At 46.5% G+C, this 209,978-nt stretch overlaps 17 protein-coding genes, 1 long non-coding RNA gene and 5 other non-coding genes across 54 annotated transcripts; 6 read left to right on the forward strand and 17 right to left on the reverse strand.

Moving 5' to 3' along the window:
• The first annotated feature begins 16,020 nt into the window (after positions 1–16,020).
• LOC127592006 (serine/threonine-protein kinase Nek2-like) lies at positions 16,021–19,203 on the forward strand. Its single transcript, XM_052052368.1, has 6 exons — positions 16,021–16,182; positions 16,585–16,802; positions 18,292–18,472; positions 18,553–18,605; positions 18,688–18,814; positions 18,902–19,203. Exons 1-6 carry the CDS (start codon positions 16,036–16,038, stop codon positions 19,178–19,180), a joined length of 1,005 nt encoding a protein of 334 aa, XP_051908328.1. The 5' UTR covers positions 16,021–16,035; the 3' UTR covers positions 19,181–19,203.
• Positions 19,204–30,225: 11,022 nt separating this feature from the next.
• Positions 30,226–30,298, reverse strand: trnaa-agc (transfer RNA alanine (anticodon AGC)). The gene has a single exon. It is a non-coding gene; the product is annotated as a tRNA-Ala (tRNA).
• A 99-nt stretch (positions 30,299–30,397) lies between these two features.
• trnaa-agc (transfer RNA alanine (anticodon AGC)) lies at positions 30,398–30,470 on the reverse strand. The gene has a single exon. It is a non-coding gene; the product is annotated as a tRNA-Ala (tRNA).
• Positions 30,471–33,190: 2,720 nt separating this feature from the next.
• ism2b (isthmin 2b) lies at positions 33,191–42,680 on the reverse strand. 2 transcript variants are annotated; one of them, XM_052052337.1, is made up of 6 exons: positions 41,591–42,680; positions 37,527–37,775; positions 36,339–36,660; positions 34,104–34,244; positions 33,954–34,022; positions 33,191–33,874 (listed from the first exon to the last, which is right to left on the reverse strand). In XM_052052337.1, exons 1-6 carry the CDS (start codon positions 41,699–41,701, stop codon positions 33,357–33,359), a joined length of 1,410 nt encoding a protein of 469 aa, XP_051908297.1. In that variant the 5' UTR covers positions 41,702–42,680; the 3' UTR covers positions 33,191–33,356. The 2 variants fall into 2 exon arrangements, with proteins under 2 accessions (XP_051908297.1, XP_051908299.1); XM_052052339.1 differs by having other exon boundaries at positions 34,104–34,241; positions 41,591–42,679.
• Positions 42,681–43,101: 421 nt separating this feature from the next.
• On the reverse strand, positions 43,102–55,195 carry sptlc2b (serine palmitoyltransferase, long chain base subunit 2b). The gene is made up of 12 exons (XM_052052333.1): positions 54,912–55,195; positions 52,300–52,494; positions 52,006–52,160; positions 50,987–51,135; positions 50,728–50,852; positions 49,694–49,787; positions 49,466–49,571; positions 48,657–48,876; positions 48,414–48,540; positions 46,707–46,842; positions 46,496–46,625; positions 43,102–45,215 (listed from the first exon to the last, which is right to left on the reverse strand). The coding sequence occupies exons 1-12, from the start codon at positions 55,053–55,055 to the stop codon at positions 45,096–45,098; spliced, it is 1,701 nt and encodes a 566-aa protein (XP_051908293.1). The 5' UTR covers positions 55,056–55,195; the 3' UTR covers positions 43,102–45,095.
• Positions 55,196–58,329: 3,134 nt separating this feature from the next.
• Positions 58,330–62,943, reverse strand: snw1 (SNW domain containing 1). The gene is made up of 14 exons (XM_052052334.1): positions 62,787–62,943; positions 62,322–62,475; positions 61,966–62,127; positions 61,750–61,845; positions 61,490–61,596; positions 61,119–61,223; positions 60,944–61,013; positions 60,747–60,812; positions 60,547–60,663; positions 60,203–60,344; positions 59,972–60,074; positions 59,747–59,864; positions 59,379–59,542; positions 58,330–58,650 (listed from the first exon to the last, which is right to left on the reverse strand). Exons 1-14 carry the CDS (start codon positions 62,798–62,800, stop codon positions 58,458–58,460), a joined length of 1,611 nt encoding a protein of 536 aa, XP_051908294.1. The 5' UTR covers positions 62,801–62,943; the 3' UTR covers positions 58,330–58,457.
• A 166-nt stretch (positions 62,944–63,109) lies between these two features.
• On the reverse strand, positions 63,110–63,182 carry trnaa-agc (transfer RNA alanine (anticodon AGC)). Its single transcript has one exon. It is a non-coding gene; the product is annotated as a tRNA-Ala (tRNA).
• Positions 63,183–63,317: 135 nt separating this feature from the next.
• On the reverse strand, positions 63,318–63,390 carry trnaa-agc (transfer RNA alanine (anticodon AGC)). The gene has a single exon. It is a non-coding gene; the product is annotated as a tRNA-Ala (tRNA).
• Positions 63,391–63,588: 198 nt separating this feature from the next.
• trnaa-agc (transfer RNA alanine (anticodon AGC)) lies at positions 63,589–63,661 on the forward strand. The gene has a single exon. It is a non-coding gene; the product is annotated as a tRNA-Ala (tRNA).
• A 430-nt stretch (positions 63,662–64,091) lies between these two features.
• Positions 64,092–70,075, reverse strand: tmem214 (transmembrane protein 214). Its single transcript, XM_052052314.1, has 17 exons — positions 69,817–70,075; positions 68,690–68,880; positions 68,219–68,369; positions 68,002–68,136; positions 67,823–67,905; positions 67,622–67,727; positions 67,233–67,314; positions 67,054–67,155; positions 66,637–66,778; positions 66,454–66,545; positions 66,331–66,379; positions 66,055–66,162; positions 65,848–65,965; positions 65,657–65,753; positions 65,385–65,553; positions 65,108–65,259; positions 64,092–65,004 (listed from the first exon to the last, which is right to left on the reverse strand). The coding sequence occupies exons 1-17, from the start codon at positions 69,962–69,964 to the stop codon at positions 64,878–64,880; spliced, it is 2,052 nt and encodes a 683-aa protein (XP_051908274.1). The 5' UTR covers positions 69,965–70,075; the 3' UTR covers positions 64,092–64,877.
• Positions 70,076–70,526: 451 nt separating this feature from the next.
• LOC127592009 (microtubule-associated protein RP/EB family member 3-like) lies at positions 70,527–76,450 on the reverse strand. Of its 4 annotated transcripts, none has more exons than XM_052052372.1 (9): positions 76,309–76,450; positions 74,754–74,821; positions 73,724–73,848; positions 73,501–73,646; positions 73,246–73,408; positions 73,047–73,088; positions 72,377–72,513; positions 72,091–72,243; positions 70,527–71,907 (listed from the first exon to the last, which is right to left on the reverse strand). In XM_052052372.1, exons 3-9 carry the CDS (start codon positions 73,842–73,844, stop codon positions 71,839–71,841), a joined length of 831 nt encoding a protein of 276 aa, XP_051908332.1. In that variant the 5' UTR covers positions 73,845–73,848; positions 74,754–74,821; positions 76,309–76,450; the 3' UTR covers positions 70,527–71,838. The 4 variants fall into 4 exon arrangements, with proteins under 4 accessions (XP_051908332.1, XP_051908331.1, XP_051908335.1 ...); XM_052052371.1 differs by having other exon boundaries at positions 72,079–72,243; XM_052052375.1 differs by lacking the exon at positions 73,047–73,088.
• Positions 76,451–78,198: 1,748 nt separating this feature from the next.
• LOC127591983 (dihydropyrimidinase-related protein 5-like) lies at positions 78,199–87,452 on the reverse strand. Of its 2 annotated transcripts, none has more exons than XM_052052316.1 (14): positions 87,190–87,452; positions 83,846–83,960; positions 83,482–83,631; positions 81,966–82,124; positions 81,155–81,334; positions 80,986–81,054; positions 80,824–80,868; positions 80,673–80,748; positions 80,450–80,606; positions 79,397–79,538; positions 79,145–79,287; positions 78,870–79,077; positions 78,610–78,787; positions 78,199–78,463 (listed from the first exon to the last, which is right to left on the reverse strand). In XM_052052316.1, the coding sequence occupies exons 1-14, from the start codon at positions 87,435–87,437 to the stop codon at positions 78,378–78,380; spliced, it is 1,956 nt and encodes a 651-aa protein (XP_051908276.1). In that variant the 5' UTR covers positions 87,438–87,452; the 3' UTR covers positions 78,199–78,377. The 2 variants fall into 2 exon arrangements, with proteins under 2 accessions (XP_051908276.1, XP_051908277.1); XM_052052317.1 differs by lacking the exon at positions 87,190–87,452 and adding an exon at positions 86,794–86,815.
• Positions 87,453–87,671: 219 nt separating this feature from the next.
• Positions 87,672–114,248, reverse strand: LOC127591977 (DNA (cytosine-5)-methyltransferase 3A-like). Of its 13 annotated transcripts, none has more exons than XM_052052300.1 (24): positions 114,072–114,248; positions 111,888–111,969; positions 110,087–110,279; positions 108,378–108,485; positions 104,132–104,252; positions 103,257–103,294; positions 102,993–103,109; positions 98,722–98,928; positions 98,371–98,529; positions 98,167–98,274; positions 97,471–97,618; positions 97,247–97,390; positions 96,430–96,474; positions 96,186–96,265; positions 95,870–95,982; positions 95,400–95,583; positions 94,348–94,432; positions 94,115–94,260; positions 93,938–94,028; positions 93,701–93,849; positions 93,459–93,544; positions 93,290–93,359; positions 92,637–92,755; positions 87,672–92,568 (listed from the first exon to the last, which is right to left on the reverse strand). In XM_052052300.1, the coding sequence occupies exons 3-24, from the start codon at positions 110,153–110,155 to the stop codon at positions 92,427–92,429; spliced, it is 2,529 nt and encodes an 842-aa protein (XP_051908260.1). In that variant the 5' UTR covers positions 110,156–110,279; positions 111,888–111,969; positions 114,072–114,248; the 3' UTR covers positions 87,672–92,426. The 13 variants fall into 13 exon arrangements, with proteins under 13 accessions (XP_051908260.1, XP_051908259.1, XP_051908257.1 ...); XM_052052299.1 differs by having other exon boundaries at positions 92,637–92,707; positions 104,072–104,252; XM_052052297.1 differs by having other exon boundaries at positions 104,072–104,252.
• LOC127592023 (uncharacterized) lies at positions 113,463–116,380 on the forward strand. The gene is made up of 2 exons (XR_007960049.1): positions 113,463–113,625; positions 115,034–116,380. It is a non-coding gene; the product is annotated as an uncharacterized LOC127592023 (long non-coding RNA).
• dtnba (dystrobrevin, beta a) lies at positions 116,292–131,518 on the reverse strand. Of its 9 annotated transcripts, none has more exons than XM_052052324.1 (22): positions 131,195–131,518; positions 127,044–127,102; positions 125,139–125,243; positions 124,991–125,071; positions 124,682–124,895; positions 124,483–124,568; positions 123,490–123,644; positions 123,255–123,354; positions 122,964–123,130; positions 122,716–122,840; positions 121,399–121,470; positions 120,946–121,026; positions 119,631–119,718; positions 119,447–119,526; positions 119,167–119,280; positions 118,268–118,364; positions 118,025–118,045; positions 117,740–117,887; positions 117,551–117,640; positions 117,409–117,456; positions 117,053–117,085; positions 116,292–116,684 (listed from the first exon to the last, which is right to left on the reverse strand). In XM_052052324.1, exons 3-21 carry the CDS (start codon positions 125,227–125,229, stop codon positions 117,078–117,080), a joined length of 1,866 nt encoding a protein of 621 aa, XP_051908284.1. In that variant the 5' UTR covers positions 125,230–125,243; positions 127,044–127,102; positions 131,195–131,518; the 3' UTR covers positions 116,292–116,684; positions 117,053–117,077. The 9 variants fall into 9 exon arrangements, with proteins under 9 accessions (XP_051908284.1, XP_051908286.1, XP_051908288.1 ...); XM_052052326.1 differs by lacking the exon at positions 131,195–131,518 and adding an exon at positions 127,946–128,064 and having other exon boundaries at positions 120,946–121,023; XM_052052328.1 differs by lacking the exon at positions 131,195–131,518 and adding an exon at positions 127,946–128,064 and having other exon boundaries at positions 116,292–116,680; positions 117,053–117,082.
• LOC127591981 (toll-like receptor 5) lies at positions 128,096–135,737 on the forward strand. Of its 2 annotated transcripts, none has more exons than XM_052052313.1 (2): positions 128,096–128,114; positions 133,799–135,737. In XM_052052313.1, exon 2 carries the CDS (start codon positions 133,853–133,855, stop codon positions 135,701–135,703), a length of 1,851 nt encoding a protein of 616 aa, XP_051908273.1. In that variant the 5' UTR covers positions 128,096–128,114; positions 133,799–133,852; the 3' UTR covers positions 135,704–135,737. The 2 variants fall into 2 exon arrangements, with proteins under 2 accessions (XP_051908273.1, XP_051908272.1); XM_052052312.1 differs by lacking the exon at positions 128,096–128,114 and adding an exon at positions 133,450–133,661.
• A 945-nt stretch (positions 135,738–136,682) lies between these two features.
• On the reverse strand, positions 136,683–156,474 carry LOC127591980 (kinesin-like protein KIF3C). The gene is made up of 10 exons (XM_052052311.1): positions 156,083–156,474; positions 145,778–146,961; positions 144,105–145,523; positions 140,211–140,312; positions 140,016–140,138; positions 139,725–139,843; positions 139,481–139,597; positions 139,275–139,383; positions 138,240–138,385; positions 136,683–137,861 (listed from the first exon to the last, which is right to left on the reverse strand). The coding sequence occupies exons 3-10, from the start codon at positions 145,512–145,514 to the stop codon at positions 137,774–137,776; spliced, it is 2,214 nt and encodes a 737-aa protein (XP_051908271.1). The 5' UTR covers positions 145,515–145,523; positions 145,778–146,961; positions 156,083–156,474; the 3' UTR covers positions 136,683–137,773.
• On the forward strand, positions 147,445–155,231 carry rab10 (RAB10, member RAS oncogene family). Its single transcript, XM_052052377.1, has 7 exons — positions 147,445–147,579; positions 148,031–148,182; positions 150,822–150,882; positions 152,422–152,560; positions 153,041–153,130; positions 153,757–153,858; positions 154,031–155,231. Exons 2-7 carry the CDS (start codon positions 148,056–148,058, stop codon positions 154,115–154,117), a joined length of 606 nt encoding a protein of 201 aa, XP_051908337.1. The 5' UTR covers positions 147,445–147,579; positions 148,031–148,055; the 3' UTR covers positions 154,118–155,231.
• Positions 156,475–156,991: 517 nt separating the features above from the next.
• lats1 (large tumor suppressor kinase 1) lies at positions 156,992–163,343 on the reverse strand. Of its 3 annotated transcripts, none has more exons than XM_052052292.1 (8): positions 163,175–163,343; positions 162,250–162,737; positions 161,753–161,870; positions 160,308–161,620; positions 159,154–159,736; positions 158,789–158,971; positions 158,571–158,677; positions 156,992–158,480 (listed from the first exon to the last, which is right to left on the reverse strand). In XM_052052292.1, the coding sequence occupies exons 2-8, from the start codon at positions 162,574–162,576 to the stop codon at positions 157,971–157,973; spliced, it is 3,141 nt and encodes a 1,046-aa protein (XP_051908252.1). In that variant the 5' UTR covers positions 162,577–162,737; positions 163,175–163,343; the 3' UTR covers positions 156,992–157,970. The 3 variants fall into 3 exon arrangements, with proteins under 3 accessions (XP_051908252.1, XP_051908253.1, XP_051908251.1); XM_052052293.1 differs by having other exon boundaries at positions 160,308–161,611; positions 163,163–163,342; XM_052052291.1 differs by having other exon boundaries at positions 163,163–163,340.
• Positions 163,344–163,837: 494 nt separating this feature from the next.
• nup43 (nucleoporin 43) lies at positions 163,838–169,606 on the reverse strand. Of its 2 annotated transcripts, none has more exons than XM_052052365.1 (8): positions 169,474–169,606; positions 165,958–166,080; positions 165,465–165,542; positions 165,094–165,256; positions 164,860–164,995; positions 164,631–164,782; positions 164,427–164,543; positions 163,838–164,253 (listed from the first exon to the last, which is right to left on the reverse strand). In XM_052052365.1, exons 1-8 carry the CDS (start codon positions 169,558–169,560, stop codon positions 164,024–164,026), a joined length of 1,086 nt encoding a protein of 361 aa, XP_051908325.1. In that variant the 5' UTR covers positions 169,561–169,606; the 3' UTR covers positions 163,838–164,023. The 2 variants fall into 2 exon arrangements, with proteins under 2 accessions (XP_051908325.1, XP_051908324.1); XM_052052364.1 differs by lacking the exon at positions 169,474–169,606 and adding an exon at positions 166,264–166,493.
• pcmt (protein-L-isoaspartate (D-aspartate) O-methyltransferase) lies at positions 166,628–171,209 on the forward strand. Of its 2 annotated transcripts, none has more exons than XM_052052376.1 (8): positions 166,628–166,891; positions 168,248–168,352; positions 168,440–168,471; positions 168,747–168,851; positions 168,943–169,063; positions 169,169–169,254; positions 169,526–169,695; positions 170,197–171,209. In XM_052052376.1, exons 1-8 carry the CDS (start codon positions 166,714–166,716, stop codon positions 170,207–170,209), a joined length of 810 nt encoding a protein of 269 aa, XP_051908336.1. In that variant the 5' UTR covers positions 166,628–166,713; the 3' UTR covers positions 170,210–171,209. The 2 variants fall into 2 exon arrangements, 1 of the variants encoding a protein (XP_051908336.1); XR_007960043.1 differs by having other exon boundaries at positions 166,642–166,891; positions 169,526–169,760.
• Positions 171,178–177,328, reverse strand: lrp11 (low density lipoprotein receptor-related protein 11). Its single transcript, XM_052052332.1, has 9 exons — positions 176,563–177,328; positions 175,484–175,641; positions 174,781–174,922; positions 174,560–174,685; positions 174,276–174,473; positions 172,797–172,964; positions 172,633–172,689; positions 172,422–172,511; positions 171,178–172,347 (listed from the first exon to the last, which is right to left on the reverse strand). Exons 1-9 carry the CDS (start codon positions 177,263–177,265, stop codon positions 172,193–172,195), a joined length of 1,797 nt encoding a protein of 598 aa, XP_051908292.1. The 5' UTR covers positions 177,266–177,328; the 3' UTR covers positions 171,178–172,192.
• A 260-nt stretch (positions 177,329–177,588) lies between these two features.
• On the reverse strand, positions 177,589–201,449 carry map3k5 (mitogen-activated protein kinase kinase kinase 5). Of its 2 annotated transcripts, none has more exons than XM_052052286.1 (30): positions 200,613–201,449; positions 198,469–198,608; positions 197,450–197,473; positions 195,850–196,046; positions 194,803–194,971; positions 194,252–194,358; positions 193,335–193,505; positions 191,626–191,738; positions 191,291–191,450; positions 190,805–190,958; positions 190,573–190,680; positions 189,862–189,908; positions 189,109–189,204; positions 187,931–188,012; positions 187,535–187,668; positions 187,016–187,143; positions 186,281–186,417; positions 185,830–185,935; positions 183,824–183,981; positions 182,632–182,809; positions 182,047–182,064; positions 181,675–181,852; positions 181,264–181,432; positions 181,001–181,186; positions 180,195–180,300; positions 179,730–179,970; positions 179,531–179,643; positions 179,217–179,341; positions 179,049–179,125; positions 177,589–178,589 (listed from the first exon to the last, which is right to left on the reverse strand). In XM_052052286.1, the coding sequence occupies exons 1-30, from the start codon at positions 201,025–201,027 to the stop codon at positions 178,529–178,531; spliced, it is 4,098 nt and encodes a 1,365-aa protein (XP_051908246.1). In that variant the 5' UTR covers positions 201,028–201,449; the 3' UTR covers positions 177,589–178,528. The 2 variants fall into 2 exon arrangements, with proteins under 2 accessions (XP_051908246.1, XP_051908247.1); XM_052052287.1 differs by having other exon boundaries at positions 195,850–196,043; positions 200,613–201,447.
• Between the last annotated feature and the right edge of the window lie 8,529 nt (positions 201,450–209,978).

Raw genomic sequence — 209,978 nt, forward strand, 5'->3', positions numbered from 1 at the left:
CCGGTACTCAACTTTACACTTTGCTCTCTCCTCTCTAGCCGAAAAGCCTTTGCTAGTGCAGCTGCAAAAGGCAAAACAAGAGCCATTTTTTTTCTGAGAAGCATAATAATAAGAACATGCATACTCCAATTTGGGGCCGCTGAATTTGCATTTCCATCCGCACCAACATATGCATAATTTCCCACTCACATTTCAAGCTGATGATTGCTTTCATCCGCCTTTTTGCGCAAGTCATCACTCGATTGTGAAAAGGCTCCCAGAGGCGGGAAGGTTTTAAAAGACACTTGCTTGCGACTCGTTTCAGAAAACATGTCGCGAACATCTGGGCAATTTAACTCTCAGCCTCACAGGGAGATGTGTGTGTGGGGGGGGGGGGGTGTTAATTAGCAGTATGGATCAGGCCTAATAAATCCATCAAGTGAATTTCAACACAGCTGAATGGCGTTTGAAGCCCATTCTCCAAATAGCATATACACGTTTCTTTTTTCCCCAGCCTCATTTGCGGGATCTCATTTGTATGGTCCACATTGTCTCATGCAGGCGGCGAGCATATCCAACGCCGCACTCGGCAGCATCATGCTTCAGCGAAAATGCTCGCTGATTTCTTTTATTTATTTCTTTATTTTATTACACATGATGGGAAGTAATTAGCAGTAATGCGATCAGGAGGTTGGGTAAGAGCCATTTTGATCTCGCTGCGCCGCTTCCCTTCTCTGTGGGGGGAGCCCGCCTATCACCACCAACTCGTGAAGCTGAAAGATTTTGCTCCAGCTTAAGTAAGACGCCACACCGCTCTGATGTGTCGTCTTCATCTCCTTTCCCTTGTTCTAACGCTGACTGGAGTTTTCTCTTCTGGCTCATTTTGGTGCAATCACACCCTCTCGTCATGTTCACCTGCAAATACGCAGATGAAGCCCATTGAGAGGCACAGCAAAAGGCACAGATGTGACTAAATGAATCTGGGAAGAAGAAAAAAAGGAGTGCCATGGCCCCTCTCATTGCTCATGGTGACAATTTAGCATTCAAGCAGATGTTTGCCACCTCCGTGTTAAAGGGAACAAATGGTGACAGTTATTAGAGGGTGGAGGGGGCGGGGGGGTGATCATTGGATAGCCAGCCACCCACTTTTATTTCAGTGAAGAGGCTTGACGTCATTCCCTTTGGTCAAATTATTCCTTGCGACATCTGTGCCATTAGTCTGATGATTGTATTTCTTGGTACATTTGTACGGCTAATGATATTTTTTTTTTCTTATTGCCAGCTGGGCATGTAGTCAGTCGTAGTGTTCTGCAGTAAAACAAATGATAGACATGATGTGAATTTTGCAAGGTTTTTAAACAAAAACACAAAAAAATAGAATTAAATAAAAGTGCAAAGACACATCAAAACAAACGTCAAATTTCATTGCAATGAAATCTTCAATTGTTATTACATCAAACTGTCTATTTTGAGGGGGGGCTTTAATTTTACAAAAGTGTAAAAAGATTTCAGTTTTATAGATGAGCGATTGAGCGTCGAGACAAGTATGTGAGGAAGCAAAGCCGTCAATAAAATAATTATAATTATATAATAACTATATAATCGAATAATAATAATTCAAATTATTTGAACAAGTGGCGAAAATGTGAGCCGAGTTTGCGCAGCCTGCCATCGTAATAACGGCTAATAACTAGCCACCGGATGAAGGCCACGATCAATCGTGTCCTCTTTTAATATTTGCAATTAAAAAAAGTTTAAAAAACTAAAATAAAATTCTGAATGTAGATGGGGTCGGATGCAGCTTCCCGCAACGTTGAACAGGATAAGCGGTTCGGAAAACGGGTTCCTGACTGGATGAGGTGAAATAGTTTTGAAGGAATCCAAGTTTGAGCGCGTTAGCAACAACCAGATCAATACAGACTGTAAAGTCATACAGGGGGCCTAAAAAATTCAACTTGGCGAATACTTTTCTTGGAAAGATAAACCATGCATGACAATATGCAATTTGCAAGACCTGCCTGCAGACTTTATCAGTATGCTGAATGCACCGATTTTTGTGTGTGTGTGTGGGGGGGGGGGGGGGTGGGGGGGCACAATTTCGACTCTCCGGCAAAAGGATCGACCGCCATGAATGTGAAATGGGACTTGAATGGGGATTCTCTCTAAATGTAAAACAGTAGATGTTGTTGACAGAACCAATGTGTTACCTTTCTCGATCCACTTCCCGTTTGTATCTTTTGGCAAATGGGACTCAGATGCTTGATGCCATCATTTGGGCGCTCATTTTTTGCTAAATTCAACTCGTGTTTGTTTGGTTTCCCATATTTATATTTCCTAATTATATCTTACTGGATTGGTGTGTTACCGGGTTTTGTTTTTTTATTTTTTCAAAACGACTCCGTTCTTGCCTGCGTTGCTTTGTAAACCAAAGTTTATATGTTACTTTGTTAACATGCCGGGAAGGGCAACTCAAGAGCAGTTGCTGAGAGAACTTGCCAATTATTTCACAGCGCAAACTGGCAACCATTTAATCAAAGGCCACTTCCCTCACAGCGAAATCCAACAACAAGTACAAAAATCTCAACAATTCCCATTCACGGCAGGGGTGCCGTGCAAGAGAATACAGCAGCGGTTTGAACCCGCTGTGACCACCCAGTGGCTTTACCGAAGCGGCTCGGGGGTTAATTGCCATTTCCAAGGACATCTTGCCAGACTGAGTCACACTGCGCCGTAACTGTGACTGAATTACCTGCAAGAACTTCAGCAGGGGTTCTACAAATGGAAAGGACATCTTTAAAACTCAAGGCAAAGTACATTGCTTTCCGAAACCAACAAAAGTTTTGATGTTACACTTTTAATCCCAAATGAGCTTATCAAAGAATAGACACGATAACGGGTAAAAGAAATTATGAGAATATAAATCACCAAAGTGGCTGATGGTGACCAGATTCTCCTTTGTGGGATAACCAGACTCAATAAAAAGCTCCTAGCCACAGAAGATAATCTTTTTTTTTTTAATTATTATTATTTCTTATCTCCATCCGCGCATACATTCACACTGGACTTGCATCCACCAATGGGACGGATCTCCAAGGATGAGTAATGTACCGTTCAGCACCACATTGATATGGAACTGCGGGCACGGCCGCGAACGACAAAGACTCTCATTGTAATACTCCATCACTCCCTATCCGTGTCTCATTTAAGTGCGCGGGATCCTCATTACGTGCAAGCATTTCCTTCGTTTACGCAGAAAGATGGACGACAGATTGTCATCCTGCAAGAAGGCGCAAGCCAAGTATGTGGAGAGTATGTGGCAAGTGGCATTCAAGTGACTTTAACCAATAAAGCATCCCCAGAAGGATTTTATAGTACATACTTTCAGCGGGGGTGTTCTGTCACTGAAAGAAGATCAACATGGCTCTGTTGTCAGCATTTAAGATGATCGCTGACGACGGGGTGGGGATTATTTATTTATTTTTATACATTTTTACAAAATCCCCCCCTCGGTGATATTATTATTATTATTGGTTCCATTGCACAGGTGCTTTCCATTGTGCGGATGTTTTGTTGGTCTTATTCTAGAGCCTCTTGGAAACCTCACTCTCTGTTTGCCGGCTTATGTTGTTTGAAATTGCAAAAGTTAAACATGATACATCGACAGAACGGCGGTTGGGGAAATAAGGGCGTTTACCGGTAGACGCCATCCATCTCCTTACTCTTAAATTAACATGAGGACTTTGCGAGTGCGGCGGCATTGAAAGCGCTATCAATGACTGTCAATGACTGTCAAAAGCCGAGTCGCCGTCTCGGGGGGGGGGGGGGGGTGTAAAAGCACAAACAGAAGGGGAGCAGAAAAAAAAAAACAGGTGAAAGAAGAAGAGAAGTGAAGACGGGTGGTAAAGTGAGACGGAGTAAAAGCGCTTTGAGGTATACAAAGGGGACTGGGGGGTTAGCATTAATTTCGTTATGCAAAAATTACCTTTGTCTTGATTTAAATGTGCTTTGAGGAGAAGAATTTTTGGCCAACTGAGCGCGTTAAGTTTTCACTCTTCTTATAGAATAAAACAACGAGTTTGTGAGGTCGCCTATTTACGGGAGGTCACCAGATCAAAAAATAAAAAATAAAGACGCGTTACAATTAAACACTCTGTTGTTCTACATTCACGGCCATCACATCTCACACCTCTGATGTCTGCAAAAAAACCTAAAAACAGATCATAAAGCATTTTGTAGGCAAATAGAAAACGCTCCTACAGTGAATCTGTGCGGCGGCATCACAAAAGCCAGCCTGGCTTCAACATTTATTTCTCAGCAGAGAGCAAACACTGTCAGACTTACAGGGGTGAAAGGTCGTAAATTACATATTTTTTTGGGGGTAGCATTTTATGTTTGGTGGTGTGCTGAGAGGATTTTTTTTACCCCCCTTTTTCCCATGTCGGCTCAATAAAAGGTTGGGAAACACTGCGCTAGTCTCGCCACAACAATAAGACACTTTTGCAAAATATGCAGCTTGACATTATGATGCAGTACAGTTTGAGAGCAATGCTCGTTACAATCGCAATCATCAGCATATTGGTCGAAGGAATACCTCCGATTCAATAAAAAAAAATTCTGGAAAGGCAGAATATTTCATTGCAAGGTGGTTCAAATTTCAGCATTCAGCTCAAATGCGCCATTTAGCGGGTGATTGACATCGTGACGGACAGCAATTTATGTAGGCCTCCATTTCTCAATCCCGACGTGCAAACAATTGCCAGACACTTTGCGTTATTGGGGTGTCCCGATAGCCGCATCCTGACATTTTCTGCTTGCGGATTTCCCTCTCAGGATATCAGCCAGTGATGCGAGACGCGTGAAAGCAAACGAGTGGCGACGAGAGCTCTCCTAAACACGCCGACCCGCGCGTCTTCATGTTAAATCGACTTTCTTTAAAGGGCACCATTCGTCTGCTAAATGTCACCGGCGGATTGTTCCTGCTTGCGTTTCCTTGAATACCGTGTTATTATTAAATACCTGGAACCGATAAAGACATTCCCAGGCGGTGAGTACAGGTGGCTGCTTATTGATTACGGCGTTAAATCAAAAAGGCATTCATATTGGAAGTGCTGAACACGATGGAAGGTTTTTTTGGCGTCTAAAGTTTCTCGGCTGCATCTTGGAACCTCCCTACGCAGGTTTCTTGTCCTCCTCGGCTCGATTAAGGTGACCGGTCTGGAATCGGCCTTTTATCTCTTATTCAAAAGCATCTAAGATGGGTGGGGGCGGGGGGGGGGGGGGTCTTGACAGGATCTATGGGGTTTGCCATGATATTTCGTGTGGCATTATTCAACTTCGCAGTCCGTAATTCCGACAGCCTCATCATTCATACACATTTCTGAAGGGGACTTCCACATCTAGGAATTATTATCAGAGCCACACATTAAGGACCCCAACCCCTCCCGTAACGTAGTTCATTTTAAAAATCCATAATGACTTAGCCAAGGTTAGAGAGTAAAATGCAGACGTGGATACAAAAAGGCGTGGGGACAATGATTGAAAATGAAGTCTGAAAATGGACTAAAGGCACATCAATAGGCTTCAGAAATTGGATTTTTAACATCGACGGGCTTAATCCAATGTACACAACCCAACTAGTTTCACTCACAATTGTCTCAAAGAACATCCGGACTTCAAATCTTGACATTCGCATTCCGCGGGAGCCCGGGCGACAGAATGGCGCCCGGGCAACAGAATGGCGCCCGGGCAACAGAATGGCGCCCGGGCGACAGAATGGCGCCCGGGCTCCCGCGGAATGCGATAATAACAATCGAGTCCCTTCACATCCTGGGTTTACGCCCGACAGCATGTGCCCGATAACGTAATGATATCACAGTTGACTTTTCAGCAGCCGTCGGGCATATGGATACCCGTGTACACCCCCGGATTTCATATTCAGTCATACCTTGCCAAACCTTAGGGAATTATTCAGTCCACATTACAAGTGATACTTCACTGCAAGCAGTGAAAAATGTGGATGTGGGTGGGGGTGGGGGGGTACATGGGGGGCTTTCACAGGGAGCCAGCTGGCGGAGGAGCTGAGGCATTTGACAAACCAAACAAGACATGACTGAAATGCTGCAAGTAGCGAGTACCGTGTTCCTACCTGTCAACGATCGAAGAAGCCGCTTCAGACGTGATAGCGACGGGTGGTCTATCGCGCAGAGCAAACAATCCCACTTTCAATAATTAATCATGGAAAGCATCTCTGCCCCCAGTGCCTGTAAACACTCTCGCGCGCTTGTGCAACACATGCAATCGACAACGGTTTTGTGTGTTGTGAAGGATTTGAAGGTGCCGCGCATCACCAAGTGGATCGGCAAAAACAAATATGCGCGCGTGTGAGGAGTTTTTCCGTAGCATACACATCCGCTAGTATAAATGATTAATACATTGGGACAGAGTAATGTATTTTCAAGGAGGGGAAAAAAAGGGGGGGGGGGTTGTCTTTTGCTCCAGGTCTCCCCCTGTTGTTGAGGGGTGCAAGTGACTCGATGAGCCATCGTAACGACAGACAAAAACAAGCACTTAAAATGCATGTCGTAATTGTACGACATAAGAAATGCTTTTAAGCCACTCTGATGAATAAAGATTGCATACTTTAAGTCCGCGTTGATCATTTGAAACGCTGACTGGAATCATAAAAAAAGAATTGGGAATTATTATTTAAAAATGAAAGAAGCGCACATCTTTTTCTTTTTTTTTTTGCTTTTGTCTGCATAACATCTTTGACTCTTCGTTTACAATGACGATCAAGGCCAACCACAATCACTGAGAAACATTTCCAGTAAGAATGCTCACTGCCCCCCTCCCCACCCCCATACTTGCATCTCGTTCGCAGTCTTTCCCATTATAATTGCAGACATGTCTCCCGCCGAAGCAGATCGTCCCATTCTCTGTCTCTCCGCCTTCCTGGTTTAGATGCGACCATTATTGTCTTTTGTTGCGCGGCGCAATGAGAGCATCTGTGCATCTGGTCATTTGGATTTTCTCGGCCGGGCTGCAGCAATTGTTTTTAGTCTCTGTCAACACGTAAACAAGCGTATGGGAAGCAAATTCCAGCGGTGAGCTATGAGCGAGTCTGCAGAAAGGCCTAATGAAGACATACTGGAGAGCAAAGTTTCAAAAGCCGGAGTGCACATAGAAGTAAGCAGGTGCTGACAGTAGGAGTGCTGCAGCGGAGAGCGGACCACGGCGGCGGCGGCGGCGGCTACAGCGTGACAGTGCCCACTTAAAGGCGAGCTGACAGGACCAATCATCCACACTGTCAATCCAGGAGAATCAGCTCATGGCGCATGAGCCGAGGAAGGCATCGGGAAAAGGTGTTGGCGTGTGTCTGTTGGGGGGGGTTGAGATTGCAGAGTGTTGCAGAGTGAGCGCGATGATGTGTTTTTTTTTCCGCTTCCTGTGATGCATTTAATGTATCTGCTGTCTACATTTTAACAGGAAGTGACAAACAGCATTAGGATTGCAGAGTGTCTGCTAACCACAACTTGATGCAACTTCCATTTCGCCCTTTTTGCTAATGCATATCCTCACAGCCCACTAAAAATCCAACTTTTGGCCTTGGACAATCTCTCGAACCGTTTGGTCAGAACTGGGTGCTGCTTTCAAATCAAGAAGTGTTATGTCCTGCCCAAAGCACGAACACTAATTCCATCAAATCCAGGATACGTTGCACTGGTGGGGTGAGGGGTGGGGGGGGGGGGGTTGGGGGCACAGTCATAATAATCATCGATTCTGTACTTTTCACAGGTCCTACCGCTCCATGCATGTGTTGCCTGCCAGCATCCGACACCCTGCGGTGATATGCTTCAGCATCTCTAGGGATTGTTTTTTTTCCACTTCCTGTTCCTGAGGAACCGTCTGATGTGGTGAACAGCAGCCTCGATTGATCTTGCGTTTAGAGCCCCATTCCTGTGCTGCCGTGATAAGTGCCTCGATGCTTTCTTTCAAAGCAAGCCACTTGTTCAATTTGGTGGTGGTTCATGCCACGCAGGATCAGGTCTTTGGGACGGTCCATCTGGCTCCTACTTCCGAGGCTTCGGTTTCCCGAGGCATTCGCTCAGCAGGACGTCTCTGGGGTCCATCTTCTTGATGTATTCTTGAAAGCTTGTTGGTCCCTCCTGGATAGTGACTGTGACACCGAGTGTATATATATATATATCTATATATATATTATTTTTATTTTGTCTTCCGCCCCCCCCCCAACCACACATACACATTTACTCTCTCATCTGCTCTATGTGGCGATGATTTATCCCACTTCTGACCCCAACCTCCTCCCCTTTTTCCCTTTCCATGCGGTCATGTTTTCATTTACCCCCGTCCTCCCGCTTCCCCCCCCCCCCCCCCCTCCGTATAGCCGGCTGGGTCTGTAATCAAAGCACTGTGCGAGCAGTGTTTACAGGGGTCATCCCAGGGGGCCCAGCAGTGTGCCACTTTCACTTTACAAGTGCTCGCCCGGGTGTCGCCTAGCCCTACGCTCGCGTCTCCCCGGCTGCGGTCACATTACAGAGGAAACGACAGAAAACATCCCTCCTCCCAACCGTGCCTTCCGTATTCTCATCGCTATCCATCTCGTCACCCACGCACACAATAACTCGCCATGTACTCTTGTACTTTTGTTCGGCGGGTGAGGAGCGTGATATCTATATGCTGCTTCACTTGTCTGGTTAAGGGAACTTGCAATAGATGTGAGGGGGGGTTTATTCTTCATTGGGTATTAATACCTATTGGTAGAAGGATTTTCGGCCATGATTTATAGACCGGCGGCAAAATCTTTAAATAATTATTTTTTCTGAGCTTTTTTTTTTTTTAATTATGATCTGCAAAAACACAATTACAGTAATCTAGCCTACTAAAAATAAAAGCACAAACACATTTTTCTTACCAAGCGAGGCCACAAAAGGCAGATTTAAGACTACCCCATAATATCATTTGTGGTCTATGACCCAAAGACACAAACCCAAATTTCAGAACGATCCATTCAAGGGTGATACAAACCAATACCGCGTTTATCATTTGTTCCTCCTTGCCCAAAAAAACGTGTTTTGCTTTTGCGGTTTGTTTTTTTTTTGTTCCACAGGTGAAGTAACCGATTGCATATCAAAAGATGGTCATTTCCCCGCCATATTATGATTATAGCTGTCGTAAAGGTCCCATCTCCGAGCGCGTGAGAATTTTTGGCGACGGGAGGCTGTGACGTGCGTTCTCACAAGGCAGGCTGACTGACGGCTTTCAAGTACGCACTCCACAGGAAGGAACAACAGCCTTTCAAACGCGAAGCCCGGGTGCCGCGCGTCGTCACAAAAGCGCCGAGGAATAATAGCGGGTGAAAAATGACAGCGGGTCTCTTTGTCATGGCAGGTTGTCCGCTTGCAGCTGTCCGAACGTTTTAAACGGTTCTCTGCGGCGGTAATTGAAAGCCGACTGACTGGGAGCGAATATATTTTATGCAAAGCTAAAATGGAAATTAAATTGTAATGAGGATTTGATGATTTGCGGCCCACTCCGTGTAAGCCTCATTCGGGCAGGTCTGCATTTCTATCCAACAGGGGGACAAATTAATCTCTGTGTTATATAAAATTACCCCTTCAGTTTTTGCCTTGAGGCGACCCAAATGGCTTCGCGGCAGCCCTTTTTTTATTGAGAGCACTTAGAAGTCAGTGCTCCATCGGGGACTGGTAACGTGAAAACACGAGTCAAGAGCCTTTGCTTATGGGCAACACTATTTACCAAGATGTTGTTTTATATGATGTCACGCTCATAAATTCAATTTATAGCAAGTACAGTTTTCATTGCTGGTACGCGAGGGGTGTCAAAAAGTTTTGCCTGTGACTTGAGGTCGCCGGCATAGACGGATGAACAATCAGAGCTTATTGCTAGTACGGAAACTGTCGTCTTAGGGATGATTTCAGAGGGTGAAAGAAAGTACAGTACTTCGAAGTAGAAAAGGAAGCCACGCGTACGGGACTGCACATACATGTCAACGCGTTTGTAGACACTTTATACAAAGAACACTTAATCAAATCTGACGCCAGGTAATGTATTGTATTGTATTGTATTGGTGTGTCAGTCCTCTGTGTCAACGTGTTTCGCAACAGGCCATGCCAGGTCGATGCGTTTCAATAAACGCTTTGATGTCGGCAGACAACGATCAATATAGCCCTCCCTCCCCGTACAGGAAAGCCCTTTGTATTCAGGGCTGCATACGAGAAGCATTACCAACAAGTTGCATATGCGTTTGCGTCACATTGTAATGTAAAGCCATTGCTCAGTGGTTGTCGTGAGGCCGTGCGCTTGTTTATTCACTCCCACCGGTGATGAAAGGAATGCAATAGTTAGGTGGTCACTAGGCTGAATTGGGTGCGAGCGTATTCACCAGTGTGCCATCGTAGTCCGCTTTTATTTAGCTGGCTTTTGCTGTTGCGAACGGATAGAGTTCTGCAAACAAATTAAAAGATTGCCGATTGAATGGGATCGAGTTCTATCGCATGTCTGCGAAAACGAATGAAGCCGTTCAGTTTGCGCTTTCACTAAACATCAACTCGACTGTGAAAAGTGATGCTACCCATGTAAGGAATGTCCGTCACCATAAGTATGCAAAAACTTCTGTTGCAACTGCATCGGGAGATTTTTTTTTAACCTAAGTGAGTAATTTTGACACGTGTGTCACGACACTCATACCGATACCTGAAGAAAACCCACGCAAGCACAGGGAGGACATGCAAATTCCACACAGGCAAACAACTGAATGAAAACAGAGATGTTCACAAATAAAAACCGGCGCGGCATACGTGTGGTCTCATTAAGCAGTCGGGTGGGGGGAGGGGGAGGCGGTCCCACGAATTTTCCATGCAAGACATCTCGGAAACTTTCTGACATCTTCCATCATGCACCAGTGGGAAATTTTCCAGGTAGAGGATGCAAACGATTACATCATTCCTGCGCTACGACGAGCAATCCTCCTGGCTGGTTGTGCTCTTTCCCAAATTTGATACCCCCCCCCCCAAAAAAAAAACGCTCTCAACTAGCAAAGCTAATTCAAGACATGTCTAAAAAGCGAAAGTGTTCTTTATTACCAATCCCTTAGTGCGAGGTGATGTGCACGACAGGCAATAGTTGGCTCAGATGCGTCGATTTTATCTTGCTTTAGCTTCACACGAGATAAGTTTTAGCTTTGTGTGATGTTCCCGACATTCTATCGCAATAGAAAGTGACTGGAGTTGAGCTGGAGGCTAGAAGTTCGTGTCAGCAGAGACACCTGTGCGGAAGATTTGTGCAGAAAACATACGCGGGCTTGCGCACTATTTGCACACCGAGCTGCAGGGTCAAGTACACGGCGTATTGGCATGCGCGCACACGTCCGCACATTAACCAGATCTGAGCAGGGGCCATGGTTTGTGCATGTAAATCAGGCACCGACGGGGCGCCGGGGCAAGACGGCTCAAATCTATGAATAGCAAAACAGATCCAACTGGGACTGTCAGCCATCAATAGGAAAAAAGAGATAACAGCTTCTCTTATGTCGTAAAAACAGCATCTTTCCGCCAAGGCGTAAACTGTGGCCACCGGCAAAAACAATGCGCTGTGACCGCGTTACTTCCGCGTGGGGCATCCTAGTTTGGCGTTAAAGTAATCCCCGTTCACACAGACCTACAAAAATAAGACATATTCGCTTGATGTCCATATTGCGCCGAGCCGGCAGGCCCCTTTCGTGCTGCAATCAGTTCCATTTCTGCTTCTTTGGTTTCCATCACACTCAACAACTCCCTGTGCAGCATCACAAAAAGAAAAACAAAACAAAAAAAAAAGCAAAACCCGCTCGAGGAGTTAATCCTTTCGATGCTGGGTAAGCTTCCTGACGAGATTTGCTGCAGTCTTGATTGATTTCACGATAAAAGATTTGGGGTGATCTTCAAAATCTGCCACGTCTGGGGTGATCTGATTGTAAAGCTTTCACCGTGTACCTAAACATAGACTGAATAGAAATGTTTTTCACCCTTGGATGCCAAATCGACAATATTTTCAACAACAAGCTATAATTACACTACTCACCGTCATTTTTTTTCTAGCACATCAGGTTTTTGATATATTTGACCTATAAAAGCTGGTGCATGACGCATTTTACAAAATGCGTTCCGTTTTAAAGCTACGGTGTGACGTAATTGTGATGGGGGAAAAAAAAATCCGCCTGTTGCTGAATGTAACAATGTTCCAATTTCACATGATGACAACATGATATGCTAGAGGAAAAAAAATGAGGGCAAATTCAGAATCAGCGCAAAAAAGTAACTATAAACTTTTTGGAAATAATAATGTCTTTCATCTTTGCTGCGAAAATGAACTGAATTTCGAATCATGCAGAAATGATTTTTCTTTGCGAGGATGTCAAAGGGGGCAAACGGGCGTCAGGCGTTCATACGACAGACAAGAAACTGCTTTTTGTAAGGTGTCCTTGAGTTTCTAGAAAGGCGCCCACAAATAAAATGTATTATTATTATTATTATTATTATAAGAATGGAAGTCAATCCCTCAACCATGTAAGTCGTCTCAAATTTATCTCCTTGACCTACTTGATATACTCGATTTTCCATCCCATATTTGTGCTCTTCATCTTTTATTTTTTTTCAGCCGACGGGCGCTCCGAAGGGGGCGGGGAGGAGGGGGGGGGGGTGTAAATTGAGACACCGGTGGCACATAAACATGAGTCATCAGACCAGACCTCCACAGTTGAGGGAGCAACTTGTGCCTCTGCTTTGTCAGTCAGCGCCTGTGATATATGCTAGCGGAGGGGCTGCTAGGAGGAGGAGAGGTAGGATTTGATGTGGACATGCTGTTCAAACAACAAATGGCCCATGGGCGTACACATGCGCGTGTCAAAAAAAGCCCAAGCATGCAGCCTTTGAGCGGCTGACTTTTTTTTTTTGGTTATTTGTGGTCTAATGTCACATCGCCATGGCGGTTCTTTGTATGCGCCCGAGGTTAGCCGGTGTGTGTGTCCTACGATGCAAATGCTCGCTTTTTCCACTTTTTCGTCCAATGACATGTAAGAAACACGTTTCTGTCCAATTTAGTCAAATATACGCGAGGTACATAAATGGCTCGTCATGACGGCGCGCTGACATTTCCGCGCGTCTCGAGGTACCGTTTTAAATGTTAACAGATGGAGCGGCTAACACAAAGCGCAGTACAGTACGTCATCTTGACACAACGTCACATTGGCTTTTATCGGAAAAATATTATCAAGGTCAACTGTACAGCATTTTTTTTTTAAGCCACCTCCTCAATGTTTGACACACGATAGCGAACTGTTGCTTCTCGAATATGTTCTCTTGGTGGAGGTCCATCCATGCATCCATCATCTACCGCTTATCCGGGGCCGGGTCGCGGGGGCAACAGCTTTAGCAGGGAAGCCCAGACTTCCCTCTCCCTAGCTACTTCTTCCAGCTCTCCCCGGGGGATTCCGAGTCGTTCCCAGGCAAGCTGGGTGACATAGTCTCTCCAGAGTGTCCTGGGTCTTCCTCGGGGTCTCCTCACGGTGGGACATGACCGCAACACCTCACCGGGGAGGCGCTCAGGAGGCATCCGAATCAGATGCCCAAGCCACCTCATCTGGCTCCTCTCGATGTGGAGGAGAAGCGGCTCGACTCTTCAACCATCCTAACGCCCGCCTTGTCCAGATGGCAGGCAGGGAGTCTCTTTGTGGTCTTCAAGCACAGCATCATTTTAATGGGATCCGGGGGGGGGGGAGGCTGACATATCGAGATTTCGGGTCAAACGGGGAAAGGCCCCGTTTCTCTAGAAATAATGAGGTCGCCGATGTGACGGGGAGCAGACGGCAGGACGCGACGAGATTTCAGGACCATCTCGCTATCAGTGAGGTCATTTTGCAGTCCCATTTCCGACCGCTTTCGTCCTCTCGGGGGGGGGGCCCCCGTCTTCAAGATGCCGCCGCCGCTCCGTCGTGTCATCACCACCGGCGGGGGGCGTGACAACCCGCTGCTTTTTAAATCACTCTCAATCAGGAGGGACCGAATCTCGTTCGCTTTCGCTCCCTCGGGAGGCGAGAGACAAAAACGGGGGAAAACAATGAAACATGCGCGTAACCTTTTCAAGGGCAGAGCGGAGGCTGGTCCGGCACTGAAAGCACTTTAGGAAGAGAAAACCACTGATGCGGTTAATACAGAAGAAGAAGAAAAAGAAGAAGAAGAAGGGGGAAATAGATGAGTGGGGGGTGGGGGTGGGGGGGTACTGAAAGCCAACTATGATGACTTCTATATATAGCCACCGCAGTGCGTGGTGAAGGCCTGCGCTACTAAGACGTCATGCTTTCCAGCTAAAGGGATTTCACCGAGAAAATACAGCGTGCGTGTGTCCGCGTGTGTGTGTGTGTGTACTCATGTATGTGCATGTGTTCATTAAGGCCACAGATTAGAGCCAAGCAGTGCTGCCAACGGTGGAGAGCAAGAGAGAGAGCGAGCGAGCGAGAGTTGCTGCAGGAGATATGGTGTCCTTAATTACAGAGCAAACAACCACAGGGCCTTCTTCCCTTTCGGGATAAATGCTTATGTATTTCTCTGAAGGGCTGCTATTACTAAACTTTTTTTCGACTCGGCAAATTCCAGTAATTAAATGTTACAAAAGAGCCATTTGTCTTGCCGGGGTTGTATGGGTTATTTTGGGGGGGGCAGATTTGGTGCACTTTTACTTCGCAAAGGATAGAGTCGGTAATCTCGGGGGGCTAAATGGGGATGAAAAAGAATAAATAGGAAGTATTTTGACTGAAAAGCACTTTTTTTTTTTTACTGGTAGTCCAGTGGTTAGCACGTTGGGTTCACAGTGCAGAGGTACCGGGTTCGATTCCAGCTCCAGCCTCTCTGTGTGGAGTTTGCATGTTCTCCCCGGGCCTGCGTGGGTTTTCTCCGGGTGCTCCGGTTTCCTCCCACATTCCAAAAATGTGCGTGGCAGGCTGATTGAACACTCAAAATTGTCCCTAAGTGTGAGTGTGAGTGCAAATGGTTGTTCGTTTCTGTGTGCTCTGCGATTGGCTGGCAACCGATTCAGGGTGTCCCCCGCCTACTGCCCGAAGACAGCTGGGATAGGCTCCAGCACCCCCCCGCGACCCTAGTGAGGATCAAGCGGCTCGGAAGATGAATGAATGAATGAATGAATACTCGGAGGCCGTACTGATGGCGGAGTGGTTGGTATGTGCTGTGGTGTGGATTGGATTCTCAGTCTTAGCGTCCCGATACGAAGCCCGATCGAAAAAACAGCGGGTTGCATCAAAGAAGCATCAACACACACATCGAAGAGTGTGGGCAAATCCGACATGATGACAAAGCACAGTTCTACGTGACAACAAGCTCTAATGTTTGAAAAATAGTGTCCGTTACTTTGAGTCCAATTGAAAACGACTCATGTGAGAGATGCTTGCCAAATAGTGGCAAATCTTAATTGAATTACTTGCTAACAAAGGGCACAAGTTTCACAGGTCTGATGGGCGTGCATGTGAATCGGCCATTTATTCAAATCCAATCATATGATTGTCGTGTTGATGACCACCAAAACCTACTGAGTACTCAATGAAGTGAAACTCATTTAAAACAGCGCGCCGCGCCTTTCGGAAACAACGCCATATGCGGAATCTGCCGAAGCCAACGCACAAACGTTAACAAATTCATATCGTCATGATTGGTAAACATCACATGATCATCTCGATCCATTTGATCATTGTCTCTTTCTTTTTGCATGATGACCCGAACTCTAAATCCCGTCAATGGAGTCCTATCATTCAAGAGGAGTGTGGAGGAAAAATCCGACCAATCACAATGGAGAGTTAGCCGCAGCATTTAAAGCCTCGCTGACCATCGGCTGTCATCAATTCAAATAACACCGGCAGGGAAAAAACAGACATTACCGGCACAGAAAATCGATCACAAATTTAAATTTTTTATGAATTGAAACCGCCAACGACGTTTCCATGCAAAAAGGTCAAGAAAGAGGCTATGCTGTATGGAAAATGTCGACTCGCTGAGGTTGCTGACCTTAGCAAATAACATCAACATGGCATCAACGCTCGCCGGATACGATGTGCTTTACACAATTGCTTTGGGTTTCCATGGAAGATGCCAGAAGATACGACGGAAATCTGATGGAAAAGTGAGTAAATATGCTACTGAGAGTTTTTCGTTTTGCAGACAATTCTGCTTTTGAACAAAACGGTAAACAGTTGACACGAGTACAAATATTTTCATATGTCCTTAATAATATGGAGGTAATGCCAGAGGCGATGAAAAAAAACTATGGATTTTTTTTTTAAAGGCCTGCTATTCAACTCCTTTAATTAATAAGCTAACAAAAACAAAAACGGAAAGGAAGAAAGAATAATACACACTCTGAAGTACAAAAGTCAAAATGTTTTGATCATGAATACAAAGAGAAATAAAAGCAAACCGTTGGATACTACTTCTATGCAACCAAAGTAACCGAATGGAATCATTCTTCCACTTATTGTCAATATAAATGCTGCTCTCCACTGACATGCCAACTTACTCCGCAAAGGTTCTGGTATGGAAAGAGATGCATTACAACACTTTGACCGAGAGTGAGACGCAGGCGCTGATCTTGAAGCTGAACTTCTTCAAGAAGCTGAAGCACCCGAACGTTGCGAGATGTTACGACTGCATCATCGACAGCGCCGACACTAAGCTCTACATTGTGATGGAGGACTGCACCGGTGACACCCTGGCGAGCCTCATTGCCTCTGCCTCAAGGGAAAGGTGATTTTTTTTATTTTTTTTTGCTGGAAGCTTCTTCAGGTAATGATCATTCCGAGTAAGACTACTCAACTGTATTGATAGAGCAGTTTCAAACAGCCACCGCTGCATACAAAGTGCTGTACATACAACAACTAACATATACAACAGCAAAGCAACACATCGGTAACAAAGACAGTAGGAAGCACCGAACAGCAAAACCAAACAAAACTCCATGACAAGCACAGCTGTACAAATCAGTACAGTGGTCACTTCATGGGGTACACAGTTTCATGACATCAGAAGGGAAACAGTCAACAATGTTTAGTAGATATGAGCTGGAAGCAAAGGACATGAATGGCTGACACCAAGCTATTCTGTGTAAAGTAAGTACATCCATCTCCAGCCTCTCGCGTGCATATGCAAATGCAGCAGCGTGCATTTTCAGTGTAAGAATTGGATCACCTACCAGTTGAACTTGTCATGTTGCGTGATGGTAGAGGACTCACAAAGCAGGTAGGCAGGCAGGGTGGGTTGAAGAAAATGTAATCCCAAAACATTGGAAAAATTAAGTCCGAGGTCCACAAAATGCTGAAAACCAAAGTCACAACAAAAACAAACAAACAAAAAGCAAAGGCAGGAGCACCGACGGACGTGGCAGGACGACGACAATCCAGCAGAGACTGATGACATCACGAGGAACACCTGGGCGAGAAGCAAAGGGGTTGCCACAGCTGGTTGGTTGACGCAGGGGACCCGCATGACCAGAACTGGTGGACACAAAAACAAACAAGGAAGACCAACAAAGGCACATACTCATCATGTTATGTATTGCATACATTCATGGCTTGAATCTAAATGTAAATCTAAATCCATTAATTCATGCGGGGGTTTTTTTTGCATTTTTTTGTCGTTTGTAATTGAAAATCTCCTCTCCAGTTAAACAACTACAAAATATTGTAAAACAATCAAATGCTCTGTGTGTAATCCATATCATCGTTGTAATTGTTAAGGGACCCCAGAAGGTTTTTTTTCACTGCATATTTTTAAAATATGTCCGTCAGATATTGCATTCTATAGATATTGTGCAGGCGGCCCGGTAGTCCAGTGGTTAGCACGTCGGCTTCACAGTGCAGAGGTACCGGGTTCGATTCCAGCTCCGGCCTCCCTGTGTGGAGTTTGCATGTTCTCCCCGGGCCTGCGTGGGTTTTCTCCGGGTACTCCGGTTTCCTCCCACATTCCAAAAACATGTGTGGCAGGCTGATTGGACGCTCTAAATTGTCCCTAGGTGTGTGTGTGAGTGCGAATGGTTGTTCGTTTCTGTGTGCCCTGCGATTGGCTGGCAACCGATTTAGGGTGACCCCCGCCTAGTGCCCGAAGACAGCTGGGATAGGCTCCAGCACCCCCCGCGACCCTAGTGAGGATCAAGCGGCTCGGAAGATGAATGAATGAATGAAAGATATTGTGCAATATAGTATCTCATTGTCATGTTTTTTTTTTTTTTAAATGCTAGGCGTCATTTGGATGAACGATTTATCCTGCGAGTCATTGCCCAGCTCACATCAGCCTTGAAAAAGTTTCACAGGAAGCGTAACGGCAGGCCCGGTTTCCTTCATCACAATTTGAAAGCAAGCAACATCTTCCTGGACAGCGAGCAGAACGTCAAACTTGGAAAGCCCTCTTGCACGTCCGCGGTGAGTAGAATGACCATTTTTGGTAAGTGGCTGTGCGGATGCTTCGACTCCTAAAGTGCTTTTCATGTTTGGTTTTTCAGGAATGTGACATCTTCTCACTGGGCTGTTTACTGTACGAGTTGTGTACTCTATGGTAACTTTTTCAAACCCTGCCTACCGACTGGATATTTGTTGAGTAAAAGGTCTCTCATGTGGTCTTGATTTCTCCTTGACAGCCGTTATTTTCCCACCCCGGACCAAAAAGTGCTTGCCGATAATATGCCAGCGGGGACTATGAGAAGAGTCCCGGGACAGTACTCTGAGGAACTACGAATGCTGCTCAACAACATGCTCAACTTGACGGTGAGTCATGTATTTGTTGATTACTGTACAGACGTTACAAAAAAAAAAACAACAACAAAAAAAGTGTGAACTTTGACCTTTGACCAGGACTACCCGAGACCATCGGCGGACTCCATCCTCCAAAACAACCTGCTGGCTGAAGCAGTCGGGGAGGAAGAGAAGAAGGGTCAGCTTTGGCTTCAGAGGCGTTTAGCAAAAGCAGAGAGGAATAAGAGCGTTTGCTCTTCTCGTAAAAATAAGGAAAACCTCGCACCCGGTCATCCACAGCTCGTCATGCTTCACAACAGACCTCGGAGGCTCCAGACGGACGATCGGCATGCAAGTCGAGTGGACAAAGGCGGGTTTGTCTGTGGCCTCCGGTTCTGACAGAGGGAGAATGTACAGTAAATGTTTGTCATTTTTTAAGATTAAGATTAAGATATCCTTTATTTGTCCCGCAATGGGAAATTACAATCAGAATTCAGAAAATGTAAATGTAAGTTTAATTTTTTATATTTTCAAATAATAACCTTGCTTGTTGTTTCGTCGAGGTTGCATGAATGGAAGTAAGACTGAAGTGTTTTAATGGATTTCAGAAAAAAAAAAAAGAACGGTTTTATAGAACCGTGTGGCCTTCGACTGCAGCAGAAGTGATTTACCCACGAAGGATACCAAAACATGTTCTTCATCGGTGTACTTTGTACACACTTATTGTAAGAAGGAAGAACAATGTGAGCGCTTTGAACAATACAAGGGAAGTACGGAATACTTCATAATCTTACCATTGGGCCACTTCTGACGCTTGCATGTCGAGCACATTGTGTGTAGCTATGCAATGTTTTTTTTGTTTTTTTTTGTTTTGAGTGGCCCCCAGTTGTCAAGATCCAAATTGTACCTGTGGTGACTTTTTCAATGAGCAGTCTATTTGGCAATCATTAAAAGAATGTCGACGCAACAAGATTATGGTCCAGACCAGTCTACATCTTTACCATGTATCACCATGCCTGTCAACTGTTTTTGTTTTCAATGTTAAAGGGTTGGTGGGGAAGGGGGTGGTGGGGAAGGAGGTGTGGGGGGGTGTCTCCACTTTGCTCCTTCCAACCAACAGAAGTTAAAACCGCTTCGCCTTAGTTTTGACTAAAGGACTGTCTCCCGTAAATATTCCTTGTGATAAACATCAAACTAGAGAAGGGGCCCTTGAGAGGAAATGAAAAAGGGGAAGGTGGTAAAAGAAAAGCCAAACAAAGTGTGACATCAAGCCCCGTCATGCAGCAAAGTAGAGGCAAGATAAATGACAAGGAAGGAAATGAAAAGAATAGGAGAGCAGAGATGGCGCGGGGATGTGACTGAGGAAAATATTGAAACTCGAAAAGGAAGATGGAGGGGGGCAGATAGTACTCGAGTTAAGGTCAGCCAAAGCTTTTTAATTTAGTTGGCTGGAATTTGTTGACATTTACGGCAGGGGTCACCATTGACGACCAGCAACAATGTCAAGTTGTTTGTGACATTGCCTCCATTTGCCGTCTGATGGGAAATGTCCGAAAAGCCATTCTCCAATGCTAATTAGCCTCCGATGTGAAATGGCATTGGCTTTTTTCCGGGTTCTCTTTCATTCACCTTAATTCCCTCGAACTGATTTGGGAATAATGAAGGAGAAGGTAGCAGCCGCACGAATTGCGTTCAACGGAGATGCGGCATCGTGATCAACACAATTTTTTTTTCCTCCCGCGACTTATAAAACACGTTGCTCTGACTTCCTGGTTTGACACAAACAAGGGTATCCTCTATTGCTCACAGAGGTGCAATAAACTACACAATCGCAGACACTCATAAAACCTAAAGGGGGGGGGGGGGAATCTCTTTTTTGACCAAAAGGCCACAAACATACAAGCTTTCACACACATATGCAAACGCACAAAAAAAAAATCATGATAATTATAAAAGTGCAGGTGAAAAAAGACCATTTGTGCATGGGGGGGGGGGGGGGTAGACGATTTATTTGGTCAGAAGAGGAGCAGATGTTTTTCTTCAGACCGCCATCTTCTTGTCGGCCGCATCAAATTAAAACGGAAGAAAAATTGGACAGGGAGCACAAATTATTGTCAGAGGTACAACACAACGCCGCCGAAAGAAACGCACGGGTTGGAGGAATTAAACACCGCTCTTCTCTAATAACTTTACGATCCTCCGGAAGCTCAACGGGAAGGAAAAATGGCAGATGACATACGCGGCAGAAAGGTCGTCACGTGACGCAAGGCACACAAAGGCCGGCTCTCAACGGAGACCTTGGCAAATAATCCGAGAGAGGAAGAATATAAAGACTAACAATCGCAACTGTACTAGCGAAACCAAACCCCGAAAACAATCTTCTGTAGGAACCAAGAACAGCGTACGACTGTATTTAATTGTACACAACGTGTACATACCTCCTCGGTATATGACACCCGGTATGTTGTAAAACTTGCATCCAGAGCAAAAAAAAAAAAAAATGCACCTGCCCCGTCACCACGGTAACAGCGTGGAGCGATTGTAATCACACAATTAGCGGAGGCTCATGGGAAATAAAGTGAGACGAATGAGTCCTCGGGAGGAAGTGTGAATGGTGGGAGAGGGTGAAGATGGAAAGAGAGCGACGGAGAGCAAAGTGCTGAACGCAGACAATGCAGAGAGAATGAGAAGCAAAACCGCAATCACATGAATAAAGAATTCAACATTGCGAAATTTTCATGCCCGCATTTCGGGCCGCGTCCACCACCAATAAAAACGCCATAATGCCGAAAAGCACAACGTTGCTTCATTCATAATGCGCGGGCGTGCGTGCGTGCGTGATGTAAAGCCCGATAGGCCGGCAACTCGCCAGTAAACGCCACTGCTGACGCGCAGCCTCATCACGTAAGGTCATCAGCAGTCGGTTTCCACCCGCTCGGCGCTTGATGACAGCTCCTACTACTGGAGGAGGTGGGCGATGCAAGCCTTTGCGCTATGGGTTGGACGTGAGGACAACATCAGAGGATGGCAATGAAATAAAAAAAATCTCTTGAGTTATGTCATGGGATGTTTTTTATGAACTATAAGACAGCTTTGAAATTCAGTCTCGAGGGATATAAACTCCCTTCGGACCCAATCTTTTTTTTTTTTTACAGTCCTCTGATGTAACACACCTACTGATGCCCCAAGCTCAATTGCTCTTTCTTCTTCTTCGTTTTTAATATAGATCTCCCTCCAAGCCCACCTATTTTTGTCGGCATCTTTTACTCTGCGGGAATTAACGGAATTTGTGAACCTTAGCATTTGATTGCAGACTATTCCTTTGAGATTTTTTGGGGGGGGCTGGGGGGGGTGACACGCTGTATAACGTTCTAACTCCACAAGGGCTTAGATGGGCTCCAGGTCAGTTTGGACCGAGGTATAGACATGTGATTTAAAAAAAAAAAAAAAAAAAGGAACAAAATGATGGATGAAGCAAATTGTCGAACAGACCTTTAATATTAATATATGTAGGGTCACCACGCAAAAAAAAAAAAAAAAAGTGTAGCTATAGTATGGTCGGCGTTTCCTGGTCCGCGGGGCAATTTGTGCTTGCCTTTCATGGGAGGGGAGAATGTGGCCCTCCATACAGCAAACGATGTAAACATGTAAGGTTTCATTTTTTTTTTTTTTTTCATGAGAGTTTGTGTCTCTTTCATGAGCCAGGCAACATTCATTGTTTGCCCGGAGGATGCTTACATCTACATTAGAACCAGAATATTATTATTGTCATCATCACAAACACAAAAATGAAAGCAAATAATAGCCGGTGGTTTGATTTTTTGTGTGTGTGTGGGGGGGGGGGGGGGGGGTGCACGCTGAAGGGCAATTTTGAGGAGTTAAATATAGTTTGCATGAGTGGCAGCAAAAGGATGTGGATGAGAAATGTGCTGCCCGGCGATAAAGATGGTTGGCTCAATTTTTTTTGCTCTCCTCATTGTCTGCTTAATGAGTGCCGGTTGCTGATTGTTGCATGACTGTCTGTTATCTCTTATTGGGCAGACTACATTACACTAAAAAGATGCGCGTTATCTTGCTCAAGAGATAATTATAGATTGTGTATGCAGATTTGCTGTAATGGCTATGGCTCATTTGTTATCGTTTGTTGAAACAGTGAAGCATAATAGTGGGTTCGTTTATAGCAGTGCGAGTGAGTAGCGGAGTGTTGCAAGAACACTTCCCTGCAAACGTTTCCATCAACTGGACTGGAAAAGATCACCAAGATCTGTGGGCAAGCCGTTCTGCAGTCCCACCTCATTGTTATGCCTAAAATTAGCATGAAAAATTAGCATTAGCTTCTATGAAGAGCACCTCCATACAGAGGTATAGGGAGCGGCGCTGTTTCCGTTTGGCAACGTAAACAGTTAAACTGCTGCATCGGCAAGATCAAATGATATTGTCTTCAAGCTAAGCGCTCCATCCAAATCGGTCACGATGAATAGTCAGGTCGTCGTAATTTCCGCTGCATGTCAATGAGACGTTTGAAGAGGAGGAGAATGACTTTGAACTGGATGCCTTGATGAATTGGCAGTCGTTGGGGGGGTTTTGAGGATACGAGTGATCTGTTCATTTCTATTAGCACAGCAGAGAATTCTATCCCAAGTATGTTGTTCCTTTGTCAAGCCACCAAAAGAGAAAACTAAATGAAGTCAAGCCAAATATGTTCCAATTCACCAGTAATGAACTGCTCTCTCGACATTTACAGCACAGTCCCTCTGTATCATACAGGGGGGGGGGGGGTCGTACTTGGTCAGCCTTCTATCGACTTTCCATTCATAGTGCAGCAAGCACCGGCACCTTTAATCAATAGACCTTAATGCCTCTATTATAATCCTCACTAGAATTTAGATTCCATTGATCAGCGCTGCTTTAGTTTCAAGAGTGTTGAGCCCGCGTGAGAGACGACAAGGAAATTTTCATGTAACGCGTACAGAAAGACAGGTAGTCCTAGACCCGTGTGGGAACTCTTCAGCGGTGGGGGAATCATGCTCATTTTTCAGATTCAAGATTTGATACGTGCTCTTTTCATATGAATCGGAAGAGGCAAGAAAAAGCATCATGTCGATCAAAACCGTTTTGTACTTGAAATGCAACCGAGCTTTGGGGGCTACGTGCGCCTGGTGGTTTTTATTTTATTTTAACCATTCAAAAATAACAAATGAGATTAGTTCAATCACACAAAAACAGGAACAAATACAATTATTTCACAAATACTCACAGGCTGAAATATTCCACGACGAGGAGAGCAACCCGGAACAAAAACAAGAGAAATGGCACACAAGAGCAATAGTCCGAGACAAGAAGTCAGAGTCCTTAAGTGGGCCTCCACTTGAGTACCTTGATCAGGCACAGGTGAACCAAGGGTGACGCCCCACACTCCAGCTGGTGCTGAGAAAAAAAACAAAAGAACAAAACAAAGCGGAACATGACACGCCAAGTGCAAAAACAAAGTGCCAGGAGCCGATTTGTTGTTTGTTCATTAGCAGCACTTTGTTACACAAATATTGCGCAACTATTTTTACAGACATATAGCTTCTGAAGCAACCCCGTGCTAGACCACATTATGTTGCATTTTGGGAATCAGGCTTCCCACGGCTGCCGGAAACATCGCGTAAACGTAGCTGAACGCCAGGCGTACTGGAGGCTGGCGGTCTCCTGTAAACACAGATTGCGATTACAATCCCGTTAATTACTGCTGCCTTTTGTCCTTGGCAGGTAAACCGCAAATAGATGACGGAAGCAGCCCAACCTACCGGAAAGACCAACTCTTGTTTAACTTCCATCCATCCATCCATCCATTTTCTGAACCGCTTAATCCTCACTAGGGTCGCGGGGGGTGCTGGAGCCTATCCCAGCCGTCTTCGGGCAGTAGGCGGGGGACACCCTGAACAGGTTGCCGGGCAACCGCAGGGTACACATCAACAAACCACCATTCACGCTCACAATCACACCTAGGGACAATTTAGAGCGTCCAATCAGCCTACCATGCATGTTTTTGGAATGTGGGAGGAAACCGGAGCACCCGGAGAAAACCCACGCAGGCCCGGGGAGAACATGCAAACTCCACACAGGGAGGCCGGAGCTGGAATCAAACCCGGTACCTCTGCACTGTGAAGCCGACGTGCTAACCACTGGACTACCGGGCCGCCTATTTAACTTCCATTATCTCCCGAACAAGCGACATGGTCCAACCTTGTTATCAGCCGCCGTAGCTGCTTATTTCCTCTCCTTTCTTCTACTCCTTTTCCCTCTATCTTTTTCCAACACCTTTCTGGCGGGACATTAATTCCAGGGATGCGCGTGCAATGCCACTTATTGCTTTAGCATCAAATGTGGAGCTTGATGAAGTGTTTTATTACTTATTTAGGCCAGAATGCCAAGGTTGATTACCTCTAGCGCACACTGTTTACTGTTGCTGTCTGCGGCGCATCTATAGAGGAGTGTGTGTGTGTGTGTGTGTGTGTGTGTTGATCCGCAAGCAATCAAAGTGTATTGCTGAAGGCAATGAAGTTGAGATTGTCTTTGTGACTTGAACTTACTTATGACTCGGGGGCGGTTATTTTCTTGTGAGCATCGCATGTTGCCTGAATATAAGAAGTCGGAGTTACATACATTCATCAAGTGCAGACGTGTATTACGCTTAGCATTACGCTAAGAAAAAAAATAATAATAATTGGAAAGCTTAGATGTACTGTCGGTTGCTCGTCGAAAAACCCAAAAAGGGATTCGGACTTGCCGCATGAATGAAAGATGGATATCGACATCTGTAAGAGAAGCTTGGGCTGTGTGCCGCATCGATCTCGATTCTTTATTCTGATACGGCAGAAGGGCCTATAATCCTTAAAAAAAAAAAAAAATCACCCGTCATCTACAAAGTCACCGTCCTTCCCAAAGGGAAACTCCCAGCCCAGGTTGCATCAAAGTCAGAATTCAAATGGCATAATCAAAAGTCCTACAAAAAAAAAAAAGACTCCTAAAACCAGTCCGTAAAGGATCAACAGATCTCATCTGAATGCCGTTATTTGTAATATACGAATCGAACAAATTCTCATTCACTTAAAATGCATCACATGCGATTCAGAATCTTCGTATAATCATAACGTCGCCTCAGATTGGCTTTGACTTTCCACAGCTCAGCGGCGCTGACCCTTAATACGGAATCTAATCTGCTACCTCATTTGCAAGGGAAATGCTGCACAATTTACAAGAAGGGAGCCTGTGTCATCTACGGAGACAAAATCATAGTATGTATTTTTGTTTTTCCGTCACGCATGACTACTCCACGGTGGAGGATGAAATGCATGCGCTGTGATCTCCGCGCGTCCCCCGTTACCTGGATCCAGATTGGCCGTGCTTGGGCTAGCATACGCAGGCATGTCCCCATTACCATACACTTTCATATACTGCCGCTAATCCACACAGAGAGAGAGATAAAAAAAAAAACCAAGGGTGACACGGTTGTGACGGTTCCATTTCGCTTTTGACAAGGAAAGAAATGTAAATGACTTGGCAACAAACAAAAAAGGGAAAAGCAGTCCGCCACGTTTCGCGCGTTAAAGCATCCACTCACGTTCTGATGGTAGAAGCTTTTGCTTATCTGAATTCTCTCTCCATCTGGCTGGATGCAATTTGGCAAAACAATACGCAACACGGTCACAGTCGTTTTTTTGCTCATGTTCAAATGTCACGTGTTGCTTTGACTCAATCAACCCTCCTTCCAAAAAAAAAATGGGGGGGTGGCTAGAGCATATGGTTTGGGTTTGTTTTTTTTTTTAAAACGGTGCAAATGCTCATTGGAGGCTTATCCAAGCCCGCCACCAAGACTTCGGTGTTGGCGGCGAGCTTGTCGGTCGTTTTTGAAAGTGCGTCTGTGTGAACGCGGATGTTGTCGTCCTTAAAACTTTTCAAAAGAAAAGTGTTTGCTCTAAATAGAGATTTGGAGAATTTGGCCATGGACTGCCTCTGGTATGAATGGGGATGAAAGCACAGGTTGGGACCCCCCTCCCCACCATCCCGAAAGGGGGGAGGGGGAACATAAGTCGCGTTGCGGCTTGGGGCTGCAGTTGGAGTGGCATCTCCCCCATTTTGCATATCCAACTCTCGGTGCGTTTGCCTGTGATTGGATTCCGTTGCCTTTGGTCCACACCGGATACAAGCGGCCGAAATGAGTTTTCTCCGCAGGGTGTCCGGGCTCCCCCTTAGAGATAAGGTGAGAAGCTCGGTCATCCGGGAGGGGCTCCGAGTCGAGTCGCTTCTCCTCCACATCGAGAGGAGCCAGATGAGGTGGCTTGGGCATCTGATTCGGATGCCTCCTGAACGCCTCCCCGGTGAGGTGTTCCGGGCATGTCCCACCGGGAGGAGACCCCGAGGAAGACCCAGGACACGCTGGAGAGACTATGTCACCCAGCTTTCCTGGGAACACCTCGGGATCCCCCGGGGAGAGCTGGAAGAAGTAGCTAGGGAGAGGGAAGTCTGGGCTTCCCTGCTGAAGCTGTTGCCCCCGCGACACGGCCCCGGATAAGCGGTAGAAGATGGATGGATGGATGGATGGTCCACACCCCATCACCGAGGTTCTATTTTAACACGTTTCCTTCTCGAGGAGAAGTGTGAGATGAGCGACACCGTCTTCCAATCAGATCTATGAACAGATCAAACAAAAACGCAGACAAGTTCAACCATGTCAGCCCCCCCCCATGTGCCGTATCGACTGCTCAGACTCAGTTGCGTTACATTTATTGAACGTGAGAAACGGAGCGGGAAATGAGCTCGCGCGACAAATGCTCCAAGTGGTGTTCAAATCCTTCGCCTGACTTCGAGGACTCCCAATTTGGAGCGATTCGTATCTGCACTGCCGGAGACAACGGCGACGCTTCGCTTATCAGCCTCCCTCATCGAGAAAACAGCCTCCGGAGATTAGGAGGCTGTGCGAAAGACGTCGCTTCTGCTGCCGGCGACGCCTTTCATGTCCTTTTAGCGACTCTCAAGGTCACATCCGAATTCCGAGCTGCAAGTTTGTAGCGTTGGAAGTGGCGAACGCAGCATGAAGCGGGTCTTTATCTTCAGTAAGCACATGGCGGCGGGCCCGAGTAATTACCTCAAAGTGAAGTTCACGTATGAGCATTTGGAATATAAGCTTTGCCGCATATTTACCCTCAAAGGACAACAAAGCCATTCTCAGTTAATGAATTAATCACTTCTGGGCCCGGCGATTTGAACTCTCATCTCGATGGCGTTGAACCACCTTGAATGCACTATTCGGTTTGGATAGAGTCCAAACCCCAGAGGTGAAAATAATATGTCAGAGCGCTTGTTTGCTGATGCAAAGCGGCCATGACCGGCCAGCGCTGGCTGGATCAAGTGCAGACTGCTAATGCTTCCTCCTGCTCTCACACACACACACACGGGCTAGCTGCTCAAGCAAACCCGCGCGTGAGAAGCATACACGCGCATACGAAGCTACAGAATCATGCGAGATGATGCAGTGTCTTTTTCATGCAAATCAGATTCCGAATTGTAGATGCAAATACAAGCAGGTATCTTGTGAAAGCCTTCCAGAGTGGATTGGGATTGCCTGGCCTAAAGAGGGGCCAAGTTTGTACGTTTCTGCCATCTAGCGGCCAAAACGGGAGCTGTGGCTCACCACCAACCTCATAATGTAAAATTTACTTTTTTTTTTTTTTTTTAATTCTGTGCATACAAAAAGTTGGGTCTCTGGAGTGCGAGTAAATCATTTGTTATCCACCGATTTTCCCGAAAATGAGTCTTTCTGCACTTCGACTCTGTGGGACCGCTTCACGTCATGTCCGCCCTGACGCGTTATTGTTATAGAACTCAAAAAAAACCTGCTCAATGCGTACAGTACAGCCCGTGTGACCCTTCCTTCTAAATTGAACTCTCTATTTGCAGAGCCTGCAGTTTATTTTAGTCATGTCCCCGACTTCTTGTGACCTCTTTTGGACTCTGTTCTGGTGCTGGCAAAAGGGAGTCATGCTAGCCAGGAGGGTCTGAGGTCTGGGAAACGATCTTGGCGTTCTGCAGTGCTCCATATCTATTTCTTTCCATTGCGCTTGGTCATCGCTTAGGAACAAGTGAAACGGGTGCATAGCGCAAAGGTTCTGTCATGTTTGCCGCATAATCGTGTGTGACAGGGAAGGAAAATGTAGCACGCGTGTGGTAAGGAAGCATTATGAGATCATCACATCAGGTGAAAGACCGCAGTGCGACACATAATGAGGAACGTGTCACTGCGGGATTGCATCACTTGGTTTAACACACTGTGCGTCTTGTGATTAGCGTCCGCCCCACTGGCTCCGTTTGTACGTGTGAGGTGTATATGGATATCATGCACGCATGCTAACGCGGACGTGATTTCACCGGCCTGGAAACTGGCTGCTGGACCACGTGGACTTTTCATTTCCTATTATGAGTGGCTACAAGGCGCTTGCTCCCTCTTCTCGCCCATTTTCCCCATGCTTACCTGCGAATAAGCCTGACATGAATCATTTTTGATAGAGTTTAGTTTTCTAAACGATGCTGCAGCTCCTCGTTTTTCAACTTGCTTTGAAGTGTAGATTAACTGGAGACTGGAAACTTTTGCCGCAAAGGTTGGTCGACTGTGATCAACGGCAACAGGCCAAGCCGCGACTAGTCCAGCGACTCATCCAAGGTGGTCAAACCTGCCCAACGCCACAAACGAGGGACCCGTCAAGCTCTTATTTCTTACCTTTCGACAGCAACGTTGCAAATGGAGGCAGCGGTGAGGACCTGCTACAAGCTTGTCGCATTTGTCTCTTTGACCAGCAAGTGGAGGGTCTCTGGCAGCACTCTGACTGGAAGCTGCACTGCATGCAGAGTCAAACAAAAAGCAGGTGAGTGTGCTTGAAAATTGAATATGCTGTGCTTTTGGGGTGGAGCTTCCGTCACCCGTCAGCGTGTGGAACATCAAGTGAATCGTGACGCCACATTTCCTGAGGGCCTGCATACAATCAACCAATCAAGGACGGATTGGAATTTTGCAACAGGTCGACTCGACTTTACAACATGGATCAGGTTCTTCAGCACCACCTGGTGGACAAAAGCAGGACAAACACGCACATGTTGAGGGGAAATGTTCATGGAGCTTGCTGAGCAGTTGCCACTCTGCTGCCTGTTGACTCTCTCTCTCACTCTCTCTCTCTCTCCCTGGTGCAACACACCTGATTAAATGATCAGATAATCAGCGACGGGAGACATTGACGTGCATCAAAACACTTGGAAGACGCGGGTATCGAACCTGCTCCTCCTCACACACTACGCTTCAACTATACCATTTGAGTTGATCTCACACGTCTACCGAGTAGTGTTGTGTTGGTCAGCACACATTCATTTTGCTGGAAAATGCGGACATCGAAGTGCTCCAAAAGTTTTGGAGGATGCGGGCATCGATCCCGCTACCTCTCGCATGCTAAGCGAGCGCTCTACCATTTGAGCTAATCCCCCACGTACACCCGGCGTGCCACAAGATCTTGTGTTGGTCAGTGGACGTTCTTTGTGCTGGAAAAAGCGGACATCGAAGTTATCCAAAGGAAAAAAAAGCTTTGGAGGATGCGGGCATCGATCCCGCTACCTCTCGCATGCTAAGCGAGCGCTCTACCATTTGAGCTAATCCCCCACTAGCCTTTAAAGGTTCACAATAAAATTAGATTTAGATGACACCACATTCAAGTACGCAAATGTTACACAACAGCGCACACGCCTCACAACAGTAGTTTGTGGACTAAAAAATATGTTTCCAAATAAATTGTGTTGACTGACATTCAGCCAACATGCAAACCAGGATGTTTCCGTTGCTGCAAAGCAAAGAAAACATCCACGTCGATTCTCTCGAGTTAAGGTTTCAACCTGCAGATCCACACAAAGCGTCTCAGTGTTTCAAACCGCCTAAGGAATGGGATAAATCCAAGACTGCATAATCCACAAGATTTAAGGTCCGCTGGTATTTTATGTGTGTGGGCAAATCCGGCAGGTAGACCGGCTCAAATACACACGAGCATTGATGCACTGTGTGTTTGGTTTGTTTGCAGGCAGTCTGCATGCAGGCGTGGAGGTTATGGGTCGTGGGGGTGCTGGCTGGCTGGCTGGGTGTGTGTGTGTGTGTGGGGGGGGGGGGTAGTTTTTTTAAACAAGGCTATGCTGTTTGCATCTCGGCGCGGCCTGCGGTACACCTACAGGAAATCTCGTGTTGCTGCCAGCCATTCAAAGTAAACACATCTGTAGGCACCAAGCGGCCACCTTTGCTCCGCTCAATCATTTATTCATGTGCACTTTCACAAATCCTTGTGAAAGGAGTCACGCTACACCGATTCTGGTCACTTTGGCCGCCACCGCAGGTTGTTCTCTAGTTTCAAACTTCTCCCTTCTTGGCTGACAAACAAATAAATCGATAATTGATGAGAATCATTTGCTTATGTTTTCTGAATAACGTCCTTTTGTGGCATCCCAAAAAGTTGTAACCTTACAGGAATCAAGTGGTGCTTGCAAAAAAAAATGTCTCGCAACGTAATGTCGTGAGAAAAAGGTGAGCTTGACACGAAAGAAAAAGTTGCGGTGAATTGTCTGTTTTCGCTGAGGCTGCAATGTGTTGAACACGTGTTTGGCTCGCCTCCCGCAACATCGGAGAGGAAGCGATGGGCAACATTAGTGCGCGCCATTCCGCTAATTGCGTCCCACTTGCGCAACGCCATGTTGTCCTCCTCGCCGGGTGGGCATCGCGAAGCCGGAGAATTAGAGCATCTCTTTGCCTAAGCTTCTGGATTTGCATGAGCGTGACCTTGGAACATTAAATCTCAAAGGCGTTTAATCCTCAGTGAAAGCACAACACGACCGCCGAACCACTTCACGGTTGAACTCTTGGGCCAAAGAACCTTGACACCGATGGTTTTCTCAACACCGTGTACATGTTTATTGCATATGACGAATATTTGTGTGATTCTTGTGTGTGTGTGCATTGTAAGAGTCCCCCCCCCCGTGGTTTTTATGGTCGTTAGCAGGTAGGACGCCGACCGAAGTTTTCCCCACCACTAATCTAACTGCTTGAGACTTGATGTAGCCAAGTATGCGTTTATACGTCGACTACTCGGTGAAAAAAAAAGACCGCGTCGAGTTATTTTTTCCAACGTACGTCAGGCAAAGAGCCCCATTAGTTCTCATCAAGGGGAGAGAGCGACGTACAAACCGCAGGGTCACAGATCATTAAGCGCGAACAACCCAACCCCTCCCCACAGAAGAGCCTGTTTCTTGAACTTTAGCATTTTCAAGTGCGGAAAGAAGCAATGGCGGCTAAAGCATGATCAATGCACTTTTTTATATTTATATATATATATATATATATTTCTTCAGTATCATTTCAACAACAAAAAAAAAAGCTTTGCAGTACAACACAAACACAGATGGATGAAGCAATGCAAAAGTTCTTCACTTTTTTCTTTTTTTTTTTTTTCGAATGCGGTGCCTTCATGTCAGTCCAACACGTGCACCGTGTTTGATAGCTTAAAAATAAAAAGAAAGAGAGCGATCAGACAAATAAATACTGTACAAGACCATCGATGTCAAACGAGACTCAGAAACCACAAAAGTGATCATGCTTTTTGTCCATATTAACACTTGATCGGGCCGTCTTTGCAATATCCGTTCATCAATAAATCTTTTGCATTTTTATATACAGTACAGACCTTAAATAAAGTGCCTTCCGTTTCAGATCAGTTCCTGAAGAAAAAAAAAAAGGGGGGGTGGGGGGATTTGGAGCCAGCATCTACAGAAGTAGATCAGATAGAAAGGAACATTGAGCAACCGAGGGTGTGTGTGTGTGTGTGTGTGTTTGAGCAGGAACAGGAACGTCCTTTCTGTCTGATCACTGCAATCGAGCGCACGTCCGAACGAAAAGCGTCTTCTGATCTGGATGAGCCACGCCTGATACCGCCGTCTTCTTACCGGGTCCAACTCTCGAGGTAAACGGACGACATTTTTTTTTTTTTTTCATGGCACTTACTTTTGGAGTCCCCCTGAGAACGTGGTCGAGCAAGGGTCCCCAACTCCGGTCCTCGCCGAGACCCATCCTGCACACGTTTTGGATGCCATCAGGTGTGCTGGAGGACGGGAAATATCTCAAACCTGCAGGCTATGGGCCGTTCGAGGACTGGAATTGGTGACCCCCTTGCGGTAGAGTCGATTTGTGCGCGTATGTACCTTATATCGATATACGTACCTACGTACACGCCCACGCCGTATGTATGGAATTAAGAGTGTAGCAGCATTTGTTGCGAGTCAAACCAGTCTGTACGTCTTCGTCCCCTTGTGCCGAGACTAACGCGGAGCACGATCGGGATCTTGTCGTCCGTGTATAAGGTGCTCCAATTTTCTTCCTTCAAAGGGAGCCTGTCGTGAGGAGATCGGGGAAGGTATTCTCTTGGTGATACGTGACAACGGTTACGCGGCATGCAGCGGGACACACACTACATGATGTTGTTTCAAGGTAGGCCGTCGTTTTGGCTGCGGTCCGTCAGTACTCCCGGGCCTCCTCCAACTCGTTCATGAAGACGTCTTCGCGGGGGTTCTCCGGACACTCGAGGCCGTTATTGGGCGGCCGCACGACATGGAAGCGGCTCCAGTCGCCCTTGCACAGGATCCAAGGCAGCACGTCCACTTTGAAGTGCAGCTCCGGCGAGAACTCGGTGCTGATCAAGTCGGGCATGCCGGCGCCTTTGCCCCTGGTGATGAGGCGCCCGCGGTCGTCGTAGCAACAGTGCTGCGCCGCCAAGGTGGACGAGTCGCCGGAGAGCGCCGAGCGGATGCAGCCGCGGGCCGAGGGCTTGTAGATGTCCAGGCGCTCCTTGGGGCCGCTGGCGTCGCGCCATCGGAACGTCCGTCCGCGAGAGTCGTCGCGGACGCTGACCACCGTGTACGCCGCCTCGGAGGGGAAGGAGCAGGGGCAGCTGGGCAGCTCCAGGAACGCCTGGCGCAGGTACCTCTGGAGAAAGTCGCTCTTGCAGTTCAGCCACTTTTCGCAGCTGTCCGCATCTGCGAGCCGAGAGGATGCCGGTCACAATTGAAGAGACCGGCCATTGGGAACAAACGAGTATCGCCCGCGCTAACTGACCCGTTCCGAAGGGCTCGGTGCCGTTCTCCATGTCGAAAGGGAACGGCTCCACCACCGTGTTGACTTCACCTGCGGAGCAAAGAGAGCGCTTGCAGTCAAACGCTCAAAAATGTCACCGCGTGCCTTTTTTTTTTTGTGACGCAATCTCACCGGGACATGGTTGCAGGTCGCACTTGGAGGCTTCCGTCAGAGTGCAAGAGTAGCCGCACGACTTGGTCCTCTTCCTCTCGCCGGGTCCGCACGTGACCGAACAAGGAGACCACGGAGTCCACTCGTCAGTCTCCTTCTCTGCTGGAGTCGCAAACAGAAACTCAGACCAACGCTTGGCCGTGCGAGCTGTGCCATACCGAGCGTTTGAGGTTTCGGCGACATTATAATTGACACGTTGACAGGAGCGAAGATGAGAGCGGCTTGGCGGTGGAAAACAATCTATAAAAAGGATTCGTGGAGACCGCCAAGCCAAACCTTTTCAAATTTTGTCTCGCGGTGTACTCGACGTGCACTTGAGCGGCGGAAGGCGGAACGCGTTCAAAGTTAACCGGGCCATTCCATCGACGTGACCGTTTTCTCTTGATCTAACCTTTCCCATAACCGAGCCAAATTCTTTTCGAGAGCCCCGAAGCGAAATTAGAGAGAGAGAAAAGCCGCGCGGTGGCTCTCCGGGTCGGCGCCGCGTTTTTTTTGTGGTGTTAATAACGGCGAAAACAAGCCGCTCTTGATTAAAGGCGAAGCGGGCGCAGAAATACCAGCTTGGGTGTAGCGTGCGTCCAATTTGACTTTGTGGGCGTCGCCACCTCGCCATGTGGGCCGTACGGGAACGAGGTCTCGGGAGCGTCTTAATTACAGAAGCTGCTGTGGCAGGCATCCTTGATTTATATGCGCTCTGTCTTTAGAAGTGACCACTTAATGGGCATTGTTGCCTCTGGCTGGCGCATTGTGCGTGTGTGTGTGTGTGTGTGTGTGTGTGTGTGTGTGTGTGTTGTCACAGCGAGCGAGATGTTTACAGGCCAAACATGTTTTTTGGCTACCTGCTTCAGCGAGATGCCACAACAAAAAAATTCAAATCTTTCCCTGCTATTTGTGCGTTGGGACACTGCCCCCCCCCCCCCCTCCGCGACCCCCCGAGGCAGGCAAATGGCTTGGCGCTTTTCGACGACATACGCTTTTTGCCTCTCGTGACACTCGAGTACAGTTTCCTTGCTATTTGTGCGTTGGGACACTGACCCCCCCCCCCCGACCCCCCCGAGGCAGGCAAATGGTTGGGCGCTTTTCGACGACATACGCTTTTTGCCTCTCGTGACACTCGAGTACAGTTTCCTTGCTATTTGTGCGTTGGGACACTGACCCCCCCCCCCTCGACCCCCCCGAAGCAGGCAAATGGCATGGCGCTTTTCGACGACATACGCTTTTTGCCTCTCGTGACACTCGAGTACAGTTTCCCTGCTATTTGTGCGTTGGGACACTGCCCCCCCCCCCGACCCCCCCAAGGCAGGCGAATGGCTGGGCGCTTTTCGACGACATACGCTTTTTGCCTCTCGTGACACTCAAGTACAGTTTCCTTGCTATTTGTGCGTTGGGACACTGACCCCCCCCCCCCCCCCCGACCCCCCCGAAGCAGGCAAATGGCATGGCGCTTTTCGACGACATACGCTTTTTGCCTCTCGTGACACTCGAGTACAGTTTCCTTGCTATTTGTGCGTTGGGACACTGACCCCCCCCCCCCCCTCGACCCCCCCGAAGCAGGCAAATGGCTGGGCGCTTTTCGACGACATACGCTTTTTGCCTCTCGTGACACTCGAGTACAGTATGTGTACGAGCTGACACGACATTTTCAGGCAAAACAGACGGGGGGGGGGGGGGGGGGGGGGGGGGTAGCTGGAGAAGTTATGTGGAACCCAGCACCCCCCCCCCTTTTTGGAAATTCTTGAACTGGCTCAAAAGGCTGAGCGGCGGAGGGCAGCGAGGGCCGTTGGGATCGCTGGGGGAGCCCGTGGGGACCCGGGCAAGGATGAAAGGCCCATCGGAATGGCCCCTGTCAGTCTGCGTTCCCAATGCGCCCTCTAATTGTCCACAAAGCAGAGGGCTGTTTTGTCTCTGGGAACAGTGGCCGCCTCACGCTGCCATTAGCGAGCGCATCGGAGGCTTCTTCAAAAGGCGACCATCGCGACCAGTGTCGACTTCAAAGCGGCCCAGAAGCCGCGATGTTTGGATGGTCCAGCGCTCGTCCCGCCTCGCACGCCGACATTGTTTGCCGCTCTGGGACCGTTTGTCGCGCAAGCCTTCCCAAAACCACTTGTCCGTTCCCATCATCCAGCTTCCTCTTTGTCCAAATGTCCAAAATATCGCCTTAATACGTTTCGTTTTGTCAAGAATGCAGACACTCACCATAATAGGTCTGTAGCGGATCCCATCCTTCGTTCCAGTAATTGCCCCAATCGCCGCCGACGCCGCTGAGAGAAGGCTCCTCGCTGCTGTAGAGAGCATAATCGTCCTCCTCTTCTTCGCCGGTTTCCTCTATGGTCGCTCGGCTGTTGCCGTCCTCGCCGGAGTCGGTGTAGCTCCAGAAAAGAGGCCAGAAAAGCTTCTTCCCTCCCAGCCAGTCGACCGAGGAAGAGGGCGAGGACGAAGAGGACGCTATCCAGTCGTTGTCCTTGGCCAGGTCCATCTCGACCTCCATCTGAGGGTCATCCACCACCTCGATGGTGACCTGCATCGAGACGACATATACGACAAATCTAACGCACCTTCATCCGATTGGCTCAGTCATCGTGAAAACGTTAAGCCGAGTCATGAGACGGAAAAGGCTTCCGAAGCGGCTCGGGGAGCCGATCCCCGTTGAAGTCACATCACACCACGCAGCCACTTCCTTGTTTTTTTTGCGCCACTTTTCACAGTCTAGAATTTGAAAATCGCTTCGCCTCGACGCGTCATCGGGGAAGTTCAAGCGCATGAGTGAGTGTCGAGCTTCACCTGTCACGATGCCGTCACGAGAAATGAAGCGTCCGATGACGACATCGTCAGGCATCCCCCAACCGGCGTCGGATGCGCGCAAACCAGCCAGACGTGAGCATTTAGGCACTTGAAATCATCCCCTCAAGGCGAGAATGTGAGCATTTGTTCCGAGCGACTACTTTCTCATTACCGCAGTGAGTCACCTTCGATGCGACGGTGCGGATGGAAAGAGTCAGGATGGGCAAGCGACTTTTTGGTTCGCGTTATTTGACAGTCGAGGATAAAACGGGACGAATGGCATTTGTGCCGCTTCACCACGTCCGCCTGCGCTACTTACGTTTCCAATTACGCTGTTGTCGTGCTGCACGTCGACGCATTTTGGAAGTGTTCATCAAAACACTTCCAAAAAAAATCAAGAAAAAAGGGTTTGTTCTTGATTTTACTGTTTGGTGCTTTCTACCGCCTTTTATTAACGATTTGTCTTACTGTTTATTGTGCATGTTAAATTGCTCCGCGTACAGCACTTTGTATGCAGCGATGGCTGTTTGAAAGTGCTCGAGAAATACTCTTGACTTGACTTGAAAAAGGAATCATCATCGTCCGGGAATCAACTGAACTCACCTGTATGTTGGGGTTTTGGGAGTTCAAATCGGCGTTCGCCAGGTCTGGGAAGTTCTTCAAATCCAGGATGAAGGGCTTGGTCTCCTCCTCGGGTTCTGGCTGAGGCAGGACGCCGACGGAGCGGTGCTGAGGGTGGCTCCATTTTCTCTGATGGCCGTGGGGCTCCGGCACACTTTGCACCTGGTTCTGCTTCTCCAAGGCATCGGGATCATACTGGATCCCGCCGCTGGGAAGCGGGTGGCCGTGACCCTGACGGAGCACAGAGAGAGGAAAAGCGCCCGATGTGTGAACGATTGTCAGCATTCAGGATTCATTTCAGTGGCTATATCAAATATTAGCGAATATACCCCCCAAGGACACGCTCACGACGTTGACATGAAATGGCATTTTCATCACAATGATCTGAATCCCGATGATTTCTTTTTCAGGAGCAATGTGAAAAATGCCGGTGCCGATTGCTCCTCAGAGACCCCGAGGCATCCGTCTCACCAGCCAAGTGACTAAACGGCCTTCGTGTATTTCATTCTTTTTTTTTTTTCCCATAACAGTCATGGCATGCAGGCCTCGGACAAAGAGGGGTCTGTGCCAGAACGATCCTCTTTTAGCTTTAATGAGAGGGCCTGGGAGGCGTGAGACCCCCGCGCTTGTGTATGTGCCCGCAGCTACGTCCGCCACTTATTTTAACCTTAGCGGAAGAATGAGAGGACGAGAATAGAATCAATGACAATCACAATTCCGCAACGATTCATTTGTGCTACATTGAAAAATAAAATGCCGGAGAACCGACGTACTGTACATTTGCCAGTAGATCACCCCCCCCCCCACCCACAAACCCCCCCACCCCCTTCCCCTGTTAATTTAGATCTTTGTCATTGTGAGCACACAAAACTGACTCAAACATATGAGGGGAATGGAATTTGAAGATTGTACCAGTTTGTGGCCTACATAGGCCTACATAGTTGAGGGGGGGGGGGCTACGAAAGGCTGCGTTAATGACCAAATGGACGCTGATTTATCGTCATGGCATCTAGAACAGGTCGTACTTTCTACTCAGTGCCTGTGATTGTCCCATAAAGCGGTTCACGTGGAGGGTCAAATGCAAGCATTTGAAGACAAAAAGCCTGTTTAGTGAACAATCTTGTCAAGCATGATGAATGGCACACGAACAGAAGCCCCCCCCCCCCCCCCCCCTCCGCAAATTTGGCATCACGGTTTATGGTCGTCATGCACGGTAGAACTACAAATTCAGATCAAATGTTGATCTCTCTCTCTCCCTCCGCACCTTCCTTCATTTCAGTAATCTGATTTGCCAACTGAGCTCCCATTCTAATTCGAAGCAAACACATCAAAATTCTATTTGATTCCAAGCAATTCTTATTGTCGTAAAGTTCTAAAAAAAAAACAAAAAAAAACGTGAGGTGCTTCCTGCTCCTTTCTCATGCAATGGACTCATCCAGCTTGAGTCAAGAGGTGAGTCGCAAAACAAACACGTTGCCGCATCGCGAGGAAATCAAAGCCAAATGGAGCAGAGAAGGTGAGAGAAAAACAAACGCGTTTCTCCAGAGCCACCAAAGTCTTCCACGATTTCACCGCGACACTAAAACGTTACCGTTCCGCAGCAAGAGCCACACACAAGCTCCTGCCAGTCGCAATATAGCACCGCTCAAGTGTCAACTGTGGAGATAAACGGTGCAGATGAAGTGACACAAGTGACGCTTTTCATCATCAAGATGCATTCCGGCGATCAAAATGGTAAACAAAATGGATTCGTGTTCTTCGCAATTAGAGGATGACATATTTTTTACATCGCCAGGAAGGATTAAGGAGAAATTCCGTAAATGCACACTTCAGGCGATGATCAGTAATATTCAAAGAGGGGGGTCTGCGTCGCAGTGGGAATGGCCAATCAAAGCGACTCTTCTCCTTCCCATTCAATGTGATGCAGCCTTGACGTGGCGGCTCAAATTGCACATTAACCCGGCGGTTTAAAAAAATGTAGCGCCAAGTATTTGGACAAATCAAGGCCTCCTTTCGAAATCCCTCTGGCCACAATTACTTAGCGGTTATGAACATTGCGTCACTGTCAAAGCTGTCTACTCGCACCCCTCTTATCTTCACACCTTTCACATCTACGGAGCCACATGCGAGCCTGCATGCTTTCACGTCTTGCTCATCCCATCCCGCTCCACATCTGGATCCTGTGTTCTTTTACATTGTATATCATCCTCTTCCTCCCCCCCTCGTCTTCTGTGATCCTTCTTTCCTCCTCCATTCTGATCAAAGGCACAAAGGCTGACGCCATGCGGTGTGTTTAACAGGAACGCCGTATGGATGCAGTCGGGGGGCCTCTGCCTGGCCTCAAGACAGCGTCTCGCCTCACCCAAACCTTGTTTGAGGGATTCAGGCGAAAGGTGGCAAAACTACTCTCACTTTCCGAATATGAGTCAAAGCGCAGAAAGTTGTGTCAAAAATTGTTATATTGCTATATAAATAAGCATGTATTGTATTGTATTGTATTGTTTCTTAAAGCGTGATACCAATGCCGCATAGATGCTATTTGTAAGCCCGTCTATCTTATGTGTTAGCATTAAGCTAGCTGACTTAAAGCTAGCTTAATGCTTTTTTTTGGGGGGGGGGGTGGATTCTGACTTTGTGTTAAGTTCCTAGAAATGTATTTGAAGACACACCCAGGTCAGAGAAAGGAATTGAAGATGGGATGAGTCCAGCAAACGTTGAGGTGAGAGATAAAATCGGAACCTTGAAGCGTGTGTAAGAAGCTGAGCAGCGAGGCAGCTTTGATTTCTGTGCATGCACATATCAAAGGGCTCTGTACTTGGCTCTTTCCAAACCATTACCGAAGAACAATAAACCGTTGCCCCGCCCCCTTTGATCCCAATAGGGCAAAAAGTGAAAACAAACGGATGGCAGAATCAGGGCAAGGTCGTAGAGGTCAGGATGGGAAAACAGACAAGGGCAACAGATCTCAATAATCGACTCAACACGCTTCCTCTTGTGTTATTAGGGAGGAGCGGAAAGAGGAGGGGGGGGGGGGGGGACCCCAAAACAGGAAATTCCACATTAACACACACACACACACACAAAAAAAAGGCTAACGTAAACAATCGGATGAATGACACTTGACCCGAATTGCAGTGCGACAGATTCAGAGGAGTGGCCTTATTCTGGTTACATAAGCATATCGTTCCTGGGCTCCCACTTTACTCGGCTTGCCCTCCTCCTCTTCCTCCTCCTCTTTCCTCTATTAATCTCTCCATCCAGCACTTAGGGACACACACCCAGTTGGGTCAGACTGAAGGTACAAATGCAGCCTTTTTTGGGGGGGCAGTGGGGGCAACAGAGCATCCATGGGAGGCCACACAAGAAGGAGCGTCAACTGAACCCTGACACAAACACACTTTGATCCAAAGAGCTCCACGTGCAACAAAAGCGCTCGGCAATGGCGCGCCGAGCAGCTAAAATGGATGTGTTTGTACGCGTGCAAGAAAAAAAAACCGATGTACACATTTAGAGTTGAGCGAAGGCAAACTTTGCCGTACATGCTAAGAGAGCTGAAACATTGGCGGGAGTCAGTGGACCGTGATGGAATCTCTCAGCGGAGCGAATTTGAATACATTTGATCTTTTTGCCTGTTCGAAAGGAAAAGCGGAACAAATATCGGCATACTCCGTTTTATTCTAAAGTGAAGAAGAAAGAAAGACAGTGGAAAGATGAATATTATTTGCGACAAATAATTATTATTTATTTACAGTAGTTTTGCCACGAACAGGAAGAAAAATTTAAATTCTCATCCATACAATGAGACGCGATTGGCTCTGATGAACTTATTTATGAATTCATGATTGGATTAAAAAAAAAGTTTTCATTTCTACTCAAAAGCATGACATTATCAATTGACAGTGCAGAAAAAAAAGTGCCGGTCCATAACATCCCAGGAAATAGGCCAAAATGTGATGGATGGAGAGAGAGATATCGATAGATATCTAAATAAAGTGCTGCCGGGACGTTTTCGACTTGAGAAAACTTGCAGAAAGTGTCAATCGTACCTTGTGAGCAGCATTCCTGTGTCTGCTTGGGAATCCCGTGGCCAAGCTCAGCAGCAGCATGGACAACATGACGAGCGACATCTGAACTCTCCTCACGACCTCCTGACGCATCTTCTTGGTGGACAAGGTTCTTGTGAAAACGTCCCCCCCGCCCCCTTGCCCCCGCCCAAAGTATTCAGAGGTCCTTTTTTTTCTCTCTCTTTCTGTGGCTAAACTCGACGCGCGTTCGCCGTCTGCCAATCGCCGCGTCGGCGCGCTGACAACTTGGAAGTTAAGCGGAGTTTCGGGCGAGCCAAAAGTGCGGCGTTTAATGAAGATGCGCACGCGTGTTGTCCATATGTGTCACCGGCTGCGTGTGCGTGTGGCGGCTGCAGTTCAACGCCTCTCAGCCCCATAAAACCACGCGGCCCCGGCGCGGCTTTTAAGTAGGAGCAACAAAGGAGCCAGATCACCTCACGCAGAAATCTCCCCGTCCGCACCGGCGACCGCTTATTCGACTACTTTAAACCGTGAGTCACTCCGACGTGGGTGGGTGGCTTGTTTTCTTCCGACGCACGGACATCTGGAGCTCGGGGTTTGCGGCGCGTCTACGCAAACTGTCTGACGCGTGAATCCACGACGCCGTCGACGTTCATCCGCTGGAGCGCTTCGAGTGGGTACGAGCGCGCGTGCGTGCGTGCGTGAATGCGCGCGCGCGCCGCTCAGCCATCCGATGTCGCTCAACGTACATTCTGACGCACGCGGTTTACTGGGCCGAAACTCTGGAAGTGGGGGGGGGGGGGGGGTGCTCATTACCAACAGTTGTGCGTGTGTGTGGTGGGAAGTAACGAATGACGATAACTTTGTCGCTCAAGTAGATTGCGTTCTTTAAGACTATTTCTCTCTTTTTTTTAAACAGATTTCTGTACTTTTTGTTTTCGGATGACTTTTTAAAATGTATTTTTACATGTACTATTTTCCCCCCACTACTTTGTCAAAATAGACCAGCGCTGCCTAAGTGACCTCGAAAAGAGTAACTTTCTAACTAATTTTGACGCCATTTCCATCTTGAAAACGCAAAACGTCTCGACTTCCTTCATTGGTATGTACACCAGTGGCGGAACTAGAGTTTTATCCTTTTTTGGGAGGGGGGGGGGGGGCTGTCAAAGCTGTCTCAGGGGCTCTGCAAAACAAAACAAAAAATTGGAAACGCATGATTACGAATCAACATCCAATCCTGTAACATTTGAGATGCTTCCCTGGATGGCAAAGGGGATTCTCAGTCCTATGATAGTCTTCAATCGACGGGGAGATGGTGAGCATGGCCTTTATCTGCATTTTCTTGGGAGACAAAACATAAGGATGTGGACTGTGCACACTCCCAACTGCAGAAAAGAAAGACAGATCAGACACATCTCAAGGATGATCATCAAGCGGGTTACATCGGGTAAGGTTGGCAAGATATGCGTTTCGGTATAGTTGGTATATTTAGTACAGCACATTTTCTGCGACCACACAGCTTATTCCAAAAGTTGATATATCAAGAAGTGATTTAATCGGTTTAGAACGGCATGATTGACAAACATCATGGCTTTACACTCTGCACAGAATGGTTTAAAATTCAAATCACATACAATTTCAGGGGAGTATGTAACAGATAAGGAACGTCTCATTCATCTCAATAGGTTAGCTCACATGAGTGGTTGCTGCCCCCCGCCCAAAAAAAAAAAAAAAAAAATCGATTGAAGAGGTGGAACCGGTTGCATTTCTCTATTTGACTGAGGGGGAAACCTGGTTGTGAGGAACAGACGCGTTGCTGTTTTCAAAAGCCTTTTCCTCCATAAACATTGAACATGCTGCAAGCGCTCGGGCACGCCAACAGGGACATTTTTCACTTGTAACGCGCCGTCTGTTTCACAACTGCAGCCGCCACACCAACGGCACGTGTCGACTGGTGAAAATGCACCAGATCCATGATATGACATATCATACAAGACAAAAGTTCTCCAGGTGTAGTAAACAAAATTGACAACAACAAAAAAAAAATGATACAAAAACCGGCCTAGACTGGTGTGAGATCAGCATGATGAATGTGACCAGAATCAGACTCGGAATCCCATCGATAATTCAATAAAACGGCCCGTGTAAAAGCCCCTAAGCAGAACGTCTGGGGACGGGCCCCCCCCCCCCCCCCATGCATACAGTGCAACGTAACAAAGACAGTGCGGCGAAGGCGGATCGAATTGGAATGCCATTCTTTAAAACAATCACAGTTAAGGGCCATGAGGAGGGGAGGGGGGGTGGGGAGGGTGGGGGGGGGGGCTCCCAAAATGAACACATCGAGCACATGAAGCAGAATTCCTGCATATTTCAGTGACTACATCATCTGTGCATTCACAATGCCTGTCAGTAGTGCGAGCACTGAAGAAGAAATGTTAAAGAGTTATTTCAAAGATGCACACCCGTGGGGGAGGCATGTGAAGCTGCCGCGACAATTTTCTCACGTAAAAACGGACAGCGGGACGAGAAGACAAATGTTTTCAATAAATAAAAGCTGTATATCAGACAAGTGTGAGGGCAGTATCTTCATACATACAGTTCAAATGTACAATGTGACAAATGGAACGCACAATAAAGAGGGGGGTGACCGAGGGGAAGGGGGCTGGGTGGGGGGGGGGGCGGTGGATAAGGAAACAATGGACTCACGTTTTTGGGAGCAGGTGTAAACAGTAAATAAGGCTGCAAAATAGCTCTAGAAAAGAAGCAGTAAAAAATATTTTGTCGTTTTTCTTCCTGGGATCTTTTTTTTCCCCTTGATAATTGTTTTCTTTTGGAATAATGATTTTACATTTGAAGAGAAAGTTAGAAAATATATATTTATCTATATATAGGTGTGTGTGTGTTTGCTTTGGTCAGGGAAAGAAGCTAATATTTTACACTCTGTTGAGGTCCAAGTTTTTTTTTTTTTTGCGGGTGCTTTCCCGTGATAAAATGTTGAACCCATATGGAGAACACACTTCTGTGAGAAGTTTGGAATGCTACCTGAGCAGCAAGACCGACTTTGTGAAGAATTATTTACATACACCACATCTCTGCTACCATCTAGGTTTTTTTTTTTTTTTTTTTTAAGTGCACAAATAATGTCTCATGGCATACTTTTCAAATGCATCGGGGTGACTATTGCGCAAGCACCAAACACATTCAATGTGCTCAAGGGATAAAAGCTCCCGTCTCGATGCAGGCACAAGGTCGCAAATTTAAAGTTTCCGTACGGACACAGAATATGATGTTGGTCTTCTCCTTTTGGCGAGCAGGCTAACGGATTTGAAAATATTGACATACATTTTCGATTCCGCTGTCTTAGCTCTGGTGAGTCCATTGAGGTTTGGAGTGTACTGAGAGAAGTGGTGCATTAAAAGCCGCAAGAGAGCTTTATGAGATTGGCGTATGAGCGTGCGTACGTGCGCACACGCGCATACGAACATATCTATAGGGATGGATTGGCGTGCAGAAACATTTGCGTGGCTCAGTCCTGAAGCTGGCTTTCCTCCGAAGTCCACCTGATGGGAGGAGGAGGAGGAGCCCGTTCACGTCTGGAGTACTTCAGCTGCAACAGGTCGCCCACTTCGTTCATGGCCTCCAATACCTGGCACGGCATCACAAGCAATGTTGTCATTCAGTCTGCAGAGACGTAAACGGTCAGTGAAACTGTTCCGACGCTCGGCGGACAGGTAAAATGACGCCAATGAAACGGGTGTGAACTTTTGGGATATATGTCGGAGTGGGAAGCCTCACGGGCGCCTGAGCGCGAACATCTCAGTGTTGCAAAAGGGCGAGCGGCAGCAAGCCGCAGCCCGACACCAACTCCTGCATTTCTTCCCGCGACAAATGAACCGGCGCCGCCGCACTCCAAAGCACCTGGAAACAATTTACCTTCCCCCTGACCTTTTTTTTCCGACTCTGCGTCTTGAGCAACAGTAAGACCGGTATTCCACTGACAGAAAAAGCGGCTCCTCCGAGCGCTCTACAAAAGGCTTTCGCCCGCCCGCCCTCCCGTCGGTGCTCTACACACGGTGTTGACATGCGCAACGGTAAGATGAATGAAGTGCCTTTGGAGAGACACAGCAGCTCGTAGAAAAGCTTCACCGTAACACCCACGGACAGCTTCCAAGTGCTATTAAAATAAAAGGGCAAACTGGGAGTCCTTATTATCCGACGGGCTCGCTCAACACACGCAAATGTCAATCGACTGTGATCCGAGCGCATTTAGCGGATGATAAACAACAACATCTATGGTCACGAGCTATGGGTCGTGACCGAAAGAACGAGATCCCGGATACAAGCGGCCAAAATGAGTTTTCTCCGCAGGGTGTCCGGGTTCTCCCTTAGAGATAAGGTGAGAAGCTCGGTCTTCCGGAAGGGGCTCAGAGTCGAGCCGCTTCTCCTCCACATCGAGAGGAGCCAGATGAGGTGGCTTGGGCATCTGATTCGGATGTCTCCTGAACGCCTCCCTGGTGAGGTGTTCTGGGCATGTCCCACCGGGAGGAGACCCCGAGGAAGACCCAGGACACGCTGGAGAGACTATGTCACCCAGCTGGCCTGGGAACACCTCGGGATCCCCCGGGGAGAGCTGGAAGAAGTAGCTAGGGAGAGGGAAGTCTGGGCTTCCCTGCTAAAGCTGTTGCCCCCGCAACCCGGCCTCGGATAAGCGGTAGAAGATGGATGGATGGATGGATAAACAACAACACTTAACTACGTTATTGTAACATTGACAGCATGAGGCAGCTCAAATGCTGATGAGAGTGGAGGGGGGAGCAGGGGTGGGGGGGGCAACGAAAGAAATGCCGCTGTTGTTTTAACATCATCATGGCCGAGTGACTCCGTCATTGACCATTTTCATGGTTTTAAAATGTCACGCAGACTTACCGTGTCGAGCATTTCCCTGGTGTGCGCGGCCGAAATGCAGAAGCGCGCTCGGGATTCGATGATGGGCGTCGCCGGGAAGCCGACGACCACCGTGCCGATGTTCCGCTTTAACATCTCTCGGCCAAAGGCCCTGAAATGCAAAAAGGAGATGATTCGACGCGCTCACGTTTCTACCGTGATCCAAACGACGCAGACGCGTACGACAACGGACCCGATTTTGGCGGGCATGTAAAGCATCACGGGTATGACGGGAGAGTCGTTGTTGCCATAGATGATGACGCCCATCTCGCTAAGTTTCCTGCGGAAGTAGGTCGTGTTCTCTGACAGCTGGCGGAGTCGGTCGGCACCTGCAGACGTAACGGCGTTATTGTGAAAGATTTCCAAAGGTGGGCCCGAAGCTCGTTTTTCCAAATGGTCAAGAGCAATATGCTTTGAAAACAGTGAGGCGAGTACAGTCCATCAACCCAAAGAAGACGAGCAACACCCGCGCGGAAATCATCTTCATGACAGTTCAGATCTCAAATAATGATCTACTTATTGCTATCCATACTCGGATTAATTTCATACATACAAGCAACTAGCTAAACCCATCGAACCCATGTTATGGCGCAGCGTGCCAGCAGCAACATACTCGCACATCTGTCTGACTGAGCAGGAAAAATATGCAAAGCGCCAACTTCAAAGCACTCATGACAAACCACCTAGCCTGAAATTATCTTTTTTTTGTTGTTGTTGTTTTTGAGGCAAGTATGGAAAGAATTCAACGCACTGCTGGTAACGAAACCGAAATTCAGACAGTTGTACTAAGCATTGTTTCATATTCACATCTCACGGCTCCGTGTCGCATCCGTACATATGATGGTTGCGTTTTCATGCGGGGAAACCATAACGAGCGGTTTGGGTAAAGGAAACGCTCTGGCTAGCTAACAGCTCCAACTCGGCCTCTCGCGTCTGGATCTTCAAAGACTTGAAGCAGGTGACGGGGCTGCAACATATCATTCTGTCATTGTAATTCTTTCACAAGGAAAACTCGAGCCAGCTCAGCCGGTCTGGTTATCTTCACGCCAGATGATGTTGCGAAAGGCCAGGCCTCCTGCCAGTGAAAAGAGCTCAGGTGTTTATTACCTCTGCCAAGCACGAGGACTGCATCGTGTAAAAATGACAGCCACGTTGCGTGACGCATTCCATTTTAGGATTCGAATAGCACTTTCGGCGCGGATCCAAATAAAATGAATACGTGATCCGTTTTCCACGGTTGTGGCCCGCTTGCGTGCGGGTCCGCAAATGCGATTTAGTGCTTTATTTGTGTATGTCGCCAACTGAGTTTGATCTGTACAGATCACCGAGCCCTCTGCACCATGCTGCTTTGTGCCCAGAAGGAAGGAGCAAACATTTGAAAACAATCAAGGAAGCCCTAATCTATCATACCGCCACTTCACAAAGCTACATCAGATTCTTGAATTTGACTTTTATATATATAGATAGACATAGCTGTCAGTATAATTACGATACAAGCCACCATAGTAATGACGGCGATAGAAGCGGGACACGTGATGGGTTATACTGACATCTTGTGGTCAAATACTGCATCACAGTCACGTGTAAAGTACGATAGAGAGTCCAGTACTTGGGGATTTTTTTTGCTGATGAGTTAGTTAGTTAGTTAGTTAGTTAGTTTGTTAGTTAGTTAGTTAATTAGTTAGTTAGTTATTTTTGCTGCAGCTCAACAACTAGACCCGCCACTTGCAACACTTCGACAACGGTCGAATGTGACGAGGCGGACGTCAAGTGCACGCGAGTCTGAGTCGCCGTCGTCTTTCACATTCAAATCAGGTTGATATGGAAACGCCTTTTATTTCTTTACTCTCCAACCGGTCACCCAACGGCATGGAGTAGCATCGAGCGGTGTAGCACCTACCCAGTGTGGTGCCATCTTCTCCCATGATGATTTTCATTGAGGTGATGATTTGCTGGGCCAAGGGTGGCGGCATGGAGGTGGCGTACAGGGCGCTGTGAGAATGTTGCCGCAGGTAATCGATCAGCTCCTACCAGGGGAAGAAGGAACATTTTAAGAACACAACACAACTTGCGTGGAGTCAACAAAGCTCTGAAGCACACAATTTGCATCAGCTATTTGTATTATTTGCTGGTGTCTGCTCGCCTTTCTGCCTCCGATGTAACCCCCGGCGCTGCCAAAGCTTTTTGTGAACGTTCCCATCATGACGTCCACATCTGTGGGATCGAGGCCAAAGTAGTCCACCACACCTTTGCCGTTGGGCCCCAGGGCCCCGATACTATGGGCCTCGTCCAGGTACACGTACGCCTTGTAGCGCTTCTTCAGGGCGATGACCTCCGGCAGACGCACGATGGAACCCTCCATACTTTGGGGGCAGGAAGTTAAACGCATATTAAAACAAAGTCTTTTATAATGCAGACATTTTATTGTCAGACTTCAAATTCAAGGAATCTTAACCGGGGAGACTTTACGGTATCACTTACATGCTGAAATGTTGATTTGGATTAATGTGCAGAGCACAGATTGAGCCCGGATTACCTTTTCTTTGGCGATGCATAAGCGCCGTCTATCTATTTTAACGATCTGACTGTTTGGCTTGGAAAGCCCAGTGCAAATCAGACTCCATTAACATTGCTTTAGGAAAAGGACATTGATTAAGTTATAGCGGCTGTTTGGAAAGGGTATTGATCCCTTACCTTACTTACCTCGACAGAAAATGCACCTCAAGGAGAGTGGGAAGAATTCCAAACTGCTGTGGATTTTATATTTTGACAAAAAGAAATGTGGATTCGCTCAAGGGTTGTTTTTGTTTCTTTTTGTTACTCTGACTCATTGAAATTAAAATGCTACTTTTAAACACAGAGATTTCTTTAGAGCACAGAACACATCTGGCAGAAATATTTAAATGTCTGAGTTTAAATGTGTTTATGCCACCATATATGATGATGCTTCACCTGTAAATGCCCTCCACCAAAATGAGAATTTTTCTCCAGGGCCGATGTGTCCTCGGCTGTCCGTGTACGATGGCGTCTCGCAGGAGTTTCTCAAGGCTTTGCATGTCTACAAGCAACAGCAAGAGCTGCCGTTAAAAAATGCGGCGACGCTCGAGCAAGTGCTTCCGATCGGTTGCTTGGAACGCGACGTGCGTACCGCTGTCGACGGTTATGGAAAAGGCCACCTACTGTTGTGTTTGAAGACCCGAATTGTTGAGCCGGAAAGACGGGCACCCAGTACCAGTGACGCATGATTCAGCTCGTCGCTTAGGATGAGACACCCCTGGAACGAAACAATGGGAACGCGTTCGAATTGAGCTTGCAGAACACACGGGAGGCGTGGAAAAATCGAATCGGGTTTAATCAGGCACATTAACTGTACATCACTGCATTGCTATATCGAAATGTTTCAGAAAATGTGATTTTCATTCCCCTTTTGCACCACAAACATCACCAAGCAGCCAAATGAGACTTCATTAACGGCCTTAACGAGTTCCCACTGAATGACACGCCCCTGCGCGCAATAAAAAGCCTTCGGATGAAAGAGGGGAGAAATACGACGCAGAGATAATATGGCCGAAAGCCATGCTGCAAAAGATTTAGGTATCGAGAAATGTAAGACCGCACAATGACACATTGTGGCGATTTCGGTGTTGAGCAATCCAAGACGAGGCCCAAACACATGAACTGAAACCACTACTGTGAAATCGACAGAACTTAATCTTGAGGCACATTGCAATATCCTCATTTGCACGCCTCTGGGTCACATCGGCCAATAAATGAATAACCCTCGTGCAAAATGCGGAATGGAGCCACGAAGAAAAAAAAAATGAGGGAATAAAAATATGCCGCAACAGGATTAGACTCAGGGAAGAATGTGGGTGGCTTCTTGCCAAGGGCGGCGGCCTACCGTTTTGCACCTCTGCACGCTGCATTTGCTACTTCCTGTTCCAACGCTGGCTATCAAAGTTAGAACGTGATTGGATCGCCTCGGGTTTAGACCAACAGTGGCAGCGACTCAAACTATTTTGAAATATCGGAACGGTCCGCGTTCGCCCTTCATTTGTGTTCAGTTAAAACCAGTGACAGGAAGCCACGTTAGCTCCGTACAAGTCAAATTTGTCCTCCTGAGGTTACAGAATGGGGACAATGTGTGTCGTCGGAAGGAATAGCACGCCTGATGGAGAACAAAAGCAAAAAAGGAAGAGAGTGAAATTCCGTACCTTGCCGGTAAGTGCAGGAATGTTCATGGAATTGGTGGCAAAGCCCATCCCGAAGGTCATAGCTGACTCCACCCCAAGGAACCTGGCAACCAACTGCTCCAGCTCCTCGTGGATGTCGAGGTTCCCTGGAACGCGTAACATGTTTACGTGGTCACGGGTGCTCTTTAGTCAACAACAAACACATTTCACTCGGGTCAAAATGTACTCGGTTTGGGTTCTCAAATTCGCTGCGATTTCCCTTCTGTGGTAGTTGTCTCACCTAATTCGCAGCGAGTGCTGCCCACTCCCACGCCATACTTTTGCGTGACCTCAAGGGCAGCGTCAGCGCAAGCCCCGGTGTTCTCGGCAAAGCCCAGGTAATTGTACGAGCCCATGTTGATGACGTCCTGCACCACGTTGCCCGTGTGCCTGAAAAGGAGAGCGAGACAATGAGACTCTGGGACAGAGGACAACAACCCGGGGGTCAGGGTAGAAACATTAACTCTTAACATGTGGCCAGCGGTAGCTGCGCAAACATTTCCTGTTCAAGCGTTGTTGTTTAAATGCCCCCCCAGTCACGCAGCAGCGGGACATTACGCAACAGTTTATCTCAAGGAAATTCAGCTGCGGCACAACAGGGCATATTTGACGCATTCCGATCTTGATAAAAACGGCGGGGGAGAGAAAGCAAACGCGGCCTTTTGAAAGAGTCATTCCTAAACTTTCTCAACGGTGAAGGTAGTTTAGTCATGGTGGCGGCGCTTGTAAACTATCGCGTGATTTACGAGAGAGATGAGTTACGTACAACACAATTAACGCTGCGGCTTCATGCGGTGGCAGTAAAAAGATAAGAAGCAGAAAAAAAACATGTCCCAATCGGAGGGCCGGGATTTTACAAAAATACTTTTACTGTCGTCACTTTTTAAGAACAGCTGTACAGCAGCAATTTGTTTGTAAAAAAAAAATCTCTAGTGTGCACGCTTGCCGAACCAACATCAACCATCAGAGTTTGTATCCGTTCCAGTTTACAAGGTTATCATTTCTCATGATACATTTGCCATGTTTATTTTTTTCACATCATAAAACCTTTGAGACGATCAAAGCCAACAAATGAAGTACCGGTACCTCCCAAATCAAACTTATGGGGGGTTGATCCAATATGCACAACAGGATAAGTTACTACGTCAGAGTCATGTGACTTGCCATATCGATATGCCTTTTCATTTCACTGCAGACACGTGAACTGAACCCGGTTCTGAATCAACCCTCTTGCACTCGTCATCATTCAAATCAACTTACCGGAAGGTCCAGTTGTAATCCGGGGAAACTCGCTCCACGAGGTCCATCTTTGCCCCGGGAACGCTACAGATGGGTCGGTTCCAGTTGTCTCGGATCCTCATGTACAAGTTCCGGGTGTAAAAGTTCTCAAAGTCTTGATAGAGTGGGACAAAGTCCTAGCGAGGAAAAGAGCATCCGTGAGGGCACGCCGAGGAAACAAAACAGACCGCGGAGCCGTGGTCAAACCGAAACCAGTGAGAGCGAATCCACCGACCGGCACCGGTGCATACGGATCGCGTTCCGTTTCCGACTGACCTTTTGCTCTTCCCGCTCTCGGGCCATGGTGCATTTCCCGATGTTCCAGTGGCGGAGAAAGTCCCGGAGGTAGCCAAAGATGGTGAGGATGCCGTAGCCCACGTAGGTAAGCACGGCCACCAGTAGAGGAGTCTGCTCAAAGGATTCCACAAAGGGCCTCTTGTACAGGCTCGAGTTGTGTGCGCCATGTTGGTTCTGGAAGGGGGTGGGGGGGACAAAACAAGCATTATCATTACTACAACCTCCGTTTCCTCCGGCGCAATTTTGAAATGCGGCAGGGTGGAGTGGGCGTCACGCAATTTAGGGTTCGAGTTGACAATTTTCAATGCTGGTGCCGACTTGCGGTTACCCCTATACCTTGTATTCTTCAGGGAGAATTTTAAAAAAAATAAGACTCAGATGTGGCTGAGACAATCACTAACCTAATGCCGTCAACATGACAGTCAATAGCTGCATGGCAAACGATATACGAACAGCGATGAAATACTTCTCTCCAAACAACCCAACAACAAACAAACAAGCCAACAACAACACTCAACATCACTTGGCATGTCGAGTGTGGCGGCTTAGCAGCACCTCATGTGATCCGTCATGCTTCTCTCCTCGGAACACCTCTGAGCACTGCATTTAAAACCAGTTGGACGAGACCTTCCCTTTATGGAGGGTGCAGGAAATTGGCCCAAAGAGTCTGTAGCGTACCGGTGCCCACCACAAACCAAACCTCTTGCACTCATTTTAACGCCTCAGTTGTAAATACAGTACACAAAAAGTCAACAGACACAACCCACACCGCTATTTGGCCAACCAAACTCAAGAGTCTCGCTTTTTTTTTTTTCTTTGGCGGGCGTGTGGCAGATTTGCTCGATTGAGAAACAAGAACAACAGAGATATTCTGATGCCAGGCTTCAGGGCTAAACGCCAAAAGATATTCATGACAAGATACAAATGCCGATGTTGTCACACATCAAATAAGCCGATTGCAGGATGGCAGAATGTGTGAGAGTTGTGGCACTATCCCGCTTTGTGTTGGGATCTGTATAAGACTCCTAGATAGGTTTATAAATAGCTAATCGACTGGCATACAGCCTTGATGTGCCAATTGTGTGTGTGTTTGGGCAGCTCACAGTATGATGCAGAGCTGTTCTATGGGGATGCAAACTACAAGCACAAAATAGTATCATATACTGGACTGTATATTGTCAAATGACCAAGTCTCTGACAGTGTCAATCAAAGGTGTTATAATTCATCTGGTGGATATTTACAATGCAACAACGAAATCGAAAGGCACCTCGTGTGGTCAGTGATTGTAAACAATCAGAAATCTGCAGATTACAAATGCAACTCTGGAGTTTTAGTTTGGAATCTAAAACCAAAGAGCAATTGGACACAACTACAAATGAATACAAAAAGCCACGCATGCCCGACCTCCATTACTAAACTATGTTTTCGATTCTGCGGTGGAAGCGACCGCACCCTTGACAACACAGAAACATTCCTCCTCGTTTAAGTGTCATGTGGAAGCGGGCTGGCGCGTCTCTCCCCGGAGACACCAAGTCCTAACACAACAGGCCCTGGTCTTCATTTTCTCATTAGCCAAGGTAAACATAGACCTGTCTGACTTCACAATGACACTTGCTGGTCAGAAAAAAAAACACACACACACAACTGAGTGTAAGATTACAAAGAGCTACACAACAGGGTCCATTGTTGTGTAGCTCTTTGTAATCTTGTGGTGGGTGTAGGCCACTGTTACAAAATAATTAACAAGAACAACAACTTTAATTTCCCTCCCGGGATGAGTGAGTATCTATCTTCTCACAAGAGAAAATATTAACTACAGCTTTCTGAAATAATTAGGTAGCGGTATTGCATGTACAGAACATGACACAACGCAAAATTAATTGAAGGTAAATTAACACGCTCATCCATCCATCCCTCAAGTTTAGCTAGAACAACGAAACTTCCTGTCCCACAAACAACCGACGTTTTCTGTGGGACATTTGTAATATCCGTCAAATTTCTTATCATCTGAGCCTCACGAGGGTCGGGGGTACATATGAGCACATTAAAAAAAAGGGATTCGAATAACTACCTGTCATTAAGAAAGCTAGACAGACTGTTCAACAAAGGAACTCAAATGTTGACGATGGGTGCCAGAAATAATATATACATTATTTACATGAAGAATACGACCAAGCCAAGTGTGCAGGAATACTGCATTGGTCACACGACATTACACACGCCAGTGTTTTGGTATGGACGAACCCCAAATACTTTTATGATTACGATCAAATGTATGTTTTTTTTTTAATTCATCAAAGCAACGTGGTTCTCTCAGGCTGTGTTGACACGAAGGAAAAGATTAACTTTGCCTAGTCTGCCGACAAACGTGGGCCATCTTGGGTTTGATTCATAAATTAACAGTTATCTATTTAGAAACGTAACGCTGTAATGCTCATCGTCAAACTAGAAACTAACCAAGAAACCCATCTATTTATAATGTTAGAATATATTTAAATTATGTAAATGTTTCATGCAAATGTTTGAAATAGTTCGGGGCCGTCTCCACGGAACGGTTGAGGGCCGGCCGGGCCGGGCGGGCGGGCCTCACCTTCTCCCCGGGGCGATGATACTTCTGTGGCTGTTGAAACAGGCAGTGGTTCTTCACGAAGCCATTTTTGCTCGCTTTTTGACCGCTCGAAGTCCGACGACAAGCGTCTCCGTTGAGTAGCTTGTTGGCGGAGCTTTCCGTCATCTCTTTCGGCTCACCGCGGCGCAACGTATCACAACTTGAAGTAGCCCAACTTGGGTGCGGATAATCGGGAAGTCATGTATGAACTCGGAGAAACGTTCGCCTCGACGCCCACCGCGCTGCGTCTGCACTGGCACTCCGGAAGTACACGCCCCTGACGCGCTCCGATTCGCCAGTACGCTTGGTCGCCTACAAAAATCGTCTATTAAAAATAAGATCCCACCAAACACAATACTGGGCAATGTTTTCAGTGGGCTGTCGCACAAATTAAGTGGAACTTTGTGAATTAGATATTTTTTGCATTTCGAACAAAACATGAATATTATGAGTCACACTCGACATTAGGATTTTTTTCAACGGCAGCACTCCATGGAAACCAGAGTGAGTCATCTTACTCTCTTTAAATGCCGGTCAAGCTCTTCCGATGGAAACAACCCATAATAACCTTTGGTCAGGCGTCAACCTAATCCTGTTCATGACGTAATTATTCACCTGAGCAGGACAAGGTCACAAAGGCTATCCCCAGAGTGAGTCATCGGAAGTAGCTATGAATGTTATACTGTATGTTAATATATGATGTTGTAAAGAATAATGGCAATCTCTATCCCTGCCTATACCGTCACAAAGGTAAAATGCAAAGATAAATCAATACATAAATCACGGTGCACTGTGATTCTGGCCAGAGCTGACCCATATGGGACCCAAAGCAAAATTTAATTTAGGGGCCAGCAATTTGTGCTAATGTTGATTGGTCAACAGTAAATTTTAATCGGGGATGGTTTGATCTGATGATCTTTTCATATTTCTGGATTTGTATTTTTGTTTTCATGTGCAAATAATAGCAGTACAAACCTTAAATTACTGTACATATTCCTGCTCCGAGATGGCTCTGTCGAGCCACAGAAAAAAATGGTATCTTCACTTTACCTGGAGTGTTTATGTTTGTGCTGTAAGGTTCCTGTTCAATACTTGGAGGCACTGATGTGCAGCCCAGTGTTTAAAATATTTGACATCCATGATAACATCAGATGATTTGATTCTTTAATCCATTTCCGAGCCTTTGCTTTTCTTTTTTTTTTTTGTTCCCACTGAAGGTTGTAACCTTGAGTGGAAAATAATGAAACATCGGTCCTTAAAGCCGTTGCCACGACACAGGGAAGCACTTATACTCCCGTCCATTCCAAACAAGATCACAGTGACAAGAAAGCAGCTTTAATAGGATCACCGCGGGGGTTAGATGGAAAGTGGATCAGCATTCATTGATGCAGCCAGTACACTTTTATAGTATACATTGAAGAAGAAGCCATAGAGTATAAATACTACATAAAGAAAAATACGCAGGCTTCAGCTTAATGAATGATCTTGAAATGTAACTATAAACAATGATTATTTCTTTCGGCGTTACACACAGTCAAGGACCGACTCCATGACCTTCACAAGAAAGGATGAAAAGGCAGATGCAATCGCCTAGACAATCTGGACAACAATATGGTCACAGGATTGAGGCCTTGACAAATGCATGCAAATGTCATATCCTGAAGTCCCCAGTTTAAAATCACATGAGCATAGATGTACCCAACACTCTGTTGACTCTACTTTCACTTCAGCGTTACGGTGAACTTTCTCGCACAACCAAATGCGGAGCAATCTCTCCAACACGATGACCTCATGCTCAAGTCAAAGCTCTTTCCTGGAATAAAGATGACTTCCTGTCACTCCAAATCCCTGAGCGCTTGCCGCGCACTCCCATGACGGTCGATTAGGGCCCAACACTGCTGCCGCTCTCCCGCCAGGCTTCATTCTGACTGACACAACCATTAGAAATGGTTACGCTTGTCTAGCTCTTCCCTCCATAATAGATTATCCAGCGAGTCCCAGAGTGACAGACAGACCATTTTCCAGAGAGCAGCCGACTCTAACTCTTTACTGCTGGAATAATGATGAGCGAAGCCCCGGCCTCGATGCGGGGAGACGAGGACGTCGTGATGAAGGCGCGGAGGAAGCTCAGGTTCTGGCGTTGTACCACAGTATGATGGATGTCATCAACATACTGCCTACGTACGCCATATCCACACAAGAAATTTCAGACGCATCGAAACAGCTTTTGTATCGAAAGTGCGACGTCATTGACTATTTCCAATAAAGACGGGTGTGCTTCTGCTTTCAGTCTTTTCATACAAAAGGTCACGAGGTCAGATCCATGTCTTAACTTGGTGACCATTTATCAGCCAACGTATTTCTTTTCACTGCAAGGAGGAGGAAAGAGGAAATATCTCAAGAGAGATATTGTTTATTATTTCTGGGCTAAGCAACGATCTATCACGCCTTCTATCTGCAACCTGAGGATTTCATGATGGCCCCGACGCAATATGTCCAGAGCTGAACAACAGCAATGCCAGGGAACCAATTTCCTCTTAGTGTAATGAATGAGTATCCCCATTTATCAAATCATAAAGACAGACAAGAGCCGCGTGGAAAGACATTATCGAGCTGGCCAAGCACCAACCGTGAAAAGACAGGCTGGAGGGACTGCACCTTTTCTGTTGTTTTTGTGAGAGAAGTTTTCTTTATGGCCTTGGCAGCAGAAAGCCAATATTCCTCGGGCTGAAGCCTGCATGCTGTATGTCCACACATCCCACTAATGACCCAATGGGGGACCGATTCGCCGAGCTGGTGCGTGCCACATTGATCTGTTTGTGCCAACACTCCTGCTGGGGATTCACAATAACCTTGTTGACCTCTCCTCAACTCAAAACAACTTGCCCTTTGAAAACTGCTACGGAGACTTTTTATGGCCACTGGAAATGTGGCTCGACAGACTGCGTCCATTCATTTTGCAAATGAGCAAGAATAAAGTAATATGAATGATGTCCCCAACGCCGCGCCCGATAATCGTTGCAATTTTCTCCATTTTGTAATTTACGCAGGTGAATAATTTTGCCTCAACAGTTTATGGCTTTCAAAAAGGCTTGTAGATTTATTTGAAATAAGATTTGTACGATTGAAGCAGGAGTAAGGAACGAGGTTGTCCTCAAGGAAATTTATTCCATAGTTGTACAAGGATTACAAGGATCTTTTGCTTTCAAGCTGTGTGTACGCAGGTGCCGTCAAATGTAGGAAAACGCTAACAACGCCTACGTGGGGGATTGTAAATATTACACAACTGACAAAAAAATATGTGTTAAGGTAAAAATAAATGTGTGTGAAATTAGAACTCACCTAAATCTATACACTTGCAGGACAGAAGCTGCTATTTTACCTTCTGCATTGGTCGCACTGTACATAAAAAAAGAGGAGTAAAAGTGTGATTTTTGACACAGGCTGCAAAAAAAAAAAAAAGACAACTCCCTCTGAGTGAGTGTGTAGACAACAAACATCCCTTCTCTCGCGCATGACCGTGAGGCCTCAATCCTTTCTACGCTTTTTGTCGTGGTAGTCGTCCTTGGAGCGGCTGCTGTTGGACGCTCTCTTAGAGCCGCCGTGCTGCTTGGCTTCCTCCAAGAATTTGTCCAGACCGAAGGGGTCCTCCTCAAACTGGACGGGCCCCTCGCGCCTCTGCCCATGATCAGCCCCCGAGAACTCCTTGTCGGGAACAAACCTGAAAGAAGGAAGTGCAATTTGATTCTCTACCTTCCTTCCACTTCCCAAAAATTGGTTTGCGGGAAGCATCTGCCGTCTGGTGAATATGCACTTTCAACTTTTCCAAACTAAACTTTCTAAGCCAGCGATCGAATCGGAGCTTTTAAATATACATATAATTGTCCCCTCTATGCCCGTTTCTGCATGCCTGAGCTTATCACACTAAACCATACTTTGAGTTAAGCTCATCTGATAAAGCTGTTGCTTCAAAACGAAAAGTGAGTTCTCTAATGAGTGTGCCCGCAAGAATTAGAGCATATGGTATGCCAAACTGGCGGCCTGGTAGTCCAGTGGTTAGCACGTCGGCTTCACAGTGCAGAGGTACCGGGTTCGATTCCAGCTCCGGCCTCCCTGTGTGGAGTTTGCATGTTCTCCCCGGGCCTGCGTGGGTTTTCTCCGGGTACTCCGGTTTCCTCCCACATTCCAAAAACATGCATGGCAGGCTGATTGAACACTCTAAATTGTCCCTAGGTGTGAGTGTGAGCGTGGATGGTTGTTCGTCTCTGTGTGCCCTGCGATTGGCTGGCAATCAATTCGGGGTGTCCCCCGCCTGCTGCCCGAAGACGGCTGTGATAGGCTCCAGCACCCCCCGCGACCCTAGTGAGGATCAAGCGGCTCGGAAGATGAATGCTATGCCAAACTAATGCCGCAACTTGAACGGAACATACATATTCCTAAATACAGTACCTGTTGTTTTGCATGAGTGTGTCAAAGTCATCAGCATAGGCGTCCTTGTCGATGGCTTTGCTGGGTCGGTAGATGTTGGTGGCCATGTCTCGGCCACCGCGGAAAGGCTGGTCATACACGTTGTACGTCTCGTCCTCGCCGCCGGCAAAGCCGCTGTCCATTCCCTGGTAAGACGACAACGGGAGGGGAACGGACACTTTAGGTAGCAATCTATATGGCCGATTCATTTGAAGCGCGGCATGTTAAAAGACCTCCTTCAGGCTTAAAAAAAAATAATAATAATAAACATTCTTGTTCAAATTGACCGTAATGTCACTGAATACAGAGCGGAAAACTAATAACTTGGGGTCACGCCGTAGAAAACTCACTTTACTCTGGTTGAAAAGTCGTTGGTCATACTGGGCCTCGCTGGTGGTGCGAGGGTTGGGCACACCCAGAGCGATGAGCTCACTAATGTCTCGGTCCTGGTCCCTCTGCAGTTTGGATCTGAAAGAAAGAGAAAACGTTGCGAGACTCAAAACAAGGACTTTCTATGTAGAAGGAAATGCAGACTTTCTCGATGGACAAGTGGAAGATTTGAGTGCGTCCAGCACCTCTTGTCAGGAGCTGCCCTGGAGATGTTTCTGTCATGTTGTCTCTCCTTCCTTCTGTCGTGGCGGATCTCGTCACGCTCCCTTGCCTCTCCATCCTCGCCACCTTGATCCGGTATGGAAGAGAAACAGAAAAATTTGAGGAGAAAAAAAAAACAAAACGGGGATTTGCGATATGTTTTCAAGGATATGCAACGGCCAAATCCAGACATACAACTACAACAAGCATCTCACCTTTGTCCCCGTGACTTTTAATTCCCGCTCTGCGATCTCGGGCCATTTGGGCGAGCTCCCTGAGTTTCTCCTCTTTCTTTTCTTTCTCCTTCTGGGCCATCTTCTTTTCTACCTGGGCTCTCATCTCCACCGCCTCTCTGGCCTGTAAACACACGCCAAAGGTGGCGTCGTTCATTTCAAACTCCGTACACCGTAATAATTAAATCGGGCAGACGTAGTGGTCGACGACCAAGTAATCTGAGGAGAACAAGAAATAAGTTTGTTTTCTTTCTTTCCATCTCAATGTTTCCTTATACAAACCACCGATTGTTAAATTCTCTCTCAGGTGCAAGACGTATGATTACTTTTCTATCAGCGATGTAGAGCGCCTCAGCCAGCTTGGCAAAGTTTTCATTGATGTGAACCGTTTGCAGCCCTCTGCCATCAGCCGCCAGGCGCTTGTCGAGAGGAATGGTGTAACCCTGAAACGAGGAGAACAGCGACCGGTCAGAAAGAGGCAGAGTCACATTCAAGTCACAGAAATGTGATTTTGGTGGTACGTTACCTTGGCGTTCTTCCAGTTGGAGATGCACGGAGGAATCTTCCACTCCTGCTGTTCCTTCACTGTCATCTAAAACCAAGAGGAGGTGTTGAAAATTATTTGCTTTCAAATGTGTTTGAGAGACTGGAGGGCAGAGGAGTAGCCCCATAAACCGAGTAGCCACTGTACACCCTCATAAAACCTGCAATTCCAAATCGGACCTTTCTGCTTGGAGAGTGCATGACCGGTGCCGGTGGAGACGGAGGTCCACGGGGGATCTTCTTGTTGATCCTGTCACAAAATCGAATCTTAATCAGGTTCATTAAGTTGAAGCAGATTGTTCAAAAGCGGCTGCTTGATGACATTTGTCGAATATAAGGAGCGGGGCTTGATTACTTAAAACGTGGCGGTTCCATGGGGTCTTTCTGCATTTCCACCATGCGGATGACTCTTTGTTTGGCTCCAGAATTAAAAGCCACTCCCTGCTGGGACGGGGTGTACCTGATGGACAGACGGAAGCAGATAACTTTAGACGCGCAAATGTTTCATGTACAACAAGATATTGTATTCTTGGGGCTGCGTGCTGACGAGCTGTTCACATGCACATCTGTGTGGGGCCCTTCTTTCTTTGGATTGGCCAACATGGGCCACCCACCTACTAAAGTCGCGTGAGAACACTTTGTGTATTTTTGCCGCATGACACAATCTTTTCAACTTGCAAACAATTCAGACTTTCCTCCAGCGACTGTCATGGTGAGAATTGATACCTGATGTACTGTGCTGGTGCCTGTTTGTCTGCTGCTCGCACAGGCATGGCGGCAGCAATCTTTTGTGATACCTGCTTGCTGAGGGCAGCACGGGTCTTCTCAGTCAGCTAAAAGGAGGAGCCACAAAACACAAAAAAGTCACTCTCACGGACCGTGATTCCTTTATGTACCGTCATCTTGTTTACATCGCGAATAAAAATGTGTATGCACGATGACAGCAAGGAAACAATATTTCTTGAAAAACATGCAGCACATTTTACCTCTTGAACAGCTTCCTCATCAGGCTTCTGTAGTCCTGGGGTATCTTCATTCATAACCTCTTTGGGAAGTAGATCTGTATACTTACTGAAGATCACCTACCACGATGAAACGGCAGTAAATGACCATGTTAGTTTCTACCGGACATTGTCTGAATAATCTCTGAATTTAGATGTTTAACTTCACCATTGTGCAAATTCGGTGTTCTGATTGCATACCTTTTCCTTGCTTTGTCCCTGTCTTGCAATGGCATCATATTTTACTTTTCCCTCCGCATCCACCTGCATTGTCAATGCATTGGAGGTTTTCTGTTGCCGACCCATCTCCAGAGGAAACTGTGCCACGTGGATCTCTGGGAAAGCTCCCCCATCTCCAAAGTCCTAAAAGAGAATAATTAAACAATTAACGAGGTTTGAGTTATGTGGGAGGCAATCCTTACACAGCGCACCTGAGCTCCCACTCCCCCAGAAAAGTAAATTCATAGACCTGTAATGGTCTTTCTAATTTTTGAAACGTTACTTATTTTCAATCGACGCACATATCTGTATGTCTGAAGCTGAACATTGATTCCTACCTCGACAACGCGAGGCACCCATCCATTTCTATGTCCATAAGGTGGTGGTTCTCTTCGGGAAGCAACCAAGGCAGTTGAGAACGACTTCTGGGCACGAAGTCTGTCCTCTGCTTCCAGTTGGTCTTGTGACAGCTGGGTGGGCGCCGGTAAAAAGCTACACACAAAATAATGTATATCATCCAATTTCGCTGGATCGCGTGCTAAAAACGTAGCTGATACAAATTATTGCATATTAATATATATAACAGTGCAACGTCGGTATTCGACTATGTGTGTGGCCTGCTATGCTATCGTTAGCTTCGCGATTGAAACACTACACAGCAGCTCATGGCGGTCACCACTGACGGATCAGGCCGATTGAAATGATTGTACATAAGGGTCGATTCCATAGGACAGACGTAAAATATATTTTTCTTTCAAATCATCATCAATTAAGGACACAAAAAGCCTTGTCGGTAAGCTTACCTCGTCAAAGACATTTTCTTTCCGTAGCGACCGTTTTCCGCTTTCTTCTTCGTTGGAAGTTAATGTGGCAACTAGTATCCTTTCAATTGCAGTACTGACACCTGCCGGCTGACAATAGGAACTACTTTGCTACTCCGTTTGGCTACTGGGTTGTTTACAGCAGTGTTTAGTCAATTGTGAGTAAATTGGGAGAATGTTAATAATTTCTTTATTCATACTTTTTTGGGACAATTTTGGTTGGAATTATGCAATGAGATATTTAGAATGTAAAATGGTCGCTGGGTCAATACGGTTTTGCGGACTTTGGAGTGCACAAAAATCGTTGGAGGATGCGGGCATCGATCCCGCTACCTCTCGCATGCTAAGCGAGCGCTCTACCATTTGAGCTAATCCCCCACTGTACAATTTTCGGCCGAGGCAGGTCGTGTTGGTCCTCAAAGGTTCTTGTGCTGGAAAATGCGGCTACCGAAGTGCATCAAATGACTTGGAACATGCGTGCTTCGAAATCAATGTGAAGTGCTCCAAGAAGTTTGGAGGATGCGGGCATCGATCCCGCTACCTCTCGCATGCTAAGCGAGCGCTCTACCATTTGAGCTAATCCCCCGACATGTATCACCCGACTAGCCGTATACTTTATACATAATGTTCTGAAAAGCCAGGAACGTGGAATGGCGCAATCGTCCACTTAAACGAAAGATCCAGAACTTGACATGCACAGTCCCGCAATCCTGTCTGCAGATGCAAAAAATATATATATATATCACGCATTATTATATTACCTAACAGCACGCACTGCAGTAGCGGGGGATTAGCTCAAATGGTAGAGCGCTCGCTTAGCATGCGAGAGGTAGCGGGATCGATGCCCGCATCCTCCAACTTTTTCATTGTTTTGCATGTAAAGTATTGACATCGGAATATATTTTGGTAATTTAGAGCAACGAGTAAATTCCACGACTGCGGATTTTTTTTCCCCCAGGGAATTTATGTTGGCAACCTTAGGAAAGGCGATGGGAAGATGTTTTTCACACATAGAAGTGGAACCAACTCAGCTTGTTTTCAAAATGTCACAACTTTCTTCTTCTCATTAAGTGCACTATACAAATTAAGAGGGGAACATTTTATTTGCAGATAATTTTTTGCCATTGTACCGAACTCGGTATAGTATTGCCATGCCTATTATACTAGCTTACTTTGGCCACTTCTGACATTGTAACCCTGTGTTGTCGAATCCCAAAACGCTGGATTATCTCATCTCCACCCATTGTGCACACTTCCACACAAAGCTCTTTGCAGGAAATACACACCTGAAGTCAAAGAAGTCTTTATTACAAATCATTTATTGAGATAACTCCTCCACATCCATCCAAATGTCTTTCACGTGGAGAGTGATGAGGATCAGCTAGTGCACAATGTTTTCATGAAGAGGGTGACATTGTTATACTGTAATGTGGCTGAGAACACTGGTCAGGATTCCTTTAAGGTCCTGGTATGAAATAAGAATCAATGAGGAGAAAAAAAATAAAACACACACACTTGTGGATTCTGATTTCAGTTAACAGAGAAGACAGATTGAAATCAAATAAAACACCACCATACGTCAGCCGCAGGTTTTGCTGGTGACACACTGGACCATCCTGCCATTTATCAGCAACAGTTGATCCCAATACATTTTTGGGGGCCTTTCGGATTGTGAATTCGCCAGCGGACTTTCCCCGACGTTGACGGTTTTACATGAGCCCAAGGTACGCGTACACACTCACAGTCACACACAAATTGGATGCAGTTAACTTTCTGGTCAGCACGGCGAGGAATTTAACTAACATGACGTTCACAGTAGAAAACTCAACCTGTGTTGACATCCAGCAGTGAAAAAGGACTGGTCCGGGACGGGGAGCATATATATATATACACATCAACACATTGAGCTTGTTGATTAAAAAAAAAATGCAGTCAAAAACAACTAACAGAAGAGTTCGTTTTGACCCTTCAGTGTCCAATCACAGTTGAAGAGTAGTGGACGTGGTGTGAGAGGCAACCTTAGACGGGGTCGCCTTGTGTATTTGACCATTGTGAGTGTGCGCGCGTTGTGCGTTACGCGGCAGTCAGCAGCTCCTGAGCCCACGTCGTGATGGCCGACGTCGTGTGTTGAAGCAGCTGCCATGTTGAGTTGGTCAAGGACAACGCGTGACCTCTCAGACACGAGACTGATACTTCACCACTGTGGCGGGCAGGGGGGGACGGGGTGGGGTGTCAAAATGTAATTATTAAATCTTGTGCTCGGTTATCAATAAAACGATTGCATTACTGAAGAAGTTACTTACTCGCATGAGTCCTTAAGGCTGGTCCAGGCATGTTGTAGTAGGTCAATTAAAAACGCCAACACTGGCAAGATGTAGTTTTGGTGGAGGAAGAGGAGCAGCGCTTTCAGAGAAGCCAAAACCTCATAAACACTGTCAGGCGTGTTTGTCTTCACCTGCAAACAAAATAATTGGGCCGGGAAAAAAAAAATTAAAAAAATCAGAGTTGCCTGCTGGAGATATATGAATATGCATTTGGTATGCGGGTGTTTGGTTGAATTATATTCAAAGGAGGTCTCACCCATTCTATGAGCAGGGGGCCGTTTTCTTTGACCCACACGGTGACGTGTTGGCTTTTTTCCGACATGACGAGGGCTGCCGTTCTGGTTTTCTCCAGGCCTTGTTCTAACAGTGGTTCTAATACCCGCACACTCTCAGAGTAATAATATGGCACGTTTGTCTCCAGCCAGCTAAACACACACACACACACACACACACACACACAAACAAGGCACACATTAACAGCAATGTCTACAGGTTTGATCGAGTCGATTTAACAGAAAAATCCTGAACCTGAAGCCCTGCTTAGAGTGGACTACAATTTTGCCCCACGCCTGCTGCGACACGGCCATCACACCCGATCTGTGAAGATGTCTGGCTGTGGTTGAATCTGAAACACACCCCGGCAATGAGGCTACGAGAAACCCAAAGGACACATTTGAATTGCTCGATTGTACAAATCAAGGTATAAAAAGTTGTCATACTGGCGAAGGAGCCGTGAGATCGGATGTCCTGAATGATGAAACCGGCGACAAACACCAACAGGACCAACAATAGCTTTGACCACGGGAAGCCGCGTCCACGCATCTTCACCTGGAGACTCTGAGAACCAAAAGTCATCCCTCGGAATGCTCGCCGACATCGTTTGGAGCAAACGAAGAAAAACGTTTCGACTTGAACATGTGACTGACCTGACACAGATTACTGCAATCGCTAAGGTCCTTTGACTGGTTGTTTTCTTTCATCTCTTCATTGGTCACTTTAAAAGATTGAATTGTTTCTTCAAGATTCTTCCTTAGCTGAAAAGGGTTGGGGGGGGGAGGAAAAATGTCAACGTGACGATGGGACCAGCAACGGAACTGAATGCACCATCGCACCCGTCATGGCGGCTCAGTAGAATATGGCAAGGAAAAATGAAAGCATATTGAACACTTTTTTTGGGAGGGGGGGCGGGGGGTTCAAAATACCTTTAGTGGTAGTGTATTCCAGCAGCTCAATAAATGGTTCAGCAGCAGACTAAGGAGGACAATATGACAGTGAGCCTTTTATACAAACTTTTTTTTTTTTAATTGTGTGTGAGCGTATCTCACCTGGATTGAGCCAAGTGTTTGGTGTAGAGCTGCCTCCACACGCCCAAACTCTGACTGTCCACGCACAAGCACTCCGTCACACTGCTGAGCAACTGATGGAAAGACGGAGGCCGAGTGTGAATTATTCTGCGGCGTTTCGCTTGCCGCGACGGCTGCAGAAAAGGCAAACATTTTCCCCGGCACCTCTTTCTTCATTTTGTCCGGACAGTTTGGCGTGGCTCTCGACAAAAACGAAGGCAAGTACGTGTGTAAGGTGCTCTCGGGCTTGCCTCCAAACGCTAAGGCCTTTAGACGAGGGTAAAGGCGCCTCAGCTGCTCCTGTAGACTGCAACACACGCACAAAATCGACATTTATGTCAATGTTGCAACTTGAAATCCAAAACATATTCAAAGGGCAAGCATGATGGAAAATATGTTTTAATGGCTTTAAAGCAAGGACTTGGGGTTGGAGCGCCTGCCTACACATCAATCATGAAATCAAGTCAATATTTTGAGATCTGATGTTCTGCGCCTCCCGCCCCTTTAATGTGTCCCTTCAATGTTGAGGAAGGATGCTTTCATTGTACAAGGAAAAAAATACGCAAAGGGCGGATTCTTTACTTCGATGACAGGGCATTCTTGGGCATGAAGGCAAAATCCAGCAGAGGAAAGAACTCTTTCGGACCCATGATGCCAAATCCTTTTGTCAGGTTTCCATGGAGACTGGGAAAGGACAGCAAACATGCCAACGCGTCAGTTTTCTTGTTTGTCGGTAAAAGTCTTTTATTTCAAATACTCACTGGAGCAGCCGTTCCAGATAGGCGATGGCATACGACGACAGCGACTTCACTCCCAGGACAGGAAGCATGATACCAAGCCACACTGACAACAAAGTCAACAATGTTACTCTTACGGGCGACGCCGCATCCCCGTGATCGCGTTTCACATTGCCGTTATCTCATACGGAGTCCAATGAGGATCGTGTTGCGGTCCGCCCGGAATTACGGGGCCAAAAAGCAGCCAGGCATGGAGCCACTGCGCTCTTGCTTCACTACCCCCGCCCCCGCCAAAAGTGTTACTTCAGCAAATTATTGCCAAAGTAGGAGAGAGGCGAGTCTGTCCATTGCACTGGTGCGGTGCTTGGACCGTCTCATCGCATCTACAAATGAACATAGAAGTGGAGCATTACCTTTTAGTCCCTGGCTCAGGTCATAAAAACCTGCTTGGCCCAGAGCCCACATGATGGTTAAACACCTGACGGGATGATTCTGCACCGACCGCAGCAACTCCAAATACTGAGGAGGAAAGAGTGACCTGTTATTTTATTTATTTATTATTATTATTGTTGACAAAAAAACAAACAATGATAATAAATAGGCGCTCAACTCACCTCGGGCAAATTCTGAGTTGCCAGTTTGGGTTTGTCTTGTAGGACCGCTTGAATGCAAACTCGGTATCCGTGTAGTGGCTCACCTGGAAAACAAAGTGTCGGAAGTATCGTCCCAATGCACGTTCACAGTTGACCCGGACACATGATTGATTATTTTGTAAGCCCCGCCTCCCGCCTACCAGAGTTCCTCTCCAGTTCTCGGAGCATGGTGTAAATACAGTGGTCCAAGAAGTCCGGCAGGGAGTCGGTGCAGTTGCCAAGAATGCCTTTGATGACAGTCCTCAGCTCCTTGTTCGTAAGACAGTACGGGTAGTCTGAGGAAACACGAAAAGACGCATGAAAATACTGCCGCCTGTGACAAAATTCATAAGCGGACGCGCACGCGCACACACGCACCGTGAGCATAACTGCTGAGCGTCGGCTCTGCCACCGGCGCCGTCAGCTTGAAGTTGAGGTATCCTGCCAGGTCTTTCGACCACACCGACGGGTTTTTGGGGAAGAGTGACTGACTCTTCGCCATCTGTTCTTTCAGGTCGGCGAGGTCCAGCTAACGGCAGACACCGGGAGACATGAATACCGCACGTCAAACAAAGAGCCAATTGAGCAAAAGCTCCACTGGGATGCAGCATGTGATCGGGTGCCTCACAGCATCTCGCGTGCCAGCTTTTTGTCTGGTGCATGATAGCAAAACGGTTCCACAAAGATGCATGTTATCCAAGCATTATCTTAGATATGAAGAAGATACACAGATAGATCCTCCTGTGTTTTAGCAACTTTAAAAGAAACAAAATGTGGCATTCTGAGACAGTCCAAAGCTCCTTAAAAAAAATAAAACCTTCAATTTATCATAAGATTTCGGGTACTCACCGCTTTAAAGGCCTCTTGCAGAGTCCTGTGAGTGGCAGTGGTGGGAGCACTTTTGGGGGACAACTTTTTGGATGATTTTGTTGAAGAGGACTTCTTATTTTGAGGCTGACTGGGCGGAACCTGCTCCTTGTTCTGTTTCTTTGAAATATTCTCGAAGGCTTCAAACAAAGTGTCCGACATCACTGAAGGCTCTGTGGGACACAAGGCAGTGGTGATCGGGTCTCTGCGGACAGGCCACAGTCAATACAGTACTCTCAATAGCACTTGGTCCGACTGTGGTATTTTAGAGTCGTGAGCAAGTTGCAATCCCTGCCCCCTTTTTTGCTCCCGCCCCTCACAGGGCTGATTTTATTCTCATCATGAAGTGGGATTATTCAGGACAAAATACAGGCAGTACAAATTACACACACAGTCTTAATATTGTGCAACTGGGAGGAGAAATTGACTGCATCATGCAGACTTTTTTTTGTTGGATGATGCCGATTTTCTGCAGGAAAAAATATATAGAAGAACAGTTAATCGGACGATCAACTGCGATAGGCTTCAGTTAACATGAGAGTATGAGGTTAAGCGTGTAGAAAGTGCAGCTAGATAATGGATGCAAGTGCTTGCAGTCACCAAATTACATTTGCGATTCACTCTCCAATGCTTTGTTCGCACTGATTAAATGACAACATGGTTATCATATTGCGGTCATATCTTTTTCCATTTTTTCTAATCATGCTTATCAGATGCAAACTCGGAATGATGACGTTGCCTCTCTTGACACATCACGTCGATGCTAGCTGCAGAATCGAGACGCGGAGCAACACATAATACATTTCGAAATTATGACAAAGCCATTAACTCAAGTATCATTTAGAAAGTCAATTGTTCACGTCGGGAAAAAAACATAATTGAATCCTTAATAGATAGGAAGTACAGCCTGACGCTGAGCTGGCTAGTTAGCTAGCTAGCCAGCTAATTTCCGGGCGCAGTTCTTTAACAGTGTATGATTTTAATCGACCGCTTTTGGTTGTTGGAATCGAATGCACTGCACAGCTACATCCGTCGCTCCAAACTTCAATTCGAGACGACCCTGCTAAGACTGTAAACTCCAACGGCCACAGCGGGCCATGGTGACTTACGTCTGGATGGCAGGTTGGAGTCCCCCAGAGCTTTCCTGTTCCCGGAGTTGCCTTTCTTTTCCGCGGAGCTTTTACCACCTCCCGTACTGCTTTTCTTGCCTTTCTTCACTACCTCCCATTTGCCGACCGCACCATTACTGGAGGCCATGATCCCGATCCCAATCAATGCCCTGACTGCTTAAGAATGAAAGAGGCTGTGCAGTGCAAGGAGCAGTTGGTCATATGAACGTCAGCGTGCCACGTCCCCTTACGCACATGACGTCAACACGCAGCTGTCCTACTTACTATAACGTTGCCCATTCTTTGTAAGCACCTTCCAAGATGTCTTTGTTGTCATGAGGAAAATGTCTTACAATACTTACATTTTACATCTTTGTCCCACTGAAAGACTCGTCATAACATTTTGAGATGAGATTTGTAGAATTTAAATCAAAATAAAACTAGCCACAAAAACCACCATCTTCACTATCTTCCCATTTAAATGACGTGTGTAGCACTAGCAAAGCTAAACGTGGTTTCTCTTAATGGTTAAAAAATATCTATCTATATATTTTCCTTATTTTAATGGGATGCGTGTACAGCATCTCGCGTTCTCCTTGTTTGTAGTAACATGACCTTGTTATAAAAGCATGATCACAAATGATATTTCTGTCACGCAGGATGTATTATTTAATAATTTATTCGAGTATTACAAAATACAAAGACGATGGTTTCTTGCTTTTCACCTACTCAGATGCTTTATTTCATTCCAACACAAATCCAGATGTTGATCACGATCACTTGGAGAAAAACTGAGCAAAAAAAAAATAATAATAAAAATAAAAGGTCCAACTAATTTAGACCACTCAGCCAGGCTGCCAGTGACAACATACCACACTGTGGCATTTTAGTGCTATAGATTACATGAAAACTCAAATACGGCAAAAATAATTACAGATAGCAGCTAAAATGTTGATCTTAAAATAGTCAACCATTAGTAATTTAGTCATGTCTTCGACCCACGTTGGCCTCCATTAATAAAATTAAAACCCTGACGTTTGTCTGTTCAATTAAAATTCACGATGACAACTCAGACTTGGCCTTTTTTTTAATCAATCCAATGCAGATATACATTTCTAAAAAGAAAGAAACCTAAGCTACAAAATATAAAATAGCATCTTGTATATTTCTGGCTGCAGCCAATCACTGCTAGTTGGCAATTCAGATCACATGTGTGGGCTTCTTTCGCTATTTTTAGTGCAACTTTCAATCCCAAACCACCTTTTTAAATTTTTTTTTCCAAAAAAGTGACCAAGCTGATTAAAAAAGACGAATAAATAAAACCATAAATACATCAGGCTTCGTCAAAAACAAGCTGTCAAAATGTTTTTTTTTTCATTTTTTATCCACCATGGCTTTTTCTTTAAACTTGAAATTACGGCTTTTTTTTTTAAATGTATGTGAGTAAGTTGTGATATGTCTGCAGGCTACGTGTACATCTCCACTATGCAAAATATATTCATTTGCATCACTTATGTTCTCACCTACACCGCCATCACCCACACGGAAGATTCTACAACTTATATTGTAGAGAAAACGTGTGGTTCCATAAAACAGCAAATATGCAGCAAATTCAACTGACTGTTTCTGCATATGGTTGACAATTAAAGTGCACGGTGAAAAAAAAGCCGCCTGCATATCCCACCCTCTCCCCCTCCTTCACACACACACACACACACACACACACACGCACGCGCACGCAATGTTGGGCCCAGGCTGTCAAGTGTTGTAATCTCAACGCATGACAGTTTTAGCGGGCAACCGCGCCCAACAGCTGGCACCTCTGGTTGAGCCGAGTAAACCAACAGGTCCAAACATTGTTGAATTGTAGACTAGACTGTTAAAAAAATGTGATCATGAACAGCTGCAAACAAGATGCAAGGAGTAAAGGGGACCCTTGTAAAATGTGAAATAAAATGACGGTGGAACATTTTCTGTGGTTAGGACGAATGTTAAATTGGTTAGAAGGGGGGGGGGGGGAGCTCAGAACTCCTCCTGTTCTCCTTGTGCACCTTCATCAACATCGTCATCATCTGGCGGCGCAAACCCCTCCTGCAAAACAAGTGGAAGCGTTTCAACATGCTTCTGCACGTTGTTGCGTCTTTCATATTTTCACTCGCAAATCATTTCTGATCACGTTGACTCTTGAGGAACTGAACAATTTCATGAGCTCAAGTCAAATTACTTTAGATTTGTTATTTGGTTTAAAAGTAATACTAATACCTCAGGTTTTACCTCTGTGGCATAGAGTATCTCCATGATTTTGTTGAGGACCGGGTTGCTTCCATTCTCTCCGTCCTGGCAGATCAATTCAATGTCTCTCAGCTTGCCAAAATAAAAGTCCCTCTCCTTCTCCAGTCCATCCAAAGTCAGCTTCATATCCAGTAGCTGCGTTGGCAGAGAAGATGAAAAGAAAATGCACACAATGATCCCAAATTAGATAAAGACTGCGATATGCACATTCCCTCGCAGACCCCAACATCTTGACAACACCCTTGACAGCAAAAAGTCTCGTCGCTACCTGCTGGTTCAGCTCCAACAGCTCCGAGTCTCCTCCATTGCGCGTCATGGCGGGGTTCCTGCGGGCTGCCGGCGCATTGATCTGCCTCTGCGGGGTGGGGACACTCTTGGGTGTGGTGGGAGATGTTCTGATGGGGCCTTCAAAGACACAAACACACACTTGAGTATCTCTGCGCTTGCCGGGAATCAACCGCCTGTGGACCTACGGCGGTGAGGAAAAAGATGCGACCGCCCTGGAAAATGCGAGCCTTATTTTTAGACCAGACAATCGCTGAAAAAAGTCATCCAGAACTTTTCCAGATGTTGGAAATAGTACTTATTGTTCAACAATAAGCATGAATGAAGTGAGCCCGTCCTCATCTTTGCAACAGTCCGCTTTCCTACATGAGAGGGCGAGCAGAAGGGATTTGCGCTGAGAAGTTGGAAGTTTGTCAGGTCGGGGGGGGGGGGGGGGGGGGGGGGGTTGTTAAAAAGTTGTTGTTAAAAGTAACACCTAACGCGGAAAAGCAGGTGTGGACGACAACAAACACTGGCGTTTAGAGCGCCTCAACCCACTACAGCAAACATTAGAACAGACCAATCCAGGTTGAGAGTAAATATTGTGGGGAAAGTGAGTATGGACAAAACACAAACACACACACACACACACGCCGCCGTGAAATGGCCGTTACCTGAGCGAGCAGGTCTGTTGGGTTTGTGGACAATGGGGTCACCTGTGTTAGAGGTGGGGACGTGGTTGCATCAAGAGACATAAAATGAAGCCTATGTTTTTCACACACACACACACACACACACACACACACACACACACGCACGCACAAGTGATATGTATCTTGCACGCACAAACAACTTGCGTGTGCCACATTGTACCTGAATTGGACGGCGGCGGCGGCGTTCCCTCGAGGCCCTGCCGTAACAGTTGAGGGTCGTATTCTTTGCCGTCATAGTTGGCGTCAAAAAACTTCTTAAACCACTGAAGGAACTCAAAGTTGTCCTGGAATTTGCCCTTGACCAGCCTCTCGACGGCAATGATCTGCGGGAGGGACAGCGTTTGAGAACAAGCGGCTGCGGCAAGCAAAACGAAACATTGTGAAGTCCGAGCGAGAATCGTTCGTCGCGGCTGACCTTATCGACAGACATCCTCTTGAACGACGCCTGTAAGACCTTGAAATTGTGAATGTATTCGTGTTCCAGTTTGGCATTGAATTTGACTTTTTTCAACAAAATGCACCCTGGAAATAGCATGTCCATGAACTGACAGTACGCTGCACCTGAAGGGAAGACATCCTCACGTCAACATGGGATTTTGCATGTGCGCATGCCCGCGTGCATGCAGGCGTGCGCTTACCTGAGCCGAGTTGCTCGATCTTGGTGTAAGTGAGTTGTAAGGAGTCGTTGACCCATGCCAACATGTCATGGCGACTCAGGTTCTCTATGGTCATAGACGTGGAGTAGACATTCACCGCCATCCTCCTAGAAGAAACAATGTACTTGATTTACAATTTGAAAACAGTGATTTATACATCTCAATTTTTTTGTGTGTGTCCATATGAGTGGACCAAAGTACGGTCTGGAAATCATCTGTGACCCATGGTCCATTTTGAATTTTTGCCTGCATTGTACAACTGGCTTGTGTTCGCATCTTCCGCCGCCTCGTTTCCCACACATCACTAAAATAGTAACGGCAATTGGTTTGCTAACACCCCATTGAGAGAAGAAAATGAAGGTAAGTAGCAACGAGCAGGAATTGTGAGCGGTTGCTCCACTTTCTGCCTTGTTTCAAGGTCATCTTGATTTGGAGAAGAATGCGGACACGATTGGGCTGCTGCTCTGTGCAAGGGAGGATCTATTTTCTGTTAGGAAAATGTACAAAAATACTTGCATTTTTACCTTATCACAACACTGTTTTTTAAAATCAAACAATATAACATTTGCATATTCTTACTTACACTGGAGGGCTGGTTTTAGTGTGTTAAATATTTTTTTTTTGAGAAATCTTAAAATGCAGTGAAAATACTGTCGGAATTGTAGTGCCTTTAGGAGGCGGGGCCTGGTGGCGCGGCACGTGCGGACGGCTCGTCTTGAGTGTGAACGTTTGGGTGTGAACCGTCGCTAAGTGCAGCTCCTGCGTGCTCGCCACATTAATGTATTTCATTGTTCTACCGACATTTAATAGACGGTTGAAAAGTACTTCACAGCTGTGGTCAACACCTCATACGGCCGGAGCACGGAGTGCGTGATTTGACGTGAAAAGTAATCAATAGCCAATTACAAAGTGCCCTGTACGATGATTATTAGAATGAAAACTAAGTTGAGAAGCTCAACTCTCGCGGTGGTGAAAAAAAATGTAGAATAATCTATGTACTCATTTTGCTTACCTTCACTGGGTGTGTCGGGGTGTAAACCGCTGAGAAGCAGGTTGGTCTGGACCACCTTAAAACAAGTCCTTGGGCACATGAAAAAAGGAGCATTAATGAAGACAGTCACGCACTCAATTACCTAACAGTTTTGCTTAATCCCCATTTAACGGTTTAACCAAAGCTAGTTAACAAAGGCAGCTGTGATAGTGGGGGGATCACCAAAGCATTTCCCGTCGTCCCAAATAACACCGCACAGGATGTTGTGCTGAATAATCATTTCCTGACAGCAGAGATTCACAGAGGTAACTGTCCACTCAGCACACGCTGCTAATTTGCCGTTTGGCAGCTTGATGACACCACAGGACCATTTTGAAAAAGTTGATATGCAGTCAATCTAAAAACTAAGCCTGATCATTCACATAGAAGTGTAATCTGGAAAACAACATCAGATTGAGAACATTATCTGTCCAACTGACAACACAGAGAAACACATCCTGTCCGGCGGGAAGACCAGGTGTCCACGTGAACATATAAACGTGGCACGTAAAGTAGACACCTCTTCTTCCTCTCGGGAAAAACTTTTTTTTATGGGTTCAACTTGTGGGCGGCACATTGGTAGACTGGCTAGTACGTTCAGTATAATATTTGCATGGAGGAAAAATTTTTACGTCGATAAGAACTACATGTGTCACAGTGAACGTCCTTAATAGCAAATCAGACATGGCATCTGTAAAGCTGAAAAGCTGTTTACGGATTTTAAAGAGAAAATGTTGCATTCCAGATCTTAAGCTGTTCAACATTTACCCCAAAAAACAATGAGATTGTTCGCCTATTAAATAACAGAAAGCCATTGTATAGTATAATCAACACAAGTCTCCAGACAGTCGTTTGTTAGTGTTTCGTCAGGCGTGATACAATAAATACAAATTGTTACACTAAATACCGGAGGAAAGGACAGTGTTATCTACCTGCTGCTCTGCAAAAGAATTATATAGTATGTGTCTGATGTGATGTGATTGAATTTTAATTGCATGGTGATTACAAACGTTTTAATTCGTCATCAAACCGAGCAGAACGTATCTTTTGTTTTTGGCCCAGCAACAAAACGTCGGAAGCGTACACGAGAGCAGCAGATACAATCAAAACAGAGTAAAGTCATCAATAATGCACGTGAACAGTGCTCGACATGCTTGGAAGCAGTGGACGTGTTTCAGCGAGTTGACATTACAACCGCGCTGCTGCTAGCGCCTTGCTAACTTCTGCTAACGTCGACTAGGCAACTAAATTGGCATTTGGGGGGCTCGTGGCAAGTACAAACGTAGATTTGGCGGCGTGTCGAAGTGGAAATATGCACACGAGTGATTGAAATCTGAACTTGTTCGGTGTGAAGTTAACGTTGCCCCCTCTGGAGGCCTGAACGAAGACACACATTATTAAAGAAAGGAGCACTGTCACCCGGTGTGGCGCAGCGGCAATTAGCCCGTCGACCCGACAATAAAGATGAGATCAAGCGGTCCATATACACGCGTTCAGGTGTAAATGGGTACAAAGCGTTAAGTGAAATGTAACTTACTCAGGGGCGATAAAGTCCCTCTGACTGCCGACCGTGCCGTTGAACGAGATGTGGTGCTTTTCCGTTGCTCGAAACCGAGAACTCTGGCTGGCGAGCTGTGCGGAACGCTTAATCCGGTGGCCACTGCGCACGCGCAGCTCAGTTGGACTATTTTCTTCTTCGATTTGGTGAAACTGGAGTATGCTGCGGCGCCATGTTGGCTCTGACAAAATCAACGAGGCCCACTTTGAGTGATAAACCACAGCACTTTGCCCGAACGTTTCCTTTAAGCCGATGTGAAAGTTGTATATTGTACAATATAGGTATATTCTTATGTTGTTATTTACTTTTAAATGTGTCGCCTGGGTTTAATTAACGTACGTTTTAGGCAGGGCTTTTGTTTCAATAATTGCTGCACTTACTCGACAGAAAAAAGCGTCACGTTGTTATCGAAAACAGTGACAAAATAAAGAGGATGTCGTTTATTTGAACTCTGAAACGTGGTCTTCGGGGGCAAGGAAGATACAGTACTTTATATTATTATTATTATTAGTACGAAAATATTGTCCTCAGCTCCCAGCCTAACCGGATGTTCATGTGTTTGGATCAAATCACTCAGGGCTGCACACAGTGAAACATTTGGATGTGTTGCCATCCTGCAGGACTTGCTTTACAAATCCAACGTTACAATCTGGATGCACTTTGACCAACGATTCCCCGTACTGTAATAACTGTGATTGTGTCTCAGACTATCCCCGTGCCAAAAATGCTGTGCTTGGAAATTAAATGACGGGACTTTATAAATAAACGAAGACGCACAAAGACGATACTTTTTTTTTTGCTATTTTATTGGTTGACCAATACTTTGTGGTAAGAAACAAGCAGCCATAGTACATATTCAACAGGTTCACTTTCCAACGAAACAATTTACAAAGTTGACAACGCACAGTCACTGACAATTCACAGTGCCTTCTAAACAACAATCATTCACAACAAAATGAACATCCTTAATACCATTGTAAAAAGAAAAACAACAAGCACCAGTTGTGAACCTGTGGCCGTCCATATCTGTCTCGATGTGGTTCTTTTCATGCAAGGTGTGTGCAGTAATAGCAGTGACTCACTCACATTGGCACATGTATTCTTTTAACTAATAGAAAGCATCCTAAATGTACAGTACACAGACAAAAAAAAAATGTGGTCATGAATAAACACCACTGTTGGAATGGAATGACACACTTCAGAGGAGGTGAGGGGGGTCTGTGCGTCAGTAGCATGTGTAGCTCGATCTTTCTGCCCTGTGGAGGCTCTCCTTACGTGACCGTTTTCATTTCTTGACAGTTCTTGGCTTGTATTGTGTGTCATGTATAATTCACAACATTACAGTAAATCTATTGTCGGGAACTACACTGGGATACTTGTGTGTTTCTCACGAAGAGGCAGCGTGTGACACAGTGGGACTGTTTGGAGAGTGTCGCAGCAAAGATCACACAGTATGTTGAACAGTCGGATGTCATCACCACACAACACAGTCCATCCGTTGGAAACAAAAACACAGGAACAGCCAAGGAATGGAGGGCGGGAGGTGGTTTTATCATAAACAGAAATTGACTACAGTGTATGCGCTGTTTTGGTGTGTGTGATGGGGATGCTTTACGCAATCCAGTTCTACTCGTTTTAGATATTTAAAGTCAACATCATTTCAAACCTTTGAAATTACCGTAACCGGTCCTGTTTTTTAAGCATTGGGTCACTTTTCCCTTTTCTCCTGACAAGCATCTTAACAATGAGAAATCGGTTAGTTGTGATCCGCTTAAATTTGGGGGGAAAAAAAACATTCACACATAGCACCTTGACCTCGGCATATTTTATCGTTTCAGAAAGAAGACTCCAACTAGATTTATAAAAAAAAAAAATCACTTCGGCAAACTGATCACATGTTTAAGTCTTGGCCAATCGCGGAGAACAATTTCCCTTTTACCATTAAACTTGAGTTTTAAAATCAGTGCAGTTTTCTTGGTTATTCGGAAATATTTAAAAAATAAAATAAAACAAGGAGGCTAGGACGGCTGATTTCCTCGGGCCGGAGTTTACCAGATTCCACTGGAGCGACCACCCGGGGGGGCCAGGATCCGAGCCGAGGACCTCTTGGGGATGTGATCATCAACCTGAGACCCTATGGAGAGCACGCAATTAACCTCAGTTTTTATTCAAGTCATTCACATCACAAATAGATATTTTTTTTAATCCCATGAGAGAATTTAACGATGTAGGTTAGTGCAAATATGGCAGAAATTGTTATTTTCTTAAATTTAAACATACCCGAGAGGCTAAAGGAGCTCTCATGGAGGTCCCGAACCCCCTGTTGCGCCCTCACCACGCCTTTGTTAGTGCCGTCTCCATCGATGGGGCTCAAACCAAGCTCCTTCTTCATAGTGTTGGCAACTTTGACCACATCGCCAGAATAGGGATCCCTGTCAACCCCTTTATATGCCTGAGCCTGTCCATAGGTTCAAACAAGATCACGTCATTAGACTTCGAAGTAGCCCGAGTTGATTTGGATGCATACTGCGCGCACGCACTTTTTCTCTCTGCACCATCTTCTTGTACAGGTAATCAGGGAAAGTCCGTTGCGGATAGAATTTTCCGGAGCCTTCGGCGCACATGAACATTGCGTTCTCGCACACCAAACGTCCGCGGCTGATGGTGACTAGAGGAACACCGTGGCAGCGCAGTCCCTCATACAGGTTGAAGTCTCCTCCTTGCACCTGAGTGCCAACGGAGATCATCCTGGACAAAGAGCAACATGAGTCACGGCTTTATAACACACGGGCAGGACCACCCGGCGTGAAGTCACCTGGTTGCATCTGGATCCCACACCACCACATCGGCGTCCGCTCCGGGGATGATGCGACCCTTGCGCGGATACATGTTGTAGATCTTTGCGGCGTTAGCGCTCGTCACGGCCACAAAACGATTCTCGTCCATCTTTCCTGTAACCTAAAAGGAGGGCATTGAGAGGGAGGCGTGAATACATTTTTGATAGATGTGAAAGGGAAGGCGACGAACATGAATGGCAGCGATTGTATATGCGAGTCGGTGGACGTACCACCCCCCTCTCCCAGATGACGCTCATCCTGTCCTGGACTCCAGGCACCCCATGGGGGATCTTGGTGAAGTCCTCCTTGCCCAAGGCCCTCTGCTTGGTGCTAAACGGACGGTGTTCTGATGCCACAACGCTCAGCGTGTCACTGGAAACGGGATGCGCATTTTCACTTGATGCTCATTTGCACATTTGAGACGTTTGCGGAATGCCTGTTTAACATTTGGAAAGACATCGCACCGCACCTGGGGTGGGCAACTTACAGTAAATGATGGCGAGGGGGGGGGGCACAATTTTTCATCAGCGCTATTAAATGGGTTGTTAGGACTACGCACTCGCATCCTAACCAAATACATGACTAAAATATTATATGAAATATTGACTTAACTACCCCCCCCAACCCCCCGCCAACCAAGCAAAAACTATTTACAATTTTGAAAGAAAATCTGCATCCACTGTCGTAGAGCATTCATTCATTCATCTTCCGAACCGCTTGATCCTCACTAGGGTCGCGGGGGGTGCTGGAGCCTATCCCAGCTGTCTTCGGGCAGTAGGCGGGGGACACCCTGAATCGGTTGCCAGCCAATCGCAGGGCACACAGAGACGAACAACCATTCGCACTCACACTCACACCTAGGGACAATTTAGAGTGTTCAATCAGCCTGCCATGCATGTTTTTTGGAATGCGGGAGGAAACCGGAGCACCCGGAGAAAACCCACGCAGGCCCGGGGAGAACATGCAAACTCCACACAGGGAGGCCGCAGCTGGAATCGAACCCGGTACCCTCTGCACTGTGAAGCCGACGTGCTAACCACTGGACAACCGGACCGCCCTGTCGTAGAGCAAACATGTTCAAAATTTCCCTGAACATTTCGACAGGTAGCCGATTCAAAAACAGACACGGAAAACACGTGGTTGGCATGACCACCGAGGGACCACCCTGAACAACAGTTTGCGTCATTGTTTTCAGTTCATGTTGGCGGCTCGCTTTCCGCCAAACGGGAAATACCCTGGCACCTAATTGTTTCCAAACTTTCTCAACTGTACCGCGCACGTACTTGCCCAACAGTCCCATGAGGTAGCCAGGGGTGTTGGGGTCGAGGCGCAGCGGAGGCACGATGACGTGGGCGGCAGCGTGAGCCCAGTCCTGGTGGTAATACTGCATGCCGTTCAAAACCGCATGAGCGACTGTGGTCTCTGCGTGGACCACCTTACCTGCAAAGAAAGGAAAATCAGTATTGTCATCGCCCGTGGTCGTGTTTTTATCGAGGTGTGACCGACCCTGCATCTTGGCAGCTGCAATCATATCCCCAGCGGACATACTGGACACATTCACCAGGTAGATCGGGCAGTGAGCCTGTAACCCCCCCCCAAAAAATCACCGATTGATCACGTCTTCTTCACACAGACGGCGACGTGAGTGTCAATTTACCCTGTTGGCGATTGTGACCGCTCTGTGTGTGGCCTCTGACTCCAGCTGCAAAAAGACATTCGAAGCAGACGGAAGGTATTTAGACAAAATACGTTTTGCGCGCACGCGGTGCAAAACTGCTCTTGCTTGTCCCATCCAAAGAACAGAAAGGAAAGACTTTACCTCTTCTGGACGGCTGACCTCAATGCCTTCGGGTCCACTGATACCCAGATCCAGAGCCTCTTTAGCACCCTAGAGAGGAAATATTCACGCCATTAGACACGCCCACTTGTAATACTTATTTTTATTAATTGCTCGTGTCAACTGCGCAGCATGCGAGTGTGTGGCGCACCTCCGCGACCAGCTCGCCATTCTCGGCGTGGACACGCGCGACGGCGCCGATGTCCTTGCAGGTCTGCAACGCCTGGTACAGTTCAGAGTCCCTCAGCATCATCATATCCTTGTAGGCCATGAACATCTGGAAGGAGTTCACCCCGTGCTCCCTCACCAGCGTCTCCATCTCGTTCCGCACCTGAGCGCGCAGCGGATCAAGGCACAGGAATCAGTGCGTTTGCTATATGGGGCGTGAAAAGAGCTTGATGAGCAGCCAGGATTCGTTCGCACCTCTGCGACTACAAACGTGGTCCCCTTGAAAAAGCCGCAGAAATCTATTGAACGTAAGGCAGTTAAGATAAGATAAGATAAGATATCCTTTATTCGTCCCACAATGGTTAAAGAATTGATAGAGTCCGGAAATGTGAACGATATACCGTGAGGTTGCTACTTTTAGGTAGGAAACAGTAGATAAAGGCCGATCAAACTCCAGGCGTTGGGAATATAAAATGGGAAACGTGATGGAAAAAAATCCCTTTTTAATTGCTTGCATGCGAATATTTGGCTCGATGAATTTTCTTTTGGATCTCAGACAGACGGACCCCGCCGCCAAAGGCTGGAAAAAAAACCCTGTAGTGACTCAGTGTATCTGTCTAATGCGCTCAATGAATATGTGCGTTAACCTAGTTTGTGCCGGGTTTATAATCTGGGTCATTACACATTCCGCCCATATATGAAAAAGCGCGCGTGTCGCTGCACATGTTTTGGTTCAGTGGGTTAAAAGCTGGGGAGGTGCTTCCTGAGTGACGTCACCTTTGCTTTGACTTTACCTTTGGCCCCCACCAGGTCAAGCCAACATGCAGAGCGTAGTCGCAGCACGCCTTGACGTCAGCAAGAGCTCGGCAGTTCTCATAGGCGTCCACGAGGGAGCAGTGTTGCTCAGGCAGGACCAGCGCCATCACCATTGTGGTACCACCCATCAGAGCCGCCTGGGTCAAGCGGATTCAAGAAAAGAAAAGATGATCATATAAAAAGTAGCGGTAGCCACAGGTTGTGGTTTCAAAAACGACATGCCCTTATCGAAATGTTTTTTTTTTCTTTTGTAGCTCCCAAACTTAAAAAAACAACAGCGCGGTAGATGTGGAAAAAGAAGAAAAAAAAGGAAGCTGAGAGGTGGAGGAAGAGAAGAGTGACAAGGAGAGGAAACCGGGATGAAAACCACATGAGGAAAAAGCACCGCTCAGCTGTGACTCACCTCAGCGAGCTCAGTAGTAAATGCGCTACATTGTGTAACCATGACAACACAAGACACTGCTCTACTATGACATTCGTGTTCCGATCATCCTTGGCTCCCTCCGCCTCTGTGAAATTACACCAACAGGCACCCGTTCATAATCGTCTGAGTCAAACTGGGACAACGTTGAGGTGAGGCAAAAACAAGCGACGTTTCCTGACCATCAACAACTGAACCGAATAAGTCGTAGTTAAGCTTTTTTCTTTTCTTTTTTATAATGACGACACTTTAACCCCGAAGATGATTATTGTTCTTACATATTCTGCTTTTTTTTCCCCTGCATGGGGGCAAATCTGTGTGTTTTGTCACCCAAACAAACACATTTGAAGTTGAACAGCTTCCTGGAAACGATTGTGTTTGACCTTTGAAGTAATTGCATATGTAACCTGGCGTGTACACGACACCCAAATAATATGCAAATTACGTTCCCGTGTCAAGTTGCACGAACCGAATATAAATGCGCTCTGTCATACGTTGAGTCTTACCCATAAGGAAAGGAAGGATGTGACGTCTGACTACCATATACGTCTGGATTGAAGTGTGTTGGGGTGGGGGTGGGGGGGCGTGGCAGTGGGGGTTGACATGCAAAGGGCCTGATGCAGAGAAAATGGCGGAGAAAGGAACAGGGTGAGACACACACACACACAATCCAGATTGTTTTTTTTTCTTCCCCTCATGAAGCACGGGGCTGGTTGCCATGGTAGCAAGGTCAGTGGGTAGAGAGATGGTGATTAGGGGGCTGCTGGGGTGAGCCGGCATGTGTAGGATTGGGTATGCCCCCGCCCCCAAAAAAAATTCCTCTCACCCTATTTCACTCGGCATTCCATTAGACGTTAAGCCATTCGATTCGCTAAGCCGCAGTTGGTGCCGTTTGCTGCTTAATCTACCAAATACTCGACTGTTCGACATTAGAAGACGGCTAAATACCACCTTCAGTTACTGTTGTCTGTTGCCGGCGACAAAAATGAAGTAAACCCAAACGACGGAGCCCCCAAAGTGCAGCGGGTGGGGGGGGGGGGGGGGGGCATATCGTACGCTGGGTGTAGGAGTACCTTGGTGCCACTGTAGAAATCGTCCTGGATGGCGGCGTTCATGAAAGTCTGCTGCAGATGCACGGAGGTGTCAATTCCGCCGGGCAGCACCAGCTTTCCGGATGCGTCAATCACCTTGGCCCCGCCCGGAATCATCAGCTCCTTCCCAACCTATAACACACGTCACACGTATTGAGAAAACGAGCTCTTCTGGTCCAGTTTTACTGAACAGGGTAATTTACATAATAAGTTCCTCTGCCCATAATTGGGCAATTTCTGTTCAGATTAGCCTGCGGTGTCATCATGCGACTTTTCCATCACGGCTGTCGGCGGCTTGCGATACGGATTGAGTGGCCGAAAGCGAAAGTGCATTTGTCAAGCTTACCTGCTGAATGATGCCATTTTCGATGTAAACATCTGCTTCCTGGGTGAAGTCATCATTGACCACTTTGCCTCCCTTGATGAGAATTCGCATGGACCCCATGTTGGCAGCCAGACTCCTGAACAAAAAAAAAAATTGCAACGCCCGGTTGATAGATGCATGTTGAGACTAACATAGACCTGGCACCACAGTGAACAGAAGCCTTAATTCAATGTTCCCGTAGGACTTCCCTTTTAGAAGCATGCAATCTAACTAACCTAATTGCAGTCCTTTTTTTCCCCCAAAAGTATACCTATTAGGTAGATTTGGTGCTTTGGATCGTGCATTTTATTGTCCATTCATCCCGACGATGTAGGATGAGATTTGATACCAATTTGCAGCATTAACAAACTCCATAAACATCGTGTGTGTGTGTGTGTGTGTGTGCGTATTCTTGCATGGATGCCCGTTTGCAAGCAGGAGACAATTGAGTCCCAGTCACACAGAATCAAGTCAAAGAGATGGATGAGAACAGAGGGCGAAGCAGAGCGGAGTGGATGGGGGCAGGGGGTGGTGGTGGTGGTGGTGGCGACGGGGTGTCGTCGGAGAATGAAAAAAATGAGTCAAATGAGGAGCCCAAAAAGAAAATGTCACTCAGGTGGATCTTTGGCACAGTTTGGCACGGGTCAAACTAAAACCTGACATTGTGTCACTGTAGCTCGTCTGTGGGGATGTCTATGCTGGGAATATTTTTTGGGGGGGGATGGGCGGAGGGTATGGAAAGTAGTGTCCCTCAGGCTTGGCAGCCGGAATAAAAGGCTGGTTTCCCAGGAGATGGAAAGTGGGCTGCTTTCAGTGGAAACGAGGCCCTAACCCCGACACGCTCACACACATGCAAACGTTTGCATGACAGTGTCGCGGAATGACAGCAGCGAGACCGAGCTGCTTATTGAACAACCCGCCCGCTTACGTTGGGTTGAGTCAAATTCGCCAAACCGATCCAGTCAGCACACAACAGCACACAATCGCCCCTTAATGGGTTTGGTGTGACCAGCCCGATTGATTAGTGTCCTAAGACTTTTATTCTTCTGCTGGAAAGTATTTTCACAAATATCATCATGAAGGGGAAAAAAATTAATACTGTAAACGCAAGCAGTCGAAGATCAGTTGTTGCCACTTTTGATTTGTCCCATCGGGGGTCGCTTGACCTCTTGAGCAGTTTTTACTCCAAATGCCATTCCTGAAGAAACCCACCAAATTTGGGAACGCCCAAAAAAAAACGCAGTCACAAAAAAAACCCCTCAAATGCGACGAATATGGAAACCCACTGCACTCGGTTCGACATTTGTGATATGAGTCATGCTGGAGGAATTTGGGGATTAAATGCATCCTTCATTTGGGTCGAGGGCACACACAAGCACAAGGCGGCATTTCTCACTCACCCTCGGACCAGCTGCCCTTCACTTCACGTACATGCAGACGTCCACAGATGGACACAAATTGTACACATGGCAAATAGATCCACACCGCCGAACACCCGAAGCAAACGTGACACACACGTACCCCCTTCCAAAACGCACCTTTCATAAAATTGAGAACAAATTGAAAGTGAATAAAATAAGAGGTGGTTAGGGGTTGGGGGGGGCTACGCTTAGGCAAGCTCATTTGTGACATAACGGCCGTTTAAGTGCCGTCGCCGTCTCCGCTCTTGAAACTGAAGTGAACGCGTGTGTGACAGCTGCTGGACTTCTGATCTGGGGTTTAAACGCTGCTGCAGTGACAAGGCATGTCTTTGTTATTTGGTACACGTGTTGAAGCGATGTGTGTGCGCGCGTGTGCGTGCGGGCTATATAAAAAGCCAGAACATCAGACAATGAGACAACCAATCGGTGATAAGAATAGACATGGCATGCAGAGATGCAGACATTGATATTCAAAGAGGAAAGAAGGAGACACCGACACCAAGGTTGAGTGATCAATCGACGTACTAGTAAATAACAAAGATATAATACATCATGACAAAAGTGTTTGGGCAAAGTGGGGCAGCAATGAGGATTATGCTCATTTTCTTGATCCAGATGTTAGTCTGGATTTTTGTGAGAGCTGATTTTTTTTTTGGGGGGGGGGGGACTCAGAACGTCACTGCACCTGACAACCGGAAATGTCGCTTAATTGGTCAGAATATTATTTGGTGACAAACAGTCACTCACATGGACCCTAGTGAGACAGACAAACATTCACACTCAGTGACTTTTATGTGAAAATGTATAAAGTTGTTAAGATGTAAGTATGAGAGATTCTGTCAACAGAAATGCATGGCAAAGAAAAAAAAAGAAAAAAATTGTCATTTTTGCAGAGTCATGACTCATGAAAACGCCTTGCACTGTTTTCTCGAATTCGGATAGCGGCACAACCTCAGTCATCAAGAGGATTAATGGAATGAGAGATGACAGAAGGTGGATTAAGACTTCTACCAAGCAGTGTCGCGTGTAGAACTGATACATTCTTAACAAAGTGTGGATTTGTAACATCAGCATAACAGCACATATCAAGGGAACATCAAACCATGGCTTGATTACAATATCCAAGACAGTCAGATTTGATTTACTTTCTGCTTCATAGAGATGAACTTGGAGGTGCAACGACAAGGTGTCCCAATACTTAAGACCATCTCATAGACATCACGTACATGGAGATTATGTCACTTTCATACCGATGGATTTGAATCACAATTACAGAGTCGAGAGCACAAGAAAGGAGACATTCTAGCGCGAAGGCTGATCAACAACAAAAGAAAATCACCAAATGACTCCATAGCACACCGTTCCTGTTGAACACGCATGACAAGAGATCAGAATGCTGGTTCAATTGCGTGTCGATTCGTACTCGCTGCATCATCACACACACACACTCACACAAAAACCAGCATTGGGTGGGAAAGAGAATAAGCCGTGAACGAATAAGAATCTTACATAATGGGGAACGCAGGTTTTGTTCTTGCAGTGACGGCACGCCAACACACACACACACACAAACACGCGCACGCAAATAATCGTCGAGAGGCATTTTGTGAACACGTTGTGAAACGCTCATGACCAATTCAGTGACATATTCCGATGGAAAAAAAAATGACACGAGCAAATAAATAATGCAATACACCACATGACGTAACCAATACGTATTTTTCCGAATCTTTAACGGAAAATTTAGACAACACCGACTGTCAATAACGGTAATTTAGCTTGACGGTGGAATATGAATAATCAATACGACAGGTGGTTTTCACTGTCTTCAAGTCAACGACGAAGTGACGTCAGAAAAAGCATAGTATGGTCATTTTTGTGCTTTTTTTTTAAATTGCCCCTTACCGGTTATTTCCTCGCCTTTTCTTGAGCTCGCTCTCCTGGGTGCTTGCTTGCGGTGTGTGCAAGGAGGACAGCTGGGCACAGCGCGAAGCACAGATGCTACCACGGCCAGGCGCCAGCCAATGGGAAGCCTGGAAATCCACACTTAACGGACACTGTTGACCAATGGCGAAGGAGATATGTCGGTCGACATGGGCGTGTCCCTCATCTCCAGAAACTGCTGCGTTCAAATGCCGTCGGAATGTGGTCATTAATGCATGTGACGTCATGATTCCAGCTCTGAATTTACATGGCTGCATGGATGGGCAACTGGATTATTTAAACTATCAAACAAAAAAAATATATATATATATTTTTTTACTTTTTCATTCCACATTATTGATGGGTTCGATTAATTCCCGTGTTGCAAGTGTACTGTATGAATAAGTGAAAATACACTCAACTTACTCTTGTAATGCAAAACACATAAAATCAATTCACCAAAATCACAAGAAACAGCCTTTTTTTTAATTCACGGTTCTTTCCTTACATTGTTCAAGTAGAAAGTTAAAATGCCTTTTAATTAGTTCATATTCATACAAGAGTAAAATAATAATAGTGCCTCTTCATTACTACAACAAACTTAAATACAGTCATTGTAAAGACAAACTTTTATACTCCTAGCAATATATTTTTTTCTTATTTTCAGAAAACAATTGTAGCACCTTTTTGAAACACCAGCAGTTCCACTTTTCCTAAAAGCTCATCTTTCATTTAGTCCTTGAGATGAGTGTCGTCTGAATGCGCTGCAGCATCGAGTCTGTCGGTGTTGCGTTTGTGTATGTGCAGTGTTTGCTCTGTGGATGTGAACAACAGTAATTTATTGTTTTGGGTTTTTTTTTGGTGAGTGCGAGTCTGATATCAGTGTTGAAAATTGTGCATCACTCAGCCTAAAAGCTGTCAATAGGCAAACCGTCTTCACTGGCTTAAGACAACATCAACTCTGGCATTTGACAGCCGTCAATCAAAACTACGCCCGCCTCTCTCTGGCTTTTGTCTCCCTGCACTCTCAAACAGAAACATGTTCGCATCACACCACAAATTCTGATTTTTGTTTCCAGCCTGTTTGGCTTGGCAAATCGACGATTCGAATTCTGCTTGGGAAAAAATAAAAAACGACGGCGGCGGATAAAAGGGCGGGTTCTTCAATCCTTTTGTGTCACTCAGTGCAGTAATGCGTTTTGTCTTTCACTAACACGACTTCAAACGTCATTTTGCAATTGTGGCGCTCTCCCAAAATGTTGCATGGTGAAAACGATCAGCGCTCCCTGAGATGCAAAACCCGCTTTCAAAGACCTCCTTTCCTTTGACACCTGCCGCCAACAGCATGCGCAATCCGCTGAAGTGAGCGATCAGGCAAATTGGCACCCGCTATTTGGGATCTTAGGTTATAGCTGATTAATTACGGTATGTTTAACCGTGTCGTAATGAATAGCGTGGACAGGGATGTGCATACAAACTGACTGACCCTATGACCAATTTGCACGAGAGGTCAAGCTGATTCAGACCCGCAGGGCTTGTCGGTCTGGACAGAGTTGCCGTTATGTCAAAGATGGAGAGTCACCTCCTCATTATCATCATCGAAATACTGTTGATTTAAAAGAGATGCGTGTACCAATTGCGTCGTTATGCTACCATTACGTACAATTTGGGTTCCATTGGTCACCGCCTGGTGTTTTTTGGCAAACCTTTTTGACTACAGTTTCAATTTCAAGGTTCCGCTGGATTGTGAATTCACCCCAGTCGATGCAAGGCCGCAGCTGGTGCCACTTGAACACATTTCTTATTTGAGAGTGAGTCTCATTTCCACACGAGTTCTCCTTACAACAAGACAAGGTCACTACAACTAACTGTAATTAGAGGTTCTCTATAGCTTCCTTCCCCTCTAGGCTGAGATTGAACGGAACTGAGCACCAACCTGGAACAGTACACACACACACTCACACACACACACACACACGCACACACACACACACAATAACGGATTATTGTTGTAATTAACACTACCATTATTATTATCGGCATCATAATTCCCTAATCTAACATGAGATTACACGGACAGACTGACATGCAGTATCGGAGTGGAAAGGTGGTGGGGGGTGGGGGGTTCAGGAGCACCAAGGCGGCGCAGGGTTATGACGTCACAAACAGCAATGCCATGAAAGGCCTGGTGGTGACGGGTGTCCTGCAGAAACACAGTGACTATGCATGTTCTGTGCATTAACAATTGATGTAGTTGGAGTAAACTAGCACCGCATTGAGGGTGTTTCCAGCAACTGTGTGTGTGTGTGAAGTGAGTGTGTGTGGGTGTGTGTGTACAACCTGCACTTTAGAGCACTGTATAAAGAGCAGAGTTGAAAAAGCACCTGAAGTTTGGTTGTATAGACGGAGAGTAAACATGATGGCGAGGGGGAGGGAAAAAAAAAAAAAAACAGGCAAAACTGCTGGTTTACAGTTTCTGATTGTTTGTGCACACGTGTGTCGACGGGATGCGTCCAGCTGTCTGAGGAAGGTCAGAGGATTGGAAGGCTTTGTCTTAGAAAAAGGTGGTCAACGTGGGACCAAAAGCACCAGACTGAAGGAGATTTCTCAAGCTAACAAATCAAGTCCCTGTTGTTTTCTATTCAATTTCAAAGAGGGGCACCGTGCACCAACGGTGCGGTGTTTTTCAAAGTGAGTTTTCTGGTTTGAACACACGGCAATCCGTTCCACTGGCAGGAAATGCAAAAGCCAACTAGAGAACATTTTGCATCCCTGTGAACTAAAGACAGTAGAGCTGCCAGCGCCGGTTGCTTCTTTACAACCGAGCCTTCTTTTAGTTTGTCACCCAACATCGCAGCAGCAGAGCACAAGAGGCCGAGGCATAAGAAAGGCTGTTTTCCACCACAAAGCTCCATGACTTGATCTCCTTATCAACGCCACGCTACAGCTAGTTTCATTTGTCTTTTCCTCCTCAACAGGCTTGAATAATCTTGCTGGATGAGTTAAACCTCGCCGAGTGGAGCCATTTTTGACCAGACCAAAATTTTTAAAAGGCCAGAAAACCTCCTGAGGTTTGCAGCTTATGCTCAGCACTTCATCACACAGTACCAGTAACTTGTGGAAAAAAGGGAATTAAATACAAAATGGTGCCATTTCTTAAGTTTCTGTATATTGAACGACATAATACAAGATAAAATGTTATTAATCTCACCAAGTGACGCTACAAAGGTTTTAAGTCACACGCTGTTGAACTCAAAAGCTACAGCAAATAAAACCCGGATGCTGCTGACTCTTCACGTGCCCTACGTATTGACAGACGATTCTGTCACCCTTTCAGAGTTACAACCTCCTTAGCTGCTTTGTGGAACACGCGCGGCGTCAACAGTACGTAGCAGCCAGGCGTTTGGAATAATTCCTATTCCTGTCACATTATTTTTACAACAGTGTTAATGATGAATATTTGTTGTTTTGTTTTTTTGTAGCATAGCAGCAAACACTTGAGAAAGCACAATTTGGGATGTATCACGTCGGGCTAATTGGATCATACAATCGTCTGTTAGATAAGACAGCATGTATGGCACACGCTGCATAAACACGGCAAATACACTTTAATCGGTAATTAAAGTTTTGATTGAAGAAAAAAAAAATAGAACAAGCGCAAAGTTTATATTATATGCTAACTGGCAGTAACTATTACAGTACTCTCTCTACTCTACTGTATTCAAAGCTGAGTGCCAAGTATAGTAAGTTCCAGCATGTGGGAGAATATAATCGGGTTGCTCAGTAGTTGACTCGCACACAGCCAAAAAAAAAAATGGCACACGCTACATAAACACGGCAAATACACTGTGCTGAAAATGCTGTTTTGCGGAGCAAATGCTGTCTTTTCCACAATGTTACAGGGGGGGGGGGGGGGGGGGTATTGCTGGATATAAATATTGTGTACATAAAAGAGCATCTGTTCTTTTCATAACGTTAATTTTTAAAAAGACAAGACGTTTCAAGTAACAAATACAGCGCAGCACATTTTGTATGAAATCCCACAAAATTCTAATGAAGCACCGACACGAGCCGCGCGGTTTTATTTTTCGTTTCTTTTTTTTTTTTCCTGCCCCCCCAAGCCACTTGAGGGCACTAAATACTTTTGAAAAGGCACATTCCCAGAGAGTGAAGAGTAAAATGTACCCACATCCCACTGTGGGATTTGCTAAACAACCCTTCTGACCGACTCGAAAAGACAGATAGCGTTTGATAGCAAAGTACAAATGAAAATATATTTGTTACTTTGGCTCACTGCTCCAGCGATTAACTCATCCACACTAAGATGTATTCAACAGAGGGATGAAAGAGGAGTTATTTTTGGGAAAGTGACCATGGAGTGTCGCTTTTTTTCTTTTTTTTTTTCTCAGCCTCTGTAGCTGGTTTAACCTCTGTGCCTGCTTACAAGTATTTGGCTTAAATCTGCTCGGGAGACCAAACCGCAGCAACTGAAAACAAACCGAGACCCCAAAAAGTCTCTGAGAGCACCAAGAACAGTAATAAAAATGTCACACCAAAGTGGCACCATTTGGCCTCGACTACATGCCGGCCAGGCCAGCACCGCAGGTTTTAGCTGGTGTGTGTGTGGTGGATGTGTGTTTGGATATGTGTTCATTGCATCGATAATGCAACTTCAGCACCTCCACTTATATGCGCGGAATGTCTGACATTTGTAATCATACGTTTTGGTGATATATTGAGAGAGATGCGGTGTGTCGGTGCCTCGGCGAGACTGTAACTAATGCAAAACAGCAGAAGACATCAGTTTTAGGTCAAGTGGAAGGAAGTTTGGGTGTGATATACACTCTATATCTGTACTGTAATTATACAGTACGGAGTCTGCACTAGCAAGTGTATGCGTGTATGTGTGTGTGTGTGTGCGTGTGTGTCCACAAGGCAGCACCTGGGGACCAAGATTAGCCAGTAGGTTATACGGGATCGAGGGATGAAGTCCTTAGCAGTGTGTGTGTGTGTGTGTGTGTGTGTGTGGTGTATTCGTATTCTGGTCATCAGTTTCATCTGCGTCAGCCAACCTTCATGTACGAGCTGTGTACTATGTACAGTTACTGTATCTGTCGTCACAATGTGTGTGTATGCGTGTGTGTGTGTGAGTGTATGCGAGGGTCAGAGAGCGAGAGGTGAGAGAGAGAGAGAGAGAGAGAGAGAGAGAGGTTGTGTGACTAGTTGCAGGCGAAGTACTCCTTTAGAGGGGCAAAGAGGTGCCTGATGACGGGAACGCTCCACGAACGTCCCAGCAGCCTTTGCCTTGCCAGCCGGCTCATGTTGGACACGTCGGTGTAGTGGACAGGGAAACCAAACACCCTGGAAACACACACAGGTCGGTCATCATTTAGAGAAGAACAATTTTGCGCGCATGTCTATCAAGGTACCTTTCCATCTCAGTGCACCAGAGGATGTCCTCCTTGTTGTCCATGAAGACGGGGAAATGCTCATCTTTCCCCTGCTTCACAGAGTTGGAGCGAGTCGTTATCGTACGCAACTTCTCAAACTGGAATTTGCATCCAGAACACACAAAACACAGACACACAAACACACACACACACACACAAATATTGTTTTGTTTTTTTTTTAAATTCCTAAATCTGTCCCGTGATATTGGGTATGAATGACCTCCGCAAAAAAAAATAACTGACCTCCATCAACTGTTTGTTGCGAGCACAGAAAGAGAAGAACCAATGATGGACCCAACTCAAAAGAAATGGGTACACTTATTATCGTACATTTTGTTTTTCACTCGCTCCCTTTATTTATTCATCTATATGTTGATTCTTCAAGAATCAGATTTAGACATTTTTTTAAATGGATGTTGCTGTAGTTTGCTAGTTACGTACTGCAAGAAATAAATATACAGTCATAATAATAATAATAATAATAATAATCCCCATTATTTCACATCATAGACTGTTTTCTATCTTGGTCCTTTTTTCCCCCCCATACATGAAAATTTGAGTATTTACTCTCAAAAAAGAATCACACATGCATGCGGGGCAAAATACATCGAGGCACACGGGCACGCTGTTACCTTGGCAGTGCGACCATGCTCGAGACACTCTTGCAGGTCCAGCTTGTCATTCGTCATGGGGCTCAGGGGTCTGTTTGTTGACGATACGTTCGAGAAGCTATTCAAATTATAATTATTTTCAAATTGATGAATTGGGTCAAGTAGCGTGCGGTGAGCGTCTTTTTCTCACCTTGACATGCCGGGCAGGTTTCCCCAGAAATATCGAGCACGGTGGGCAGCAGAAACTTCCTTGGCATCGATCATCACAGGGTTGCACTGAACAGAGAGGCTTATTTAGTTTTCAATATTTATTGTGGTTGAATTTCTAATCACATTTCCTCTTATTGTTGGAGTTTTTGGTGGGGAAATAAAAATTCTTTTGAGCACACACACACACACACACACACACATGAGAGCAGGTTTAACTTTTACCTCTAAAAAGCGAGATATGTCCCGTTTGTCACTGACGCCCATGGCGACGACGTTCTCGAAGAGCCAAAAGAAAGGCCGCTCGTCACCCTCTTTTGGTCGAGCCTCGTGCAACAGACGGTAAAACTCGAAAAACAATCGCCCGGTTCCCTCTGCAGAAATTGAGCGACGTTTACATATGATGGAATCAAACTATCAAAAGTCAAATGATCGCTTTCGCTCCAACTCTAACATATGTACCGTAAAGGCCCTTGCGTGCAGGGTTTACTATGGAGAGGTCGTTGCAGGGACTTCCTCCTATCACCAGGTCAAACGGTCCCCACTCTTCGATCTGAGGGGCAAATATAACATCAATCAAAAGGAGAAGGAGAGCGAGTGTGAATTCAGCTTATAAATCTCCAGAAAGATGCGACTCACGTGTTTATGGGTTACGTTGCGGACGTCGCCCACGTACATGATGCGTCCCTGGTGTCTGACCATGCCGACGGTGATGGAGTCTTCACAAACCTCGGACGCCACGTACTTATCGACCTGGATGCCCAGATCCTTTAGCACCAAAAGTCCTGAGGGCGTAAGAAATAACAGTTTCTATTTGTGACGTGGTGATAAACATCACGCACCCATGCAGGCACACACTCTTAAGTGCACACCTGTGGCAATGCCATCAAACAGTGATAAGACTCTGATTGGCTGCCTCTTTTCCGCTGCGACTGGAGCATACAACTTGGCTGGCTCCTGGAAGACAAAAACGACAACAAGGTCAGGCTCACAAAGATTTGGTAAATTGGTAATGGTCATGGTAAACAAGGGCCCTCTTAAATAACCACTGGCCAAAATATTAGGGCAGGCATGTCCAAAGTCCGGCCCGGGGGCCAAATCCGGCCCGCGGTCGAATTTCATCCGGCCCTCGGCCCCTGTCATAAAATCAGTGCCGTCTGGCCCGCAGGTTGGGCGCAATGGAACACGTGTTGCATTGACTGAGGTCTCGTAGACTGGTGAGTGATGTTTTATAGAGTACTGCTTCCCTCTAGTGGCTAAATGAGTAATAGCATTCACTAAATGAGTAATAGCATTTAGACACTAGAGGGCATCACTCACGAGTTAACAAGACATCACTTCGTGTTTATATTGACTGATATGTCATATTTCAAATGATCCTTGCAGTTGTGGATATGTGTATTGCTTGTTCATTTTCCTGTTGTTCGAGTCAAAGGTTTTGTGACTATTGAAAAGTCGTGGTGATACATTTTATGTTTCAAATCAATCAATTTGCACTCAGGAGACTTCTGTTTAAGAAAAAGTCAAGTGAATAAGCAGTTGCATGTGATATACCAGTTTCAAATGAACCAAAAGAAATTCTTAAGATTGTTGAAATTAAAATAAAAATGGAAATGTGAAACAGACTGGCTTACTAAAATTTGTTGAACAATATTGTTGTTCAATGTAAAGAATGTCAGCCAAGGTCGGTCCCCGACATTTTACCACATAAAATCTGGCCCCCTTGGCAAAAAGTTTGGACACCCCTGTATTAGGGAGACCGACTAACGTGGGCCAGGAACATCGCTAACAACAAAATCTTTGAGTGATCGTGAGAGGGCCCCTCTCAGCAGTGCACGTGGCCTGTGATTGATCCAAAATGAAGGCAAGGTTCTGCGCAGGTGACTGTTGTTACGCGTGATGTCACTACACAAGCGAGACTCACAAAGTCCTGTTCGTGATTGTTGGCGAAAAAATGCTGCAGTCGGCAAGGCCAGTCGTCCCGTCGTCGCAGTAAGCCGTAGGTGTTTCGGGGCCCACACATGTAACAGTTCCACGGATCTTCTTTGATGGCCGCCGCCGCCGAGCCGATTCCCACCAGCAGATCCACACACTCCACGCAGAAGCACCTGAGCATAAATGCATACGCAAGGAGGCTTTTCTCAAGACCAGCGAGAAGCCACACAGACATCTTTTGACTTCCTGGGCTTTAAAAAAAAAAAACAGTCAAGACACAATCATCACTAACTCAAGTCTGCACTTTTAACTACAACACTTTTCACGCTGCAAAAATGACCTCGGCCTTTGCTTTTCCCGTCAAATAAATCCGCCGGCGGAGAGAACTATTTTTCAACCATTTGCCATAAAAGGAGATGTGGCGGTTCCAAGTCCCAAGATCATCTGCAGCGTACTGACCTACAGCAGTTGTTGTTGCCGCACATGAGGACCTCCCTGCCTCCGCAGCAGATGGTGCAATAGGACTGGTAGCCGTCATCGTCGTACTGGTAGGCGCACTCTAAAAAGGAATTCTATCAGAGCCCGGGAGAAAAACACAGGTTGAAATCATTCAATATTGTATTTTCATCGTTCTTACTGACCAAAAAAAAATTAAAAATCTATATTGTTCACAAGATAACAAAACTTAATAACCCTTTCGACGTATCGTCTCGAATTGGGAAAAATATGTTGGTTGATGTTGATACTAAAATACAAAATACAAAATACGTCTTACTTTGCAACCCACACACATTGCTCCCATGAAGAGAGGATGCTCCAGAGAGACGCTGAGGCTTCCACAGGAGATGCAGATATCTGCGGGGCGGGGGGTGGGGAAGGGGGGGGGGAGATGCACACAACCACAGAGAACAGTCACGCATTGTGTTGACTTAAATGTCAGAACCTAAATTCAATTGAAAATACTCGATAAAAAAAAAATGGCTGCACACTGTATTGCGATAAATAAATAGAGATGATACCTTCGATGTTTCGCGTTTTCTTTTTAATCTCCTGTATAAGTCTCTCTGGGGGAAACAAAAGAAAGTGCCATTAATAAAAACGACACGCGGATACATAAGGCCAAACATAAAGTTCATGTCGTATTACACGTGCAAGATTGCTGAACATGATTTTCGGGGAGGATTATGCGACAGTGATGTCAGTTCTTGTGCGAATACGATGTATGACGTTCATCCAGTACTGCAATGTTCAAAACCAACTGTTCAAATCTCCACTGAAGAATATTCATTCACTCATTCATTCATTCATCTTCCGAGCCACTTAATCCTCAGTAGTGTCGCGGGGGGTGCTGGAGCCCATCCCAGCCATCTCCGGGCAGTAGGCGGGGGACACCCTGAATCGGTTGCCAGCCGATCGCAGGGCACACAGAGACGAACAACCATCCGCGCTCACACTCACACCTCGGGACAATTTAGAGTGTTCAATCAGCCTGCCACGCATGTTTTTGGAATGTGGGAGGAAACCGGAGCACCCGGAGAAAACCCACCCCGGGGAGAACATGCAAACTCCACACAGGGAGGCCGGAGCTGGATTCGAACCCGGTACCTCTGCACTGTGAAGCCGACGTGCTAACCACTGGATACCCTTCCGCCCTTCCACTGAAGAATATTCACATCCTATTTCTGCAGCTCGCTGACTAATTTGGAATGGAAGTAGGCTACACGTTTCTTCTTTGAAAATCTTTAATCCATCCATTTTTTTTTATTCCTAGCTGAGCTGACTTGAGAGCCAGCGTAAGCCCGTGGGCAGGTCAGCAGTCGATCAACTTCGGTTCACCTCTAGTTCCTTCGTCGATCACCTCTCTGATCTTGGCTTTTTCCGCCGCGTTCTTGCGAGGTTTCTTGGCAGGGGGAGGAGTATATGCCGCCTCCGGTTCTGCCCACATCTCAGAGTAGACGTCTTTATACGGGTTCTGCTCCTCTGTGAAGATCGGCGAGTGTGAAATATCGATACGGTATCGACGGCATACGCTCAAGTTGCGTGTATGGGTGCGCACGTACCCTCGGGAGGGTCCAGTGATTGTGGGCCGTTGGGCAAGAAGCCAGTCATAGCCCATTCTATCATCTGTCTGGTCTGAGGCTCCACACCTTCTGCGTCATCACTCGGGTCGCAGGAAGGAGTGGGTCGTCCCGCTCGCGTACTTGCCACCTTGATACAGAACAAACATGCACGTTCATCTCATCTCTATATCATCATCTTCCGAGCCGCTTGATCCTCACTAGGGTCGCGGGGGGTGCTGGAGCCTATCCCAGCTGACTTCGGGCAGTAGGCGGGGGACACCCCGAATCGGTTGCCAGCCAATCGCAGGGCACACAGAAACGAACAACCGTCCACGCTCACACTCACACCTAGGGACAATTTAGAGTATTCAATCAGCCTGCCACGCATGTTTTTGGAATGTGGGAGGAAACCGGAGCACCCGGAGAAAACCCACGCAGGCCCGGGGAGAACATGCAAACTCCACACAGGGAGGCCGGAGCTGGAATTGAACCCGGTACCTCTGCACCGTGAAGCCGACGTGCTAACTACTGGACTACCGGGCCGCCCCTCATCTCTATATGTACATATTATTTAACACGGGCATTATCATGATTCAATTTGGTCCGATAACAGACACGAATGCAACTTTTAAGAATTGAACATTAGAAACGGCCATTTTGCTCCACGTGGCATTTAAAATAAGCAAGCGTGTTAACCTGCAGAGCCTCAAAGATGGCTTTCCGGTACATGGGCTGCTTGTTGTAGGTGGGTTGGTGAAAGGCAGACGAGAAAGAGCTGAGCGGCATGAGTTTCTCCACGCAAACCTGGAAAAGGAAGGCAAAGGCGTGGAAGATTTCGGGATGGCTCAGCAATGACTTTTAAAACCCAATGCTGAGCCTCCGTTTGATCAATTCGCTCACCACCGAGAATTTGCCGTCTCCAAACCACATGACCCAGCGAGTCCCATCGGCGGCTCGACTACGGCCGCTCATCCACCAGGAAACGATCCTGCCGGGCCACCAGGAGAAACCTCGTAGTTTCCCGAACACCAGCGTGCCGATGCCAAAGCCCCTGCCATCCTGTGGGAATCCAGGAAAAAAAAAAAAGAGTCCAGGGGGATTTCACGTCTCGTTTTATGGACTCTTCAGTGATGCCACCACAAAAGGTTGTGATAGCGACTGATGTCAGGTCCTATTTCCTGGCTAAAATGACGACAGGTCAACACGAAAAAAAAAATGGATAAGAATTCGCTCGGCGAACCCCGCTTTCACCTGGTACTCAATCTCTCTGGGCGTCGCCTGGTCTCCTCTGGCGACTGGTTCCGGTGTTACGGCAACGGTCGGCGAGGCGGGATCTGTTTGCTGCTGGGATGGCAGAGGGTCCGGACTGGCTGGCTCCTCCTCTTTTTGAAAGTCGCCTTCTGATGTGAGGTCGTCCATCATGCATATCTCAGCTTTCCTGTAAGCCTGTCTCTCCGCCTGCAAAGGTTGAAATGGAGGCCGACGTCAACAAAGGGCCACGAGGGAGAACACTTGGTTCACACCATCCCGAGTATCGCCGCTGAGGGCAAAAAAGACTTCCCGATAGGCATTTGCTTCAAGTCACTATGGCGCTAGTCACGTGAACCTGCGGCTACCGGAGAGATTCTCCGATTGGTATTAAACGTGGGCCTTTGCAGTCGATCTGTTAACTGTTCAAGTTCGAGGCTTCTGTGCTCCAGGCTGTGAGAACAATCTCTTAATTGATCTCGTGAAACAGGAAGTGAGCAGGGCGGGACCGTAAGCTGGGGATACAATTCAGTGGGGTTCGACTCAAGAAGGCGAGAAATAATACAGTGAGAGGAGAGTGAGTGGCAAAACCAATTTTTTTAAAAAAAAGGAAAAGTAGAAGGACAACAAAAGGAATCCAGCTGGTAAGACAGCATTTTGAAGTGCTGCACAGTTAAGCACAGAACATGAGGAAGGAGTAGTACGGCAATGAAAAGTACAATCTTTACAATAGCCCATAATTTCACTTGCTTTCATCCTAGTTGTTAGATACCGGCAATTCATAAAAATCCTTTTAACTGTATATGCCTGAAGCAAAAAAAACAGCCGCTCTGGAATGATTCAGCTTAATGACATACAGTTTTGCGCAGTTGTCGCAGCAGTGTAGTCCAATACGGGAGACGCTGCTCCGAAATCAGACTTCAACTGGAGTTAGTACTCCGGAGAGCACATACCTCCGTCACGGCTGGACTGCTAACCAAGTGTAAACAGTGCGCGGCTCTGTAGTTTGTCTTTGTTTGCTCGAGCACGTTGTAACGAGCGGCCATCTGCAATCAGCAGGGTGCGCTCGAGATGGCAATAGTTACGTCAAGCAATCAAAAGCGAACAGCCTGGGTCCTGATAACATTGTTGCCGCTTCATCGCTTACCACAACATATGCAAGCGCATTAAAAAGTGAATGGGTGTTAGCTAATGTGAAATAATTCACTCATTCAAAAAAAAAATGCTCAAGGAACAAATAAGATAGAAAATGACATTCCAACCCATCAGTCTTCATATGTTATGCATTACCATTAAAACCAACATGTAAAACTTGATCTTCCAGTCAGAAAAAAAAGTTCAATTAAAGTACCGGAGCCTCAACCCACTTCAACAGTCTCAATCTGGCTGATGTGAAAGCAACAAAAAACGAGGGCAGACCATGAAAGAAAAAAGAAAAATTGTTTGAATGGGTCAGAATGATTTACGTAGCACATTGTTCACGACTCCAGCTGGCCTGTAAACAACATTTAAAGGAATGAATGTGTGAAACAAGCAACAGTAAAACGATGGCATAAATTACTCACTGAAAGAGACAGTAAAAGTGAGAGCGACTATTCACTCTCCCCTCAATTTGACCCGAAAACTCTTCTCGGCTGATGTTGACTTTTGACCTTATAAACTTCTAATCGTCCGGTTCCATGTGCCAAAGGCAGACCGCATGCAATAATACGCCGACACAAACGCACAAAAGTGTGTAGTGTAAGAGAAAATTCATATCTCTGCAGGTTTCTTGAATATTGCGATGCCTGTGTAAATACAGCCTACAGCATTTCATAGAAATGTATTTAAAAAATAAAAACTATGAGGCTGTACACTTATTGAGCCAGGGTAGTCGTAGCGCACGCTGTGCTAGATGTCACAAAAAAAGAAATAGACTCAATGGGGGTCTGTGCATGACAATAGCAGGCAAACTGCAAGATCTGCCCTTGCGGATGATGTAGTCGGCGTCACATGTGACGTGGGCAATTGACAGCCGCGTCACACAGAAGGCCCAGCGAGGCAAAGTACAGCTACCAAATTCACGCTTAACTAGACTAGATCTGAAGTGAAGTGAAGCCATCTTCAAATCTCGCAAGCAGCCGATTCCAATTTATTAAAGTAAAAAAAAAAACATCAGTTATCTCGATCTCATTTTTGAACATCACAAAAATCTGACATTTAACTGAGGAGGCGTGTCGGCTTTTTTACACCCAGTGTGTCTGAACAACTAACGATGGTTGTAAAAAAAAAAAAAATCATTGCGCCGATGCTTTATTCTACGACACAGCAACTTGTCACACCACACACAAGAAGCCATGCGGCGAAATGACGAAAAGAACGACTCACGGAAGCATTGCAGTTATCGACTATTTCCAAACAAAGACATGAGGAGGGTTGCCATGAGTTACAGCTTTGAACTTTAGCAAACCCTGCGACCTGGCCAGTGTGCTCAGTCCTGGCGACACCCCCTTGATCTGTGACCCCGCACCCTGTGACCTCGCCGGTGAACCGTTTCGAAACCACACCCCCCTTTACAGCCGTGACTGACCCTGACCTCCAAGTGAACTCAAAGACACACACACACACACAAGACCATTAAAAGAGGAGTTAAGACCCCCCTCCCCCACTGTCAACAGGCAAACGGCTGCTCTTTCATTCTCGATAATCTTGTGACTTCATGCACGAGAAAACATGGAGGTGGCTGTTTCAGAACGATATCTGGAAATACAACTGATTTTTCTGTCCAATTAATAATAAATCTTCTAGAGTGCTCATGTGGAATGCCCTCCCGCCCCCCCCCACCCCCCTCCTTATTTCCTGCACAACAGGTCCTTTTTAATGATGAGTCGTCATGAGTTTCTTCTTTGGCTGATTATTATGATTATGATCAAAAATCACAAATAACAACAAAGAATAACTCCTTGATTGGAACGTTCGCAAGGCTGTGAGTGACAGTTGAGCAGCGCTTAAACTCCAACTAGTCCAAAGCACATCAACTTGACAAGGCAATCCAAACAACCAAAACCTCAACGCTGACAGATTTTGAAGCTGCAATCGAAAACACTTCAAAGTGCAATATCGCCAAACTAAACTCTTATCTCCAAATGAATGCCATTCCAGTTTTTCAGTGTTGTTTTTCTTAACAAACAAAAATGTCCTCAATGGACTCTTTATATTAAAAGTGTTACCAAAAAAAAAAAAGGTCATTTGTTTTTCTGTTAGGTCAAAAAAAAAAATGTGAAACTTACAGATAGGACATGGCATTGTTCCTCCCTGGCTCTCTTTCTCTCTGTCATTTTCTTCAGTGTCTCTCTTCCTCCGACAGTTTCCTCTCTGGCCGTCTCCTTGACTCGCGCACTCAAACATTCTTCCAGCTTAGGCTCTTCTGATTGGTCGGCCGTGAACCGAGCGATTGATTTACAGGCTTCCTCACCTCACACATGATGAGGTGGCCTCCCACAACGGAGTCACTAGTCGTTGCGATGAATGTGCGGAAGCCTCTGGGATTTATGTGTGATGATGACACCATGGATACCAAACAACAGATCCGTGCTGGCGTTTACATGCGTGCATATGTTGGCGTGAGCATGCATGTGATCGTTATGATCTCTCATACCGATACAAAAGATTTTTTTTTTTTTTAGTGTCGTCGCACTGTAGCTTGAAAGTGATCAATCTTCACCCAAGCCCTGCTGTCAAACTCAAAGCCGGTAGGCCAACTGTTAGGTCACAGTCTGGCAACTCTTTCCCGACGGCTTGCTTGCAGTTTGCAGAAAATAGGTAGCTGAGGAGCGTGCCAGAGATGCGCTCTGTTGTGTGATGTCACAATTGACGGGTGGGCAAAAGACCCGACCATTTCTCCCACTATCCCAATGAACCACCGCCAGCAAACGGTGGCTCGAGGACAACCTCTTGACTCTCGTTAAAGTTCAAGGCCACCAAAAGGTGCATGACAAATGCTCGGTTCATCTCAAAGTCTTTTTTTTTAATGACAGAAAACTAAACAGTCCCATTCTGTTCAAAGCGCTGCGGGGGACTTCCGTTTCTTTAATTCCGTTTCTGTGCTGGAGACAAAAACCACAACTTCCTGCGACTACTTCGGTTCACGCGTGAGCCGAAACGAACTTCCTGAGAATGCCCTAATTCCCAAATGGACCGCTTTGAAAGTATACTGTATGATTATTATGATGATTCTTATGAGTAAATTGAAGAAAATATGTCAAGAAAAGCCTTCTTATGACTGCAGCTCACACCTCCATCTTCCAGCGGCTGAGCCATTCTTCTTTCTGTCTCCTGCTGATGTAGTACGGGTCTCCAGCCTGGAAAGTCACTCTGGGGACCGGCTTCCTACGCAACCTCCCTGTCTCACCCTGCACACACAGCCACAAAAGCTTGATATATCCTGAACTGACTACACACCGCTTGTACTGTAAGAATATTTCACTTCATTGTTGGGAGTGGGGGAAAAAAAAAACAAATAAAAAAAAGAAAAAGGAATGGGAGAAGAAGCACCTTACCTCTCGAGGGGAGTCGCAGCTTCTGTCGTCGGCTTCATCTAAAGAAGGTAAATGACAGGAAATGGGCCATTTGTACTGAATTAACAAGGGGCTTAGTAAGGATCCATACTTGTGGCTTTTATGACTTTTCTCTGGCACACATATTTCAAGTCCAAATGCCTTCAAAGACTGCCATCTGGAAGTTATTTTAGCTGCGGTCATGCCCCCCCCCCCCAGCACCCCCCCCTCCCCACCTCCATCAAGACTCAAATGACAGAATAAAATAATAACATTTTCAATTTGTTTTTCCGTTTTCAATCATTTCTCCACTCAGACGAATGCATAAATTGGCAACAGACATCGAAATACATGAACATGTTCAAAATACAGTGGAAGCTCAAACCCCAAACTCGGCTTCAAAAGCTACTTAAAAACTTTGCTTATGCTTTCCTGCATAAAAAGAACCAGCTTATTCTGCCACAGTATCATCCGATCAGTCAAAAAAAGGTCCCCCGTTTGACACCCGTGACTGTATTCATACAGACGTGACAGTTAAGAATGTTACAAAGTGAAAAGCAATTACACGCTTGCGATATTTAAGTCACGTGTGGTCAGAAAGGGGAAAGGATGAGTAATTGTTAGCTTGTTTTTCGGCCAAGTCTGAACATGCCGGTCCTTGTTTTTCACACTTGAGTGGCAGGTAAGAAAGTTAAAATATCACTTGTAACGTTGCCTGCGCAGTTAAACGGTAATCAGGTTTTTACAACCACTCCAGGCATACCGTAGTCATGGCAACGGTGGCGTTAAAAGAGAAAGTGGAATAATTGGCAAAGTACCTATGTTAGGCTTTGGAGGTTCCACTGTATCGCCAGATGACTTTGCGCTCAAAGCAATACCCTTATTCCCGTCGTTATGCTCTAGTTTCCGACGCCCACGTTTCTTGCGAGGGGAAGGGGGGGAGCGCTCCAGCTCCCCCGGCGGAGTTGAGGGGGCTGAGGGGTCGGACGTTGCCATCTCCTGGAAAACAGATGGCGCAATCTGCCTGAGTAACCTGCTGTCGGTCAGGATTTAATCCAAAAACATCCTGACGGCGCGCACATGCGCACACACACACACACACACACACATTACACCACAAACAGTGCATAAAACTCATACGCAAAGTAGCTGCAATACTCGCACACCAATTAGTTTGTCCTTGTTAGAAAGTAGGATGTACGGATCCAGGAGGGTGTGTAACAAACACCCACACTGACATTAAGACAATACTGTACAAACTAGTAGGGCGGCCCGGTAGTCCAGTGGTTAGCACGCCGGCGTCTCAGTGCAGAGGTACCGGGTTCGATTCCAGCTCCGGCCTCCCTGTGTGGAGTTTGCATGTTCTCCCCGGGCCTGCGTGGGTTTTCTCCGGGTGCTGCGGTTTCCTCCCACATTCCAAAAACATGCGTGGCAGGCTGATTGAACACTCTAAATTGTCCCTAGGTGTGAGTGTGAGTGCGAATGGTTGTTCGTTTCTGTGTGCCCTGCGATTGGCTGGCAACCGATTCAGGGTGTCCCCCGCCTACTGCCCGGAGACAGCTGGGATCGGCTCCAGCACCCCCCGCGACCCTAGTGAGGATCAAGCGGTACGGAAGATGAATGTACAAACTAGTGAGATAAGGAGGGGGGTAATTTAGGTAACGTCATCATCAATGTGCACACAACTAGGAAATTCTTGCATGAAATGGTGTATCAGTTGCACACATTTAAGTAAGTTGCCCGACTGAAATAATATTATACAGTACAATAAATACCGTAATCACACAGTAAAGAACTTGAGGTCTTCGCAATAAAAGAATCTGTAAGCCGATGATTTTTTCCATTAGCACTTTAATCATGTGGCTGAAAAGGCCAGAAGCTGTTTTATGTGCATGTGTCTGTCGCTAAAGGCGGATGAGTTTTACAGACGTGTCGTTAAAAAAAAAAAAAAAAAAAAACTAAAGAAAACGGAGCGGCAATGCTAACGCAAAGCTTCGAGGCGATGTACTTCAATGCCGGCGAGTGCTAACAAGCTGAAAGAGGCTTTAATGGGCAGGTGAGAGGAGACATTATATGTCGACGAAAAGGGCCTGGGGACTTTGCCGGCTCATACGGAGTCTAATTGCAGACACAAACAGTGGACGCATTGTACTAATCGTGTCCGAAGCACAGGATATTTCCTTGTTCATGGTTGATGTTCCCCAAATGTGGAATTAGATGCGTGCACGCTGGGGCTATTATTTGCCTCAACATCAACTCCATTACGTTAATTTGTTCTTTCATTGGATTCTAAAAATGACAGAGCTGGGCACGGACCTCGCTTTCGTGGAAACAGCGAAATATCTTTTGTGCAAAAGCTGCAAATGTTAACACACCACCATGCATTCATTCAAATATATATATACATACATACATACATATATACATACATATTATATATATATATATATATATATATATATATATATACATACATATTATATATATATATATATATATATATATATATATATATATATATATATATATATATATATATATTCATTCATTCATTCATCTTCCTAACCGCTTGATCTTCACTAGGGTCGCGGGGGGTGCTGGAGCCTATCCCAGCTGTCTCCGGGCAGTAGGCGGGGGACACCCTGAATCGGTTGCCAGCCAATCGCAGGGCACACAGAAACGAACAACCATCCACGCTCACACTCACACCTAGGGACAATTTAGAGTGTTCAATCAGCCTGCCACGCATGTTTTTGGAATGTGGGAGGAAACCGGAGCACGCATATTTTTGGAACGTGGGAGGAAACCGGAGCACCCGGAGAAAACCCACGCAGGCCCGGGGAGAACATGCAAGCTCCACACAGGGAGGCCGGAGCTGGAATCGAACCCGGTACCTCTGCACTGTGAAGCCGACGTGCTAACCACTGGACTACCGGGCCGCCTTATATATATATATCTTTTTTTAAAATTATTTACCATTCATGCTTGATGTACATCTACCATTAAGGATTCTGGCTTTTGAATTTTGGCCCAGTATCAAACCAAATGTTTTCTTCTCTTTTTTTTTGGCCCAGAGGACATGACGATGTGAAATGTGGACTCGTTTTGTTGTTCATCTACAATCACTATAGCCATTCCGCACGAAAAAAAAATGTGAACAAAAGAAGCCCACCGACATTGTTTTAAGCATAAAGATTACAATCTTGAGTTTGAATCACGAACCCGTCTCACCAACTGACAGTTCTGTTGAAATCTAATCTCGCAGCATCTGCCTTAAAGCACTGAAACATACTTGGGTGTCAACTTTGCATGGGTGCGTGAGTGCGTGCGCGCGTGTGTGCATGTTTTAATCAAATTTTCTATCCTAAATTTATATACTTCTATCCAAAATGAACGACAACTACAATATCAAATGTTTTCAATACAACCCAATATAAATCACTGGATCTGGATTCATTTCAAAGGAGTCCTCCCAAATAAACTCGACAGGAAAAGTTAACTCTGATGTCATACTGTCAGGCCAGGGGAACGCAACATAATGGCAAACGCAATGCCCTATTGTCCACATACGGCACCGAAAGTCAGGTAAGAGGAGCGGAAACGGCACAGGAACTCGCCACAACTACAGTGGAATAAACTGCAACAATGCGCGCGTGTTTGTGAGCGACGAGGCCGCGCAAAGCCCGCCTCCTTGGTTGGACAGGCCGCCACATGCTCAAACCTGCTCCCCGTCGCGCATGACTGCACTCGATGCATACATGGATGACAGGTTGGTCTCCATCTTTCTTTTTTGACTGGGAGTGTTTGATCAGCTGGATTGACTCGTGACACACACACACACACACACGCATGCACACACAATAGAGTTGATTCATTCAAACGTAGTTTCTGTACACCTCATGAAATGGTAGTGGACATTCATTTAGTCAAGTGCAAAGAGTACGACTTCGCGGGGGAGGATATCATTTGTACATTGCGCATTTTCACTATCATCCTTTCACTACAATATCAAAGGACTGAAATAGTTTCGCCCCCCCCCCCCCCCTCTCCTCAAATCCTAATTACCGGTACGTTTGCTCAATGTGGTAATGTTCACCAGCATTTGTTCTGAGATTACTGCACAGCACCGTCGCTTCACCACCCCCCCCCCCCCCCCCCCCCGCAGGCCGAAATTCTTTGTGGTGTGTAATCTATTAGAGAGGAGGCCAATTCTGGAGGATATTTTGTGTTTGTGATAACCGGAGGAGAGGCTGACGTAAGGCAAAAAAATAAAAAAAAAGACATTTTGGAAAGCTTGAACTAACATGAGTCTGAGGAGGAGGAAACGCAATGTGGAGGGCTTGAACTGCGACCTTGACTTTACACCACATAAAATGTCAACATCCTGTGCTATGAAGGGAGTCAAAAAAATAAATAAAACGGACATCATTTGTGGTCTATAAAACAGTTGTGCCGTCTTGATGCTTTTGTAGAATCTATTTTAGCTTCCAGACGCTGTAGAGTGGGGAAGGCTTTCTCCAAACTTTGTGCTTGACTTGACACAGCTCTTCCGGCGCAAAACGTAGCAAGCAGACGAGTCGAGAGCAAGCGCGGCGGATGACGAGCAAATGCTGTTCTTCGAAGCTCGGCGCCAACCTTTCCTCACTGCTCACGTCACTGCAACACAACCTCGCTCCCTGACCGCGACACTAAGCCGAAGGGGACCGTGCTCCTCTCGACTGTAGCTACTATTTGAGTCAAGTCGAGGTCAATCGGCAGAAGAGGCCGCGCGCAATCAAATAAAAGAAACAAGAACTGTCGTTTCTGCTCTTCCAAAAAAAATAAGGAGTCTTATTACTGATGCTCAGCAATGCCAGGAATGCAGGAAATACATCCAGGCTAATTACAAGTTTCAACCGGTCGAATGCCATAGACGGGCTAGCTAATTTGTCAAAAAAAGTGACAGTGATCTTTCGCAGCTGGATGAGACAGGAGATACAATGGTGTCAACAAGAGGGGGGGACAGCGCAGGCCTTGGCAAAGCACGAGAACATCAATCACGGTGATCGTTTGGGAGTCGAATGGACTTTCTAGGCCAAAGGGGGTCGGTCGGGTGCGAGGCTAATGAAAGCGCAGTGTACTCACAGGAAGAAACTGTTTGCGTTTCCTGCTAGGACGGCCCACTCGGCGCTTGTTTGGGGGGCTCCCCAGAGTGGCCTCCTCTGGACTGTCCTGGTCTGCGCCATCTTCACTCTGGCCAATAGAAATAGGTCAAGTTCAAGATGCCCCTGCCAGCACTGTGTAAACTGCGCTCTTGCCATGAGAGGAGCCGGCCAGGAAAAAGGTTGCTCTAAAGCGGCTCCTGAACCCGTCACGAGATCATATGTTTGTTTTGACAACATTTTTCTGCGTAGGCGACTTCATCTCGCCAAATTGCATTTTGTTCATTCAGATCCCAAATTCAAAATGGGCACCGTCATACAAAGCCTCGGCGTCTTGTGACCCACTTTGGTTCCGGCCGCAAGTCTGATTTCCATTCAGATCATACCGAGCGCGTTTTTCTGACGTCTTACAAACGTGACGTGTGAAGACTACGGTGTTGACGTGAACTTAAAACCTTCTGGTTTGAGTCAGATCAAGGCTCAACAAAAATTCCGGTGTGCCGCTTTCACTGCAATGTTTTCCCTTCACGCCTTCAATCCTTTCCCTGCTTCCCCGAGTGGACCCTGTGTTGCAGTGACAAGAGAGTGGTTGCTAAGGTGCAGAAACTGCTTAGCAACCGTCTCCGACTGGACCGCCGTGCTGACTAAACGCTCTGGTGTCGCTTCCCGGATGATCGTTCGGCGCGGCAAACGGCGAGTACCGGCTCGTCTGCCTGCTCGGCTGGTCCGTACGGCACCGTCACGTCTCTCGAGCGGACGGAATATTGCGAGCTTGGCGAGTGCCAAGAGTCGTTCCAGCTCCATATTGAGAAGCCCACTCGACCGTATCCATGTTAGCAAGTGTCAAAGCGCACAAACACACACAGGCCGGCCAATCTGTTCCTATATCTTTGGTCTATTTCTGACTCACGGCGGGTTATTTTAGGCCGGCCGCAGTTGCTAAGCAACCAGACTGCAAGCCAGGCGGGATGAGGAGGATCCCATCAGCATCAGACAGCCCGTCCTCTCGCTTTCTCTTTCCATATCCGCACCTTACTTGCTCTCTCCATTTTCTTTTCTCGTATTCTCTGGCTCTCTGAGCCAATGGAGCATTTCGCTATCCAAATTGGGGGATGGGGGGGGGGGCGCAGGCTTTAAATTGTACAAGTGTATGTTCAGAATAATACAATTACTGGTACATTACATTACGCTCAAAGGTACTCAAATAAGATTAGTGCTACTTGAGGACAACAGGAGTCATGAAAAAATAAAAAGCAGCCATAAAAAATAAGTAGATCAGTACTGAGTGAAAACAAAAAAAACAGCTACTCATATACTGCATCATTTCTGCGTTACTTATTTTAAAAATTGCCGCAAGAATGTCTAATAGATAAAAATATAAAACAGGAATGTGCACATTTAGATATTGCCCAACATGACTTTAAATAAAACGACATTAACCGCAGTACGGGCAAAGTCATCCAAAATACATTAAATTGACGTCTTTGTTTACACAAGTGAAGCAGCAGGAGTAGGCTAACCAAAAAGTAATTATACGGCTAGAATATAATTTGATTATATGGTTGTTAATTGTACAGCTAGAATATCAAGTGTGGACACCTGAGAACCGATTTCATTGGTGGGAAAAGAAAAAAAAATAGATCAAGAAAATTCAAGCGCTTGTCAAGACTAGAAGAAGAAAAATAAACTTACCATGTCATTGGAGCTTTTGTTTTCTGGCAGCCGAGACAGTTCGGTGACTGCGGGACCGTTGGACGGCATGACGAAAGCAATTTTACAAAGTGGAATTTAAAAACGGATAAAATCAAAGTCCCTCAGAAGCAGCAGGTGCGCCGTCATTCAAAGTGTCCGACGATCACTCAGTCACTCGGTCCCTCCCCCTCTCCTGAAAGCAGAGAGGAAACATGCAAAACACGAGTGAATAAAACAGGAAGTTTGCGTCGAAAAGCGGCAGCGCGCAGACTTCACAGGAGATGTTTCGACATATTAGGACTGATGTGCCTGCACAAAGCGTCCCTTTTGAACAGGCAAACCAGCTCACTCAGCAATGGACCTAACGCAGAAAACGATGTCTCCTTTATTCTTTTCATCAAGAGCCAATTAGATCGGGGGGGGGGGGTGCGATATATACCGTCGGCATCAATCAAACAACAGAACTCTTCGGTCATTTCAAGAAGTGCCGATCAAGACTTTTCCTCAACTTCTGATCAGCGCGTTTCATTCGAAGCAATTGACAGTTGCCAACACTGAAGTCACGAGAAATACGAATGTGTGACTGAATGAATGATTGTTAGATTGGGCTTAGTTTGCACGTATAATGAGACAGGTGACCTGAGCCAGGTCGTTTTGTTGCTTTCTCTTCCTTTTGCGTGGCTTTTCATTGTCTATACCCTTGGCACACATACAAGTTGAATCCAGTTAAGACCACGTAGTCACACATTGTCACATGGGCTCGTCAGAGCCCCCCCCCCTCCCCCTCGCCCCTACGCGGGGGGTGGCCAAGGGAGTGAAAGAACAGGAATCAATGAGTTGGGAGTGAGACCTTCTTTCCACATCTGGCAGAATAAGGCTCCACGGCCATGTGTCGATCTTTCTGGCATCCATTAAATACTTGAATTGAGAACGTGCAGTCTTCTGGTGGTTACTCTTGGTGTGGCGAGCATTCTAATTAAAGCACCGGCAAAAGGCCCGCAGATCGTTTCAGTTCAATACAAACATAACACCGGCTATTAGTTTACGGTGGAACATATCTAAAAACCGGCCTTTTATCATCCATTTATGGCGATAGAGTACGCGTCAATGTTTTTGGACAATGCATATATGCCGACAAGCAGCTTGATAGGCAATCAAATCAGTGCTCCAAAAATCCAAACAGCCTGTCCACCACATTGTCACCAAAGCCTGAAATACCTCACAGCATCTGTGCAATGATTACATTCAAAATCAACAGCAGCGGGGCAACATTGCAGGAATTATTAGTGAGGCTGAACGTTTTCTATTTTGAAGCAAAAAAAAAAAAAAAAACGGGAATGCCGCGAGATTCATGATGCTTCTTCTGGCCACAAAGCAATGTTGTGAAATGGAGTCAGGGTGACGAATAAACTATGTCAGGACTGGATTGAGGACAAGGACTATGTGCACCAGACAAGAGTGGAACTTTTAGTCATGTCAAACAGATGAGCAAGATTCAGTTCACCCAAATCTATCCCGATTGAAATATAAATATATAATATATAATATATATAATATAATTTGAAATTGGTGGTCCTTTGGTCACAGGCTACATTGGAATTTTCTACAATTTTCTACAATGCTCAGACCGATTTCTACATTGGGCTTTGCTGCACATATGAAAATGAATTCCAACAGTTCTGCCTAGCAACAACCGGCCATGTGAAAGTGCGACACAACCTTCGGGGGTGGGAGGCGCGGAGCTCTTTTGTTGCCGCACCGATTCAAGCACACAAAAATACATGTTTGAATTTTGCCTCACCTGATCTGGTGCCTCGGAAAAATCCCATTTCCATCCATCCGTTTTCTATCGCGCTTTGCCTCCTTAGGGGGTCAGCTGGAGCCTATGAGGACGACAAAGCGGATGGATGGTCATTTGGGAGAGACGGTTCACTTTGGCAATCTTCACGTCAGTCCACCCGTTCGAAGAACAGTCAACGCTGCAATAGAGGTGCAGCTATTCAAAAACATGCAAATCCGTTCCAACTATCAGTTTTCTACAACAACGCTCATCTTGTTCAGGGTCACTGGACAATCGCACTCATGTTCATGCTGTCAGTGAGTGGAAAGTGGACATGCACTGCCTGCGCCCAAGTCAGAGGAATGAAGAGCCACAAAACAAATCCTTCATTAAACAAGTCTTAGCGAGTGAAAGATGGAACCCTCCACTAATCGCCAGCCAATTGCGGGGAACACAGAGACAAATAATCAATCATTTACGTTCGCAAGTCTATAATTAACCAAGCATGGTTCTTTTGAGAATGTGTGTGGGGGGGGGGGAGCGAGAGTATCTGGAGAAAGCCCACGCAAGCATGCAAGAAAGAACACGTTAACTCCACAAAGTAAGGGCCTGATTGGAGATTCAAACCCAGAACCTCTTGGCTATGATGCAGACATGCTAACCACGAGATCACCGTGCTGTCATCTTGCTAGAATGACTTCATAAAACTTCTGATGTGATGTCAACATCAAGTCATTGCTAACATCTGCAAGTACAGTTTCTGTTGTACTGCAAGTCAAGAGTCTGACGCAAGATCTACCAATGTCACACTTTTAACGTGGGAACAAAAAAAAAAGACATCAAAAGGCTTAGAATCATCACAACTAAACTAGACCACCGTATTGATTTATAAATCCTGCACTTTATTGTGGAGTACACCACCTCACTGCTCACAGTGTGGCCTTACGTCAGCCACTGTAAAGACAGTCAGGCAGCGGGCCAGCGGAAAACGAGGGCTGGAAACTTTGCAGAAAAGGGTGTACAATAACCATGCAAGACCCCAAGGGTCTCACAGCTCAATTTGCAGGCCAACTCCTTCTTCCGAGCGAGTTGGATGTAGGTCACACACACTGCGCATAAGCATACACACACAGAGCTCACATTCCTATAGAAACTGTATGTAAGAAAAATTGTTCCAGCTGTTTTGCCAGCTGCTTTTTAAATTTGACTCCAGTCCAAGCAAAAAGCCTGTCTGAACTGGTGGGGGAATAAATTGTTGCCAAATGGCTTGGAAATGCTTCATTGATAAGTCAAGGTAGGAAGATGCAGCCGGTGGTAGAAATGTCTCATAAAAATAATTTTAGGGGTGCTATTTCTGCAACTGGGCGCTTTGCACGATCCGTAGTCATCTTAAACATGACTGGTAGCCTATGTATAGAGGCGCAAATGCAAAACAAAGGTGACAGCTAGAGGACGAATGTCAATGTAAGGACACACTAGAAATCAAAAGATTTTAGATGCGGCGCTGGTCATTTGTGTTTTACTCGCCGCATGAATAAACTTTTATTTTATAAGCGCATGCCGGAAATGCAGTTGAGTCCTTAGGATAATATGACATACTCCTGTTAATGACAATTAATATTAGAGGCGACCCTCAGGCGGCCTTCGGCGGGTTACTTGTCAAAATAAAAAAATAAACGTCTAATCCCATCGGGGGGCGGCAAGACAGTCACAAACACGGGCTTGTTTGTGCGTCTGTAACGGCGATAAGCTTTGCTAGGTCAGGTAAAACACACATACACACACACGCGCGCGCACACACACACACACATACACATTTGGACCGAATGCACCCAATCACCCCGGAGGCGCGTCCCCGTGTGCTCGCTCGCCCGCCCGCCGCGCAGTCGACGGTGCAGCGCTCCGATATGTCCCCGTCGATCTGCCACTGGCTTAAAACGGACGGCTGGCGTTCCGGTTTAATGTTACCTGGCGGTGTCGCCTGGAGGCGGTTAAGCTCTGTTGCAAGATGTTAGCATTACAGCCCCCCCATATTTGATTTGACATTCCTCCCACCCTACCCCAAAAAAACTCCCAAGTTCACTCTCAGGCTTTGCGCATAGCTCCAACCCCTCGACCGTTTCGTTGCAATGACTATCCGAGGTGGTTTGTGTTTACAGCGAAACCCAAACAGCTGCTACCGCCAAATGTAATCTTTGTATTTACCGTATTGTCCGACCCTGATGGCCGTCGTTTTCCCCTCCTCGCGTTCTCTCCCGACCTCTCTCTCTCTCTCACTCTCTCTCTCTCTCTCTCCTTCCCTCTCGCTCAACCGGGTCTTCTCAGTTCGCTGCTGTCTCGCGCTCCCCCCGCCTGCTTCCGTCTCTCTCTCCCTCCCTCTCTGTCATTAGCCGGAGACGCTGGTGCACCGGCGAAGGTCTCCACCGGGTCCTAAAGCCTACATAATAATAATAATAATGATAATACTGATGATGATAAATGGGGCTCCATTTTTGTTACATTTCGTGTTTTTGACGGTTTGTCCGGTGCAATAAATGGCTCAAAATCACGGACGCACAGCGTTTAATTGTGCCATAAATCTACGCTTCATTTCATAGCTATTTTTATTTCATCATCATCATCTCCAAAAATCAATTTCGTCATTAGCAAAAAATAAACTCCCTTCTCGATTTGACTAGTCGCTCTCGCTGCATCGCCACGATTGCAGAGTTTTCTCAGTAAAGCTAACGTCACCGGTTCCTGTGGTGATCCGCACTTGCTGTCACAATAAAAGTGTTGTCCTTCGTCGTGGTTACCATCGCTCAAAAGCTACCTTTTATTTTGAAACCACCAATTTGATCGGTGATATCACTGGTCCGTAAGTGTTAATGGTTAATTGTCTAAATCTTAGGTGTCAAACTCAGGTCCTGGAGGGCTCTCCAGGACCTGAGTTTGATATCTATGGTCTAAATAAGATAAGATATCCTTTATTCGTCCCACACTGGGGAAATTTACATGTATCCTCCGATTGGCTGGCAACCACACTGGAGTGTACTCCACCTCTCGCCCATGTCAGCTGGGCTAAGCTCTCGCTCCCCCATGACCCTAAAGAGAACAAGTGATATAGAAAATGAAAATTGATGTATCATGATTTTTAATATGTTGCTGTAATGTTGTCCTCCTCACAGATGAGCATCCTGACAGAATAACAAGCTAAATGGTCTTGGAGAAAGGCGTCGCAATCGGCATTGACCTGGGCATCACGTATACCGCTTGTTGTAGGTGCTAAGAAGAGACCGGACACACCGGATCCAGTTTGATCATTCATAGAATTTATTGCAGGTCTGACACATCGCTCACATATGTTCGCAGCTGACAGCATTTACAGTTTCAAGTAAGGATGTGGCTAGCCGCTCCTTATTGAGGCCATTTGGAGTTGTCATAGCAGAGGACTCGCGTGTGCAACCTAACATGAATAACGACGGTCCTGTTCTCCGGTGAGTCCCAGATGCGGGCCATGGAACGGGACTGTCATACATGCTCATGAGTTTAACCACGCAACGACATGAGCCAATGGCCGCTGCGATGAGGGTACTGTATTTTGTTCACATGCACGCTGTAACGTGAACACCAGCTGAAAATGAGTCTTGACGCTTTCAATTACTGAACTGGCACAAGCTCGTTTCTTTGGTTCAGTTTTTGCACATGCAGCAAAGCGCCGTGCACGGTTGTTTTTTTTTTTTTTTTTGGGTATCGTCAACGTCACACAGTGAAGCGAATCGTTCTCACAAATGTACTGTTCGGAAAGCTTGAAATGAAAAGGCAGTCAAGTGGCAAAGCGCGAGGAGTCATTTTGAGCTGCAGAGTCTGAGGATCGTTCGATCAGTTGGGAGACAGCAAGATGAGTTTAAGGTTTTGATTGAATGGCCATATTTGTTGAAAATCCCCCTTAAAAATATATAAAGATGTGTTTTTTTTCCCTTCTATTGGATAAAACAAGTTGAGACATCTGCTTTTGAGGCATCAATGTAACCTAGTCGCTAACAAAAATGATTGACTTCACTTCTACGTTCATGTCTCCTCTCGCTTTGCTTTTACATAAAAACAATTTACGGGAATAATATTTATTTCATGTTTCTCTGTCACACACACACACACACGCAGACATTTTACTCTTATCAATTCAGTACCAGAACAACCCAACCTGAGCTGCTATAATACGAGCACCTGTGGCGCAGGAGCAAATGTCCCATTCAAGATTTATGTCTCAGCAGGCCTTGACCACTTCTCATCATCTTGACTCTCACAACAAACGATAGCTGGCAAAAATCAAACCAAAGCAAAAATAAATAAATACAAAGCACACAGTGCTGAAACGTCATCATTTCATCTCGTGTTTTTTTTTTTTTTAACAGTTGACCTTCTTTGTTCTTTTTTCCGGCACTACCGCTACATCCTTTATTACCATCCTGAGAATTAAAGCTTCTTAACACATCTGCCTCCTCTCTCTCACTTACTTTACCCTCATTTAAAAATTTTAAAAAATGAAAAAAAAAAACGCTAAAGCGTGCGCGCACACACACACACACACAGGCTTGAGTAAAACGAGGCTTCTTGTTCCTTGTTTAGCTACGCTCCGATATGTCAACACCAAATGAATCTCGCAGTGACAAGACAAACACTGATTCAGAGCTCTACATCAGTAAATGGACTCAAGTTTGGTGTCCAGCATGGCGAGTGCTTCATCGGCACTTAATGTTCCAATTCCCACTGGCTAGTGAGGATGTTTCTCGTCTCCAGTTTAGCTTCTTCTTTGGCTGGGATGAGACACCGCACTGCCTGAGGAGAGTGGCATCATTGTCATTTGCACCCAATGACACACTTCGGCTTGGGCATGAGTCCCCCGTCCCCACTACATAAAAAATGGAGTGCCTTAAGTCATTTGGCGCAATTGTGACAGGCAGTGAACAAGCTATGCCTACTAGAATGAAAATATCATGCCGGCATGTCCACTTTAGAGTGCCTCGTCGTCAGCCATGAGTGCGTGCAATGCACGAAGAGAAAGATGGAAGCGTGGATCCATTCACACAATGGAAAAGTCGCATTTTTGTCTCCTGCGCACTTGTAAAAGAGAGCTTTCCTTCAAGTGTATTTACATTACTCTTATTTCAAAAGGGGCTTTAAAAAAAAAAGAGGCTCATACTTACCATTTTTATTTGTCCGTGATGACATTTAACCTGCTGGATGGAAAAGAATGCTTCATGAGAAAACCAGCAAAAAAAAGAATCGACAGACAAGAAAGCACTGTCATGTGAAAATATGCTGCTACCACAAAAAGCTTCATAAGAACCACATGGGCCTCAGAGTTCTAAAAGTAGATCCAGATGCATGGTCGCAGCGGGACCTCCCTTATGAGGACAGACTTGTGCCCGTGAAGAGGATTATTCTATGAAAATCTCCAAATCAAAACTCGGCGCAATATATATCGAGCTGGAGCTCTTGTTGTGTTCAAGGATTAGCACGTTAGCGTGCTAACGAGTGTTCAGGAGATGTACGATATTACCTCTGTCCTTCCCGTTGAGCAATCTCTCCTCTTCCTCTCGGCCTTCATCTGCGGAGAAAAGGCACGTGAATAACTTCTCCGCGGATGGTTTATTTTAAACTTGAGCTTTTGCGGCACCAAACGAGAATCGGCGTGTGCGTACCAGAATGAAGCTCTTTGACCAGTGAGGACACGGTGTTGGTAATGGAGTCGGCTGCTACTAGAAGGTCATTCCTCAAGTTTCGCCTGGTGCCTGAAGACATTCGACAACAGGAAAATAATAAGGAATTATGCCTCTTAAATGTCTCTCTCTCTCTCTCTCTGAAAGCCGGAATCATTTTCACAATCTTACCTTGGGCAAAGGCCTCCTGGACATCCCCGCCCACACCGGCAAGGGAGTCTTGGGGCGAATACATCTGCGGCGACGCCGTACCAACCGAGCGGGCAGGCGAAGGGCTCAGCCGGGTGGCAAAAGTGTGAGAGGATCCCGCGGCCTGCGCCTAAAAGAAAGATTTGCAATGATGAAAAACATCATAGAATAGATCACGATTGACCCGAAACAGGTTTATCGAGTTGTTCATGGGTTTGTTTGTTTCGTTTTTTTTTCACCCCCTTCGAAAAGGGGGTTTAAACTTACTGCCTGTCGCTGTTCCTCATCCTACGGGGTCAGAGCACGGGCAGATGGAAACAAATGCAGAAAAGGGTGAAAAGAAAGAGGTCAGACGTGAGCAGTGAAGGAACAGGTACGACTCTCAAGGAGGAGCCAGAGGGAGTGAGGCGAGTTTAAGCGACAATTAACAGCATCGGCTAGAGAGAAGATGTGGAAAATAAGAGTGTGTGTGTGTGTGTGTGTGTGTATGTCTAAATGGACGTGTCTAACCTTGAGCAGCTTCATCAGTCCCTCCAGCTGGACCATCAGTTCTCTCCTGCTCTCTTGCAGAGACGACATCCTCTGCTCCAGCTCATCTTTCCTCTGTCTGCAACACAACAAATCCCGATCATCACTCTCGGCGTGTCAATAGAGAAGTTTCTAAATGCTCCTTATTTTCAGTTCCGAGCGAGCGTAGCCCTCCAAACCAACATCGTTTGACAGAACAAATCCCTCATGCACTGGCCCAGTAGTCCAGTGGTTAGCACGTCGGCTTTACAGTGCAGAGGTACCGGGTTCGATTCCAGCTCCGGCCTCCCTGTGTGGAGTTTGCATGTTCTCCCCAGGCCTGCGTGGGTTTTCTCCGGGTGCTCCGGTTTCCTCCCACATTCCAAAAACATGCGTGGCAGGCTGATTGAACACTCTAAATTGTCCCTAGGTGTGAGTGTGAGTGCGAATGGTTGTTCGTCTCTGTGTGCCCTGCGATTGGCTGGCAACCGATTCAGGGTGTCCCCCGCCTACTGCCCGAAGACGGCTGGGATAGGCTCCAGCACCCGCCGTGACCCTAGTGAGGATCAAGCGGTTAGGAAGATGAATTAATGAATGAATCCCTCCTGCTCGGTTTGTTGTTGTTGTTGTTCCTGAAAAGCGCAAACGCGTTGGATGAATTTCCAGTTTTTCCTGCAGTGGTTTTTCCAAACATCCATCTGTCATTGCCATCTGCCATGAAGCCTCCCCGCTTTGCGCTGCAAAGCCCGACCGCACATTTCTCGCTCGCTCGGACACCCGCGGCATGTAAATGCTGACAATTCATTGTCGGAATGACTTCAACCGCAGCGAGATTACGTGCGGACACGCCGATAGCGCTTAGCATCGGCATACGTGAGACGTTTCCTGGACCGCGTGCTCACCTGAGCAGGCGAAGCTCGGCCAGGAGAGTCGGGTTGGTAGCGCCCTTTTCTGGACCGGGCTGGCACACGGCGTCGTGTTCTGAACGCAGGCGCTTGATCTCTGCCAAAATCTCTCTGTGTGATGAAACAACGTGGCGGTCAAGGTCGGGCAGACGCAGTCCCCCCCCCAAAAGCTAGTTTTGAAAATAATACAAATAAGTGCAGTTCAGTTTAACCTCCAACGTCGGGATACGCGCAGAGGTTAAATTAAGATCCTTGCTCCTCGCCCACACTTTTCTACCTGTTTTTGGATTCCAGCTGAGCGATGAGCTCCCTCTTCTGTTTGTTTACATCAAAGTTGATGCTTCGAGTGGGTATGACCTAAACACACACACACGACGAATCAAGATTGTTGGCCGGTGCCTTGCGCGTTTCTTGTGTATCAATAAAGCTCATGAATACGGGAAATTGAAAAATGACCTCACCCCTGAGCTTTCAGTCTCCGCCAGTCGAGAAGTGTAGCGGGCGATGAGTTTGTGCTCCTCGTCTTGTCTGCCGGGGCTGCGTGCGCCGCTAAGGGCGAGAACACATTTACTCGAAATTTAATGTCGCTTTCCAAACTGCATGCCAGCGTTTTTAGTCACGGATTCGACATCACTCACATCAAAAATCGTTGGCACCGCCCTACCCACTCTTGAGGACTTGCACACTGCAAGAATCAAGACAAGGGCACGGAAAATCCTCCTGGATCCCCCGCACCCTGCCCACCACCTTTTTCAGCCACTCCCCTCCCCTCAGGCAGACGCTACAGATCCTTTTCATTCATTCATTCATTCATCTTCCGAGGCGCTTGATCCTCACTAGGGTCGCGGGGGGTGCTGGAGCCCAACCCAGCCGTCTCCGGGCAGTAGGCGGGAGACACCCTGAATCGGTTGCCAGCCAATCGCAGGGCACACAGAGACGAACAACCATTCACACACACACTCACACCTAGGGACAATTTAGAGTGTTCAATCAGCCTGCCACGCATGTTTTTGGAACGTGGGAGGAAACCGGAGCACCCGGAGAAAACCCACGCAGACCCGGGGAGAACATGCAAACTCCACACAGGGAGGCCGGAGCTGGAATCGAACCCGGTACCTCTGCACTGTGAAGCCGACGTGCTAACCACTGGACTACCGGGCCGCCCCGCTACAGATCCATGCGCACCAAATCCAGTAGACACTTAAAGAGCTTCTTCCCTCTAGCCATTAACTCCTTAAACAGTCACTGACATAGTCACTCTTCTTGCACCACAAAATGGTACTACAAAACTACCGGTTACTCTAAAATGGTTCAATGATTTTGTTGTTTACGATGATACTAGTGCAGCGTGTTATACCGGAGACAAATTCCTGGTGTGTTCTACATACTTGGCCAATAAAGATGATTCTGATTCTGATTCTGATCACGACGTAGCGCAGAGACTTAAAAGTAAAGTAACACCGCAGGAGGGGAAATCCTGTCCCCCCCCCAAAAAAAGATAATATTGCTTCCTTTTGCTATTTAAAGTCGCAGATGTCTCAAACTAACACATAAGATCCCACCCCCACCCCCTTCCGCTTCCCCAAAAGCAAAACAAGGCTGCCAACAAACTGCATCCGGACTGACTTCTCGTATGTTTGGCTTACGAGCCATACTTGGTTCTCTCCTTTGCCTTTTTTAGACCAAAAGAATGACGAAGGAGCGGAATGTTTGGATTCCAACGAGTGAGTCAGTCCGCGAGGCCGCGGCCGGCCGTCTCGCTGCAGCCTCTCTCACCGTGGGCTGCTTTGGAGGCGGTTCACATAAGCGGCGATCAAAGCGTGCTCCTCATTCATGCGCCGAGCTGCTGCCAAACTGCTGACACAAGTTAGACACGGCAAAGTAAGCACATCGTGTACGCGACATGGGCAAAAGTCTTGGGACACTCAACCGGCGTCGCAACATTTTTAGCCCAAATATAAGACCGCTTTCTTGGATTCTAATAAAGTTAGATTATTTTTTTTAAGTCACACTGACGAGCAAAATAGATGCACATTAGAGTGAGTGATTTGACGTATCGCGGTCACTCCGATTTAAAAAGCGACGCCGATTTTGGTAAAAGTGCTCTCCAGGATCAAATCAATGAAGCCAAGCCCGTCCATTGGGTCGTAATTCTCGTGCAAGCCATACAAAACATTTAAAATCATGCAACTACTGCAAATGCTACACCGGTATGTTGCCAAACCTTACCTCTTGGAGGACTCCGGTGCCGATGAAGACAGCATCATGGCCGGACTCGGGTTCGCAACAGGTTGAGAAGGGCTGCACGTACAATGACAAACACAATGACGACTTTGAAAAAATATGCAAACACAAGAAAGAAAAAAATTGTTCATAGCCATCGGCTCATGAAGTGCAGAGCCCCCGGGCTAGCACATTCGAAGCTCACATTCTCACACGCTTCGGTGTAGTCATGCAACGGTGAATCATTCCGGTCAGAGTCAACACAGGCGGAGCAAAGATCACAAGGTGTCCAAAAAGACTGACGGAAAGCAACCAAAGCGAAAGGCTGCAAAAGGCCCCAAAAACTGAGAACGATGCTACCCGATGCTACTTCATGACGCGCATACTCACGACCGAGTGCGGCAGCTCAGCGCTGGCTCGAATAAAAAGCTCAATGCCGGGAGGCATGCAATGAACCCAATCTGCTGATGTTCGGGAAAATCAAACAGTGTGACTGCAGCCGCATGGGGGCGGAGCCACCAAAGCGGTTGGCTGGATTTGTTATTTCCCTAAAGCTACCTGCATGCGTCTGCCAACACGTAACGATGGCGGCAATGACCAATAAGAGAAGTTGGTGAAAATCTGGCCCTGAGGAATCCCTTTACAGCTCCTCATGACAACTAACCTTTAGGCCGCAAGTCTCTGACAACCAGACGAAAGTCCTGCTTAGGGCAAAATTGTTGGGCGACAGCAACATCGGAGCATTCCGAGAGAGGATCACGTGCGTTTTAAAAATAAGCTCAAACTAAATAATGTTTGTGGGCGGCCCGGTAGTCCAGTGGTTAGCACGTCGGCTTCACAGTGCAGAGGTACAGGGTTCGATTCCAGCTCCGGCGTCCCTGTGTGGAGTTTGCATGTTCTCCCCGGGCCTGCGTGGGTTTTCTCCGGGTGCTCCGGTTTCCTCCCACATTCCAAAAACATGCGTGGCAGGCTGATTGAACACTCTAAATTGTCCCGAGGTGTGAGTGCGAATGGTTGTTCGTCTATGTGTGCCCTGCGATTGGCTGGCAACCGATTCAGGGTGTCCCCCGCCTACTGCCCGAAGACAGCTGGGATAGGCTCCAGCACCCCCCGCGACCCTAGTGAGGATCAAGCGGCTCGGAAGATGAATGAATGAATGAATAAATAATGTTTGTGATCAACAATTTTCCCCACGCTAAATCAAGGAACCACAACCACGCTTAGTAGCCGAAAAAAAGTATAACTTGGACAGCAGCGTGTCCAGAAATAACATTTTTTTTGGGAATGCAACTTCTTCAACAGAAGTGTGTGTGTGAGTCTTACACGATATTAGCGAGATTGAGGGTCCTCTCAGGTTCTTCTGGGTAAACCGGGTGGGAGGCTTCCCTGGATGATACGCAACCCAAAGTTTTGCCCAAGGCTCGGCCCAGCTTGGTTGCAGGCGACTTCTACATTAAGACAAACCAAATGGGTCAAAGGGGTTCGGACCGATGGCAGTTCTTGCCTCATGACTCCTTTCTTTCCTCATGACGTTAGATGAACCTTTGCTCGCTTCAACCCTCGAGACTCACCCAGGACGAGTGCTCCTTCATCTGATGCTGGTCGCTATGAGAGCCGTTGGCATTTCCACGCCAGAAGCAGTTTTGGCAAAGCTGGTACCCTCGGCAACGCAGGCAGCGGTAGCGTAAGCCCGTCATCCCGTCGCTACGGCAGTAGGAACACGAGACGGGATGGTAGACTGAGAGGAGAAAGGGAAAAAAAAAAAGTTGCACATAAAACAGGATTAAAAAAAAAAATCTTTTTAAATCTCTCAAAAACTAAACGCATCATATTAAAGTGCGCACGGGTACATTTTCATCTACCGTTTTCCACGTTGGCGAGGCGATGCATGAGGGGCAGCCAGACGAGACACGGAGGAGGGTCAGATACAATGCCCAGGAACATGTTGAGCATCACCCTCTTCTAGAACAACAATTAGACGCAAACTCTTCATTGGCAAAGACAAAACGATTGCAGATAAAAGCCCCAAAAGAACGTCGACCACACAAAATCTCACTCGAACGTTCTGCAACAGATGCGGTGCTGAAGCCCTTTTACCTGGTGGGGGAAGCAGGAGTGGACAATGTTATTTGTGTAGCCAAAGGACGGTCCTTCTTGCACAGCGCAGGGCAACTTGAGAGCCTCCAACAGGAAATGGTCACATTTGGACAGCACCATCACACCGCTGGAGTCCGAGATCTGAGAAAACACATCTGGCACACAAAACGCGGATGAAGTCAACAGCAGCACTAACACACTTTTACCACAAGGCGGCACTTGAGTATCAATTGTGCACTATGTTTTCATTTTCGGATGGGAAAACAAGGTACTGCCAGTATGGCTTTGTCGGAGCAAAGCGAGAATATAATAATGTGCGTGCAAGCAATGACAGTTGACGGCTATTTGAAAAAGTTCGTTTTAAACTCGCAGCACTTCAAGTATAATCGAATAAGCTAAATGAGAAATTGTTGGGTCGTGACCCGGGGCCAATTCTGCTGGGGCCCCCAACTGACTCTCGGCAAAAAAACAATTGATTTAATGTACAGATGATGATTTACATTCATTCATCTTCCTAACCGCTTGATCCTCACTAGGGTCGCGGGGGGTGCTGGAGCCTATGCCAGCCGTCTCCGGGCAGTAGGCGGGGGACACCCTGAATCGGTTGCCAGCCAATCGCAGGGCACATAGAGACGAACAACCATTCGCACTCACACTCACATCTAGGGACAATTTAGAGTGTTCAATCAGCCTGCCACGCATGTTTTTGGAATGTGGGAGGAAACCGGAGCACCCGGAGAAAACCCACGCAGGCCCGGGGAGAACATGCAAACTGCACACAGGGAGGCCGGAGCTGGATGCGAACCCGGTACCTCTGCACTGTGAAGCCGACGTGCTAACCACTGGACTACCGGGCCGCCCAGATGATTTACATATTTTTTTTTAAAAAATCCAGCAAATTCATCAGATCCATTTTGAAACTGGGTCAGTTTTGAGGGGGCACCGCCTCGGACAATGCGGTGACCAGCAAAATCAATATCTGCTGGATCTTACAGCGGAGTTTGTCCACGAGTTTCCCTCCGCATAGCACAGCCAGAATTGCCTTCACCGAGAACACTGTCAGTCGGCTCTCTGGTTCGCTGAAAATAAAAATAAAAATAGATACAACAGTTGTTTGCTAGGTTCCGAGAGAGTCATTTTTACTTCAAATGATGGGATATTATTATTATTATTATTTTTTGTGGTCATTTACCTCTCAATGGCGGCTAGTATGAAATCAACAAACAGGACAGTACTCTCTCGTGGCTTAATTGGATGTGTGGTGGGCAGGCGCTTGCTGAGCTGGTTGAACAGGGAGGAGACCAGGTTCTCCAGCCTGGTCACAGAAATGCCAGCGTTTAATTCCACGGCATTCAGACCGGCGTCGCGCACCGCTTCGATGACGTTGTATATGTCGATGAGATGCACTGCAAGGGAAATGATGGAGAAAAAAAAAATGCTTTTTTAAATACAGGCAACCAAATGAACAGTTACAGTATCCGGATTTTACTTTGAGACTTACAGTTACATCTCTTCTGTATGAATCTCAGCTTGCAGGCTGTTCGATATGCGGAGAGACAGATGGCATCGAGGTTCTGATCCGCTGTGACGCAAGAAGGGACATTTTGAGAAGGCTCACTTCGATCAAAAAGGCCAAACGCAGCACTCACAGAGCTCCACCAGGATCCGCCTTCTGGATGCTCCCGTGGCAAGTGGGTCCCCCCTCCTTCTCTCTGCCCGGCCCCCCGCCTCCATCACCATCTTGCATCAAGCACCTACAACACAACCAAGGATACACTTAGCGGTCACGATTCACCCGATGCTGAAGTCACGCAAAACGTCACGCGCCATTTGTACATGACGGGACGTAAATCAAGTGGCAACGAGATTAAATCCATACGTGTCGTTTTGAGAGGAGAAGATGGAGAACACTTGAGAAGTTATTGCGAGACTGATCATATCTGACGTTGGAGAGAAGCAAGAAATGAAAACAAGACGGATAGTGTCTTCCGCAAACGTGAAATACAGTACGCACAAATATTAGCATTCCTCGTCTAAACTTGGTGACAGGCTAAGCCACGCCCTCATTCACCCACCACCCCCTGTGCACATTCCAGGGAGGATTTGAACACTTCCCAGGAGGCCTCATGCTGCAGTCAGACAAAAGACGGATTCCTCCTTTCGGTCGACGCACGCATGCACGCACACAACTTTTCTTCTTAATCCCAGTTAGTCAAGTGCAAGTGTCACTTGTTCGGCGGCGCAAGGGATCCCCTTTCGCCTGCAACGACTTGACTTCCGTACAAATAAATAAATACCTCTTCTGGGTATTACAAATACTTCATTGTCATTCTCTTTTTTTTTTTTCATGGGCTCTCTCTTCTGGTGCTCCTTGACACCGTGACGAATTATTTGGACACTCGGTGACACGTGCAAATTATTAATCGATTAATTAATTAACTAATTAATTATTAATTAATTTTTGATTTGATTGATTAATTTCATTCATATTTACAGGCCGACGGACATCACTTGGAAGGTTGGATGCAGCGGAAGTTATCTAAAAACTCATCTTGCGTTGACTTCACGGCAGCTGTTGGGGATCGTCATCTCTCTCGCTATCGCTAAGAGATGACGACTCTCTCCAGCTCGCCACTTCTCCCACTCCCATGGCGAGTCGACTATTCTTATCAGCAAGTGAGCCTTCGCCGCAGCTACAAGCGCGCCGCGCGACCGGGTCTGCGACGCCGACGTGTAGGAGCTCGGTGGTGCAAGGTCTGCCTCCCCCCCCCCTTTTTTTTTTTTTTAATTTGGAAGCTTAAAAGTATCTGAGATAGAACCGTCCGTCCTTGCCGTTATTACTCCCAACTAGGTCAGGACAGGAATAGTGTCGTTGCTACCGTGGCAATCACGACGGCACTTCTCAGAAATGACATGAAACAAAATGTTGGCTGGCTCACAGGAAGTCAAAATGGAAGGAAATATTTTAGTCCAACCTTCTCGGTTGTAATATCTTTCAAAGCGTAAACAACTGTACCCGGTAAACGACACCGCTGGTGATTGTTTTCCTTGCAGCAAAAGGGGGAGAAGGGATTGATTCAAACCGGAAATGTGATTTTTATGATCAAAATCTGAAATTTGATGGGGGGGGGGGCTCCGAAATTCTACGCTCAACAAGAGCATCAAACGAGTTACTCCCCCCGACATCTAATGTATTCTTGGTTTATGAGCAGTGAACGCAAGCTGCAAGTAAGTTGAGAGCAGCGACAGAGTCCTGAGAGGAACCTTTTTGCACCTATGCCTATAGAAAGTCCAGAGCAAATGGAGAGGAACCTTTGGCATTTACAGATGACAGCATGTGTGTTGCTTATCGGGCGGAGAGGGGGGGGGGGGCGGGGGGGGGGGCACCATGGTGTTTTATTATGGTTGACATTTGCTGAGCTGTGTAGAAACAAATACACTTGGGCAACGTTTGGTGAATACTAATCCAAACCACATTTCCCCTAAGCGCGTACGTATGAACTCTTCCAGCGGGTGGAAATATGGCATGTGCGGTGTGAAACGCGTGGTCGTACCTCTCGGTGTCGGGGGAGCGGCGGGGGTCTCACTGGGGCAAGAGCAGCCTCAAAGACGTCTAATGAAGAGGAAGATAGAAGAAAAAAGTACTTTGAGTGAGCAGACAATTACACAGGTACACATAGTTGCGTTAGAAAACCTGCCAAGTGCCAAATTAAAAAAAAACAAAAAACTAATGGCTGAATACACAAAGCGCAGCGCTAACCCGCTGTTTTATTGTACTTAACACGGTTTGAGACCTTGTTATTTTTAACCGCAGTCCAAATTGTCCTGATGCTAAACCTGCAACAAACTCTGCATAGCGGCCGTCGGCAAGCCTCCAGCAACAAAGAGGCGAAAACATTTATCCCCAAAATACAGTTGTACTCGGGGATTACTGAGGTGATGTCGTTGACACACACACACACACACACACACCCTCCATGGTCTTTCAGGAACTTCTTGAGATGCAGCAAAATTTTGATGCTTTTGGGTCCGTTCAAATCTATGAGCTGTAACGCTTGACCACATTAAGATGTTGGGTCTAAAAAAAATCGAGTCTTCAATGAATTCAACTAAATGCAAACTCCAAATGGGTGAGAACCTGAGCCGACACTACAACAAAAAAGCTAAACGTCAACCATGAGGGAGATGTGCTTCTGTCCGGTAAATGATCCCCCCCTTTCTTTTTTTTTTCGTACATATTTTAGCATGAGAACACGTTGACCCTTGAAACATTATTTCGAAAGAAATTCATCGTCAACATGGCGTCGCTATGTCCAAATAAGATCTGTCAATCATTAGTTCTGTGTCTTCTATAATTCCGGGTGAGGGAATATGTTTACCATCACAAAACGCTTGTTAGGCTTGAAAATCGTGCGTATCACACCGCTCTCTCATCTAAATACACACACATACACACCTGTTTGCAGTGGCGCTCGGCCTAAAACAGACACACAAACGACTGGATTGGCAGCCCAAAAAGAATTCCCCCCCACAGCGGTTGAAGACGAAGCCCGCGGGACGAAATGCTGGAAGACTCTGGGAAACAAGAAAGAGGCGTCAGGCAGGCGAAGGCGTACTAAAGAGGGGTAAAGAGGGTGTTTACCACCCTTTGGATGCCACACCGACACACACACACACACACAGGCATAGCAAAGCACATGACCACATAGCCATTCGCAGCTGCTCTGTATTCTCATGTGTACCCCGACAGGTCTCATGCTGTGCGTGCGTGCGTGCACTATGCATGATGCGCACGCCGTCAGAATAACTCTCGACAGACGTGCCAGAAATACCCATGAGAGCTACAGTACAGTATTATCTTTTCTCGACGCCTCTTTACTCCCATGCAGCAAACAGACGAGGCTCATTCACTTAAAAAAATAAAATAATATATTGAAATGTGATATTTAAGTGTCAGCTTTAAGAGGAAAACAGGAAGCCAAATTTTCAATTATCCTTGACTAGCTGGTTCGCCGCCCTCAGCTAGTTCCTGCGGAAGGCTGGTAAGGTGGGCCTTCGGCCCACAAAAGTGTTGTTGCTTGGTTCAACTTTTTGTTCATCTTCATTGCTTATCGCGAAAATAAAGCGATGTTTAGCTCTACTAAATAACTAACAATTTCATTGCAATGCTTGTGGGTAGACAACATTTTTTCGCTAAGATGCCCGCGCGATCGTAGTGAGCCACTGCCTGAGCGGCGCAGTGGCGCCGCGGTGAAGTAGGTACGTTTTAAAAAAGGGACAGACGGGACGACGCGCAATATATATATAGATGTGCTTACCGTTAATGCGAGAGGGTTTGAAATGTCCTCACTTGACCTGCCCCAAAAATCTATACGCTGACCTAGACCGAATGTTCCTCAAACAAACAAACAAAGGGGAGATCTCCAGGCTGCAATACAGTGAAGAGTTGGAATTCACGGTACATGTCCTGGACCCGACTTTTAATTTTTGCATCGTCTCCGACTCTCACGGAAAAAACGCGAATGCTCCCGAAATGTGGTGGAGGGTCCTCTGCAAAGTGTCCTATTACATGACTAGATTGGTGCAAACATTAACCCACAAGTGCTCTCGAAAGCCACTTTTGCGTGAGCAAGAGGGGAAAAAATCTAACCGCATTAAGTTCTTCACGGTCCGCGAGACGCAAACATGTCATTCAAACTGGCGAGTTGGAGAAAATCTGATACACTGCAATGTTCAAATAACACGGCTTAGCAAAAGCTGAACTACATTTGTCCAAAAGCCTGTTCAGATCATCTACTGTATACTGGATCTGGTGCGCATTGTACCTATAGGTATGACAAAAATAAAACACACACACACAGCAAAAACATCGTCACTGTTGCCACAACACCAGCTGATGTCCACGCATGCAGCAGAAATCATCCGAAAAGTCCGACTGAACAGAGACGGCAAAAGGGAGAGTAACACCGCACGCAGATGACGACGCGATGGCCTTTACAAGCCGGAAGGGAAGGAAAAGTGTGAGAACATCAGATGTTGAGACTTAAGAGTGACAAGAACGAAAGGCCGGACACCAAGAAATCGGAAGTGAATGTGTGCTTCCTGCCTTGAAGAAGAAAAAAAAAACACACAAGAACATAACAAAGCAAAGCAGAAACGTTGAGTGGATTAAATTGCACCGATCGTGCATGTCTACCAACGTAATTCTCCATTCCCAACATGCGCCACATCGTTCGCATTTATTCAAGGCTCTTCAAAGAAATCTTATTTTAACACCCACTTTGCCCAAATCAAAACCTTGCCCAAAAAAAAAAAAAAATCAAAATCAAATCACCGACAAGTCACTGTAAAGACACAATATGAAACTGCCAGGGCAGCAGAAAGTGTCTTCAGGTGACATTTTGGTTTCATGCGAGTTTCCCCTCTCGTACAGTATTTCTCCTTTTCACTTCCTCTTTAGCTGAAACAATGCCAGGTGGTAAAAAAAAAAAAGATGATGGAGCCTGCTCAAAAAGCTCTGTTGGGTTTACCCTGGAACCTACAGTTGTAGTTACTTTGAGTTTATGCCATCCCCAGATGACTTTTTTTCTCCTTTCGTTTATTTATACCTCTGAGACTAATAGTTGCATTGTTGGATGAGGACGAAACAAATATGCAGTGTTGCGTTGTGTGCAGCTTTTCTTGTTTACAATAGCATACACCGGATTAATACATTTCCAGCCTACTGATGTTATCTACCTGCCCCGATGATCAACTCGGAACTAGTGCATTGGTTTTTTATTACGCGGGGCTGTCAACAGTGGACTAGAACCCCCCCAAAAAAAGCTCTGATAACACTTCTCAGCACTCCTGCTCACCCCAAGGTCAGAGCAGCCCTATTCCAACCATCTAACATGAAGCAATAATTGTGTGGGGCTGTCAAATATCGAGAGGAAATCAAAAAATGTTTTCTCAAAACTAGTACTAAAGGTTTCAGCCGTTTTCTGGTTGAACCCGCGTGCCTAGAGAAATCAGACACTTGTCGGGAGCACTTCTGTCAGTGTCAAGAGAGGAGGAAGCAGTAGAGATGAAAAAGGGGGGAGTGACACTTTTCATCACGAAGAAGCGAGTAGTAAAAACGATCGGAGTGGTACAAGATATTATTAGCAAAGAGATGATTCACTGATCAACGTTATTATTTTAAAAAATCGTTGCAGGATACACATGTGCAGGACACCATGACTTGGACCCCCCCCAAGTGACGAATAAAGACCCCGCTGAGGTATGCACACTTCGAAATCGCTTGAAACGTTCATACGTTGTATGCAGAGGCTATTTAATGGACAATAAAGGTCAAATAAAGGACGAACAAGAGCAAAGTCAAACAGCAGTCCTGATGTGTAAAAAAAGGGGGGGGGGAGTGGGCACGGCTCGAGAGTAATGTGACACACAAGGAAGGGAGGGACGCCGCTGTGGACAAAAACTTTTGTTCATAACCAGCACAAAACTCTTCTAAAGATGATCTGAACTACCACATTTTTTTGAAGACTTCAGTTTTGTCAATGGGGCTACTTGCGTGGCTGTGACGTCAGCGGCCATGTTGATGAAAGTTGCTCACCCCAAACAAACACAGAACGTGACAAATAAAACAGCCAAGTGTTGAATCGAGCGACATTTGCACGCATAAAACGTCCAATAAAGATTTTCAAAGCAAGATTAGACTCACCGACAGGTATTGGCGGCGGGCTGCCGACATCAACAAACAAACATGAGGCTCGAGACTCGAACTTGTACTCCGCTTTTCTTGCCTTCTTCGCACCGCGGCGTTCGTTCGTCCCCCGGTTGCCTCTTCTCGTCTCGTTCTACTTTTAAAACATGTCGTAGCCGTCCAGTTGCACATTCCCGTCGTAGCGAGCCATGTTCGTGCAGCCTCCGGGGCGGCTGCCTCCCTTACCAGCCCGCCTTGTACCGGTGACCGCTTGACTGACTGGAGAGGAGCATTTTTTGAAAGAAGTCACTCCTCTTTGCATCACGTTCCCTCCCATTACTGTATTACGACGGCCTGCTTAACCTTCACTCACGTCCATTTCACGCTGCGATCACTTTCACTTGTTGTACGACACTTACGTCATCACGATGACACCGGCTCATGACAAGATCAACGATTTACTATAAACAGGAGATGCGGTTAGCACGTCGGCTTCACAGTGCAGAGGTACCGGGTTCGATTCCAGCTCCGGCCTCCCTGTGTGGAGTTTGCATGTTCTCCCCGGGCCTGCGTGGGTTTTCTCCGGGTGCTCCGGTTTCCTCCCACATTCCAAAAAACATGCATGGCAGGCTGATTGAACACACTAAATCAGGGGTCACCAAACTTTTTGAGAGTGAGAGCTACTTCATGTGTCCTGATTGTGTGAAGGGCTACCAAATTGATACGCGTCTGAAATAACATTTGTACAAATTACATTTAATAATATTAGAACATTAGCTAGCTAGATATATACTGTAGCTAGCTAGTTAGATAGCTAAATAGGTAGCTATAGAATCTATAATACTGCCCATGTTTGCATTTTTAAATCATAATTTCTACGAGCAAATCACAATCCTAGCACTGGCGGGCTACTGGTGTGGTCCTCACGGGCTACCTGGTGCTCGCGGGCACCACGTTGGAGACCCCTGAACTAAATTGTCCCTAGGTGTGAGTGTGAGCGTGGATGGTTGTTCGTCTCTGTGTGCCCTGCGATTGGCTGGCAACCGGTTCAGGGTGTCCCCCGCCTACTGTCCGGAGACAGCTGGGATAGGCTCCAGCAACCCCCGCGACCCTAGTGAGGATCAAGCGGTTAGGAAGATGAATGAATGAATGAATGAAAGGAGATGGTTCTTATACGTTGGCCGCCATTGGTCAGCAGTTCTTCAATGCAAACTGCAACCGGCGGACGTTCCTGCATGAAGTTAACATGCATGTTATTGGGAGGAAGGGAGGAACAACCTGGAGAAAATCCATGCAAGCGCCACATAGGCTACGATTTTATTGATTTACCATAAATAAATCAACCGCGCCGCTCTGGTTGCTCGGTCGCTATTTCAAAAATTGAGAGTAAAGGTGGCCTGCGAGGAGGACTGTAAATTGCAAGTGCCCCTTTTGACTAGCTTCCATTGTCCAATTGTGAAATTCACCAGCAACGTGTGATCAAATGGCACACAAACGCGTGCAGACGCTTTGCAAAGATTTAGGAAGATTGAAATCCTGCCTGGTGGCTCTGCCAGTGAGCATTGCTATGGTGTTTACTGGAGCTATTTTCTTAAATCCTAAATACACATGCATTGTTTGTTTGTGTTTATTTTTATTTTTTTACTGACAGAGGTCCGTTATAAGTTGTAAGACTGGTTTAAAAAATACCATCCATAATATCTGCAAGTGTTAAGTGGATAGGGTCAAACAAGGCAAACCATGAAAATGCGGATTTTTTTTTTTTTTGGTAACATTATTGATTAATATTAAACATCCTCCACGATACCGCTCAGGCTCACAAGAGTTAGGGGTTGTTCTGGAGCCTGTCACCAACCAATTGCAGGGTTGCCATCGACAAACAAGTTCAACCATTCACACTGAAGGGCAATTGCGGATCTTCAGTGAACCGAGCCTGAGTGGAAGGAACCCACAGAAAACCTCCCCCAAACACAGGAAGGCCGAAGCCCAAATTCAAAGCCCTCAACCAATATTTATTTGTATTTGTGGACACTTTATACGGCCTTTCACTTTCAACCGAATTTAGAATAGGAACAAATGATTCAGAGGGCCAATAGTGTTTTGACTATTAATTGGAACATCGTTAAATGTAAATAAGTGACAACAACTCGGGACTGAACAAAAATGAATTTCCCCCAAATAATGACCATTTGGGACACCAAACATTTCCCGGAACAACCCAGAAAAAAAAGGACAGCAAGAATTGATCTTTCCCTCCTGTTGCAAAGCCGGGCTGCGTAAATGAAAGGGAAAAGCCAGTTGTGCGTCATGTTTACGTTGGCGGGCAAATCCAATGTCCATCGCAAGCGAGATAAAAGCACAGCGATCAGACTCTGATGTTTACTTTGCGGATACACGACGACTTAGACGGGAGCTTCTTAGCCTGAGAATCAACATGATGAGGATATTTGCCTTCGCAGTGGTCGTCAACGTCGTCCTCCAAACGGTAGGAAAATGTAGTACCAACGTAGCTGAAGCGGTCCGGAAAATAGACGGCTGTACGTTTGAATGAATGCGTATGGGAATAAAAAAAATCGATTGGCCATCGCCGTGGCTTGACTCGATCCATTTGAAAACCGACAGGTGCCAGGCTGCTTCTCGTCCTGCTCCATAAAAGGCTCGGTAGCCAATTGCGCCATGAAGAAGCTGCGCTGGATCCCCTCTCTCCCTCCCAACATCACCCACTTGTACTTGGAGATGAACCACATCGGCGAGATTAACGCCACCTCCTTATCCGGCCTGGAGATGCTGCAAGAGCTGGACTTGGGTCTTCAGTATTCCGCGCTAGTTATCCGAGACCATGCGTTCAGCAGGCAAAGACGCCTCAGGAAGTTGGTGCTGGGTTTCAATACGAGGCTTCGACTCAAGCCGAGGGCCTTTTGGGGACTGTCCGCTTTGCAGAGTCTCCACCTGGATTACTGTTCCTTGAATGATTCCATCCTGAAGGAAAACTATCTGCAGCCGCTTTCGGCGTTGGAGACGCTCGACTTATTCGGCAACCGGATCAAGAGACTCCAGCCTTCGACGTGCTTTTCCAATATGACTCATCTGAGACGTTTGAATCTGAAACTGAATCGCGTCAAGAAAATATGCGAGGCCGATCTGGCCGCCTTCCGGGGAAAGCGATTTGAATCCGTGAATTTAGACTCCAACGACCTTCAGGCGATGTTTGACGAAAGCTTTGATCCGCATGCTTGCGGGAACCCTTTCAAAGGAATATCTTTTGGGACACTTGACTTATCCCATAACGGCCTCAGTATCGGCAACTTCAAGCTATTTTTCAAAGCTATCGAGGGTACTCGCATCGCTCACCTCAAGCTGTCGGGACACATCGGTCGAGGCTTTTCATTCGGCAATCTCCTGGATGTGGACGGAAGCACTTTTGAGGGCCTCGGCAGCAGCTCCGTCAGCATGTTGGATCTGTCGGAAAACAGGATATTTGCGTTACAAGATGGCGTATTCAAGCCGTTGTCAGAAATTCAAGCGATCGACCTCTCTAAAAACCGACTCAATCAAATACACAAAAATGCTTTTGAAGGTGTGGAACGTTTAAAAAAGCTCGACCTGTCGAATAATTTGCTCGGAGACATCCGCGCTCATAGCTTTGCTCATCTGAAGAACTTAAAAGTGCTGGACCTCTCTTGCAATCACATCGGTGTTTTGGGCTATCAAGCGTTCCGTGGACTTTTCCATCTGGAAGTATTAAATCTCACCGGAAACTCTCTCAAGGAGTTTGGCTCCCCCAGCGCACTACCGAGTTTAAGTTCTCTCCGTTTGAACGACAACAAATTGACCTTTGCGGCAGTGGACGCCATCACGGCGGTTGCCCCCAACGTCACATATTTGGACATTCGGAACAACAGGGTAGAAAACATGCAGGGTGCGTATATTTTTTTGACCAAGCTGAAAAAACTCCAGTATCTTTTCTTCGGAGGGAACCCCATCAAGTGGTGCGAGGTCAATGCGCAAAATTCCGAAAAGAAGCAAAGCGGCGTGAAGGTGTTCGATCTCCATAGCAGTAACTTGCAGTCACTTTGGTCTCGAGGCAAATGTTTCGATCTGTTCGAGGGTCTTCCCCATTTGCTCAGTTTGACCTTGAGCTCCAACAACTTGCGCTCTCTTCCCAAAGGCATCTTCAAAAGTCTCCCCTCACTCCTTGAGTTGGACCTCTCATCCAACGCTTTGACTTATCTCTGGCCAGATGAGTTTCCCAAAAACCTTAAATTCCTCAACCTGGCCAACAACTTCATAGCATCCCCCGACCCGGCCATCTTCCGCTCGCTCAGCGCCCTCAACTTGAATCTGAACCGGTTCCACTGCGATTCAAACCTGACTAACTTCTTGATGTGGATGAAGAAAACAAACGTAACCTTTGTGGGCCCCGTCGAGGACTTCAGGTGTGAATTTCCTCTTGCTTTCTACCAAGCTTCTGTGTGGGATTACTTGACTCAGCTTCTAGGCACAGGAAGCACTTTAAATGATTTATAACCGAGCATACATTGACGATAATTGATGAAAAATAAATATAATAAAGTAAAAAATATAATAAAAAAATAATAAAGCTTTCTTTCATTCAATTTAATTCTATTATTTATATGATGATCAATCGGTTGTCCGTTTCCACGGGAATTTAGCTTCAAATTGTATTGATAGTGCAAGTACAACCCCCCCCCCCCCCCCACGCCCCCCGTTAAACCTGCATCTGAAAGATGATGGAAAGCTTTGGGGGGAGATGCAGGCATGTGTATTTCTTTTCTACACCAGAGTGCAGCATAGAGCCAATATTCACAAGACCCTGGGACTCTTCCAACCTTGGACCAGCCGGTCTCAGTGCCCCCTGTGACACTACATCAAGCACCATATATTGTTTTCATAAAGCTTTATATGCATGTCGAAATATTCTGTTCCAAAATGGAATGAATAATAAATTCAATTTGAATAATTGTGAAAAGCGCAGCATATAAGCCATTGTTTTTATTTTGAGTAAGAACATCGCCCGAGTTGGTCTGAAATCTAGTGCAGCGCTCATTGCAGAATCACATTGGCAAGCGGTTCCAAAATACACTCCTGCCGTCCTCCTAAAGCTGCATACTGGTCATGAAATATTTAATTGCAAGGCAGGGGGTGAGGAAGAGGCCTTTTCTTTGCCTGTAAATCATCTGCAGATAAGACTCACATGGCATGAGGGAAATTCGATTCCCTTCTGCGTCTGTGGATTATGGAGGTGTGTATGTTAAAGAACAAAATGGAAGGAAATGCAAAGAAACAGCCATTCACAACCACATTAACACTGTCACCGTTGCCCACAGCGCCTGCTCACAAATCAGTAACTTTACAAATGAATAGATTCTTGAAAAATATATATTATTTCATACATTGAATCTATTTGTAAGGAATCGTTTCAGGCTACCGCTCCATTAGATTATAGCAGGCTTAAAAAAAAAACACATTAAATGTGACAACACAATGCTTGTGTCAGTGTTTTTATTCTTTTTTTTTTTTTTTTACCCAGACAGATGAGCTCAGCATTACTGCCATTTGCTATTTTACAACCATGAAAGATATGAGACCCCCCCCCCCCCTACTCCTCTATCCATTCCGCAACTGGCAGGTTACCATGGAGACTGGCTCCGTATTCCACCCCCTCCAACAGTCAGTCGTTCCTCACTTCCTGATTGTCTTTGGCTCACTGCTTCCATCCAAAACCCCCCCCAGCCCCCCCCCCCACCCCACCCCGCCTCCTTTTTCCATCGGCATGTCACTTCCTACCTCCCCCACAGTCCCCACAGCACTCTCACGGTCATACAATATTTGACGAGGCCGACACAGAACAGTGACTTCACCGACACATGTCTAATACGTTTTATCCAGAGACAATGAACAAAGACATACTTATTGACACATTTTTTTTTTTTTCTCTAAATCACATTCACCCTGCCTTTACCGTAAAGTCAGCGCCATCATGTAAATACTTTACTCTTAATGTTGCATGAAATAGAACAAAGGAACAGCGGGCATGAAAAACGCATCACTAATGTACAGTTGACCATGAATGAAACTCGACTCTAAATAGTTTTACTTACCGTAATATTCACTCTGACATTTAAAATCCAATCTCCTTCGTTTATTAATGCAATATGAATGTGCAAAATCCTCTTGCATCGCACATCGCGTTGACACATAGCGACTTTTTCAATTGACCTATGACACAACGTGTGAATATTTTAAAGACACATGGACGTGACTTCTTGATGGGAACGCATCAGGACATTTCATTTGACCCCTTAAAGAAATATGTACACCGATATCATATACAGGATAGAAGCCACTTTGGTGTCACACAAGCATACGCACACCCGCACCGGCATTTACGACTCTTTGCCGTCTCCCGTTGAACTAAATTTTACCTTGTTTCCTTTGATGAGCTCTTTGAGGTCCTTCAAACACATGCAACCATTTTTTTGTGTTGCTCAAGAGGTGTTGTTGTATGTCCCAGCACCGTATTTTGCAGCAAAATGAATAACAATTAAAAACCCGCGTTGCTAAAGCTTCGGCGTTTCACTGCGCCGACGCTGGCGTGGCAGTGGTACAAGCCGAAAGGGAAACATTGGAAGAGGAAGAAGTGAGAGACTTTTGGCTTTGATACCTGGAAAAGAAAAAAAAAAAAGGAATTTTATTTTTATTTTTTTAAACAGCATGTCAAATAAATGACTGAAAATCTGAATCGCAGGTTAAGTAGACTATACATGAACAATGAGATTACAGGCTGCTGAGAGAGTGATGGGGGTGGCTAATCCTGAATAATTCCATTTAGATGCGTTACGTAAACCCGTTGACACTCGCCAGGGAAGGGCTGAGGAGTAAAAAAATGGAGATTTCCATTAAGGGCTAATGCATTACAGGAGCTTAAGTGCATATTATTCATTCACATACCGATGGCAGAGATTGCCAGTTCTGAATCTTCTGAGCGATTTCTGTGAAGTGACACCTTAAAGCAGAGGTAATATTTGACTCTTTGACTGACCAAGATCGAGATTTGTGAACGCCTCCGTCGTTGGTCGGAGAGTTGTCCACGGAGGAGCTTTGGTTCAGCTCTGCATCCTTGAAGCGACCCAATGAGGCGGTGTTTGGAGGGTTCATGTCCAGCTCCAGAAACATGATGTTCTCAGCCTTAGCGTACGTACACACACACACACACACACACACACACACACACACACACACACACACACACACACACACACACACACACACACACACACACACACACACACACACACACACACACTTGGTGCAATCTAAACTTAACTGCACAGTAAAATGATCAAATAATTATTTTGCTTATTAAGTGATCGATGCAGGTCGAATTAACATATGAGACCATATTGCTGTAATGGGCAGCATTTTTCACAGCCCCGCTTTGTTCAGCGGAGAGATCGGTGCTGTTGAACGGTCTGCGGCTGGATGGATGGAGGTCTTGAGGAGCCGACGATGAGAAGAAAGGAGCGTTGGCGTGGAGTGCCGATGCGGATTTGGAGCTGGGAGTTGCGGCTTGGAGTTTGAAGCGGATTATGTGGGACAGGAGAAGTGAACTAATCTCTTTTCGTCAATGGACGCTACAGCTTCGTGTTTGCTTTCAAAACTTTGCTTGTAGCAGACGTGTGCACATTTTTCAGCATGATGTCTCTGATCCACTGGTGAAAGGACACTTTGATCCTCTCCTCTTTCATCTATAACTGCTTCAGACAACAAAGTGTATGCAGAAAAGTGGTGAAGATTGCACGACTGTCTCTGTCCTATGTGTTGTCTTGTGTTATTTTCGTTATTTTTGACTTCAAAATGGCGCCGCGAGAGTGGCTGCCTTTCCAGCAGCTCCTATTTTTTTGTTGTTCTACTTCTTCCTTTCATAACTTTGCTGCTGTGAATCTGGAATTTCTCCATTGAGAGACTAATAAAGGTTTTCTTAATTTTTAATTGTCTGTGCTTTCGCGGTGATTTATTTACAGCGGAGGGAATATATATATTTGTGTTGTTTCGGGTGGTTTATCGTAATACTTACCCTGAATCTGTTATTCGCGCCCATCGTTATGGCAACCCTGGCATATTGGCTGATCGGTCTTTTGTAGCCTACTGCAGATGTTGGCCGTTTCTTCATCTGCAGGGGTTTGCTGAACAGGAGAGGAAAAGCGGGGACAGAAATCACTGAGGATTGGCTCATAGTGCACATTTCATGCAGTTTCAATCAATCCAGTGCCAAACACTGACCTCTCAGCGGGAACCAGAGGCTGGAACTTCCATTGGTCCTCTTCGGGGTCAAAGGTCATTCTGCTCATAATCTTATTCTTCTCCTCTGGAGGGATGAAGTTCTCGATGATTAAATACCTACACGAGAAAGTGTTCCCAGATTCAGGTCCCGGTTTTGACGAATTGTAACGACACTAGTGGCAGGCATATCATTGAAATATATTCGACATGGAATTCCGCCGATCAAAGCGAGCCATTTCCTCACTTGAATTTGAGCTCTCGAGTGAGCTCGTTCTGGGTTTGCTCCAGTTCCTGACGACTCCTCACGTGCTCGTCATTGACATCCTGGATCTCCGCTTTGATGCACTGGAGCTTGGCGTACAACTAGGAGGAGAGACGCGGAAATGAAATCACTCAACGACCACGTGTGAGAGGTTAACTGAAGATTTTAAACTGTCCGTAGGTCTGAATCTGAGTGTGAACTTCTCCGCAAGTGTTCCGAGTTGGTCGAGGGAGCCTCTGGGTGCTCGCCGTTTCCAGCGTTTGAAACGTGTACCTTCTTGAGTTTCTTGGTTTTGGCCTCGACCTCCTGCTGCAGAGAAGTAAAAGTCTCCCTCAGCTCCAGCGTCTCATCGTCCTGGACCATCATCTGCTGCTGCATCTCCCTCTCGTTGCGCGACTGGAAGCATTCGTGGACATACAAACTGTGACAAATATGCAGCCATCCAGCCTACTCTGCAAAGACACAGACCTGCTCCGCAATTTCCTGCCTTTTCACTTCCAGCATCTTCTGCTGCTCATTGGTGTGATCTATGATGTTCTTCCCGCCGACCAGCAGCTTGCTCTCCATTGCCTGGAAGAGAGAAACAAGAGCCCGCAGTCATTAACTTCATACGAAGCACAACGGATGCGGTTTCAACAACGTGAGCTATGGCCCGGAGATGGCATACTTTGATCTTTTTTTTTTTTGGGATGAGCTCACTGTGTATCACAACAATGTGTAAGCTCCTAAAAATTTGGTTAAATTGACCTACACTCCGCTCACATGATTTTTGTTGGAGCACTGACGAGGCAAATGGAAGCGAGCAACTCAAACGGCCCCACATTGACACTAAGCCGCAACAAGCCGAGCTGTGCTCCAGCATGATGAATTCACAATCAACTGGGCGCATCAATAAAAACCTCATTAATCTTGCTTCATGGCTGATATGTGGACCGTAAAGTCAGTCCCTCGTAATGGAGCAAATGATCTCCCAACTGTGTCATTTTGAAAAAAAAAAAGGGGGAAAAAAATTTAAATACACCCGCTCCTATAGCGTAAGAAACATAGAGGAATTTTTTTTTGAAAAAAGCCCCTAAAGATGGGGAGGCCACATTCTTGAAGCGAAACAATCAAGTGTGTGTTTAAATTGTAAGCAGCCTATACATTCTGTGAACTTGCACACGCCACACTGTGCTGCCATTCACGTAATTACATGTGAAAAGTAGAAAACACAAAAAGACTTGTGCAACGGGTACAGTGGAGTCCTTCAGAGAGAAAGCGTCAAGGGCTTTTACAGAAAGCCTCTTTGTTGTCGGGGGCCGCCTTTTGTCTTCTGTGTTTGTATGTGCGCGTGCTTGTTTCCATCTCTGTGAGGACAAACAATATTTAAAAACCAACAGGGGGTACACATGCACCGGAGAGGACCTGACAATTTAAGAGGTCAGTTTGAGGGGTGCAGACTTTTAAAAGTTGCGGTTGAAGAGGCGCTCTGGAAGGTATTAAAATGCTGCTTTGCGATTATATCATGTTATAGCTATTAAAAAAAAAAAAAGAAGATGTGCGTGTGGATGTGTGTGCTGCTGGCCTCTGCGTTCAATCATGTTCATTGTGCTCCATTAATGGGCTGATTCATGTTCCGGGGGGGTCTCTCTCATGCATGTTCCTTTCTACTGATAAGCTACTTCTTGTTGTAGAAGAGAGTACTGTAAATGCAGCCATGGTCAGTCTGCATTTTTAAATGACTGCCATGGGATTTTCTGGAATAGGCACAGTCCAGCAGATACAATGTAAGCTAACATTATTCAAATTTGCCCGATAGTATATTCATATTAAGTCGCCTATGAAGTCCATCTGAAGCGCTGCAAGCGTGCCGCAGTGCTAATGATCTCCTCTTGCATTCTTTTTATCCCTGGACTGGATCAATTTTCCCGATGGGAAAGTGAAGAAGAGTGAAAAGAGTTTCATCTTGAGCCGCTGGATCCTTTGAATGGGCGCCCAATCCCAGTGAAGCCGAGGCCTGCGGGGAACGACTGAGCTATAAATACAACAGGTATCGCGTGTGCAACCAGGAAGACGATGGAGACAAAGAGGAAGGTTTGATGTTGAAATGTAAGGACAGGAAACAGGAGAAAATCACAAAGGTCGAGCGATCTCCGCGACATCAGTCGAGGTGCACACATCAGGATTCAAATCTCATCAACATTTGCCCACTGCCTCACGTCAATGGCGCAATTTAGCTCTACAGCACTCCCAAACTCATTACATTGTACGCATACAGACACGCACTCCATCAATATTTCAGTGGGGTCTTCGCCGTTGAAAGACACACAGCGGGGACGGGATGTTTGAGTTCAGCAACTTACACACACACACACACACACACACGCAAGCACCGACTCACAGGCCTTTTCCTTCACTGATGAAACAGGAAGGTGGAAAAAAAAAAAGCATAGCAGGAAACACTCAATCTACCCCCTAAAAGAATGCCCATATTGTGTACACGTGGACCCAAGTCGAGGTCCGGTACAGAGACTGTGTGTGTTTGTGATGCTGAAAATATATCCTGTTTTGTGATCGGGCCAACCCTCACACAACATGACGTAAGCTGCCGTGAGTCACAATAGAAAGGATGTCTGCCAACGTCGACCGTGTGGCTCTATCTCCTGGCTGATCAGCAAATGTACGCGGCCGGTGCCCCGCGGCCATCACGACAGCGGAACAAGAAACCCAAGAATGACAAAGACAAATGATCCGATTTTGACCTAGAAAAGTGACTCCAAGAAATTGTCCTGAGGCGATTTCAGAGGAGGCTTCGCGTTCTCACAATTGACAGCCACCATCCATCCGCCACATCTTCTACCATACGGATCTACTTGGGCGACACAAAGAAATGAAATATATCCCAGTTGAAGAAACCGGAACCCATCACGAGTCAGTCACGCAGAAAGCGAGTCACCTACTTTAAACCACATCGTCAATATTGTCTCCATAGCTGTTTTTAGATCCCCCCCAAAAAATGTCTGTTTGCCTGCTGTACGATTCTGTGCAGACGCCTTTGACACGTTGACATGTTGCATCTGAATTGAAACGGTGTTAACAAGAAACGAGAGGTTGATATGAACCGGCGAGCTTGTGAATACATGCGCCGAATGTTGCCACTCGGCCCATTTGACGGCATCCCGCAGAAACATCCAATGACCCAACGCAGCCTCGCGAGGATGTTCCTGGCCTACTTTGCTCATCAATGCGTCGTGCTGCTGCTTTAGGAGCCATGGGGACTTCATTTGATCTATAATTGCAACTGGAATGCCACGTTGGAAAAAAAATAAAATGTTGGAAGCCATTTAGGGCAGGATGGCTCGCACAACTTGACTGCAATCAGCCAGAGCGCTGTTGACTAAAACTTCAAGTTTGGGGAACGCTTGGATCAGCATGCAAAGCTTTGATGGAGCATGTTTCAAGGGACGCTGATGCAAGGACAGGAAATACTTGACCTCAATCATCTTTTCTCCCTCGAGGCGAGGGAGAATTTTGCTGATTCTCGTGGCTGACACCACTCAGCAGCCACCCAGTCAGCATCGAACACGAGAACTTGCACCGTCCAGCGAGATTACAGGAGATTTGAGACGCTTCAGCGGTATCGGGCGTGCAGTGCTTTTGAAGAAGGGGAGAAATAATAGAGGCCTGACACTGAAACGTATACGACATCACTCCTTGGGGGAGCGAGTGTGGAAATTCGGAGCTCTTTTCGCGTGATCCCTCATAACAATTGAATTAATGAGTATCTGAAAGATCATCATACGATCTGTCGACTATTCGATCTATACGATCTTCTACTCAATCTGTCAACATGAATGACTTGTTGACAGCAAATGACTGGGAAAATATGTGCATGAATCAGAGCAATAATAAACAAAGCCGTGTAGCACGTTCCGATTCCTGGCTGGCAGGTGGCCGACGTTGAACTCATTCACTCCCAAAGACGTTTTTAAACGTCTTTTCAGACCTGGTCCAGAATTGGCTGGACCAAAGCCGTGTAAAGTAATAAACAAAGTAATAAACAATAAACAAAGCCGTGTAGCACGTTCCGATTCCTGGTTGGCAGGTGGCCGACGTTGAACTCATTCACTCCCAAAGACGTTTTTAAACGTCTTTTCAGACCTGGTCCAGAATTGGCTGGACCAAAGCCGTGTAAAGTAATAAACAAAGTAATAAACAATAAACAAAGCCGTGTAGCACGTTCCGATTCCTGGTTGGCAGGTGGCCGACGTTGAACACATTCACTCCCAAAGACGTTTTTAAACGTCTTTTCAGACCTGGTCCAGAATTGGCTGCTACTGAATGAGTTAAATGACCATACAGTTCCTGTCGGGAGATCCTCACCTTGTACTTGGCAGTCAGTTGCTCGGTGGCTTCCTGCTCCTTCCGAAGATCCCCCATCATCCTCTCTTTCTCGCCAAGAAGTCTCTGCTTCTCATCAGCCAAGAGTGATCGATCCCCTCTGATGGCCTCCTTCTCCCTCTCCAGACGCTGCTCTTCTCGCTTCACGTAGTCCTCAGCGTCCTTCTCCACTTGCTCCTCTTCCTCACACTCGCCGTCTTCATCCCCATCTGGATCTGAGGCCTGGTCATCCGACCGCTCCTTCTTCTGCTTGTTCCTCCACTTCCTGTGGTTGAGCTGGGCCCTGAGCCGAGCAATCTCCCTCTGAAACTCTCGGAGGAGAGCGTCTTTGGGGTCCTCGTTGACTCGAGGCTGGTTCTGGATGTTCTTGGCTCGGTTGGCGTAGCGAAGAGTGGTGAGGGTTTCGTCGTAGTGTTGGGGGGCAGGACCTAAAGTGGCGACCATGACGGTTTTGGCATTACCGCCCAATGAGTCCTGCAAAAGACGGGTCAGCTTTGAGTCCCGGTACGGCACGTGGCCGCTGCGCCCGTCGGCGAGTGCGGATATCACGTTCCCGAGCGCGGACAGAGAAAGGTTTATCTTCGCCGCTTCCTTCAGGCGTTCCCCCTGGACGCCTGTCTTGGCCTGCCGCTCGCTGCCGGCCAGATCCACCAGGTTAAGTCGTCCGACCCGGATGTGCTTCCTCCCGTCTGGACCGGGTTGGCCACACTCCACGGTGATCAGGAACAAGGCGTGGGACCTGGAGGAATACTCGTTCATGTGGGTGGCCGCAACCGCCCTGGCTTGGTTTCCCACGTTCATCACCTCCTCGATCTCCTTGATACTCTTGCAGACGCAAGAGGTGAGGTCCGGGACGTAGACTCCAGTTTCCGGACTCTCTCTAAGCTCCAGTCCCCGGGCGCTGGCGTGGCTGGGATCCAGAAGATCTCGGATCTCCTCACGATAGATTTCGAGGTAGGACGCCCGTACCAGGTATTGTTTATCGGACTGCGAGCGTGAGATGTGCGTAAAGATGTGGTCAAAGGCGTTGGGTATCACACCCCGTTTCTCCGTGTCCAACCACATCCCCTGCATGGTGTACGTCTTCCCCGTTCCGGTCTGTCCGTAAGCAAATATGGTCCCGTTGAAACCGGCTAGCACAGAATCAATCAGAGGCCGAACACTCTCGTCGTACAGATCTCGTTGTTTGGAATTGCCGTCGTAAACTGCGTCAAATGTAAACGTTTTTTGCGGTTCGCTGTGCGACGCTCGAGGATTCCTGAGGATCACCTGTCCCAGTCGCAGGTCCATCTGAACGATCTCCCCGGAAGGACCGTTGGACTCCTCCTTTCGGTTCAGAGGTCGACATCGAACAACCACTTTAACCGACTCACTGCTCTTATTCTTTGACATGGCTGGCTTCTTGGTAGCACACAATGACAATCAATTTAAATACAAACCAGGGGTGGGGGGGACCCTTTCCGACTACGAGTTTTGAGTCACCGGTGGTTTTCTTGTCGTTAATTAAACATTCAGCATGACTTCATGATCATTTCTTCAATGTAAATAAATTAACATAAGCCTTGGATTTAACAGTGCAAATGAGAACATGCCATCCTAATGTCTCAATTGGCCTGACTGTCTGTTAAATTAGCATAAATGGTATCAGCTCTCACGAGGTGGCTCGACGCTCCATTCCCGCTACGTGTCCATACATGTAGCCAGAAAAATCCCCCAGCGTCCAAGACAAAAAGGCAGATATTTCTCTCTCATATCTTCTTTTTGCACGCCCAATGGATCCACATCCTTCTGCCTTCCGTTCAATGATGCTGCGTTCGGCACACGGGTGTGCGCCTCCGAGAGACAGATCCTCCTACCGACAACACACGCACTTATGCGCACGCACACACGCACGCATAGACGTACGCACAAGCCTACACGAGCACACGAGAAAGCACGCACGCACACAGTCACTCGAGCTCCACGCCCCACATCACTGCAGAGTAGAGCAAAGCATTAGGGGTAATGAAGTCAATCGCACAGCAGCTTAGTCAAGATTTTCTCCGAAACAAATCAACACAGTGACACGATGCGTGTATTTAGTCATCTATAAAATAGTACACAAAGTACGACATTCGCTTAAATAAAATTACAGAATTGATTACACATGGTTTTATGAACAGTTAACGTATTTTTAATCATTCAAGGTATAGGAAGTGCAGTATGTGTATATAGTGTGCAATATTGTAATGCCATTCTGTGTCGTGTACGGACGCAAATACCGGATTTTGAAAAAGGCTTTTGGAATATTTGACTAAAAAAAAGCCCATCGTATTTTGAAGCGTTGTAGTTGATGATAATTGAGTAAAAAAAGCCAAATCGACCCGAAATTAGGTTATAACAACCGTTTCCTTTAAATTTTCCTTTTTTAAATTCGTCACAGAATGAGGATGCGCAAAATTAATAATTACTACCATTACTTAACTACGTTGCGGTTAACAACCCAGCCCAAGAGTGACCTCTAGTGGGAGAATAGTAGAACAGATTATCACCTACAGTTACTCAATGTCATGAAAGGAGGTTAAAAACCCACGTAGATTATGCAGAGAGGAGGAAATAATGAAAATAATGAATGCATTCATGTATTCATAACATTACCTTAAAGCCCTGTCTCTTCTTTTTAAAAAATCAATGTTTGCATATTTGGTCAGGTACATGATCTCGCAGGTCAGTTTATCCATCACCCCTGTTGTCTTGCCACAGCAGCATTAACATTGGGTTCTTGGATGACTGTAGCCTCTTAACTTGTCATGTCTGTACTTGGCGGTGGATGACATGCTCTGCATTCCTGGAGGAGTGTCTGAAGTGAAAGAGGGGAAAAGTTACACGAAGCCGATTCGTAGTGATCTTTTGTTTTTCCTCATAAATATATAGCGATGCTTTCAATATTAGTGCGTATAAAGTTAAAGCGGGTGAATGACTTTTCATTCCAAGAGATGGGGGCGCGGGGAAACGCCGCCACGTAAAAGCAGAAGTACTTAATTATGACATCACTTTGCCTGACTCACAGCTGGGAGAGTCAGCGCATCAATTTCCAACTTGCCGTGAAAAGTCAATCACACACTGAGCACAGCGGAAACTAGCAGCCATTTTGGATCGCATGACATGTTTTACTCAGTGAAGTTAAAGAGGGGCTGAGCCTAAATGTCCAAGCATCTGGCCCAGTGCCGTTTGCCCTTTCTGTCACTCGACGACACGCCCCTTCGAGTATGTTTGCAAAAACGGCCAATAAAATTTGGGCGTATGCTTGAATGACAGCCGTGTCGACAAATCGAATTTATTTTACAGAAGTGGGCGAGCAATTGTGCGCCTGTCATGTAGGGTGTCGCCGTGCTGACTCCTATTGCAGAGACGGCGGCGGTCGTCTTACTTTAAGTTCTAATCTCTCCGGGAAAAAAAAGATCACTAACTTTGCAAAGTCAGTGAATTTGCCACACGTTCACCTTCGATTTCTATTTGGAGGTTTATCGGTTGAGCTTGTGGCCGGGCACTGGAATGACGGGGTGTGCCGAGAATTTGAATTAGCTCGCCGTTAGTATGAAGAAAGAGTGAGTCGGGGTAGAGAGGAGCCATTTTGTCCCGACTGTGTGGGAGAAAAGAAAGTGGAATAGAGGAATCACGTCGGACGACCTCGCGTTGTCGCTACCTTTTCTCGCGCTTTCAAGGGGAAATAGTCGGGCTTTTTGCAAGATCACTTCTCTGACGCGTTTTATTTTGTGGTGTATTTAGCCAAGTAGCCTGCCAAAGCTAATCAACAAATCCCAGGTTGTAAACTGTCAAAATCGGGACAGTTGGCCAGGTTGGCGCAGGAGCTGGCTGCAGACTTCACATAGGCGTGTTAGGAGATTGCTCTTTTTTGTGTGTATCAGAGCGGGTACATACTCAGAGTTTTCAATGGCTAAGAAGACGTACGACTTGCTATTCAAGCTGCTTCTCATCGGAGATTCAGGCGTGGGGAAGACCTGTGTGCTGTTCCGCTTCTCTGACGACGCCTTCAACACAACCTTTATCTCCACCATAGGTAAGCAAGTGGAACAAATGCAGGATTTGGTGTGCTTTTGCTGAAGCCTGGCAATTTGGGAGGCGACGCCGTGGCGGTGTCCATTTGATTCACCACCGCGCTGTTAGCATGTTCCGGGCTGCCCGGGCCTGCCCCGGGAAGCTGGGAGACAAGTTGTGCAATTTTGCCAACTATTCAACGCAAGTAACCTCTGCTAGAGCTGACGGAGACGTTTTGAACGCACCACGAAACTTGTTTTGAATAAAACCTGACTGTTGTGCAACGTAAAGCTGTCATTTGTGACATTGTGACCTAGCTAAGCTAGTGGGGGCAACGGGGCCGTGCTACTTTCTCTTTTTTACGTTCATGTAACCGTTAGCAGCCTTATTCGGATAATCGATAATTGTGAGAACACACACACTTCCCAAAAATGCATACAGTTTCCACAGAGCTGTCAGAATATTATATAAGCAGGAGTGACATGTCGGAGACAATGCTTTATTTGTTGTCTGCACTGTATTCGTTCATTAACGTTACTAGCATCACAAATGGACGGCCTCGGAATCCATTAAAACAGATGACATATATACAGCGCATACGGTACTCAAATATATCATCTATATTCCTCGCGATGTATCTATGTTGAGTTTAGCCACTGTTTATGGGAAAGCCATGACCCCTTTTATTTGTCATCTACAAATGTTATTACACTGTTGATGCAACATCGTCTTTTCGATCTTGAGCCTTGTTCATTGGGAAAGTGCTCAGTGTATTCATTTACAAATGTATTAATACTATGTCAGGAATTTCAAACGGATATAGTGCAAGTATTCACTATCTACCTCAGCGATACAGAGTACTTGTAGCAGCTGTACTGTTGATACATAGGTTTCAAATTAACACACTGACAGGTAATGATGATCAAAAACCAAAACAAATGACTCATTTGGCGAATCAGCCACTGCAAAGGAAGAAGTGACAAGTCGTCAGCGGGTAGCATTCAGTCACGTGACTGTGCGGGACTAATATACACATATACATATACACGTATGTGTATGGAACCCTGCATCTTTTACATAAATCCACACCACTGGAGTGTAATGGCATTTTGCTTTTTACACAATGTGTGATGGCTGACTCACGTGAACTAACAAGAGGGTTCATATTTCCATTCTGTAGAATGGTACATGATTGCCTGATTATGCTAAGGGCCTAGTGATGCATTAACACAAACTCGTGATGCATAGACACTAAAGTTTGTTTAAAAAAAAAAGTGACTGTTGACATCTGCAATTGTGGTACATATAGTAAGATATGTGTATGGGTTACTTGAATAATACTTAAAACCTATACTTGGAGAAGAGGAGGAACTGGAGTGTCGTGTTTGATGGCATGACCCTCACACGCTGTGACACCGAGATACAGCGGTGCCTCTCAAAATACTCTAAATGGAAACCCCCCCTACTCTTTCCTAACTCATCCTCCTCATTTCCCGGACTCTCAATAGCTGTTGGGTTTGTTTAGTAGAGGTTATGTTGTGTTTTCCTCATTAGGAAATCATGTAAATTGAGCTAATCTGTCCCGTGGTCAAACAGTCACTACAATTAAACATATTGACTGTCTAGACAACACAGAGGAAAGCGGTATAATCCAATTTAAAAGTATGTCTGTGCAAAAAGATAAAGCATCAGACTCTGTGGCGTACACCCCCCCCCCCTTTTTTTTTAAATCATTGATGTTGATCAGTAAAGTGGATTAATACAATCATTGATTTTGCATGACACTGAGTCAATAGAAATTATTTTCTTCATCTCTTAAACTGAAAATCACTTGACAGAATTCTGATAATTGTGGTGAAAAGTCGCAAACACACAAAAATGTATCTCGTTTATCCAGTGATGGAATTAACACCGTCCTGTGGAGTAGACACACTTTTCTGACACCTTGCCATTGCATATCATTAGCAACACAATCTTGGTTTGTTAGTTTTAACTCTGTGTCAGCACGACATCATTTCTGAGTGTGTCCCTTTCCGAAACAAACAAAAAGAGTTGTTGAGAACCGTCAATCCCTTTGCACTCCTCTCCCGTTCCAATATATTTTGGGAACAATATGGATGCACTTTCTGTCCAACTCTCGAAAATATTTTGCCTTTTCCTCTACCCCAAATTTTTTAAAGCCAAGTATTCCCCTTCCGCCCTCTCTGGGGTGTGCATAATACTCAATGAGTCACTCTCTGGCATCCGCTTCCTTCATTATGCTGTGGCCCCGCCCCTCGAAGAGCACAGCTGTTTCTTGAACTTGTAAACCGAGCACAATCTTTTTGCTTTAGTTGAAGTGACAGCTCGATTATTTGGACAGAAAAACAACACTTGTGGGCCAAAAGTCATCAGCGGGCCCTCCCGTGGCTTTGTGACCCCTCCGGCGGAATAACAATCATCCAAAATCGAATTCCTTGGCTAAATATTGCGCTCATACTAATAACGATGATTATGTCCACATGTCAAGGTTTCTTCTTTGCCTTCTCCCGTGGTCGGCTGCCCTTCAATCATATCCGTTTGTCTCGGTGTGTTTGTACGCCTTGAGAATCCTTTGCGCCTGCAAGTTCTTCGTTTGCGTGTTGCCTGTAATTAACAGTGCGTGGATGTTTCTTTTTGCAGGAATAGACTTCAAGATCAAAACTGTGGAACTACAAGGAAAGAAGATCAAACTACAGATCTGGTGCGTCACTTATTTGGCAAGGTGTCTTCCAGATCAGACAGCAAAACTCACGATCATGACGTCATCTATTAAATTAGCCGTCACCGTACGGATTTGGTCATCGGTGTAGTTGCGATGAGTCGACGAATCTTGGCAGCCGCGCTCGTATCTCAAGGCGCCAGTCTAATTGATACGCCATGCTCAATGAAAGCATCTCACGCATATTTAGGTTGGGCTGCTTCACGAGACACTTGAGGTCAGGAAGTGAAAAGCAGAACTGTTGAACATTTTTCTGCATTTACTCCGCTTGACCTTTAACATTCCATTTTAGAACGTTGTTTCAGTTCCCCACATTGCCCCTCTCGTCGCATAAAGACACCGATTTGATGTATCATCACATTCATATTTTTTGATCCCCTGACCTGGGTTGAACAATATGTACGATGCGCCGTGTCTCGATATTCATGCTACTTAAAATATGAGACTAGACTAGATAGTTCAAGTTGCTCGTTAGTAATACCAAAACCTTATGATTCTTGCCTTTGCTTTGCTTAGTTTTTATCTACTGAAAGCTTGCTACGTTCTCTGTGCCAACAGTGATAGATGAATGTTGACAGAGTTTCCATCTCCCAGGGGAGCTAGTGTGTGTGTGTGTGTGTGCGCGCGCAAGTTTCAACGCGATTCGCCAGATTAACACAGTGAGGTGAAGGCATTATTGGAATGTGAAGCACCATTTTATAATTGGTTCTTATTTTTTTTCTCATTCTTGTCAAGAGTGTTCTTGCAGGGCAGATAATTAATATGACTGTTATCCGCCTCTGGTGTCGAGAGTGATCACACACAGTACACTAAAACACGATAGGGCGTCTTTGTATCTTTGGAGCGCGTTATGTGGGTATGTAACTCGCATGAACAACGAAGCTCCATTTTGACTTTTTATGAAGTAAGACCTCCAAGACAATAGGCGGCTGAATCTTCGAGAAATATCGCGCCGTGTGCCAATGCTACCGCGTTTTGGATAACGAGCTGCTTTGTCTTTGCGAGGAGGAAATGTTTGTACTGTCCTCGCCACACCTTGTAATTGATTCACTTCACACCCTCAACGGGACGTTGACGTTTTTTGTCCATCCACATATTTTGATGAAACTCTTCGTCGCTGATCCTTAAATTAACTTATAAATAATTGTCCTTAACGTCGACAAACTTGTGTCACTGCGTTGAAGTCTATGAAAAGTTAAGCCGCACTTACAGTCTGGTTAATTGGAATTTATAAACCAAATGGTTAAAGACATGAAATGTTTATTATGTTAGCTTTTGCGTTTCCCTCATACGTCCCCGGCTTACTGAAATGCTTGCCAAGCAAGTCAGGGCTGATACAGACAAAAAACCCATTTCCACCAAAATTGCTCGATTGTTTATTTCTTTCTTTTTGCGCCTTTCCACAACTTATTTTGACAGTTTTGCTTTGTGGTCTGCCGTGTCATTTTTCCAATGGAAAAAGGGTGCCTCGGCGCTAATCCTTGTCTGGAAATCTGTTCTTTGTCATGTGTGGTTGCGCAGGGACACAGCGGGCCAGGAACGGTTCCACACCATTACCACCTCCTACTACAGAGGAGCCATGGGCATCATGCTGGTCTATGACATCACCAACGCCAAGAGCTTCGAGAACATCAGCAAATGGCTGCGCAACATTGATGAGGTGAGTCAGGCATATGCCGTACTTTCGTCTTGATGGCGGATGACTGTGTGTCGTTGGCTTTTTTCGTCGATGTGGAACCTTCTTTGCATTAGACGGGCTCCGCTTTGCGATGTCGCCACATTACGCCACGGCAATTCCTACATTTGGAATCACTACAAAAACAGTGGCCGGGACTCGTCACTGGTGAAATATGATGGCAGAACACCCCCAGGCTGCGGGTGTGCGCAGTGCAGGCTTGCCCGGTTCAGTTAATCCTGCCCCCATTGCACCTATTGCCACGGAAAACCAAAGGTGCCGTGTAGTGCCGGGCCAAACGGCGTGCTGTGTTGTCATTTGAGTCAAATGGGAAAGCGGCATTAGAGAAAGGGGAGAACATGGTTTTTATTGTGTGTTGTCACGGCTAGCTTCTAATATTTAGTTTCCGTATCCAAATAACTGAAATTCAAAGAACGTATTATTTTTATTTTATTTTTTTTGCAGCATGCAAATGAGGATGTTGAGCGAATGCTACTAGGCAACAAGTGCGACATGGAGGACAAGAGGGTTGTACCGAAAGCCAAGGGAGAGCAGGTAAGATCATGGTTGAATTGCATGTAAAAATCACGGGCTTCAATAAAAATACAAAAATAAAAAAAAAACACCCCCCAAAAAATCTTCTGACTTCTAGGATTTGTTCCCATTTATTCCAGAATGTACGCGCCAGGCCTACCTGCAGTATTTTAGCATTTTTGTTCATAAATTCAACACAAACTGGCCTGACTGAAGACACAAGTAGACGTGGTCAGAAGCCAACTCATGTACAAATGCGTCGTGTCCGAAAATAATACGGTGACCATGTTAGTAATGATACAATCACTGCATACGACTCTGAACAGCATGTTAGCACAGATGCCAGAACTGAGGTACCACAAGACATTTGTGGTTGCCCTGGCAACGAGACACATTTTGCTTTCTTGGAAACATTGTGCGGCACATCTGCATCTCGAAGTTGATAATAAAATGAACCGATAGAAGTAAACTTGAGCCGTTATGCATGAATGGTTGTCTTAGCTGGATGTAGCATCGCGATCTTTGCTTTTGGGAATCAGTGCTACCTGATCTCTGCCCCATACTGGAGATTGGCCCGGCCATTTTATTTTTGGACAAGCACGCCTTTGAAGGTCAGCGGTCCTTATTCATTCTTGTCCTCAACCCAGATTGCGAGGGAGCACGGCATCAGGTTTTTTGAAACCAGCGCCAAGGCCAACATCAACATTGAGAAAGCCTTCCTCACGTTAGCAGAAGACATCCTCAGAAAGGTTCGTATTTTGTCCGCTACTTTGATTTGAAGACATCGGCTCGCGACATTGCTCTCTTCTCATATCAGTCACAAGAATGTAACCAGGAAGTAGGTTTGATGTGCGGACCAGCGAGTGATAAGCGAATAAATTGGCTGCAATGGACCAAAAGTGGCTTTTGTTGCTCTTCCAGACGCCTGTAAAGGAGCCCAACAGTGAAAATGTGGACATCAGCAGCGGGAGCGGAGTGACGGGCTGGAAGAGCAAGTGCTGCAGTTGAACGACTCATACCGACACACGTGCACGCACGACAATTCTCTCCGTTTCTCTAACATCTTAACTCTTTTACCCTCTAACCCAGGGGTGTCCAAAGTCGGTCCCTCAAGGGCCGCTGTCCTGCCCGTTTTCCAGCTCACCCAAGAGCAACACACCCGATTCAAATAATCAGGAATGTTCTAATGCTGCTTCAGAGCCGATCATCTGAATCAGGTGTGTTGCAGCCAGGAAAGCTGGAAAACAGGCAGGACAGTGGCCCTCCAGGCCTGGAGCTGGACATGCCTGCTCTAATCCCTCTCATGAATTTTCTTGCACACTTGACACTCTTATCAGAATAAAACAATAAACCACTTCATTCATGCATTCATTCATTCATCCATTCATCTAACCCACACCCTCCCACCACTTTTTTTCCACTCTCCACCTGATGAGCTCCACTGATGTTTGTCGTTTTGTTTTAAAGATTAAAAAAAAAAAAGACAAGCTCATTTTTGTAAAATTTCTTTTTGATTGAGCTCAGCCCTTATCAACCCCCCCCCACCCACAAATCCCTTTCCCCCCCACAGCCACCTTGATGTCCCCTCAACCTCTTTGGACACTCATCTCCCCTGAAGTGTTTTCTCAATTACAATTTGTTACCAAGTGACAGAGGTGTGGCGAGCTCCTTTTGTAATGCGGGGTTTCTTTTGTCCTGTGCCTTATATGGAAGACAGGGGCGGGGCTGTGTCATGGGCGGAGCCACATCCACCCATTGAAATTACTTTACTAAATCGTTTTTTTCAGTTTGCGTTTCCGACCGGGGTCAAGCTGATGCAGAAGCGTTTGAATTTTCCTTCAGCCAAGAGAACGGCATTATATGTCCTCTTTATCAATGTCTCATTTTTACCTTCATGATTTATTTGACTGTTTTTTTGTTGTTGTTGGTGGTTTTCTCTTCCCAATTTGGATTACTCTTTGTTTTTTTTTTCCCCTGCATGCAGATTTCTTTGGGTTGTAAGCGTTTCTGTAACATTATGTAAGGTATGCCACTGGGTAACTGTGGGCGGGAAGTTCACAAGTTCTCTTTGGAAATTCAAACAGTTTTGCAGATCCATTAAAAATAAGCTTGTTTAAGTTAACTTGTTTGTCTTCAATAGCATGTTTTGTGTAGTTTCACGCCTCAAGAAAAGAGATTAATCACACCGTGAAAAATTCGAATGACAGATTCATAATTTAAAGAAACATTTCAGATCATTTCAACATAGTTCCTTGACACCAAGATTGAGGAAAAGTAATGTTTTCAAGGCCTCTGCGCACAAATGCTATTAAGCTATGGCCTGTCGAATAAAGCACCTCTTCTCATTTCAATTTTGTTCCTAGTCACCAAAATGCCACAAGATGGTGTCAAAGCACTACTTTACTATTAGGCAGGATAATGGCATAATCTTGTAGAATCTTGGTCGTTTCAGTGGTACAAGTTGCAAACAAACCTTTTTTGTCAAATACGGAACTACATTGGCACAAGCTCCCACAAACACTGCCAGCACACTGACATACTATACATCAGGGGTGGGCAATCAATTTTCCCTGGGGGCCAAATGAGAAGCAGAAAACATTGTGGAGGGCCGGGCCAAAAGTTGGAAATCTATTCCTACGTTGAAATACGTACATGATATGATATTGTTGACAGAAGCTGATGAGTATATGTTATTGTTAGATAAAGATAGTGCTGTTGTTTTACCCCCCAAAATGTATACAAATATTCGGTGAAATTACACAAAACAATTGCACAACATTAATAAGTCTTTGACATTAACATGCACACTACCACCCTTTCTAATTTTAACTTTCCATAAAGATACCACAATGTCTTTGTATGCCTTCAATAATGTATCACACCTTTTTTTGTCCCAACTGCCAAACAATGCAGAAAAAAAATCCAAGTGCATCGACACATGACAGATGATCATCAGTAAGAGAGGGTCTGTACCTGGAGTTGATCCAGATGTTGTTGCTCTGGACATATTAGCGCCGTGGAGTTCACCAAGCACTCTTGAACAAATTCCCCTCCGAGAATGGTTTAGTGTTCTGAGGGATGCTGTGGACTATCCAAAGCTGGTTCTGGTGGCTCCTTCCCGGGCTGCGTGTAGCTTGGTAAAATAGCCTTGTTGTGTTTAGAGCTTCGCTAGGAAATGTTCGAAAGCTGCCTTCTCCCGCCCTCAGTCAAATGTATGGATTTTCCCGCTTGCTTCGTCTCGTCAGGCCGACTCACGTTATTCTCCTTGAAGACGGCGACCAGTTCACCACAAACTAAACACACGGGGTTACGCCTGACTTCAGTAAATATTGAACAGTCCGTATTTACTGAAAACTACGGCCTTCAGCGTCTATCTGAGTTTTTTTGGGGGATGTGGGGGGTATGGGCGGGCATTTTCGAGGGTCACCATTACCGTGACTTGCTGCTAATCACGGCGATTCGGCCAGAGCACCTGTGCGTAAACGACGCGCGCACGCCGTGAACAATTTCAAAGTAAAAGTTATGCTGATTTAGTCCACGCAAGTTGCAAACATTTGAAAGCAGGTTTTATTTTCTTAATTCCAAGAAACCTTTCACAGGCCCATAAGAGCCGAGCCGCAACCCAATACGCATTATCAAAAATTTGGGAAGTACTGCAGGTTTTATTTTCTAAATTACAAGCAGCTCTGTGGGCCAGAAAGAGCCCGCGGGCCGTAAAATGCCAGACTCTGCCGTACAGCTAGTGTGTTAAATTAACTCATTAGTCTACAGTAAATTGTTATTCCTATTAGAACAACTTGGAAAGCAACAATTTTGTGTCTGGAAAGGCCGGTTTTTGACATAGCACTAAATCCAAGGCGGTCTGTTTATATGTGTGAACCATTTCATTCTTGACATTCTTTATTGATCACCTGCTTCCCCAACACAAAACCTCTCGAGCAACAGTGCACACACACAATACAATTGTCATTCTTGTGTGGTAACACGCCAGTGCAGAAGGCCAAGGGGACACCATTAAGTCTAAAAACTACATTCAGAATTCATTGCTAAGCACAGAATGTACAGAGGGAGGTTATGGAATCATCAATCCACTTGACTCAGTAAACTGCTAAGTTTCTTTGACAAGATTTGAAAAAATAAGTGTTTAAGTGTCTAAAGACTAAACGTTTGTATTTAGTGCATTGGAGGAGATGAGCATAAGGTAGAACTATCAACACTAATGAGTAAAAGGCAGCAGCAGTGGACATTGAAGAGGGCCTGCCCTTAGGGAGAGAAAAAAAAAATCAGTGACAGAGTAAAGAAATATTTACATAATCTGTGTACAACCTCATTTATAAATATGGGTATAAATTAGAAAAATAACAAAAAGCTACTGAAGTTCAATCAATGGTCAACTTCTACATACATATTTAATACCAGTCTGATAATTAACTGCGTATTTGGTGGTGGGTGGGGGGGTAGGGGCACCGCAATGAATAAATGGGAGCAATCTATACTTTAATTATGTACCAGTCACATTTGTGAAGGTCCCAGTTGCTACAGTCAAAATATAAGTTAATAAAGATTCAATTAAAGTCCCCATACTAAATGTGAACATCGTCAGTTGGGAGTTCTTCAATAAATTAAGCGCTTGAGGAGCCAATGAAAAAAAAAATAGATTGAGGGCAGTTGATGCCAAATTAGGTCGCATGGGTGTACAACAAGCAGCTGATGACTGACTTATCTGGCTGACAGGCACGATTCCATTTGGAAAAGCTTTCGCTCATCTTCCAATTGGACGCGAGGAGTTCCTATTTCACATACACACCGTCCTACCACAGCACATGCTAATCACCAAGTGTCACTATGAGGTCCGGGAACGCTACACATAGACGAGATCTCGGCCCTGGGCCGGCGGGCCATCGGGCGCCTCCCCCTCGGGGCCCTCGGAGTCCGCCTCGTCCTCGGTGAGGCCCTCGTACGCGATGGGCTTGGGGCAGCTGTACGGGTGGCCGTTATCGTCGAAAAAGCGGCGAAAGGTGAACTCGTAGAAGGCGTGCTCGGGATGCTTGCCGTTGCGGAACCAGCAGCCCGTGTCGCCGAGGTCGTCCTTGCCGTCGCTGTCGCCGCTCCACAGCTTCTCGGGGTCCACGGGGTCGAAGTTGGACGTGTCGGTGGAGTGGGCGATGGTGGGGACGTACGGCGCCGTCTGCTGCCGCAAGTTGCTGGAGAAGTCGATGGTCTTGAAGAAAGGGTGCGCTTTGATTTCGTCCGCGCCGTTCCTGCCGAGGCGGTCCTCGGGCCCGCGGCACAGCTTCACGATGAGGTCCGACGCCTCCGGGCTGAGCTTGGCGGGCGGGGGGATGTGCAGGGTGGTCTTCCAGTTAATCACCTGCGCGGACAGGGCGACATGCTGAACCACCGGGGGCATCTCGTTCTGTCGGTCACAAACATGTATCCTTTCCACTTGTGCTCCACATACCTTGAGCTGTGTCTCCAGGGGCGTGGTCGCTAAGAAGGGAGGCTGTCCGACGACCATTTCGTACAAAATGACACCCACGCTCCACCAATCGCACAGCTGGGTGTATCCTACGTAGTAGAACAGTGCAAACATTTGCCAATCGGACTGCAATAGAAAATGAACTGAAGAAAACAACAGTGAAACTTGTAATTTCGGCATGCCGACAATGGAGCAGTCACCTGTCCTGAGTAGAACTTCAGGCGCAATGTAATTGGGCGTCCCCACCAACGAGTGCGCCAAACAGCGCTGGTGCTGCCGGGCCTTTCTCCTCTCCAGAGGCTTGAGCCGGTCCGTGCAGCGGCAGTTGGCCGGGTCCTCCCATTCCTTACTGAAGTCCATGCTGTCCTGCCTCACGTGGTCCCCTGCAAACCAAACACAAGCATGACCCAAGTCCGCGCGACGAAATGCACACAAAATGTTGTGTTGTGCCACGACGCCAAGCTTTCCGCGTTACATTCTTCCCACCGATAATGTGGCCCACCTTCACAATCGCAGCACTAGATTGAAACGGCACTTTGATTTTAGATGAAGAGTTAATACTCACCACTCTGGTAATACTTGGAGTCATGAGTCCAGCGGAATCCGGTGCAGAGGCCAAAGTCTGTGAGCTTAATGTGTCCGTCTCGGTCGATGAGGATGTTGTCGGGCTTGATGTCGCGGTGGATGAAGCCCATTTTGTGGACGCTTTCCACGGCGCAGGTGAGCTCGGCGATGTAGAACTGAGCCAGCTCCTCCTTGAAGATGCCGAGCCGGATGAGAAGACTCATCATGTCCCCGCCGGGGATGTACTCCATGACAAAGTAGAGGTTGTCCCGATCCTGGAAAGAATAGTAGAGACGCACCACCCACTCGTTGTCGGCCTCGGCCAGGATGTCCCTCTCGGCTTTGACGTGAGCCACTTGGTTCCTGAGCAGCACGTCCTTCTTGCGCAAGGTCTTCATGGCGTACAGGGCTTCCGTGTCCTCTTTCCTGGCCAAGCATACTTCGCCGAAGGCGCCGATGCCCAGGGTCTTGATTCGTTTGAACATGCACTTGTCCATCTTGGCCCGCTTTAGCCGAATGTAGTTGGACTCCTTTTGGCAGAGCATCATGCGCATCTGCTCCTGGGCGTCTGTCGACAAGCCCACCTAAACAGCCAACGGTCACGGGTCAGCAAGCAGCCACAGTAAGCAGACAGGAACTTGCATGCAGACCCCCCCCCCCCCCAAAAAAAAACACTCAGCAATACAGTGTTCCCTCGCCAAATTGGCAATGGACTTGAGACAGATCAGCCAGCGAGTGGAAGTGAGACACTGCAAAATACTGTTAAAGAGTTGAAATGTTTTCAAAGTGTGTGAGAGAAGTCGTGAATTTTCACCTAATGCAACATATCCCCGCGATTCACGGGGGTTCACTGTATTTCAATTCAAAAATGCAATGTCATGACTAGTAAAAAAAAAAAACGGAAGACACGAAAGAGCATGCGAAGCAATCATGCCTCTGTGAGAGCAGAGCGGAGGGTGTTCGTGTCCATCACAATCGGATACTTTTACCTCAGCTCAGCTGTTCGTGACAGCAAGGAGAGAAAGAAGAGCCGAGGAAAAACAGAGCAGCGTGAAAAAGACCATACGGGAAGCAAAAAGGAAGTCAAAAGACTGCAAAGTGTTGAATTGCATCAGGAAAGATGACTCGGTCGCGTCTCGGGGTTCGATGTCTCACCCTCTGCATCTCGCTCTCCAGCTGTTTCCTCCTGCGGATACGCTGTTGATGGTTCTTCAGGATGTTCTCCACATGTTGCTCCATGAAGAACTTAAAAGCCTGCGGGGAGTACAAAGCCACCCGGCCCGACTCCCCCCTCCGTTCTTCGTCCTTCTTGTTGCGGCGCAGGGGAACGGGCGACGTCGTGATCTGCTTCTTCTCCTTTTCCGCGGCCGCGTTGCTTTCCGCACTTTCTGCCGCCTTCTCTCGCGTGCCGCCGTCCCCCGAAGCGCTTTCGTCTTCCGCGGGTTCCTCCCTGCTTGCGCCGTGCTTAGCTGCTCCTTGCTCATACGCCGGGGGTGACGGCGCAGCTTGTTGTTGGAGGAGGTGCTTGGGGTAAGGCGGCGGGGGGCCCTGGTAGCTGGGGACCTCTGCCGCGACGGGAATCTGAGGAACGGCAGCCGAAGGCTCCGGGTAAGCGGGGGCGGCGGGAGCGGCCTGTTGCATCCACGGAGGGTGCGTGGGGGCGACGGCGGTGTGCAGTTCGGGTTTCTGGACTCGCATGCTTTTCACGGGCTGCAGGATGGGCGCTTGCGTGATGGCGGTGACCGTGGTGGCAGACGGTTGCGAGCTGGCGGGGTGGGGTGCTCTGCTGTTGAAGGAATTGGAGCGCACGAGCATGTTATGCTGCCACGAACGAGACGGATCCTGGTTGCTGCTACTGCCCGATGAAGACGTGGGCATGTTGGGGGCGAGGGAGCTTTGGGACCAAGAATGGGGGGGCCCTATGTTGTACACATCAAGGTTGTGGCTGTTCCGATTGGGAACCATCATGGATTGAGGGATGCTCCCGGCAGTAGCGTACGACGGTGATGAAGCGGGCCCCCCGGCCTGCATCTGCTGGTCTGTGGGACTGTGACGACTGCTCTGGTTGAGCGGGTAGGGGGGAGGAGGCTGCCTGCTGCCTCCTGCCATGTAGTCTGCCTGAGGTGAGCCATTCTGAGACCAGCCTGACGGGAAGGTGAACTTCGTTCCTGCCGAGCTTTGCATGATGATGGGCTGGTGGACCACAGGCACCGGGCTGATGCCACGCTGGTTCTGAGGCACAAGATAATCCATGTTGCCAGAGTAGCGCTTGGTCGACGGGTTGCTGTCCCAGGAAGATGCCGGAGGCATCGGCCCGCGGTTCGGAGGAGGCGTGACGCTGCGCACTTGGGGTGGCAGGGGCAGATTGACCCACGGGCTGTTGCCAGGGTGACCCTGCGGGAAGGGAGGCCCCGGACTGTCTGAGCGGTACATCATGGCATGGCGAGGAGCCAGGGACTCTTTCGAGCCTTTCGAGGAGTAGGTAAAATGCAAAACAATGTGAACCATGAATTACATTTCTACACATTCTTAACATAACACATTTTTGAAATGGCAGGGAAGGGTGGAGTACTGTTCGTCTCAATTGGCCGTTCACCTACCTGGGGCTTTGAGGCATGCAGTGTTTGGACTGGCGGCATCAATCTGTTCCCTCATCGAGTCCTGGTAAGGCACCTTCGTCATGTATTCCACAGCTGTCCCCACACTGCGACCAGTAGTCTGCACGAGTATACGACAAGATGAATATGTATGTGCAGTGCAGTGCAGTAAAAAAAAAAAAAAGTGTTTGGCATCTTCTCACATTTTTTATTTATGATCAAAAAACTAATGTAAATATCAACAGCAAATACAATTGAACTGATTAAAGTAAAAGCAAAATACTTGGTGGCATCAAGACAAACCGTGAATTTTCTCAAACTATTAAACTTTTTCTTTCATCAAATTCATGTCATACTTGGCATTTCACTTGGCATTATGGACATTTTTCAAATAGCTCTTCCAGAAACAAGATGCGCCTCGTGATTATGAATCGCTGAGTTATGTGCAGAATGTGACCTTTTTTTTTTTTATTGACTGAATACAAACGCGTTGCTCCTACCTCCTCAAAGCTAGCAAATGGAGGCTCCATCGACATGTGTTTGTTGAGCTCCGCTGAAGTGCTGGCCTCATTGGCAAAAGGCATCAGGGACTCGCGGATCTCCTGCAAGGCCTTATGGTGAGGGTTCTTGGGGTTATAGCAGCGCCCCTGTTGCCTTAAGTCCTCTGGGAGCATTTTCCCACTAATGTCCACTTTGGATGGGTCGGAAGGCTTAGACAGGTTTCGCAGACTGTTCCGGATTTCGTTCAGCATATGTTGGCTGTTGCTGGCGGGGAACGTTTTGGGTCGCATCTGCCTGTAGCCCTCTGGTTTCTCGCCTCTCTTCATGTAAGAGCATGTACAAAGACGATGAGGGGGGTGAAGAGGATGTGACACAGGTCAAGGACTCAGCCGAGGTTCTTGGAGGCAGGGGGTCTTTTTAAAGACCAATCTCACATTTGGATTTGGCTGACATGGGTGCACTGTCCGTCATGAGGCATTCAGAGCATCTGTCAAGTGGTCCAACAGGTTGGACAAAGGGGACAAAGAGAAGACATAAACATCGTGAATGAGATGGGCAATAAATTTCGATCAATGTGTCAATGAAATGCCGTTTCAGTCGAAAAGTTGGCACGATGTCTATCACGAAACAAGACCGGTGTTGGCGTCATTGGTAATTCAAGTTAAGTGCCACTATGCGCATGAGCTGGCATTAAAAGCGTATGAAGCAAATGAAGAATACACACGGCAAGCCCTCCGTCGAACACATCGTTCAACAACATCTGTAAAACTACTTAGTTAAACGGACAAACAAGTACCCCTAGCATCGCGGCCTATGTGTGTGTTGATGCTAAGCTAACGCAGCCACAACGGCTTGAGGAATACTTAGCATGTTAGCTCGCAACAGAACCAATTGCCGCGTTTGACAACTCACCAGTGTACGTACATAAGTGCGCTTTCCCCCAACTCGTGTTTAATTGTCACCCGCTTACGATCCTGTAACGCTAACGAATAATACGATTTGAACAAAATGTCGTTATTGTGGCGAGCCTAGCTGATATCGTGTGGTGTTGAATTCCTGGGATAGCTGAATGACAAGTAGGGAGAACAAGTTATACAAAAACATCACAGAACACTTCCAGTTATCGTCGAATTAAAAGAAATCAAGGCAAACGAAAACGGAGCTACTCGTTCAGAATGTGACACAACCAATGTTTCTTCTTATAGTCTGTAAAATTACTGTTTTTAAAAATGAAGCAACTCAATTTCAGCTCACGTACTCAGTCCATTCGTTGCAAACTTTTTATTTTGTAAGTCTTGGCCGGAAGTAATTGGGAAGAATTTCACAAAGTCCCTCCAAATACCCGGATGCGGGTTGTTTTCGCATATTTTGGCACTTTTCATAGTTACACTGTTAGGACTAACCAGAGGTGGCAAAAGTAATCACACTTTGAACGTAAGTTGAAGTACTGATACACGTGTCAAAAATATTTAGTAAAAGTAGAAGTACTGATTCAAATCCTAAGCAAACTTTAAAAAAAGTAGACTGAAATGATGCACATTGGACTGATCGCCAGCCAATTGCAAGCAAAATAATCATCACACAAAGCTTATTTATTAATTTATTTCCAAAAGTATTAAATTGACATTTATACAAAAAAAGATGCAAAATAGTTGGCTGGGACTGATACACACAAAGACTTGATCAATCACGGACATTAAAATGCATTGCAAATGAACTCAGTATGTATGACTGGAACTGAGACTGCAAAAAAACAAAACATTTGCTAAGCATTCAAACTGGGACTTGTCTGTTAACAAATATAGCCTCTCCATCAGTACCGCACACGAGACACTGTCCAAGTACATCCAAACTGTTTACGGACAGCGTTTGGCTGGGCAGCATGTGAGTTGTCTCCAGACGACCTTTACTTGAGTCTCCGCTGAGCCATGCATTGATGAGGGACTGGTTGCCTCCAGCAGGAGCTGTCGCACTGCGGGATACCATGCTGTTGTTTCTACCACCTGGAAAAACCAATTAAAAACACCACTCAGTACAGACTAAAAACCCCAGTTTGATCATCCTCTTTTTGTTTTCTAAACTTAATTATGTGGCAGCATGAGTCGAGCTGACGTGACAGAAGTTTTGCAGCCAAGAAAGAATAAAACAGACTGTCTTCAATGTTTATCAGACTTGCCTTGCAGGAAGGATGGCATGTCTGAAGGTGAAGATATCTCCCAGTGCAGCAGTGATCCATCCTCTGAGCATGTGAACAGATGATCTGGATTCATTGGGTGGAAGTGAACTTCCCACACTGCACAGAGCATCACGTATAAATTTGAATTTGAAAGTGTCTGCAACAAATCGGGGAAAAAAAACGATTTCATCGCGAAAATCCTACTTTCAGCAGAGTGCGCCTCCATGAGTGAGAAAGGCGTGTTGCTTTGCCTCACGTCCCAAACACAGAGCATTCCATCCTGGCCTCCCGTGGCCACGATGTGCTGCTGGTTTGGATGTCGGTCCACACAGTGCAGGGGGACACGATCGCCTGAGCTGGAATGACAACGTTAGATTAGTTTCTGTCATTGGAGGATAAAGTGATGCAGCTTTTGTGACTTGTGAGATCTTACAGAGAAAGAATCTGCGATGGGGAGTTGCTCTGTTGCCTGAAATCCCAAATCTTGAGTTGGCCGATGGAATTCACCGTCAGGATCTCAGTTGTTCTCAGGTAAGTCACAGCATGAATTGTACTGCTATCTGCATTATCTGTAAGATGGTTTTTTTTGGGCATTATTAATGAGCTCTATCCCAATCTAAAACTTGAACCGAAGCATGCAGAGCAGAAACCGTATTCTAGAGCTAACCTATGGTTCGAATGATTCCTCCCTGGTCAGCTCTGTAGACAATAATCCTGCCGTCTTCACCAACGCTAACAATCTCAGGGCTGCTGCACACCACACTAGTACACGGGGCATTGTCACAAGGGTAATGATGCGCTTTTGCCCACTGGTGTGAGACGGAGAGTGCCTGGAGTCAACAAAAAAAACAAATCACCCGTTGCAGTTTGTTGTCGCCAAGTGAGACCTTAATTCATATTAACCTGTTTTAATGTAAGCAATGCCAACCTATTATTATTTTTTGACTTGTACGACAGATTAAATCCCCCGTTTCGCACTACTGTCCCTAACCACATAGTGCAAAATCAGTCAGAACACATAAATAATATTTGATGTACCTGATTGTTATTGTTGTAGCGGAGAATGGTCACACCTCCGGTTGATGATGCTGTTATGACTTTCTCTTGGTCCAGAAACTGGAGGGAAAATTAAATGAAAGCAGTCCGTGTTAAAATATTTGCAAACTCCAGTGCAATAAGAATACATTTCCAATCAGACATGACTTACTGCTTATTCAGCTTCTTTAGACAGGAATACGCAATCATGATGAGAGAGGCATATACCACTTTTCCGAAGACCGAGTATGAACACAAATACTTCCATTTGAATACGCGCTGATACCAAATACTGATTCTTGACGATTTCAGGAAACACGTACATTTCTTGAACCTGACCCAGGTTTCACTCAAATATACATACTAGCACTTTTCCAAGTTTAATTTACTGTCCAGACGTACAGTGTCGGTACTGATGGCAATCCCGAATCATGATCCATCAATACATACTGTGTATATGGCGGCTTATAAACATAATGGTGAATGATCGACTTACTTGAAGATCGAGAACATCTCCCTCATGCTTATGCTCACACAGCGGCTTTGGGTCCCCATCGAATCCTTCTTCCAAAGAAGAAATTCCATTATTTCCAATAGTCCAGATTGAAACTGTGTTGTCCTGTAAAGGGACAGAGCTTGAGTTATCGAATAAAAAACAACTGAGTGACGCTAACGCAAATACGATAATACGAAAATGCACGTTTTCATTACACAGCTCTGACACACACAAATCGCATCTAGATCGTGGCTCGGCATGAGGTCATAAAAAAACCACTCACATTATCATAAATGAACGACTAACCTCGTTATCCCAAGAGCCAGTCGCAAAGATTTCGGGCTGCTGCAGAGATGAAAGCGATACCGGCCGCCATCTGACTTTACTAATTTTCCGAGACACGTATTTCGCATTAATACTTTCCATTAGAGCAGAATTGTTTGTTTTCTTTTGCTAAAATGTACGTATATTGGAGCTAGCTTTAGCTTCCAACGCCAAACACCCAACCGCTCCAGTCAACGCGACGCTACGGAAGTGCTACTAGGACAATCTTAAGTCCAGGCGAAAATAGGTAGCACCCCTTCTAGCGGTCACAGTCGCCACTACAGCTAAAAATCTGCTAATCCAACGAGTGTGCGATGTGGAAAAAACATCGTTGAAGAGGCATATAAAGCAATTAATTACATCTCATGAAACGATATCACTCTGCGTGATACTGCGTCAAAGACGAGCCACCCCGCTGTAAATTCACCGTGGATGTCTGGTGACGTATCCTCTGCTCCGTCTGCTTTGCAGGTTGCCAGCTTCCTCGGCAAAACACTTGGCGCAGGCGCGGCACTGACGGCTGCTGTCTACTTAGTCCGCAAAGTCTGCATAATAATGGCGTGGAAATCCGGAGGAGCAAGCCACGCAGAACTCGTCAACAATCTGCGCAGTAAGTCTGCATGCTCGGGACAGCAGCAGCGACGTGAGGCAAACGCGAGTGTTGCCTGCAACCGCTTTAAATTTGGAGATTGCGCCCAAGAGTTGGGGCTAGGTTGCTAAGCTAAGTGTCATGTTGTACTCTCTATCCCCCTTTCCAACAAACCACGCTCCCGTCGTCTTACGCGAGCACGCGTCCGTGGTGGACGCCACCGAGAGACACACAAAAATGCCCATTCAAGGTCATCAAATGTCTTTCGTTTGAATCGCTTAGCTCGTTAGCTTCATGTGCGTCATTTGGGGACGTTGGAGGAAGCAACGATAGCAGAGCCAGACAGGCACCCTGCCCACATTCACTGATGCTATCAATGTAGTATCCACTTGATTCCTTCCTGAATGACACGGACAGCTGAACTGTTGTACAGCATGTGCTGCTGTAGCCTGTATTGCATGGGTACCCAAATGTGGTACTTGAGAGCCCCTATCCAGCCTGTTTTAGATTTGTCCCTCCACCAAAAACACCCGATTCAAATGACCAGCTCATCAGCAAGCTTTAGGATGACATAGATAGAGACTTTCCAAACTGACTTGGAGCAAAATGCGTTGGACACCCTGGACTGGTCTCCACCCAATCGCTGGACACTTGGGCTCCAGCTCAGCTGTGACCTTAATGAGGCCAAGTGGTAAATAAAGTGGATGGATTGGGTATATTTGCATCAAATTTCTCTCACTCAGTTCCCGATAGGCTTAATGTTCCCCACACCCGCTCTTGTGATGGCCAATCCAAGAGCTGCATTGACCTTACGCATGGTGACGCCTTTGTGGTCGAAAGGTCAGGTGGCTTAACAGTTTCTGCTGTCAATATGTTACCGGCTCCTGGGATGTCATCTGCCTGATGGCCGAACAGGTATTCAGTATGTAAAGATCTACTTTGTAGTCTGCAAATTACACTGGAATCACAAATCTATGGAGATCACCATCGTTTTTGCAGTGGTAGCGCGCTACTAACGCAAATACAACAGTATTACAGTTCATTAGATTGAGGCCATGTACCCAATGTGGCATGTTGTAGTAGCAGCCCAATTTACATAAAGGCATCTAAATTTAGCCTTTAACTTGCATGACTTGCGCAGAATGTCAGCACTCCGCACGGGTTGTGGTTAGTGAGCCTGCCTTTGAATCTCAGCAGAGACCCCCCCATCCCCCAAATACACATTTTTAAAAAAAGCCTTTTAGGTTAATTGATGTCTCAGAATCTACCATCAATATGAATGCGAGTGAACATTTTCCCCTCTATGAGCTCAATGATTGGCTGGCAACCATCTGCTTGAATGCGATGTCATGTGTTTTTGCCATTTTGCATCCGCAGAAAATGGCATCATTAAATCCGACAAGGTCTACGAAGTCATGCTGGCGACAGACCGGGCTCACTTCTCGAGGTGTAACCCTTACATGGACTCGCCGCAGTCAATAGGTGAGTTTTCCGGTGTACAGACGTCGTCAGAAATTCTAATCAATCGCCTAACTATACTCAACCAAATCCATCTCTTTCAACCAAAAGGCTTCCAAGCAACCATCAGCGCCCCACATATGGTATGAATTCACTCAATCAGCTGTGCCGGCACTCGGCGGATTCAATCAGACCGGCGATAACATTAATAGGAAATGTTGACCTTTTGTTTAATTATTCAGATTGGGGGGACTTTTGCACCTGGATTGATTTTAGCTGTCTTTAACTGAGCACCATAGGTGACAAGTCCTTTGAATCCATACTCGCTGAAGAGAATTTAGTCAAACACCCATTAGAGTCACAACATGAGCATTTGAAAGTCGTGTTCACTCCTTTCTTTCTCCACGTGGCCACTCAGCACGCGTATGCGCTGGAGCTTCTACATGACCAGCTGTACGAGGGCGCCAAAGCCCTGGACGTGGGCTCTGGCAGTGGAATCCTGTCCGTTTGCTTTGCACGAATGGTGAGTCACAAGTGGTGCGTCAGAGCTCTCGTGCCATTGTAGCCTCGTCATTGTGTCAAGCATGTGCCGCATCCCGTTCTGCCTTTTACAGGTAGGCCCTGAAGGCAAAGTGGTAGGCATTGACCACATCAAAGAGCTGGTAGACGACGCGATAAACAACGTGAAGAAAGACGACCCCAGTTTGATCACGTCGGGAAGAGTTACGCTAAAAGGTAAGTCGTTTTGTCAGATGAGGGCAAATGGACGAGGTACATGAGCGGTACGGTCTAAATAGTATAAAACGGTCCTGATGTAAATGGTCCCATCCGTGTTTTCAGTCGGAGACGGACGAAATGGCTACTCAGACGAGGCGCCTTATGACGCCATCCATGTTGGCGCAGCAGCATCAACAGTGCCCCAAGCTGTGAGTCTGAGTTGGAAATCTTAAGGACAGTGGGGAACCGCGTCTGGGTCCGGATGCTGATTGAGTGAACTTTGGGGGGATTTCTAGACATTTTCCCGTGGAAAATCATGGAACGCAAAAAGTCCACAACTGGAACACTTCGAGTCATCAATCAACCTGATTTGCCGAGTTTTGTGTGTTATTCATGGAAAATCTTCGACAAGTTGCGACCGGTGTCACCTCATGGGACTTGAGAGGCTCCGCTGAAACGGTTTTTCTATTGCCGTCACAGCTCCTGGACCAGTTGAAGCCCGGCGGTCGTCTCATCCTGCCCGTGGGCCCGGCAGGGGGGAACCAGATGCTGCAGCAATACGACAAGATGGAGGACGGCAGCACCAAAATGAAGGCCCTGATGGGGGTGATATATGTGCCTTTAACGGACAAAGACAAGCAGTGGTCCAGGTGGAAGTGACTCCCTTCTCCCTCCACCCCTCCTCCCGACCTCTCTCCTTCTCACAGCGGAAAAGGTGAAATGGGCGTGGCTTGGAGCAGGCAACGGATCACAAGAGGCTGCATTTTGCTGCTTCGCTGACATATTTTGCTTTTTCCATACCATGCCAAGTAGCTGCACGTTTCCGTCCTTATTTTTTATTGACTTTTTTTTAAACACTCGGTGGGTGACTCCAACTGGCTCGACTAACAAAACTTGAAAAAGCAACAACACTGCGGAGGCTTGTATTTGGCTTTAGTGAGCACGACCCCGTGAATAATCATCTGGAACGTTGCAACTATTTTTTTATTTGATCTTCTGCTCTGTGAGAGGTAGACAACACTGCAGATTGGATTGTATTTGTACAGTATTGACATTTTTATATTGGTAGCTCATTTTCAAAGAGATTAATTTTGCCGTGCTTTTTTTTTTTTTTCGCCTTTACTAACGTCAACCACTTCTGTTCCCTGCAGGGATGAACTCTGAACAGGAAGACAGTCCAAGTCCACCTTTTTAATATCGAACCAGGACCGAAACACAGACTGGGGGGGGCGGTCTCAAGCAGTCCTTAAATTTTGTTCCAAAAGCCTAACAACCTCTGATTTAAGATCATTCATCAAGCGTGATGGACTCGAGAGTATCACTGAACTGGACTGAAGGGGGGGGGGGGGGGGGGGGACTGTTTGAAGCTGTACACTTTTTGATTTACTGAATAACATTTTTTTTTTTTGGTGGTTTCCTTGTTTTGAATCAGCCATATACTTATACATAATACCGTATGTCTGCGGAAGTGTGCTGGACTTTAATGATGAAAGCCTGAGCTTTTTTTAGGTACTTCACATCACTGCCGTGTGTGTGAGCCACCTCACTTTCAATTTCTCTGCTAATAGATGATCTTAAGGCACCCTCCCAGCCCACTGCAGTATTGGCAACACACACGCTGATGTGAGCCCACATATCCCGTTTGATGTGCAGCGCTCAAGACGATGTTGCACTACACGCCCAACGATGCAGTCGGCATACATCCCGGCAATGCTTTCCATCCAAAGAGAACGGACGGACCATAAACACACCCACACGTGCATGGCAACGTTGCGCTTTCAAGAAACATCAAATGCAGGCCCCCCGCTGGTGATTTGCACAGTCACTGCTTTGCCAAAACAAGCTCTCATGAATGAATGTCTTGTCTTGAGGGAAGATTAAAAAAAAAGAAAAGAAACAATCTTGAAGCACATTTATTTTGAGTGAACTGAATGATGATTGTTATGAATTCCGGAGTGGCATATGACAATAAAGAGTTATGTTTATGTTATGCGTCTTATGTTTGATTCTTTGGATTTGCATTGCGTCCGGGCTCTACCATTTTAAGGGTAAGAATATTTTTGTTACATAATCCCTTTTTCTTCACAAGATATTCTGTCTTTGCATCTCTCTCTGACATGCAGTTTTTACAAAAAAATAAATCATACCTGACATGAGTATCTTTGGAATCTGCGTGGAAACCCACACAGCATGCGGATAACTCCGCACAAGAGGACCTGAACTGGGATTTTAACACGGATACTATTTAATTGTGATAATCTCACCACTTCCCACCATACTGTGGAAAATTATATTGATATACGCATTTGAAAAATTTAAGTCAGTGACTCTCGGGGCTGTGCAATGCAGTGGTAAATGTTCGAATGATCTTTTTATATAATAAACTTGAATTTCAAATGACGCACAACACTTTGAATGAATACATGTGCTCAATGTAATACATCGAATACACGAAGCTTTGCAAGGATGCATTCCAGAGCAGGATAAAGAAGTACAATATAACTGTTGCTATGGCTTAGTCTCGCTGTATTTACATTTCCATCCACAGGTGAGTTTTGAGACTACAAACATGGCACAATAAATTTTTGAATTGAAAAAAAATATATATACATGTTACAATTATGATTCTATTGAATTGTCTAGTCATAGTGCACCATACTTGACTGAAAATGAAAGATTCTCTGATATCAAGTCTTGGGACAATCATTAAGCACTGTATCAAAATAAAAGCAAGTTCTGTGGTTAGAAGAGAGGGAAAATTTTCATGCCCTGGCTTCATCCAAACAACCTTTGTTTTGAACTATAGTGAGCCGGGATTAAGAGAGTGCCCGACTCGATATTTTGAGTATGCGTAGTGGTCAGGGGTCCCAAAACTTCTATAGAAAGTATTCATGGACTCACCAACATCAGAAGATGTCATTAGCTTTGAAGGCAGCGTCCCTTCAGCAGCAGGACGGTTTCAATGTCGAAGCATGAGGCAAAGCAGAGCGGGACGGGATGTTTCCAAGATCACATGGAACTAATCACAAGAGGTTAGGCTACAGGAAAAATAAGAGTGCAAATTCAAAAGGTCCCGACTCGGGGCTCTGGTGGCTCCCATTCTTTCTTTTTCCCCAGGTTGGAAGTGTCAAGAGATTCCGTTTGTGGCTACAGGTACATGCCGTTGATGAGGTAGTCGGACTCCTCCGTGGTGAGGGGTCGCGCTTTTTTCAGCTTGTGGCGCACGAGCCTCAGGCGAAAAGCAATCAGGAGCAGCAGCAGGGCGGTGATGATCAGGCCCAGTGCCAGTGGGAGGACGGCACCTGGCAGAATAGAGAAGCGGGTGGGACACAAGGGTGGATGCGACACACGAACGCGCATCCGACCTGGTTCTGACCTGACTCGGCGACCGGATGGCCTCCCTTTACTGGGAACCGTTTGTAGACCGGGATCTCACCCTCTTGGATCTGTGAAACTCCCGGAGCAGCTTCAAAGAAGTACAATCGCAAAGTCATGTAAAACAGTCAAACGTTCTGCCTTTAATTCATATCTTCATCATCACCAGCCTCAAAGAAAACACATCTCAGTCAGGCTTTATTAGCAAGTACCTATTTCAGTCTGCTTGGTGATGGGAGGAGCCACAGTAGCTGGTTTAAGACCCGGACCTACACAACAATGACCCCCCCCCCCCCCCCCCCCCAAAAAAAAGTGTAATCAGTAATTCAACCTGTTCAAAAATACAAGCATCTTTAAAAGGAAAGCATCTCCTCACTTTTCTGTATACATTCACTGACGCAGTCTGATTCCTGGAGAAAGTTGTTATGGTTGCCCTGGCAACCACCGTATAGGAAGTGTTTGCATTCTCCTGCTTCATGGTCATAGTACCAGCGTGCAAAGGTGCCCTTACAAGGTCCCACAATTGGAGCAGTGGAACATGGGTCTATGGAGACACAGAGTCAGAGAAGACACAATTCAATCACATTGTTTACTTCCGTCTTCCGTACCGCTTGATCCTCACTAGGGTCGCGGGGGGTGCTGGAGCCTATCCCAGCTGTCTCCGGGCAGTAGGCGGGGGACACCCTGAATCGGTTGCCAGCCAATCGCAGGGCACACATAGACGAACAACCATCCACGCTCACACTCACACCTAGGGACAATTCAGAGTGTTCAATCAGCTTGCCATGCATATTTTTGGAATGTGGGAGGAAACCGGAGCACCCGGAGAAAACCCACGCAGCCCTGGGGAGAACATGCAAACTCCACACAGGGAGGCCGGAGCTGGAATCGAACCCGGTACCTCTGCACTGTGAAGGCGACGTGCTAACCACTGGACTACGGGGCCACCCACATTGTTTACTTATGCTTGAAAAAAAAAAATCTGACTGGAACTTTTATTCAAGCCATATTATCCATTTTGTTTTGAAAATTTTAAAATATTGACAGGAATACAAAAATAAAATAAATGAATATTACAGTATCTTACCAAGTCACATACAGTCGCAGTATAGTAAGTCTATTCTTCTACTGTGTTATACTGCACACCAGTGGCCACGGCAAGAACACGTAATACTCAATTTACCACATCAGATTGCTATTTTTAATTGAAAAAAAAAACAATTTTTTGTGGTGGGGGGGGACAAGTACAGGTTAATGGCATTTCCGTTCTATTCTATGGAGACATGGGGATATGTATTGAGTTACAAATGTGCTCATGGAATGAATGACACTCGCGTCTCAAGGTAACACTGAATTTGAAAGATGCAATGCACACGAACACAATAACCTTGCATGACATTAGCTTGGGCTGTACTGCATACGATTGAAGAATTTAGTTTGTCCAGTATGTGCACATGACATTGTAAAGTGACACTCCTGAAGATGCACTTTGTCAAAACAGTGTAGGGGCATTGGTGGAACTGTCTTTTTTTTTTTTTTTTTTTGCAAACGAAGGGATTGGATGGCAGAGAGGACAGAGACACTTTGTTCCAAGGCCCAGCAAGTCTGCAAGCACAGAACTGTTTTCCCATGGAATGCAGAATGCATTGAGGCTCTGCCAGCATTTAAGCGCTCAGTGCCATGACTCAGTGGCTTCCTACATGGGCTCCATCTGCCTGCATGTGTGGATAAACACTAAAACGCCTCATAGAAACTCCACAATAATATGGAAGACCACGATTTAAGAGTTGTGAATGGAACACATTCAATCACATTGTCCTTTGTTGTTATTATGGTATGTGTCGACATGGTCTACCTTGACTGTTTGAATCCTGCTTCTGACTGGGTGGGGGTGTGACTCTGCTCCTCTCCTGAGAAGGTCTACTGTTGTCATTGGTCATCCTGGTCCCAGTCTGAAGCACAAAACTGTCCAGAGACTGGACAGTGTGTGCCACCGGAAGAGGGCGGATGGGCGGACCTTCAGCGTGGGTCACCGACTTCCTGCTGGTGTCAACTAGGCGAGGATTTGAAAAGTGAGCGGCAACTTTTTTTCACGCCAAAAACAACGCTCTCCATTTGGGATTATGAGTGTTTTCTTACAGTTTGGACAGAAATCTTCATCTGATCTATCGGGACAATGCTGCTTCCCATCGCAGGCAAAGGTGATGTCAATGCAGCAGCCGTCGTCACATTTGAACTGGTAATTTGAGCAGCGGCCGGTACACACTGCCAAGAAAAAAAAATTAAATCAATCAATCATTCAACTCAACTCTTGAATAAGTAACTCATTTGCTGTAAAAGACATATCGTGAGGTCATTGCCTTCTGCTTGGTGTTTTGGTGCCAACACTGTAACAGACACATTGTCTGACGTTTTTTGACCCGATGTGTCAGTGACAGTCATCTGGAAAGTGTAGACGCCTTCTTGCAGACCAGTGATCTTCAGCAGCCCTGGATGAGACGCCTGCAAAAGACACACAAACACACATACACATTATGTAAAGTCACATTTGTTTAAAAGACACAATCACGCAACAATTAGAATTAAAAATATATTTTCACCATTATTGTACTGCATGGGAAATATGGCTGCAAAGTGTTTCACAATAAAAGTATTTCATGAAGCAAATATGCAGTACACATAAGTCCACAACAACAAAACTATTCATCTGTGCTTCATAATCTCAGCAGAGTGTGTTTACTTCTTGTATACTTTTTTTTTGTTCACGAAAAACAGAACACGTTGACCTTGAAGTTGACTCTTGAGACAGGCGTGTACGCGATAAACTCTTTATCTCTTTTGCCATGCACCACCGAGCTCTGGCCACAAGCCACTCTCTTGACTCAACAGAAGCAAACAAATGTAACCTGACCCCCGATGGAGACTCTTCATTACTGCAAATGCAAACATTGTATGCGTTTATTCATCCATTCAAAGCTTTATAGATCTCGCATTTGACTTTGGTTAATTGATCCAAGCCACGGCTGCTGTAAGTGATCATAACGACGTTTTCAAGTGACCGACCTTCATGGTGATGGCCGCGTCCCCCTTCACGAGAGTCCAATCGTAGCGACTGATCCCGTGGTCGTCCACGCTGTCGCGGCCGTCCAAAACTGCCCAGTCGGTGGGCAGCTGGATCACAACATCCTGTCCTGCATCGCAGCGTGGGGGCTCGTCGATCTCTGCAACACAAAGCAACAAAGTCTCATCAGATATAAATATGGATGCATTTCAATATATCTTAACAAACATGCTGTGCATTGCATTTCGGGATACAAATAAATCAAGGATGAAACTTTTTTTTTCTTTTTTCGGTGTGTTTGGTTACCTTTCCCTTAATTCGGTGTGGTGTCTCCCCAATCATTGCACCTGTCTCACCTACACACTTGTCAGTCTTCACCTGGTCAGCCACACTCAGCCCTCGTCGCACAAAGGGCCACCCCTTGCCAGCTCGTCAGCTATTTTCCCAGCTGCACTCGCTGCTGCGTTCCCGCCTTCCTGTACACCGCCATTTGGTTCCCCTGACCACGTTTGGTTCCTGGCTCCTCAACCTGTCCCTCATTCCTGACAATAAACCAGTTCTGAGTTCACTGTATCTGCCTGGGGGGGGGCGGGGGGGTCCTGTGATCATCTCAAGCTAACTTAACAAATGGAGGAGTTGCCTTCATTGTTATTTGTTTTCTTCCCATTAAACTGAAATTGCAGTCCAGTCACTTCCATACAGAACAATCACACTTATCTTTTTTTTTTTTTTTAACCCTGGGGCACCCACGGGGTCAAATTTGGCCCCTATAAATTCCGCTACTCAGATGCTACACTTAAATCCTAAAGGGTCAAATTTGGCCTGAATCCCAAATTAGAATTAATGCAAGAAATATTTGGAAAAAACATATATTTGGGTGTTCAGTGAACATAACATCAGTCATTTAATATATAATTCATCATTTTTCCAAAGAAGAAAAAGGTTCTTGGCTTCTCCAGGGTTAATTAAATAAAAAAAATTAAAGTAGCCTAGCTGTACTTTTACTCAACAGAGTACAGCGTGTGACTACTTTTGCCACCTCGGGTTATTTACCGATCAAGCATCGTGAGCAGTGTCTCACCTTGTGTGTCATCCGCCTCCCCGGGCCTCCTCTCGTTCTCGGAGCCTCCGGAGGAGTCCTGCAGAACGCGCCCCAGCGAGACGTTCAGCGGGCGGCTGTGTGAAGCGAAACCCGGCTGCGGAGCGAAGGAGCAGACATTTTGGCTCCTGTAGGTGCAATTGAACAGGTAGCAGTTGAGGCTGTCCCCCGCCTGCCTCGGCTCCACCTGGACGACCGCCACGGTGCAGTGAGGCTGCGCGCAGCAGGCGTGCACGCAGTCCCTCCAGGTGTAAACTCGATCCGGAGCCATGAGGAAGGTGGCTCCCTGCTCGATGGAGGCCTTGGCTCGGATGATGCTCTCCCGGGTCGAGCTGAATTCGCTCACGCAGGAGTCGGACACCTCGCTCGGTCGGTACGTCTGGTCCTGCTGGAGCTGCTTGCGGAACTCCTCCAGCAGCTCCTCCACTCCTGTGATTTTGGATTTTAAATCCGATATGGCCGTCATGCGAGTGTGGATCGGCCGCAAGGCGCACAGAATCAGTAGCAGCTGTAGCGGGGCGACGACGGCGATCGTCGGCGAGCGGTGATGCTGCATCGCAGCCATGTTTGTTGACTTGCCCAACACCGCTCCTTGAGTCCCCGCTGCTGTGAGGATGGACACTGCAGATGATGACGAGTCGGCCTGACTAGGAAAAAAAAAAACCCGCATCCACTTATCGTACATCCAGTCGTGTCTGAATTCTGTATTGTACAAGTGGGGGAGGGGTTGTCCTGTGACGATGCTGGAAAAATTGCCGTTGTCACGGTGACGACGGCATGCATATACAGTATAACATATATACAATATATATATATATATATGTGTGTGTGTGTGTGTGTGTGTGTTCCTTCGATTTAATAATTCATAATAATAATAATAATAATAGTTCTGTGTTTTGTCATCGATTATTTCACTGCTTACGGTGTGAGGTTTTGTGATGTACTTTTATGCAAAATATTCAACCAGCCAATCGCAGAAGATTAAAAAAAAAAAAACGACAAATTGAATCTAATTCCACGACGAAAAGTTTTATTTTAACAACATGACATTCCGCCAATCTTGCATTATGTTAACTGTGAAACGACATGGACTCCGCTCCTGTTTCTGACACGGGTTTCAAATAAATGTCAGCAGTCTTGTATGCAAATATAAAACGTGTTTACCTGTTACAATTTCCTTCCAACAAACAGCAGATTGAATAATATCTCAAAAAAAGGTGGGGAAAAAAAAGGAAATCATTGTAAAAATAATGAAAAAGTGAGCAGATCAGATACAGTACCGTATATAATTGGAATTTGTATTCTCCTACGACTTGTCACGTTAGAAAATCCAACAATACTATACACGAGCATCGACATGGAAAATCTTTAAGTTATATTTCATACATGTATGCATGTTCACATTTAAGATATTCCACAATATGTACAAGGTTTGTGAAATGTGAATAAAGGGCATTTAAATTAGTCTAAAAAATCCGAAAAACATTAATGGCATGCATTGACATCCTTCAGTTTTGCGAAATTTAAAAAAATAAAAAAAATAAACAGGATGCAACACCCACAATAAAACACGACCAAAGCTGTAGGTAAGCCAAACCGAACACCGTTCATGTCGTAGTTTTGTATCTCAGGCAAACAGTCAGTCTCTAGATATGTAAACGTTTCATCGTGTGGAGACAGGAACAACTGTTGTGAGTTTACAAATGAAACTCCACGTCGACGTTGTTGTAACATGCCTGTCGTGTCCATAAGGCGGGTCGACGCTACAGTGGCACTTGACAAAATGACATTTTCAAAACGATCACAGCACCCGACCAACAGAAATAGGCTTTAGCGTGGGTGGAAAGCTGCAAACAGGGGGGCTCTTGTTCTAAAAATAAATACTGAGGTATTGAGGAGAATACTGAGGTGTCCCGGCTTCTCGGAGTGGCGGCCGCCACTTAAGGCCTCAGGTGGGCTGGTGCCTGTGGTCCGTGATGGCCTTCCAAAGTTTACACAAGATTCCGCCTCTGCACAGGACACAAAGACATCCGTGTACATAAAGGGGAAAATGTTGACATTCAATGAATCTCGAAATAGCGAATGCACTCAGGTATTGACATAACCGATGAATAAAACTTGCCTAATGACCAGAACGTGCCTAAATATAATTCAGGGTTCTGTAATTATGACATAAGCGATGTATGGTGGCAGTGACCTTATTCAACTCACTTCAGAATATCCAGCAGCTTGGCAGATAGTAAAAAAAAAAAAATCTTTCCATAAAAAAAATGCTTCAAGATGTTTGTCACTTGGGTTTACTGTCAAACTAAACATAAAACAAATGTTGTGCATCTGCTTCCGATATGTTTGTTTTGCCGAACGATAGTGAGCCTACAAAGCTGAATACATCGAGAGCTTTCCACGTCCGATAAAAATGAAGAATAAGCGGTAAAGGAAACTGATGGGCGGATAAACTATTGCACTACCTCAGTCTGAGACTCTTCAGATCTTCTCTGGTGACATCATGGAGGATGTCATTCAATGTGTACTCCTCACTGAGTATCTAAAACAAAGAAACGCGACAGAGTAATAACAGCAGCATGAGAAGATGAGATCCAAAGATCGCTCCGGAAAGGTTAAAATCAGATCCACACCACATCTATGGAGTCTTGGTCCGCTCCATAAAGCCTTAGCCAGCCGCTGAGCTCTGTCTCTTCACGTTTTTGGGCAGGTTGAGCCCCGCGTGCTTGGGGACCACACGTCGACGTGGAGATGTTTGCTGGAGATCGGAGAGAAGGACAACCCAAAAAAATCTTTTGTCGAACATGGTCACTTTATACGAGTTGGGTTTTTTTCCTCCCGTGTGTCCTGACTTTGGCCGAGACACCGTATAGTCCAGGTCACCGCTGACCCAGATGAAGAAAAGCACTATAGTGAATCGCTGGATGGATACAGAGAACGTATCTACCTGTAGTGTGAGATCGTAGTCGTAGTAGTCTGATCTCCTGCTCTCTCTCCTCCAGAACTTGTTGAAGGATGGCCTGATATTCTCGCTCCTTGTCCAGAAGCTGCTCCAGCAGCCTGATGTCGCACAGGTAAGAGGAAACATCAGGATGGATGGCTCAAGACCATTCAGTTGACGTTTTGCGATCACGGCAGATTGCAACCTGCTGGTCTCCAGCTTCATCCTGCCGAGCTCCATGCTGACGGAATGCTGGCCGTTACGCGACTCGTGTGACACAGTCGAACTGAGCGTACTGACTCCCGAAGTGACCACCGTCTCATCTTGACTGGAGCAAGCCGGCGGACGTCTTTGCTGTGGCGAGTTCCTCTCCGTGTCCTCAACATCGGCGTCCTCCTGGTCGGGAGCGTCGCTCTCTGATGCCAGGCTGAAGTGAGGCCTCAGCTCTGAACACAAATTCGCACCTCGTCGCATGACTGCTGCCGACATTATCATTCATTTGTGGCCTGATTTATTTCATGCAATTTTTACTTGGGGAGGCTCGATGCCATTTTTTTTTTCCCAGACCGATACCAGAAGGAGTATTCGCACTTTGGGTTCGGAGTACGGATACTTCTTGTACTTTTGATCTATATTAAATCGTTAAATTCTCAGACAGCAATGTGATTACCTGGCACCAAGATTGTGATGGCGGTCTGCACTGCTTTTCGGATGATGTTGTCCAGTGCAAACATCCAGTGAGGTTTGATGTTGTGGTTTCGCAACACTTTGTTCACCTGAAAAAATCAAAAGGTCACTCGGTGAAGTTTGATGGGTCTTTTGTCTTTTATGAATCGCATCTCAAATTTCCATTCGTCCATCCAATCATTTTCTACATTGAGCCCAGTTGACTTAAATTTCACCCTCGAGTTCTGCACTCCTCTGTCATTTTTCTTTATACCAACAGGGGACGCCAGAGCACCATCACATTTGCAGAATGACGTCATGGGGGTGTCCCAACTTTTGTCTCAGGGAAACAGAAACATGACACGCTTCCTCTTTAATCCATCAATGTAGCAAAATATACGCCAAGTCATTCAACTGCTTTTATTCTGAAAAACGGATGCATGTCATTTCTCTGTTACAGGTGATAAGGCAAATTTAGTGGCTTATTTTGGGATTTTTTTTTCTTCACTAGAAAAGATTTGCTTGCACTAAGCAACAGCAGACTCACATCACCCTGAAATCGAGTATATGAACACCGTCTATGTCAATTAATTGGCAGTTACAAGAGGCAGAGCAGACTGACCTTTGTTTTGGCAAGAGGTGCCGTCATTACTGACAGATTGCCCTCTCTTTTGCCTAATCTTTCTAATCATTAAACCGGCCCGAGTTCAACGCCGAAACCCGGCAGCGCTGCCGCTTCAAGGAAGACGATCCGAATATGAGATGAGGACTCGCCGCAAGGAGAAGAGAAATCCTCTCATTGCTACTTACAGCGTCCTGGAAGCCGAAGAGTACGACCTGCAGCTGGCTTATGGCCGTGCTGTCAAAGTCCAGCTCCAGCTTGAGTTGAGACAGCGTGCGGGCGATGATTTTCCTGTCGGCCACTCGGACAAAGTCGGCCAGGCTGACCACCAGAGTGGAGATGTGCTGCGGTTTCATCTTCATTTCCTCCGATCCCTGCAGGCTCAATGAGACATCCGGAGCGGAGGGATTTAGTTGTCAAGATTGAAACTGGATGCACAAGATCTACCAACCTGCATGAGGGCCTCCGTCAGATTGGCCACCACCTTGTCCAGGTCCTCGGTCAGGATGTGGTGCAAGGTGGCTCGCCTCTCGCTGTCTTTCTTCAGCATAAAGAAGCCCGAATCTTTCTCTTCAGGAGATGGAGGTGCACTGTGGTCCTCAAAGTTCTCAACTGGGATGCTGCAAGAGACCAAACAGATGGATATTTGGATACCGTGATATTTGAATCAGGACACTGGCATCAAGTCAAATCAAGATTACGATGATGATGTGGGTGGGTGGGTGGGTGGGGGGGGGGTGTTAATATGCGAAACCTCAATATTTCAACAGACTTCTATGTTTTACTGGAACCAGCATTGTTTCATCCAGCCCCCTACTTGAAATAACAGCAAGCGAGAACAATGCGGAGTGACTCATTGTACCTGAGGAAGAGCGAGCGGGGCCCCTTGACGTCGCGCTCGCTGTAGCACTTGACGCTGGGCTTGAAGATGAAGGGGTTGGTGTGGAGGTCGTTGTCAGGGGAGACGGAGCCATACTCACTGCTGCTGCTGGTGTCCTCAACCACCACAGGCACGGGCAGCGAAATGCTGCGCAGGTACTCTGAAAAAGAAATCAAAGAATTGAGAGGCACGAGCAGCATCACATGTGTGCAAACCACTTGGATTATTTTCAGATTTTGATTCCAAAGAGCGATGACTTTTTTTTATTTTTTATTGCTGCCTAGCAATGCGGAAGAGGAGACGTCTGGCTCGCAGCAGGAGACTTAGAATAGTGCGAAAAGCAACGCCACTCACCTGTCCCCGGAGACAGAGCTGTGGAAGAAATGCACAAAATATGTGTCAGTGCTCAATAGAGAAAAATGGTTCATGATTATAGTAAAAACCTGGGGGGCGGGGGGGGGGGGGGTGTAAGCACAAAGGCACAAGCCTTTTTTTCCACTAATCTCAACATTCATTCATTCATTCATCTTCCGTACCGCTTGATCCTCACTAGGGTCGCGGGGGGTGCTGGAGCCCATCCCAGCCGTCTCCGGGCAGTAGGCGGGGGACACCCTGAATCGGTTGCCAGCCAATCACAGGGCACACAGAAACAAACAACCATTCGCACTCACACTCACACCTAGGGACAATTTAGAGTGTTCAATCAGCCTGCCACGCATGTTTTTGGAATGTGGGAGGAAACCGGAGCACCCGGAGAAAACCCACGCAGGCCCGGGGAGAACATGCAAACTCCACACAGGGAGGCCGGAGCTGGAATCCAACCCGGTACCTCTGCACTGTGAAGACGACGTGCTAACCACTGGGCTACCGGGCCGCCCTAATCTCAACATCATGTGATTAATAAACAGTACTAGTATTTTTAATAGTAATAAATCAGACCCGTGAAGCTACTTTTACTCCTCTTCTTGCGGCTGGTGACGGTGAGGAACTCATCTGTGAGCAGGTCGAAGGCGGTGGCTCGGCGGTCCGGGTCGGGCTCGAAGCAACGCACAATAAAGGCCTTTGCCTCTGGTGACATGGACTCGGGGATCTCGGGGTGGATCTTAAACATTCCCACCTGCGAAAGAAGCACGCACAAAGCCCCCCAAGGGGGAAAATGTTTTCCCAACGTCTTGAACGCACAGCCAAACGTGGCCGGTAAATAACAGTCAAAGTTCAATCACGAGAATTTCCTGGCAACGCCTGTGCTGAAATGTCTCGTCCGTGAGGAATGCTGACGTGCGATGAGCTGTCAGACATTCCAAAGGGATGAGAGAAGACACAAATGAAATACCTCAGCTACGATTTATGTTTTTTTTTGTAAATGATTTTGTATTTTTTTGACAAGATCCGATAAAATATGAGCATGCTCACATGGAATTCACCCTTTAAGACTCAATAAAGTCCACTCCTTGTTGACTTCACGAGATATTCGGCGCAGCAGCATGAGCCAAATTCACATATGGAATATTCCACGATTCAGTCTCAGACGGGGGTGCTATAATGTGTTCCAGACGGCCTCGAAAGAACTGTACTGTGCTGTCCTCGGCCGTTGGCACCGGCGTAACAATTCATTCAATTGGCACGCGGCTCATTAACGTCAGCGTGTTCAAAAGAAACACGCACACAAGCGGAGAGCGGAAAACATGACGCGTCATGTTTGTTTGTATGAACAGAAACAATGTTTACGGTTTCGACTCTGTCTGCTCACATGACGGTGCAGTGCTATTGACACAGGCAGAGGCATGAGCGAATTCAGATTATTTCTTTCCATAAAGACCCCCCCCCCCACCCTTTTAAAATATGAACAGAACAAAAATATGTCAATTATGTCATCTTGAATCTAACGTGAAAACATGAAATTTCAGCCAGAACAAGTTAAAACTTGAATCGGGTTGCAGTGCAGATTTGCATTTTGTATAGCCAGCTGAATATAATGGGGTGTGAATAATTCAGGTTAAAAAAAAAAAAAGCATGACGTTGAACGGCATTCTTTGTAATGTCTTTGTACTGAGTGTTCAAAAAAATAATCATCTGAAATATGTCTCAACATGTACCGGCTGGTCCTTTTTTTTCCTTGTCAGTTAAGTACCTTAAACATAGCAGCCTGTGGTTCCCCGAGTTCATAAAAAGGAGGTTTCCCAGTCGCCATCTCTATAATGGTGCAGCCCAGAGACCAGATGTCTGCTGGCTTGCCGTAGCCACGAGGACCCTTGTCGATAATCTCTGGAGCCATATACTGTAGTGTGCCTGAAAATAATAAGAAAGGAGCAAAACGCCAATTCAAATGCCAGAGAGATACGTTCAGGCTGCGTTCATAAACACCGTCTCGGGGTTTGCCATGGTACCCGTACTCATTTTCAATAGTGCTTGTTTTCATGAGGGTTGCTTCGGAGTTCAAGCCAGCTGATTTGGGTAAGAGGCAAGGTACACACTCGACCGGTTGTCTGTCAGTCGCGGGGAACGTTCTTGGAATGTGGGAGGCCGAAGAAGAGAGGCCGAACCTCAAACCGCAGAACTATAAGGCAGACACGCTGATGACAAGACCACCATGCTGCCGCCGTGGTTGTCACATTTTTCTTATTTTTAGGGAAACAAATCCAAAATTGGAAAACATGGCCTCATAGAAAATAACGTCATTCATTCATTTTCATCTTCCTAACCGCTTGATCCTCACTAGGGTCGCGGGAGGCGCTGGAGCCTATCCCAGCTGTCTTCGGGCAGTAGGCGGGGGACACCCTGAATCGGTTGCCAGCCAATCGCAGGGCACACAGAGACGAACAACCATTCGCACTCACACTCACACCTAGGGACAATTTAGAGTGTTCAATCAGCCTGCCACGCATATTTTTGGAATGTGGGAGGAAACCGGAGCACCCGGAGAAAACCCACGCAGGCCCGGGGAGAACATGCAAACTCCACACAGGGAGGCCGGAGCTGGAATCGAACCCGGTACCTCTGCACTGTGAAGCCGACGTGCTAACCACTGGACTACCGGGCTGCCAAAATAACGTCATGTTTTTTCTTTTTTTTTTGTGCATACTTTTGATTTTCCTGTCCGGGTTCCCCATAGTCCCGATGATGTCATCATCATCAGGACTTGACGCATGTTCTCGCAAACTGCTCTAATAAGCTTGAAAGGGGCTTTTACCGTAGCCTACAGCAAGACCGGTGACTTCCAGAAATAACACGCTCATTGAACAAAGCACAGTGTGCTAATAATAGCCTCCTGACTATTTACTGCTCTGAGGAGTGCGCGCTGTACTCAAAACAGGCGGCGGCTCATTTAAAGCAGACGCCACCTCGACAAAGGAACGGCCCTGTTTTCCTGAACAAGCGTTGCCTCACGTCACAAGGTAAAGTCCCTTCCACTCCGCTCCACTCGGATGTGACAAAGAGTGCGAGTGGCCTATACTGAGCGGCGGCTCATCTGACCACAGACCGCACGCTAATCCATGCAGAGCCTCGGTGGTGGCGAGGACCAGAATTTCAGTAGTGCTGCTAACAGCCAAAGACAAGTCATCATTGATCCGCATTAGTTACCAGTTCAGGGTGTCGTCTTGCCCAATATCCAAATCCATGATTTTTTTAAACTTTAATTTTTTTATGGTAATTTATTCAATGAACAGCAGCAGCATGTTTAGTTGACCATTTTGTGATGCACAGTAAGGGCTGGAGTGCAACCTGGAGCGGAAATGAGCTCACTTCATTTCCATCCCTTCAAATGCATCGATGGAGAAGAGTTCTCTCTACCCTAATGTGATAGAGAAGTCAAGTATTATATTAGTCACTGGCTTTGTTGCCTGGCGTGGGAGTGGTGTTTGTGGCTGTGGGCGGGATTATGCAAAATAAATAAATAAAGAACCCCGATTTTAAATGATTTGCATGAAAATTTGTGCAGGTGGAACATCCTCTAAGGAATAAAGTATTACGATTTATTGTGCATCCGGATAATTGCACGTGATTTATCCTCGCACAAACTCCTCTGCAAAGGTTCTGCATAAAACCGGTTAGAAGTTTTCCTTTCCCCCCCGCACACATTTGATGCTCACGTTTTAAATTAGGGTGACAGAGAGGGCGCATCGAATCGGCGCGTACCTGTGAACGTCTCAGTGCAGGGGTTAATCCCAGCCAAGCGCTTGGATGTGCCAAAATCGGATATCTTTAGCACGCCGCTGTAGGTGTTGATGAGCACGTTATCACCCTGAGGATTTCCAAATAAAAACAGTGAGAAGAAAAAGCCCCAATCCGGTCAGTGAACGCAGGGCGATGGCATTGTTGGGCTGACGATGAAGCTTAACCAGGGACAAACATGTACGGTTACATCACGACACCCAACAATTACGGTACATGTCGCCAATGACTTTATGGCCATGTGAAATGAGGCGGAAGGCAAAATATATTTGTTGCTATGGCTACGCGGGTACAAAGATGCTGAATCGAATAAGCGTAGTTTTGTCATTAGCCCCTAAAATTACATTTTATTAACACTCTCTAGTTTCCAGCACAGGAAAATATCTGCTGGATCACAGTATAAGCAATTGGTTACCTTGATATCCCGATGTGCGATCTGATTGTCATGCAAGTATTTGAGTCCCTCCAGAATCTGCCGTGTGTAGAAGCCTATGGTGGGCTCGTTGTTTTTCAGAGGACCCCATTTGGATCTGAGCAGTGCGGATAGACTCCCTAAGGTGAAATGAGCGACAGCATGGAAGAATTGGACTCGGAAAATCCGCGTTTCAAATGTTACATTGATTTTTTAATAAAAGAAAGTAGCGAGGCTATTATTAGCGTGGCGACTTCAGATTGACCATTCAGGACACCTTACAGGTTGCTTAAGCATGTCAAATGTTTAATTCCTGTCAATTTGCCACAGTGGCTTAACAGTAAAGTTCCACCGCTCTGGTGAGGTCTGGAAGCCAAGAACCCCATCACCTCTTTCTATGCCCCTAAAAATAAATAGGAAAATGGCTGGGTGTGAACATGTTATTGCACAGCTGGTTTAGTTGCGTGGACTGTGAGAATCGAATGGAAAGGGTGTGTTTGCTTTTGTTGGCCGACTACTAGACTTGGAGTGGACTCTCCAATGTGCAGTCTAAATGACTACCTTTTATATATTTACCTGTAGATTCTTTTTTTTTTTTTTTACCCGACAGAGCACATTAAAAACACAAAAATCATACCAGGAAGCAGTTAAGCATGTTTAAACAGCAATTTAGGACCACTATAGAATTATTATTATTCCCATCAATAAACAGTATTATTGTGCTAGCAGCCTTGGTACCTCCAGGCACTTGTTCCATAAAGATCTTGATGAAGCCGTTCTCGCTGATGGAGCCGAGGTACTGGACGATGTTTTTGTGTTTCAGGTGCTTATGGAGGGCAATCTCCTCATGGAGGGGTTGTGAGTACCTGCGGGGGAAAAAAAAATGGAGTGATACACGTGTCATTGGGTTGACACGTGTATCACCCAAAATTTTTGGGTGATATTTTGTCCATTCAGCGATGCAATTTTGGAGTTTCTCAATTATCTCGGGGCGGACTTGGAGCCAGTCACAAGAAGGAGTCATGCCATACCATATATGACAAAACACTTTTCAACTCTGCATTATTTGTAAAGTGTGGATGTATTGTGCAGGTGCTTGGTCAAAATACTTTTTACTTCATTAAATGTTCCGAAACAAGTGTTGTATTAACATGGGCCAACCTCTGCTGCCCCCACCCCCACCCCAAAAAAACCCAACCCCAAATTGGCGCCTAAAAGAACAAATGAATTAAAATTTGGACAGGCTCAATGTCTCACCTGCTGTCTCTCTCCGGTATCTCCTTGATGGCCAGTCTGACCTGGTTGCTCAGGTCTCGGCCCGCGTACACCACTCCAAATGTACCTTTTCCCAGAATCACCCTCTCACCATGTTCGTCATACTCGTAATCATACTGCGGGGACAAATTCATGCACTGTCTTGAATAAGTCAGAAATAAATGCTGATCGTGGTTTGTTTTGCGTTTATTATTAGGCTTCTGCGTCAAGAAGGGTCCGAAAGTTATGCAAACAAAGGAGCGGTCATTGGTTTTGTTCTTCCAAAATCCAACAGGTGCAAAGTCTCGTCATGCAAATGAAGATGAAAATCGAGCCAAGTGTTCTCACGTGCTTCACGGGAGTTCAACCGGTATGCAAAACTAGTGTGCTGTATTTCACCTCTAAGGCGTCAGTATCACAGTCTCCCTCGTCCGGACCTCTCCAGGCCTCCTCGGTGATGCTGTTGACCAGATCGCAGAACCTGACAATGACATGCCACTTTAGTCCAAACTTGTCCTGACCCATGCGTGTGTGTTTCACACTTCACAATTTGTTGTTTTATCTTTCAAGAGTTGTGTCGTACTGTTAAACAAGAGATCAATTGCTTTGTTCCAATCATTCGCAGTTGCATTATGAAAGACATTACACACATTTAAAATTTCCAGACTTTCAAAAAAATCGATTTTGATTTTTTTCCAAGTATTTACCCACTGGTAACCTTCAGCATATGGAAAAAAAAAGCTATTATTGTAAAATATTTGGCTGGTGCTTTTATCCAGACGGTGTTACAGTGTGTTTACAAGCACATGCTCCCACACACACACACATACACACACACACACGCGATAAGAACCTTTAACACCCTCATCGTACACAAGCTGGGATTTAACGTTTTTTTTTTCATAGTGTCGTGCGGTGTGCATGTAGGTGCCGCACGTGTGCATGCAGGCGCACATCACACACACACATGAAGGCACACACGCGAGTCAACTCAGCTCCCGCTCTCCACCTTCCTTTCCCTCGTGCCACGTTGTCCTCTCCACATCCCATAATCACTCCCGTACGCTCCATCATGCAAAGAAGAGCGCCATGACAACAGAAGGCATGACTCATTGACGCTCACGTGCCACACCGGAGGCTCTCAGAAGAGTCCGAACGCTCGGTACTTCAGTTTTGTGAGTGCAGGATGGCGAACGGTCGCAAAATGAAGCAAGGTGTGTTGGCAAGGACAGCGGCGTGTGAAATGTAGCACCTGAGGGCTTGAGCCGTGTGCATCGTTATTACACGAGATAATCCCTCCCCGGGCCAAAAATAGTGGATACCCTTCACAAGCTATAGATGCTTTTCATCAACTGATGTGTGACAGATAGCAAGGGAAAGTATTTTAGTGGACGCTGTTCCCCTGCTATATCATAAATCGACAATGTCTTTACTTGACGATGCAAGTAAATGGAGTTACAAGCTTAGCCACTGGACACATTTCAGCGAAGCATTTATTTATTACGCTGAGGGAAAAATGAAACGTCACGTAAAGATTTTTTTGGGGGGGGGGGGGGGGGTAGGGGGGGGGCACCAACCTTTTGCAGTGCATCTCCGTGCAGAAATAGATCTGGAAGTCCTCTGCATTGTGAAGGACGTAGAGGAAAGCACTGCGCTCGTCAAACTTGGAGATGCTGAGGGGAGACGGTTAAACATATTGCCGTGAGAGCGGATTCGAGTCACGTGGCGAATCAGTGACATCAGCCATCACATCTCTGCTTTTGACTAGAAAGCCCGCTTGCCCGCGCATGGCATACCCTGCCGTTTATATAAACTGAATCCCGGTAGAGCTGCACAAGTACAATATGCAGCAGTCACGATTTGCAGACAAAAGGATGCATTATAATAACAACGATAATAATAACGCTAATTCGCTACATAGATGAAAACTTTTCATCGGCCGGCTTGCAAGCGAGCTGCAGGGCCAGCCGGAAAAGAGTAAATGCACATGTACATGTGATCGGATGTGCTCGGATAGCCTGCTACTGTGTCTCACTGGCTTCGTGCAGGCCGAGTGGGCTCCGAGAGTCGAGTCGTTCCCTAGCAACGCGTCAGCCCGCTATTTTTCTGTGCTTCAATCGAATTCCCCTGAGAATCGCGGGATAGCGAGATGCAGAGAGCTCACTGACTGACCAATGAGCAGACTGAAAGGGGGCGCTTTCTACCAGTAAATTACAATGACCAATATACACGTGCAGTGCTTCGTAGCCAAATGTCAACGGTACACAACCGCAGTGAGAAACCATCATAGCCCCGAAGGTACTGTGAAACGATACAATTGTATCACTGACCTGACACCTCGCACTGACGTGGCGCTGAAGTTCCACTCGTGAATCCCCTTGTTGTGCAGGACATAACATATACAGTAATGATACACTGATTAAACCACCGGCACAGCTTCCCGCAGTGAATAAATCACAGTGTCCTGCGCGGAATACAATTTGCTGAGAGCTGGATTAGAAGCATTTGGGGCTGGGCTGATGATCTTATGGGCATGAAACACATTCACATTTACTGCATTTCATTCGCTTCAGGAAACGGAGATAATGAGGAGAAGGGAAATAAGGTGAGGAGAGCTGATGTGGGATGTTTAGGTGGTGCGCGCTAGCAATAATGGATGGATAAATAAAGAACATTGCCACCGACAAATATATTCGTCAAGTAGCTTTTTCAAGGGCCTGGCCCAGTTTGCCTGTGAAATTCAAGCTTTGGCACAACTATAATGACAGATACATGCCAGTAGATGGCACTGTTGCATCCCTTGATGCACTGATGAGAAAAAGATGACAATATTCTCTGTGTCTTGAGAGTTCAGTCAAAATGGGAACATTAATAACTATTAATTTGCAAATATTGTGCCACTTTCTTTTTTAAAATAATATTTGAAGAATTTGGTTCTGTAAGACATTCTTGAGAGTGGCTTAACTCCCAAACACAAAGTATGCTTATAGTACTTGTTTGAATAACTCCGGCAAATCAAAGAATACAAAACTCAATCAGACCTTGTCGTCATGAGTCACATGCCAGATGGACACTGTGTTGTCATCCACGTCTTTGTTTATGGACAAATATGATGGCTGGTAGACTTTAGTAGGCTCCAATATCAACACCTGGGCAAAGAATACAAAACCGGTTTAATCTATGACATCATCAGTTTTGCAAGACATTGCTTTCTGAGTGTGCTCTTTTATTTTTTCCACTTAAAGGATTAAAACTCTGCCTGGCTGCACTCACGGGAAATCGCACGGAGGACACGTCTTTTTTGGTTGCCTCGACTAGAAAGTCCATCCAGAAGTCCATCACTTCCAGTTTGGGGGCTGGCTGTTCAACGCAGGGCTTCTTGAATTGCTTATAGATCAATATGGTCTCCACCAGGGAACGGAGATACCTGAAATACGTGTGTCGTTCAATAAACATACAACTGCCTTAAAAAAATATACATATGGCGCTAACCTATTCCAATCATAATGTCAACAAAAAGGTGCTTTTCAAACGACTTGAGCCCCTTGTGATATTTTTTTTTCTCGCTTAAATAACCCAAATGCTCACACATGGGCCGCAGATGGCAAGTAAGCTCTTTGAATCCAAAGTGGAGGCACATTTTAGATCACAGACACCTGCTGGAGATGGACCCAGCCAAAAAAGCGTATTTGTTTTTTTTCTTTCCAATTCTGGGGTCCATCCTCCTCCCAGAAGGTCTTGCAGTATGCGTCTTCTCACCAAATGGGCGCTTTGAGTTTGAAGAGCTTCTCGGAGGCCTGGATGACCCTGGTGTTGTCGCAGGCCAGGATGCTGGCGCCCAGGAAGAAGCCCACATCCCAGTAGCTCTGCAACTTGTCCAAGCTGCCCTTTTTACCCAGAAGGCTGCTCAGCTTCACCCCTGCAACAAGATGACGTCATTGTGTAAATGCTGGGGGGGACCTTAGATTGATAAGACGAGAGTGGGCTAAGCCAAATTTGTAGATTTGGAATGGGCCCTGGCGCTAACAGAGAGTCACATGAGTTCGTTATGTTAGCGAGACGGAAATCGGACAAAAATTCGCATTTCCACTCACCCACTTTGCGAAGCTCAAAAGAAGTTTCAAACTGGTGTCCGGCCGCCAGGAGCAGAACGGCGTAGTTGATACCAGAGTGCAGTGTTGGCTCCGACTCAAAGCCCATTTTAAACCTGCACAGACAAGGACCGATAACTTTAATAAACATGCCTCCTCCAAGAAATGCGTCATCTCAATCCCCGAGCCTCTCGGAAGTGAAATAACGGATGACTTTACGCGGCTCCTGCAGCTTCGTGAAACGGCACAAGTTAGAAATTGCAATTAGAGCCATATTGAGTTGGGGTCACAAAACGACAGGAGCATTCATCTAATGGGTAATATGCTCATCGGAGGGAATGAAGGCGATTAGGTCCCGTTGCTGTGTTGTGACAGGCCAATAACAGCCAGACGGGACTCGCCGCAATACTTCAACCGATATGAGAACCTAAAAGCAATTTCCATTCCACCGCAATCAACTATTTCATGTTGTTTCCCCCCCCCTCCCCCACCTTCCCTCGCTAATTTGGGATTCATCATTGGCACACATGACACAAGTTATCGCTCGACCAACTCACACAAAAGCTGCTGTCGGCCACAGCTCTCACACAGACACTCGCACGCAGGCCAGAGCTCGCCTCCTAAAGGCAAATGCCTGTACACCGACTTATTAATATTACTAATTAATATTAATATGTGGCTTCGGTATTTTCGATACATTTTATAGCAGATTTTTCTAGAGAAAGCAAAGATCAGATGCATTTCTTGGAGCTACCGGGGGTGAGAAATGTTAAGCCACTGAGCCTCTCATGCAGCGGCTCTGGAGGTGCAAAAAAAATCAAGAATGAGGAAGCAAGAATCACAAAAAGGAAGCTGCAACAAATGAATAATGTGCCTTTCAGAGTATCGCCCTCCCAGTTCCAGTCAGAGTAAGCAAAAAAACCCCAAACAGAACCCACTTGGGCCTGAAGCATTAAAAGAAATTACCATTCGAGTTTAATTATTGGATTATTTAGTCATGGATGGCGGCCCGGTAGTCCAGTGGTTAGCACGTCGGCTTCACAGTGCAGAGGTACCGGGTTCGATTCCAGCTCCGGCCTCCCTGTGTGGAGTTTGCATGTTCTCCCCGGGCCTGCGTGGGTTTTTCTCCGGGTGCTCCGGTTTCCTCCCACATTCCAAAAACATGCGTGGCAGGCTGATTGAACACTCTAAATTGTCCCTAGGTGTGAGTGTGAGCGTGGATGGTTGTTTGTCTATGTGTGCCCTGCGATTGGCTGGCAACCGATTCAGGGTGTCCCCCGCCTACTGCCCGGAGACGGCTGGGATGGGCTCCAGCACCCACCGCGACCCTAGTGAGGATCAAGCGGTACGGAAGATGAATGAATGAATGAATTATTCATGCATAATTTCCCTAAAATGCTTAATGGGCGAGAAAATGCCAGGACTCCTTAAACTAGATTTACTCTGATGGCTGAAGTGCTCCATTGTGTCACCTGAACTATGGAGTGTACATTATTTGGACCTTTTCTTGTGCTGTGGTCCGAATTGCCATTTTCATCACTTTGACATTCCAAGTGACACACCATGTACGCTTTCCTTCAGTGAGACTTTCGATGTCTCAGCAAGGATGTTGCCAAATCTCACAATAGGCTCAATTCTGAGTACCGGTAACTGCGTCAGCGCCCACTGATAAAATGTCACACGCGCCAGCCACCCTCGTTGTCTTCACTCACCAGTGCGTGCCGCTGTCTCTGCTCTGGGTGTCCGCGAAATGCGATTCAAGGAACATGTCCTTGTAGATCCGCCCGATCAGGCAGTAGATATCTGAGGCCACCTGCTCTTTGGCCTCCACGAGGGGAAGCATGATGTCCAGGGCCTTCTGTCTGTCGCCGGGCTGGTTCCTCCTGTGCGCACAAACACCAGACAATATTCACGTTTCATCATAGTGTATTATACGTCATAGTTGGCGGCCATTTTGTTGGGAATGGTTACAATGGTGACACGAGCCTCGACTTGTACTTCAACCTCATCAAAAGATGTTTTATGCTGCTTTATCACGATGACGCTTACATTTTGCGTGCATCAGTATTTGGAATTTGAAATAATAATAGTAAACACAACACTTCCTTGTAAAGGGCAAATCAGTTGGAGCCAAACATTGTTTGGCACGGCACCCGGCAGAAATATTTCCAAAGTGCTGCCAAGCTGTAGCGTCACACGTCTCGCTGCCGTTTGAGCTGCCCGGTCGCGGCAGCACAACTAAATCCCATTTTGTCTTTTCAGTTGATCTGCGATGCATCTGTGACTAATAAGAAGATGCTGGTTGAAAACAACCACTTGACAAAATAAAACGGAGTAAATTCAGCACACCGTTTTTTTGTTTTTTTTTCCCCTCCAGTGCGTCTTCGGTATATTCTTCAAATAACACGACCGCGAATTATATAGACTGTACAAGAATGTTGAGAAACTCATTGACTTTGTGTTTCTTCACAGTGGCTTCCTGTTCATTTGCATCGAGCGGATGAGCGCGGATGTAGCTGCTTTCGCTTTCCCATGATGAAGGAAGTTCAGCGGTGCGGTAACGCATCAATGAAACCAAAAAAAAAAAGTGAAAAAAGTGTTTGTGCACATCGTGCACCCGCTAACTCACCTATTCAGTGCAAAAGCATAGTGGAACTTCACATGTGGATGCGCCACAAGGTCAAAGGTGGGCAGCTTGCCCAGAGTCTCCACCAGCTTCACCACCGACTCATAGTCCTACACAACAAATAAACACAGAACACGCGTTATGAGCCACTCGACATCCGACGACAATGGAGACATCGTCTTGAATAATCGCTCGACCCTAATCACGTTTTTTTTTTTTGCCCCTGCGTTGACTATACCCGACAGGCGCTTAATAATTCAGCGCCACCTCGCAGCTCGCCGTTGCCATGAATCATCGATGAGGCTGAGCGCACATGGCGACGAGCCCTTGCCTAAGCGACGTCTCAATGCAGCCATTAAAACATCGAGACGTACGCGTGCATCATTTCACTATGCAAATCAGATGAGAGTGGTCTCAAAAACTGTTGCCATTCTCAAGTCTTGTTATTTGAACTCATTCAGTAGCAGCCAATTCTGGACCAAGTCTGAAAAGACGTTTAAAAACGTCATTGGGAGTGAATGAGTTAATTTCATTCGTTTGCTTGTGACAATGACCTGAATGTCTCGGTACGTCAGTAGCAGGTTGATGACGATGTCCACCGAGAGGCACTCGACGTTGTCCAGCCGCTGCTGTATTCGGCCCAGCTCGGCGGACAGCTCCGCTCCGGTGTAGAGTTCCCGTGCTTTTCGGATCTCGCTCAGAATGGTTTCCCGAAAATAGTGACTGCGGGAAGAGGGGCAGATTCATCACATTTCAATCTCGCAAATTTGGGGGAGAATGCGGAGAAATGATGGCCAAGAGGCAAAATACAAATGGAGTCAATTAACGGAGAACTGTCGGTTATCGCTTCGCAGCAAGTAATAGCCGTGCCCGAGAAGAATATCCGGGAAATTTGCCCTTTGGTGGCTGTGAGCAGCATGTGGTTGAAACCGGAGAATTATCATGCTTTAAAAACAAAAAGTTTGCCGTCGTTGGTCAAAATAAATATTTGCTATCTGCGGCTGCATAATTCACTCTTCCATCGGCTTTTGAATCCGGTGAGCCATGGTGCCCCTACCGAGCACAAGAAATATAAACAGATGAAAATTAAAAAAAAAAAAAAGATGAATTTGATTTGACTTTATTGGATGAAACTCGAGTCAAAGATTGCCTTTGTTTGTTGGAGCGGCGCATGGCGTCTTGGGTTTATTACCTGCCGTGTATGAAAAACATCATGATCATAAAAGAAAGTGGCGGAGAACCTCGCTGAACCACATCAAGCGACACTTGAAATAGATTTTTAGATTGGACCATGATTTCTCCGCCTCTTAGCTGTTTTTTTTCCTGTTTTTTGTGCAGTATGCCCGCGCGACTGGCACAGTGAGGTCATGTTACCTATTAAGAACTTCCTGTTCTTCAAGGGGGGGGGGTCGTTTGAAGGGAAATGCTCACCTGAAACGCGAGGGTCAAGATGCCCTTGATATTTTCCATTAGGACGGCGACAAAGCTCACAAACGGGACGCCCGAACGCTTCACTTCACAGCTTTGGTCACAGCGGCTGAGCAACATCAACAAGAGTGTCTCGTGCAGAAATATTTGCGAGCCTCTTTGTGGGGACTTACTGCGAGCTGGCCTGCGAGACTTTGAGTAACTGGATGAAGCGGTCCAGGAGGGGCATGCAAATGGGCCCGAGCAGCATCTCAAAGTTGGGCTGCATCAATTCAGTCAGGCCCTTCATGAGGCTGCCCTCGCAGCAGTACACTTTGTTGTGCGGCGTCACCATGTACGGGATGAAGGTGTAGTTGGCTGAGCAAGTCTGCTGGCACAGGACAAATTGCGTTGAGGAACTCAATGATTTTCCTGAACGTTCGCTTATTTCCTCATCTCTAAAAAAAATAAGAGAAATAAGCACACGAAGAAAAAGCAGATGCACCCTTCAGTGTAATGTAGACAATTGTTAGCTAGTGTGCCAACTCTGCTAATTTCCCTTAATCATTAAAATAAAAAATAAACACGATATGCATTTGCGACTAACGTTCCAGCCGAGAGGCAAAGATTACGTTTCCTTCGTGGAAAAGGAGTCTGAGCTAATTGGCCACTTCAGTGAAGGAAATGAGGTGACACACAATCGAGTGGTTCTAAGCTGCAGACTAAATGGGCAGCGGTAGCCGGCCAGGGTGGCGAGCTCGGAGCCACTCACTCCCGACTTCAAGAACTGTCCTCCAAAATCGACGCACAACAGTTCGGGATCGTTTCCTCCTGCCGCTGGCCTGCTGAAAAGCCTTTGGCTTTTCACTCAATGGCCGCCCCGGCATTCGGCAAGAATTTGCCGCGTGCTAACGTGTGTTTGCTAACGTGAGCGCTCAGTCTCGACGGTAGAATAGTTTCGCCAGAGAGTACGAGCGTCTTCTATTTGTTTGAAATTCTCCCCAAGCCTGCAGCGGAGAGGCGCGACCCCGCCGAATAAACATTCGAGATTCAAGCGCATGTGGTGTTTACAGATCGTGAAAGTAAAGATAAAGTGGCAGGGCATGCGTTTGCTCCGAAGAAACATGCAGGGGCGGCTTGAAAAAAAAGACGCCTTCGGAATGTCCGATATTTGATGGAAATGCCAGCACAGGAGCGCGCGAGGGCGGGCGGGCGTGTTTTCCTGCCATTTGTTAATATGCTTTTGTCTCCGTGTGAAAACTGACATGGGAGAAAGAAGGAAGTGAAAGGAAGGTGCGGCCGCGGAGCAATGAAAGGCGTCGATGCACCTCGGACTCCAGGCCGAGCGACGAGGATCCATGACATCATTGTCTCGGCAGAGACGGGGGGACGGACGGAGCTTTTTGATTCCACCGACGCAGGATGCCAAGTCCCCGCGCTATATTTAGCCGCCTGTGAGATCCATGCCGTCGAGAGGATCGCATGCCTCGCGATCATGCGAGATCAGGCACGGGCAGGCAGTTGCTTGAATGCAACGCGATTGATTTATCGGCGACAAAGTCGTGTCGCCAACAAGCTCAACATATGCTAACATTTGCACATCGGCATGCAAACGGCTACTTCGGGTCTCGAACGAGAAGCGAGGGGAAGAACGCAAAGTAAGCGCACTTGGGAGCGAGTCAAGTTATAAAACAAGGTGCAGTGCAGTCAATGCCGATTGCATCGTTTTGTGATCTTAAAACGACAACGTTGTTATTATGTATGGGTGAGAGGTGGAAAAGAAAGACCACTTACAGTGTTCTTCTGGCATATTATTTCCTGATGGACGAAAGGAGAAAAAAAAGCACATTTAGACCGTCAAAATGAAGTATTTCATTTGCATTAATGAATTAAAAAAAATGACCTATGAACATGTAAGACTTAAAAGGTTACGAGTACTACCGCTGTCCAGAAGACATGCAAGATCAGAACGCTCATTCGCCAAAATTATAATAACATACTCATTCATTCATTCATCTTCCGAGCCGCTTGATCCTCACTAGGGTCGCGGGGGGGTGCTGGAGCCTATCCCAGCTGTCTTCGGGCAGTAGGCGGGGGACACCCTGAATCGGTTGCCAGCCAATCGCAGGGCACACAGAGACGAACAACCATTCACGCTCACACTCACACCTAGGGACAATTTAGAGTGTTCAATCAGCCTGCCACGCATGTTTTTGGAATGTGGGAGGAAACCGGAGCACCCGGAGAAAACCCACGCAGGCCCGGGGAGAACATGCAAACTCCACACAGGGAGGCCGGAGCTGGAATCGAACCCGGTACCTCTGCACTGTGAAGCCGACGTGCTAACCACTGGACTACCGGGCCGCCCTAATAACATATTAATATTTGAAAATATTTCAAACTTCCCAAAGAAACGCCACACAAAAGCACGCAGCTTCACATTTTGTAAGACTCTCCCTAAAACAAACAAGAACAAGTCCTGTTTTTGCGTTTTGACGAAAAAGAAAAGTCAGGACAATGCGGAGGTGCATGCTTATCAATGATTAAAGCACGGCGGGAAAAACTAAGTAGTCTGCGTAAAGTTCCTCTCCCCGCCCCAAAAAAATTCGCCATTTAATCTGCTTCCATCAACGTAATTATGCATGTGGGTGTTGCTCATGGAGCCAAAACACATTAGCCCGTCAATCCCACGCTGACCCACCTTGACGCTTGCCAAATATAGCCTTTAATCACCAAGCTTATGATTAAAATGCAATGTTTTTTCGAGGGGGGGGGGGGCTTTAGGGGGGGTCCCGCTTGCAATGGGAGCATACCTGCAAAGATTGGACCGACTCGGAATTGGTGTCACAGTACAGGATGATGTTATTGGCCATGCTGAAGCTCTCTCGAACCCCCAGGTGGTAGAAGAGCGACGGTTGGCGGAAAGCGTCCGTCATCTCCACGACGGCGATGTCTGATGGAGACAAGCGCGTACTACTTTTCAAAAGGAATCTCGCTTAACTCATTCACTCCCAAAGACGGTTTTAAACGTCTTTTTCAGACTTGGGTCTAGAACCGGCTGCTACTGAATGAGTTAATATCGCGCGGCGCCTTTGCAATGCGAACGTCACGTTCACACAGCGGGCTTGAAAGTCATTTTGTAAGATTCCAAACATATCTTAGACGGCGGCTTCAATGTTTGTCTTTCGGAAAATTCTGATCGCGTCTTGCTGAAGTCGAGTCTACGTGCCAGACGCTGAGCTGAGACCTTTTCATTTGCACGATGGAGACTCGGGAGTTTCTCTGCACGCCGTTTCTGCAAGACGCTGGCCACCTGACCCTGCTCCTGCGTTTTAGTAAGAAGCGCAAAAAAGGGCATTGAAACAAATCCCCTCTTGACCTACGTTCGATGGCTGAAAGGCAAAAAATGCATTTTCCATACAGTGAACACGTCACACTTGGCTTCCGATCTTGAGATGACACAATTTGCAGGAAATGTTTGTTCCTTCTGAGTGAGAGGAGAGCAAGAGAAAAAGAGAGCGACTTGAGTGGAAATGCAGCACCCCCCCCCCCCCCCCCGGCCCCCCTCACGTGCCACAATGGCGGCGGAGGTTCCCGCCGAGTGTCCTGAGGGCTCATTTGTTGTGACCTTGTGCTCTCTCGGATGACACGCAATTAAGCACGCAGAGTTAACAAGAGGGGATAAACAACTTAGCGGGGAGGGCGGGGGTTGGGGTGGCAGGGGGGGGGGCATTCCAGCAGGGCTTTCAGGTTGTCCACTGAGCAAAAAGTTGAATCATGAGAACAAAGGATGCCAGTGAATTGCAATCACCGATTCCACATCAACATTTCCGGTGAGACTTGTTCAGGATGAAGGCTGAACGAGGGGGGGGGGGGGGGGGGGGGGGGATTGCCGATACGACATGCCCACTCGGCAAAGGGGACTTTCAACCGTTTGGATTGGACTGAACGCGATGCGAGTCATCGACTCCATTCCGGCGCAACCCGGGAACTTTTGGAGTGTTTGTCGAACATGCTAATCGCTGCGCTAACCTGCTTAACCAGTTCTATCGTTCCCAATTTGTCCCTCCCTTTTTGTTTGTTTTTTTTTTTTTTGCAAAACCGGAGGGAGTTATTACATCTTCCGGCATTCGAGTGTACAATAGTGATCCTGAGCTCATTAGCATAAAAAATGAGATTAAGCTAATAACTTAGCATCCTCTGGTTTATTTTTGTTAGCGCTGTGCAACTTCCACAGGTTTGTATATCCTTCCAGCCCAAATCGATTCGTTTCCGCAGGACCACGTGACCCAGATATTGAAAGGCCAACACCTTGGTTTTGCATTTGACAGTGACAAAGCGTATTCACCAGCAGCCGCCGCCTGGCCAGGAACCCGCGGTGGGATTTCTGCGCCGAGGCCTTCATCACTCACTGCACCCGCGCAGGAGGAAGAGGCGACTCAGTGTGTGTGAGCAGATAGCGTGCATTTCTGGGAAAAAAAATGACTCGGCCCTCCCATGTGAATGGTGAAACATTTCCACTGAAGTTCAGAACAAGATAAACAAATGGAGAAAAAAAACTGCTGACTTAGGGCGAGAGGCGGGCTTGACCTGGGACCGGCCACCGGCAAGGTTAAACAAAGCTTCAAAAGCAGAATGTGGAAATAAAACGGCGACGTTTCGTGCCCGGCCGCTGACTTTCACGTGCACACTTTCACGTGCATTCAACCGGGGGAGTAAACAACTTGATGTGCAGGCTGCAGCCTCATGTAGTGGCACGCAAGCTGGCTGCTGAGCTCACAGCAACCTGTCCCGCAGGCATCCGATTTCCGGGAAAGAAGTGACTCGGCAAAGGTGTGACCTTTGACATTTGTGCAAACATTCCAGTCGTCATGAGGAGCGACATGACCTCGCATCAAACAATCGAATGTTTCCATGACTCCAAGAAAAAAAAGCCCGACGCACGAAACGAACTTACCCGCGTTGTAGAACATGTCCAGCACTGTGGTCTCTCCAAAGTCCAGTTTCCCAAAGTGGACCGTCTCCAGTTTGCTGCCCACCGCCTCACAAGCGTCCCCGAGGCATCGCAGGGCCATGCACTCGGCGTTGTTCTGCAGGTTCGGCTCATTGTTCAACACGTAGGCGACACTCACCGGCCTGCTTTTGCACGACTTGCCCGCGGACGGCAGACCGCCGGCGTCCATCGAGCAGTTGGCTGAAGTTTGCCCGTGGCCCCCGCCAGGGATGACAGAATCCTGCCAGAAAGTCCCCGCCGCTGGAAGCCCGACACCCGAGGCTCCGGCGGCTCCTCCGCCGCCGACATCGGCCCCTCTGGCGGCGCAAGCCCCGAGGCAAGGCACCGGCAAGGAAATGCCCTCCTGCTCTTGACTCATCTCGAGTGTTGTTCTTTTAACGCGCGGATCGAGAAGAGCAGCGCCGCCGCGGGATCTCCATGGAGAGAGCCCGGTGGTTACGCGCGGCGATTTACGCACCGGCACGATCGAGCAAGTCTCGCGTGGGTTTAACGCAAGTCCACTAGCCGCAGGGCGATATCATGCTGCGAACGTCGCACCCTGCGAGTCACGGCGATTCTCTCAAAAACATGGCGCAAGAACAACCATCTCCGTGCATTCGTTCCTGCTGCTTGACGGCTCCGCGCAAGTCGTGCAAGGCGGCCCGGTCGTGGCCAAATCGTGCACGATCGACGCAAACAAGGTCGCGCACGGCTCGGTAGTCGAATCCTGCCCAGCCTCGACTGTTTATCTTCTGTTCCGTCTACTTGCAGCGCGGTGGGCGGAGACAAAAAAAAACGGGAAACCTCCCGGGTGTGGGCGGTGACGAGTGACCACGTGTGAGGCTCTGGAACGGCAAAACTCGAACTGGATCGTTTGTCATGGCAACGCGTCTCGAAATACAGTCGCGGGGAAAGTCACGTTGATATTGTGTGATATTGTGTATTGTGTATATTATCATCGTATTATATCGCGTAAAATCAAACAATTGGGGAAATTAGTTCAACGAATGCGACAAATCCATCACAATATTGGAAATAATAACTCATGCAGATGTTTGGGTTTATCTAGTATCGATTTGATGGTGATTAATGATTCAATTATTTAATTTCAAAAGTTGAATGCATATGCATTTAAATTGTGTTTATTTTACAACTCTTCTGGCTTTACATTCATACATACATTACAATTCATATCATTGTAATCGAAATAAAATTACAATAATAACTATATAAGAACGTTATTTAACATTGTTGCATGATCAATGAATCGACGCAATTTGTCTTGACAATATTTGAAAGACATTCCCGTGTTTTACCGGATCCGGAGCATCTTTTCATTCCTGTTTAGGCGGCGCCATCTAGCGGTACATCTACAATATCACAGTCCACCGTGGAATTTTTTACTGTCATTGCCATTTTGTCTTCAACCTGAAAAAAAAATGCATAGGTGCAGATTAATATTTAAAACATATGCTTCGTTAAGTGCGGGGTCTTGACCAACGTGCATTTGGCGTTCAAACGGGCAAGCTTCAAAAGTACTTTCCGGTGATGCTGCGCGCGTTACGTCGACACACGGACGTAATTCGAGTTAAATCGCCACAGTGAGGACGGAAATGCGTTGTAAACCGAGGACCCCTTGCCAAAAGAGGACTCCTTGAACAAAGGCCGCAGACCACTTTCCTACCACTGGGTGTCCCTCAATAACAGCGCATTGATTCCTTCAAGTGTTGCACTTGAACTGCGTGTGAAAATGCTGTCACACGCCCAACTCGGTGTGACGGTGTGAACGTCACCTCCAGTGGCACAATCACACATGACACTCGCATTTGCGTTTGGCATCACGGAAGACAACAACGGTGGCCTTTTTGCAGTGTTTCCCAACCTTTATTGAGCTCGGGCACATATTTTGCATTGGAAGAAGCTCACAGCAACCCGCAAAAACGTCACACCGAGTAATCCACTGAAATAATGATCATGTCTCAATTTCCTCCCAAACTTACTCAGTCAGTGTCGACTCTTTCTACTGTATGAATGGCAACAGAATGACACGGGTTGCCCATTTTGCCGTCTCAAAGAGCGTTACATTTTTTTCCCGGCTGTCACTATGTGTCATGGGCATAGACAGATGAACAAATCGCGTTGGCTTTAGAGGCCTGTCCTGTCACAACCCTCCATATTTTTTTTTCCAGGCTTGGGGCGGGCAGAATTAGGAAAGTGGGAATGAACAGCTTCAATGTCAGGCTTCTGCAGACCTTGCTGATGATCTGATCATTTGAATCAGGTGTGTTGCAGCGGGGAGACTTGGAAAGCGGCCCTCCGGGACCTGAGTTTGACACCGATGCAGGTACTATTCATTGTTTGCAGCAACTAAATGTACCCCTAGGATCTCAAGGCATACTTGTTGGTAGTTCTCCCTCACGGTTCTGAATTCAATTATTTTGGGTGGACATATAATGGCGAAGGTTGAAGGTTTTCGGGAGCCAAAGCAATGTCCCAGTTGACTTTGACATTTTGGACTTTGAACTTTACACGCTGTATAATTAAACAACTATCAAACCAAAATCGAAATAATATTGCACGTTGAGTTTGAGTTTTACGCATAGCACCCTTTAACAAGTGCCTTTCAAGTGTAAAAATAAGTTCACTTTATGTTAAAACTTGAAAACATCAAATGACTCATCACGTGGGCGGCCAGTGTCCAGTGTTTAGCACGTCGGCTTCACAGTGCAGAGGTACCGGGTTCGATTCCAGCTTCGGCCTCCCTGTGTGGAGTTTGCATGTTCTCCCCGGGCCTGCGTGGGTTTTCTCCGGGTGCTCCGGTTTCCTCACACGTTCCAAAAACATGCGTGGCAGGCTGATTGAACACTCTAAATTGTCCCTAGGTGTGAGTGTGAGTTTGGATGGTTGTTCGTCTCTGTGTGCCCTCTGATTGGCTGGCAACCGATTCAGGGTGTCCCCCGCCTACTGCCCGAAGACAGCTGGGATAGGCTCCAGCACCCCCCGCGACCTTAGTGAGGATCAAGCGGCCCGGAAGATGACTGACTGACTCATCACGTGTCATGATTTGATGACGGATAAACAAGCGTGCCGAGTGGAATTACTGCTTCACGTATTTCCTAATGATGTGCAAGTGATTTTCCACATCTCAAAGCAAAAAAACAAAAACAAAACAAAACGAGGCACAGATCATGTAACGGAATGAAGAGTTGGATCGATGTTTGGTTTTCGGTATAGTTAAGTGTCCACAGTCGGTCTGTGCTGCCGCCGACAAATAAAGCCACTCACCATGAAATGGTCGCTCAACTCTGAAATGGAGAGAATCACTCACACCGTGAAAGAAGTTCAGCGAGTTAGGCGGTGCAGGTAAGCGATAGACACTCGGAGGCGAAGACTTATTGCATCCCTCCATAGATATCTGCCGACGACGTGCACACAAACATTAGAGGGGGGGAAACAAAATTACAGAAATCTGCTAAGTTTGACAAATGGCCGGCGTAGCTTTGCCACCAGCTATTAGCCCGCAATGATTAATAAGTGAGAAAATAATTGCACTTCATTGAGATTGATGACGCCCCCATTTCACCTCCCCGCTCATCGCGGGCTGCGCCAGCGAGCGTCAGGATGAGCCTCGGACACGCCGCCGCCGAGCTGGCCTCTTAACACAAACACACGCACACCCGCAGACCCCCGCACGCTTCTTTAATGATCCTACAGGGCATTTTTCAAAAGGCCTCGCAGCGCTGCGATCATAAGTTCATTGTTAGTAAGTGAAAAACAATGATCTAAGCTCTAGGAGGCCTCTGGGATTTTTTCCCTCCGCCAATATAGAAGCATTTAAGTCACACACCCAGGGGAATCAATGCCAGTGGAGTCACCATTAACTCCGAGGCTAACGAGTTTGTGAGTTTGGACTTCTTATTGGACTCGCGTGTGCATCGTATCAGAAAATCTCGGGCCATTAAAAAAAATAAAAAAATTCACGGGTTAAACGGCGAACAAAGCCACCGTGACGAGTGGCGTCGCGCCTCTCAATCTGCAAAGAGATGCGGCCAAGGTTATTAAAGAAGGATGTCGCGGCGCAAGATGGCCGCCGTTGTGACCAGAGGCGCTGCGCAGAGATAAATGGTTGACCCAGCCCGGTGTCAGGTTAGGATTGATGCCACTATCAGCACCACTGCTTTCCCAATGATTTTCTCAAATCTCTGATAGAGTGTGTTATCTAGTTACTGGCATGAGGGCAATGGCCCGCAGGCACCAGAGAAGGTCAATCTATGAGGACAATCTTTGTTGGACTAAATGAGAAAAAAAAAAGAGCACACACACACACACAAGAAAAAAAAAAGAATAAAAAGCGGCTGCTAGGTCTCTGGGATAAGATAAGCCAAATTACTTCTCTTTAGTAGGATGGGCCTCGGGGACAAACATAAAAAAAAAAAAAGTGAGGCAGCTGTTTTTTGCTCTCTAACTTCAGTGTTGTAGATTTCACCTGGATGCTTCCTTGACTAATGTTGACGCAGTTGGTAGGAGCCCCTCGGGGAAAGTGGACGGCTCATCTGCATTTGTCCAACGAGTCGACATCATGGGAAGAACAACCTCCATCAAGAGCTTTTGAAAAAAAAAAAAAAAGTTTGACTAATTTGGTTCAAAGTTAGCAGCAGAGGTCCTGATCAATAATTGTGTGCCAATAATGATGGAGAGGCATGCGGGCGAGGGTGGAAATGATTCCACTCATTGTCTGAGAAAAATGGAGGTGCGGGACATGGCCTCGGGGGAAGGGAAGATGTCCACAGGTGCTCGTATGACGCAGGAGTCGATGGAGGGGAAGACAAATGACAAATAGACCCCCCCACCCCCCTCCCCTACCTTGCCCCCTTCCCACACACACACATGCACATAAATTCTCCCACAAGACAAGATTTGGGGAACGCTAAAAAAAGTTTTGGGTTGAATTTACTCCATTTTATTCATTCATTCATTCATTCATCTTCCGAGCCGCTTGATCCTCACTCGGGTCGCGGGGGGTGCTGGAGCCTATCCCAGCCGTCTTCGGGCAGTAGGCGGGGGACACCCTGAATCGGTTGCCAGCCAATCGCAGGGCACACAGAATCGAACAACCATTCGCACTCACACTCACACCTAGGGAGTGTTCAATCAGCCTGCCACGCATGTTTTTGGAATGTGGGAGGAAACCGGAGCACCCGGAGAAAACCCACGCAGGCCCGGGGAGAACATGCAAACTCCACACAGGGAGGCCGAAGCTGGAATCGAACCCGGTACCTCTGCACTGTGAAGCCAACGTGCTAACCACTGGACTACCGGGCCGCCCTCCATTTTATTGATCTGCCTAAAAACTTCACCTTGCATCTTGGACGCTAGCACTTTAATGATGCAGAAAACAAAACGACTTCAATCAACAATGCTTCCCTTACTCCATTTTCTAGCTTCGCTGCAGATTTGTGTGTGTGTCTACCCGATTGTGTTCCAAGAGCGATGAAATAGTCATTTTATTGCAAATGCGAGAATACTAATGATTTGTTTGCTGCGGTGCAGTTCCGAGACAAATTCATTTGGTCCGGCAGCACTGTTGACTTTGGTGATGCCAATGTCCACCCCTTTGTCACCGGAAATCATTACAGCCCATTCAGGAGCGATGAGTTCTGACTAACTGATGAGAACTTTGAACGCAACAGCAAGAAAGTCTTTTTTGCACTGTATGCTCTTCTTCCAAAGTTTTTTTTCTTCTTTCCTTTGGTATGAAAACAGTTTAAACATTGTGCTCTAAGTGGATTGGGTTCCTGTCGGAGCTGAACGTTTGGACATTGATAAATTTCCTCCTGTGCGGGATCAATAACTCTCACCTCTCAGCTCTGGGCTGCCTCCGAGTGGGACGTCATAATTACTCTGTCAGACTGAATGCCTGTCTGTGTAAAGAGTGGTGACTGTGTGTGTGTGTGTGTGTGTGTGTGTGTGTGTGTGCCAGACTCACCTTATGAGTTTATGAAGCAACCTGTGATTTTTAACTTCATGAATGCGAAGTAAGTGGATGTACGCACGGAGACAGATTATGTAAAGTTAACGCAAATGTGTGTGTCCGTCTGAGCGTGACAACATCTACTTCCTGTTTTCCGTCCATCTTTCAAAATGAGCATCGTACAGGATGTCAAAATGTGTATTGAGGGTGTGGGGGGACTCACGATTGGCAGTGAATGACAGACAGGCACCTACCCCCCCCCCCCCCCCGCCTGCTCTTTTCACCTCCCACGGCGCTTTTGCGAGCCTGCCATTTTCCCCAATCGACGAGCAGATCTGACAGGTGCCCCTGACACGCAGACACGCTCGCAAGCACACCCAAGCGCATGCGGCCCTCACGAATTGAACCCAACAGAAACTGACCAATATTTTCCAGGGCAACATATACTTTGACATACATTTTTCTCTCCCTTTCGGGAAATGGCATACTTCTCGGCCTCCCTGCCTGGTTGAGAATAATGTATAGACGTCGCCATAAAATGGAGTGCTTGTGTTGCTTCAAATGATCTGCATCTCCTCCAAATGCGTTTATACGCGCGTGTGTGTGCGTGTAGGACACCATGTGGCGTTGCGGTTAGTTAAAGAGGCAGCCTGTGGAATTAAAAGTGAACCAAGCGAGGGGCAAGCGTTCCCCTCATAAAGCCGGCGCAATAATAACAATCATGGGCGAGGCAATAATAACCTCAGTGCTCATTTAGACATCAATACTAATCACGCTCATTTGGAGGACAATAATAACAATCAGGCTCATTTCAAGTGCTCTTTTCTCCACGGAGAGCTCTCGGCGCCTTTGGGGCTCGCCTGGTGCTTAACCTAATGATCATGGTTGTGATTCATGGCTCAACTCTCCCGCTAGTGTGTTTCCGCACAGCCGCGTCAACACAGTTGTCTTTTTGTCCGAGGGGGGTCGGTCGGGGGCTGCACTCTGACACTCTTTGGACTCTGGGAAAAGAATTTATGATCTTGCGCTTAGGTGAGCGCGTTCGATGCTAGCTGAAGTGAGCTATTGCAATGGCGACAGTGGGCCAACCTGTGGATGGTTGGCCACATTGTCGATTTCGAGTAGGATTAGCCTGGAGGGGGGCTTGAATATTCATTCATTCATTCATTCATTCATTCATTCATTCATCTTCCGAGCCGCTTGATCCTCACTAGGGTCGCGGGGGGTGCTGGAGCCTATCCCAGTTGTCTCCGGGCAGTAGGCGGGGGACACCCTGAATCGGTTGCCAGCCAATCGCAGGGCACACAGAGACGAACAACCATTCGCACTCACACTCACACCTAGGGACAATTTAGAGTGTTCACTCAGCCTGCCACGCATGTTTTTGGAATGTGGGAGGAAACCGGAGCACCCGGAGAAAACCCACGCAGGCCCGGGGAGAACATGCAAACTCCACACAGGGAGGCCGGAGCCGGAATCGAACCCGGTGCCTCTGCACTGTGAAGCCGACGTGCTAACCACTGGACTACCGGGCCGCGGCTTGAATATTGTTTTATTTTATTTTAGTCATCGATGCGCTGCCATATGGACACAATTTGCAACGTCATTTTGCTCTTAGCTACTCAGTGGCGGCTTTGCATGGAGCGAAAAAGAGAAGATGAGAGCTGAGGATTTTCTCCGCATCGGGCAACCGTGTGAAGAAGTAGAATCATGTTGGAGAAGATTTGCTCCATTCCGTTGTCTGTGTGTTGATTTGACATAACCCGCCGAAGCATGGGACATACATTCGGGCATTAACGCGGTCCCTCCCCAAGAGTAAGCTCATCCTATCTGGACTGCGCAGCTTTGAACACTTTGCTCCGCCGCTTTTATGAAGCCCGCGCAAAATAATTCCAATGGTCCGGCACTGATTTGCTCTTAAAAAAAGTCGGACAGAAGATCGGTTCCGCGCCGCTCGGAAAGATCAAAAGCTCCTCCGACGGCGTCGGACGCTATCGGCGAGCTCTCATTTCACCCGCAGACGAGTGTGAAATGACTTCATCTGCCGAGTGGACTCACATAAGACACCGTGTGATACTCGACCCTTGCGTCCTCTCGCTTGCCACCGCGCATTGGCGGCGACATGCCGGGATGTTGTAAGGGTAGAGCTGCAAACCAGGAAGTGTCATGATGGGATGTTTGATAGTAAACCAACCGCACCGCAAACCAACCCAGGAAACAACATCCCCCATCATGTCGGAAGCATTCTCGTGGCTCGACACTTAATTGCGCTTCTCTGCGCAGGGGCGAAATGCGTATGCTAATTACCGAAAAGCAGACCTTCAGCGAAGGCCCGCAGTAGCTAACAGTGCGCACTGTTAGCGCTCGCACCGCAACGCTTCAAGAAGAAAAAGAAGACCAAAAAAAAAAAAAAACACAGCAATTTGCTCCGACTTCTAAGCCTGAGCCGCTTGAATAATTTAGCAGAGAATATTATAAATCAGCTCGACTATTTCGGCAATAACAAACCGCTTTCAACATCACGCGGCAAAGCTTGGCGGCGCCGCTGCTAATGGAGATCGCGGCACGCTCGGCGGGCACACGCGGACGCCGCGTAAGCGAGTGTGAGCGCGGGGATAAAAAAAAAAGTGTGGGGGGGGGGGCGTCGGGCGAAACGAGATAACAAGATTCGACTTATCGCAAGGATTTCTTCATCTCCTTTCATCCCTACTCTTAATTTCCTCCTTCATTAAACGAAGAGTCCGACACAGTGCCCGGATGGAAAGCTGTGTGGCATCCCAGCCCTGTCTGCTCCGTCGTCTTCCTCTTTCCCCTGAACGCCCTGTTTAACTGTTTAAGCTGATGACAGAGAATATTGCATGTTGAAAGCCCCCCCGCACCCTCAACACACACACACACACACACACACACACACACACACACACAAGCACACTCTTGCCCAGAGCGAAAGGCCCCAGGCAGTCTCTTTCCCACTCGCCAAGGGCGATCATGCTGCTTCTATGATACTCTAACTGTGGGATGTCAGGGAACATTAGGCCTTTTAAAACACATCTCTACAGACACACACACACACACACACACACACACACACAATCTTCGCTTTCCTTCAAGGCCAGGAGACTTGGCTTTGGGAGAACCAAACTTTGTTGATCAGACAAAATTGGCTTCTGAGCACGCTAAGCCGCGATGGCGCTTCGCCGTATATGACGAGCGGTTACTGCACGGCCATCGGTTTCGAGAGCAGATGTACGTCAGGTGACTTTTAAAATGAAGCACTGCGAGGGTGCAGGCCTTGAGGAAATAAGACACGGTGACCTCTCGCGGCTATCGACCACATTCAGGAGGCCGGAAAAGTCCAA

This window comes from Hippocampus zosterae, chromosome 19, assembly GCF_025434085.1.
Source record: "Hippocampus zosterae strain Florida chromosome 19, ASM2543408v3, whole genome shotgun sequence".
In the NCBI taxonomy this organism is placed as follows: Eukaryota; Metazoa; Chordata; class Actinopteri; order Syngnathiformes; family Syngnathidae; genus Hippocampus; species Hippocampus zosterae.

Bases quoted from the DNA above. Each gene is read 5' to 3' on its own strand.
- LOC127592006 (XM_052052368.1), top strand. From the start codon at position 16,036: ATGGAAAATGTCGACTCGCTGAGGTTGCTGACCTTAGCAAATAACATC. The intron at 18,473-18,552 runs GTGAGTAGAATG...TTGGTTTTTCAG, and splicing joins AGCCCTCTTGCACGTCCGCG to GAATGTGACATCTTCTCACT. The intron at 18,606-18,687 runs GTAACTTTTTCA...TCTCCTTGACAG, and splicing joins TACGAGTTGTGTACTCTATG to CCGTTATTTTCCCACCCCGG.
- ism2b (XM_052052337.1), bottom strand. From the start codon at position 41,701: ATGCGTCAGGAGGTCGTGAGGAGAGTTCAGATGTCGCTCGTCATGTTG. The intron at 34,245-36,338 runs GTGAGTGTCTGC...TTGCGACTCCAG, and splicing joins TCCGCTACAGACCTATTATG to CAGAGAAGGAGACTGACGAG. The intron at 33,875-33,953 runs GTCAGTTAGCGC...CTCGGCTCGCAG, and splicing joins CACCGAGCCCTTCGGAACGG to ATGCGGACAGCTGCGAAAAG.
- sptlc2b (XM_052052333.1), bottom strand. From the start codon at position 55,055: ATGACGGAAAGCTCCGCCAACAAGCTACTCAACGGAGACGCTTGTCGT. The intron at 52,495-54,911 runs GTGAGGCCCGCC...ACCCCCTTCCAG, and splicing joins ATCATCGCCCCGGGGAGAAG to AACCAACATGGCGCACACAA. The intron at 46,626-46,706 runs GTCCGTTGTCGT...TTTGCATTTCAG, and splicing joins TACATGCCCGCCAAAATCGG to GGCCTTTGGCCGAGAGATGT.
- snw1 (XM_052052334.1), bottom strand. The intron at 61,224-61,489 runs GTATCAATTCTC...TCTGTCCATCAG, and splicing joins GCACCAGCACAGTACATCAG to GTACACCCCGTCCCAGCAGG. The intron at 60,664-60,746 runs GTAACGTACCAC...TCCTCGTTTCAG, and splicing joins CCAACTGGAAGAACGCCAAG to GGTTACACCATTCCTCTCGA.
- tmem214 (XM_052052314.1), bottom strand. From the start codon at position 69,964: ATGGCCTCCAGTAATGGTGCGGTCGGCAAATGGGAGGTAGTGAAGAAA. The intron at 66,380-66,453 runs GTGAGATACGCT...TGTCCTCCTTAG, and splicing joins AAACACTTGGCTCAATCCAG to TCTGCTGCTGAACCATTTAT. The intron at 65,260-65,384 runs GTGAGACCTCCT...TTTTGTTTGCAG, and splicing joins GCCCCCTGCTCATAGAATGG to GTGAAGACAAACACGCCTGA.
- LOC127592009 (XM_052052371.1), bottom strand. From the start codon at position 73,844: ATGGCGGTGAATGTCTACTCCACGTCTATGACCATAGAGAACCTGAGT. The intron at 73,647-73,723 runs GTAAGCGCACGC...TCTTCCCTTCAG, and splicing joins GATCGAGCAACTCGGCTCAG to GTGCAGCGTACTGTCAGTTC. The intron at 73,089-73,245 runs GTACAATGTGGC...CCTCTAACACAG, and splicing joins GCCGCCGCCGTCCAATTCAG to GTGACCCCATTGTCCACAAA.
- LOC127591983 (XM_052052316.1), bottom strand. From the start codon at position 87,437: ATGACCACATTCCGACGGCATTTGAACGCAGCAGTTTCTGGAGATGAG. The intron at 83,961-87,189 runs GTAAGGGGCAAT...TTTTTTGTTCAG, and splicing joins AAAAGGCGAGGAAATAACCG to GAGTCTGGCTGCCAACATGG. The intron at 81,055-81,154 runs GTGCGCCACACA...TTTCCTCTCTAG, and splicing joins ATGGCGAGCTGGTCGCGGAG to GGTGCTAAAGAGGCTCTGGA.
- LOC127591977 (XM_052052294.1), bottom strand. From the start codon at position 110,155: ATGCCGTCCAACGGTCCCGCAGTCACCGAACTGTCTCGGCTGCCAGAA. The intron at 103,295-104,071 runs GTACTTTGCCAA...TACCTTCTTTAG, and splicing joins ACCTCCAAAGCCTAACATAG to ATGAAGCCGACGACAGAAGC. The intron at 94,261-94,347 runs GTGTGCACTTAA...TTACGCCCTCAG, and splicing joins GTTTGATGGCATTGCCACAG to GACTTTTGGTGCTAAAGGAT.
- dtnba (XM_052052324.1), bottom strand. From the start codon at position 125,229: ATGGTGATGGAGGCGGGGGGCCGGGCAGAGAGAAGGAGGGGGGACCCA. The intron at 122,841-122,963 runs GTGAGTCTCGAG...GTCTTAATGTAG, and splicing joins TGAAGGAGCACTCGTCCTGG to AAGTCGCCTGCAACCAAGCT. The intron at 119,527-119,630 runs GTGAGGTCATTT...GTGTGTGTTTAG, and splicing joins CGGAGACTGAAAGCTCAGGG to GTCATACCCACTCGAAGCAT.
- LOC127591981 (XM_052052312.1), top strand. From the start codon at position 133,509: ATGTCCATCGCAAGCGAGATAAAAGCACAGCGATCAGACTCTGATGTT. The intron at 133,662-133,798 runs GTAGGAAAATGT...GAAAACCGACAG, and splicing joins TCAACGTCGTCCTCCAAACG to GTGCCAGGCTGCTTCTCGTC.
- LOC127591980 (XM_052052311.1), bottom strand. From the start codon at position 145,514: ATGTCAAAGAATAAGAGCAGTGAGTCGGTTAAAGTGGTTGTTCGATGT. The intron at 139,844-140,015 runs GTACACGTTTCA...CTCTCCTCCTAG, and splicing joins AAACCAAGAAACTCAAGAAG to TTGTACGCCAAGCTCCAGTG. The intron at 137,862-138,239 runs GTCAGTCAAAGA...TTTCTTTTCCAG, and splicing joins GTTCACAAATCTCGATCTTG to GTATCAAAGCCAAAAGTCTC.
- rab10 (XM_052052377.1), top strand. From the start codon at position 148,056: ATGGCTAAGAAGACGTACGACTTGCTATTCAAGCTGCTTCTCATCGGA. The intron at 152,561-153,040 runs GTGAGTCAGGCA...TTTTTTTTGCAG, and splicing joins GGCTGCGCAACATTGATGAG to CATGCAAATGAGGATGTTGA. The intron at 153,131-153,756 runs GTAAGATCATGG...TCCTCAACCCAG, and splicing joins CGAAAGCCAAGGGAGAGCAG to ATTGCGAGGGAGCACGGCAT.
- lats1 (XM_052052292.1), bottom strand. From the start codon at position 162,576: ATGAAGAGAGGCGAGAAACCAGAGGGCTACAGGCAGATGCGACCCAAA. The intron at 158,972-159,153 runs GTGAGTATTAAC...TTTGGTTTGCAG, and splicing joins CTCCAAGTATTACCAGAGTG to GGGACCACGTGAGGCAGGAC. The intron at 158,481-158,570 runs GTATGTGGAGCA...CTGTCCGCGCAG, and splicing joins CCCTGGAGACACAGCTCAAG to GTGATTAACTGGAAGACCAC.
- nup43 (XM_052052364.1), bottom strand. From the start codon at position 166,383: ATGGAAAGTATTAATGCGAAATACGTGTCTCGGAAAATTAGTAAAGTC. The intron at 166,081-166,263 runs GTTAGTCGTTCA...GTCCCTTTACAG, and splicing joins CTGGCTCTTGGGATAACGAG to GACAACACAGTTTCAATCTG. The intron at 164,996-165,093 runs GTTAGCTCTAGA...ACCATCTTACAG, and splicing joins AGGAATCATTCGAACCATAG to ATAATGCAGATAGCAGTACA.
- pcmt (XM_052052376.1), top strand. From the start codon at position 166,714: ATGTCTGGTGACGTATCCTCTGCTCCGTCTGCTTTGCAGGTTGCCAGC. The intron at 168,852-168,942 runs GTGAGTCACAAG...TGCCTTTTACAG, and splicing joins CCGTTTGCTTTGCACGAATG to GTAGGCCCTGAAGGCAAAGT. The intron at 169,064-169,168 runs GTAAGTCGTTTT...CCGTGTTTTCAG, and splicing joins GGGAAGAGTTACGCTAAAAG to TCGGAGACGGACGAAATGGC.
- lrp11 (XM_052052332.1), bottom strand. From the start codon at position 177,265: ATGTACGATAAGTGGATGCGGGTTTTTTTTTTTCCTAGTCAGGCCGAC. The intron at 174,923-175,483 runs GTCGGTCACTTG...TGTCTTTTGCAG, and splicing joins ACGCGGCCATCACCATGAAG to GCGTCTCATCCAGGGCTGCT. The intron at 174,474-174,559 runs GTAAGAAAACAC...ATCCTCGCCTAG, and splicing joins TGAAGATTTCTGTCCAAACT to TTGACACCAGCAGGAAGTCG.
- map3k5 (XM_052052286.1), bottom strand. From the start codon at position 201,027: ATGAGTCAAGAGCAGGAGGGCATTTCCTTGCCGGTGCCTTGCCTCGGG. The intron at 194,359-194,802 runs GTCATTGTCACA...TTTGTTGTGTAG, and splicing joins TGACGTACCGAGACATTCAG to GACTATGAGTCGGTGGTGAA. The intron at 180,301-181,000 runs GTAAGTAGCAAT...TGATTTTTTCAG, and splicing joins TCTTCGGCTTCCAGGACGCT to GTGAACAAAGTGTTGCGAAA.